At 37.7% G+C, this 274122-nt stretch overlaps 1 protein-coding gene across 1 annotated transcript; it reads left to right on the top strand.

The window, feature by feature from the left end:
- Positions 1–46287: 46287 nt before the first annotated feature.
- Positions 46288–272451, top strand: LOC5565811 (nucleolar protein 4). Its single transcript, XM_021839570.1, has 12 exons — positions 46288–46845; positions 47058–47211; positions 59054–59151; positions 59212–59340; positions 59410–60198; positions 239327–239411; positions 265340–265414; positions 265480–265946; positions 266017–266157; positions 266261–266409; positions 271483–271661; positions 271746–272451. The coding sequence occupies exons 1-12, from the start codon at positions 46288–46290 to the stop codon at positions 271904–271906; spliced, it is 2985 nt and encodes a 994-aa protein (XP_021695262.1). The 3' UTR covers positions 271907–272451.
- The last annotated feature ends 1671 nt before the right edge of the window (positions 272452–274122 follow it).

Here is a 274122-nt window from a genome sequence, read left to right as displayed (position 1 = left end):
TACTTCTAGTAATATGTCTCCCTTTGATTTCAATTTGCTAACTGAACAATTGAATCAAATGATTGATGCGATGTTCAAAGCCATCTTTATGACTGAAGCAGTCCAAGTTGGTGTTAAAATTTACTAATGAAATTGTAATTGGAAGAGGACGAGCTGTTTAATTTTCTAGCAACTAATAACATACATAGAGCAGTTATTACTGAAACTTCAAGGATCCAAACTCAAAAGAGATCCAGACTCTTTTGTTTATCGTAATGATCGTCTTGATGGGGTATGTGGGGGAGTTGCAACCATCATTCATAGGCGTATAAAACATCAACTTTTTTGTCATTTGAAACCAACGTTTTTGAAACTTTGGGTGTTTCTGTTAAACACATCTAGGTAAATATACTTTCATAGCTGCCTATTTGCCTTGTCAATGCACTGGGCAGCAAGTTAATTTGCTCCAAGCTGACTTACGGAAATTGACTCGCAATAAGTCAATTTTTTGCCATTGGTGACTTAACCTTCCAGTCGTCGCGTCGTTTGCCACCACCACGCTGCTGCTGTGAACGAAAAGCGAGGTTTTGTACAAAATACAATAGCGTGACGACTGAAGTGTTAAATGTCAAATATCGCTCATGGAATAATTCGCAAAGTAATTCCAACGGCAGAATTTTATTTGATGAGTGCTCTTCAAGATATTTCTCAATTCAATATCCTGATAGCCTTTCTTATTATTCCTCTTGTAGAAACCCTTCTACGATTGATTTGGTCTGAACCGACACTAATCACCTTTGTAGACAACTGGTTACTCAACCTGATTTTGATTCTGATCATGCTCCTTTTACATGTCAAATATCCCATGAAGCGATTCTTAATCCTATCAGCTCTAAATTCAATCATTTTCGAGTAGAATGGAATACATATGAAACGGTTCCGGGTCATTTGGCCGGAAGGGTCATTTGGCCGAATGCCGTTTGACCGAAATTGAAAACAATAATGAACTACAGATAGCACGCATTTGTAATGAATTTCAATACTGAATTTCAAGGAACAGTGTATTCTTAAAGAAGCATAAATCATCGTTGATATACAGCTCTTCTGTGTTAGTTCACGAAACAGTCAATGCTGAAAGAAGAGCATTCTAAATGGAAGCAATTATTCACTTCTCTGCTAGCAGCAGGCATTACAGAATTCGCTCTCATTTGAGTATGAAGCACGATCAAAGCAAGCAAAGAAAAACATCCCATCTGTTGCGGTCCACGATCGTCATTGTATCGCAAGGTGTAACAAGTCTGATAAATGGAAGCAGCAAGCGAGAGCCCCAAAGAGAGAGCGATGATAAAATCAATTTTTTCGCTTGTTTACATGCTTTGCAGTTTGAAAGCGCAAACAATTTTAATTTAGGACTTACTAGTATAGTAATAGTAATAGAAAATCAAGTTACTCATAATTCTCAATCAAGAGAACGTTGTCAAAAATTTCTGGATTTGGAAGAAGTTTGAACTATTATTAAAAAAATCAAAAATATGAAAGCCCCTGGCGATAATGGAACTTTTTAAAGTAGCTTATCATTTTTAGTTGATATATTTAACAAATGTTTTCAGTTGGCAAATTTTCCAGACAAATGGAAAAAGGCCAAAGTTGTACCATAAAAAAATCCTGCAGAAGCTTCTAGCTATCATCCAATCAGTTTGCTTTCCTCCATAAACTTTTGTAAAAGGTCTCCAATAAACTTTTTTAAAAGGTCGTTTTGAACAGAATGATGGTCCACATCAACGAAAATTCATGTTTTTGCCAATGAACAGTTCAGATTCCGCCATGGACATTCGACCATTTACCAACTTTTACGTGTAACAAATTTGATTCGTTTCAACAAATCTGAAGGCTATTATTCTACTCTTGGCCATTTAGGCATAGAAAAAGCATTCGACAGTGTTTGGCATGGAGGCTTGATTATAAAAAAAAAACTTTCCTACATACATTGCTAGAATAATCCAAAGTTATCTGGCAAATCGTACACTTCAGGTTAATTATCAGAACTCCAAGTCTAGAAAACTTCCTGTAAGTGCTGGTGTTCGCTAAGGCAGCATTTTAGGATCAATATTATACAATATTTTCACATACGACTCACCTGAGTTACCTCAGGGATGTCAAAAATATTTGTTTGTGGATGATACAGGCCTCTCCGCCAAAGGACGAAGTCTGCGTGTCATCTGTAGTAGTTTGCAAAAAAGTTTGAATATTTTTTCTTCATACTTGCCAGAATGTGGAAGGATTAGTAGAAATCTTCCACTCAACTAATAATATGCCCCCCTCAAAACCAAAAGCACTTTATTTGAAACCTTCAAGTAGACATGTTGTCACGATGAGAGGGGTTCCAATAAATTGGTCAGATGAATTTAAGTATCTAGGGCTCATGCTAGATAAAAATTTAACTTTCAAAAATCATATTGAGGACATTCAAGCCAAATGTAACAAATGTATAAAATGTCTCTATCCACTCATTAACAGAAAATCGAAACTTTGCCTTAAGAATTAGCTTTTGATCTTCAAACAAATTTTCAGGCCAGCCATGTTGTATGCTGTACCAATATGGTCTAGCTTTTGTAATACAATAAAATTTTGAAAATGATTCTGAAGCTCTGGTGTAGTACTAAGAGTTACATAGAATATCCAAAGTAGTAACATTGGAACAAATGTCAAATAAAATAATTGATAAGGCTGGAACAAATCTCAAAATCTTCTTTTGTCACCTTCCATCAAAATGTGTCGAGGGAGGGGGGGTGGTTTCGACAATAAATAATAAAATGAAAATTCAGGTAAATTTATCATTTTTATATACTCATATGCTGCAAAACCATGTTTATGCCACATAAGACCGTCAAATCAAAATGTTTTGAACAATTATTATGCCATTTTTGTTATTTGCCGTAACATTAATCTATAACATGTTTCATAATTCGATTTTTCATAACAAGACACTCCAGGGTTTTTTGCCGTCTTTCTCTTGAGTTTTGATGAGAGAAAGCATTAAAGTTTCAAATTGTATTTAAGCTATTTACAATTTTAGGAACACTGCAGTAATGTTGCACTTGGATGTAAATTTAAATTATTTTAATTTGATTTAACATACATGTAACTTTTTGTTTGTAAAAGTATTTTACTAGATTAAGAAAAAAATAAAGAAAATTGGATCTGTGATATATATTGTTCTTCTATGCCCTCTTGTGCCATGTTCTTTACAAACCTGAGCGACTGAGAGATAAATATGCAGAGGACGGTAGTATAATGGGTTGTGAGTAGGAACAATGGAAACTCGCAATAAAATTCTCTAAATTTTACGGGTGACGAAGGTGATGAAACTAAAATTTATCAGTTTTGTCACGGTCCCATACTTTTGGTCAAATTTTGCACTAAAGTACATATTCTAAGTAAAAATGCATTTCAAATGTGTAAACTCAGCGGTGTGTTAATAATTGTAATTTCACATATCAAGATCATAAGTTTATTACCAGAGTAGCAATTTAAAATTTAAAACAATACAAGCAAGCAGAAGAAGTCCTAGATAAATTAAAATATACGAAAATTGTTGGCGGAACCTTGACTCCAAAATAAACCATTTTAATAGGAAATAAACTGAAAGTTACTGCGTTTTTCATATGAATTAAAACGTTCAAACGAATTTCGGGGGTTTTTCCTGAATTTTGCGTCGAAGGCCAAATTTCGCGGCTTCTGCGAAATCGCGAATTTCCAATGTCCCTAGTTGTGAGTGTCCTGAAAAGCAGCTTTGATGGCACTTTGTCTATATATGGCTTTATATTTATTGAGCGATTTCTCCCATAAATATGTGTTTATCCTTAATGAAAAAATAAATAAAATAGAATCATAACCTTTACACGAATACAATGAAGATAAGGACAAGGACATTTAATACGCAGCTTGTGGATGATGATCACGTTTTCAATATTTATACATCCAGCAGAAGGAGGATCGTATTCAAATAAATTTTAAGAGCCAATTGCTGCATTGACTTGATAAATTGATTGTTCATTAAAAGTTTATATGAATAGTAATTGATGGAAATCACTAAAACCTTTTATTTTCAATAGCTACAGTAAAGGTGGAGTAAACTTTATTCTAAAAGAAAAACGTTCAGTGCAAAATCCCGCACCTATTAGCATTAACAAACCGATTTAGGACTTTTAATCTAATAACACTTGTTATCTAATGTAATATCGTAAGGAAGAATTACAAAACTAGCTAAAAACACAATAAAAAACAATGAAAACCAACACTGAACATAAGACACTTTATTTATTTCCCCCCTCTGACTTTTTCAAAAATCTGAAGGGGAGGGTGACAAAAGTAAAATTTCAAATCTGTTCCGGCCTAATTTTAAAAATCGTTGCAATCATCTTTTGCCACGACAAATGCATTATATATTTAGGTTAAGTTAGGTTAATTAAATTAAAAGTTTTTTTTTCTATTATGAGGAGGTGAAATCAACTCACTTGTAATTAATCTGAACTGCTACGGCAAATGAAATGTAATATGTTGTAATTTTTTTTTCAAAATGCTTAGTTTAGTTTAATCAAATTAAGATGATAGTGTTTTCTAACACAGAACACCTAGATATAAGAAATCAATGTAATGTTTGGAATGATACTAATAAAAAAACAAAAAGTATTTTCCAAACGCCCGCCAAAAGAAAGTTTACTCCTTTTTATCTATTGAGAAACAGTTACCTGTTGTTCTTTCACCAACTACAAAGTATGGTGCAGTACTTGTACTCCACAAGATATCGAAACATATCGAAAGAATAAACCTTCACTCTGGAAAGTATGGTGGATGTTTGCATAATGTGTACTTCAGTTTATCACTGTTGTAATGTAAATTGTAATGCACATATTTATCCGGGTCTGGAACCTAAGACTACAGCCGTTAGGAAGACAGCATGCTTTAACTGAATCACCAATTAATGTTGCGTGACCTACACCAAGTGGACGGCTCGATTAAATTAACGAAGACCGAAAATAACATGTACGGGGCTACGAAGCGCAGCACACTATACGTCTACTGGTTCCTTTTCAATGCAATGAGTGTGACGAATCAAGTTCTTCCAGATGACCGAGTAATTGAATGATCCAGTGTGAATGTGTCTTCGGAGTCAATCAATTAACCCCGATCCCAAATGTGATTTCCGATGTCATCTTGGCTACGACAGTTAAGAGACAATTATAAAATATGTGCGATAGTCGGTTTAGCTCTACTTAACTGGGTGACGTTTGGGCCTTGTTTCTACGGAAAAATGTCTCTGTATGTTTCGTTTTCATTGAGTAGTACACTGCAAATATGTACGAAGCGCAATACCATTCTGAATAAAAGGCAGATATGTAGTAGCATGCACTTATTTTATTTTTGGTGTGATGTATATAAATCAACGCCTAGTATATTGCCTATTCAAAACACTATTATATTTCTCTAGAAATATGGAATCCATTTATTTTAAATAAATCGTTGAAAATAATTAAATTAAATTAAAATGAAGGGGAAATTCGAAAAACCTCATCAATCACAAAAAAAAGATTGTAAATTTAAATCTTTGACATAATGTACTACCTGTCTCAGATTGGAGACTAATGCATACAAATGCAAAGAACAGTCAAATTTTAAAGAACGTTCTTAGGTCAATAATGTGAAACGCCAGAAATAAGAGGCGGTATATAAGATAGTGCCAATTCACTTCAATGTGAAATATCATAAAATACAAGCCATCATAGGACAACAGCAGAATAGGTTCCAAAATCAATCATTTCGAGGATGTAAGGTTCCAATCCTAGGAAAGGTATTAGTGCATGATCTTTTGGAAGTGGCCCTTTAGGGTCCATACCAGAAACGATATCCGGTGACCATGCTCCCTAAATGATCACTATAGTTACAAATGATTCCAAACTGAAACAGGTGATATATTCTATCAAATAGAATAAAGTTCCTTTGACTTTTGAAATTTTTTGATGAATTTTGCATTTTATCCATCATTTTCATTTTGAAATATCCTAGGTACCTCAACATACTCGGACGTAAATCCTGAACCATCACCGAATTCAAAAATGTTAATGCATGAATCAAAAATATAGCTTAAAAAATCTCATCAAAATCGATCGCATCGCCATCGTACAGAATTATACATCGTGCAAGATACAGAATTTCAAAACTTTGATGTCAGCAAATGTTAGGAAAAACTTTTTATCAATCCAACTAATTTATTTTTGATAGGATGGCCATCGTTGCCTATTTTTCCATACCTAACACACGGTTCGCCATAAAATAGTAGACTCCCCCCTCCCCCTAAAATGCTACGTTATATATGGATGGTCTCTGAAAAACACAATTACCTATCTTGAGAAAAAAATCATTCAAACAAAATATGGCAATTTTTTAAATCGTATTTAAATTTTGATTTTTTTCAGTGTAGGCCACATAAGAGACAATTTCCATAAGGTATTACCAACAATTTAAATCAAATCATTACACCAAATTGACTCTCTTATTAAGCTTAATTGAATTCTGAGATAATTGCTACTTTCACTTGTTTTAAAATTAGGACGCTAATAAATAATTTGGGACTAAATAAAGCTTTTGTAAAAAGAAAACATTGTTTACTTTAATGTGCTCATTTCGCGATGTATGAACGGTTGATAGTTAACATAATCACCTATCATGAGACAAGATTTCAATAATAAAAAAAATGAACATATTTTAAATCGATTCTATGCTTTGAAAACCTCTTTATTTCAGTGTATGCCGCAAATGTTTTTTTTTAATATGGTTATTCAGAAATTTAGACAATTATCTACAAGTCATCTATACAACACTTTTTTTAAGACTTGTCATTTATCGATACCATTATTTTGAAAAAGATCGGGTGAAGAAGTTTGACCCTTTCCAAGTAAATTTTGGAAAAACTAAGTATGACTTACTCAGTCAAGGTCTACACATCCACAAAATTTCATTAAAATCTGAGAGAGTGCGCCAGCTCAGAATACAATTTGGCGCAAAATTGACCTACTCTACCCAACACTTTACTAAATTTGTCACTTCCACATGAGCAATTTTCTCGCTTTCTGCTCATAATCCTGGAATTTCTCATTATCCCTAATAATAATGGCAAAGGTAAAGGCTCCATGTCGCTCCTAAACAATGGGTCAATAACAAAAACAACATTTTTGCTCCGTAAATTGATAAAAAAATAGCAATGCACAATTAGTAATTTGATAAAAATAAGCAATGGAAAATTAGTTATAAGCAACAAAAATCGATCGATGTTGCTCAAATAGTTCGCGTTTGAATAATGAAAACATTTAAAATTTTCCTAGAAAAAAAATATTATTAGCAAAAAAAATTTCAATAAATATTAAAACTAAGCACTGAAACATTCGTAAAACGCCACTGGCAAAATAAAAATACGAACTACATTAATCGAAAAGTTTTCAATTAAAGGTGCATATATCGATTGCTGGTGCCTTACTTAGCCGAGTGGTTAGAGTCCGCGGCTACAAAGAAAAGTCATGCTGAAGGTGTCTGGGTACGATTCCCGGTCGGTACCCTCTCTGAGTGTAGAGTATCATAGTACTTGCCACATGATATACGAATGCGAATATGGCAACTTTGTCTTTTTTTTCCTTTACTTTTATTCGATTTGCTTGCGTTTTGCTCGAGAGTGCTCTGTGATGGCTTCAGCAATTGAATTAGCGCGACTCTTTTTTTTTTTATCTCATGTGTGTATTAAGCGTGTTGATTCAAAAAATGAAGTATTTTGTCGATTTTTCGTGTGGTGCGTGCATTTTGATGGGTTAAGTTTCTAATAAGGAATTTGGTGAGTTTGTTGTGATCAGCAGCGCATGATCACAATGCGTAAATATTAATCATTTGTTGGGGCCAGAACGTGTACCGAAAGTGTCCTATGGAACTACCCTTTTCATTAACATTCCACCACATCCCGTAACATCTATGAAAGGTCGTAGAGTTCTCTGCTTCTTTCTTAAGTAGGTGTTCAATCAATCATCCTTTCCCATTCCCCAGCTTTCGCAAGGGCGTGGCCAGGACAGCTCTCGACTAATGGAGGATGCGTCAATCTTTTCTAAGAGTTAGAGGTTAGTCCCAAGTTTCTGACTTTGGTAAGGGACGGGAAGGAGGCAATCCTCATACAATGGTCTTGGACTGTACCACTTACGAATTTGTGCGAAGTGCTTAATGCTAATGCTAAAGTGCCCAAGAAGAAGAAGAAGAAGATCGATGGCTGTTATAAGATTTTAAGCGCTATTTTCGATTTTTCCTTATATTTTGTTGATTATTTCCATTTTTTTCTTGGAAAATGTTAAATTATAAATATATTCCAAAATGTTATTTAGGAATTGTAATTGTTAATTTATGTCCAATTATTGCTGGTTTTTGGATAAACTTGTGATGGTTATCCCTTCCTTAAGGTAGGATAATATTTTCCCAATTATTGATTAAATGGTCGAAAAGTATCATTTAGTTCATACTTTAATCTTCATAAGAATATGAGACTCCTATGATAGGAGAGATAAACAAGATAAAACTGCTCTCTCTTCTTGTTGGCAGTATAAAAACTTCATCAGATCAAACCACTGCCTATTCGTTTGCAGCGGCACGCCAGTATTAATTTCCGATTCGACTGTGTCATTCGTACCGCGAACCGTTTCAGGATAAACGCGCTGGTCCGCACGCAAAGCTACTGGATAAAGCTTTTATGCTTATGCTCACAGTGCTTTCGATATCCAGAAAGCTCACAGTTCGATACATGATAACGCTACGTGAGAGCTTATTTTTATTTCTATAATGTTTGTTATACAAGTTTTACCCTTATGTAGAACTTATTTTTTATAAAACTTTTATAACTGGTTAATATTTCCATTCTAAAAAATTCCTCACATCACTTTTGTTTACATTTATTTTACATTTATCAACAGAATTAAAATACAGTCAAAACTTGTTATAACGACATCGCAAGGGACCATCGTAATAGAGAAATGTCGCTATAGAGAATAGATATAACATCAAAATATTTTTCAAGGGACCGAAAAATGTAGCTATAGAGAGCTTTTGTCGCTATGAAAGTTGTCGTTATAACAAGCTTCTACTGTAATTATACTTTGAATAGAGACAAACATCTCACTTCAATTTCTTAGAATTCGAATTATTTTTTTAAATATATAGGTTTGATAGTTACAACCACAATTACCATTTTTTTTAAATAGTTCTCAATTTCTCGAAATAGTTCTTCCGATTCATTTTATCATACAAATATTTTCCTTTGCGAGGGACATGTAATGAGTAGCGCCAGATAGCAAAATTAGAAGGACAAAAATATTTTGACTATGATGATGATGTATTAGAACAAACGTGTCTTAGGCAAATTTGCAACATATAACAAAAGAGTATATGGTGAAAATGAGAAAATAAGAGTGTGTGCTCCCACACTAGGGTGATTCAAAATTTAAAAATGTTTGAGAATCCAATCTCCCATATGTTTCTTACCATCCTTACCATAAAAATAATGTTCTGTGAAAATTTCAGCTTGTTTTTTTGTTTTTAATTTCTTTATTAGTATCATTCCAAACATTACATTCATTTCTTATATCTAGGTGTTCTGTGTTATTAGACAACACTATCATCCTAATTTGGTAAAACAAATTTAAGATTCTATTAACATCTTGTTAACAACATATTACATTTCATTTGCCGTAGCAGTTCAGATTTTTTACAGGTGAGTTGATATCACCTGCTTATAAGACAAAAAAAAATAATGTTTTCAATTTACATAACCTAACTTAACCTAAACATATAACGCATTAATCGTGGCAATAGAAGATTGTAACGATTTTTGCCTGTAATTATTAATTATTTTATTTGACATTTGTTCCAAAACATTGGATATTCTATGTAATTCATTGGTACTATACATACCAGGGAGGAAGCTTCAGAATGATTTTCAAAATTTTATTTTGAATTCTCTGCAGAGCTTTCTTCCTGGTATTACAACAGCTAGTCCATATTGGTACAGCATACAACATGGCTGGCCTGAAAATTTGTTTGAATATCAAAAGCTTGTTCTTAAGACAAAGTTTTGATTTTCTATTAATAAGGGGATAGAGACATTTTACATATTTATTACATTTGGCTTGAATGACCTCAATGTGATTTTTGAAAGTTAAATTCTTATCTTGCATGAGAGTTGATGAGTGGTCGAATGTCCATGTTGGAATCCGAACTGTTCATTGGCAAAAATTGAATTTTCGTTGATGTGGGCCATCATTGTGTTCAAAATGACCTTTTCAAAAAGTTTACTGATGGAGGAAAGCAAACTGATTGGACGGTAGCTAGAAGCTTCTGCAGGATTTTTGTCTGGTTTTAAAATTGGAACAACCTTAGCATTTTTCCATTTGTCAGGAAAATATGCTAACTGAAAACATTTGATATATATCAACTAAAAATGATAAGCTATTTTCTGGAAGTTTCTTGATGAGGATGTAGAAAATTCCATCATCGCCAGGAGCTTTCATATTTTTAAATTTTTTAATAATAGTTCTCACTTCTTCCAAATCAGTCTCACAGGCATTTTCGAAAACGTTCTCTTGATTGAGAATATTTTCGAAGTCCTGAGTAACTTGATTTTCAATTGGACTAGTAAGTTCTAAATTAAAATTGTGCGCACTTTCAAACTGCATACCAAGTTTTTGAGCTTTTTCGTGATTAGTTAGTAATAATTTGTTTTCCTCCTTCAATGCAGGTATTGGCTTCTGAGGTTTTTTCAAAATTTTAGATAATTTCCAAAAGGGCTTAGAGCCAGGGTCCAATTGAGTTCATTTATTTTATGATGACAAGGCAGCATTTCTCAATGAAAATTGGTTATGATCTCGCATTTCACTCCAGTTGCCTTACTTTCAATATTTTATTCATCACATATTTTTCCATAAAATGCTATGATGTAATGGAGACACTGTTTTCATATTGTTTAAATCACAAGAACTGCCCAAACAAACAACAAATTGCATTTTTTTTTATAACCTGTCGTTGTCTTCTCGCAAACTCAAAATAATTATAAATATTACACTTTTCAGGCAGATAACAAATAAATTCAATTTCAAAAATTTAAATGGGAGCTAAAAAAACAAGCTAATCTTCTACGAATTATGCATTTTTTTTCTGTTAGACGTTAAAATCACCTAAAAATACCATTCTAAAGCTTTGAAACTATATTTTTTTAATATACTTAAGGTGAAGATGAATCGAAGCCACAGTTCAAATTTTCAAGAGCACGGATCTGGAGAACCAAACACCCGTTTAAGCTGAAAACTTAATCGATTGGTCACTAGCTGGTGGTGACCAATCGATTAGGCTTTCAGCTCAAATGTATGTTTGGTTCTCCAGATCCGTGCTCTTGAAAATTTGAACTTTGGCTTCGATTCACCTTCACCTTAACTCGAAACCAACCAAAATGTCACTTACACCTTTTTGCTTTTGGGCCCTACAATTACTTAGAGACATTCTTTCAATCTCGTTTTGTTTTATTTTTGTTCCTCTAGTAATTCTGCACTGTTACTTCAATAGGTCCTAACTGAAATGAGCGATTTCTCTGTAATATTTCTTGTTAACGAAGCAAGATATAGTGATTCTTTATCCTACAGCACAAAAATATGCTACGATCAGTTTTCGGCAATAACGATGATTTATTGCAACGATGATTTATTTATTTATTTATAAACATCAACAGACTTTTTAGTCCCAATGATGTGACTTAAAACTAGTATAACATAGCAGTGATCTATTACCGAATCAATAACATATGAATAAACATTCTTACACGACAACTAATGATGAGTTAATCAACAAAATTCACAATCTTCATAGACAACATAACAAAAACATACAAAACAGTGTGTCATATCGTTTCTCGTAACAGTAAAACATGATTAATCAATTTATGTTTTAAATCTTGGAATCCAAACATTAGTTCTATTTTCAAATTCGCGGTATCTGAGTCCTACGGGCCAAGTTGACGGAGCCATTGCCAATGCTTTCAGTTCTACATCAAGTTTTACTTTAAACGAAACAAAATCTAACTCATCGATTGAACGTCCCTTTGGTATTATTTTTCTTATTTTCACCGTATTCTTGTCGATGATATCGAGACACTCACAAACAAGATGGCTCACATCTTCCTCAGTTGTGCGGCAATCAACATTAGTGAGGAATAGAGAAAACGTTTCACTACCATTAGCATCATGTGTGATCGCTCCAGCGCTCGTGTCGTCGTCCTGGCTAATTTTCCTCCCATGAAGTAAACGAGTACTCGATAGCGCCGGCGATGAGACAGATGTTGAGTGTAAGTTCTCATAGAAGTGTGGCTGGTGATAAGGTGCGATTGTGGCAAGTGTGCCGAATATCTGCTCAATTTTCAATTTCATCTCAACAATATCCGATTCAACTGTATTCGTTCGAACATCATCGGCTGTAGTTAACAAGGGGATATCTGCGTCACGATTTATACAATACTCCAACAAACAATCATTGCACATCCACAGTATGTTTTTCGTAAATAGCCCACTTACAGTTGCCTCCGACAAGCCTACACATGCGGCATAATATCGCTTGGCGCACCTTCCTTCGCAAATTGTGTATCGATCCTTGTTGCGATCAATAGAGAGTAGACCAGGGTTGCCAGTACATTTTGAAAAATGTCTGGCGCATTCAAAATAAAAAGTCTTGCAAAATCTGGCACACACCACTATACAGGAATGCTAGTAGATCAAAATTTCAATCGTATCAAAAGAATAAAATAATATAGAATATCTACTGCATTAAAATTGATCTTGGTTCACTCCAATCAAAATCTCAGATTGAAAAACACTGAAACTAGAATACATCACTTTTGATATTGATGTATTTCATTCAATCATTTCATTTTTTTCCGCTATGCAGCTATTCATTTCGACAATCAATGATTATCCCCAAAGGCTTATCTGCATTGATCGATTTCCCATCATCGTTGCTTTCTTTGTAACATTGCTGAAGGCTGATTCACTTTTCGGAACATGTTTTATGCTGTAGGATAAAGAATCACAACATTTTGCTTCATGAATTATAAATATTTATTACGAGTTCCTTAATGTGTCGAAGTTACTTGCGAGAGAGAAGATTAATAAATTAATTTTATTTCCTTTATGTTCCTCGCAAGTAGTGAAAGTTATTTGATAGGAATTCTAATAGTTGTAATTTTAAATAACCAAAACAGTGAACCCGTGAGAAAATTTCGCCAGACGGTTAGTCAGACAGCTATTTCTAAAAATATATATCAGCCTCATTATAATTGAGCTCCAATAGAATTGATCTGGACAGAGTCAGCATACTACAAATATAAGTGAAAAAATATGAAAGGTTTGTTCATAAGCTACCGAAATTAAACCAGCTATGACATATCATTATAATGGAAAACAATCAAAGCATATTCAAACAATCTTTTTAACGTTTGAACTAAACAATTTTAACTTTTAACATCAAATTCTAGTTGAGTATTCTGTAAGCTGGAGTGTGTACGAATGTAAATCAAAATGTTATGGTATAGTAGTAAAAGTCAGTAAGCTTAACAAAAATAGAAGATATTTATAATCCTTCATTTATGACAGGAAAGTCTTGCTGGATTTGAAAAAGTCTTGCATATTGAGCAGTTTGTCTTTTTGTCTTTTTCTCCATCAAAAGTCTGGCAGTGCCAGATTGATCTGGCACAATGGCAACCCTGGAGTAGACACTTATTGCACTCCATATCAGTCACTCAAGTTTCCTAATGGCCGTAGAGATGTTATCAACTTCGTTGTTAGGCATCAATTATCGCGAAGAACTGAGATATTTTACGTGGAATTCGTAATGCAGCAGAAAAACTGAATACACAAGTTTATGAAATATACAACAACGTAATTTTTCGCAGCTGAGTTCAACAAAAAATCGGCAATTGATCAACAGCGTTAAGACGACACACCCTTCAAGCGTAAACAAGACACTCACGCAAAGAGAGTAACGACGAAGAGAAATCGATGAATACAGATAAGCCCTTATAAAAAAACAATGCAATAATAATTTAGAGCTTCCATCGGGAATTTATTCAAACATTCCTGGAAGGATCTTTTTGTTCTTTTCAGATGTTCAGCGAAATCTTTTTTCATCATTCCTAATATCAAAACTAAGATATTGAAGCACAATACTTGTTGTCCTTGAAAAATGTGCTTTTCCGATCAAGCCACAAAAAAGCAACTCTTTCATCACTAAACAATCCAAAGGATCATTGAAGGTCACTCATTTGGCACTCACCGCTTCAACACAGCGGCATCACCGTATATGGGATGTAACATTGTGACAGCATTGCTGTTCTGCCAAATACACGAGACTACGGTGGTGCTAACTATGCATTTCATAGTGTCTGTTTTGGTTGATCCATTGATGGACCAAACACTACTCTTTTTTGTATGGACATTGAGAGCAAATAGGAAAACTGGATTAAATCGGTAGTTACCAACTAGACGTGAGAAAACATGTTATAACAGATTGTTTTTTTATATCACCGTTTGTTAAAAACAACTAACGGTACGTTGTTAAAATAACAAAAATACAAGAATACAACAAATCCTATTATAAATGAGGGGCCCAAACGTAAAGGGGTGTTTGTGACATTTTGGTCCATTTGAGTTAAGTATACTAAAAAATTCTACTGCTTCCACGTTTTCAAACGGTGTATTTGGGTTTTTCCGTCAAACAGAAAAAATAACATAATTCGTCGAAGATTTACTTAGTTTTTTACCTTCTATATATTCTGTTTGGTATGAAAAATTATTGAAAAAACTTCAAAGTCGATTCTCAAAATGTCAAAAATGATTAAATCAAAAAACCCACCGGAAATCTGTCGAAACCCACTGTTGTTGTTTACAATAGAAATGTTAATTTATTTTCAGCAGAAAACGAAGAATAAGTGGTTTGTGTGAAAAAACTGTGGAAGTACAAGCCAAAGAGTCAAACGGATAAGCCCACTCATGCATGACGTTTTCTGAGTTGCGTGAGCTACAACTCAAGCGTGAAAACCTCAAGCATGAGATTATAGAATTTGTGATATTCGCAACGCTGTTCCGATGCTCCTTGGGGACCGACACTACCCAACAAATTTTCTTTGGCTGCCATTTTGTCTTTAAATAATTTATCACAAAAATATAATGTGGGCTATATAATGTTAGATTATAAGGAACTTCTCGAAAAAATATAAAAATATGTTGAGTTGTCTCCAAGTAATCTGATTGTTTCACTAGTTGGCTTGTTATTTTCGCCAGAGACACCTTTCAAAATGTTTGCTTCAAAAAGTGATTGGACAGAAGAAAAATTATGTTGCCTGAGATATTTAAGTGGGTTATGCCTACGTGCCTACCCCAAATATCCGGAAATTATCCAAATCAAAAAACGTAACAGAATTTATGAACAAAAGCCTTTTTGAGATCTTGTGAAAAAATGTTTAAAAACAAAAAGTTTCCGCGATTTAAATTTTTATAGTGGTAAAAATATGCTGCTTATAGAGGGATTCATAAAATTAGTACTTCATGCAACTGTTGCGGCCCATTACTCAAAATAGTAACGAGTTTAAAGTTTTCTGAGGGTCGGCATTGAAATCAGCAACCTCAACTTTACCGAAGACACATAATAGAGGCTCATATAATAGGAGCATGTTAATTTGAATCGCACTGGTATAGGATCTTTTCTCGGTTTCCCAAGGTATAAAGTGCTCCGTATTTGCCACACGGCCCACACGATATACACATGCAAAAATGGTTAATTGACAAAGAATGCTCCCATTTAATAATCGCGGAAGTGCTCATAAGAATACTAAGCTGAGCAGCAGGCCCTTTCCCAGTTTGGGATACGCGAAAATGATAATCTGATTCCGCTATAACATAATACACATCCTCTTCAAAAAAAATCGCAGCTGATTTGGATTGGCGTATTGGCTTGTACAATTGAAGGTCGTCTTTGCCCATTTTACGGAAACTTGTATTAAATGGACCATGTAATGTTGTAGTGAAACCGTCCAGTAACGGAATTTTTAATGGCCGCTAGTTTTTTCCCTTAAATAATCTTTGCTTCTTTATTCAAAATTTGGCACTTTCTTGCCGGCACACCAGCCGTTAGAACCAGTTTCCCGAGATAACCGTCATCCGGACCAGCATCTTTTCAGCCGATCAACGACGACAAACGTTCCGTAATATATTCGATGACCTTAGCGGTCAATCGGACGGGTTTTCAGACACGGCCAGAGATGAAAATTTTTCCCATCGATTCAACTCTTCAGTGCTCATTACCGTCCACTTATGCCGCACATATTGCACCAAAATCTCCCCATCCTCACGAAAATAGCTAGCCGAACATCCGAAAATAAGAAGTCACCAAACTGGATTCTGTGCCTGCCTGCATCATCACCATCATCATCACACATCATCCCGCTCGCAAGTAGCGCTAGTAGCGTTGTCCTCGTCGTTGGTCCGAGAGAAGAGCGCTGAACTTTCCCAAACAGCAGCGCTGCGCCTTGAGGATGTCCAGTTGGTGCGATAGAGTTACAATAGTGCCGAAAATTGTCTGCTTTGTATGGTCTCACCCCTAAACTGTGAAAGACTGCGTCTTTCTTCTGCGTAAGAACAGAGCACAGTTCCTGTCACTGTGATCGTTCCACCGGGGGATAAAGACGTACGGCAGAAACGAATGACCGGCGGCAGAACGGGAACGTATGATGGTCATTGCTAATATGTGCGGTTCTGTTACCAGTTACCTTTGGACAATAGCCGGAGCTTATAATTCTGGCTGATTATCAAGGAAAAATGAATTCGTTGTTAATTGTTTCATAGATTTTCAAACAAGTATCTATTGAAAAGTGGTCACAACCAATCAAAATTTCTTAACAACTCATTTATTTATTTCCGTTTTCAACAGGTTTAGTCATAACGTCAATAAAACAACCCAAAGGACACCTAGCACAGTTGTTGGGCTCAATAAGGGTACAATAATGCCAATAATGCCAGAATAAAGAAGCGAAAGAATTAAAATGTCGGTGAATTCGAAAGAGTGTTATGTTGTGTATTATTGAATACACAAATATTCTACTTCATCGACTGAACTATGCAAGAAGATGGCATTTTAGAGAAGGTAACTTCTTCTTCCTCTTATTCTTCTTCTTGGCATTACGACCCCACTGGGACACAGCCTGCTTCTCAGCTTAGTGTTAAATGAGCACTTACACAGTTATTAACTGAGAGCTTTCTTTGCAAAGTTGCCCTTTTCGCATTCGTATATTATTCGTATATTATATATATGATAATCTATGCCCAGGGAAGTCAAGGGAATTTCCATTACGAAAAGATCCTGGACCGACTGAGAATCGAACCAAGCCTTGAGCATGGCTTTGCTTTGTAGCCGTAGACTCTAACTACTAGGCTAAGGAAGGCCCCTATTAGAAATGGCATATAATTCCCATTATGCATAATGTCCATTATGCTAAACGTTCTTACGCGAAACGTCCTTAAACGCCCTCATGCGATATGCCCCACCCCCATGCGAGAATTGAATCATTCTTGCTATTCATTTCGACATTCCATCCTACTGTAACAGAGTTCACTACTCACCTTGATGTTTGCATGAGACGCAAATCCAGTGGTCCTCAGGCAGATGAATTATACGGGCTACCTCGATGCTTTCTAAACATGGCACGCACACTGGGGAAGATTACTGTTTTCGACGGTCAAAACCTCTAGTGTTCTTTATATGCTTTCTAGAGGTTTGGTGTGGCATGTGCATAATTGACCGCCTGCAGTTGCTACTCCGTTATTGCAAGAAGAGCTGTAATTACACAGGGAACCAACAGACGCTTGAGTAGCGTCTTGAATGTGTAAGTACTGGTGCTCTCATTATTATTACAAACAATACCGATTCCGACTGCGTCCGAATGCGGGTCAATTTGGGGATGGAAGGGAAATATTGACGTGCTAATCTTTTTTGGTAAACGATAAAGTTATAATTTGTAATAAAAATGAAGCATATATACGGATGACCGATACCGATAGGTCAGTTACTATGCAAATCGGACACGATCTCGATCCCACGGATCAAACACTACTGACGCGCATCGATTTTTTTTCTCATCCGCACAACGCGAACCTGACACAATTAATCCGGATTACGCCGCTTGCCCACCAATGAGCATGTAACTAATTCCAATGAATCTATAACATTCCCCCGAAATCCGTTCCCCACAATTCCATTCCTCAGAATCTCAAACCCCAGAATGTACCAATCCCCAGAAAACTGTATATTTACCTACTTAAGAGTTTTAAAAAATCTATTAGAAAATATTCAAACTCCATCAAATTTCAACAGTTGTTTTTAACTACAAAAATGTCGTTCGTAGTAGCATGGTATACATCTCCGAACTGATTAGCTATATTATGTAAATTCGACAAAATAAATAGGCACAATACTATTTTTCACATTTAAACCATGCACCCTTCTTTACGTTAAATCTAAAAAAATTGTAAACATTTTCATTTTACACAATATAGTAATGCATCCTTCTTTAAAACTTGTCATATTGGCGATATAGAAAAAAATTCCATGAAGAGACCATATGGCAAGAAGTCAGTTGGCATAATTAATTAATTGATCAAGGGTCATTTGGCATAATGGTCATTTGGCATGGAGAATACCCTAGTCATAAAAAGAGCATAACTGTGGTGGGATGCCTAATGGTAATTATGTCAAATGGCCACTCAGTGTTTCATATAATTTTGCCAGGCCCTTCTAGGCTCACCTCTCATACACATAATAATCAGAACAATTCAGAATACACTGAAAACGTCCAATACTTATAAAAGAATTTACATAAGCTTTAGAGATACCTTGAACTTGAAGAAACTTCCAATATTGCCTAAGGTCAAAATCAACATAAAAAATATGCTGTGGCTCATTTTCTGAGGTCTCTGAAATCATCCACAAAACTATGACACCTATATTAATTTTAGAGCCTAATTACATAAAAAAACAGCTTCAAAATAACGGTATTAGTAAAACTTCAAATGTTGAAGAATTCGACAATATTTTGTCAACCAAACATTTTTTTAAGGATTCAACTAAACTTTTCGACATCTCTATTTGAATTTTGAGTTGTTCCTGTGCTGAAAAAACTCCCCCCAACACAGAGCAAAAATAGCAATGATGTCAATGACTGGGTCGCAGTTTGGCGATCACTGCTTAAACTATAAAGGATATCTGGCTGAGTAATATGCCCATTCGATTGCTTGAAAAATTCAAAATCTGAAGTTGTGGTTCCATTGACCTGCTATGCAATTTATTGCTAAGTGATTTAAGGATTTTATACAGTTCCTGTAAGAATACCCTAAGAAAGGTTTCATTAGATTTTTTTACGTATATCTTCCGATTCACTATTGTCTTTTAAACCATATAAATTATCAATACAATTTATCAAATTTGAAAATGTTCATTATATTCAAAACATGAGTTCATTTGATACGAAGAGTCCTCAGTAAATTACTCTAAATATTTCTCAAGTAATGTTTCCGGGATTTCACTAAGTAATTTTCCAAAAGTTGAGCTAATAATTCTTACAACTTATCAACAGTTATATTAACAGTAATATTCATATTCAAATATTACCTCGTAAATTGCTTGAGCAATTCAACTTGGAACTTCACAAAGGATTCTTCCTGGAATACCATCATAATATTTTATTGAAATCAACTCAAGATAACAAGAAAAACATTTTTTTCTTCCGGAAACTTTCTTCGGTGTACAGGCTAGAGCTCTTTTACAATTGACATCAAATTTACACAAATACTCCAAGAATATAAGTTGCTTTTTAGATCACAAAAATGCACAGATTTTTATAAGAGTAACTTTTTTATTTTATTTTTCATCCATGTGTTTTCAAATGAATTCCATGTAGAAATACTTCATAAATTCTGTCAGGAACTCTCCAAAACGATTCTTTTTTAACGAATCAGATATTTTTTTATAGAATATCTCTTGCAGAAATTATCAAAATTTAAAACAGTAATATTTTGGATTCTGCAGAAGAATATTTGATGATATACTTACAAGTACGATTAATAATAGGAAAACCTGAAAGAAACATTAAACTCTATGTTATCAAGAATTTAAAGAGAAAATGTTTTGAATATCTTAAAGAACTACTTAAAATTTCGGAAGAGGTAATCTGGAAGAATTTTGAGATGGATCACAAAAATAATTGTTCTTGAACGGTATTCCGAGTGTACTTCTGGACCGAGTTCGAATGGAAATGGATGAAATAGAATATTGAAAAGTGTGTGAAAAATATTTCATTTTAGACGAATACTTGAAGGGATTCCAATATTCTTCCCATTACGTTCTACCAAATAATTCTCACGATGTATTCGAAACAACGACAATTTTAAAATCTATGATCACGATTGCAAACACGTTAAGGGTTATGTGATCTACCCCGAAAATTTGACGAAATTACTTTTCGTACATTGAAAATTGTTAAATTCATACATTTTCTAACTGTATGTTTAGGGGATTTTTCCTTAAGTTGGGAAATGATAAAATGTGACGAAAATCGCTTGGTTTTGCTTCTCTTATGTTATGTATAAAGCTAAAAATTGGTTCTCAAGGCTAGGGGTTTGATTAAACAATGCAAATTGTGCAATAGATGAGTTTCATCGTACATACAGTTAGAAGTTTTTGATTTATGAAACCACATATATGTATCACAGGAAGTCCTGTGATCGCAACAAATTTCTCACTACCAGACATTATTTAGCGTGATCTATGTAAAGATTTATAGGCATACAAGACCTTCAAATAGCTAGGGACGTATATAAACATTCCTTCCATTGGGACACAGAATTAGGCACAGCGAAAAAGATAATATACCGTGTGGGACCGAAATCCGTACACTTGATTGAATTTTCATCATTTCATTATTAAAACACGGCGTGTATATGGGAAAGGTTTATCACAAAAAAATAGGCATCGCTAAATCTTTCACCATTCGAAAATATAGGTTTTAAGCTTTCATTTGACGTGTTCCCCAAAAAAATCCACCGAGGGATCCCGAACATTTTTTTTTAATTTAAAAGTTTTGTTCTTTAGAGTACCGTCGATGGGGGTGACAATGGGTCTAGGGGGTGAGATTGGGTCAAAACGGAAAATTATGATTTACGAAATATTTCAGCTAATAACGCTGATATCACTAGAATTAATCACTCATATGTTAGGGAACACATTATTACACATAATTCATCACAATATACATTTTTAGAATTAGTAGTTTTTGTTTACTATATCAATAAACTTGTATGTTGAAACTAGATAAAATTTACAACATTAAAATTCTCCTGTGCAAAGTATAACGCATGTACTTTAACCTCTATAGTTGTATTAGTAGAAGGTTGAAAGTCCTTTCATTACACTTCACAAGTATTTTCCGGAATCAAATTGATTTTTCCACAAAAATTTCATTTTTTTCGGTACGATGTCTAAAACATTGAAAATGGGGGTGAGATTGGGTCAAGCAAGAATGATAGTAAATTAAATTGCAAGACCACTTTCTTGACATTTTACGGTGCCGGGTGTTCTCATTCCTCATTAGGATGTGTTTATTCTTTCTAAATACAGCATCTCTGAACATCAAACAAGTCTACTTGAGCATTTCGTGCATTGAATAACAATGCAACGCATTTTGACAACTTCTCAAACCAGCAACTGTGTTTCGTGCGCAGCACCATCGTAAAATTTTATCAAATGGATTTTTTTTTATTTGCTTATTTATTAGTGTTTTCATATAATAGAAACATCTCACGAAAGTACGAATGAGTTGGATCGCTGGAATACCGGGATTATGACGTCAACATCTGCCTGAAATGTATTGATCGAGTAATGTCGCACCGTAATATAACTATTTGCGAAGGTTTAAAATAATCACTGTTTCAGTACACCTCTGGGAAAGCTGAATAGGCTTTATGGCAATGGGGATGAGACTTTGAAGATAATTTGAGGGAAACAAAACAGGAATATTTATGTAAACTTGACGATAAATGTTGGGTCAAATATATTTTCTCATAGCTCTTCAAATTTTTGGTAAAATCGTTCTTTTAAGTGGGTTTATCATACTTGTGAAACATCTTAGATATCTTTTCGTCTTGTTTGCATCGTATTTCATCAATATTTTTCAGCTGTGAATGGTTTTGCAATAATATTCTCAAAAACAAGTTATTTCAATTCCAGTGACCCAATGTCACCCCCTCTATGGGGTGAGATTGGGTCATTTTTCATTCACTTGTAGTGCCGCTGTGAATAAATATTTTTCAATAATTTTTTGAACAGTTGTTAATATACCATCAAAGTACATACACACCAAATTTGAAGTTTATTGGAGCTAAATTGCGATAGTTATTCAATAAACAAATCGTACATATGCCTTTTTGACCCATTGTCACCCCCAACGACGGTACATTATTTTTAAATGTAATCATTGCAAAAGACAGCTTCGTTGGATAAAAGTTTTATTTCCATATGAAAGTTCATAAAATAAATATATATACATATCTATTGAGTTTCATTTTGTAAAAACAAAACTGTCCTATGTGATTTTGAGGATATATTGAGCTATAGGACACTTATTCGATTAGATATGTTGTAAGATCGACTGTTCACTTATTCATACTGTGGAAGTATATCTAACCGAGCACTGTTTCTTTTCATGGTTAGAATAAATTAAATTTATTTTTCTTCTGCCTGGCATTACACCTCTGCTGGGACATAGCCTGCTTCCAAGCTTAGAGTTCGTTGAGTACTTAGATATTGATTGAGAATTTTCTTTGCCAATCAACCGTTAAAGATTAAAAGTAGAATGGATCAACATTACAACGGCCTACGAAAGTAAATGGAATATGCTTAAACGCCCTGTTACCCAAGCCTTAACAAAAAGCTTAAAAATCCTCATTAAGAATATTATCCAGGCACCCGGAGTAAATGACACTACACAGACTTTTTTAATAGTATTGAAGTTATTTTGATGTTTTTAGCTTGGAATTTCAAAATTTAATAAGAATATAGTGGAAGATATTTCCTGTTAAACCAAATCATAAAAATAATTCCACCGTGAAAGTGGTTTTCTGACAAGCAGAACAACAATAATACAATTTTCACAATTACTGTAGTAATTAAAACACGTAAGTAGCTTACAAACAAGAAAGCTTTACCATTTTATACTCCTTTAAGATTGATATCATATTCATACAATATATGTTTTCAACGTGAGATATGGTTAATTATATGATTATTGGCAACGGTAAGTGTTATGAGGAAGAATAAAAAGTTAAATTTCATGTGCCCACTTGCCCCGTAGAGTTGAGTAACTGCAATTTACAGTAGATTTTTATGACTTTATTCTAAGGGTTTCAATATCTCGAAAGGATAGCTTCCCATTCGTGCGGACATCAGCGAGTACAGAGTGCAACTTTTGCAATTTTTTGGGCTATTTTATGAAAGCAATATCAATCAAGTGGCTGCATTTATTGGTCGTAACAAAATGAGCTCCATACAGCATGTATTTTACATTACCTTTTGGAGCTTTTTGGGGGGTTTTGCGATGATAGCGACTCAAGAGTCTGCCTTGAGCTCTACCTCTGTTTTTACAGAAGCTCATAAACTTAAGTCAGGAGGAGTCAAATTAGGATCTCCAAATTCAAATCATGTGTCCCTTTTTTATGTCAGATGTCCATGGAATTTCCGTTGCAGAGACATAATGAACAAACTTCCAAAGATATCGAATTTATCGACTGTTTCGTACTGATTGAAAAAAAAAAAAAAAAAAATGACTCAATGATTCTTTTGGTCTGGTCCAAACTGTTAGTACTTACTTGTTCATGGAATGGCGTTTCTCGAATCTTGAATAGATTTTCTGTTCCTCAAATGTGGCATTTTTGCTTATTTATGAAGCCAGATTGTGCCTGTTGACCACGATATTTTCTAGGATTTAACAGTTGAGTTAACACAACTTCAAGACTATTTTCAATTCAAAGAGTCACTATTTTGGCATGTTGTTTTTTTATATCATATTAATTGTGGAAAACATGACAATATTAACCCAGCAGCAAGTGATATTGATTTGTAAAAATGGTTCAAAAGAGCTCTATTTCGTATCAATCGTTTGGCTGCGTCCATTTATTACGTAACGCAAAAATCAGAAATTTTTGACCACCTCACCCCATTCCCCTCCGTAACGTTTTTTGTATGAAAAAATTAAACGCTATTCCCCCCTCCCCCTAGAGCGTTACGTAGTTTGTGGAATTTTCAGGATGGTTGATTAGATCTCATCGGTCGAGTATATATTTCTTACACACAATATAAAAAAAATAAAACAATCATGATAGGCGAATCAAATTCTCAGTTAATGAGTAACCGAAGAACTCTTATTTGAGAACTTGGCTTTGTCTCAATAAGGGTGTAATTCCAGAAAGAAGGAATATAAAATTAATCTTTTCTAAATATGAACAGAAACAGTTATACACTAGAATCAAATACACACTTAAATCCGAATGCCGATCTCAGCTGTGCAAATCTCGGTAAAAGGTCGTTTGTTGACATCTTAGTAAAAGTGACGTTTGGTAATGGCACCCAAAGGTGCTGTTTTAAGTAAACTTGATGTAAGGCTGACATATCAGTTGAAATTAATTTGCTTACCGCTCAGCTGTGCGGATCTTGGTAAAAGAAAGAAAATTAGTTGAACTCAACTGAGTGTGTCCTCCACTGTACGAGTAAGTGTCGTATCCCCAAGATCACATAGGACAGTTATGTCTATTACAATATGTAATCTTATATATCTATGTTATATCAACTTTCATTTGAAATTTGGGCTACCATCGAGCTTGAGAGAAAAAAAAACTGTCTTTTACCATGATTATATTTGAAAATATTGTACTTCAAGGATCAAAAATTTAAAATAAAAAAAAATGTTCGGGATCCCTCGGTGGATTTTTTTGGGGAACCCGTCAAATGAAAGCTAAAAACCTATATTTTCGAATGCTGAAAGATTTAGCGATGCCTATTTTTTTGTGATAATATTGTTCTACCAGACACGCCGTGAAAATGAAGAAATATACAGTCTTAAAATTACAAATCTAATTACAATAAGTTATAAGTTGTTGTTCATGCTAATTTGATACAAGTAGGCCATGATTTGAAAATTCTAAACATCAAAATGTGACCGCTCATCATTGTGATGATTGGTTTGTGTGCCGTCTTAGTGATTTGCTAAGAAGAGTGAGAATAGTTTCCAACATAATAATAGTAAAATTCGCACTTTTTCTGAACCAACAGTTGATTATGATGACTTGTTATAGTGATTATTTGTAATTCCGCAGGACTAAATGCTATTTTAGAACAGTACAATAACTGTTTGGGAGCATTATTGTGCTGTACGGATTTTGATTCATAATTCCAAATTGAATCTTAATCCGTATAGTGCAAAACTTTAACATATTCCATTACGTTTTAGCCAATAAATATGATAGTATGAAGCTGAAATGTAACGCTGATGGTCCAAGAAAAAGCGTTGAACAAGTGTACAATGGCCAATTCCCGAAAGCTACGAATGATTTAGGTATTTTGAAAACCACCGTCAGAGATGTGGTAATACAGGGGATATGGAAAATGATTGAGACAGGCAAAATTAGATGTTTCGGATATTCCGAGATCATGTCCAAATTACACTTTTTTTTCTGTCCCTTGTATTTTTGTGCGATCTGAAGTTGTACAGATATTCACAACTTTCCTTGAAATTAGAATTAATTGGAAGTTGAATGCCGGTGAACGTATTAAGATTCGTTAGAAATCATCAGACATATGACCATTTCTGTAAAACTGGTTCCGCAAAATATGGTCAGTCATGTTTGTATTTCAAATCATGAAAATATTATCCGGAGCTACATCCAAGTGAACATTTTGCTTCAAGATGATGCTTCCGGTAGAACATTCAGAACGATTAGACGTGCTGACCACTTTATAGTAGGTTCCAAGTGCCCTGTGGAAAGTGGCCAATTAGGAGCATGTCTGGAACCATATCATTATGGGTGTCAAACTTCAAGTTTTTTGAAGATAAAGCTCCATGGAGCATTTTCAGAACCAGCGGCTGCTAGACCACTGTATATCAGGTTACAAGTGCCCCGGGTCATGTTTCGAATTGGTCACTTCTCTAAAGTATTACATCTTCTGAAAATGCTCCACATCCTCCAAGGCACATGGAACCTACTGTCCATGGTAGACGGTGATTCTAAAACTGCTTCCGGAAGCATGAATTTTATAAATATTTATCTTTGTTACCCAAATTGATATGATTCCGTATACCTACCTTCGAAAATCTTAATATTTGATACAATTCCGGACATGTTTTGATTTGATTTGGCCACATCCCCCAGAGCACCTGGAACCTACTGCAGAGTGACCACAGTCGGTAGTTTTGGAAATGCTTCCGAAATTATAATTTTCAAAAATCTTGACGTCTGATGCCCATATTGATATGGTCCCAAAAATGTTCCTAATTGGCCACTTCCTCCAGGGCACCTGGAACCTACTATAGAGTGGTCAGTGCGTCTAATGGTTCTGAATATGCTGCTTGAAGCATCATTTTAAAGTTTGATGCTTACTTGGAATAAGAAGACTATGAATTGACGTCTTTAGCATTTAAGTTTTGAATTTTGGGCAGCTGTACGGGTTTCGAATCCCGGGTGTACGGATTTTGATTCAAACTTATTAGAGTATACGGATTTCGATCCAAGACAAGTGATTTTATGTTTGTTTTATTTAGGTTTCTACTCAACTTCAGACTCATTTTGGGATTAATTATGACTTAAAAGATGTGAAAGTCATAGAAAAATAGTGACCAATTGCCTTTTACAAATCCAAACATCTTTAAAACAGGTTTTTATTTGGCTTAATGCTCAGGTGTACGGATTTCGGTCCCACACGGTACACTTTCGGACGATCTTCAAGTTGTTTCTTTTAATATTATCACCATTGGCGTATCCAGGTTTTTTTCTGGAGGGGATCTAGAGGGGAGCCAGCAAATTATTGTTTTATAAAAGTAGCGTCGGTCGCAATACTTATTATTTTCGTTTTTGCATAAATCTGTACTGATTTATTTGTTTCTGATTTAGTCTCGTTGGTCAATAGCAATATTTGTAAATTTTAATTTTCACTATGGAAAATAGATAGGTATCTTTATTACAGAGATTTAAGACCGAATATAATGCATGTGAATAGTCCAGTGAAAAAAACTTTATAATTATTTCCATATTTTCCATGATTATGACTCCAGGAACCATGATTTGTGATCCTGATATTATGACCTAACCAATTTATGAATTTCATGATATGTAAATCATGATTTAAGGATCAGATTTTTATCCGTGCTGATATTCAACAGATTGTTCTGGAGTTTCGCTTGGCGTTCAGATCTCACCAGAACATTTCTCAATTAGTTTCTATCAGATAGGAAAATCTCTTAAAGGATTCCGTCTGAGAATGCCTAAGAAATTCTTAAAAAAACAGCAAGGCCCACTACGTACTTTTACCGTGTTAATTGAAAATAACAACCAGTTATTTCTCTAATGATTTGTTTCTGATTTAATGGAATAACTAAAGACAAGGAATAGTAGAAATTCTATGAGCCTTATCAGACTCGCCTTCATGATCGATTTTTTATCGCAAAATCTTTACAGCTGCTTTACAAAAGCTGCCCTTGAGGTTCTTCCTAAAGTTTCTCTTCAGTTTTCTCTTGGAATTCCTATGAGGAATGCTTTAAATCTAATCTGCTGAAATGATCCAGGATTTCCTGAAAAAATATATACATATATATTTTTAATGGTCATCCCGGGATTTCTGCATGAATAACTTCTGAAAATCCATCCAGTCACTATTTTTGTTTCTAAAACTACTTCAGGGATAACTCAAAAGATTTTTTTCTTCACAAATTATTCTACGAAAATCTCGATATAGTTTCCGACTATTTCTAATTTGTATTTTTGACAGATTTGTAGAATAACACGTTCAATATAAAGTTTCTGAAGAAATTCTAGGGAAACTTGCAGGATGATTTGGTGTTCAATTATCCATCGTACAATTTCTTCAATAATTCATCGTACAATACTATGGCAAATAGATTGAAATAGAAACAGATTTTCTCTTCTTGCGGAAAATCCAAACGAACTATTCTTAAATATTGTGGTAGAAGTTTTTAGGATTTCGTTGAAGTTGAACAGAGCCGTTGAGGTCATAGGAGTACCAGTGAAGGTTTAATGTTTCTCAATATTTTCTTAAGAACGTTGCCAAATATGTCATCCAACACAATCTTTTTTAGAAACTCTTTTAAAAATCTAGCAGAATATCTTCCTTTGAATTCTGGATTATCCTGGATTCTGCTAGGAAACCTCTCGGTATTCCGCCCCAGAATTGCACAGGAATGAAATCCCAAAAAAAAAAGAAACTATATTGAGCTTCTTGTGCCAGGTAAATTTCTGCCATCCATCTGAAGGGCCAGGTTGAAGTTCCTCAAAAAGATCTGTTATAAATTAAACCTAAGTTTTCGCTAAATATTTCCGCTATATATTTTCTTAGAAATTCCTCCAGCAATTTTGATTTTTTTTTCAATTAATGTAACTGTATTTTGTGAAATGGAGCCTTCGAAAAATTTCGCTTATCACACACAACAATAAGTTGATTCTAGCGGAAACATATCGAGAGACTGCCGGGAGATTATCGGTACCGCCACGTTGATGCTGTGTGCGACAAACGAGGTTTTCCACTATTGTTGTTCAAAATAAATCAGTGTTACTACTGTAGGTTTTTTGTCAGTAAGATAGAATCATGTAAAATGATTGAGAAGTTTTTCATTCAGTCATGTATATTGATTTTTTTTAAACATTTTTTAAATCCATAATTCTAGAGAGGAGGCCTGGATGGTTCTGGGGGGCCTGGCCTCCCTGACGCCCTCCCCTCTGTTCCTACGCTAATGATTATCACTCACTCCGGCCAATCACAAAGTTGCAATAATAGACATGTGTATTGTGTTTGAACCAAGCTTATATTCACTGGAAGAGTAGTTTTTAGACCTAATGGGTTTACTTGGACAAGTCTTGATTCAATGGAACGTGTTACAAATCTTGGTTGCGCTGATTAATTGAATGAATTACATTGATGATCAGTAACCTAGAATATGATGAAATAAAGAATAAAGATGATGAACCTAGAATATCTTATTTTCCGACACAAAGTATCATAGCTATGCATAGGTCATGATGTGCAATAATGATGCTACAAGGGATTGTTTTTGAACAATATAACCTTTCGAGCATTGGGTGTTCTGGTAGATTTCTGGATTTTAACAGCTAAACGATCTGGAGAACCAAAAAGTTATTGATTACTATATTTGATTTTAAACGTTATACATATTTTGATTTTTCTATGATCTCTATGACACATTTACATATGAACAGAAAAACTTTAATAAAAACTTAAAATGTGTGTAGAAAAAAGATGTCTTGAAATCTCTAATTGCTATGAGCTAAATTCTTATATAGTTAACTTTCAATCAGCATCCCATCTGAGATTAGCTAATTTAAATCCAAATTTTCTTCGGTAATACCGGTTTCCATTCACGTATCGGAGGATTTAAATTCATCCGAATGCGTTCGTATAGCTATGTCCAACACCATCCGCGCCAGGATCTGAATGCATCGTGTGCCATAGGACAACCAGACCGAGATGAAAAATGGGAAGGATGCTGCTGCTGTTAGCCGTTCGTTTGCTTAGATAACCAGTTGGACCAGTTTTTTGACTGTTGGTCATCGTCGGTTTGGGATTGGGATGAGGGAATTTTTCGGAACTTATTAAGCGTGACTGGTTTTGGCCGCCAAAATTTCCAGACAGGACAGCTGATTCTGTCCCGTGCAGGACTTGTTTTAAAGTGTTGAGATAATACGAGCATTATAATTTAGTGATGATTCCAATTGGAAATTCAAAAAAGGAAAAAAATACCCTGTACCTCTTTGGGACATCCTACTTTTTGAACTTCGACAAATGAGAACCTTCGAATATTTTACCTGCGTCCGTTTTTTTTGAAGCCTTCAATATGTTCCCATTCTGGACACGGGTATATTCCGTTTTGTGAACGCATAACACACATCGCTACGTGGAAATCATACGCGACAATCTCACTTCCTTGTGAGGAATAAACAAACCGACGAAAAATGCAAATTAGCTTCCCCTTCTTCCAAGACCTATGGATAGCCACGCGATTCGTATCCTTTCCCGAGGCCTCGTGATGTTCATCGGATAAACGGTGAACGAATTGTGTTTTGAGCTTTTCTGCCTTCGTAAACATTGGCCACGTGCTCGGCTTACTTGTTGGTGAGAGGGTATTACGTATGTTGTATTATATGCCGTTTTGTTATTTTCTGTTTTCAGCATTGTGTAGACACGGCGGGTGTGAGGTGGGATAGCTGAAATGTAATTAGTTTTTATATGAAAATGGGAGTCCTCTAAAATAAGTATGGTATTCTGTGAATATCGTTCATAGATAAATCTAAGCCGACTGATTAATTACTGACTTTTGCTGACACTCAAAGTTTTTGATTAAATTGCATTAGTTTCTCTGGCCTACATTTGTACATAGGGGGAGATCCCCCAGTGCCGGACAGCACCCAATACCGGACAAAATCGAAACATTGAAAAATCATGGTCCAATCAAGAAGGTGTATTAGTAGAAAAGTAAGCTATTATGTAGACTAATGTTTGCGTTGAATAACACATCCTTGAAATATGCATGCCTTTTTGAAAAAGTAGAAAAGTTTGAAAATCTTTAAAAAATTGACGTATCTCCTTAATTTTGAGCCTATTTTGTAATTATTTTGAATATGAAAAAATAATTTGGATCTCACAAGCATGATCAAACATAATCCTAATTTGATAGTATGAATGTATTTTGTACCAAAATCGAACTAAATATGGACATATTACAATTTTCGTTAAGCACCTCCTGTCCCTCAGTTTCGGACAGCTTGATTTGTTACATGATATCTTTGTAATTATTTGCATCAGTGTCTCAAAATACTTTCATTTTTCATGGATTCCGTCGATCATGGTATCAAACATGCAATAAAATTAAGAAAAATGAACATTCAGAACAACATCGTAAAATGTGCTATTTTTCATCATATATGGAAGAGGTTTTTGATAAGCATCTTGCAAACTAAGAAAAACTCAAATTATTCTTGTAAATGATGCAAATACATTGAATTGGCAATTTTAAACTATTCCTATAGTGTACACATTCAATGATGTTCAAATTTACAGAATTCGAAGCCTTTCTAGACCGTGTCCGGTATTGGGTGCCACCTTTCAAGATCGATCAATTTGGTACTAAAATTCATCATTGAAGCGCAATGTCAAAATTCCTATTTATGTGTTCAAATTTATTTTTGTATACTATAAAAATGATAATATTTATTATAAATGGGTAACACGAGCCTATAAAATCAATATTTTTCGAATTATGAATTTAGTGGCTTAAGTGTCCGGTACTGGGGGATCTCCCCCTACGTTTGTTGAAAATTGTGATAGTACCGAACTGCAATCAGAGTTTGCGTTTCGTGGAGTAACAATTTACCTCGGCGTTCTGTGATTCGGTCGGTGTTGATTTTATTCCACTTAAAATCCTAAAAATGTCTTTTCCAGTAACCTTGCCGTACATCACTAACTTGATAAGTTACTGTATAACCTGGTCTCAGTTTCCTGAAGATTGGAAAGTTGCTAAAGTTATTCCCATAGGCAAAGTTGATAATCCAACTACCACTAAGGATTTTCGTCCAATCAGCATTTTCTGTGCTCTGTCCAAGATATTTGAGTCAATACTTGCTAAACAATTAAACGACTATTTGAAAAGTAAAAATTTATTATCTCCATTTTAATCAGGATATCGTACATCTTGCAGCACTGAAACTGCATTGATAAAGGTTGAAAACGATATAAGGGAAGCTCTCGACAAAAAAATGATTACAGTCATGGCACTACTCGATTTCAGTAAAGCGTTTGACACAATTAGTCATAGTTTACTTTGTGATAAACTTTTACGAATTTTCAAACTTGATTATTTTTCGGTAAAATTGATACGTTCGTACTTGACACGCCGCCCCTCACTCGCTTTCATGCACAGACGGGAGCGAGAAAGCCGTTACTCTAACCAAGTCGAATGTTTAAATTTTCAGTTCTTCGGCAAGCACTAAGCGAAACACAAAATGGCAACCGATTCTGAAAGCCGAAAGCAGCCGAATGCAATACCAGTTCGTCGTATTGACCTGTTCTCTACAGTCGTGCGAATCATTTTTACTTATCGATTACCGATTATTTTAACCCGTTGTACGTGTTATAGTTCAGTGATTTACTGCAGGGGTTACCGTAGCTGGCCTACGGTGGCAGAATTTTCGTGTGTATAGTTGTCACGTTAAACGGTTTACGCGAAAACCGAGTTTTGTTAAAATTACTTTGTTAAAAGTCCCCCTTATCCCACCATTTTCAGGGTGAGGAGGCAGTGAGATCTATAATAGAACTCATATGCGGTGCTAAAGCGCTTTCGAAAAGCCAAAGAGGGCAAAAAACCTCTGTGATTCAAAACTCCCGTGAATCCTCTCTCCGTCGGTTCGCGCTCGTGAGTAGTTTCAAACAACAAACAGTGCGGCATCGATAACCCGCCGAACGTACGTGAAGACAAAAAGGGTAAAGAGAGTGTAAAAAGTTCGGTCCGAAATATCAGGTGTTGTGTTGTGTTGCCAAAGAGCGTGAGAACCATCAAAGCGAAGAGCAAAATAGAAGCGAAACGAGAAAAAGTGAACCGTGGCATTATCTCTTGAGATACCCAGTGATTAGTAAACACTCACCAATCTATACGTGAGACAGTAAAGAACATTATCGTGTAGTGGTTCCCAAACAATTTCTCCGGCGATTCGTAAAAACGTGCAATATCTTTGCGACTCATCGTTCATAAACATACTGCAAGTGGGTGGTGGTGGTGACTGAAGGCCGCAATGGCGGCCAGTTCTCGGGGACCAACTCCTTCGTCATGGGGAGACGGCCCATCACATGCATTGAATCCTAGCCAAATCGATGGATCGTACACAGGGGCCACATTACCTCCTTACATGGATAACGAGCAAAACTATGGTGCTTTGCTTTTGCTTAGAATCTCTGGAGTCGACCGCCCATTACCAAACGTACCTTTTATTATACGGAAGTTTGTTCAACAATACGTTGGTGGGCGCATTGAGGGTGCATTCCCAGAAGCGAATAGGGCCACCTACGCGTTGAAGGTGAGGAGCCTCAGGCAGTTCAACCGTCTATTAACTATGAGTCAACTGATCGATGGGACCCCCGTACATATTACCGAACATCCAACGCTTAACTCTACACGATGCGTAGTAAGTTGCCGCGATGTTATCAATGTTACTGACTCTGAACTCTTGGAGGAGCTCAAAGAACAAGGGATTAAAGAAGTTCGCAGAATAACACGCAGCGTAGGAGGAGAGAGGGTAAACACACCTTCGATCATCCTAACTTTCCGTGGTACGAATCGTCCCGACCACATCGATTTTGGATACATTCGATGCCGGACTAGGCCTTATTACCCTAGTCCGATGCAATGTTTTAACTGCTGGTGTTTTGGCCACACAAAACTACGTTGTCAGAGCAAATCGGCCACGTGTGGAAAGTGTTCTGGAGATCATCCCATCCCGGAAGACAAGACCTGTCCCAACGCAATCTTTTGTAAACAGTGCCAAACAAACGATCATGCTGTCTCGAGTCGCTCATGTCCTCAGTACAAGGTAGAAAGCACTATCCAGCGTGTAAAAGTGGACCAAGGGCTATCATATCCGGCAGCCCGTAGAATGGTAGAAAAGGATCTCGGAACTAAATCCTATGCTAGCACTGTAGAAGCGTTGAACAGAGATGACCTAGGACTTCTCAACTCGAAAATAGATTATCTCACCACCCTCGTTTCGAATAAGGATAGTGAAATAGCCGACCTGCGCGCAGCTCTGGCTGAACGAAATACCCCATCAGCATCTGCGAGATCTCAAATTGATGAATTGAAAACAATAGTGGCAAATCAAGCGAAACAAATCGAAACTCTTACCAACCAACTTTCTGCATTTCTGAGTATGGTTATGCCCGCCGGACCTTCTTTTACAACAACATCCTCGAACACACCCGTTGGTATTGCTGTCTTTCCAGCTAGGCATGCAACAGAACCGACCCTCCCAACATCTTTCGTAAACGATCAACCAGCAGTCAAAACCCAGCAACAAATAGATGATCTGCCAATAGGAATTATCTCCGATTCCGATTCCGCCACGCCGGACCATAGCCCCAATTTAAAAGATACTCCCCGTCCAACAAGATTCACAAAGAGCCAATCGGTACCCAAACATCCTCGATCGGGAACACCAATCCCAAACTCCTCCAAACCATCCCCCAGTCCAAACAAAATACCAAATAAAAGATCCATAAATCGAATCGAACCAGCCAACATACAACAACAAAAAAGAGTAAAACATAAAAGCGCCTCGGAAGGCTCCAGTGCTATCGCTAAACGCTAGCATTACTTGCCTATTCTCCATCATCTCGTTGTCACCACCACCCCTAGACAAAACAGCTAGTAAAGGTAGTCGAAACACGCCTCCCAATTATCGCCGTAAGCCCGAACGAAGCCATATCCACAACAAGAACGCGCGTCGTGAAATTGATGGACCGGAACCCTTGCAATCCAAGCAAGTGGGTCCACCTCAACATCCAGCCACCCATCAGTGTCTGCGTCTCTGCCTGGATAGCCGAGGCGCCAGCGTACCGGAAGCTATACCCCAACCGGAATCACTGGACCGACCTCGGCATTTAGGTAGAGTGCCAGATGAAGAGATTGGTGCCTCGGATAGCCAGGGCGTCGACAGACCGGAAGCTAAGGACCCGCCGGAACGGTCGAACCGACTCCGGCATCCGCAGGACGAAAAAGTCATCAGAAGCTACAACATGAAAAACCCGACGATGTATCCTAGTAGCCTTGGCCCCTTCAGTGCGGACGTCTTTCCCACACCGGAACTGGAGGACTCCCCTTGGCGCTGGGAAGAAATCGGAAGAGGGACGGACAAGGGATGGCTATCCCATACCCCTAGAAAGGACGACGAGGGAATAGAAGCAGGAACTGAGAAAGTTGAAGGTTTGAAATCGAAAAAGGATACTACAAGTGAAAACCAACGGACCAACGAAGAAGAAAAAGAAAAGATTTTCGGTGGGCACCCTGGGCTACTTAGCTCAGGCGGTAAGTCCCATCTTGTACTTCTCCGGCTATCTTCTCCACAATTAAGCGTCGCCTTCTCGTTTAACACACGTGCCAGCAGCCGATGGATACTCTCCCCAAACTTTTACTAAAATGGCTTCAAATAACTGTTCTAACAGATCGCAATCCACTATTGTAACAGATTCTCATCACAGAAGCAAACCGCTGGCTCTGCAGTGGAACATAAACGGGTTTTACAATATTTATTTATTATTTATTTATTTATTTTAACAAAAAATTTGGAAGAGGGAAAAACCCCTTTGAGTGATTTTCTTTAAAAATACTTCTCAAAAGGGCGCAAAACCTCTTCATCTTTTCAAAAACGTTATAAAATAAGACTAAACTACTTATAAAGTAAAGGCTCAACCGGAAATAATCCATAACAGAGCCAAGATCTTGAATGGAGAACATCAATAAGCTGTGGTGGCCAACGGACAAACGATGAGATAGATTTCTTGAACTCTGAAAAGATAATTGAAAAAGGCGGTATCATACAACATAACAAATTTCATTTAAATACTCAAAAATAATTTTCATCATAGAAAGAGATTTACTGCCAATAATATCACGAATGGATGAAGGTACAGAGTGGCCTAATGTTTGACAATGATCAAGAATTTTCTTTCTAGGTAAAACATAATTCTTACAATGAAAAATAATGTGATCAATATCTTGATAAGACTCGCCACATTCACATAAATTAGAATCTACAATATTAATGCGATATAAATGGCTATTGCAAATATAATGATTAGATATAAGCCTAGAAAAAGGCAAATGAAATTTCTACCAATAGATAAATACTTAAACCAGGGATTTTTATTGACATTTGGGCAAATGGAATGACACCAACGACCTTTATCACTAGAATTCCAATCAATTTGCCAGAAGTTCATTGTGACTCTTTTCAATTTTGAAAAATATTCTGAATAAAAAATATCACGATTGAAAATAATACCACGAGTTGCACCCATCTTAGCTAAACAATCGGCTTGCTCGTTACCAAATATTTGACAATGAGCTGGAACCCAGACAAATTTAATCACGAATCCTTGATTATGTAAATTATACAACAAACTTCTCAACAATAATAACAAATGGTGTGTCTTATAATGAAAATTAATGGATTTAATAGCATTTATACAACTCATACTATCAGTACATATAATGAAAACATTTGGAGAGCACTCTTTAATTAAGTTACATGTAAAATACAAAGCAATCAATTCGGCAATAAAAATGGAACAAGGAGATTGCAATTTGAAAAAATGTGTAACGTCTACATGATAGACACCAAAACCAGCATTATTATTAATGAGCGATCCATCTGTATAAAATATTTGCTTTCTATCAAATCCATTAAATTTACGCTCTAATAATAAATTTGAAAAATGATGATGCACATGATTTGGAATTTGTTTCAATTCCATGTGTAAAGATAAATCAATCAAAGGATGGAAAGAGTGGATATTTATGTTACAATCATAAAAAATATTGGAAACAAATGGAACAATATTTTCTGTAATTGTATAATTAAATGAGCTCAACATTTTACATGTGGGGTTTATTTCACGTATATCTTTCAAAATTCCAATTATTGGATGATTATTACTAAAGCATTGAATTAGGAATTTACAATTTAATTCATCATAACGAAATTTAAGTGGAACTACGCCAGCTAAAACTTCAACAGATTTAGTATGAGTGGAATTCATTAATTTTAAACAAATTCTTAAACAACGAATTTGGATTTTTTCAAGTTTTGAAAAATAAGTTTGAGTAGCTGAACCAAAAGTAAAACATCCATATTCCAAAACAGAACGTATTGTAGTTTTGTAAAGAGTAATCATATCAGAAGGATGAGCTCCCCACCAAGTACCTGTAATGGTACGAAGAAAATTAATTCTTTTTGAACAAATTTTTTGAATATATGTAATATGTGAATTCCAATTCAATTTGGAATCATACCAAATGCCAAGATATTTATACTCACATACCTGTTCAATTTCAAACCCATTTAGATATAAACTTACACTTATGGTGGAATATTTACGTGAAAATATAATAAATTTAGTTTTCGGAACTGAAAAAGTAAAACCATTATTGAAAGCCCATAATCCAATATTATCTAAACAAATTTGCATAAAATGGCGAATAATTTCTCTATTTTTCCCACTTACAGAAATAACCTTATCATCAGCAAACTGAATTAAATAACAATTATTAGGAATTATGTCTGAAATATCACTTGTAAACAAGTTATATAAAAATGGACTCAAACAAGATCCTTGAGGAAGGCCAAAATAACTATAACGGGTCATTTTTGATGAACCATTATGATAAAAATGCATAATTTTAAATGAAAATAAATTGTAAATGAAATTGGATAAAATCGAAGGAACTTTATAATTATTCATTTTTTGAACAAGCAAATCAATAAGTATTGAATCATATGCGCCTGAAACATCTAAAAATGTAGAAATAACATCTTGTTTTCTGTTGAAAGAAAGTTGTATTTGAGAAGCTAAAAGAGCTGTGCAATCTCGAGTACCTCGACCTTTTCTGAAACCAAATTGTGATGAAGAAAAAATATTATTTTTTTCAGCCCACAATTCAAGACGATTCAAAATCATTCTTTCCATTAATTTACGAAGACAAGATAATAAACTTATTGGTCTACGACTATCAAACAAAGCAGGATCTTTTCCAAGTTTTAGAATACTTACTACTTTAATTGAACGCCATTCCAATGGACAAATATTTTGATTAAGGAAAGAATTGTATAAGGATAGCAAATGATTTTTTCCTTCAAAAGGTAAATTTTTAAGAACAATAAATTTAATATTATCAATACCTGGAGCAGTATTATTAGTAATAAATAAAGCCAAATTTAATTCTTCTAATGTAAATGGAGAACTTAACTCTGGAAAATAATTAATATTGTTATTATTTTTGAAAGTAATAGGACGAGGTACAAAATCAGGACAAATTTTAGATGCAAACTGATCAATCCAGTTATCGGAATATTCCAATACGACAGGCGAAGAACTATCTCGATTTCTCAAATTTCTTGCAACAGTCCACAAAGTAGATAAGGAAGTTTCTTTATCTAGATTACTAATAAAATTCTTCCAATAATTCCTCTTTTTAAATTTAGTAATACGGGTAAATAAAGCTTCTTCCCTACAATATATCAAATAGTTTTCTCTTGTGCAAAATCGACGAAATGTTTTAAAAGCCTTAGATTTATTCTTCAAAGCATTAGAACAATCATTATCCCACCAAAAAGTGGGACGCCTTTCCCGTTGAGTATGTGAAATTATTTTCCTTTTCTGAGACTTGAGTAAACATTCAATTAAAATTTTGATGAATTGATCATAATTTTCAACTACAGAACTATAGTTTTCTAAATTAACTAACGACATTGAAATTAAATCGGAAAATTTTGTCCAGTCCACATATTTTGTATAATCATGTAAATTTTGGTTTTCCAAATTTTCATTATTAGTAGAACTATTAACTTGAATTAAAATAGGAAGATGATCACTTCCATTTGGGTCATTGATTATCTTCCAAGATGATATAAAAGATAAAATACTCGAACATAAAGACAAATCAAAGGGTTTTACAATAATTTGGTGGAACTCGAAAGGCTGGTGCACGATCACGCACCCCTTGTGATTGCATTACAAGAATCCCACAGAGCAACGCCGACGGCGATGAATGCGACCTTAGGAAAAAAGTATCTTTGGACGTCCAAATTTGGTCGAAACATCTACCACTCCGTAGCCATAGGAGTTTCTATTGAGCTACCATATGAGTCTGTTACGGTTAACTCTGATCTACCGTTATTTGCTGTCAGGATAACTTGGCCTTTTGCAGTTACGATAGCTTCACTATACATCCCAAATGGCAGAATACCAGACCTGAAAACCCGTTTAATGGAAGCCTTTGACACAATACAGGGACCAATAATCATCCTGGGAGACGGAAATGGGCATCATGAAACATGGGGGAACAATTCGAATAACATTAGAGGACGAATTATTCTCGATTTCACTACGGACATGAACCTCTCCATCCTCAATGACGGTTCTCCAACCTTCTGGAGGGGACAACAGGAGACCGCTATTGACATCTCTTTAGCATCGTCTACTATTGCAAACCGCCTGATGTGGAAAATCGATACGGATCTATCGGGCAGCGACCATTTCCCGATATGGATTCATACGAATAATGTCACACCGGAAACCTCTCGAAGACCTCGCTGGCGGTATAATCAAGCTGATTGGTCAGCTTTCCAATTAGCGATAGCCAATAAGATGGAGTCGAATCCAACATCAATTGAAGAACTTTCCAACAATATCTACGAAGCCGCAGTCGAAACCATCCCAAGAACAAGCTCTACCCCAGGTCGTCGCGCTCTCCACTGGTGGTCTGATGAGGTTAAAAAAGCCGTCAAAAAACGAAGAAAAACGTTGCGGGCCGCAAAACGTTTGCCTTTCGACCATCCATACAAAGAAAGTGCCATGAAGGCCTACCGAGAAGCTCATTACGCATGCCGACAATTAATTCGTGAAGCCAAAGAAGGGTCTTGGTCTACGTTTCTGGACGGAATTAATGATTCGCAATCATCCACCGAACTTTGGAGCCGTGTCAATGCCATACAAGGAAAAAGGCGCACTCGTGGCATCGCTTTGAAAATTGACAACCGTACTTCAAGGGAACCATCTATCATCGTTGATGCACTGGCGGATTTTTTCGCCGATCTATCCTCGCATCGGAAGTACCCACACAACTTTCGTGTAAAGCACCCTATTCCAAAGGTGGAACTATACAGTTTTGTAGTCCCTCCGGATAGAGGGCAGGTATTTAATCAGGCTTTTTCAATTAACGAACTCAACTTTGCTCTCAATAAAGCAGAGGGTCAATCAGCGGGCCCAGACGAAATAGGGTATCCTATGCTCAAAAACCTTCCGTTTGAAGGTAAAGTAGCTCTGCTTGAAAATTTCAATAAACTATGGACAACTGGTACTTTTCCGCACAGCTGGAAAACTAGTTTCGTTGTCCCGATTCCAAAACACACCAAATCAGCGCAGGACGTAGAGCACTACCGGCCCATTGCATTAACCAGTTGCCTGGCCAAAATAATAGAACGGTTGGTAAATCGCAGATTAATTGAACATCTTGAAAGCAACAGACTTATAGATCCTCGACAACATGCCTTCCGAGCTGGTTTTGGAACTGGCACATACTTCGCCACATTAGGACAGGTTCTCAACGACGCCTTGCAGAAAGGAGATCATATCGAGATGGCTTCGCTAGATCTAGCGAAGGCGTATAATAGAGCATGGACACCGGAAATCCTAAACCAATTAGTTACATGGAACGTTACCGGAAATATGCTAAATTTCATCAAGAACTTCCTTTCGGACCGTAGTTTCAGGGTCATAATTGGCAACTGTCAATCCAAACTGGTCAACGAGGAAACAGGCGTTCCTCAAGGCTCAGTAATCGCCGTGACGCTTTTCCTTGTAGGCATGAACAACGTTTTCAAATTTCTACCGAAAGGGGTGTACATCTATGTGTACGCTGACGACATTTTAATCGTAGTCACCGGTAAACATCCAAAAGCTTTAAGAAGAAAGCTCCAAACAGCGGTGAACGCCATTGTACGCTGGACAAGCAAGGTTGGATTTGAACTCTCGGCCGAAAAATGCACCAGAACCCATATCTGTTCAGGGAATCATCCTGTGCTCCGAAAACCAATCATGATTGACGGGAAAGCCATTCCGACCAAGAAAGCGGTGAAAATTTTGGGAGTGACCTTCGATCGACACCTGAACTTCCGACAACACTTCGATCTAGTGAAAGAAAATTGTAAAAGCCGGGTTAACCTCATAAAAAGCATAGCGAACAAACGAACAAGAAGCGACAGAAAGATCCAAATGCGGGTAGCCGATGCAATAATTTGCAGCCGTTTATTCTACGGAACGGAAATCACATGCCACGCATTCGAAGACTTAATTACCAGACTGGGGCCAGTATACAACAACACTATTCGCGCAATATCGGGTCTACTACCTTCTACTCCTGCCATGTCGGCATGTATCGAAGCTGGAGCACTTCCGTTTAAGTACAAAGCAGCCATCGCCATCAGTACGAAAGTAGTCAGCTTCCTCGAACGAACGAAAAGCAGAGCAGCAACGACCTACATCACCAACCAAGCAAACCAGTTACTCAACTTTACAGCCAATATTTCACTCCCCTTGGTAGCCAAACGCAACCGGTTTGGAGCACAAAGTTGGCAAGCGAAGGAACCTCGTATTGACTCCTACATCAAGTCCAATCTTAATCGGGAATGCCGGAAGTAGCTCAAGCGCATTTCAGAAAACGGGTAAGGACTGAATACCCTTTTACTGAAACGCGTTACACGGACGGATCGAAGACTTCCGGAGCTAATAGCAGAAGGGTGGGTTTCGGAATCTACTCCACCTCCCTCGAAGAAGCATATGGCCTTACTGAATACTGCTCAGTGTTTTCAGCGGAGGCAGCGGCGATATTCCAAGCTGCATCCCAACCATGCGATGGTCCATTATTAATCGTGACGGACTCAGCAAGTGCATTATCAGCACTCCAAACAACCACTAACACCCACCCCTGGATCCAAGCCACACAAGAGCTAATCTCAGAAAGTAGGCGCATAACCTTTATGTGGATTCCAGGTCACAAGGGCATAACCGGAAACGAAGAGGCTGACCGCTTGGCCAACCTTGGACGAAATGAACGACCATTGATACGAACTACGCCGGCTGCAGATATAAAACTGTGGCTTAAAGGGAAGATAAAGGATGCATGGGATTCTGAATGGGCACAAGAAAAAGAATGCTTTACACGAAAAATAAAAAACACTACCGATAGATGGCATGATCTGCCCAACAGATGGGACCAACGAGTCCTCTCGAGGATCAGAACTGGTCACACCCGAATCTCTTACAATTTTGGAGGTTCGACTGGTTTCCGGAAGCAATGCGAGATCTGCAGGGTCCACAATTCAGTAGAACATTTTATCTGCTGTTGCCCCTCCATGGAACATCTAAGGTTGAAATTCGGAATATACAGCATCAGATCAGCGCTACAAAATGAGCGTAATAGTGAATCCAGCCTTATAACTTTTCTCAAGAACGCGGGGATGTATAAGGCGATCTAAAAGGAATGGCGTACGAATACTTGATAAGAAGGCAATTAATCAAAGGTTTCACGCCATAAACATCATACGTAAAGCTCAATAACGTACAAAATATGTATTAAATAGAACAAAATAGTGGTGAACTCGCCTGGGGCGAAAAACCACTTTAATAAAGAAAGAAAAAAAAAAAAAAAGAATGCAATACCGAATGATTGTTTACATTCTGATTCCGATCGAGTGGCATTCGGGTTTGAGTGCTGATGAGCGTTCACTGACTGGCAATCCACACCACGGCAGGGTTGCCACATTAAAATCTGATTTTTTCCTTGAATTATCTGTATTTCTGTATCCCGGAGCAAAATATCTGTATTTTCAATCTGTATCACTAGAAACTGGGATAGTCAGAAGAGTTACTCAAGAAATTCAAGGAAATGTCAACCCTTTGCTATTACAATTCTGAATTATCACATCTTGGCTTGAATTTTAAGGTTTTCAAAAGTATGTATTTTCTTTTGCCACATAAATCTGCATAATTCTGTATAAATTTTCCAGAATTTTGTACACAGAATCTGTATATCTGTATTTTTCCAAATAATCTGTAATCTGTATATACATATTCTTGGTCACAAAATATTCGAAAAACTCTGTAAACTACAGATAAATCTGTAAATGTGGCAGCCCTGCACCACGGAATGATTCAGTGAGTGGGAATCCGCTCAGTCAGTTCAATGTATTCGGTGAATAGAAGCTAAACGCGTTCACTCGTGCCTCGCAGATACAAGTGTATTGGTATTCACTTCTCTTTGTTTCCGATTCTCGCTTTTACACAATCGGTTTCGACGCTTCCATGCTACACTCCACCCAGTACGCTTCAGCTATCACTGAATGTTCGGTAGCAGCAGATTTTTTGCTATTTTTTATTCGGAGGCGTTCGGGTGAGTGAGTGAATTTTCCCATGCTTGCATAACAGAAATAGTTTTTCGTAGATTATTAGGTACATTATAATCCGGGGATTTGAAAAATTTACAGAAAGAAAAAAAATACAGGAGATTTTGTGGCACAATTTGTGATGTATTTTGAAAATATTTCTGAAGGATTTCTGATAAACTTCGGGAGAGCGAAAAAATATTTCATTTTTTTTGGGAAAACTATACCAAAGAATTTAACATACTTACTAAATTATTTTTGGAGAAATTTTTTTTTTCTTATTTAAGGCACTCCGTGCTCGTGGCCACTACTGTGCCGAAATCAGTTTTATCTGTATCTTCCTTACCGATACAGTTCTATTTTTAGCTAATCTATATTTACATCTGCATTCACTCTCTTCTGCTCTTTTGCTCTCACACCGAGCAGGTAGGAGAGTGCTCTGCTGTTGGTCCAATCGATTTCCATAAGCCATACTCCATTGCTCTTGCGGTGGTTCGTTTTGCCGTGTTCCTGAGTCGTTTGAGGCTAGCTGCCTGCGAAGTGGGTCAGTTTGTCTCAGTCACCATCTGATACTGACGGAGGATGGATGTGCTCCCCTAAGCACGGTCCTCCGTGCGGCGTCTTCTGGTGGCTGGACGGTTTTTTTGGAGGGGCTGTGAATTGAATCCATGACCTTCCGCTTATGAAGCGAAAGCGTAACCTCAAGGCTACGGACCCCCCTTTTTGGAGAAATTGCAAAAGAAATATTTGAACTTTTGAAAGGGGGAATTCACGTTGAAAGTATGAACAAATCTTACAATAATATTTGGCTAATTTTCAAGAGATTTGTAACAAAAGTTATGAAGCCATTCTTCGATGTTCCTTGAGGAACTTGATTATACTAAAATTGAAAATATAGCATTTTTCTTGGGAAATCGTGGTTTAGAGTTGAGGCAATAAGCTTATTCATGCATTCCAGTGAAACCAAAGAAAGAATTCAGAGCTGGAATAAAAAAATGACCTATTTTATAGGACTTTTCTTAAAAGCCTTAGCCATGCTGAAATTCCTTGAAATGATCTCATCTTTCGCCAAAAACTCCAGCTATATTTTGTGTAAAAATTGACTTTAGTAATTTTGCCTTTTTTGTTGGAGACATTTTGGACATTACACGAGTCATAGTTAATGTATGGATTTATTTAGAGAATTCTTATAAGGGCAATCATCATCATCGGACACCTCGAGCAGAGCACCCACCAAAACCATGGGAAATCATAATTCAGTGCATATGCTGCATTATGCTACAACATTTTCAATATTATTGTTTGTTTCTCAGAAAATACGTATTTATGTAACCGAATTTGCATTTTTTTGCACAAAATAAAAGTACGAAACTACTGAAGAATAAAATCATTCAGAAGATTTTTCTTCATGTTAGAATAATGTATCATTCAAAATTTTAAGGGAGGGGGAGGGGGGTTTGGATGGTTTTGGGGGAGGCCTTCGAAGAATCGAAGAAGGACCTTTTTACTGTGAAGTCTTCCAGTCAGCGTGTCGAGTATTAAAAAAAAACGTAAAATCGATCGATGATGTTTTTTAAGCTTTCGAAATCCTTATATTGCTAGTGTGATATTAAGAACATAAATACTAATAAAAAAACGGTTGCACCAATTTGCTTCATTTTTTCTTAACAGATTCTTATGACAGCATTGAAAAATAAAACAAATCAACATGAAATAATTTATTTTGGTGTGATAACGTGTGAATTTTGTAGATTATGTTTTATTTTATTGTTTCTAGAATATTTTTCAACCAAATGAAGACAAAACACGAGGAAAATTTAGTTGAGCATTGTTTATTTCAATTTTATTAAAAGCCGAGATTTTTTAAGGAAACAATGGAACGGAATCCCAATGTATTTTTCTCATCGCATGTTTTTGGATCCAATTAGCGAAGCTGGTTGGGTTTCAGTAACAGATCATTTCAGTGAAAATTTCACGCTCCGTTTGACCACCTATCAAGAAGCTACACACAAAAACACTGCAGCCGGTTTTGTGCGCGAAGTGCAGGAAAAACTCAAACAACCCCTCACACCCAGGAGGAACGGCAGCGGAGTTTGTTCTTTTACTTTTTCCACACCAACACTGGCGCAGCATTGTCGGAGGGGAAATTGTCGTGCACACATATAAACCGGAAAGAACACAAACCGGTGAGATATTTTGAGGCTTCTCAAATTTGTGTTCCTTGTCAGTGGGTTTTTTTTTCGGCATGATTCCTTCCCAGATTTGACACAATCCGGTTTTCCGGATTCTTTTTCAAGTCTTCGGATTCTGGGTCAGTTTCTTCTGGAGAATGGATATTTTCTTGGCGATGGTCGTCTCAGTTTCCAATGCGGGTCTTTAGAGTCTAGAACGGTCGCTTTTAAGTTTTGTTCGTTCGTTGTGTTTTGTGTTACGTTTACCAGTTTTCAAAAATTTTAGTTTTTAATGTTGTGGGTGGTTTGTTTGAAGATTGTTGATGTTCGGAACAAATTCAGATCAGATGAATAGATTTGAATCATTGGGTGGTCAATTTTCATCGGTAGAGGAATTTCGCGACACTCGGATGGAGACACACGGTCATTTGAATATTTTTGGCGCAAATCGAACGGAATCGACTTTGCGAAAAATGCTTTCGTCAGAAACTTTCACCAATACGGATAAAACACCGCATTTATCGACGTCGCCCTCTACGGCTCTATTCAGTGAAAATGTGTTGGAAAATTTTAGTTTACAACCGAACTTTCTCCGACGGCACCAAACGCTTCAAGAGCAACACTACCGTAACAAACGAAAGCGCAAAGAATCATCGCTTTCATCCTGTTCTTCGTCATCGTCGTTGTTGTCCTTGGTGTCGAACTCGGAACGAAGACAAACGAGTGTGGTTTCGGGCGGAGTGGTGGGTGGTGAGGGGGAAAATCCTTTCGTTGTGGGTGGTCGTGACGGCACACGGAAAGAACAGTGTACGCAGCATAAAAGTGAAAAGTCGTTGAGCTCGTCGTTCAGAACAGCTGATTTGAATGAATGTTCGCCGTTTGCTAGCCGAGGGACACGGGACAGCAGCGGCAACAACAGGTCGGTGAGACAGCCGGAAGTGCCGGATAGCGGAGGTGGTGGTGATGACGAGCTTGATTCGCCACGGCGGAAACGACCGAAATACGACTACACACGTGATCAGATGTTCGAAGTAAATAGACTTTCATTATTCAGTTCAAGTGCTTTCGGTGTTTTGCTTTTGCTTCTGCTTGTTTTTTATTACTATTGCACGACGTAGGAGTTTTTGCCGTATATTTATCGTTTGTCTCAGTCTGCCGTTGAATTTATATGGAACGGCATCGATATTGTGTTGTGACGTGATGTACTTATTTGTTTATATTCTTTCGCAATGCATCGTCGTAGATTTTTCAACCGTGGGTGATTCGAACATATGGCGATCGAGCGAAAACGAAAACCATTACCCTGAAGAAGCAAGCCAGGATTATCAAAGCCCTCAAGGGCCAGGAAATGAATAACCCGGATAGTTCCAAGTTCAGATTCTGGGTGAAGACCAAAGGTAATTGAATGTTTTTTTTTGTGCGATGTAGTAGGGCAAGTGTACCATTAGTGGTGCACCTAAGGTAAAACTGCTAAAACATGGTGTTAAAATCATGAAATATATGATTTTTACGTATCATTCGATAGATCTTAAATCCTTCTATCATTCAAATGTATAAAAATCACGATTCTTTTGAATTTCCCTACAAAAAGCCTTGCACCAATAATAGGAACACGGTTCCTTTAGTGGAGGTATGTTTTAAGAATGGTTCCTTTAGTGGCGCAATCCATTGATTTCTTATGGGACCCTCCACTATGGGTACTGATGCACCACTATAGGTGCAAAGGAGCAAAAAAATTAAGCAAAATAATTGTTTTAAATAGTTTTACGGTTAAATTTCATGAATATTATTCGATTACTTGTATCATTTTCGCATGGTACATAATAGAAAAATATCACATAATCATTTATTAGCCCGAAACATGCCAAAACACACTACCTCCACTATTGGAGCTACCTCCACTAAGGGAGCGTTTGCCCTATGCTATGTAGTGTTTTGGCTTTGATAGCTGCGAAGTATTGTATTGTATAGCATAGGGACTGTTGCGAGAAATTTAGTTCAGACTATCTACACATTCCAAAAACAAAATTTGATACATGGTTTATACACGATAAACTTTGAGCACATGTTTTAGAAAGAAGTCTAGAATTATACTGCCGTGAATCAAAATTCAGTCCCATCTGCATTTTTGACGTGGAGCAATTCAATCTGACGGTTGAGAAAAAAGAATTTATTTGCTAGCTCTATATGGGATTATAGCCCAGCAAGCTTTTGCAAACTCCGGGACAGAATTAGCTCAAAAACAATTTGTTTGTTCGGAATCTTCCCTTATTGAGGTTTTAAAAATGAGTTTTCACTATCAGATGATAAGTATGTACTTGCATTCCCGACCAGACGGAAGAAACAAGATTATAACAGAATGTGTTCCCCTGATATGATTTTTTTTTATATCACCAGTTGTTATAAAACATGTACCGTTAGTAGTTAAAATAACCAAAATTATAACAAAATTTGCACCAAATTAAACTAAAATATAACAAACTCTGTTACGATTATATCAAAATTATTACATAATGTGTTGGAAGGATGTTCAGAAATAAGAAAATTATTAAAAACTATGTTACTGTTTATGACATCGGATGTTATTTGGAACAAACTTATAAATGCGATGTCAAAAATATAACAAATATTGTTATAAATGTGTTTCTGAAAATATAACAAGTTGAGAACAAAGCCATTTTGATCACAAAATTTTATCAACTTCTATTATTTTTAACTGCTGCTGATAAGAATTGTTATAATTTTGTTATGTGGTTCTAGTCGGGTTACACTACCAACGTGTTTGGGACATTTTTCCAAATTTCTCCATAGTTCTTCCCATATTCACCTACATTGTATTTGGACTACTTTCTAATTATCAATTTTGTATTTTCAAATTCACACGTTCAGCAAGCAATAATATTCTAGATCATTTTATGAGCAAAAAGAATGACTCACCCAATTTTCGTCATGATATAATTTACACTGAAGTTAGCGACCATCTGTTTTTTATCTCATCTTTCATGTTATCTTGTGTAAAAGACCGTGTAACACTCACACAAAAAATTGTGGACAAACGCAAACTAGGGTCGATGTTTAATAATTATTTGAATCAGTTTTTTTGGTTTGATGATGTTAATTGTTCTTTGTTAGCCATAACTAAAACATATAGTGAAATGTTATCTCGAACGATGGAAAAAGTTGAAATTGTAAATTGTAAGTCCAAATACTGTCCATGACTCACTGTCGATCTTTGGCAACTCATAAAACTTAAAAATAAATATATAAAAAATGTAAATACAATCCTAGTGATCAATATTTGTGGGGAATTTTGAAACACCTACTAGTAGTTCTAAGTTGTGGAAAAACTTGAATGAAATTATGAGACGTTCGAAACAAAAAAAATATCAAAAACCTAAATGTCGATGGTATCCAAACAAATGATAAAATCGAAGCATGTTAAGCGCTAAATGAGTATTTCTCAACTGTTTGACTAAAACTAGCTGATATCGTTCCAAGCCAAACAGACTCGAATCCTCTTGATAATATGCGTCACCTAAATCACGCTATTTTTCTTCAACCTACAAATGTAAATGAAGTTTTTCTAAGAATAAAATAAATAGATACTAAAACAAGTAATGGACCTGATGATTTTCCGGCTAGTATTTTGAAGGACAATATCCAAAAAAATTCAGATATTCCTTCAACTATGTTGAATCAAATAATAATTCCTAAACTTCCTGAAGGTGGCCAAAATTGTACCAATTCATAAATCGGGGTGACGCAAATAATCCCTGTTATTATTGCCTAATATGCACTCTATCTGTGTTCAATAAAAAAATTGAAAAATTGCTAGTTAACAGAATAACAGATTTTTATACCAGATACCGTCGTTGGGGGTGACAATGGGTCAAAAAGGGATGTAAACGAATTATTTATTGAATAACTATCGCAATTTAACTCCAATAAACTTCAAATTTGGTATGTATGTACTTTGATGGTACATTAAGGTGATTATAAAACGAAGCCAAACTTTGAATTTCCAAGTGCACAAGACGAGAGTATGTGACAACAGATCGCGTAGAAAACCAATCAACTTGCTTGCTTGCTGGTGGTGATCAATGGGATAGATTTTTAACGCGGAGCGCTGTTTAGTTCTCAAGTCTTGTGCTCTTGAAAATTTGAGATGTGGCTTCGTTCTATAATCACCTTAACAACTGTTCAAAACATTAAAGAAAAATATTTATTCACAGCGGCACCACAAGTGAATGAAAAATGACCCAATCTCACCCCATAGAGGGGGTGACATTGGGTCACTGTAATTAAAATAACTTGTTTTCGAGAATATGATTTCAAAACCATTCACAACTGAAAAATATTGATTAAAAACGATGCAAACAAGACAAAAAGATATCTAAGATGTTTCACAAGTATGATAAACCCACTTAAAAGAACGATTAAACCAAAAAATTGAAGAGCTATGAGAAAAAATATGTAAACACATCATTCATCGTCAAGTTTACATAAATTTTCTATTTTTTTCCCTCGAATTGTCTTCAAAGTCTCATCCCCATTGCCATGAAGCCTATTCAGTTTCCCCAAAGGTGTACTGAAACTAGAGTTTCCATTCCCGGGAACATTTCCCGGGAATTGAGATTTCCCGAGATTCCCGTTTCCCGGGAAATGATTTTATTTTTCCCGGGATTCCCGTATTTCCCGGGATTTCCATACTTCCCAGGGAGGTTTATGAAAAAAAGAATTTACTATCTATTTCCAAACAAAAAATATCGCACAATTCACTTTTCATATAATTCTAACCAATGAACTCACTACGTCGCTAGTTATATTTCGGGGCTGATTTTTTTTGTTTTTCGAAATGAAATAGTGGTTCATAAAATGGACATCGTTTTTGACGAAAAAAAATATGCTATATAAAATAAAGGAATTTTCGAGGAACTTTTTCTATGAACTACTCAATTCATACTTATAAATACTCATAAAGATTTCATGGATGTAACAGCCACAATTTTTAATATATAGACTCTAGTTGGATTTTATTCTAAACGATTTATCAAGAATAATTTATTTAAAACTCCACGTGGATTTTTGCTTAATGATATAAACTTTGTTGTTTTGAAGCCTAGCGTTTGAAATGGTGCTAACATTTTTTAGAGAAACATGAACAAATTACTCACAGAGAAAAGAAATTACCAATAAATTTACTGGTATAAAATACATATAGGGTCGATGTACCATGTACATATTGAATTTTGAAGCCGCATAACTAAGAATAAATGTTCGAGTAAAATCGAAATATAAAGCCAGTGGCATTATTTTTACGTCAACCGAAAGCTATTTATCTCAGTTTTGTGAAAAAAAAAATGAAAACTCAAATTTTTGTATTTATTGTCATTTGTGCTACTATAGGAACACCTATAGTACAAAGTTAAATACAAATCAAAACCGTATTTTTTTTACAAAACTATTATATTTTTCCTTAAAAGTGTGGATCAAAAGCCTTCAATTAAAATAAGAAGAAGTCCGAATTTATTTAATTATTTTGTTTTATGAAAAAAAAAAAAAGAGTTTCTGTTGGTATTGATACTATAGGAACAATAGGTTTGCTATAGATACAAGGGAGCTTAAATAATAAGCAAAACTATATTTAGATCATTTTTTTTAACACAATCGAATAGTGTGTCAATGGTACTTATATAAATAGTTCCTGAGCTTCATGTCAAAAAATATTTTGCAACGATTTATAGCAAAACGGACGCAAAAAGCCACTAGTGCGACTATAGGGGACTGTCTACTAAGGGAACGCCGACCCTACACGAAATACGAATAATTTGAAAAGAAAATTTAACCAAATTTGCTTAATTTTCACGCTTTTTAGAATTTCCCGGGATCCCGGGAATTCCCGGGATATGGTAATTTTATTTCCCGTTTCCCGGGAAATCAAATCCCGGGAAATTTGGAAACTCTAACTGAAACAGTGATTATTTTAATTCTTCGCAAATAGTTAAATTTCGGAGCGACATTCAACGATCAATACATTTCAGGCAGATATTGATGTCATAATCACGATATTTCAGTGTTCCAACTCATTTGTACTTCCAGAAGATATTTCTATAACATGAAAACACTGATAAATAATTAAATTAAAAAAAAAAACAATCCATTTGATAAAATTTTACGATGTTGCTGCGCACGAAACACAGTTGCTGGATTGAGAAGTTGTCAAAATGTATTGCATTGTTATTCAATGTACGGAATCCTCAAGTAGACTAGTTTGATGTTTCAGAGATGCTGTATTTAGAAAGAATAAACACATCTTAATGAAAAAGAGAACTACCGGCGCCGTAAAATGTCAAAAAAGTGGACTTGCAATTTCATTTACTGTCATTCTTGCTTGACCCAATCTCACCCCCATTTTTTATGTTATAGACACCGTACCGAAAAAAATAAAAATTTTATTGAAAAATCAAATACATTCCGGAAAATACGTGTGAAGTGTAATGAAAAGACTTTAAACCTTCTACTAATATAACGGTAGAGGTTAAAGTACATGCGTGATACTTTGCACAGGAGAAATTTAATGTTGTAAATTTTATCTAATTTCAACATACAAGTTTATTGATATAGTAAACAAAAACTACTATTTCTAAAAATGTATATTGTGATGAATTATGTGTAATTATATGTTCCCTAACATATGAATTATTAATTTTAGTAATATCACCGTTCTTAGCTGAAATATTTCATAAATCATATTTTTCCGTTTTGACCCAATCTCACCCCCCAGACCCATTGTCACCCCCATCGACGGTATGATGTTTTATACAAATATCAGTACGGGCTTAGAAAAGGCTGCAGTGCATCGACCGTAACAGTAGAGCTAATAGACTTCTTTATTGATAAAATTGATTGCTAATGTGTTTTATTAGAGCTTATTATCGATTTGAAAAAACGCGTTCGATACGCTGGACCATAATATCCGTTTGAAAACGCTAGAGTTGAACGGAGGGGTATTGCGAATGATGTCATTCAGAGCTATTTGAAAGATAGGCAGCAGTTTGTAGCTATTGACGGTGTTAAAAGCTCTTTGCGTACAGTTAACGTCGGGGTGCCACAAGGAAGCAATATAGGGTCTCTATTGTTTCTTCTTCTTCTTCTTTCTGGCGTTACGTCCCAAATGGGACAGAGCCTGCTTCTCAGATTAGTGTTCTTATGAGCACTTCCACAGTTATTAACTGAGAGCTTACTATGCCAATGACCATTTTTGCATGTGTATATCGTGTAGCAGGTACGAAGATACTCTATGCCCTGGGAATCGAGAAAATTTCCTTTACGAAAAGATCCTCGACCAGCGGGATTCGAACCCACGACCCTCAGCATGGTCATGCTGAATAGCTGTGCGTTTACCGCTACGGCTATCTGGGCCCCTCTATTGTTTCTTACGTATATAAATGATATGTGTAATCAACCACTAATTGGTGTACCAAGTTTGTTCGCAGATGATACATCCATTTTTTACTCTGATACTGATTTTAAAACAAACTTGTTATCCATAAACCTTTCTAAAACAAAATATACGCTGTTCTATAGCCCACGAAAAAAAAACTTCAAAATCATGTTAATCCAGGTTTCGGAACAGACATTATTGTGTTGAATTCAACACTGTCTTGTGAAAATTGCATTAATAGTATGGATAGTAAAGTTGCATCTCTTTGTGGTATGATGTTCCGTGTAAGCTCTTTTGTTCCTTGTCACCCATTAATGAAGTTTTATTACGGTTGTGTACATTCTCTTTTCCAATACCTCAGAATTACGTTGGGTCATGTTTGTAAATCCAAACTTAGAAAACTCCAAGTCCTACAAAATCGATGTTTAAAAATCATGTTTAAATTACCACTGCTCTATCCTACGGTTCATCTTTTTGCTAAAACATTGCGCAGTATCCTACACATGCGTTGTCTATGCGAACTGTTCCTTTTTGTGTATGATATATTTAAAAAACCAAAACATCATTGTATTCTTACACCAACTGATCGAGCAAGCGGTAGGAGTGAAGGCTCGAATTAACCGTACCTCAAACTCAAAGAAACTACATTTTTATTGCTTAAAATAACGATCACAATAGATGTATGTACATCTAGCTTATCCTACTTTGTGTTTAATACTAAAGTAATGGTGATGATGGTGTATACGATAGGGTAGGACACCCCACCGGTAGCACAATGGTGTTTGTCCAAACACAAACTAATCATGGTTGCAACACAAGACAAGCCAATACCTTAGTGCAATCAAGAGCTCTTTGGTGTGGAGGTCAGTGGTGGGCCCTTAAAAAATAAAAATATAATTTAAATATATTGGCTACAATGTCGTTGAACAAACTTGTGTCAAAATATTTAACATTTTTTAGTTATGACAGTTTCAAAATTGTTTATCTTAAACAAACTTTTGCGCACCGGTGGGACAAAGTTAGAATCAAGAATGGGGCAATAGTTCACTGACTGAAATCCAAAATGTCGATACTTTTGTTCTGAAAATACCTTTCACTCACCGTAAAATGATATTTGCATAAAAATACACACTCAATTGGAGTCAGAATTTAGCCCAACATAGGGATTACTGTAATCTACCCAAAAATAGCAGTCTTTTGAAAAACTCAGATAAAACGTGATTTTTTGATAACTTTTTTCACTCGATAACGCATATTTTAGGAAGTTTCACGGCAATTTTCAAGTTTTTTTTCTGAGATAATATAGGGCTTGCACTTCTGCCCCATTATGGGCCAAAAGTGATTTTCAAACATTTAGGCAAAAACTACTCCATCTTAAAGCATATTTACAATAGGCGTAGCTAGTTTCTTGTAATGAAAATTCGACCCAGAATTTCAATTTTCACGTTTAATATACCGAAATTTTGACCGATTTCTATGATATTTGGGGTGAAAGTCCCATAGGGACCATCCATTAATAATCAATGACAATTTTGGAAGTTTTCAATCCGCTTCCCCCATGGCAAGATTGTTTATAAGACTATTAAAAATAAATTGTATGGCGCCTAAGAAGTCTCAGACGCCCTCCACATGTAAACTCTTACGTAATCAATGGACGGTCCCATACTTGAATTGCATTTTAGGCACCATAAAATTTATAAAATTTGTTTTGAATTGAGTACACAGTGGGAGATTTTGTTATTTTGTCGTTCTTACTAAACAGCGCCTCAACCCTTTTTTAGCACCATATGTTTTTCACCACAAAAAATATTCACATCGCAATAACTTTCTTGTTTTAATTTTTTTTGTGTTGTTGCTCCATTTTTCCACTACTTTCCAAAAAGCTCTTCAACTTTGAAAATCTGTGTCGATTTTGATCATTGGACATTTGGATCCGGTGATATTTCGAAATTTCTTGGGAAACCGGCACGTAGCCATACCTCAAATAAATATCTTAGCATAATTTTTTTTCCTATTTGCCTGTCCGCTTTTCAAAACAATATTTTGCGCTACTTTTGATATATTCAGATATAAAGGGTGTCCCAGAAAGTATGGGCACGACTTTGATAACAAGAATCACAATATTTTTCCACACAAATACATATTTTTATATATTTGTATTTTCATGGGGCATTTTAAATGGTGCCTGTGAAAATTTTGTTAGATAAAATAACCTTTTATATTGAACTTTTCACTTTTAGAAAATCAATTTTTATCTAGCCAGCACAGGCCCTACTTTTGTGTTTTGTTGGAACTTAAGTAGTAATGTTTGTGTTTACGAATATCTTTCGATGTGATGAGTCCAAGTACATTGTACCTGAGTAGCAAAAATGTTATAATATACGCAGAATAACTCTTATATGACCAGATCTGGTCATATAAGAGTTATTCTGCCTCAATTATAACATGTGTGCTACAAGGGTATCTGTAGTGTTCCACAAAAATTTTATTTGGCTTTGCTAGGAAACATTTGACAAAATGGTATAATGCTAAAAAATCGCTAGTTTTTCTCTATACATAAGATAACTTCACAAAATCATAGGGTTTCATATGTTTTCAATATAAATAAAAATAATTCATTTCAAATTTACTTATGTCGAATATCTATACTTTTGGATAGACAACAAAACTTTACAATTTTACATGTTTTAACGGATATACAAGGACTTGGTTTTGACCCTTTTGAAAGTCGACCACAGCTGAAACCAGATTTTTAGTTTCTCTTCAAACTTCATATACTTCACTATGTAGTTTCCAATAAAATAAGTGATAGTCTGATCATTTATCGTATAGGAAATGATAAATATATTTTTTACAGATTTTTATTGTACGTACTTTATGACCTGGCACAATTTTCGTACAACAAAGTCGCTCAAATATAACGCGATTTGTGCAAAACTGATAAGAGGAGCTTCCAGAAATGTAACACCATTAACAAACAGGTTGATCGAAAAAATCGCCCAAAATTCACAATCAGCTCTTGATATGTACAAGAATAAAATGTATGGAAATCAGATTTCTATCTGCACTAGTCTCCGAATGGCAGTATGCTCAAGTCGTGCCCATACTTTCTGGGACACTTTATATACCCTTAAAAGTGAGATAGATTTTTTCTTATGTTTTCAGTACACAAGGTTAGTGTCTTCACAAAATTGTAGGAAAGACTATTTTTAATAACTTGGTTGAAGATACCAAGCTCGCAACTTCACTACGGCAGGGGTATTTTGAAAGCTGTTGAGCTCATATTTGGTCACACTATGCGTCTTGTTGCAAAGTTTCAGAACATTCGGCCGAGAAAAACCCCACATGCCCAAAGTGAATCATGAAAGTGCCCAACTAGCTCTGAACCCTAATATGTTTTTGACAATAACCCCTTGAAAGTGTTTTTTTGGAAATAACTTCTGCATTTTTGGTTTTATTATTTTAGAATGTTCTAATAACTTTTATATATCATGAAAAAAAAACAACTTTGAAGAATACGGTATCTCATACATTTTGGAAACAAACAAGCTATTGCTGTGAATATAGTATTTTTGAGAATATTTCACATACTTGTAACTAAACAAGAGGCAATAAGATTCAGATCATATTGTGTGCATATGGAAGTATATATTCTGGACTGTAAGATATCGTTAACATGATCAAGCTGTATGAGAATGTAGTGACAACACTTGTATTTTTGACATGATTTGTAAAACAAAGCACATATGCATTTCGATTGTGCACAAACTATTTTTACCACGTAAGGCATTTAGAAATAATGAATTAAAATATTTCTACATTGATTGTTTTTACTCTTGTTAGAACAAAAACACAATTTCTTTGCAACATTGAGATCAGCAGGAAAATATTGAGAGGTAAACTGTCTCCAGTAATGTTCAATAGTAATTAGATACTCTTAAACACAGTTTACATGTATGTTTTACACTATGCTGGAAGTAGCTACGGAAGCCTAACGGTACACAAAATTAAATTGATATTCATATCATATACCTAATACTCAAGGTGGCGGAAGGTTGCCTAATTGCCATTGAAATTATTTATAGTTTTTTTTGTAACCTTGGCATGGCAAGAGGTGAGTTATAATTATATATAAAATATATATATATACATTAAAAAATTATATAATATAAAATATAAAATAATTTATCAACATATTATATGGTTAAACATACCGAACATTCTCTTAAAGTTCAATCATTTTGAGGTTTGATGTCAAGGACATGTTCTCTCATATGCGCATGGTTTGATCTGCATCTTATTGCCTGTTGTTTAGTTACAAGTATGTGAATTAAGCTCAAAAACACTACATAAACTGTCATAGTTTTTTTTTGTTTCAAAACTTAGTGAGATGCCGTATTCTATTTTTTTTATTTTAACGATATAAAAGAGCTTAGAACATTCTAAAACTATAAAATGAAATATGCAAAAAATATCCCGAAAAAAAACTTTTAAGGGATTATTATAAAAAAATATATTATATATTGAAAAGTTCAAAATTTTTTTTATCTCACTTCTAGAGGGAAAGATTAAAATGATGAATACATAAAAAGTAGCGCATTTTTAACTGAAAAACTTTTTAGAAGGCTTCAAAACACTAGGGAGCTTTATTGAGGCACTTTTCGATCGTTCGAGAAACTACTCAAAAATAAATCTCGCTGTTTTTGGAACGATTTTACTGCCAATTGAACCAGGCATGTCTCCAGTTATATAATATGTAGAGTTTCCATATATGACTTCCGGAGTATTGCCAATGTGCTCATAAATATTTGGAAATATGAAGATTGGTTTGTTAGTGTCTATGTTTATAGAGTGTTTTGTAAGTAGATTATCATCCGGAAAAAACCTATCCAACTGTACCTCTGAATTACTCGGGAACCATTTCAGAGACAAAGCAGCCAAGGGCTGAAAGTCTCTCTAATGAAGACTAATAAATAATTTGTTTGTTTTACGAATGCTCAGGGGCCCAGATAGCCGTAACGGTAAACGCGCAGCTATTCAGCAAGACCAAGCTGAGGGTCGTGGGTTCGAATCCCACCGGTCGAGGATCATTTCGGGTTGGAAATTTTCTCGACTTCCCAGGGCATAGAGTATCTTCGTACCTGCCACACGATATACACATGCATGAAAGGTCATTGGCACAGTAAGCTCTCAGTTAATAATTGTGGAAGTGCTCATAAGAACTGTGCTGTAAAAATCATCATTCTGCAACTTGTTCCGTAAACTACTATTCTAACACTCAAATTTAGGTTTTTGATCTAAATATCTTTTTCACTATCTAAAATCGATTTTGACACGTTTTGGACAATCATTTATTCTTATTCGCAAATTCAGTTTTTGATTATTATAATATTTATTTTGAACAAAAAAAGCAATTTGGTATATTATTCGTTGGTCGGAAAAGCACTTACCATCTACACAAGAGTTGTGAGTTCAAATCCCGTTTAGCCATTTTTTTATATCTCTCAGAAATCGTTCTTCTTCCAATTGTTTGCAAAGAGTGGTAAGACGTCTAAACGGCACCTATCGCTAAAATCTTTTGAAAGTCCCATTCATTCTAAAGCAAATTACATGATTTTAATGAAAAGTAATCACTGAAAGTCTAGTGATCAGAACAGACAAATTTCATTCAAATAGGTTCAAACTTTGGAAGGATAATATTTACCATAAAGGATAAAAATTTGCAAGAAAAATGTTCATCAGTCTACTGTTCAGTTTGAATTATAAAAGTGTGTTTTACCTCACCATTATTACAGGTTTCACAACATCAAAGCCGGATGGATTTCAAGACATTTTCGCCTTTCATAATCAGGAAGAAAACGACGGTTGCCTTTTATTTGCTCCGAATACGGCGGTTTGTGCTTGATTGTTTGAAATTTTATGAGAGCAATATAAATTACTGGTCTAATTTCAGGAAACCGACTCTCAGCCATTCAAAAAGGTGGCAGTAGTTGAAAACTTTTTCAACATCATCTACGGCGTTCATGTTTCTTTGGGCAGTCGTTCAAGCCGACACGCTGGACAAAAGCGAACATACAGAACGGTAATTATCCTTTCAAAGACCCAAACATGTTATTTCAATACCGTTCTTGTTTTTACATTTGACTTTCAGATTACCGAAACCTACGCCTTCCTTCCGAGGGAAGCTGTGACAAAGTTCCTGTCGCTTTGTGGTCAATGTTCGAAATCATTGAGACCCCCATCGCCAATCAAATATGAGCGGTCCGACAGTAGTCCGCGAACAACGAAGACTGATGAATCTTTCGATAGGGAAACCAAAGAATTTTCACAATCCAAAAGAGTTCCCACTCCGCAATCCTTGTTACCGAATAGTTTTAGCGATGCTAGGTCAAGTTTCGATAGATTAAATAGCGATGAAGTTTATTCGAAGTTGATAGACTACTACAAAGTGCAAAACGAGGAACGGGACGGTACGATGTACTATCAGTTGCTCAGAACATTTTACGATAATGCAGCGAAGAAGAACGAAGTTGATGTTGCAGTGGAGGAGCCGGCTAGGGAAGCTGAAAATCAGGAAGAACCGGTGGTGGATTTGACCGGAACTCCGGAGTCTGATAAGACGTTCGAAGTCAATTTCCGAAATGTGACTAAAAGTGCTTTGAATGAAAATGGTGCCTTAGCTGATAATGGGAAGGAGCTCGATGAGAAGATTGCGGTTGGCAATGGAGATAGGGAACGTTTAGCTAATGAAGACGATCAACCGGGGAAAGATTTGTTAACGTGTGAGGCTAGTGATGCAAGTGGGGAAAGATTTGATGATGACTCCGAAGATAGTGACAGTGATAGTGATATTGATCGAGATGATTCCAGACCAATAACATCCACGTATTTGGATCTGACCAGGAGCATGGGGGTGACGGATGACGACGCGTTGAATATGGTGAGTAAAAGCAATAAAACAATCTTAGTAGAAGCATATTTATTGCGTGATTTCATGCAATTTTGGAATCCTTGACACCAACTAATTTAATTCAATATATAGGGAAAGTGTACCAGTTATGGCCATAGTGGTTCCCTATTTGGCCATATGTGTAATTGAAAACTTTCATATTTTTAATATTTTTGAATGTTTCAACATCAAGACACATCCTTCATCTTACTCATAAAACACACAAAATTTTTCAAAATGTAAATAAATTCAAGTTATCATGTATGGCGAAATAGGGAACCACTATGGCCATAACTGGTACACCTACCCTACTCATTAAAGGAAATCTAGCTGCAAACAAAAAAAAATGTTAAGGCCTACAAAATAAGCATGCCTTCTGAGAATCTCAATTAGACTAGAATGTGTGTTTAGGTCTTCCTATAGTTTTTTGGGACTTAAATATCAGATTTTACATGCGCAAATATAGATCTGGTCACAATTTCTAAATATGAGAAAATCTTGTAATTCTGGTCATTTAGTATAATGCTATTTTTGGCAGAATCATTTGTTACGTCAAGTTCTTCATTTTGGTGACTAGAAAAAGTGCTCTAGTTCATCCAGCAACTTACTAGAATATACTGGAAGTGTTTCTGTTGGTGAAAACCTCGTAAGCCAACAAACTAAACGCTTTGTAAAAAAGCCCATATTTAACAAAATCTCCTTACTTGTTGTATGTAGCGACTAAATATTCAAATTTTAACGATATGTGCCAACCCGAGAAGCGAAGAAGCGAAGTTCTGATCATCAAATCGAGATATTGTTTTGATTGACTTAAGAGATAAAAGATCTGAAGATATTGTCAAAATTTTATTCCTGGAACTTTTGAACCATAGCTAAATTTGATCTTTTGCAGATCTAATGAATAGCTCGCTGATATGACTTGGGGTGCTGTATCTCAGTTTCTGGTAGTCCAAATTGGCTGAAATTTGGATGACGAACTACAAATAACTTGAAGTTTTGTCTGTAAGGGAATTATTACATTGCAGTCATTTTACACAGAGTTTCAGAGGGTTGTTCAAAGACAAAAGTAAGTAACCGAGAGACTTTTTAATTTAATTCGAAAACGGTGAGTCGTGGAAAGTTGGTCTGTTCCACAAAGTTGTTCAATTTCAGAAGTCACACAAGTCGAGTCTAGTACACGACGAGGTCGAAATACGCGTATCTGTCAAAGTATACAACTCTAGTGGAATTAAATGGTATAGTACTAAATTCGGTTTTTTCATCTACTTAAATTGATCAATGTTTACCAACTAAATTAATTTCGATAGCTCACAAAAGAGATAATGAATGTATTGTCAAATTAAATATGTATTTGATCATTCGATTTTAGGTCATTAGAGTCAATCAATTACTGAACTCTTGCATTCTATTCGACAAGCTACTCAATCGTTCCCTAGAGGACAGTGAAGCTATTGTACATATGTAGTACAAAAAATATGCCCAATTTTAAGTGAAATCTCAATTTATTTCATTCGACTAAATGTCACGACTCCTATAGTTACAAAATTCCTTTATATTTATCCTTTCCATATAGTCATGTCTATTCCACTAATCGCTGAACGTCATTCGTCTAAGCGTCATGCGACTAAACGTCATTCGACTTAACGCCATTCGAATAAACGTCATTTGACTAAATGTCATTCGACTAAATTCCATTCGACAAAACGTCGTTCGACTCAACGTCATTCAACTAAACGTCATTCGACAAACCGTCATCTAACAAAACGTCATTCGACAAAACTTTATCTAACAAAACGTCATTCGACAAAACGTCAATCGACTAAATGTCATTCGACAAAACGTCATTTGACTAAACGCCACTCGACTAAACGGATTTAGGAAATTTCGTCGAATGACATTTGGTCGAAATTACATTTGGTCGAATTGCTTTGGAACATTTATTTTGATCGAATGAGGTTTAGTTGAATGGAAATTTGGTTCTTTGGAATACTGATTAACAAGTTATTTTATTACTCAACGATGTGAACATAATGTTATTATTCTTTTGAAATGTCATCGTTCTTCGTAATGAACTGCTGATCATCATCTGATGAAAATATTCGGAGAGAGTGCTTGGGATCTTTTCTTGAATTCCGGGTCATTCGACTTAACGCCATTCGAATAAACGTCATTTGACTAAATGTCATTCGACTAAATTCCATTCGACAAAACGTCGTTCGACTCAACGTCATTCAACTAAACGTCATTTGACAAACCGTCATCTAACAAAACGTCATTCGACAAAACTTTATCTAACAAAACGTCATTCGACAAAACGTCAATCGACTAAATGTCATTCGACAAAACGTCATTTGACTAAACGCCACTCGACTAAACGGATTTAGGAAATTTCGTCGAATGACATTTGGTCGAAATTACATTTGGTCGAATTGCTTTGGAACATTTATTTTGATCGAATGAGGTTTAGTTGAATGGAAATTTGGTTCTTTGGAATACTGATTAACAAGTTATTTTATTACTCAACGATGTGAACATAATGTTATTATTCGTTTGAAATGTCATCGTTCTTCGTAATGAACTGCTGATCATCATCTGATGGAAATATTCGGAGAGAGTGCTTGGGATCTTTTCTTGAATTCCGGGTCTTGCAGCTTACGTACGTGGGTAAGATTTTTGAATGCGGAAATGAGACTTAAAATTTGTTTTAAGGAAAACCTATATCAGGTGTCAGCAACTCTACTTATGTCCAATTGTGACTTCCAATTTAATAACATACCTCAAGCAAATATATGGCTTTTCCGACAGTGTTGATGACCCCGGGTCAATAACAGAATTTGCAGTAGAAGTTTTGAATTTTTAAAAACTAGTGGTCCCGGCAAAAATCGTCTTGCCATTATGTAGACTGTTCGAAAACGTCAATAAATTCCCCATACAAAATGACACCTTAGTGTTCTTTCATTTTTCCGATTATTCCGGAGACTTTCCCGAACTTTTTCCTCACACGAACATGTCGCATCCCTTGTGGAGTGCAAAAGTGAAAATCTTCTGTTAATCCGTTGACCCGTTCTCAAGCCATTTCGTCACATACAAACACCACTCCATTTTTATTTATATAGATGAAAATTGTGCTAAGTATATCTTATCTCGAATCACAGAACATGTTTAAACGAAAAAGCAGCATGAAACGTAAAGAACGCAAGAGGTTGATCAATATGATGGAAGAGCGTCCATCAAATTGTATAACAAAATTTTGCTTATGGAATCTGTATGCAAAAAAAAAAAAAAAATGACTGATACTTTTTCAAATATTCAATCACTTTTGTATTAGTGACAAAATGCTACTCTCGATGATAATCAGACTAAACGTAAAACTTTGCTTCCATACTATTTAGATTCAACCACTATCCGTTCCATGAAATGTGAGTTCGACCAAATGTCATATGCTTTCTGTTGCAACTAAACCTTATCGACGAAATGTCCATTCGACGAAATATCCGTTCGACCAAATGTACTTTCGGCCAAACGTCATTCGGCAAAATGTCATAGATTCGACTAAAGACATTTGACTAAAGTCATTCGACTAAAATCATTCGACTAAAGTCATTCAACTAAACGTCATTCGACTAATCGATGAGTGCGTATATGGTACCGTAATCCGGGGTAACATTGATCAGCGGGGTAACATTGATCGGTATGATTCTTCTCGTAATAAGTTCGAATCATCATTTATTGATGAAATATTTTAGTATTAGTGGTGCTTCTCTTTCTTACATTCATAAGCTAATGAAAATTGAGGTTTTTGTGAAAATTGCATTTCTTCCATGCGTAAATTTGTCAACTTTTTGAATCAATTATTTTTATCATTATGGATGATAATACCCAAGATTCATGTCTCACACAAGTTCTGCGAATGGTATGAGCAAGGAAAATGCGATTGCTACTTAAAATGGCATCGCCGAAAACGATTCCGTTGTCAAAACTTTCATAAGTTTATTCAATTAAGCAACATTAACGAACTACCGTAAAACGGGGTAACTTTGATAATGCGGGTAACTTTGATAGTGAGTAACCCACCGCATACTAAATGAAATATCATAATTTCTGTTAAACAGTTAAGCAAAAAGAATGCAAAACTAAAGAATATTAGTATGACACTTCATGTAAGAGCGATTTTCATTTGAATCAAGAACATTTTGGGCTTTTTATACGAATTTAAAAAATTTACACAATTTTAGCATTTTCAAAACGCTTACAAACAATCTGTTCTACGATCACTATTTGATGTAGTTTTGAATAGTTGGCCACTTATCTTTGATAGCCTAGTTATCATAGAACTTGAATACGGTCTCAAATCTCTTAGCGAAAAGCATATTCACAAACTGGGACCATTTTTGTAATCTAAGTCAGAAATTTCCATATAACGTTAAACGCCTAGAGGTATGCAATGCCCTACAAATGTTCGTTATTCATTCAATTTTGTTCGAATCATACTCCATTATCAAAGTTACCCCAAAACAGAAAACCAACTTTCGATTGTATGAAAAATGATATATCCATTCAAAATGAATCTTTTGCCAATTTATCGACTGTAATCGATAGCTAGGATGCCAGTACTTGTTTTAAAAATATAAATTGTAAATCTTTGAAACAGCATGCAAAAATATTCAAGTTTTCTTCGAAAAAACTATCAAAGTTACCCCGTTTTACGGTACTATTAAGAATGCAGAATTTCCTTAGGCAATTGCCTACTCTTAGGCGTATTGCGTGATTCAAAGTGATTTTAGTTTTGAAATAACTCAAAAGTAATTGATTTACAGAGTTTGGTCTTCAAATTCGACTTCAGGAGCCATGATTTTAGTAAGCAACGACATTTTCAATATTACCGAACGTTGTTCACATGGATGATCAACGTAACCCCATATCAGCTAAATCAAAAAATCACTTAAAACATTTATTTAAACATACTTAAATCTTATGAGAACCAAAATACAATATAGAGTCACGAGCGGTGGGTGTCAGTACTTGTTTTAAAAATATAAAACTTGCGACATTTGCATTTTCAAATGAAAAATTTAGGAAATATCCCAAAAACTGATCACTGTTACCCCGGATTACGGTGATTCTATGACACTACCCCGAACGCCACTACCCCGAATGCCACTACCCCGAACGCCATTACCCCGAAAGCCATTACCCCGAATGGGTCATTGCCCCGAACGCCACTACCCCGAATGGGTCACTACCCCGAACGCCATTACCCCGAATGGATAACATTTTGAGACGATTCTATGACACTACCCCGAACGCCACTACCCCGAATGCCACTACCCCGAACGCCACTACCCCGAAAGCCATTACCCCGAATGGGTCATTACCCCGAACGCCACTACCCCGAATGGGTTACTACCCCGAACGCCATTACCCCGAATGGATAACATTTTGAGACATATTCTAGAGTTAGAGAGTGGGGAGATAATTGTACGATTCCTTTTGAGTATTTCACGATTTTGGCTCAAAAATGTATTTTTCAAATATTAGAAGATAAAAAAGCAGCTAGTTGTTCAGCAAATAATTTTTTCACACTAAGTTTTGTCCTCTAATTTTGGAAAGATTCACACAGTCACATTGCAATGCTCTGAAGAACAGCCTATTTCGAAAAAAAGGGTGAATTTATTATGAGAAGGATAGCTATAATATGTACAAAATTAGGATGTAGTAAAGTCTCTTATTAGATGTCGGTAGCCACTTCCTTTACTCATTTTATAGGTGTCGGGCATTAAGATTAAGGTGAAGATGAATCGAAGCCAAACCTCAAATTTTCAAGAGCACGGATCTGGAGAACCGAACATCCTTTTAAGCTGAAACCTTAATCGATTGGTCACTCGCTGGTGATGACCAATCGATTAAGTTTTCAGCTCAAATGGGTGTTCGGTTCTCCAGATCCGTGCTCTTGAAAATTTGAGTTTTGGCTTCGATTCATCTTCACCTTAAGATCTTCTTAAAGATTTTGTTTCGTAAACGATGGTAATGGAAGTTCACCCTGAGATAGTCGCTGCAAAAGTTGTTCTTTAGAACCCGCTTAAAAAAACAACCTAATAGACGACCGTTCCGCTATCGCACTTGTACACTTGTACATGTTAGAAAAATCGGCGGCCTCTGATTGACGCTACAGTAAGAACTTTTGTGGATTTTTGGGATCGTTAATTTAAATTTCTGTGAGATAACCACAAAAAAAATATTTTTTTGATTAAAGATAATGAAGTGGTTGTAAATCCATAAGAGACCTGTCTGTTTTAATACAAGAAGATAAAATAAAGGGAAAATTTCCTATTAGAATTATAGCAGGAATCACTTTAGTGAATGCCTTCAAGATATATTCCTTTATAAAAAGCTGTTCTATATGGAAATATTAGTGACTAGCTTATCCAACAAAAACGTGAAAGAACAGCCTTTTTAAAAAAGAAGGGCAAATTTCTGGTGAAATGTTTGCAGCTATGACGTGAATGATCACTGTAACAACGTGATGCCTATATTCATAAGAAAGAAAAATACACAACCTATATTCATAAGAAAGAAAAATATTTGTTCAAAAACAAAATTGAAATATGAACACCACCAACAAGTCCAAATACCGGTGATTACGCATCTGTTAAGCAACACCATATTGAGGGTTATGAATTCGAATCCCTTTCAGTCAATAAAAGGCTTATTTTATTAAAGCCCATTCACAAATTTCGTAACGCTGAAGAGAGCAAAAAAGTTTGTGGGTGGTTGTCCTCAAAATGTTACAGCCCATTCACAATGTGTAGAATTTCCATACATAAAAAGTACGAGGGGGTGGGTAGGTGTTAAATATGGCAATTGTTGGCGAAATGAAATTTGTGAATGAACCCTTGAATTTCGAAGGTGCCCACTGAGCTGATAAACAGGCACTGTCTCAGAAAGAATGAGAAGAATATAGTTGCCATCAAGATATTTCGAAAGAATAAATATATGATGAACATTTTACCGACGAATTTTACGTGCCATTAATTACCAGCCTTTATTAGAGACGCATTTTTGCACGCAAAACAAGATACTGTACTGCATCTCATACTATTCGGGGTAATGGCTCATTCGGGGTAGTGGCGTTCGGGGTAATGACCCATTCGGGTAATGGCTTTCGGGGTAGTGACCCATTCGGGGTAGTGGCGTTCGGGGTAGTGGCGTTCGGGGTAATGGCGTTCGGGGTAATGGGATGGAGACTTTGAGACATATTCTAGTTCAGTGGTCCTCAGCTTATATGCTTATGCGGGCCACTTAGGTGTTTTCAAAACATAGCGCGGGCCATAACGTATTTGAGATTTTTTTTTATTTTCAATGAGAATGCAAAAAACATGAATCTTTTCCTATTGACATGAGTTTTGTGGTCCTTTGGTTATCTCTTGTAGAAGAAGGTTTTGACCAAAACAATACAGATGGTATTGTCCCATTAAAACAAAATCAGACTCCTTATTAATACGGGTTGGAGATATATCTGGGCTGGATGCTTATGACTCTTGGATATTACATTGCTTCAAAAGAACTAAAATTTTATCAATAAACCGATGGGAAGACTTTTCGCGAAGCGAAGAAATTTATAGGCACTTAATTAATTTTAAACCCTTGGCTTATCTAAGATTTTTTGATTCAAGATATATTCGAGAGATATGGTCTCAGACAGATTTCTAGTTATCCCAAGGCTTGATAATAATTCCGCAGCATCACCAGAGTTCGAAAGAATGCTCTAGACTAGCGTGTTGTCTTTGCCTCTTTGTAAGAGATAGAAAATATACTGAGCAGAGAGGCAATACAAAATGAGCGTGGAAGACGCGACACAAAACACAACGGATGAAAATTGTGTGTGTGTGTGTGTGTGTGTGTGATACAATCCACCTCCCACTGGCCGGCAGTGCTTTTATGGAAGAAAATTGTATGCATGTATTTAATGATACCCTTCGATATCTTTATATCTGCAGACAATTTTAGCCCAGGAGATGAAAGGTGATAGCTCTACTGAAATTCCAACGACCCATTTCAAGAATGGCAGTAAATACACACACATTCTGAGGTCATTTTTATTTACAGTAAGCCCCGCATAAAAACATCCAGATATCAAATGGATATATGCAATGTTTTTACACTTCCCGAATCGAAAATTATATTTTCGACCCTGGCACGTATTTAGTTTGAATTGGTAATAAGTGAGTAAAGTAAACAATAATAAAGAACGATTTTACCAGGATGTGAAGCAGTTTTTCTCCGTCGCCGCACTGTGGTTTCCGTAAAATACTATACACTTTTTCACTGCACTCCACGCATAACACGTTCGATCCTGACCGCATCACCCGCCCCGCAGGAGCAAGCGTCGCAGTCAAAGGATCACACACTACTGCAAAACAGGGGAAAAAATTCTCCGGCAACGAAAATACGCGCGAATCGGTCAGAAAAATCAATCGGACGACGCAAAACCGAACTGTCCTGCTTGGGCTTCACAAAGCACTACCCAGCAAGACGCTCCAAAACAGGGGAAAAAAAATTCTCCGGCAACGAAAATACGCGCGAATCCGTCAGAAAAAATCAATCGGACGACGCAAAACCGAACTGTCCTGCTTGGGCTTCACGAAGCACTACCCAGCAAGACGCTCCAAAACAGGGGAAAAAAAAATTCTCCGGCAACGAAAATACGCGCGAATCCGTCAGAAAAATCAATCGGACGACGCAAAACCGAACTGTCCTGCTTGGGCTTCACGAAGCACTACCCAGCAAGACGCTCCAAAACAGGAGAAAAAAAATTCTCCGGCAACGAAAATACGCGCGAATCCGTCAGAAAAATCAATCGGACGACGCAAAACCGAACTGTCCTGCTTGGGCTTCACAAAGCACTACCCAGCAAGACGCTCCAAAACAGTGGAAAAAAAATTCTCCGGCAACGAAAATACGCGCGAATCCGTCAGAAAAATCAATCGGACGACGCAAAACCGAACTGTCCTGCTTGGGCTTCACGAAGCACTACCCAGCAAGGCGCTCCAAAACAGGGAAAACAAAAATCCAGCAACGAAAATACGCGCGAATCCGTCAGAAAAATCAATCGGACGACGCAAAACCGAACTGTCCTGCTTGGGCTTCACAAAGCACTACCCAGCAAGACGCTCCAAAACAGTGGAAAAAAAATTCTCCGGCAACGAAAATACGCGCGAATCCGTCAGAAAAATCAATCGGACGACGCAAAACCGAACTGTCCTGCTTGGGCTTCACGAAGCACTACCCAGCAAGGCGCTCCAAAACAGGGAAAACAAAAATCCAGCAACGAAAATACGCGCGAATCCGTCAGAAAAATCAATCGGACGACGCAAAACCGAACTGTCCTGCTTGGGCTTCACAAAGCACTAGGGTTTCAATGCTAGTAATGGACCCCTTAGTAGCTGAAATTCATTCTAGACGCTTTTCCGCAATGAAATCTCAGACGCATATACGTTTTGTGGAGTCTAACAACAAATTCAATGTCTTTACTTCATAGTACGTCTATGACACATACAAAATCATTCGATTTTTCCAGCGAAATATGCATTTGAAAAACTGTTGTCCGAATGCCTATTATGGACCCTCCCGGGGTCCATAATAGGATTGTTTACAAATTTGACGTTGCGTATTATGGACCCTCCATTTGATTCCCATGTAATCCGGCTCGCTGCCGACGAGCCTATTATGGACCCACCTGGAAATGCGTATTATGGACCCTCTTGTGTGGTTTCATTTACAAAACTGTTCAAATATCTGTATGTATGCGTCTCAAACCAAATATTTTGCCTGAAACTGCTGACTAACAATGTAATCGAAGTTCTCCCGGTGGATTTTCATAGGAACAAAGTTGCTTTGAGTGTTAATTTTATGTTTTTCTGTAGGGGGTCCATAATACGCAAAGGGTCCATAACCGGCTTCGACTCCCTACCCAGCAAGACGCTCCAAAACAGGGGAAACACAAAACACAACGGATGAAAATTCCACCAAAAAAGAGTGCATTCACAACTCCGCGAGACCTGTTTTGTTTGGACGAGTCACTTAAGAGTTATCCTAAAGTGTCAGTAAGGGTGAGCATCGAAGCAAGAGAGAAAGAGTATCAGCAAAAATCCTTGCATTTCGATGCATTGTCATTCGAATCTTTTGAGGACTCGTGTTGTGAATTTTGGGTTAAATTTTTACTTCTCAGAAAAACCTCGTAACCACCTCATTGTTGCATCAAATAGGAGCTGTCAGCTGTCACTTGACTGGTTATTCCTGAGCTGATAAATACAGCCAATATTCCATAAATTCCTAATGAAATCCTACAGGAAAATTTTTCATATAATAATGATCAACTTTCGAAAACATAGTTGCAAAGGCAAAAGAATATAAGCCTCGTTATTTCTTTTATGTAACACGCGGGCCACTTCACATTAACATTCAAAATGTGTTCGCGGGCCGCACAAAACCTTTACGAGGGCCGCATGCGGCCCGCGGGCCGCAGTTTGGTGACCACTGTTCTAGTTAGTGATTGGGGAGATAATTTTGCGATTCCTTTTGAGTATTTCACGAGTTTGGGTCAAAAATGTATTTTTTAAATATTAGGAGATAAAAAAGCAGCTAGTTGTTCTGAAAATAATTTTTACACACTAAGTTTTGTCCTTTAATTTTGGGAAGATTCACACAGCCACATTGCAATGCTCTGAAGAACAGCCTATTTCGAAAAGAAGGGAGAATTTATTATGAGAAGGATAGCTATTATATGCACAAAATTAGGATGTAGTAAAGTCTCTTATTGGACGTCGGTAGCCACTTCCTTTACTCATTTTTATAGGTGTCGGGCATTAAGATTAAGATCTTCTTAAAGATTTTGTTTAGTAAACGATGGTAATGGAAGTTCACCCTGAGATAGTCGCTGCAAGTATTGTTCTATGGAACCCGCCTAAAAACCAACCTAATAGACGACCGTTCCGCTATCGCACTTGTACACTTGTACATGTTAGAAAAATCGGCGGCCTCTGATTGACACTAAGTAAGAACTTTTGTTGATTTGTGGAATCATTGATTTGAATTTCTGTGAGATAACCACAAAAAAATATATTTTTGATTCAAGATAATGAAGAAATGATGATGGCAGAAAAGTGGTGAGTAAATCCATAAGAGACCTGTCTGTTTTAATACAAGAAGATAAAAGAAAGGGAATATTTCCGATTAGAATTATAGCAGGAATCACTTTAGTGAATGCCTTCAAGATATATTCCTTTATAAAAAGCTGTTCTATATGGAAATATTAGTGCCTAGCTTATCCAACAAAATCGTGAAAGAACAGCCTATTTAAAAAAGAAGGGAAAATTTCTGGTGAAATGTTTGCAGCTATGACGTGAATGATCACTGTAACAACGTGATGCTATGACACAACCTATATTCATAAGAAAGAAAAATATTTGTTCAAAAACAAAATTGAAATATGAACACCACCAACAAGTCCAAATAGCGGTGATTACACAACTGTTAAGCAACACCATATTGAGGGTTATGGATTCAAATTCCTTTCAGTCAATAAAAGGCTTATTTTATTAAAGCCCATTCACAAATTTCGTAACTCAATGGTGATCATTGATCTTTCGAACTATTCAATACGGGGAGGGGAATGCTTCCTTCTGTCGGCAGGACCGTTACAAAGGGAGCAAAAAAGTTTGTGGATGGTTGTCCTCAAAATGTTACAGCCCATTCACAATATGTAGAATTTCCATACAAAAAAAAAAGTATGAGGGAGTGGGTAGGTGTTAAAAATGGCAATTTTTGGCGAAATGAAATTTGTGAATGAACCCTTGAATTGCGAAGGTGCCCACTGAGCTGATAAACAGGCACTGTCTCAGAAAGAATGAGAAGAATATAGTTGCCATCAAGATATTTCGAAAGAATAGCTGGCATATAAAAGAAGGGAAAATATATGATGAACAATTTACCGACGAATTTTACGTGCCATTAATTACCAGCCTTCATTAGAGACGCATTTTTGCACTGTATCTCATACTATTCGGGGTAATGGCTCATTCGGGGTAGTGGCGTTCGGGGTAATGACCCATTCGGGGTAATGGCTTTCGGGGTAGTGACCCATTCGGGTAGTGGCGTTCGGGGTAGTGGCGTTCGGGGTAATGGCGTTCGGGGTAATGGGATGGAGCCATTACGGTATGTATTTTACTGGAGGTTGCATATGCTAGAACAACATGATAGAGTGCAAGAAGTCTGCTCTGGTGTTCTGGTGAATTTTGTTTTGAACAAACTTCAAGCCTTCAAAGTTTTTGAATTACTGTTGATCTTCCCTACAAAGTCGATTGAATTCTTGCGTTTTTGATGTAACATGATGTCATTTTTTATTTTGGATAATTCGGCGAATTGGATGAATCTATGGTGGAATATTTGATCTCCGCATTCCAAATTCTTAGCCACGGTTGGAGGTTTTAAAACTTCATACTTAATAAAGTTTCGAACCTACATTCTGAAAGTTTTCATTGAATAAAGATCAGCAGTTATTTTTAAATAACGATGATATTTTGAAAGAAATTAATATATAAATAACTGTGCAACAAAAATGTTTAGGAGGTATTTTTCCAAATTTCGAAAGAATAAAAAATTTAACAGATTATTAGGCCTTCAACCTTGAGCAATAAATAGAGTACTATTTCAAAGAAAATTCAAAATAGCTAAAACATACGATAAACATGGAAAGAATGATTCTATATCATTTAATACAATCAGCTTTGAAAATCTATGATATTTGATAAAATAACACTCTCGTCTTATGACATTAGTACATATTCTAATCAAGTTGAAAAACGTAGGTAATAATTATCATTAAGAAAGAGTCATAATTGGCTGCTGATGAAAAGTTTGTCTCCATTGTGCAAAAAAAAAAGTTTGATTTTAGATCTGTTGAACCAAATGATTCTTTAATCAATTAATTGATCAAAAAATGTCATTCGACCAAATGTCCTAATGCCAAACGACATTCAACTAAACGTCATTCCACTAAAAGTCGTTCGACTAAACGTCAGTCAACGGAAAATTTGCGTGAGACACTATTATATTATTCTTCTTGGCATTACATCTTCTCTGAGAGAGAGCCTGCTTCTCAGCTAAGTGTTTAATAAGCACATCCACCGTTACAAACTGAGAGCTTTTGTAGTCAAAGGTGTCATTTTTTGCACTCGGTCAAGAAATTTCCATCCCAAAAGATCATGGACGTAGTTTGCTTACTTCTGTGTTAAATTGATTTTTATCTCAATTGTGCTTTTTATATGTGATGAAAGACATATAAAAACTTTAAGTTGGGTTTATTTCAGTCTTTTCTTTATTTATTGTGAAATTTTCAAGTCGGTAACGAAGGAAACTTATCACATACAGTGCTACCTATTTCCATAAATGTTATTGTAATATGCTTATGATTTTCCTATAAAATCTTTAAATTCATAGAGTCTCCCCTTCATCTATTTAGAGGAGTTCAAAGTTTCAGAATAGATTCTACAGGGTGATTATTTCCTGTCAGTAAAGTACATGGTCTGTGAAAAAAGTGTTTGTATGAATTTCAATTTCCAGTGTACATCCTGTTTTATACATATAAATGTTAGTTTTGACAAAGCATATATTGAATATTCTTCATTTACTTTAATTTTTAGTCACATGTGTTGTTTCAAGGACGTTACAGCTGGCATGCACGTTCTCCAAACGACGCTTGAAAACTTACTCGATTGAAATAGCATGCTAACACCACCTTTTGGACTTACTATGAAAAAGCCAGACACTAATTAAGGAAAATTTCAGTAAAACAAATACGTCTCTCTGGGTTAAAATATATGCTTCTGGATGACGTGCGTGTGTAAGAGCATTACACTCTTACAACAACGAATGTGGTCAGAAAATAAGGTAAATAAAATGTGTTATCATTACACAGAGTAGACAAATGTTAAAGATATTGAAAACTGAATTAACACTGAACATTAATATTGATACGAACATCTTTTTTTCGATAATCATTCATTTTACTGGCAAGAAATAGTAATCACCCTGTAGTGAAACGAATTCACAAATTTGGAGGTTTCACTCACTCGGGTTGTAGTTCACCATTTATGAACAACAATAAAAACTTATCGATATTGTCTGATGTTTCTAAGAATGTAAAGATGGACGTGGATTTTTTTTGATAAATTTTATCGTTTAACCCCATTAATTTTCAAATCGCTATAACAATTGGATCCGTTTCTAATCGGTTACTTCAATTTCGTTACATTGGGACACGTTTATCCACTCCCGTACCACAATATATTGTGGTAAATCATGTGTGACAATTGCTAGCCTTCGTAGAAAGAGTCCACCACCAGCAGTGTAGTTTGGTCGTCATCCTTAAGTATAGACAACATCGCCAACAACGAGCTAATAATGGCGAAAATGATTTAATGACAAAGAGTAGTTCGACGTCAAGCCTATCAGCACGATTCTTATTACGGTGGTGGGAAGCTTGATGACAACGAGTGTGAGTGTGTGTGAGTGAACTTCAAAGTCTAAGGTGCGCTAAGGCTAAAAGTATCGTCCTAAAGTGGGACTAATGGAATTAGTTTGTTCCCGCTCTCTGCTAGTGACGATCTAGCGCGGAGGAATGGGAGAGAAGCCCTTGTCGTTGATGGTACACGGTGGTGGTTTTGTCAGTAGAATAAAGGATGGGGTTGGACTAAGGTCGGTTCCGCATCAGGGATGGGACATATTGACGGAGTTGAAATGTGCTGTAGCGGCGCCACCGTGTGTCTGAAACCGTTAAAATAATTGAATTTATTTTGAATATAGCTTGAAATTCCTTCAGAAATTGCCTACATTTAGGCGTTGTTTTTAATTCATTTTTTTTTTTTCCAAAAAAATGATATTGTTAAGAATTAGGAAAGCATATTAGGATTCAGTGAGCTCAAATGCATTAAGTAGAGTGGTTTTCAAAACTTACAATAAAAGTATTGATAAGTGATTAATTTCACCACGAAACGGATTCCCCTGAATTTTATTTTAAAGATCATTTTCCCCACTAAAATCATAATTGTTAGATAATTTCGCACCGTCGCACTTGTTTTCCTGCATGCATTTATTTGATACTGACAACATCATGGAAAACAGATTGGAAAAACTGTAAAAATGATCAATTTCAACCGAAATTACGGTACTTGGTTGGTTTACAAATTGATTATGAGTAATTTGAAGAATCTGAATATCTCTTCCAAAATAGATCAAAAACTTAGAATCACGATAAATTTCAATTCCCTCTTTGAAATATTTTCAAATTCACGGAAAAGATGCTAAAATACTATATCTTTCGAATGGTGGTTCCAAAAAGGTCCATTTTTTTTTCGTTAACAACGGTTTCAGACACACCATGGCGCTAGAACGGAATACCAGGTAGTATGGTACCCGTACACTATTAGTCCTCTAAGGGTGCGCCGTTTTGACACGTGCCCGTGTACCCCTGCCAAGGCGTGAGTAAGCTAGCGCCCTATTCCGGTGTCTTCGTGAACGGTGGAAAGTAATTATTATTGGTGTGGCAGGGGAAGGCTTCGAGCGTTTTTTAATTTAGATCGCTGAAGATGGAAAGGCCTATTAATGACCAGATAACAGAAAGTGCCACATCTCGAGTGCAGAATTTACACGAAGGCATGGAATATTGGTCTGAGAATGTTTAATACTGTTATTATTATCATGCTTAGATTGCCTTGCATTGCATGCATCCAGCATCTTATGGTTTGTCCAATTTGATTCCAATTTCGGGTGAAGATGGGACATGTCTCTGGGATGGGAAGGCCGATGTTATTCTTCGTTATGTAGCTACCACCCCTTTGAAACTCCCTGCGTAGTGCTTGTTCCTGGTGCAGTAGCCATTCAATTTACCCATTCCATGACCGATGTTGGCAATGTTGGGCGGCTTGTCAAAAGTAGGGTGGTGGTGATGCTGCTTCTTCTGATGTTCACCGCTCTACCGGAGTCAATCGTAAGCACAAGGAACGTTGCCTCCCGAGAAGGAATACTCCTTGATACCCCCTATACATAAACATGGAGCATACCAAAGCGGTGAATCCTGTTGGAATGGGAAGACGCCTCTCGGTGGCGAGATACAGAACATCGGCTGTAGATTGTGTGCTCCTCTCGACCAGAATACTCCATCTGAAAGGAGCGAGTCAGAAAATGAACCGAACCCTGTTTGGAGACGATGGAGTGGGCAGCTCATTTGGAGTAGAGTCCCCTCTAGCTCAAGAAACCACCCAGCATTAGGATCCTATATTTAATAAGTATATACAGCGGCAGCTTCAGTGGCAACCCATCTTGGTTTTCGTCCCAATCTTGATTCCTTTAATACATAGCAGGGCAAGACTCTTCATACCGGTTTGGGGCTGACTGGATGCTTGGTTGCTTGCTTTCCTTCCCTTGGAAGGCTACCATCCGGCAGAGGCATCTCCTTCTTATACACTTCTTAGCAGTGAGTGTGTGCGCTCTAAGACGTTACCCAACCCTTCGTCAACCGAAGACGGTCGGCAGTGCTGTCCCCCTTTTGGGTTGCGTTCCTTTGGATCGGAACAGACAGCCATGACGATGGTTAGTCTTCCGCCTCCACTCTTGAGCTCAGGCTCAGGCAACTTTTGGGATCCAGCCATCACCAGGACGAAAGAGGCATCGTCAACCGTCCTTATTCCACTGGTATGGGGGTTGGTATTCCTTGGAGAAATTTGGACCGAAAAAATACGCAATAATAATTTGAAGGGAAAGCATTTTCATTTTTTTTCGTTTGACACTACGACGGGACAGCAAGAGGAGCCTCCTTAAGTATAGGGAACATCAGAGGATTTAGTCAACAAACTCCGCAACTACAGTCAAGATAGATGTCTTACGACGAAAAATGTCGTTGTCAACTAAATAGTGATTATTTTTTGGTACAAATTGCATAAACATATTTATTCAATAATCCCAAAATTATCTATGATGATATGTTTTAAATATGATCACCAATGCAAATAAGCAAATTAATTTATAGAATTTTTCAACAATTTCAATCTACATTCTTGCAAATTTGCCAGCTTTTATTTGCTCAATTTTCAGTAGCTTATTTGCTTAATTTCCAACAGAACGTAAACTTCATATAATCAAGAATGCTTATCAATAAAGTTCGTAATAATTTCGATGCCCAAAAGTTTTTTTATGCCTTACAAAAGTATTGTATCTTGCCTTATAAGAGAAACAGAAGATTTTGTATTGAGACTCTAGGTATGGTAAAAAAAATTGCTTATCGTACTTAAACCAAATTGAACAGGTACATATAAGTTATAAATTTAAGTTTTAGTTCTATTATGCATGTGTGGTGGATCAAATGACTGAAAGGTTTTATAAGTGATAGTATGAGCTGTATGTGAACATTAAATAAAATCAGTATGTCATACAAACTGTTGCTCAAAATCGTGACGTTCTGGAACATATTTTAGAGCAGCATCAAAGAATTACTAGATACCTCTTTTGATCCTTGAAACATTTGAACAAAAAACAAGACGCTGAAGAAGACGCCATACCTGCGTCGAAACGTCGGGTTAAATAATAAAACTCGTTTTTTCAACAAAAAAGACTGCGTTGCCGATATTTCATTAATTATTGAAAATACAGTTGAAGTCTAACCAGAACACACAGCAATGATTTTTTGTTACATTTGTGACATTTTTCGAAAATTACGTTAAAAACGGATAAGTCAAGCATTCAATTAACACTGATTTTTTTTTGCAAATTTGATGTAGATGATTTATCAACTAGGTAAGTTCAAATACTTTAGGAAATAATGCAAGTATCTTGTTATTATGGATGCCTTAAATACGTTTTCCTGAAATCTTTAAAAATAAAAATAAAAACATTGAGGCACGTAAAAATATTCTGCACTTGCATATCTATAAAAAGTCATGGGATAACTATAATTTTCATTAACTTTCTGGTATCAGCATATCTTTCAGCATATTTTCCATTATCAGTAAAACTTTTCGACATATCTCTTTAAATAACGATAATTAATCGATAATTATTTAAAATGATACATCGACACGAATGCCGCAATAATGGTAAAGTGTCGCAAAAAAATAATTATAATAAAACGATGAATTAATTAGTAATTCATATTTACAAATGTTCAGTTAACCTTCGCTCATTACTGGCTTCTGAATAATTTTTACACCAAACTGCGACCATCGATAAAAATTTGGTCCATCTTCTGCTTCTTATATCTTATATAGATGCGGTAATAATAAAATTTAAATCACAAAATTATTTAGAAATTGTTGGAATAATTTTCAAAAATTTTGGATTAATATTTGATGATATCTACTATTACGGGGCCCAGATAGCCGTAGCGGTAAACGCGCAGCTATTCAGCATGACCATGCTGAGGGTCGTGGGTTCGAATCCCGCTGATCGAGGATCTTTTCGTAAAGGAAATTTTCTCGATTCCCAGGGCATAGAGTATCTTCGTACCTGCCACACGATATACATATGCAAAAATGGTCAATCGGCAAAGAAAGCTCTCAGTTAATAACTGTGGAAGTGCTCATAAGAACACTAATCTGAGAAGCAGGCTTTGTCCCAGTTGGGACGTAACGCCAGAAAGAAGAAGCTATCTACTATTGTTGTACTGTCAAGATTGAATGTGTGATCGTACTCTAAGATCGTCAGCGCTACCAATGTTAGAGATGTGCCACATACACAACACACCCAAAACTGTAAATTTACGTACAGACGTAGATGGCCTCAATACTCAAAGACTTTTTGGTAATTCAAAAAATCCCATCTGGTTCAATAGAAATATCAGGAATTTAAAAAATCGAAAGCAAAAGGCTCACAAAATTTATAAAAAACATGGAAGTGATGATAATTTGCAGAAATACCTGGACTTATGTGAACAGTTGAACATTGCTATAAATTCTGCACTTGAAGAGTATAATAGAAAAATTGAGAGCGATATAAAGTCATGCCCAAGAAGTTTCTTTAATTATACTAAAACAAAATTAAAATCAAACAATCTACCATCAAAAATGCAACTTGACGATAAAGACGCTAACAACCCGGAAGAAATTTGCCACCTCTTTTCAACGTTTTTCCAAGAAATCTATACGACATTTTCAGAAGAGGATCGGGACCAAAATTATTTTTCATTCTTCCCTGCCCCCTCAAATGACATTAGTGTGCACCAGATAAGTGTACAAGACATCTTATCAGGCTTGAAAGGATTGGATGCCACAATAAGTGCAGGACCTGATGAAATCCCTCCAGTATTTATGAAGAAGTTTGCTGTTGAATTAACATCTCCTTTGTTTTGGCTCATTCTTAGTACCTATTTACAAATCAGGGAAGAAAACTGATATTCGTAATTATCGTGGAATTGCTATAATTTCCTGTATTCCAAAGCTCTTTGAATCCATTGTTAATAGAAAATTGTTTGGGCAATTAAGGAACAGAATTACAAATGCACAACATGGATTTTTTAAAGGCCGTTCCACTTCTACAAATTTACTAGAATTCACCAACCCAGACAACCAGAATGTACATATAACGAAATCACCTTTTGCGTTATGCGATGCTTATGTGCGCAAAGTTTCACATATAAGATGTTGCGAAAAGGCCTTATGCTTACAAAAGTGGGAGGCGATATACGTGTATATTTTATATGATGAAACATAACATGTAATGCGAGTGTGTAAATTTTATTGCGAACTAGTCTGTACTCTTATGCGACTTAATTTATGATAACAAAATTGATTTGACAGCTGCTACGGATTGATCCGACATACTTTGCACGAGTATACGGGACGAAACGAAATGTACATATGAAACTCATAAAATAGCGTTTTATGCGAGGAAACTCATCGATCAAACGATATCATCCACCATGTTGTGCGGGTGTGATGAAATTTGTGTAAATAAACGACTTTGTTCGTAAACTGTTATGCGACTTCTGGTTGTCTGGGAATTATACTTTGAATGCTATGGACAATGGTAACTATGTAGAGGCTCTGTATACTGATTTCAGCAAAGCATTTGACCGCATTGACATCTCTATGTTACTCTTCAAGTTAGAAAAAAATAGGATTTGATAAACCATCTTTAAACTGGATACAATCATATTTAACAAATCGGCAACAAATAGTGAGATATAATGGTAAAAAATCGAATCCTATCCAAGTTACATCAGGAGTTCCTCAAGGCTCACATCTAGGACCTCTTCTTTTCATATTATATGTAAATGATATTTCCTACATTCTTAAGCATATAAATACTCTTATCTATGCCGATGAGGGGCCCAGATAGCCGTAGCGGTAAACGCGCAGCTATTCAGCATGACCATGCTGAGGGTCGTGGGTTCGAATCCCGCTGGTCGAGGATCTTTTCGTAAAGCCAATTTTCTCGATTCCCAGGGCATAGAGTATCTTCGTACCTGCCACACGATATACACATGCAAAAATGGTCAATCGGCAAAGAAAGCTCTCAGTTAATAACTGTGGAAGTGCTCATAAGAACACTAATCTGAGAAGCAGGCTTTGTCCCAGTTGGGACGTAACGCCAGAAAGAAGAAGAAGAAGATCTATGCCGATGATATGAAGTTATTCATGGAAATCAAGTATGCTAACGACATTGACATCTATCTGAGTGAAATATCTATTTTTGATGAATGGTGTAGTAAAAGCCTACTACAGTTAAATGTTAAAAAATGTAATTTAATTACTTTTAGCAGAAAGCGAAACACAGAAGAAACAACTGTAGTTTTAGGAAATCAAATCGTTGAAAAATGCGATAGGGTCAGAGATTTAGGCGTAATTTTAGACTCAAAACTCACTTTTATCGATCATTACAACACCATTATACATAAAGCAACAAATATGCTTGGTTTTAATCAAACGCTTTGGTTCTAACTTTAATGATCCATACACTATTAAAACTTTGTACGTCGCTTACGTGAGGTCTATATTAGAGTATTGTAGTATTGTATGGTCTCCTTTTATGAAGACGCATGAAGAACGTCTTGAATCAGTTCAAAAGCAATTTTTGTTATATGCTCTTCGTAAATTGGGCTGGACATCCTTCCCTCTTCCATCTTATGAATCAAGATGCATGCTCATTGATATTCAGACATTGAAAAAGCGCCGCGAATTTGCTATGGTTTCATTCGTGAACGATATTGTTTCGCATCGTATTGATTCTCCTAACCTATTAAACAGTTCAAATTTTTATACTCCTTCCCGGCAATTGAGGAATCGTAACTTGTTTTTTATTAATCACCGTCGTACTAATTATGCAAAATTTTCTCCTCTAAACCGAATGATGAGTTTATATAATCAACATTGCGAAACAATAGACTTAACAATGTCGCGTAGTAACCTAAGAATATACTTTAACTCTGTAAGATATAGCAGTATATAGATTTAAGTGTTAACATGTAGTCTACTTTGATTGACGATAATAAATAAATAAATACAGCTTACGCCGGAATATTACACACCATCAAAAGAGCTAACTCTCTCAGAGAGCTTATTGGTAACTCACAGCATAGTAGCACAGAAACTCTCGAACAGTTAGAGCAGTAACATTACGCCATCGTCAGAATAACAGTTGAACAGTGTCTCGTAGATCAGTGTAGTGCATGTCATTGTTAATAGTGAAAAAAGTGTCCCAAATCCGTTCACCCAAACCAAATGAATAGTATTGTAAGTCTCATCGTACATGTCCCGAGTAATCAATGTTAACATACGCAATATTTATAGGAATACAAGAAGCCCCCCCTTAAACATAACGGCAATGAGTTTCAAAACGAAAAACGGTAGACAGTGTAGGTGTAAATTTAATTATGTTGTATGTTTTATGTTGTAAAAATAAGTCTTTTCTTTTTATTGTGCCGAAACGTTGGGCAAACAAAACTTTCCGTTTTGATTTCCCTAGACTGAGAAAGCCATAAAATCACAGTTAAAATCCTTCCAGTCGAGTATCCTAGATCAACACAGAAATATTTTAACATCAAGAAAATTTTAGTACTTCTTTTTCACTGTAATACGTGATATTTTCTATAAAATTTAGCAGAATTCAGATTTTTCCACTCTCTTCAAAAAATTCAAAATGATTAATGTCGATAAAATTGTGCTTGAAAAAACAGATACCAATTATAAAAGCATCAGCTGATTAATCCTACCTATTTTTCCATAAGGAAGTCATAAAAATATTGTTTAAACTACTCGTTTTTATTTCTCATATATTTTTTCCTTTGAAAAAAGAAATATCTGTGAAAACAAATCATTTAGCATTACGTTATCTTTAAGGAAAGTTTAAGTTGATGATTTATGTATCATAATTGACATAAAGGTACAAAAAAACTAAATGCGTTACATAAGCATTTAGTTTTTGACAATCATCACGTTTTACTTTTAATGATTTTTTGAAATAAATATGAACAAAGAGAGATGTTGAATTAACAATTCTTCAAATATATGAGTAGAATCCTTCATTAAAAAATGTTTTCTGCGAATTTTATGAGTTGCTGTTTCCAATTTCGCTCACACCAGTACTTTCACTCCTTTCTAGTTCTTTCGACCCCATATTCAGTTTTACAAATTTTCGCCTCCCTGAGCTTGGAATCCGCCCATTTTGGGAATCACTGCATTAGTGCATGCGGGTGAAATGCGCCAACCGGTTTCCACCCTGCAAAAAATCAGAACTTGTTGCCAATTTTGTCAATTTTTGATGCATTGCCTTTTTCTAGGTTCAATGGACTTATATAGGATAACTGGGGGTAAAACGCGCCCTCTAAGGAAGGAAGCGTTGTTAGCTAATATGAAGAACATTATTATGAGCCTGTTTAAATTCATTATATCATAGACAAACATGTTTTTTTATTAAATAGTAGAAACAGTCATCCATTTTCTTTTTTCTGGAGTTAATAAATCATTTTTTATAAAATGCTTGCTTATTTGCATTTTTATTTTTTGCGAGGTAAAACGCGCCACCTGATGTCAGAGTTAGTCGTTCGCGCGCATGCATGCGCAATCATGCTTGCAAGTACGTTGCATACATAAGAGCGTTTGATCAGATGTTATTGTACGATTAGTACGATTGTAGGATTCGAAAAAATGTGCATTTGTAAGGTTCAGATTGGCACGTAACTACAGCTTGGCATAACGTTTGCTGGAATTTGAATTCAAACTGCTGTTTTGGTGTTATGAAATAGAAGTGGCCGTTTTGCCCCACGAGTTGATTGAAATTTAAGTCCTTCAATACGCTTTTTAAGGATAAATTCAACACTTTTTTTCGCATGGAATACAAACTATGGAAGTGCACAAGTCGATCCTCGTTGATAGTTTCAAAAGTTTTGTTGTTTATCGGCCTGAAAAATGACCTAGAAAATAATACAAAATTACAACGAAAACAGCGAAAAACGTTTTATCGAGTTTTTTCACGATTTTCGCCAGGAAAACACTTTAAAATATATATAGAGAAGCATTGTAATACATTTTCCATTATCTCGGGTGAAAAACAGCGTCCCAAAGCACGTTTTTCGTTCAAAACAAGGGTGGCGCGTTTTACCCCAACGGCGCATTTTACACCCAGTTACCCTATTTGGATTTTTTGAAAATATTTTGGAGATGGGCAAACCGCCTCATTTTAGTGAACGGATCCGATCCGAATCACTCATTTTAGTGAACCGGATCTTCCCAGTGGCTCAGCGGCTCGCAGGCCTGGTAGAAACTCTTCTGCGATGCAAAAATAAAGCGATTGTGACGTTTTGCTTTGGAGTAAAAATGCATTCGAAATTTTCAACACAGATCCTCAAACAATTCGAGTGAGAGTGCAAACATATGCTAGGACTATTGTTGCTATGGCTCAACTTTACTCACACTTTAAAAAAAAACTCTTGACCGTCCCGTCCGAACAAAACAGCCCTCGCGGAGTTGTGATGGCACTCTTTTTTTATGGATTTAGTTATTTCATGTTTTGTTCTACGCAGTACGCTACTCTAGAGTATGTCACCGAGCTCTGGTGATGTGGAGGAGTATTATCAAAGCCTGGCGGCCCGCAAAGAAAGAACGATACGAGGTACTAGCACGAACTAACATCATGAGCTATTGAAAAGCTATTGTGGGCTTCGTGGCCGAGTGGTTAGTGTCGCCAGGAAGTAATCGCTTCGTGTCATGGGTTGTGGGTTCGATTCCCGCTTCAGCCGTCGAAACTTTTCGTCAGGAATGTTTCTCGGCTGTGCCACTGGAGCATGCTTGTCCGTTGTCTAGTATTAAGTTACAGTCTGTGCAGCTAAATGGCTGAAGACGGTGTCCGTGTCTTTGAAAAAATCTTTTAAACAATACTCGTTGACATAACAATCACAACTACAAAGAAAATAAACTTATATGCTGACTATCAACGCTCGCAAGTCAATGTGTTACTAGTGGCTTTTCGTGCTTATGTGGCGTGCACTAGAGCAGCGTGCTCTATTTTGCGCACAGGAGTCACTTGTACCTGATACCTTATCTCTCGACTGTCTGAAGATCACTTTGCATCAGGTTGAACAGGGTGCTAATGCACATAGGTACTAAATATTAAAGCTAGATAGTCGTCGGCAAATGCATAAGTTGGCTATTATTAAGCCTCTATAGCTTATCTGCTACGAGATTCCACAAAAGTAGTGATAAGATCCCGACCAGTTTTATTGCGAAGAAATTGTAGTACAATCATATCAAAATTTGTTACAAATAACAAATATTGTATCATTTTTGTTAGAAGCACTCTGAGTTCATGGAGGAAATTATTACATATTTTAAACGTTATCAGTTATAATAACAAAGGCTGTTTCAAATTTGTTTTATTTCAAAACATAATTATAACAAAACTTGTTATAAAAAAATAAGAGTAATAGCTTATAACAGTTTTTGTTATAATTCAGTTATGTTGTTGTTTTCAGTTGTTTATTAACACTAGTTCACATATCTCTTACCAGGGTACTTTGCATTTTTCCAAGTAGATTATTGAACAAACTAGCCTCGTCAAAATCTCGGTGATTACCGTTATTTATTTTCCTGGTTTACATTATTAACTTAGCCCCTACACTGCCTTCAATATATTCTTATACACTTTTATATTTTCTTGATCTATTTTTTTCTGAGTTAAGTTTTTATAAATTTGGTTTTCCAATATACTTCCGTGACTGCAAACAAGCCCTTAATGATTATACGACTCTGAAAAACATACAACTTACACTATCGTGACCTTTCCTACTCAGAATAAATGTATCAAGAGAAGGAATATATTTAAGGCGATTTAGGAGGAAGGTAAACAAGGAAAGAAAACGAAAGCAATCCATGAAATTATGAGGCTATTTTATTCTGATTAGGAAAATCTGAAGACAGCTAGATAGAGAGACATAGGCCAGTGTAACGATGCAAACAAATTTACATACATAAAAGTATTGCGGGAGTTATGAAATTGGTGATATTTTGTTAGTATTAGAGTTTTGTAAAGCAATGAAATACATCATGTATCATATAACTGTCTCTTATTTTGTTAGAATTATAAATAACTCTAGTATACATACCGTTTACAACAATATTTATTTGAAAAAAATCTGAAATACACTAAAGTTTATTTTTACACCGGTCCCCCGTGCCGTGCAAAAAATATTCCGTGCAAAAAAACATGCTCTTTTCGGAATCCGTGTTAAAAAACGGGTTAATTCTGGAATTCGTGTAAAATGTATCGAATGTGTGTTAATTTCGAAATTCATGTAAATAAGTAAAAAACCATGTTAATTCCGAATTATGTGCAAAAAAAGTACCATGTAAATTCCGAAAGGCGTCTAAAAAAAGCCGTGTAAAATTAAAACGTGTATAAAAAACCGTGTAAAAAAACTTTAGTGTAAGTATTCCTTAATTTGTTTACATTTATGCCCTTACTGGTTACACTATTGGTTTGTATTCCAATAAGCTTTGCAATGCAACTCATATTTCAAATCTGGAAAACAGTCCATTTATAACCTCGGAGACTTTCCGTGACAACATTTATTATCGATACTATTTGTACCTTCGTAACTTCTACATTAATCAACTAGCCCCTTAAGCCCTTTCTTACTACATTATTGAGATAAAACATTAACCCAACTAACAATTTTAGCGCTATAAGCCAAGATTATTTGCTTTGTGCTGTATAACAGTTGAATTGAAGCAGCGAACGCAGCAAAAAATGAAAACTGTCAAAAATAGAACGATTAGCGTTAATACAGTTGTAACGCAAACGTTTTGCAGCTACAAATCTTAGCTGAATAAATTTTGTCAGTTATCGCTTTTGCAGCTTTCACTAAGATGTAACTCAACAACCTAATGATGTGGAATAAAACTCGCCATCATCAATCCGGCTGCTTCTATACAATATGATTTGTTATGCTGCTCAATATATAACTAAGAAGCGCTTTGTCGTCAGTTATACAGCGAGCATACAGCAGTAAGCTGTAAAACAACAACTTGTGGCGCATCTACTCAGCTTGTTGGATGTAAACATTGCGTTTGACGTTTCGCACCCTTTTACAGCTTGATGAAGTGGTGTAAGCGTGGCTATGACATCTTATAAAATATTGTGTGATCATTATAAAATATTGTGACGATCATTATAAAATATTGTGTGAACCGTTTTCGATGTAGAACAAAACGGTGTGTTTTCTTTGCCTTTCAATATAGACTGTGGTGGCAACAATGACAGCGTCGAGACTTGTGGATTCAGAGATCGTAAGTTCGATTCCAAGCGGTGGCAGGTAACGTTGGGATCATTAAATTCAGATACTTATGATATGAATTCCGGAAGCTGTGAAACAGCTTGAAAATAATATTTAATCGATAATACAGCGAAGCTGTGTAATAATTATTCAATAGTTGCAAAATGGTTGAGAAAGCGCCTTCCGAAGAAGTTACACAGCTACTTGTCGTATAACTGTCGAGATAGAGCAATGATCGATATGAATAAGAGCTGCCAACACAGCTTAAAAGTAGCTGAGTAGATTCGCCAGATTTGTTGGTAAAAGGATCGCATAGAAGCTTTCGTTCGTATGTACAGCGCCTTTACTCAGCATAAAGCCGTATAAAGAAGTCCTAGAGAATGTTTAAATTTGCACTAAATGTTAGTTGGGAAGTTTATCTCGGGTTCTATGATAGATAATAGAAAAGTATGAAGTGCACGGAATATTGACACCAAAATAAACTTTGTTTCATTGCAATAGTATGGCAAGAAGAACCCATTCTAGTTACGTCTGTGGCATAAAAAAATACATTATAAACATACATTAATGTCAACTCTGTTCTTTACTATCACAATAAATACTGAGAACATTATTGAAGAATATAAGAATATTGTCAAATTTTCAATTAGCTCTATCATATTATAATCGTACAAAATTACCCCTTTCAGAGCCCCTCCTGGCTACACCACTGGTCCAGCACCCGAAAGGCTTTGGAGTATTTCATATTTTGACATGAAGAATATAACAAAAATTGTCTGGTTGAAAACCCCATGTAACTCCATCGTGACATTCCCTTGTTAGCATGAAAAAGACCACCAATGAAAATCTATGAATAGACTCCAAATGCGAAAAGTACAGAGTACACTGTGTAAAATGCATAATGCGAATCCATATAGGTGATGATTTGGGCTTAATCGACTATAATCAGCTATGTAGACAACTGATTATTTACTCACGCTGATTTTGATTCTGATCATATCCCTGTTAAATTTCAAATTTACTTTGTAGCGATTCTCATTCCTATCAGTAATGTGAAAGTGGAATATTCTTGCTCTTGAGCTGACTGTTAAACAATGATAAAAAGAAACATAGAAATCATCGAGATTTTAAGATTACTATTCCAGTGTAGTTGGTCGTTTTTAAAATAGAAATGTTGAAGCTGTGTAAAGAAGTAAGATTTTCTCCTCACTAGAAGAAACTAAATATCTTTAGTCAGGCATATGCTACAGATTTTTTTTCATAGCTAAAGGAAGCTGCGAAACCTTTCCAAATGATGAGGGTTCTTGAGAATGACCATAGCTTACCCATTATAAAAGGGGATTCTATACGTCTTCCATCATCCCCGTTTGGAGTGTTGGAATGTGTTGCAGTGTTTTTGTCCATATCGATTGGATTCAGTTTCCTTACTGCTGTAGGACGAAGGTACAAAAAAAATATAAAAAATATATTAATATATAACGGGTCCCTCTTTCGGATTTGGTTGGCGTTAGATGTCATACTCGGAAGGCGGAAGAAAGTTGGCATAGAGCGAAGAAAAAACTGCATTTCTAATAGCTGTGGGCGGCAAAAGGGTGGTTGGCTGAAAAATATTTCCCGCTGCTTTAATCCTTGCTTCTCGAATGGTCCCCGGTGTCCGAAAACATCAACATGTACATCAAAATTCGAAGCACCAGTGTTAGCGCTGGGAGAAAACTCTCCCAGACGGGATAAATCGCAAAAGTTATATCAGTGGTGAAATATCTTGTGCGATGATTTTGGCGATAGGAATAACTTGTAGTTTGTTTGGAGCTATTTCAATTATTCCGAACTGTTTTGGTCCCTTAGGGCGGCCGGAAACCGTTTCCTATCTTCGTTGTTTGAAATATGAAGAAGATGAGGTAAGACAAGACTCCGTACTGCCGCATTCCGTTCGACTGCCGTATCAAACTGCAAGTATTTTTCAGTTTCTTAGTTTTTCAGGTTTTACTTCCTTGTCTTTACACCACCGATACCGATGGGAGAGAACAGAGGTTTTCATATATTTGGTTCGCGGAGCATTTCTTCAAGCTGAATTGTTACGTAGAGTTCTTTATCGATGCTTCCTTCGCATCGAAATAGAAATGCAATTGCTTTTCCAAATATTTGAAATAATCCCTTAATACCTACACTTTATGCATTAAAATTTTAGAATATCCCTTTGCGTTTATATTTTCTTTTTGTGAAACCTCTGGCTACCATTTTTCGGAAATAATGAAAAATTAATTTAACTTATGGTTTACTATACTTTGAAAATGTGCAAATTCATATTTTTTTGTTGTTGCTAAAACAAGTTTTTTTTTACTAATTTTTTAACTAATGAAAAACAGTTTTTAAGTGAAACAAATATGAAATATACTATACTAAATGAACCCCAGGAATGGGTCGACTTCTATATAAATCAATTTTTCAAAAATACAATTAAAATTTGTACGTCAAAAAACAACAATCAGCTATAATTTTGCCAAATTTCGCTAGTGCCGCTTTGGTTTTATGGATATTTTAGAATCCTGACTACTCAGAGTGATGGCGTCTTCGGCAAAGTTGTTTAGTAAGTCAAGGAAATTTCAATTCACGCATTCAACTTACCCATACGCAGCGAGGCCCACATAACGGTTGAGAACCATCGTGCTTGCCCTCATCGAATAATAATCATATTTCTTTTTGCCAACGTCGAAATTCTTTTATTGGTCTCCGTTTTGGGACAAAGCTGGAAATGAAAGAAGCTGGAAAAAGTTCAACTATTTCTTCTCTGAGTCATGGTGTTCCCTCCTCTAACACGCACATTCCTCCCCTCTCCTCCATCCAGCCGTGGGTTTTGGTGTACATGAAAGGATCACATCTCCTCCCCCGAGGGACGAAAATGGACCGGGTCCTCGTCTTGCTTCGTTCCTCATCTCGTGTTCGTCCTAGGAGCGCTACTTCATTCGTCGCTGGGAGCTATTCATTCTACACGCTAAGATGCCTTTCCTTCTCCATTTCCGGACACCGCACACTTTCCGGTATCACAAGTCCACCTACACGCTCCTGCCTGCCTCCTACAGAAACCCGGCCGGTCGAAGGGTGGTCCTTGGGATGGCATTTGGCAAAGTTTGGCTTCTAAGAAAACTCATCTATATAATAGGATGTTTGATGATGAGGGAATCAGGATCAGGCTGGAGCAAGGAGCCAGCCCAAGAATGGCTAGGATTTCAAAGGGAAAAAGGGGGCATGGAAGACAGAAAGGCTCCAAGGAGATGACGAAGGAAAACTGGTCCGGGGTCCAAATCGACTTCGGTTAGCCGTAGAGTGTGTCTTGAGACGGGAGCTACCGGCACCATAACTGTAGCACTCCCTAAGATACGGGATACATTCGACCACCCTCTCCAGAGCAGGGGACATACACACATAATTCTGGGCACAGTGTAGCCGAGAGACAGAAGCACAGCATACACCAAACATTTGATAAGAAAAGACTGTGGGTGGTTCGAGGCCAAGACGTCCAGCTCCACACTCCAAGAGAGGGTACATTCTACACTTCCTACCCAGCGAGCGGAGGTGGGATGAGTTTTCTACAAACGGATCACATATATGTGTTGTGCTCCAAAAGGGGCATCTTCATCTAAGGGTGTTCTAAGTAGGGTGGTGCAAGATTAAGGACTGCGAACGGAAACCACCACCCGTTCTGATATGATCCTTAGGCTGTGGCTGGCCAAGGTAAGGAGCTATGTCGATTCCTATCGTCGTCGCTGGCTATCGTCGCCTTTTGCTTACTATAATGTTGTTCCATGTTCAAATTCCGTGTCTCTCGCCTAAACACTGGAGTAGGGTTTTGGGTGTTGGGAAGAAAATCGATTCCTGCCTATATGAGCCAGAGAACGTTCAACATCTTCTGGTGTGGGGTCAGCATGTAGTTCAATATGAAATATACAGGAATCATAGATTCCAAAAAATCATGGGACGTAATACAACTATGATTGGTAATTTTATCTTTGCCGAATGACTGCAGTGTTTTGAAGCTCGTGCTGGAATCTGGTTAATTCAATTGCGCAGGTTAAGCCTTGCGTGTGAGGATTTCGCTTTGAAAATGAGAAAACTAACTTAGAATATTGTTTCATTTTCTTGAAAAAATTGATATTGCTTGCTCATTATTAAAGTTCACACCTTTTTTCAAGGGACCTTCCTTAGCCGAGTGGTTAGAGTCCGCGGCTTCAAAGCAAAGCCATGCTGAAGGTGTCTGGGTTCGATACCCGGTCGGTCCAGGAAACTTTTCGTAATGGAAATTTCCTTGACTTCCTTGGGCATAGAGTATCATCGTACCTGCCACACGATATACGAATGCGAAAATGGCATCTTTGGCAAAGAAAGCTTTCAGTTAAGGGGGCAGGATCCGTCATTGATTTCGGAACATTTAAATGCAGTTTATTCCTTCAAAATCAAGAAAATTTACAGGAAAATGTGTTCACTATATTCTATTCTCCAACTGAAACACAGTGAACACATTTTCATCGAATAATTTTTAGTTTTGAACAGAAAAACTGCTTTTGTAGTTTTGATGATGACGATGATTACGATGACGGAGCGTTGATCGTTAATAACTGTGGAAGTGCTCACGTAATACTAAGAAGAAGAAGAAAAACGAATTTTTAAATTTTCGGTTGAGCAGTTGTAACTGCTTTTCTGTATTTCATATTTTTATAGGTTACTTATTGATTTTTATATGTGTGACTATTCGGATTACATCAAAATTTTATTCTGGATTATGCAATACGGCGTTAAAGTCTTTCAGTTGATATTTTAGGAAATTTATGCGATAGTGTTCATTTTATGGTACGCTGATAAGCAAACTTTCATTGCAATGAGAACATGCAATTTTCCTATTTTTGTCGAGCAAAATTGATGCTAATGCAGCCCACAGACGCTCAGACGGTTTGACCAACATTGACTCCGCCTCCAGGTTGATGTTCATGTTGGTGCTATGTTTGACCGTGTATGATGCTGCTTGACGAACATATTTGACAGTTTGTGAAACCAATTTGACGGTTGGCGAATCCGTGTGGCCAAATGTACCATCTGTAGGGATGTTGCACGAACATCGACGTCAGCATATCAAATTTTAGACTCGACGACTGAACTGCCGATGCAGATGGGTGGTAAGTTAAAATGCGTGAATTTACATGGTGACATGGTAATCAAGAAAATATTCGCTCTTGAGTTGTATCTATATATTCCGCTGGCGTTTTCTCACAATCTTTTACCTATTTCTTAGCAAATACACCAGCAGTTCTAATAGTGATTCCATCAAAAGTTCAATACGGAATTCTTCCAGGGATTGTACCAGGAATTCCTACAAGGAATGCATCATAAGTTTCACCAGGAATTTATCCAGGTAATGGGATTCCTTTTAAAATTCTTCCAGGGATTCCATCAGAAGAGTTGCCGTCAGAAGTTATTGTAAGGATTACACCAAATTTCCTCCAGGAATTCCAGCAAGAGTACATCTTAAGATTCAATCATGAGTTCCACGATTGATTACATCAGGAGTTGCATCAGGGTTTTCATTAGGAGTTTCTCTGAGGATTCCATCGGAAGCTCCTCTATGGATTCCATCGGACATTCCTCTAAGAATTCCATCAGAAGTTTCTCTAGGGATTCCATCATGAGTTCTTCTAGGGATTCCATCAGAAGTCCTTCAGTGACTCCATCTGGAATTCCTCCAGGGATTCCATCAGGAGTTCCTTCAGGGATTCCACTTGGAACTCCTCTTGAAATTCCATCAGGAGTTTCTGTAGCAATTCTATGAGAAGTTTCTCAAGTGATTCCACTTGGAATTCCTCCAAGGATTCCATCAGGAATTCCTCTAGAGATTCTACCATTAGTTCCTATAGATATTCTATCAGGAGTATTTTTTGGGCTTCCATCAGAGTCCTTCTGAGATTTCGCCTGGAGTTCCTCCAGAGATTCTATCAGGAGTTCCTCAAGAGATGATATCAGGAGTTCCTCGAAAAATTTCATCAAGATTTATTCTACAGATATCATAGTGAGTTCCTCTAGGGATTCCATAGAAAGTTTCTCTAGGAATTCCATCGGATGTTTCTCTAGGGATTCCTTCATGAGTTCTTCTGGGGATTTCATCACATGTTCTTCTAGAGATCCCATTAGGAGTTCCTTCAGGGATTCCATCTGGAACTCTTCTTGGAATTCCATCAGGAGTTTATGTAGCAATTCTATAAGAAGTTTCTCCAGGGATTCCACCAGGAGTTCCTTCATGAATATCTATAGGAATTCCTCTAAGGATTACCATCAGGAATTCCTCCAGAGATTCCATCAGTAGTTCCTATGAAGATTCTATCAGGAGAGTCTTTAGGACTTCCATCAGAGTCCTTCTGGGTATTTCATCAGGAGTTTTTCTAGGGCGATTCTATCAGGAGCATTCTTAGGGCTTCCATGAAAGTCCTTCTGGAGATTTCATCAGGAGTACTTCCAGGGAGATTCTATCAGGAGTATCTTTAGGGCTTCCATGAAGATTTCCTTCTGAGATTTGGACTGGAATTCCTCAAGAGATTATATCAGGAGCTCCTCAAGAGATTATATCAGGAGTTCTTCGAGGAATTCTATCAAGATTTCTTCTACGGATATCATAGTGAGTTCCTCTAGAGATTCCATCGGATGTTCCTCTAGGAATTTAATCGAAAGTTCTTCTAGGAACTCCATTGGAAGTTTCTCTAGGGATTCCATCATGAGTTCTTCTTGGGATTTCATCAGATGTTTTACTAGGGATTTCATCACAAGTTCCTTCAGTGATTCCATCTTGAATTCCTCTAGGGATTTCATCAGGAGTTCTTTCATAGACTTCACCTGGAACTCCTCTTAGAATTCCATCAGGAGTTTGTGGAGCAATTCTATGAGAAGTTTAACGAGGGATTCCACCAGGAATTCCATCAGGAGTTCCTAGAGATTCTATCAGGAGTATCTTTGGGGTTTCCATCAAAAGTTCCTTCTGAGATTTCGCCTGGAATTTCTCAAGAGATTCAATCAGGAGTTCCTCCAGGAATTTCGTCAAGTTTTCTTTTACGGATATCATAAGGAGTTTCTCTAGGGATTCTATCAGGAGTTCCATCAGAAATCTTATAATTCCTCCAGAGATTTCAAATGGAGTTCCTGTAGGAATTCTAACATGGATTCTTCTAGGGAATTCATCAGGAGAGATCCTCTAGAGATTACATCAGAAGTTTCTTCAGAGGTTCAACCTGGAACTCCTCCAGGGATTACATCACATCATTCTTCTAGGGATTAAGTCATTCGTTCCTTCGGAGATTGCACCTAGAATTTCTCTAGAGGATTTTTTCTTGTGATGTTATAAGCAGATTTGTGAAAAACTCAATTGCTCATAACTCACGCTTGAGATTTTTCATGTGTGAGTTGTCAATCACGCAACTCAGCAGTCAAAAAATCATGGTTGAGTTGGCTCACCTTTTTGACTCATTGTTCCGTATTTCCACAGTTTACTCACACACGGCAATAATATCTTGTAAGTCTGGTAAAATTATAGTAATCCTTTCTAACGTAAATGACAACATTCGGGTTTCACGAGTTTTTGACGGGTTTTGCGACTGAATCATTTTTTACGGTTTGAGTTGATTGAGTGATTTTGCTTTAAAATCTCAAGCGTGAGATTTGCGAAGCAGATCACTAATGAGTTTGCTCTCACGGGACAGCGTATTGATTGATATTTGAGTGTGAGTCTAACAACACTGGTTATAAGGAGTTCCGCCAGGCATATTATCAGGACTCCCTCCAGGGGTTTCATCAGGAGTTCTTATAAGGATCCCGTCAGAAGTTCCTTCAGAGATTTAAGAAGTTCTTCCAGGGATTACATCAGAAGTTATTCTAGGGATTCCATTAGGAGAACTTCTGTGGATTTTATCAGGAATTCCTCCAATAATTCTATCAGAAGTTCCTTCAAGAATATCAAAAGTTTCTGTAGGAATTCCATAAGGAGTTCCTTCTGAGATTTTACTTGGAATTCGTACAGCAATTTAATCAAGAGTTTCTCTAGGGATTCCATCAGAAATTCTTCCAGGGATTACAGCAAAAGTTCTTCCAACGATTGCAAAAGAAGTTTCTCTAGGGATTTCATCAACAGTCTTTCAGTAGATTTTATTTGGGGTTTCTGAAGGGATTCCATCAGTAGTTCATTAATGGAGTCTTTTTGGAATACTTCTAAGATTTCATTTTAAAACCCTCCTGGAACTCCATCAAGAACACCTTCTGGGATTCCATCAGAAGTTATGTCACTGATTTTACCAAAAAATTCTTGTAAGGATTGCACAAGTAACTTTTACAATTCTGTTTATTCCTTTGCCAAATTCGTGTGTGTAGTATTATCTTTCATTGTGTTGTGTTTTATATAAATAATACTTTAGTTAGTTGACAGGATTCGCTTCAAATCGATAAAATCAAGATGAGAAGCATAAAGCCAGGCAAAATACTCACTCTGCAAATATGTGTCCGTCTTTGAGTTGGTAATTTATGCCTCTGAATGGGTCTAGGCGATTCAGACAAAGGGAGCTTCATACCTGGACTCAAGGACTCGCTGCAGAAAACTGCCTACAACATAAATAACCCTGTCCAGGAGCTGTGGGATGGTGAATCTTAAGAAACCGAGCCATTTCTTGAAACATGTTGCAAGAAAGTGGACACTGTGTCGGAAAAGTGTAAGATTTCCGACATAAATCAAAATTTGATTCAATTTAAATTAAATTTTCGGTAAGCCAATAGATAAAATATCCCAGAAGTTATTTTAAGGGATTTTGGGAAACCCAAAAACAATTCCAGAAGCGAGTATAAGTAACGACAATTTTTAATGAAAAATGATTTAATCACATTTTGAATTACCTGAGGTCATTTTCTGGTCTTCGTATGACGTTTCAAATTTTCTGCTTCTGTTTTAGCCCAGTGTCATGTTGATGCAAAACCTAAATTACTCATTCCACCTTCTATGACGTTCGGATGTTAAATATGAATGGGTAATGAGCAAATCGTATGCCGCACGATGCTCGATACTAATGTCACGAACATAAGAAGAAGGGAAGCAAAGCTTTCTCCAGAGACAAGTCAGTTAACATTGGGGTGCTCAAATTTGGCAGGGTGGGAGAATTGAGACAGAAGAACAAGATTCAAACTAATAACAAACATCATCTCGATTGCCATTTCATGCTAGATGGGCTGTTAAATTTGAAGGCTTCCTGCTTGGTCGTTCCCAAATTTACCACAACGGTTTGTAACTCATTACGTGAAAAACACAAACGAAAACTATTGCCAATGTCACGCCTTGACCGCAACCAATCTCGACCAAATTGTGGTAGGTCGCGAGAAAAGATATAATAGTACAAGATAGAGATTGTCGCTGTCGTCGCTGTCGGCAACATGCTGGGGCGATAACTGTCAAACAGTTTGTACTTTCACGCTCAACTTGCTCCGCTCAAAAATGAGTGCTGAGAACACATTTTTATTTTGCTTCAGAACATCATAAACATGCTTCTAAAAAATTCAATTTTTTAATTTAAAAAAAAAATATTTGAATTGCCGAAGCACTTCCCTACTTGAGGAAAAAACTTGCAGTTTCGACCATCTTCCGGCTTTTTGCTAGATAAAATCCCGAAAAACTTCTCATCCTACCAATGGCCAACTCTTTGCTGTCGAGCGGGAGATGACTGATGACTTCCGTTTTCATCGATCCGCGCACAGCCTGTTGGTCATTGGCAACTCACAGAATGCGTGCGACTTATACACAACATTCACTCATTCAGCCAGTTCTGCATTGGTTGCCTAATTCAGTAAAGTTCGAACACATGCGCTGCGTGGATCTTGTTAAGCGTCTCTGAAAAGAGTAGCAAAACCAGAGAATATGATTATACTAATAAACAAATTCTCTGAGCAAAACACGGGACAACTCCGCTGCCGGCTTTAAGGTCAAAATGTTTAGAGTTCAAATATTTACACTGCCACTGCTGCGCGCCGTTTTCAAAAGCACAAATCGTCACAACAATAGCAATATAAAGAGTTAATTTGTTTTCTTTCTGTGAGTAAATTATTTATCAAGTAATTAAAACTTATAATCAATGCATATTTCCAATAACGATTGAGATTTGTGTCGTGTGTAGCGGACTTTCATAGTAATTGCAGACGAGTAACAAAATGTTTGGCCTTAACACATTCGCTTTTGAACTTGACAGTTATGTACCCACCAGATGCAAGGATGGTTCGACAAGGCAAACAATGGGAACACTAGCGACAATCTCTATCTTGTACTATAATATCTTTTGTCGCGAGTGATAAATTCAATTGGGAATAAATACGTTCACTGCTGGAAGTGGTTGGTAGAATACGACAGTTCCGTCGATTGACACGTGGTGCACATAATAATGCTCTTTTAATGTGTCGTAAACATGTTAATTGGCTCCAGCAACTCTTTCATGAGGCTACATAGGTAAAATACGAGGTATACATATAGCTAAAGTTCTTGGCGATTCATAGAAGATATACGCTTAGTTTTATGCATGTGATTTGTGATTTTTTGGACGGTGATTATGTGAATTGGGTGTAAGTATCGGTGAGACTTTATCTTTATCACGGTACGTCATTTGGAAGCTTCTTTATAAACAAAAATGGAATGGTATGTCTCCAAATTTCTTGAAAACGGATTGACGGAGTGGCATATTTTTTTTTACTGTTGCGTTCATCCAGGACTTGTTCGTGCAAAGCAGTAGCGCAATCAGGATTTGGTTCTGGGTAGGGGGATGGTGAGTTTTTGTAAACTTGAATTTGAGGAGGTAATTTTTAATAGAAAACAATGAGAATTTAGGTAAACTCCACTATTTTAACAAGCATAGTAAAAAATGATTAAAAAATATAATACATTGGTGTGATACCGTTCAATCGTCCATCGGTGTTCCTTAAATATGCTTTTAAATTAATCTACAATGAGAATGAGCGCAAAATTTTGCAATAGAATTCATTGTAAGTATTGTTACAGCCGATCGGAAGCAAACCAGCATTGCAAAACAACAACACACAGAATGGAGCCTTAAAGTGAAAAAAGAGTTCTGCTTTCTCTGTGATGATTTCATATATGTGTGAAAATTTTTAATGCTTCGGATGCTGCATCTTATGTAAACTTTCCATTGACCACCACCATAGGCACCGTGCTGATGCTGATTACTGAAAGTGATTAAGATTGCATGTCAATTTGCATTTTGATGGCAAAATAATGTTTGCCAGGACCAATAGCTTCAAATAAAAAAATATCTCAGAATGCTTAAATCATTATATTTGTATTATACCTACAACTAGCTTACCCGACGTGGCTAGCCACGTTCCAACGAAATTTTGAAGCAATAAGCTACGTGTATAATCTTTCAAATTACCGTAATCCGGGGTATCATTGATCAGCGGGGTAACATTGATCGGAATGACTCACCTCGTAAAAAGTTCGTCTCATCATTTATTGATGAAACATTTCCAAATTACGAATGGTGCATCTCTTTCTTATATTCATAAGCTAATGTAAGTGAGGATTTTTGCGGAAATTGCGTTTACATTATGCGTAAATTTGTCAACTTTTCGAAACAATGATTTCAATGGGTAAGGATGATACTACCGAAGATTCATGTCTCCCATAAGTTTTGCAAACGATATTAGCAAGGAAAATGCGGTTCTTAATAAAAATGGCATCGCCGGAAAAGATTCCGTTGTCAAAACTTTCATAAGTATGCTCAATTAGGCAACATTAACGAAATACTGTAAAGAATATAGGATTCTCTTAGGAAATTGCCTACCTTTAGGCGTATTCCGTGGTTCGAAGTGTTTTTAATTTTAAAATAACTCAAAAAGTAAATGACTTGTAAGCATTTGGCCTTCATATTCGGCTTCGGAGGCCATGATTTAAGTAAGTAACGATATTTTCAATATTACCGAACGTTGTTTACATAGGTGATCAATGTTACCCCATATCAGCTAAATCAAAAAATCACTTAAAACATTTTTTTAAACATGCTTGAATCTTTCAAAAAACAAAATGCAGTATATAGTCACGAGCTATGGGTGGCAGTACTTGCTTTAAAAATATAAAATTTGTAACATTTGCATTTTCCAACGAAATATTTAAGAAATATTCAAAAAAATGATCAATGTTACCCCGGATTACGGTACCGTAATCAGGGGTATCATTGATCAGCGGGGTAACATTGATCGGAATGACTCATCTCGTAAAAAGTTCGTATCATCCTATATTGATGGAACATTTCCAAATCACGAATGGTGCTTCTCTTTCTTATATTCATAAGCTAATGTAAGTGGGGATTTTTGCGAAAATTCCGTTTACATTATCCGTAAATTTGTCAACTTTTCGAAACAATGATTTCAATGGGTAAGGATGACACTACCGAAGATTCATATCTCACATAAGTTCTGCAAACGATATAAGCAAGGAAAATGCGGTTCTTACTAAAAATGGCATCGCTGAACACGATTCCGTTGTCAAAACTTTCATAAATATGCTCAATTGAGCAGCATTAACGAATTACTGTAAAGAATATAGAAATCCATTAGGAAATTGCCTACCTTTAGGCGTATTCCGTGGTTCGAGTTGTTTTTAATTTTAAAATAACTCAAAAAGTAAATGACTTGTAAGCGTTTGGCTTTCATATTCGGCTGCGGGGGGCATGATTTAAGTAAGTAACGATATTTTCAATATTACCGAACGTTATTTACATAGGTGATCAATGTTACCCCATATCAGCTAAATCAAAAAATCACTTAAAACATTTTTTTAAACATACTTAAATCTTTCAAAAAACAAAATGCAGTATATAGTCACGAGCTATGAGTGGCAGTACTTATTTTAAAAATATAAAACTTGCAACATTTGCATTTTCAAACAAAATATTTAAGAAATATTCAAAAAAATGATCAATGTAACCCCGGATTACGGTACTTGATAATGATGACCGCAAAATCGCCTAAATGTATGCTCTGGCCATAGTGCATCGAGCACATGGCCCCAATACTGTTGTAGTGTTCTGACCTGAAATAATTATAGCAGTATATGCTGTTGTAATGTTCTTTCTGTTGTGAAATATTTCAAAGGTTCCAGAAGATTCTATAAATTAGAGAGTAGAATCTTCCCAAAAATTCTAGCATATTCTCCCGAATAGCTGATGTAATGACAATGATCTCAGTTGTGGTGAAAATATCATCGACTCAGGGAAATATCGAGTCATGGAACAGGAATGTTTTGGAAAGATGTTTTAAGAAGGTATCATCATAGTAAGCATGAAATTTTGTTTCAAGTAACTCGAATAATAAAAGTAATAAAACTCGAATATTTGGTGCACATTCATCTCATTCATGTTTATCTTGCTTTTCATATGTCGAACTCGTTTTTGAACCTGAGTTGGAACTGAGGAAACCCGTTTCACATTTTCAACTCAAACCCGATTCAAGTCCGACCAAATTACAATTTGCTTGAAGTTGATTCCTGCGCAGACGACAATGGTGGAGGGCTCGAAATATTCGACGAATTGGAATGAGCAATGTTCCAGAAAACTCCAGAATATTCTGTCAAAGAGCTATCGTAGTGCTCCACAATTTGCAATTGTAATGTTCTAATATTAAAATTGACCGTTGTAGTGCTCTTAAATTGCTATTGTAGTGCTCAACGAAACTTTTCGATGAAACATTTCAAAGCGTTACTGACAGACAGACAACTCTGGGATTTTATATATATGATATAGACATTTTCCAAAACACACTCTCCTTCACAACGCTATATATCCTTCGGCTCTAGGCTTAGAAGAGTCGAATTGGGCATCTAAGAGAGCCGAAGGAGATGCAGAGTTGTGAAGGAGAATGTGGAGTCGTGACGGACTTTGGTTTCAGGTTGGCGTACGGTGCTGGTGAATCGTTGGTTAACGCGCTCAGTCTAGCGTAGTGGGAGTCGTGGGGTCGAAGCCCACCAGAACGATTCCATTATTTTTCACAATTATACATTTCAATTTGTTCAAATTGACTTTCGTGTCTACGGGTTATTCTTCAGGTTTTTTTTTTCAATCTATATAAAGTATTTCTGACTTATCTTTAGAAAAAATTCAATGCAAAGCCAATTGCTATGTTTACAAAAAAAAAAAAAAAAAAAAACAGAAAATCAACTCAATAATTCTCTTTATTGCACAATTGGACTGCATCGCTGATGAAACCCTTCTGCTTTGGCAACCAGGGCCCCTGAGCCATTATTTATATTACCACCAAAATAGAGAAACAAAGAAACCTTTGACTTCGCCTTCCTTGTAACATATCTTTCCACTCTTATTGTTCCGGAATATAGATATATAACGTTTCAACGAATTTTCAGTACTTTAATATTTTACATGTTTCAAAAATGAGTGCCTTTTTCTTTTTGGTTGCAAGATTGAAGAACTAAGTTGGAGCAGACGAACTAAGAATAACCGCAAATATCTATATAAATAAAAATGGAGTGGTGTTTGTATGTCACGAAATGGCTTGAGAACGGTACAACCATTTTTTTTTTTAATTCTTTCACTGTTGCATTCGTTCAGGGTTCCGACGTGTTCGTACGTAGAAAAAGTTTGGGAAAGTCTTCGGAATAGTTGTAAAAAAGGGAGATATTTAATGTGTCATTTTGTACGGGACATTACATGCCATTTAACAACAGCCTACTTGATGGCAGGACGAAGTTTGCCGGGGCCACTAGTACGGAAATAAATTTGATGTATGTACCTAGGAATTAAATGTTTGAATAATATATTTTACATTACATATAATACATTTTATATATAATACATTTTATAATACAAACAAATCAATGATTTGTTGGTGTATGCAAAGTCTAAACATTTAAGTTTACAGATAAAAATCACTAAACTTTTCATGTCTCCAATTGGATGCCCTCAAATTCATGGGTAATATGCTTCTGCAAACCTGGAGCGTCTGCACTAGGCCGTCCCTTATTTTTCGAAAATGCGAAATATTATAAGTTCGTCATTGTTAAGTGCTCGTGTCTGTAAGAAAAAATCAGGTAAAAATTTGAAGTCCGTACGTGGACGCTAAGTGGTCCCCCAACGGCCCTGAAGGTTTTAGGAGTAAATGACCCCGTGCGCAAAATCGAGCTCGCTTCTCTAGTTAGTGCACGCAGTATGAGTACGAAAAGCCATCGGTAACAAATTATCCTGAGCGCGTTGATAATCAACATAGAAGTTTGATTTCTTTGGGATGATTCAAATATTACGTAACGCAAAATTTGCCTCCCTCCCCCCACATAACAGCTTTTGTATGGCTGATCAGAGTGCCAGAGAAGGACTCTAAGCTAATCTGCGCACTATAGTCCTCCGAACATTTAAGAGGAATGGACCTCCGGAAATCTAGGGGGTTGGTGTCAGGCTCTGCAAGTCAGTCGTAAAAAATCAAGCAACGAATAATCAACGAGAGAATACGGACCGGGACAATCGGCGAAAACCACAGCGACGTAAAGGGACTAGCGATTGGAAGCTCGGTACGTGGAACTGTAAATCTCTCAACTTCATCGGGAGTACACGGATACTCGCCGACGTGCTGAAGGACCGTGGATTTGGCATCGCAGCGTTGCATGAAGTGCGTTGGAATGGATCAATGGTGCGAACGTTTAGAGGTAACCATACCATCTACCAGAGTTACGGCAACATACACGATCTGGGCACAGCTTTTATAGTGATGGGTGATATGCAGAGGCGCGTGATCGAGTGGTGGCCGATCAATGAGAGAATGTGCAAGTTGAGGCTCAAAGGCCGGTTCTTCATTTTCAGCATAATAAACGTGCACAGCCCTTACTCCGGAAGCACTGATGATGATAAAGACGCTTTTTACGCGCAGCTTGAACGCGAGTACGACAGCTGCCTAAGCCACGACGTCAAAATGATCATAGAAGATCTAAACGCTCAGATTGTCCAGGAGGAGTAGTTCGAACCGACTAAACGCCGCCTGGAGGAGACGGAGTGTGAGGAGATAGAACAGCTGTGCCGTCATATCCTCCAAAAATGTCGTGAATACCAGGTCCCAACGCATCACGATGGAAGGTGTGCAAAATTGTGTGAAGGTTTCAGGCGAACATTCCAGTTCGTTTGGATCCCGCCAGGGCCTGCGACAAGGTGATAGACTTTCGTGCCTGTTGTTCAATATTGCGCTAGAAGGTGTTTTGCGGAGAGCCGGGCTCAACGGCCGGGTACGATTTTTACGAGATCCAGTCAATTTGTTTGCTTCGTGGATGATATGGACATTGTCGGTCGAACATTTGAAAAGTTCCTAGACCTGAACACTCGCCTGTAACGCGAGGCAGCAAAAGTTGAACTGGTGGCGAATGCGACCAAGACAAAGTACATGCTAGCTGGTGGGGCCGAGCGCGGCAGGGCTCGCCCTGGTAGCAGTGTTGCGATAGACGTGGATACGTTCGAGGTGGTGGACGAGTTCGTCTACCTTGGATCCTTGCAGACGGCTAACAATAACGTTAGCCGTGAAATACGGAGGCGCATCACACCCGCACCAAATGTATCATGTACAAAACGCTCAAAAGGCCGGTAGTCGTCTACGGGCATGAAACGTGGACAATGCTCGAGGAGGACCTGCAAGCACTTGGAGTCTTCGAACGCGGGGTGCTTAGGACTATCTTTGGCGGTGTGCAGGAAAACGGTGTGTGGCGGCGAAGGATGAACCACGAACTCGCCCAACTATACGGCGAACCCAGTATCCAGAAGGTGGCCAAAGCTGGAAGGATACGATGGGCAGGGCAGCAACCCTGCAAAGAAGGTGTGCGCTTCGGATCCGGTTGGTACAAAAAGGCGTGGAGCGCAGCGAGCTACGTGGGCGGATCAAGTGCGTATCGATTTGGCGAGCGTGGGGCAGAACCGAGGTTGGAGAGATGCGGCCACGAACCGAGTATCGTGGCGTGAAATGGATGATTCAGTGTTATCTGTTTAGATGTTAACTAAACAAATGAAAATGAAATGCTCAAGTACAAATTTGATGAATCTATGTTTTGACCTTTAGTTTTGTCACTGTAAGCAGTAATTTAGAATTATGGTTTATTCCTGAAAATAGGCCCAAAATTTAAAATCATGATGGTTTTGCTTTCCGCCTTTAAAATATTTAAAAGTTTTCACAGTACATACACAAATGCAGCCAGTCGTTTTTATGGCTGAAAAAGTGAAAAGTATTGTTTTCAAAATAAACTGTTATTGAAAACCTTAGTCAGCGGGGTAGTTTTTCCAAAGATGCTGATAAATATAAACACAAGACTAGTTATTTCTAATATCTGCTACGTTTGCTGGCATGAAATTTCACTCAACTGGCAATTTATGCTTCGGTGTGTTGCAAACGCAATATTTTTTTTTGCTGAGATGTTCATGTGAGGGTTTGAACGGCTTCCGCATGATTGATGCAAACATAGAGTGGAAAAATAAAAAAATCGCGAGTCTCGTCTTAGATATTAACCGGTATTTTTGACCCATTTTTTATATATTTTAAAATTACTTCTTTTATACCTTAAATTCACATCACTTTACACGCCTCAATATGTTGGGCATCTATAACGTAAACTTTAAAGATTTTTCCTTAGTGTGTATGATTAATTTGGCTATAATGTCTCTTATCTTGGCGCGTTTTATCTCGACGACGCACGTTACACCTTGCTCCTGGGAAGACTTTATTACTAAAAATACCTACAAAGTAGTTTACCTAAAGATGGAGTTTGGAATTGAATTCATGATTTTCCGTTTACCAACCAGAGCGGTAGCCCGTGAGTTCTGTTTATAAAAATCCCAACTAAAATATGAATACGAACTTTTTCTCCAACTTTGCACTTGTCAGTATCAGTTCTAATTTGCATTGGAATGCAGCGCTAAATTGTATTTTTATAGCCTGTGTAATGACGGGGAAGGGGACATCCGAAGCATACAGTTAACTGCAATCAACCCTTTTGGATGGAGATGGGGTAGCAAGTGTTGCGCTTTTCAAAATAAAAACTGTACTAACTTCTGTCTCCATCATCTGATGCTAGGGGGATACTTTCCCATCCGATTGCAATCGCGTGCATTTCCTAGCATAACGCACAGTCGGAACGGAATTTACGATTATTGCGGGAGGTGCTGGTTTGTAAGCCTCTTCCCGCCCGATGATGGTAGTGGTGGTTCTGCTGATGAAGGAAGTTCGGTGCAGAGTCTGCACCCAAACCAGAGTATCTCCTAACGGTGCATGAGGGTGCTCTATCCTGTTATGGGGTGATGATGCTGGCAAATGCACCCCAGAATGCAACCCCAGTTCGCTGGAATGGGTTAACATAAAATTTCATTTACCACACGTTTTGTTTATAGTGCCTACGGTGCATAGCGCACGCAAAGGGGTTGAGATTTAGTGAGTTTACCGGCATCGAGCCCGAGACCGGGTTCGGTTGTGTTTTGACGATGGGTGGCAGGGTGCTTTCAAGAGGGTGGTTTGGCGCGTTGATGCTGAGGGTGGTAATGTTCCTCTCGGGTGGCCTATGAGATGCTCCTCCATAGGCAGTAGTCTGAGATATAAAGTCTTATTAAACAACTTCCCCCTCAAGAAATATGTACCTATATGTAGGCACATAATTGAGAGAAATTGCGAGAGCCAAGACGGAGGAGATTGGTTTTCTTGAAGAACATTTTCTTAATAATAAATCATAGGCACATAAGGTTGTTAAACAATCTTCGAGAAGTTATGTTTGAATTTTGTCTTACCGTCCAAAGAGTTGCTCCCCGATGAGTCTGGTAGACGAGCCAACCCAGTTACGAAGCATTTTAGAACCTCTTTTTACCAGTCGCACTTGGATTGCATAATTTCAATTAAAAATTATGGTCCAGTCGCACTCGCCAGCCAGCCACCTTCGCTGATGCCACCCCTAGCTATAGCTTGAGCAACTTTTATTCCGTTAAAAGGAATAGACCGTGAAATATAAAGGTAGGTGGAACCCGTACGAGAACCCTTTTAGACAATTATTTAAATTAAAATAAAAGGATGCACAGGGTTCCTCCGTTGCCTACCGCTCACCGGTCGGCAAGAAACCTCAGTGAGCCTCATGAAAAAAAAAGTTAAATTCTAGCGTAACTTTTTACGGCTCTACTTGGGGGGGTGAAAGGGGATGATCGCCAGAGATGGAGCTAGGAAATATTTGAAAGGATTCGTTGGGAAGTTTCAATATCAGGTACTGTTATCCGGGGTAACTTTGATCAGTTTTGGGATAGTTATTGAAATAAAAGTTTCTATTTTCAAAACAAGTAATGTCATCCAAAGATCATGACTATTTATTGTATTTTGTTTTGTGAAAGTTTTGGACACGTTTAAAAAAATGTTATAGTTATTTGTTTGCTGATACGGTAGTATTTAACACATCATTATTAACATCATAAGCCTCAAAATCAAAATCCGTTTATGACTATTACCAATCGCAGAATACGCCTAAAAATAGCATTTTCATAAGGGAAATCGGTGTCGCTGCTGGCGTTAACTTCGAACATATGCTTGTAAGGATTTGTGTAAGAGACTCACAAATAATACTTTGATTTTTTTCAAAAGTAACGTAAGACAGATTTTCTTAGAAATCTTTGAATGCATTTCAGTTAGAATCTCCAAACTAATAACCAAGGAAAAAGATAGACATAAGGGAATTCAACGCAGCATTCCGAAAAAAAAAACAGAAATAATGTCAAATGATAATAGGAACGTAATTAGTCTGCACCACATATTCAGTGTGGCCAATGCCTTACTACGGCCTTGCATTATGGAGAACACCCGTAGATTCCAATTCATTCTCCGATTTCCAGTTTTCGTTAAACTACCCATGTGCGTCAGAACTCATGTAGCTGCATGATATAATATATATTTCATAGTACACAAATATATCTCCACATTTTTAAGAGACAACAGCGTTTAAACCGCATCGTTGCATTAGATGAACTCGTCATCCATTTTGGGTCCTTTCGGCCACCCAACGAATTCATTGAAAGAAAAAAAGGTTTCACCCACTGTGTTCTGCTCATCCAAGTAGAGAATATCCAAGCATCCCCTTCACCCTTATCGTTCCCATTCCAACTCTTCAACGTCCTTCAAGGGCACTAGGCAAAAAACAGTTTGCCGTCAACCCAGGCGTATACATTTTCGCTAAATTATATTATTAATAATTATATCTACAAATACAGCCACGCCAGCATCTGCGTCGGAAAAATTCGGATCCAGCGAGAAGTCTGCGTTTTCGTTTATTCGGGATGCTCGGCCCAACATGCCACGCAAAAAAAACCCTTGCAACATAGTGCTTTCACTTAGCAGCAGCATGGAGGACTAGAGAATCTTGAGTTGTCCAGCAGAACTACGTCGGTGCTTGCTGCGACGGTTCGAAGGGAAGCGATGGCTTAACCGCATCACCGTCGTGGACTGGATAGAACATTCGTGTGATGGGGAAACAATTCCCGTAAAATTACGACGAACTGAAAAAAAAAAAACGTTTCTGTGTTGTAGGTTCAAGTCCGACAGGGTGCATTCCTACTGCTGCGTTGGGCATTGCGCGGTGTCAAGCGAGTTGGCGTGGTAACGGGCATCGAAAAGTTGCTGCTGAAAGTAGAGCTACAGTCGGGGGGCTTGAAATCTGTGGGGAAACCAGGAGCCTATTTTTAGGGTGGAAGGTGCACAGTGAGAACAAGTGTTTTTTTTAAGGGTAATGATATTGATCACAAAAATGTCTTTGATAGTAGAACATTATTCTAAAATAAAGCGAAAGATGTCGAAATGAGCAATCAGTTTGATGCTCTAGACAAATTTTCCGAACACCAAATCAAAGCAGTCTCTAGCCCAGGCTCTTTGATTCAAGTGAGGAAGCAAAGAGCACCACCTATTGTGGTCAGTTGTTTCGAATTTTGGGGGTTTAGGCAGAGGATATTGAACTACATTAGGGGAACCAAGGTCTCCTTCCAAATCGCAAAGAAAGATCGCGAACTTCTTCTCAAACATCTTGATGAGAAGAAGCACATTTTTTTACTTACGACGACAAAACTGAACGTTTGTTCAAAGTCGTCTTGATTGGCCTCTCAAGTGACTATAAGCCACCTGAAGAGATCAAAAATTAAATAAATGATTTAGGCTGATACAAACATTAATTTTCTTTTATGTCACTCCCCCCCTTAATAAATCCGAAAATTTAGAAGGGGAGAAAAAAAAAGATTCATCATTTTTTGACATCAGTCAGGTTTTTTTGATTTTTAAAGTAAAAAAACAAGTAAAATAATGATCTAGATGACAATTGAAAAAAAGTTTAACAAGTACCGTTAAAAATAAAAAAATTGAAAAATAACTTTTTTTTTCATTTTTATATATTTGTTCCTTATTTATTTTTATCCCCCCCTCGTACCTTCCAAGTGGTCTCGGACATAAAAGAAAATTAATATTTGTATCGGCCTTACTTGGATTTTCTCCAGTCAAAGTAATCATTATGAAAAAGAGAATCCAATCTGGCATTGTTCGGAAAGGGCTTTCTCAAGAATATTGAAGCTAAAAAGCTAGACTTATGTTCGATGTCCGTGTAACATGGGAACCTTTCCAGAAACCTGTAGGAAATTACCAGAACCCGAAAGTGGGGTCATGGTACAAAAATTTGCCTCAATTTCATATGCGTGAATTGTGGGGGCAATCAAAAGTCAAATTTGTGGGCATGCTTTTCGCGTAGGCGAGTATCCAACAATGCTCATTTTTCAGCTAACGATGGTTTGATCAAGGATCATACCTATCAGGAAGATTATAATCATGCTCATTCACAAACTCATTTTAATCCGTCGGGTATCGAATGTATCTTCCCAAGGAAAATCTTTTACCGACATTGTTGCAGGTAATTTGAACTCCTCCCCTTTACATACTATGAGTACCCGTTCCAATTGTTTCGAATCAAATGGAAAAAACCCTGCCGCCACAGGAAACTTCTACTCCGCTTCTTCGTCTACTGAAAATTCTAACGGTAAATCATCAGATAATGTACCTACTTCAAGTGATATGTCTGAACAATTTAATCTAATGATTGATGCAATGTTCAAAGCCAGCACTATGACTGAAGCAGTCCAAGTTGGTGTTAAATTTACTAATCAAATTGTTATTGGATTACGTTTTTCCAATAAATAATAATTTAAATATTTTAAATTGGAATGCTCGTTCTTTAAATGGTTGTTTTTTTTTTTACAGCATATAGCAGTAGTTACTGAAAGCTATTTGAAACCTGGATTCAAATTTAAAAGAGATCAAAACTATTTTGTTTATCGTAATGATCGACTTGATGGGGTATATGGGGGAGTTGCAATCATCATTCATAGGCGTCATTTGAAACTAAAGTTTTTGAAACATTAGGTGTTTCAGTTGAAACACAGCTTGGTAAATATACTTTCATAGCTGCCTATTTGCCTTTTCAATGCTCTGGACAGCAAGTTAATTTGCTCCAAACTGACTTGCGAAAATTGACTCGCAATAAGTCATTTTTTTTGTCATTGGTGACTTTAATGCCAAACATCGGTCATGGAATAACTCTCAAAGTAATACCAACGGCAGAATTTTATTTGATGCGTGCTCTTCAGGATATTTCTCAATCAATACCTTGATAGCCCTACATGTTTTTCTTCTTCTAGAAACCCATCTACGATTGATTTGGTCATAACCGACTCTGGTCACCTTTGTATCCAACTGGTTACTCACGCTGATTTTGATTCTGATCATGTCTCTGTTACATTTCAAATATCCGATGAAGCGATTCTCAATGCTATCAGCTCCACTTTCAATTATTTTGGAGCTGAATGGAATACATATGAAACGTACATAGATAGTAATCTTGAAGTTAACATTTCTTTCAGAGCTCATCATTGCAATACCAAAATGTGAAGTAAAATTCTAATCCGTTATTGTTTGCGCCAGAATCGATCGCTCCGGTAGATTTCTCCATCTAATTACAGTAACAACCCGTTACGTCTCATAGAGCACGGTTTACTACCCAATGATAACCCACCAAACAACAGTCAGCAGCAACGATGCCGACCGACGACTCGCGCAGCTAGTAATGACAGCTGTCAGTCAACGAATGTCATACAGATGACATTCAGCAGGGGTGTACATCGACCAACTGAGTGAGTTACTCTGACTGGCAGTGCATCCAGTTTCCCGACATTTCTGAAATGTTCAAAACTGGAACATAATGGAATGTTCTAGAAATCTTCGGAAACAGTATATAAGCAGCACAGCAACGACCAAGACCAACGAAACAGTATTTTCTGACCCAGCAAACGGTCAAGCGTTTGTTCTTCGGTGTCTCGACATTTGGTCCGTCCAAACCGGATACCGTACCTGTGGAGTGGAACCGGCCTATAGCGCTGATCAACGGGGCGACCTTCCGAGAAATTCCAGCAAATCTAGAAGTCGATCGGTCTCACTGTTGATCTTCCCTGGTGATGAGGTAACATGCCGAGGAATCCTCGCCGATCAACGTGACGATTGGTGCCAACGGTGACATTCTAGCTGCTTGCAAGAACACCATAGAGTGTGGAATCTCTGTCACAACCGAGCGTGCGGAATTCTTGACGATCGGTACCATCGAAGCCTTGTACTGGTCAACGAGGCGCACAGTAGAAACATCCATTCGTGGACAACGAGGTGACCAGTCGAGGAAATCCCGCCGATCATCGAGTGGATCGTTACTATCGAATCCTTTCACTGATCACTAAGGAGCACAGTAGAGGCAAGACCCGTTATCCAGGTCATCGAGGCAACCAGTTTTGGGAATTACCGCTAATCTGCGAGAGGATCGGTACGAAGCGTGACATTCTTGCCGCCGGCAAGGATACCAACGAAGGGAGAAGTATCTACCGGTCTGCGAGACGATCGGTAACAGTGAAGCCTTCCGCTGATCTACGAGGGTATCAGTAGGAGCAAACCTCGTTTCCACTGGTCAATGAGGCGTGTAATAGAAGTGACTTCTGTGTCCCGGGTTCAACCACTCTAGAAAATCCTGCAACGAGCTGAGGAATCCCTGTCGATCTATACCACGAGCTACTCGCCGACATCTGTGGAACCCCGCATGGATAAGACACATGATCTTATCCATCTCAGTGATCAAGTCTCCCGGTAGGTCACGAACATCATTCGTAACCTGGAGGAGGTGAAGGATGAACTATCCAAGACGAGATGACCTATATGCTGTGAGCCTTTGATAGCTGGATATGTACTTTCGAGAGTACACCAACCTTCATCATAAGATCTTGAAACGAATTCCAACGACGGAATTCGAAGCGCATGATGAGCAGCATCTAAATTTCGACCAGCTTCATACCGAAGCTCTGCTGAGGATCGAGCAGCTAACCGTGAGCCTGGCTGGTAAGCTGGCAACTGGTGAGAAGGAACGCGTAGTTTTGGAAGGCTTCCAAAATAGACAGTGGTCAGAGTACGGTCATGAGAAACCCTCTGACACGTCCGACGTTAAAACGCCACATAACGTTGCGACAACTGAAAATCAAATGGAGTCCAAGCACTCTCATTCGTCCTGCAGGAAGCAACCGTACCACACTGGAATCCCGCACCAGTCATCAGCCGAATCGCGAGTTGGACTGCTGTCAGAGTCCGCTCAGAGAGAGCTCTCTGATTTTTGGATAGGTTCCGGAATCGGTAGCAAACGGAGTCTGCTCGAAGAATATACTCCAACCTGCCACGCGTGCAAGTACCGAGTAACGAAGCGACATCTGCTCCAGCAGCCAAGTAAAATTCGTTTCGGATTCGTAGTCTTGCAGAAGAAGAAGTTGGATCATGCAGTGTGGATTCACTTGATCGCATAGCGATCGAAATCCAACTAATGAAAGCTCAAGAGGAACAAGTATTTGTCGATTCTCCCAGAGTAGGGTCACCGAAACGTGCTGTGATGTCCGACATGACAGCAATCAAGGAACACCAGCGAAGTGATTGCCTGAAGTCGGCTCAGGAAGAGTTGTTTAAGTAGCCGGATGTGGAGCCATCGGCCCATAGAGTAACATGTACAGACCAAGTGGGTCCCGCTGCCGAGGAGCAGTCTGCTCATTCCAGGAAAGCGGAGACTGTGACGGCTACAACCATGATGAATGCAGAATCCGCTTTGGATGAGATCCCAGGACCGTCCTATGTGAATGAGCCATTCCACACAGAGACTACCGCAGACTTCCTTACAATTGAGCGCTGTCAGCAATCTGAGGAGGAATCAGAGTCTGTTCTAGAGGAACTGTCCGATCAGTCTTGTGCGACCCACGAGATGACGTTTGATGTACAACCGGATTCTGGCCGTGAAGAGTGTTGCCTGGCATCCAATGGGAATCGAGGGATGGTACTGTGGCTAATACCAACTAAATTGAGCCCATTCCAGAGAAGCAATTTAGACTGTCGTCTGTAAAGCCATTGTGTTTCACGACAGCTACCAACCAATTTGAGTTCGCTCAGGATGAGAACTGCAGACTGTTGTTTGTAAAGCCAATGGGTGTTACGCCAACATCGAAATAGAGCTTGCTCAGGAGAAGCCCACCGAGGGACCATAGAACGTGAAGACATCACCAAATTCAATGATGCTCTTCACTCATTCGGGGTTTGAAGTAGTGGGTCGTACTCTTCAATCCGGAAAGGAGTGTCTTATTTCGGAATATTTGTAGTTGGACGCTTTCTGTGAAAGGAACTGCGTTGCAAATGAGGAACCGCGTCTTTATTAACCAAGGACAACGAAGAAATTGCACACAAAACCAACCAAACCACACCCTGTGACTTATGCGAGCCATCCGAGATCTGCAGAGCACACTGGATTGTTCAACTGGCTATAGGTTAAACAACGAGAGCGATGTCTCCTTGCACAGATCGAACAGTGGAGCAACCTGCCATTTGGACTGAGTCTGTTCAACAACGATACGACTCCTTCCAAGCAGTTGAGTCCAATTGATGAGAAGACCATCAGCTCAGGAAGTCCAACACCAAGTAGCTATGGTGTTCGTATCACAGCTCCCGATCAGTGTCAGCCTGCACTTCCCAAGGAAATGACGACCAGAAACAACAATGAACGTCAATCAAGGTGTCATCCAGCAACGAATGCCGAGGAGTTTTGCAGTAGAATCCTACCCCAGTCCAGTGAACAGAGGACGTTCTACAACATACAACCAATAGACCAACTGTATAACACTGTGCTGCCGCAGAGACAGCTTTGGCGATTCCTGCATTAAGTTTTTCCGCAGTTGACAACCGCTCGGCGAATCCTCGTGGAGATTTTTGAGTGGTCGATGGGAAATTGTCCATCGTCGGAACCAACCTAGTATCGTTTCCTTCCGACAAATGCGAATGAAGAAAGATTCTGCATTTCTCAAACAAAGGTGAGAGGTGCAATGTTCAGCAAAAACACGTGTTTTAAGATATCTAACAACTTTGTGGAAGACATGAAAAATGTAAACTTCTCCGAACAAACTTTATCGCTAAAATCAACGGCTTGGGCGTTATTCAAAAAGCGCATGAAGTGCTGTGTTTCCAGGGATTCTTTCTCGTGTGCTGAAAAAGACCCACTGCAAACTTTTACTGCGTGCAAACTTTTGGCCCAAATTACGAATTTCTAAGCTTTTTTGAAGCAGCTCAATAAATGTTAGAACAAATGTTTTGTAACCACAATAATTACCGTTTGAATTCATCAAAGTCTTATTTCTTACTTGCATTTTCCAGCATTAACCCACTGTGCCACCTCTACGTCTCTTAAGATCGAATTTACTTCCACTGAACGATCCTATCCGGGGTCTACAGGACGTTATATCCCTCCAGTCTCCTCCCGCCGCCCGCCTTCGCTGCCGCCTTCACTTCCGTCAATAGCGGGAGCGCATTTTGGTGCAAATGTTTCTCCTGTCTTTCTAAGTGTGGCTTCCATCTAGCTAGCTGCCCTCGGGTTTTCGGTTTGTTTCGGGAGAAGTTCCCCGCTGGTTTTCCATCCTGTAGGACACCCAAAGAGCGGCCGAATGTTCCCGCAGTATAAGGTACTGCTAAGCCCCCGCCTACACGAGGTAGGTTATTTGAAGCACCAATAAAAATATGAAAATGCTAAGTAAAAGCTGATCCATAATAAACGCAGTTATTCGCCATTAATATTTGTGATAAGTTTCATAAATAAACTAAATTGTCCATATGTCATTAAATTTTGAGCAACTGTACGGAACGTGATTTTCGTCTTTGGTCAAATAGTTTAGAAATAGCTTTTATGATAACAATTGATTATCATAAAGTTAACAAATAATTATTGTCAGCACTTAATTAGCTATTATATCATTGAGAATTCATGGTTTAATGGTTTTAAACTTGCATGGAAGTTTACCAGTTTGTATGCCGATTTATTTGCTTAATTTATCAAGAAATACAAAATTTATGTGTTGAAGAATACCTATCAACATCGTTTATAATATGATTGATATTCAAAAGTTGTTTTTTGATGCTTTAGAAAAGTGTTGTATCTTTTGATATAACTGCAGTCATATTTGAAAAAAAAATATAAAATCGAAATTTACCCGTGCAATTCAAACCAAACTAACGTTTTCTGTGGAGCAGACCTGAATATTAATGGTGTTCTTTAGAATTTCGTTTATTTTTGGAACATGGAGTAAATTTTTTTTAATGATTTGCTTCATTTCTCGTGGATCAGTTTTAAATTTTCTATTAAGCATTTTCATTTTCTTTATAATCGCAGAAACCTTTTGCACCTCCTCGCCATTGGGTGGAAAGCTGTGGGGGCTGAGGACCAAAAAAGAAACCCGGCCATATCCCTAGTCTATCGCCTTTGCTGCCGCTGCTGCTGCCGTTGCGATAAAGCACCCCGGGGGAAGGGTAAATGAAAACCATTTTTAGCCCCAGCAAGTCGACGTAACAGCCAGCAGCCGGCAGAGGCACAAGAAGCGTGATGAGGAATCGCGCGAGGGCGATGCGAAACGGACTCTTCTGGAATGGGAAGGGTATAGCTACGACGTCGAACGAAGCCATGAGCTTTTTTTTTCCTTGCAGGAATTCTGTGTATCCTTTCGAAAGCGAACTCAAAGACGCGTGGAGGTGGACGGGGATGCTTTTAAATTTTTCAGCGTTCCTTTTTTCGGCTGCATGGGATGTTGGCGTAATACTGCTGAGGAAAAAAAATGTAGCTATAATCAAATGAAACTATGAGCACCGACGAAATCCACCTTTCCGAGTAGGGGCACTGTCGTTCGTGGCAGGGAACGACGTTGTCGTAGTCGTCGTCGTCGTCAACGTTGCAACCCTCACAGATTGGATTGTCCTTCAGCTATCGTTGGAACTGCATCCCTTAGACACTGCGTTCTGATGGGGATTTTTCTGGATTTTACTGTTGATTGGAGTGGCATTACATTTTTGAACACAAATTGTTGTTTCGTACTAAGATTAACTGTTTTAGCTTCATTTTGAATTTGCATTTTTCAATAGATGCAGTTGTAGGTCACGTCTTCTTCTTTTTCTTGGCATTTACGTCCTGATTAGGACAGAGTCTGCTTCTCAACTTAGTATTTTTATGAGCTCTTCCACAGTTGTTAACTGAGAGCTTTCTTTGCCAAAGTTGCCATTTTCGCATTCGTATATCGTGTGGTGGGTACGATTATACTCTATGCCCAAGGAAGTCAAGGGAATTTCCATTACGAAAATATCCTGGACCGACCGGGAATCGAACCCAGACATATTCAGCATGGCTTTGCTTTGTAGCCGCGGACTCTAACCACTCGGCTAAGGAAGGTCACATAAGAGATGTTTATAGTGTTGTGGATCAAATTTCCATTACCTCAGTAATGTTCTGTAAATTAAGCTATAGGTTTCGTTTCCGTGTGGATCGTGTCGTTTGGCATATGGATGCATAGCATAGGTTCCCGTTCTGTGGCTTCCATCTATTGATTTTTTTTAGCTGAATCAAATCTTATGATGTCATTATTCTGACACCATTTCATTTATTTTGTTACATTGAAAACATCTCTTCATATTTTATCCAATATCAATTTCGTTAAACATGATTTCGTACATAATTACTTTACCAGTCAGGCTGAGGCCTGGGTGGCCTCTGATGTACGAATAAGACGTCTTTATTCGACTCGGTCCATGGCTACCCGTCGCCAGCCGAAGGGTCCGTAGATCGTCCTCAATTTGATCGACACATCTGCTCGCTGCGCACCACGTCGTTTTGTGCCGGTCGGATTGTTTTCAAGAACCATTGTTACCGAGTTGTTTTCCAACATTCTGGAGACATGCCCGGCCCATCGCAACCTTCCTTTTTTGCGAGGTAGACGATGGTTGATTCTCCCAGCAACTGCTGCAGTTCATGGTTCATAAGCCTTTTCAATGCACTCCGAAAAAAGAAAATTGGTATCGGGTACACAACTGAACAGCAAAGTAAAGAGCAAGTGGAAGCAGAACAAAAACGACAGAGGCAGGTAAGAGCGATAGCTGAGTTGGCGAAATTGGCCAACATGTTCGAGGATCATATAAATAAGCATGAAGCGAGTGAGAGTCGAGCTCAATTCGCAGGATTGACATGTTGCGTCCGAAGAAAACAGATAGAAAAAGTTGATTACGTTATGGTTTAGCTAGATTGTAAGAATGAATCTTCACAATATTACTATACGGCTCCGTTAAGTGTAATCCACGTTTGAGCCTTCCAAATAAATATATGAAAAAACTTCGATTTCATTGTCGTCAATATGAACTCGCGGTTAGGGAAAAAAATTGTGGCGACAAAACCAGCTTTATTGCAGCATTCAACATCTTATTTAAATTGTTTGCCCTGGCTGAATGACTCTTTTTGTTTTGTTACGGCTGTAAAAGATAAAAGACTCCTATAATACACCTTGGTGTCATAAATGCTGCTTCTAAACTACATGACTATTTTGTTTTATTCGTGTGACATAACTATACACTTCATAGACTCTTTCAGAGTTTGTCTACTAGTCACGTTCTAGTCTACCAGAGGTTTTGGGGGATGCGATGAAGGCAAAAGTACCTTGACCTTTATGGGCGTTTATGTATAGTACCCTGGAAGTAATTCGTAAGACTAAAATTTTTACTTGGGTGCCATTCGGGGAACTGGTGTTTGGGGAAACGATATTTTGGAAAAGTAGCACAATCACCGCAAAATCCAAGCAATAATAATTGTTTGCCACATAACTCTCACAGGACACACACCGGATCCTTTCAAAATTTCCAAAGGATATTCACAAGAATTCCAGGTCTCCAGTAACATTCCCAATGTAATTTCAAAAGATTTGCTCATTATTTGCGCAGAGTTTCCACAACATTTGATCAGTATTACAACATAAATTCCACAAGATTCTCACAGTATTGCCGCTGATTTTGCTCAAAACCTAATCCGATTACTTCGATATTAAAGGCATCTGGCATCACGTGTCCGCATTATTCAATATGTCAAATCTTTTTTTTTTTTGCAGCATTCAACCCAACGTATCCAAAATTTGTAGACCACAAGAATGAATTTCGGCGATGGTCATAATTTGGGTGTTCTTGATGAAGTGGCTGAATCTTAAATTTAGTAAAGCCATCTTTTAATCACATCTTCCACTATCATGAAAAGTCTGACTATAACCATATATTGATTTCGTGAAAAATAATCGAGATTACCACCGAAAAATGAAGTTTATTCATAACTGAAGAGAACCATAATAAAGTCAAGAAAACAAATGTATATGGTGAACAAATTTTCACCTTCACGCTCATGTGTAAGATTTTTTATTCAGTGCTCTAAAAGGTTAACATCAACTCTAAGCTGAAAACATAAATACTGTTGTAAATATAAAACACCAAAACGTTCATGCTCCTAATGAACTTTCACCCAATATTCACATTAGAAGCCTAGGACTCACTATGAAGTAACACAATTCACACTAGAATCCTCAGAAACATCAGGATCCACATTGCAATCCCTGGATTCGCACTGGATTCCCAGCATTCAAACTGGAATCCATTCTAGATTCCTAGGGCTAGGATCCATACTGAAATTCCAGGTTCCACACTGGAGCCACAAGATACGCACTGACATACCTGAATCCACACTGGAAACCCTAGGATGCACTCTGGAATACCAGGAATAACACTGTAATCCTAGGCTCCATGCTGGAATTCGAATATACACAATGGAAACCCAGAAGCCACACTAAAATACCAAATTTAGATCCCAGTAATCACACAAGAAACCCATGATACACACTGGAATCCCAGGATCCAACATGGAATCCCAGTATCCAAACTGGAGTCCCAGGATCCTCATTGGAGTCTCAAGATGCATAATGGATTTCCAGGATCCATACCATAATGGAATCTTACCCAAGTAACATTAGTAGCTGAATAACAGCTTTTTCAGCTACAATCTTACGATCCACACTACAGTCTTAGGATCAACACTGATATACAAAAACGCACAGGAAACCTAAAATGCACGCCACTGATCTAACCCAATACTAGAATTCTAGGATCAACACTGAAACCCTAGGATTCAGACTGAAACACCAGGAGCGATGTTTTAATCGCAGGATCCACACTGGATTCCCTAGGGATCCACAATGAAATACCGGAATCACACTGCAAACCCACGATCCGTACTGGAATCCCAATATCCGCACCCAGGATCTATAATAAAATACCGAAATCCTTATAGGAATTCCAGGATCCGTACTGGAGTCCCAGGAGCCAACCTGGAATTCCAGCATCCACATTGGAATCCCAAGATCCAAACTGGAGATCCAGCATTCACACTGCAATCCCAGGGTATTTACTGATATCCCATGATCCCATGATTTGAATATCAGGTTTTTATACTGAAACAGGAAGATTCACACAATAGTACCAGAATTCAGGCTGGAATCTCAGAGTCCATAGTATGATTCCAAGATCCACACTGAAATTCCAAAATTAACACTTCAATCCTAAGATTTACATTGTTTCCAAAGGATTCACACTAAAATACTAACATCCAGGCAGGAATTTCAGAATCCACAATTACCCCCCCCCCCCCCATCCACACTGAATTCCCAGGATCTACTCGGGGTTACCAAGATCTACACTGGAATCTCAATATCCACACTGGAATCCAAGGATCCACACTGGAATACCGAGATCCACACTGTCAACTTACGATCCACATAACAGTCCCAGCATCCACTTTGAAATTCTCCCATCTACACTGCAATCCTAGGATTCACACTTGAATAAAGCGATCCACACTGATATACCGAAATCACATTGTAATCAAAGGATCCACACTGAAATACCAGGATTCACACTGGAGTTCCAGGATCCACACTAGAATCCTAGGATCCACATTACAATCCCAGGGTGTACACTGAGATCTTACGATCTACACTACAATCCCAAGATCCACACTGGAATGAAAGTATCCACAGTGAAGTACCAAGATTCACACTGAAATACTACAATCCTCACTGCAATCGTAAGATCCATACTGGAATCAAAACATTCACAGTGAAATACCAAGATCCACACTGGAATTCCAGAATTGACACTGAAATGCTGTGAACCACTGTACAATCCATGAGTCCACATTGAAATTCTACAATCCTGGCAACAATCGGGTTTAGTAATCCTGTCATTAGACTGCCCTAGATCTCTTTTACAACTTTTCCGAAGATATCACCCATTCATTTTGTCTAAAAACATAACTGTATGCATAAAAATAATTGATCTTAAAATAGATCACTGGGCGTTAATGGGTTAAAATATTCATAGTGTGGTCGTATCATAAATGAAATATTTTAACACATCTAGAAGATGAGACGATCTCATATCTACATGAATCTTGGAATCAATCCTGACGAAGGCTGTTCCGGAGAAGTTCTTGAAAGGAAAGTTTAGGGAACAACTGCTAGAGAAATCTATTTTAAACTTGGAATATTCCTTGGAGGATTTTCGTTTGGAAAGCTTCCAGACGAGTATGTACAGTTTAATTTTCTCGGATCAGTGGACACCAGTAGACAAAATTGAATCTTTTTCACGTATTTTGACCAACTGAATAAATTCACTAGATTAAATCCCGCTGATTTAGTTTTTTAAGAATAGTCATGACACGTACATTTTTTTAGAAAAGTTTTGCCCATTTCGCTTAAAGATGATTCACATAAGGACGTTTTACATAAAGCAGGAACTTCAAACAAAGGAGCACAAATGTGTTTTTCGATATTTTTATGGAAATTCCAGTTTATGCTCTACTTAGATAAATTTTTGCATTGTCTTCCAAATTCTTAGCGTAGATTTTACTGAATGGACATTGTATGGCTTCACCATACCCTGTATTACGTACAGCATAAAATTTTATTTTGTTTGAAAACTTGAAGATTCAACCTTCAAATGTTATCTAAGGATGTTATATTCAAATTTTCAAATATTTTACTCTGAGAAATGACGTTTAGAGGTTTTTCCGTTAAGATGATTGAAAATTAGTCCGATTTTCGTGTCTTATGTCAAACAAATATTTCTAGTTCAGTGACATTTTGTAAAAGCCATAGGTTTTTTATTTCTTATAGATCCCTTAGGGTCTAAGCTATCTAGTGAAAGTATTATTATTATTATATTTAAGAGGTTTCAAATTTTATAAATTCATTCGCCTCTTCTAGTGAAAGTAATATTAGAAGACTATGATTGTTTCAGTTCATTTTTATTCTAGAATATATATTATATTATCATCAAAAGTAGGTATCTAACTTAACGCACAATTATTCTATACTTATTAATAGATGAGAAATTTTGTAAGGAAAAACTGCCGAGGACATCATACCTCTTATTTTATGAGTTTTGGAGTTATTTAAAATTTATTGCGGGCAGAAATGCGGCTTTTTCGCAGAATGCCATATAAATGTGACTCGATTGCCAACATATGTTCCCACAAGTAGGAGGAAACAGAGTGGCGCACCATATTTCACAAATTATTGTTGTTGAGGCTGAACTAATTGATTTCAGCTATTTGAACATTTTTTTCTTTTTCATTGCACTCATTACATACCCGATTTCTTTTAATAGTGATGCAATGCTGTTAGCACAAACCCTTGTAACATTAATATAGGTCAACTAAAACAGTTTAAATTGTTTGCTGTCTTCACAAGAAATCGCATTTATTACATTTAGCTTTGATTTGTTTTTTCAAATATATTTTGAATAATTTTTGCTTAAACCTCTATCTTCTATAGTGTACAGTAGCTGCAAAATTATTCCTAAAGTATTCGGCGGAAGAAACCCTTTTTGAATTAACTTACTCATTACGCGTGTTAAAAATGGATAAATTATGAAATTATGAATTATGAAATTATGTAATTATGAAAATCCACGTGGTCGGCCTGGATTAGAACCCAGGACTCGTGTATGCTAGACGAGTGCTTTACCAAGTAAGCTACCGAGCCACTGCGAGCGAGTGCGATTTATTTAGTGTTGAAACTTTTTGAATTTTCATATTTTACAAGTAGGTATATGTAAAATACAATGCGCCATTGGATATCCTCCGGATCACATTTGTATGATATTCTGCAAAAATACCTAAAAAGTCACAGTTCTATCCTCAGTAAATCTCAGTAAACTTTAAAGGGGGGAAAAATTAGCGTTATGATCATTTCAGCAAAATCTTTCATTACAAAATTTGCCATCTTTCCGTAAATGGAAAAATACAAGCTTTAAGTTTAATATCTCATTTTGATGATAAAAAATAAAAATGTGTTGAAAAAATAATGGTTTTAGAACATTTAAAAAACAGTGTGCAAATTTTCGTGATGTTTCAAAGATAGCTTGAACCCCAATGGATTTTCAAAAATATAAGAACTATGTGTTTTTCGAAATTTTGCTGAACTAGAAATATTTGTTTTAAAGAAGCCACGAAAATTGGACTTATTTTGAAAAATCTTAACGAGAAAACCTCTAAAAGTCACTTGTCATTTCCAATGCTGTACTTTGATAGAAAATGTCCAGTTAAATAGAATTTTCGAGCCCTGCTTTGAGCTACCATGTAAAGTTGTTTTTCCTGTTATATGGCATAAATAAAACTTTTCTAAATCATCAAATAGTACCTTTTAAGTATTTTTGAAAACGTTGTTGTTTGGTATTCATTGACACCTTCTGATTCCAGTAGTAAATAAGGCATGAATATCAACATACGAGCTAGTAAACTTGCATGCAAGTTTGAAAAAAAAAATTAACAATCAATACCTCAAAAACCAGACATGCTATGATATTCTTGAAATTAGATAAATTATGCTACCTCAAATCAAGTAAATAGTGGTATTTTTGTAGTTGGAGGGATTCCTAGAGAAATTTGCGTAGAAAATCCTTGGACTAATCCATGGAAGAATTATTTCTTGAAACCTTGAAGATGTATATAGAGGAATTTTATATTCTGGTGAACTGCCCATAACTGCATATTTGTACCATTCGACAAAAGTAGGCATTGAGTAAATGCAATACCAAGTTTGCATTTTATAGCATTATAAGAAACTAAAATTTCTAAAAATTACCAGGAACTCAAAAGTGCTTATTTGAGGTTGAAAATGTGTACAGCTCATATCGTATATTGGGTGAATAGTCAGAAAATAATTCTGATAGAAATTTCTTTGCTATTACATTACGAGACTCATGCATAATCTCAATGTGACTGTTATGCAGTTACAATTACCAATGTGACAAATCAACTTGGTATTTTTTTTTAGAATTTTCTAAAACAAAATCACAGTAAGTAAGTTGATCGAAAGTATACATCATTTAATGACTCTCCACGGTATTAACTCGAAATTGTCAAAAATGTCGAATGTGACTAATATGCAGTTATGGTCAGAGAAGTTATTGGAGAAATCCTAGGAGGCTTCCTTGAAAGATTGGGGAATTCCACGAATTTGTTAGATAAATCCCTTTACGTATTTCTCTAGTAATTCCCAAAGAAGTGTTTTATTGACAAATCTAATAAAATTTTGGATAACATTCGCCAACGGCTAATGTCTCCCCCATGCACGGTACCACACATGACTGCTTCGAAAACTTCAACGTGTGTCGGCTTTTTGGGACCATCTCATCATCTTTTTCCCGATGCGTTTCAACTTGGAGGATGTGTGTACGGCAACAGCCGGGCGCCTTTATGCATACGCGCACGCTGGACCTATTCCCGATCGCACATCTCACGTCCTAGAACGTAGGATATGAGAGTTCTACTCATATTACCCACCAACTGCCGCCCGGTTGTCCCGAGGACGCGAAAGAGATACGCATGGCTGCCTATATTGAGAGTGCACGCATGATGGGACGGAATTGAGTTTTCTTTTTGCGGTGCGGATCTCAGGCACGGTCGCATCAGCCAGGCCAAATTCTACTCACTCATCCCATCCAGTTAGCTTCTTCGGTCCTGCCCGTCGCACAGTGGCGGGACTCCGTACAAAAATTGAACAAAAATTTGAGAAATTTTCGAAAGTGGCTGAAAATTTGACCATTTTTGTTAATTTTAGTATGCTAATTTTGATATGCTGATTCCAATACGTTAACTTTTACATATTGTGTGTATATTCAGTGTCAGGCATAGATAGCAAAATTAAATTAATATAGACCGATCAATTTTTTAGCTATGCATCAAGAATTGGACGTAGGGTAGATGTACCAATAGTGAAGGTACTAGGCACGATTGAACTTCATTTAACCGCCTAAATTCAAGTAGCGCATAAAATGTACATGTTAATGTTGTAACGGGAAGTAACGACCATTGACTTACCGTTTTGACTCATATTCCGAACACTTAAGACCAACATTGACTTCAAATGCATCTCATGGGCATGAACTAGATGATATATGTAAAATTTTCAATTTGTTTGCAAGGTCTGACTGTTAGCTGTTGGGTGAGCCGATAAAAATGTTTATTTTAACTTGTTTAGTATTGTTTTTGTGTAAAAGTATGGAACAACATTTTGATTAAAATGCCGAACACTGTATGCAATCTGTCTCATATTCCGAACATCTTGATTTAAATTCCGAACAGCACGAATAAATCGTATTGAAATAAATAATTTCGCTAATAAATTTATCGGAGCTTGTTTTACTGATCTCGAACTAGACATCGTCATTACTCTTGAGATCTAAAATAGATTGGAATATGTTTAAATTGAATTTCATTTGACTGCCATTTATTGATAATTTGATGACATATTCAGCGAAACATTCCAACCAAATCGCCATACAAAAAGTGAGTGTTCGAAGTATGAGTCTGTTCGGAATTTGAGACAAAACGGTAATGAGAAAAAATTCCATCCCAGTAATCAATGGCAAGTCAATGAAAAATAATACCTCCACTATTGGTACACTGTTCCTTTAGTTGCGGTATATTTTTAATTTGTGTTCCTATAGTTGCGGTATCCGTTGTTTTCTTAAGGGATCCTCCACTATAGGAATTCAACAAGCCAATACGTCGATTGACAGTGTCGGTTGTGTGGCTATTGTAATAAAATCAGTGAAAACGGCACTATCGCAACTACACTTACCCTAAATGAATTCGATCAAATCCATTTTAACACAATATTCCTCCCAAATTATAATCGGATGCTCGGAAATCTAATACGAGTAGTAACTCAGGTCTTGTGAATACCGTTTTGACTCATGTTCAAAACACTCAAGGCTAACAGTGACTTTAAATGAAATCTGATATTTGCGAAAATTTTAATTTCTTCGCAAAGGCTAATTCACGACTTCCATTTAATAGACAGGGAGAGACAGCTACGAGAGGACCCATGAATGATTCTGCCCCATTAGCCCGAATGCTATTACCCCGTCATGTGACCGCGCTCCAGAATTAAGAAAATTTAAGAAAATTATTTTGAATAGCGCTTATTTCAATATTAGTTTTTGTGGTTTTGTCGGGTTTTCGGCCACTGTGCACCGTCGTCACCGTCATCGTCTGCGGACGTGTGGCGTGTGCGGTGTGTGCATTCACTCAGGATTATGGATTTGTGTTGTGGGGCCAGTAGCCTAACGAAAGGTGCTGCAGATAGGAAGAAGTTTTGCCGGCTTATGATATAAGAGCGCAGCGGCCGCTGAGAGGTGTGCGGACTGGTGGGAAGGACAAAAAAGGACACGGGACTGGCTTTCCATTACGGGTCTTCGTACATACACAACAGCCAACCAGTACCTTGGGGATGTTTTAGGGGTAGCATGTGTTTGCATAATGCTCAAGTGCGTTTTTGCATAGTCGTGAAAATCTAGCGGAGCATGATGAAAAATTAGATTTTTTGGTTTAGGTACACGGAGTTTTGTGTTTTTTTTCGTTTCCATGTAATGAAGTGCATAAATATTGAAAGTCTTGGATGTTTCTGTGCAAATTATTTGGAATTTATATTCAAAATAATATTTACAACAATTAAGCATTGATTTGTAAAATCATGCAGTTTGATACATCGCAAGCCGGGTTCCAAACCGTATATAATGGTCAATGACCATTGGTCATTTCCGCCAGGATAAAAAAAAAACTAAAACATATCGTAGAATGATCGTTGATTGGCCGTAGGCTGTCAATCAGCAATACCTACTTTGCATGCAAGAATATCCGCAAACACACCTGGCGATACCTGATAATATAATAAAATAAACCACGTGCTTGTTGATGTTCAACATTTGTCAGATGTCATATGGGTCCTAATATCAATCTGGATAATTATTTCGTTGGTGCCGAAATTTGGGTGCGGTTATCTAGGCCTTATGAAATACAGAAATAACAGAACAATTCGCTTAAATATCCAACACTTGTCAATGAATGAGGTTGCTGCACAGAACCGCCAACAGATAGATGAGCAGTTGCAAAGAATCAACGTTTCTAGAGATGTGGACAGTCTGTGGGATCCTATCCATGAAGCTGTGACAACATCGGCGTTCGATGTGATTGGCACTGGTCAACGACGAAAACGAAACGACTGGTTCGATGAAGAGTGCGAGAGAGTGACAGACGTGAAGAATGTTGCTAGAAGCTGTACGCTTGTGGCCAGTACCCGATAGAACCATGGGCGTAAATAGCCGTCAGACTTGAGGGGGGCCACGGCCCCTTCTCATGAGAGATAAAAGTCGTAAAGGATTTACATAAGTTTACAGTGTTTGTTTCGATAATATTAGTGAACTGATTAGAGTGGCGCACTTTCATACAGATCTACCTCTACCAAAACCTAAAAATCGTCTAAAATTGATTGATCAACTTTCCATGCTACCAAATGTCACTTTTATGGAAAAATAGTAAACGTGTTCAAAAATCTATTTTTTGTGTTATATTTCCAAGACGACGTATTCAACCCGATCTCAATCAAGGTTCAAAATCAATGTAAAATTATACCCTCTTGAAGCCGAAAATCCAAAAAAAAAACCTAGCCTTTGAAGAAAAAAAAACCGTTTGCTAGTTTGAAAATATGGATTATTTTCATTTCATTTCTCTTAACCTCTCGAAACCAAAATTTTAACATAGAATTTAATAATACCATTTTTTGTTAGAATCAAGGACTTTACATCTTATAGCTGCTTGGCTATCATCATATTGAAGGATTGAAAGTTGTTTTTTTATTTAAAAAAAAAAAACTGTCGTTATTAAACTCGTACGATTACAGTGGTTTGAAGAAAGCAAAATGCTCAAAGATTTTATAATATCCAATTAGAGTAGAGTAGGGCAAAGTTCAACCTTAGTGGTATAATCATTTTTTTTCATAAGAATGATAGCAGTTGTAAATAAATAAATACCCACAGTGAACCTTCAACATATTTTTTTTTTAAATTTTGCTGAGCAAACTTGTATCAACATATTTACCCATATTTAGTTATAACAGTTTCAAAATTGATGGTCTTAAACGATCTTTTGCCCCACCGATGGGGCAAGAGCTAGAATCTAGTGTAAGGCAAAAGGCCGCTGGCCACACAATCAGGCAAATTTTGCTAAACTTAAAGATAATATGTGGATTTGGAGTAATTTGTAAATTTCTCCCCGAGTTTATATGTGGTTTTTGCCCCTCTATGGCCCAAACACTGATTCCAAGCATTTATGTAGTAACCTGTAGTAACTAATAGATGTAGTAACTAATAACCTAAGAGCATCCTGATGATAGGCCTACATAAAAAATTGAAGAAGATTTTATCCTTATTTGTTTACATGCAAAGGAAGTTTGACCAAAAAATACAATTTTACGTTAAAAAATAACAAATAGCTATAATTTTTCCAAATCTCGAAACTTTGGCCCACATTACTCTATTCTTCAATTTTGGGCTACTAAAAATCGAAAAAGAAATCCGGTTTTAAAATATAAGTGTACGACTGAAAAATACATATTTACTGAAAAATACAATACGGGAGACTGACATAGATGTAAGTGAAGGTCTAACAAACGGCTGTGTGGTTGGACATGGTAAAATAAGGAATCTGAGCCAAGAGAAATTAAAAAATATTTTGTGATTTTACATGCATAAAATTTTAATGTTAGTGTATCTTACAGAAAACCGTTTGCAGTTAGTCTTTCTAGATTTGTTCAAACTTGAAATAAAAAAAATATACATTAAACAAAGCAGTACATCGTCGATATTTCGTCATCAATCTAGAGGCAAGTTTTATCTAAGTAACGCAACGTCTTCTAATTACAGAAATTTTACATGAATGCAGATATATTTAAAACCACTCTGCAGTGGTTTCCCGTATCGAAGGTGGTTCTCCCACAGTTGATCACAACGTTATCAATCATTCACCAAACGCCACCATCACTGTATCTCATTCAACTCCTACCACTGCGCCGTCTCCGATAGCCGATCGGTATACTCCTCGTTCGTCAAATACGCCGTTGACTGTCTACTACCAGAATGTCGGTGGAATGCGAAGCAAAACCAACGACTTTTTCTTGGCTACTGCCTCCTGTGAATATGATGTTATCGTTCTGACTGAAACGTGGCTTCGGAGCGATGTGAGCAACTCCGAACTATCCTCCGATTATAATGTTTTCCGTTGCGACCGTAGCAGTGCATCTTGTCACTTCAGCAGAGGTGGGGGAGTGCTAATCGCTGTTAAGAAGGCTATCTCAAGTCTCCCTGTTCGACTCGAAAGATGTAACTCACTCGAGCAAATTGTGGTAAAACTCCGCCTCCAGTCAAAGTCTGTTTATGTCTGTGGGATATACCTCAGGCCGAACAGCGATCCCGACAAGTATGCCGCTCATGCTGACAGTGTGCAACAAATAATGCAAAAGACTTCCGACGGTGATTCTGTGCTGATAATCGGTGACTACAACCTGCCTCATCTGCACTGGGCATATGACGACGATTTGGATTCACACCTACCGACGAACGCGTCTTCGGAGCAAGAACTAGTGTTCACAGAGAACATGATTGCCAGTGGTTTATTGCAGATTTGTGACGTACGTAACTCAAACGATAGACTACTTGACTTGGCCTTCGTCAGCAACAGTAGCGAAGTTGAATTGTTCGAAGTGCCATTCTCGATTTTACCTCCTGACCGCCACCACAAACCGTTCGTTTTACGTTTATTCACAAGTGAATTGGAGGCTTCGCATGCAGTGTCGGCCCAGCACGATTTCAACTTTAACCGTTGCAATTACAATGCTGTAATCGAGGAGCTGAGCTTGTTTAGATGGGAAGAACTATTCCAGGAGACCGATGTTAACGCAGCGGTTGCCAATTTCTACAACGTGGTTTTCGGGGTAATACGCAGACACACTCCTCTTCGCCGATCTTCTCCTCGCCGCCCGAATAGTTTACCGTGGTGGAACGCTGATCTTCGTCGCCGGCGAAATGTCCTCCGCAAAGTGCGTCGCCGTTTCCTGCAACACCGTTCCGAAGAAAACAGATCCCTGCTACGTAGACTCGAGGCTGAATACAACGAGTGCGTCTCTTCATCCTTCCGTGAGTACATTTTCCGCATCGAAGATGAGGTTAAGGCGGATCCTTCCGTGTTTTGGCGTTTCTTCAAAGAAAGGAAAGGGGCACAATCACTCCCATCGGGAATGTCTTTTGGTGGCATAACAAGTCACAGCCCTACGGAATCAGTCGAACTTTTTGCTGATTTTTTTAAATCAGTGTACAATCCCTCGTCTCCTTTGATATCTGCGGATGCGTTGAATTTGTTACCATCTTTCGATATTCATTTTCCGTGTCCGACGTTTTCAATAGTAGATGTCACCGAAGCCCTGAACGCCATCGACTCATCGAAAGGCCCAGGATCAGATAAACTTCCTCCTGTTTTTATCAAACGTTGTGCTGAGGTACTCGCAATACCTGTTTGTCAGTTATTCAACTTATCCTTGACTGAAGCAATTTTCCCAGACGCATGGAAGTTATCTGCAATTACACCGATACATAAAGCTGGAAACCTTCACAAGATTGAGAACTATCGACCGATTTCGATCCTCTGCTGCTTAGCGAAGACTTTCGAACGCTTGATTCACGACAGAATGTATTCGGCTGCCAAGCCCCTAATTTCACAGTATCAGCATGGCTTCATGAAGAATCGCTCTACTACTACCAACTTGATGGCGTATGTTAGTTCGCTGAACCTCAGTATGGAAAAACGCTTCCAAGTGGATAGTATTTACGTGGACTTTTCTAAAGCGTTCGACAAGGTACCGCACGACTTAACCCTAAGAAAGCTCGATAGACTAGGTTTTCCTGATTGGTTCATTAACTGGTTGAGATCGTACCTGCGTGATAGAACCGCTTATGTTAATTTAAAGTCTGTTGAGTCTACGCGTTTTCCAACTCCTTCGGGTGTCCCACAGGGTAGCCACCTGGGACCCTTGATATTTATAATTTTCGTCAATGACTTAATCGATCGAATCAATTCACATCGTCTCATGTATGCGGATGATTTGAAAATATATCGAATCATAAGCTCGTCGATCGATTGTGCCGCGCTACAGCAAGACATCGACACCGTATCTAGTTGGTGTGTATTGAACGGTATGGAGATGAATGCGATAAAGTGTAAAGTGATTAGTTTCACCAAATCGCGGGCGCAAATGAGATTCGACTATAGCGCGAATGGAACGTTGTTGGACCGCGTAAAATCTATTAAAGATCTTGGAGTTGTTATGGACGAAAAGTTGAATTTCAACGAGCACGTTGCTGCGACCATTGCCAAGGCCTTTGCTGTACTAGGATTCATTCGACGAAACGCATCCGAATTCCGTGATCCTTATGCTTTAAAATCCGCTCACTGCTCGCTCGTAAGAAGCATCCTGGAATATGCTGTTCAAGTATGGGCTCCTTACCACGAAACTCAAATCGCTCGTATAGAAAGAGTGCAACGATGCTTCGTCCGATATGCCCTGAGGAGATTACCGTGGTCAAACCCGATCGTGCTGCCTGCGTATGATAGTCGGCGCCAACTAATAGGGCTGGAGTCACTACGCCATCGAAGAGTTTACCTTCAAAGGATGTTCGCATATGACGTAATAAGTAGCCGGATCGACTGCCCAGAGCTTCTGCAACAGGCGAATTTCTTTGTCCCAGCGCGTCTTTTACGTCAACGTTCTTTAATCAGGATTAGTCGACACCGTACTGTTTTCGGCCAAAATCATCCACTCGAAAAATGTTTTAATCTTTTAAATGATGTAGATATTTTTGATTTTACTATTGATAGAAATCGTTTTAAGAATATTGTGAGACAAATTTATTAGTAAGATAAGGGGTATTCAGTCTGTACAGCAAAGCTGAAGACGGTGTTAAATAAATAAATAAATAAATAAATAAATAAATAAATAAATAAAACAACTCTGAACAGGATTGATGTGGGGACGGACCTGGTGTAGTGGTTAGAACACACGCCGAGAACCTGGGATCGAATCCCATCACAGAGATAATCACTTATGACGTCCTCTTACCAGCAGTTCCTAACGGCTCAGATACAAATTTATCGAATGGCTCCTGAACTTGAATACAAAATATTTTAAAGTTCGTAAAAATATAAACTTGGCTTGATGCATCAATTTTTATTTTTGAGACACTTTTGTTTTAATTTACCATAACTCCCATAAACAAATATTTCCCAGTAACAACAATTCGTTCTAGATAATATCGCAGAAATATCGCAGCTTGTTTTAAAATTTGAAGAGACTTAAGTTTTCTAATTGACAATAGAACTACAAATGGATCGAACCAGGTCTGCCAATTCTAAAACGTTCATCAATGAATTTTAAATCGGAAAAGAACGGAAAGGAATCAGTATGGCAGTTTGTGACATTTTACAACTACATATTGCTATAACCTGTCAAACAATGACCATCCAGAAATGTATATTCAATCAACATGCATTTAACGTAAGGGGCATTTTTGATACTGAACACTAATTTTAACTATTTAGTCTTTTCTTTTCCATTTTTTTTCGGGGGGGGGGGGGGCAACCCCATGATTGAGGGGGGCCAGGCCCCCCCTGGCCCCTCCCTATTTATGCCAATGGATAGAACTGATAGTAGTACAGGGCTACGAGAGTCGAAAAATAGCGAATCCACCGCAGATTGAAAAGGCAGCACGAAGAAAGTGTGGTAAATGAAGATAGCATGAACTGGAACGATATGCGGAGATTGTATGCAAAGGTCAATGGAGCACGGAAAAATACTATCAGCGCATGCGATGTGTAATTATTGAGAAGGGAATTTGCTGACCGATGACACCGCGAATGCTGCCAGGTGAAAGGAGCACTTTCAGCAATTGTTGAACGGGTAAAATAGAAATGTAGCGAAACACAGGGTGAATATTGATGGAGACGACCAAGTGAGCTGAAGTTAAAAAGGCTATCAGCGAGCTGAAGAACTGCAAGTCTGCTGGGAAGATCGAGATCCCGGTCGAGCTTCTCAAACACGGAAGTGTGCAGCTTTACCAATCGATCCACCGAATACTTCTAAATGTATTGGAGGACGAAGAATTACCTACCGGTTGGTTGGATGGCCTCATATGTTTACCTTGTGAATGGTCTTAGATAAATTCTAGGAATATAACATGCAGACCCATCATCTGTTTATTGATTTCATGGAAGCGTACGATTCAGTGATGAAAAAGAGCTGTAGCAGACAATGTCTGAACTTGGTTTTCTTGGTGCACACTGGATGGTTCGAAATCGAGTGTTTGGATTGCAGATGAGGTGTCAACCTCGTATGTGACATTAGACAGATTGAAGCAAGGAGACGTAGTTTCGAATTTACTGCACAACATTGCACTCAAAGGTGCTATTAGAAGATCTAACGTGCAGAGAAACGGCATTCATCACACGGCCACATGTGTATGTTCCTTGGCTTTGCGCACGATATCGACCTTATTGGAATCGATCACAGGTCAGTGGAAAAGGCTTTCGTGCATCTGAAGAGAAAGACGGCAAGGATAGGGCTGACCATTAGTTCTACCAAATGAAGATCATGGTTGCAGGCAGATATTGGGGAAGGGGTGGTAAAATGAACACCGTGCCTTTCATCGAGAAAAAACAAATTTCGATGAATTTTAGAATTCTTTCTGAATGGGTTACAATCATTAAAGGATATTTTTTCGGGAATGCAATGAATGGTTTCAGAAATATTTGTTATGCTCACGTTTATTGCACAATGTTTATTTTACCACCAACAGCTGTTCATTTTACCCACATACAGGGTGTCCGCAAATTATCCGTACATACTTTGAAGACATGGCTCTATACAATAAAGTACAATAAATTCTATATCCTTGCATGGTTTTAAACATTGGATTATTATATTCTTAAGAAGTAAGTATGACACATTTCCGATTTCAAATATTTGCAAAACCAAGCCAAATGTATTGAGTTGTCTTAAAAGGAGCTGTTTTTCGAGCTTTATGGCGGAAGAGAAATGTCCATAGAACTCACTGGATTTGAACCGTATATTTCTATTTCCAGTCTAACTTAAAGCCTTTAAACTGCAGGTAACTTCAAATAATAATAGGACATTTGGATTCATCTCTTTTAGATTTTAGGGATAAGACATCTCCAGTATGACTAGCGGCCCTCAGGAAAAACGTGCTTTTCCCTTACGGGCGCGAAGCGTGGACGTTGAAAGAGGCAGACTGGAATGTCTTTGGTATTTTCGAACGTTAATTGCTGCGGACGATACTCGGAGAAAAATTAGAAAATGGTGTGTATGAATCAAGAGTTGTATCAACTGTATAAAGATGCAAATATTATAAGGCGTGTGAAATACGGCAGGCTTCAGTGATCTGGTCATTAAGCGCGAATGTCGGTAGAAAGAATTGTGAAAATAATATTCAGCAGGAAACCAGGTAAACGCTCGGGGCAATTGAAGAAGCATCGCCAAAAACCTACGAAGATGGAGCTCTACCGAATGCCCGGCAATGGCGGGACGCTACGCTGTAGCCACCAAGATATCAAGGTAGATATCGTTGAATGGTCAAGGCATCACTAAACTTGCCAACTTGCACTCTTTAAAATTTGGTATTATCGTGTCCTGAGTGGACAGCTTCGGAGAATTTGAATTGAAAGAGACTGTTCTTTATGGAACCAAATGACAGAATGACTTTTATTGAAAAATCAACAAGCCTATATATCTAATGGCTGCTAAGGGGGTTGTGTTGAGTTGCAACCCAACAATTGTTAAGGCGGTTGCTGTTTTGCTAGGAAATAAAGCGCCGTCGCATCGCTAATGCTGATAAACTGGATGCCAACCCTGGATTACAACCCCCTCTCAAACGACATCTTGGTTCGAAGTAGAAGAATGAGTTTTTCACCTTGTTAGCAATCAACATGTTGAGTTTCAAGGCTTCGACTTTGATCCACTTGAACGAAACCAGTTTCAACTCCTTCCACGTTGTTTTCTAAGTGTAGACACACCGGAATACCGCCATTGAGGTCTTTTGGTGTACATAGACCCCAGATAAAAAAAGATAGATTTCATAATGTAAAACGTTGTAGTATCAACGACATCATCCAAGTCACTTGGAGTATCAGCGAAGAGTATCCAAGAAATTTAGTTGCACGCAATTCAATATAGACAGTGCCCAGTTTGTTGGCCGGGGATTCCTGAAATGCTAAGTTTCCGAAGTTACATTCAGCTGTTTAAAATAGATGTAAAGATGGTCAGATAATGTTAGAATCGAGTGTTAAATTAGCAATAAGTTTTTTAAATGAGTAATGGTAAATCCAATACACTACAATTCACTGTACACTTCAATGAATTTATGCTACATGTTTTATGTTATTGCAATTTCACAATCATTAGAAGAAAACACAAATAAAGGAACTCTATGGATTCATCGGACTGTAATCATGTTCTCTAGCTTTTCCTAGAATTTTAATATGGGTTTGGCTTAGCTGGAAGACTTTTTTCCCAAGTCCAGATCCTGCTCTACTTTTTTTTTTCTCTCATCATCGCTTCACCCGAACCGCTCGAGCTTAGATGTTACTTACCGGCAACGTTCGCACTGGGGGTGCGACCCAGCAAGGGGAAAATCATTCAGGGATTCCGGTACCATTGGGGGGCTCTAGCGTTGGTTGGTTCCCTCCAAGATATGTATAGATGGCCAAACCGTCGTCGTCGCCACACAGCGTTCTATGTCTTGCCGTCCTTGGTGGAGGGTTTATGTACAGCAATGTTTTCCATGGACGGTTTTTCCACAGAATACTCCCGCTAACGTCGTTGGATGGGTGCTCCTCCATTGGGTTGATACGGTTTGGCTTGGATGGGCTTGGCCGGTTCTTTTGCGATGCTTACGCGCGGTGTTTGCCCCAATTCACTCCACCCTGCTCGGAACGACCAACCATGCCAACCAACGTCAGCAGGACACAGCTCAGTGTCCTACGCGAATCAGTGGCGTAGCTAGGGTTTTTGAAGCCCGGTGCGACGTCAAATTTGGGGACCTCCAATCCAAGAAATTAAGATGGTTGAAAATACAGGGCTGAAAATCACCCAACTCTTCTACTAGAAACATCATTACTTACCAAAAGAATATTTAAATTGCAATTCCTTTTTTGGATTTCGATATTTTTGCACCTTATTTGTACCATTTCTCTAAAAACTCTTCAACTCTTAGAATATGTGTCGATTTTTGTTATTGATCGTCTGGATCCGAAGATATTCCGAAATTCATTGGGTACCAAAGCGTAATCATAGCCCAATGCATCTCCACTAGCTACGCTACTGACCCGAACCGCTCTATGCTAGCATATCGACTGCCCACCTCCGGATCGTCCCTTTCGGGCGTCATCCTACGGTTTCGGCAGATTTCTTTTTTTTTTGCGCAGAAAATGTTTGCCCAACCCAGTCTTCAATCTCGAGTCTAGCAAAATTTGTTCCTTCGTCCTTTACGGAAAAGTTTCCAAAATCCTCATCCCTTTTTTTTTGCCACCCAGCAGCAGCAGAGACAGCGACAGCAGCAACAGTCATTGGAACGAGGGCGGTTGGCAGAAGCGATGCAGGGCACAACGCGTACTTCATTTGGCACCGGGTGGGGAACGCGGCGGGTGAAGCTTCGGTGCCTTCTATACTTATATATCAATCTATTTCTTTTCGCTACGTTGGGATCCACTGGGAGTGTGGATTATCAAAAAATAAGGAACAAAAAGCTTCAGTTCCATATACATATTAATAATAAATACAAGATAACTGAGTTTATCAACTCTAGATAAATGTTAGTCACTTTATGAAGCTAAGATATTTTGAAAGATTTGAAATACAAAATTTGTATCAAATAACTTCATCCATACAGTAGCGGATGGGGGAGATTCTCCAGTACTGGACACCAAAGCCGATACATTTATAATTCTGAAATTATTAGTTGAGATCTTCTCATCCATTTCCGATAAATTTTGAGCAATTCTCGCTGAAACCAGGCCGCCATCGGCACCCATCGTTAGAATTCCAATTTTTTCGGTTTTCTCAAATTGGTTGACACATCGTACGCCAGCTAGCTGAACAGTTTGCGAAAAAGCCCATTTTTTGATAAATCTTCGGTATTTCTTTACGTGATATGTCTCATATTTCCCCTGGAATACATAGCAAACTTAATGGCATCGTATAGAGAAAGGATATAGCTTTCATTTGAAGTTGAAAAATTTTTGGCGGCCATTTTGAATTTGATCGCCATCTCAAATTTTGTTTGAAAAATCGATTTTTCACCATTAGCGTTTAGGTTTAGGCATTAGGTTTTAAGTAGTAGAATGAGTTTTCATCTTGTTAGCACTCAACATGTTGAATTTTAATGTTACCCTAACATTAACTCTCCTTCTTGTTCTTCTGTTTCCTGAGGTTACGTCCCTACTGGAACAGAGCCAGCCACTCAGCTTAACTAGCTTTAAAAACAAATTATCTAATAGGATTTATTAACGCTTACATGCTACCTGAATGATTCTTCTGCATATCTTCGAGTTGTAAAATAGCATTATTTTTTCATTTATTTGGTCTTAAACCATTGATAGCAATGAATAATCAGTTGAACAGCTGATATAAGATAAGAAAGAAAGAATCTGATTGTTTTTTTTAACGAAGGCCTAATAATTCAACATGATGAGCGCTGAGATGGTAAAAAAAGAATTCAACTGATAAAAACTAAGATGGCGTCTAAATCCAAGATGGCCACCGGATTTCCCAACCTCAAAATTATACATCTGCGTTTCGGTATTACATCCACATTAGCCTGCTTCTCAGCTTGCAATTTCGCTATATTTCACATGTATGTTGGGTGGTAGTAAAAACGATACTTTAAGGCTCAGATAATCAAGGATTTTTTTTGCTCATTCTCTACATGCAACCTTATACGCGTCTATACACACGCGGCATTACAAGCTTACCCTATTTGTCACTCTTCAAGATAGCGTAAGCCTGCTCCACTGCGGCAATAACGTCATCGTCTGAAAAGCCAAGGAGTATATGCAAAAGAATTCAATGCTGAACAGCTAATGTGGAAAAACAACCTTTTTCTAATCCATGTGATTTTCCAACCAAATTTTACACAAATTGTATTCGTATTTTTTGTCAGGAATTGTGTATTTAGTTTGTAACTGGTAAGAATTGTTAAACTAAAATGAGTTATACATCATTGGGATCTGTTATTTTGTTGATGTCATCCAATAAAATAAATAAAACAAAGACTTGTAACTTTTTCACATCAATCAGCTTATAAAAGACCATTGAAAGTTTCTGGTTTTAAATAGAAAGTATTTATTATACTTACATTTATTTTCCTAGAACTACCAAAAAAATATTTTCGTAGTTCCAGGAAAAAAGTAAGACTTGTCAATTCGTTCATGTCAATCCAAACACCTTATGTAAACAAACTTAGGCAAAAAACATGTCATCGCTTTGATTTTTGATTTAAGGTAAAAAAAGTTTTTGAATGTTTCCTAGTTTTTTTTAATACATTTGGAGTGCTATTTAAAATTTAACTCTTGCTCAAACATGTTCACTGGACATCTAAAGGCAAATTATTGTAAAAGATACGTATTGTTGTGGATAAAATGTGCTTTGAAACCGGCAACACGGACTGACGATACAAAAGAGCAATAGTAAAGAATATTACTGTTGGTAGGAAGTCGTTTTGCTTTGCGTTTTGATTTACAGACTAACAGGTTTTCAGTAGCTGTTTAGGTAACGAAACAAGTGTTAGCGTTAGCGTAGTTACGGTATACTTCGTACATTGGATACTAGCAATATTAATGTTATTTCTTTTGATATTCTAATCTAAAATGCCTTCAGGAACAAGACTAGGGAATAAACTTTCATACAATCTTTAACAAGAGTACCAAAACCATTAATATTGCTATTCCCGGCCACGCCTATCTTTATCGTAACTTTGGATTGGGAAGGAAATGTTGATGTAGCACTTACTTATCGACAGACCTCCGACACAGTGACACCCTCATAAGTGCTACGGTGGTGGGGGTTAGGAGGGGTATTAGGTCATCAGGATTCGCCTGAGATGCTAGCGATAGACCCAGAGCAGTTTTTCTTAATGGTTTTTAATTTAATCTCTTGAATACCGGCAATCAAATGAGGAAAATGTTTGATTAACAGTATAAAGAATGTTGTTTCACATCAAAATATCCAATTAGAGTTCAACGGTAATAACGGCAATAACGAACCGCTTTTTACATAGAATAAACACCTCCAAGGTTATTTAACTATTAAAAACAATAAAAAAATAAATAACATAAAACTGTTATTTACATGAAACACGTGAAATGAAGTCAACGTCCAACAAACTCATGATCCAAAAACTGCACTGGACCAAAACCTGCAAACTCCGCTTCCACTATCCTTATTTTATTTTTATTGAGGGTTGTAATTGGTAGCTGTAACGTTTTTTTTTTCCACAGGGTCAGAACCTTTAAGCATTTGATTATTTTCAACGCGTAACTTGACGACACATTAAACGCGGAGAGGCAACAATTTCGTACCGGAAGAAGATATCCTCTTTTTCACTGTCATAAAGTACAATTCGACAAATTAAAAACGATTGAAACATTCGCACAAATTTTTACATAAAAATATTATTAAATTATTAAAAAAAAAGTATCCTTTTAAACGCATTCCTATAACGCGCACTCCTATAAGACACACTAGAGCGTTATAGGAGACACATGGCTTATGGGATTTCATCACTTTGGGGGTGTTGTTGAATATCTCGTATGCCAAAAAAGATAGCATTGTACTGTCTTCGGTGAAGTTTCAGTGCTAAACACGATCTACATTTAGGAGTTGAGGATCGTCCTTTTAGTTGAGACCTTTGCCAGTAGGGGCGCTTTTTCTGATTTACACTATCTGAAACATGAATGATAAGAATGCAATATTTTATAACATATGATATCTCTAGATCCTGATGTTTTGGAAGGTTGGTGACTTCGGGAGAGTTGTTCAGTAGGTCAAGGGCTGACATGCGGTGGCCATTCTGATACGGAATTACGCAACCAGGCGGCGCTAGTGAGCATGGAATTTTTGTTTTGCGGGTAGCTCAGTAGCCTGACTATTTAGAAAGATGGCGTCTTCAGCAAAGTTGTTTAGTATCACAAGGACTAGTGATAAAAAAAACGAAAAGTTCATGCTTAGTAGCGTCGCCTGGTGGCAAAATCGATGCCGAAGACGCCATCTTTCTAAGTGGCTATTGAGCTATCCGCAAAACAATAATTTTATACTCACTAGCGCCGCCTAGTGGTAAAATTTCGAAATTTTTGGCTCAAATAATGTTAGCCCTTGTGCTACTGAAAAACTTTGCCGAAGACGCCATTTTCTAAGTGGTTAGGCTACTAAGCTATGCACTAAACAAAAATTCCATGCCCATTGGCGTGATTCCGTATCAGAATGACCACCGCAGCCCTTGAGCTACTGAACAACTCTTCTGCAGACACCAACCTTCCAAAACATCAGGATCTAAAAAATGACAATTTACACCGTCTTCAGCCAAAGGCTGCACAGACTGAACGATCACTAACATTAGGCAACGGACAACAGGGAACACCCAGTAGCCCAGTGATGAATTTTTCGTTTGACGAAAAGTTTCCACCGACCGGAGCGGGAATCGAACACCCCCTGACACAATACGCTTAAACGACTGACGCCGCTAACCGCACGGCCACGAAGCCCAACAATCTAGAGATATTATATGTTTCAAAATTTTGCATTCTAAACCCTCATGGTTCATATAGTGCAAATCAGAAAAAGCACCCTTACCGGCCAAGTTCTCAACTAAAAGGATGATCCTCAACTACTTAACGTAGATCGTACTTAGCACTGAAACTTCGCCGAAAACAGTACTGTGCTATCTCTTTTGGCATACGAGATATCCATAAGCCCTGGGTCTCCTATAACGCGGATTCGTATAACGCCCCTCAACCATGTGTCTAATAGGAGACCTGACTGTAATTGATATCGATGAAAAAACCTTACAGTAAATCCGAAACACAACCTTCCGCGAGCGTGGCTTGCTGCGATCTCGCTCTTTATGTAAAAAATAAATGTTAACAAAAGGCTTTATTTCTGCTCTAACAGTAGAAGCATTAACCTAAGAATGCTAATGTCGCTGCTGTTCATGCTACCAACATCTAGTTTGCCACTATCTGACAGCGTGAGTACTGAGCCTCGAAGTGTCAGATTAATTTCAAAAACCAAAACAACGACATGGTATTGAACAAACAATGAAAAACCATAATTTAAGGTAATAATAATTAAAATCAATTTTGTGACAACAACGCCACTAGCGTTCTACTACTAATATTTCTATTGCTCTAACGAGTTAACAAGACTTCTAGAATCAATGCACTTAAAAAAATACGTGTAGTTACCATAAATTTTGATTTACGGGCAATCAGTTTAAAAAAAGTAGGTAAAATCTCGAAAACTTATTCATACAGACTCAAGTCAAAAAAGTATACAAACTTACTTTATCGATCCTACGTGTTAAGCAGGCGGAATTCTACACGTACCGCTCTGTACCAACTCAACTTTTCACTTTTAGAACGTTTAATTTCCGGATTTACGAAACGACGAAAGTAACATTTTCAACTTTCGCAACCTAACCACTACTTTCGCCGCCCCGCTGTATGGAGAGACAAAGTAACTTAACCACGAATCAAAACAAAACACTACTTGAGCCGATTTTACACTGGTAGAAAAACGTCGAAAGTAACTGAATGATACGGCTTATCATTTTCTTATAATTATTTTAGTAGGAAATAATATAAACTACCTAGTTTTTGAACTTGAGCTGAGTGTATGCAAAATTTGAGCGAAGTACACGGCAAAACATTTTTAAAAAGGTGATTCATTTTAAAACAGTTTTAGAAGATAGATTGTGATTTTTCCTAATTAATTTTCTCAAAACCGTATAAAAGTTACTTACGTCGATTTGAAAAAGTAATCGAGAAATAATTTTGAGTGTTTTCCAATATTTATAATTCTGTCGAAAACATTGAATCCATCGCTTCAAGTTTGGATTAACTAGCAAATAATTCAAAACAATGAGGGTTTCCTCTATTTTCAAGTGAAATAAGTTTTAAGTGTAATATGAAATTTTCTTTTTACCCCAAACATGTTAATTAAACTTATAGAAGCAAATAAATACCAAAACAAACAAATGTAATCGCTTTGAATTTGGATTTATAGGCTAATAAGTTCAAAACTTGGAGTTGTTGTAGTTTCTTGAAGCAAAAGAACTATTGAGTGCACACTCCGAAAAAAAAATGTGATTCAACGTCTTTTGGGTGCACATAAAAGAAGCGAGCCGTATGACGTGAATTTGTGTCACATTTCAAATATCATAGCGTCTGATTCGCGAAATGCCGATCATAGTGACATCGTTTTCGGGTCCTTTAACGTGTAAAGTTACATTTTTTGTTCAATACATCTTCAAGAACACATTTTTGTGTCGTTTTATCATTTACATCATGTGTCATTCAGTCATACTATGAATTACGTCCACAGTAATTTCCATTATTTTTAAGAGTGTGTAATCAAAAATGTCTCTTTTTGCTCAAATATAATCACTGTTCTTGTACAATCAAATTCATTACTAAGAACTACATGTCATTGCTTTACAACTCGATTTATGGGCATACAGTTATACAAAATATGTTTTTTCAATGTTTATTTTTGGTAAAATAAATTTTGAGTGTTTTCTATTTTTTTTCCCAAAGATAGTTACTGAATTTCTTTAAGTAAGTTTACGTAAAAAATATGCTATTGTTTTATATTTTGATTTTAAGGCAAAAAGGTGGAAAATCTAGGATTTCTCTTAAATTGTTCATGAAATATGTTTTATGTGTAATACAAAATTACTAGGTCTGCTCAAAAAATATGTTCACGGAACTCGTTAAAAGCAAAGTTATACTGAAAAATCATCATGTTTATGAATTTTGATTTATAGCAAACAGATCGGAAACCATAAGTGTCACATAGTTTTTTGAGTGAAAGAAATTATGAGTGTAATCAATTATTCATATTTCTACCCAAAAATGTTAACTGGACTACTTCAGTCAAATTGATGTCAATACAGTCACATGTCATTGCTTTGAATTTTGTTTTATAAGCAGACAGTTTTAAGGTAAAGAGTATTTATTGTTCTATTTTTTAGTATAATAAATTTTGAGTGTAACCAAAAAACTCAATTTCTGCTAAAACGATTTCACTGCATTTCTACAATAACTTCCATGTCAAAAAAACTATATGTCATTACTTTGAATGTATTTTCCAAAATGCTATAAAGGGCCCTATTTTATAAGTCGAGTCGATCAAAAACGACTCCACTGGAGTCACTGTCGACCAAAAATTTCGCTCGACTCGGCTCTGTCACTCGAGTTTATCGACAGTTGTCACTTTATGTGACTAGATTACTATGGGAGTCGACGGGTGACATCTGAAATATGCATGCTTGCTTCGATCGACAATGACTACAGATTAGACCTGTTCATATTTTAAAAAATGTCTGGAAATCTACCGGTCAAGCAGTATTTGGAATTCTCATGTTAAGAACAATGTCTGGTCAAATTTTCAGCTCATTTGATAAAGATTTCAGTATGCTTCAAGTTGAAAATGTGTTTTTGGGGTTATTTCAAGGCTTGGAAAATCATAACTAGCATGTGGAAAATCATAACCACTTGCTATTACCACTATTTGAAAGCTAATTATATTCTGTCAAAGTTTGTCGAACACGCTAATATGATTAAATTGAGTTTTAACATTGTTTGATCCAAATTTGTTCTCCAAAGTACCCAGAAATTACAGTTTTCTCAATATACATGGTATATAAAACACCCATTGACATTATTTTTTCAGGCCCTAGTCAACGGGAATCAAACATAATACATTTATGAATTCATTGATCATCAACAGCTTACATGTTGATTAAGGCAATAAATTACAATAAATGCCCAAAGATCGAACACCGCAGCGCAACCTGATGATAGTTTAATCATGCATGACACATGTACCGAAAACGAATGAATTGAACAAGTTAGCATTGCTTTTTCTTTCCGAGTGATGATTGTTTTGATCGCATTTCACTGATCATTTAGAACGATTTGAAAACAATCATCATCATCGACTGAGAAAAGGCAGTGCTAACGTGTTCATTTTTTGTGTTCTTTGAAGCTCACGGTGGTGCTCTTGGCTCACCCACAGTGGATTTACAAATGTGCCTCATAATTACCTATTTTTTTCAAATTATCTTCGTAAGATAAATGGTAACTTTGAACGGGATTGACTTTAAGATATACATAGTCATCATGTCTGGAAATTAAAAATCCGAAATTTTCATGCAGGCATGCTTTTCAGTGAAAACACTTCCCGAAAACAGAGATTTTCAAGAACCTTGAGATACAAACCTCAACCAAACTATGTTAAAACTTGCTCCAATCTTAAAATCGTGTTCGGCAAAAGTTTGTACAATTGGATAAACTACTATGTAGAGGTATTTCCGATAAATTTCGATGTTTTGTTCGGTAGTTATGATTTTTCAAAGCTTGAAAATAGCCCAAAAACACATAATTGATTTGAAGCACACCTAAATTTACTCTAAATTGAGTGAAATTTTGGCCAGAAGTTCATTTCGCAATGAAAAATCAAAGTATTGGTTGACTGGGGAGTTTCCAGACATTTTTGAAAATACAAATAGGTCTACTACAGATGAGTCACATGAAACCGCTCGATTTACAAAATAGACCCCAAAATGTCTATTGCTAAATAATTTTGGGTAGACGCGTTTATTAAGAAATGAACGTTAATCTTGCATGATGCTCGGTTCCGTTGCTGAAAGAACTTTTGTAATCGCCTCGAAAACAACAAAGATATGCATTGTTAAAGTTGGATTTCCGACTTTCACAGGGGGTTGGATGTGCAGATGTAAGATACATTTGATCATGCTGTGGCGCAACCTGGTGAGTAAATTCCAAAATATTATTACCAATGAGTGGAATATATTAGGTCTATGAACAAGTTCAATAATTTGACTCATTTTCAAGTTATTTGCGCAAATCACTGTCCTCAAAATGGGACACTGGGCGTTAACGGGTTAAGAAACAAAAAAATTGAAAATATATTTTTTATTGGACCCTGCCTCTAAGCCCTTTTTCATATTATCAAAATTTAAGAAAAAAAAAACTCAAATGCTAAATCTGGCATTGTTTTGTTCAACTCAGAACACACCAGACATAAAAAAAAATGAATGCACTTATTCAAATGGCTCTTATAATTTAATAATGAAATGATGCATTTTGTGACACTCTTCCCATAGTGATGCACGAATATGGACGATCCGAAAAAACGAGGCGGATACGCCAAGCGGATATACTTTTCCAGCATATCTCCATTCCATCCTGTTTCCCCCAAAACGGGATCCTATCGTTCCCTCTGCAAATTTTCTTCCTCCCATTCCCCCTTCCTAATCCATTGCTGTCCGAAGAAAAAGTTTGAACCCCATCCCGTCCTTCCGTTCCACAGATGTGGATGCTTTTGATGCTATAAACACCACCAAGCAGCTGGTGGTAGGGCTGCTTTTCAACTTCCATCGTCAGAATTTTTATTCCACTATCCCTCCTGATCCCCATCATTTTGGACTCGAGAAACAACATCTCCGGTCGTCTAGCGTGCGAGGGTATCCTTGCTTCTAATGCGAAACCCGGTGCAGAGTCCTTCAATTCCGAACTTCCACCCACAACCCCGTACACGTGCAGCTATTTTCTCTTGCGCCTCCTCGGAAACGAGACCAGCATCGGGTAGTGTGGGTAGCAGGAAAGAAATAAAATGCGGTGACCGACCAAAGGCGAAAAAACGCAGAGCCGAAGGGACGAGAAAAAAAAATGAAAATGGAAAAATGAGAAACCTTCGAAACTGAGTGTGTACCCGGGTAGGAAATGAGAACTTATTAAAAACGGATTTTGATGTTGGAATATCATCATATCTTTTTGATTCATATTACGGACACTTAAGGTCCCAGGGAAGTATAACTCATCAGAAAGCATATAAATTAAATCCTTCTGTATGATTCCTCCGTTTTATTGAGCCTTCAAAACATTTAACTTTCGAATGGTGGATGAAGATTTTGATTCCGCAACATGAATTATTTTAAATAAATAGAAATGTGTGAACTCTTCGTGTTTCTTATTCCGGACGCTCGCCTTATATTCCGGACACTTTGATTTGAATTGGAAAAGCCAAGTCACCTATTGAAGTGGTCAAACCACTAAAGAGACGTCAAAGGCAGTTGATCATTATAAATTGGTATAGATATCTTGGTAAAAAGCTTGTTAAAACGAGCCTCGAAAGTGGGAATTTTTGAACGGCAAAAATTGAAACATTTCGTGTGAAATGTTTCTTATACAAAGGAGAGTGTCCGGAATTTGAAGCTGTCCGTAATATGAATCAAAACGGTATTTGATAATAATTTGTTTAAGTTGACAACTACCGTGGTGAATCAAAATCCGGACGGTACCAATATCCGGACACTCATGTTATATTCATTAATTAAGTGCTAAATCATATGTTAATATGTTTGTTTCAATTCTTAGCTCCTTCTTCAAATATAGCTGATCATTTAACATTCATTCATAATCTAGTTACCATTGCCAAATATTAAATAACAACAAACACAAAAAAGTTGCTTCAGTTGAATGACTTTTCTTCGCGACACAAGTGATTTTTGTGATTGCGTCAACGAACGTATCCACAATATTAAGCAAACTTAAATGCATTCAAATGAATCTTTTCGTGTAATGTTTCTTGAAAAATGTTTACAAAGCGATAGTTGAAGAGTTCAGTGACAACACATTTCATAAGAATGGTATAGCAGTATCTTTAAAACAGTGAAAACGAGCTGTCTGGCATTGGAATCAAGTGTATTGAAATCCGGACATTGGTTTCATATCGTGTAGTTTGATAGTGTAGGAACATATTTACCAATAGATAAAAAGGAAAGCTTTTGACATCTTTTAAACATGTAAAATGAATAACAAGAACAATGCAGTGCATCGTTAAAGGCAGGAAAATGAATGAATCAGTGATTGTTGCAGTTCGAACCACAGGTATTTCCGATCAGGTAATCAAACTACAAACTTCACTTACATTTAAATGTTAAAATGATTATATTGTATTCGCATTGCTTAAGTTATTGAAAGTGTTTTAAACTCTGTATGTTTCAAACCCTTAACATGGTTTAATTTGAAAATTCTACGTTAAAAAAGAGCTGTCCGGATTTTGATTCAAAAGTGTCCGGATTTATAAACAAGACTTGCTGAAGTGTCCGGATTTAAGGACAAGACAAGCTTCTGTGTTTTAACCATTTTCATGACATAATAATAATTTTTATCGTAAAATTCATCATTCTCACATAGATCTATCATTAAACTGTTTGCTATATAAAAATATTTCAGGAAATTCACAAAGCAATATTTTGAAAATGTGGTTTAAACATTTGTGACAGCTTAGGTGTCCGGATATTGATGCAGCACGGTATCGTAAAAAAATATGAGATCATAATCTTCTATGAAAATTTTACAACTGAAAATTCAAAACATTTCTCATTTTGAACTTTAAATTGAACTTTCATGGTAAATTTGTATACCTGTTTAAACATGTTGTTGAAAACTTTGGTAAAATTCGATTACTCTCAAAGTAATCTCAATCGACGTATTCCTCTCATCACGAATAAAAACGATCCATTAAGATCTAATGCTCAATAAATTGTAATAATCGAATACAAAAATTTGAAAACCAGAAAAGCAATTCCCCGAAAATCGTTTCCCAGAATCTCATTTCAAAAGATCTTCAAAACAGATTTAGCTCGGGTACACACACCCAATCCCGAGCAGTGCCAATGGGAAGTCGGGATGAGGTAGAGATATAGGGTGCACACAGGACCAAGACCATAATCCGCTACTCCTCTGCTTGGGTGAGTCCTTTTTTCGGGGATATCCTGTTTCGCAACGGCACAAAAAAAAATGTATTTAAGGAACGTCGCAATCCCGTGGAATGGGGATATCACACAGCAGTGGACAGACTGCCAAGCCCAAAACCGCTACCGGACGAAATGAGATTTTTCTACAGTCAGCAACACCGAAGGATACCACTGAAATGGGGGATGACCGAACAGGGGGTAGGAATGAATTGGAAATGAGTTTTAGGAGAAACTGTGACCAGCGCAAGAATGTTGATCAATTGTTTAAAAACTGGGAATTCAATTCAATTCTTTGCCGTCGTAGTATTATTATTACTCTACAAATCATTTCTTCCTAGAATTTACATTTGAGTACTAGTATATTTCATAATTCATATTATACATTTTCTCTTAGAATCTAGAGCGAAATTATGTAAAGACTGGACTCGAAAAAAATGAGACACAAAAATGATCACCAAAAATTCCTTTTAGATCTGATACGTCTCAAATTTTCAGGGATTATATAACTATATATTAGCTATGTTTTGGCATAAACTCGTCCTCCAAACTGAAAGCTCGTACATTTCTGTTAACGATGCTCATGAGATCTTGGGCGAGGCTTTGTCCATCTTTCTTACACAATTTTTCTCAGTTTTTCTGCAAAGCTTCATCGGGTTTGAATGTTTTTCCTCAATATCTTCTTCAATATCGCCCAAAACTTTTAGTGTGGCTCACAGCACTGCTAGACATCCAGTTGTTTGAGTGTTGAAAAGCATCAGCGTTCACTACTTGGCTTGGGCCGCGTTTTCAACCTGTGCTGTATGGGCCGTGTAAGAGATGATTGTTAGGCGAGCTTTGTTCGTAGTTGACAGTCTCATACCCACCCTGAACATAACACTAGTATTATCCAAAATTGCATTAATTTTTACCAACGCGATAAAAAAATACACCCAAAACAAAGTTTCGTATTTTTTTCTAGTTCAATCTTTATATAGGAGACGCACGAAGTACACTTACGTTTTAAGCAACTATACGAGTCGATAATTTTATTCTGAATACAGTCAGGTCTCTTATAAGATGCTGCCACCCACTTTCCTTCAATCGTAATTTCGCAACTGTTAAATCGGATGAAGCTGATGTTTCGTTTCTGACTGAGGCATAGCAAAAGCTTATTGCAATCAAAATTTCACTAGAATCAAACGAACGATCCTTTATGATTTACTCCAATTGTTGATTTGATTTTTTCCCTACAATCCATAATCTTCGTAAGGGTTGGTACACAAATTGTGTCACGTTGAATTCTATGACTTCTATGATACTCACTTCTCTAATCACGCTTTTTGCATCTCTCTAAATTTTGGTAAGGCTTCACAAAAATATGCTACCAGACATATCCCAGACAACCAAATGTCGCATAACGGTTAACGAACAAAGTCATTTAGTTACACAAATTTCATCACACCCGCATGATCCGGTGGATGATATCGTTCGACCGATGAGTTTCCTCGCATTAAACTCTATTTTTTGAGTTAATACGCGCATTTCGTTTCATCCCGTATACTCGTACAACATATTTTGTTCAATTTGAACGACCTAAACATACGACTTCGTACCAAAAACCCCCCCCAGGTACAAAGTAAGTCGGATCAATCCGTAGCAGCTATCAAATCAACTTTGTTATCATAAATTGAGGGCCCTATTTTATAAGTCGAGCCGACCAAAGACTACTCGACAGTGACTACTGTCGACCAAAAATTTTGCTCGACTCGGCTCTGTCACTCGAGCTTATCGACAGTTGTCACTATATGTGACTGGATTACTATGGGAGTCTGAGGGAGACATCTGAAATATGCATGCTTACTTTGATCGACAACAGACGAGTCACATGAATCCACTCGATTTACAAAATAGACCCCTAAGTCGCATAAAAATACATACCATTTCGCAATAAAATTTACACAACGGTAGCAACAATGTTCTACAAAATTGTGTAAACAGTCAAACTTCGCATTTTCAAAATATACGAAAAAACTAGAGGGGGTCGTTTATAAAATACTCCCGTATTTTGGAAATGCGGCTGAATTCACACTAGGTGTCTTTAGCAAAGTTGTTTGTATTTGAATTATCTACAACTTTGCCGAAGACTTTGTATTTAAAGATCGTCATTCCAAAACAAATAGTTTCGCAGCGCCACCCGTGGCAAAGTTGCGAACTAACATTTACCGTCAACATATGCGCTATATTTTTAGAAAATTTTCGTCCGAAGACACCGTTCCGAAAAAATCACGTTTAAAGGTGCTACAGAATTAAGTTCACGATTTCGGCCGATCGAAATACTGTGGCGTTCCAGGGTTCATAACCTGTTGAAAAATAAAAACTATACAAACAGGGTTCCGTCCAACCGCAGGCTACTGACTCATATCGCTACCAACCAGCACCTGGCCTGGCCACCATGGCTGGGTACCAACATTTTTATTTACAATCTATTTCGACTACCTCTGGAATTCTTACCCAAGACATCTCCAGTGGTCCTTAGGTCCTTACTCCTTAGCCGCTTTTCCAGTAACTCCTATCCCTACCTCACCGTGGTGCCGCCTAAGATACGAGTAACCATATAAAAGTCCGGGTAACCAACCACGGTGGGACCTTGGTCGTATGCTAACAGAAAAGGGAGGCTCATCCCTTCTGAGGCTGTTAGGAGCGGCTGATCGTCGTCCAAATGTCAGCATGGGACTCTAAACAGTGTTGTGCACGATAGTCCTCCGGCGAGGCAGGAGATTGGTGCAGGCCGTACAAGCCAGCCGTAAAAATTATAAGTACAGGAAGCATACAATGCAAATTCGCACCGGAACAATCGGCATAGATCCAACTATTGAAACCGGACTAACGGTTGGAAATTCGGATCATGGAACTATAAGTCTTTCAAGTTCTTGGGAAGTACCCGTATTCGACTAATTGAGGATCCGCAAGTTTGACATCGTAGCGCTGTAGGAGGTTTACTGGAAAGGGTCGGCGACATACGTATAGTGATGAATATGCCATCAACCAGAGCTGAGGCAACAGACACGAGCTGGGCACAGCTTTTATTATGATGGGTGAAATGCAGAGGCGCGTAATTGGGTGGTGGCCAACAAAATGTGCTATTTGAAGATCGAGGGTCGTTTCTTCAATCTCAGCATAACCAACGTGCACTGTCTTCTCCTAGCAAGTGCGATGACGATAAGGAAAGCCTTCGCGCATCTGGAACGTTAAACCACAGCTGCCCAAACCATGACATCAAAATCGTTGTCGGAGATTTCAGAGCTTAGGTTGGCCAGGAGGAGAAATTCAGACCGATCATAGGGAAGATCTGCGCTCACCAGTTTACGAACCAAAACGGCCTTAGACTCATTGATTTCGCCGCCTCCAAGAAAATGACCATACGTAGTACGTACTTTCAGTCTCCCGTATCGGTACACTTGGAGATTACCATAACAAACTGTACAAATCAACCTACATTTTGAGTGCTGTACGCCACTTCTCGGATATAATCGACGTTAGAACCTATCGCGGCGTTAAATGGTTGAAGTACGCTAAAGACTTTCCGCTGTGAACAACATTCGGTAGGACTCAAGCAACTGCTTACGCTTAAAGCCTTGAAACAGCGTTGCCGAATGAGGGAGAGCTCAATGAAGCCCCTCTTGAGGACTGCTGGCGTAGTGTCAAAGCAGCCACTAAGAACGCAACAGAAGGTGCCATTGGATTCGTGGAAGGAAATCGACGGAACTATTCGACAAGGAATGTCAAGAAACGCGTTCTCAAGAAACGCGTAAGTTCTACAAGAAACTCAATGCATGCCGCAAAGGCTTCGTGCAGCGAGCAAAAATGTGCCGGGATAAAGATGGAGGTATCGACGAATTACGTATTTTTTATAGTGCAATACAAACTGCTTAACAATATTCAGTTAGGTTTGCTTTTAAGTGATCTTGAAAGAAATTTGTCTCAAAATCCATCGAAAGATACAAAAAAAATCGCTAGAAACTTTTAATTGAAGTTCGCCAAATCCTCTTTGCATTCCCGCCAATGCACATTAGTCCCAAAGCCATATCTAGGGAAACACAAATGTTTGTGCCTAAACCGTTAGTTTTAGATATATGGTGTCTACAGGAAAGTTTCTTCATATTATCCAGACATTTTTTCAGTGATGTGAAATTAGGGTGGCCCCGTGGTTTGGGAGATCAGAATATAAACTTATTTGATGATGCATTTAGACCAATACAATGTTCTACAATGTTTCAGAACAATTGATTTGGAATGTTTCAGAACGCTGCTTTGATCGTGCTTCAAAATCAAATGAGGGCGAATACTGCAATGCCTACCCAGACGACTGATTTCGTTTTTCATTATTTTTAGAAGGTTTACAGAAAAGGGTAACTGTATAGAGTGAGCTTAGCTATATTTTGCTTTCATTCAAACTCCATCCACAGTTCAGAAATAATATAAGACTTTGTCTTTATGACAGTCCCAATTCGTCTAAATATTCTGCTAGAAGTCATTGATGATTCTGAAATTATCTCAAAATATTCCTAAAAACACTCTGGTAGAACTGCTGAAAGTATTTCAAGACCAATTTCAAGAGGAATTCTTTGTAAAATCTTCAGAAAAATTCCATATTTGCATCAATTTGGGAAGTATTTTCAATGGGTAGACGATACCTGATATATGAGGAAAATGGAGGAGGGCAATTTGATGGTGGTAATTGAAACTACCAGTACAAATAAGTGAGTTTTGATTTTTTATTTTGAATTCCCAATTTTATATTTCGTTCATAAAAAAAACACGTGGTCATAACTGGAGTCCTTCACAGTAGCTTAAGTCCTGTTCTGCATTCTTGGTGGATGAAGTCACCAAAAATTTGATAAATAATTGTTTGAGTTTCTTGCAAACATTAATCAAATAATTAATTTTATACAACTTTTGCAACCTGTAGCTAAAAATGGTGATGATGTAACACAGACACTGACAGCGACATTAGATTGTGCATTGCATAAACAACATGATTTGATTCTTGAGATACGCAAAAATATCAATTTTGGTACGCTGCATTATCTATCTATCTTCTATCTTCTATCTATATAAATAAAAATGGAATGGTGTTTGTATTTCACGAAATGGCTTCCATAGGGTCAACGTATTTGAATGATTATTTTTCCGTTTTGTTCGTCAAGTGTTCCGACGTGTTTGTGTGTGGGGTCATTAAAAAATGACGTCCATCATTTGGGGGGGGGGGGACTACGAAAGTGTGACAGTACGTGTATAAGGTATTGGAAAAAAAACGTGACAGAGGGGGAGGGGGGTCTAGAAATCCCGAAAAACGATTGACGTCATATTTGAATCGTCCCTGTATAAAAAAAAAAACGAGCTGTCATTTTGTATGGGACGATTCATAGCGTTTTCCAACAGCCTATGGCAAGACAAAGTTTGCCGGGACCACTAGTTCAACATAATTCACAATTCTCTTTACAGGCCTCACATAAACCACGTACAGAATCTTGTTACATAGTATCCCCCTAAAAAACTTCTATCCCCTATTTAAGTTTTTACGTGGGAGTTTTAATCACAAGCAAATCTTTTTTTGGACATTATTTTAAAAGGAGGTATAAAATTACAAATTGCTCAATTATAGTAGTTGGAACGCTGAGTAAAAGATAATGACTATTTTGTTTATTTTTCATAATTTATGAACCAAATATTTCATTCAAAAATCTCAGACAATTATCAATGCATAAACCTATAGATCATCGTTCCTAGCTAGCTTCCCATAGACAAGCATCTTTCAATATCGACTAAAAATTGTACCCTACTGGCAACAAACAGAATACTGTGATGAATTTGGTTTAAATCTAGATCAAGAGATTTTTTATATATTGTGTAGTTTCTGTGCATTTTTTTAGTATTTCACAACAATTTTCATTGTAATTTTGTCTTTTTAAATCATTAAATTCATTAATGGTGGGTGATACAACTGCTTTGTGTGTCTGTACGTTTAATAAAGTTTAGTGATAATTACAGCTACCATTTTCTAGACAACCAATAAATCATAACAGATTATAAACTTTCATATGAGACATGGTTTGGTTGGAATTTAACAATGTAATATCGATTCAATCGAGTTTATGTAAAAATCTACAGCAGCAATTAATCTTTCCAGCAATTCAGCAAGCTTTTAAAAGGGATAATCCAATAAACAAATAACACACCACATTTACTGAGCGTCATAATATCCGTTATTAATTGAAACAATAGGACGGGTTTCAACTAACTTCGAATTGAGAAAAGCTCAAGTTTTCAGTAATTTCCATTCCCTACTCGACTTCATTCATCGTTTCATTCATTCACAAAACGGTAAACAGCACATATTTTCAGATTTTCCTATTGCACAAGTACGACTACAACGACCTGACAACCATAGTACACTTTTCGCATTTATCGTTCTGTATTGTCTGCATAGTATAGCACACCATCGTTTTGTATAGTCTATCAAACCATAAAGCAGAAGCGCAACAGGTGGAGCTGTATCAAATTTTATTTCCTTTTTATTATGCTGCCTTTTCTCCATATATTTCTATTTACGAAGAGCAGGACGACGAACCAACACAACAAGCAAAGAATCCTACGTTCTACGAGTGAGTGGCAGCGACAGCATGGTCATGAAATTGCAATAAATCTGAGTGAGAGAAGACTTCGCGCCAAAGACTCTGTGCACGGAGCCGTTGTTTACAACCTTTCTGTGGTGTGTGAACATTGAACGGAGCAAGAAGAGTCGTTCAAAAATGTACACAGGATGGCAGCTTGAAGTAAGTTGACTGTCGGGGAAGACTTTGACAAAACGTTAGTCGTAAAGTTGGTGATCTTTGTGATAAGTGTGACAATACAAAATAGCCAAAGTGGAATACGCACAGCTATTAAGAGAGATCATATTGATGGAGGCGGATTCTATTCCCACCAGTTAAGAATATTTTGACAGGGAAGCATCATCGTACTCGACTATTGTAAAAAATCTTTCAAAGAAAGCTCTTAGTAATTACCTATGCAAGTGCTCATAGAACACTAAGCTGAGAAACATGCTCTATCTCAATTGGCATTTAACGTTGTAAAATATGAAAAAGTTTCGAAATATGCAGTTACACTCCCCCCTAATAAAGAACATTAAAAGGAAAAAGTGAAAAACATAGCTTCGGTTTGTCTCAAATTCTAAACATAACTGATATTCAGAAAACTTTGTAAAATATGAATCTGTTCCGTTTGAAAAAAATCTTTAAATATTTTGTGTCATCTTAAAAATGACAACACATTTCTTTCCGTGTAGCAAATACAACTACAGCTACAAGTGTATCTCTCTTTTTATGTGTGCTGCCATCTGTTAGTCGTTTTATCTCTGTAGAAATATTTCGGCATGTGCAAATAAATTGAAGCTCGCAAGTAAAAGAAATTGCATAATTGAAGGCGCAACGATGAAATTGAGCAAATTGCGTCGTAGTAATTTTCCACTGACTTCTATAGAATTTAGGCAGCCATACTATTTGGAAATGGAAAATTACTGGTAAAACTCTCGCTCTCCAGAACTGACCAATGGAAAAAGAGGTTTTAAACCCATTGTAGTCCATTGGGTAGTAATTGCGTCTTAATTTAAAGGTTCTAACCACTTCGAATCGCGCTCGTCATTTCATATTGGTGGAGTACGTGATAGTGTTCACATGTGAATTTCACTGTGGAAATTATTATTGGAACGCAAGTTAAGCTTTGGAAAGTATTTGAAATTTAATTTAAAGTGTGTAATAGTTAACTAAATTCGAAGTAAGTTTCGCGAGTGTAATTTAAACCATATTTTAATTAATTTGAATGTTTTATTTTAAAGCTGAATTTAAAAAGTTCGTTAGGAATTTGGAACAAATTGATAAAATTGTTTGAAATAGGAAGGACAAATCAGTAAGGTAAGCTTTAATGCATTTTCGGTGGATTTAAGTGAATTAATGAAGATAACTGCGTTGTTCAGGCGTGTCAGGCCCAACAACGTGGGCGGCCAATCTAGGCTTAATCAGGTTAGTCTAGGGTCATCTTGGCTAATCTAGGCCACACGACGCGCAATTGAGCTCAGGCCCACTCCGACAAGTGGGATAGTTTTTCCGATACTACGGCCAGAGCTTTCGTGTGGAAATACGGTCCAATCTTCGAGTGGTGGTTGTCGAGGATCACCACGTGACAACTCGTTTCGTCAAGTGTGAAGCATAGAGCGACGTCCATAAAGCTCTCTCCACCGAAGCCCGGGGACGCCTATACCCCGATGATTGAGCTCACACACGAGTTGAGGTAATTTGAATTTCGACCGTTCAAGCGTCTGACGTCTACCCAATCGACGCAGCAAAGACACCGTCCAGTTGGCATCCGTCGTTGGAGCATCGCCTAGGAAACAGGTTAGATGTATCACTAGGGTGTGTGAACCAATTGTAGACACCTTATTAAATTCGCTACGAATGAACGTGACGTCACAAAAGCAGTTAGGGTTTGCCTTGGCTAATGAAATAGAATCGAACGTAAATAAAATTCTGAACTAAGGCTTTTGTGAAACTTTTTAAATTCTATTTTGTTTTCTTTTTATTTATTATCGTATAAATTTTGAATTTTTGGATTACTTCGAGTTTAGGTTTGACTTCACCAAACTCGGTCGCCTATTGTTGGAATTTGTCGGAGTTGTTGAATCTTTAGTTGAGATTACTTTTATTACCATTTAGTTTTGGATAGCGTTTTCTATATTTTAAATTCTTTTTTCCATCTTCCATTCGGTTAATTGGCAATTCTGTTGGGTCAAAGTGGAATTTCAGTTCTGGATTATAACTGTTGGCCTGCCCTGAGGAGGCAGTCTCATGCCGGGATATTTGAACAGAGTTAACGGTCCTTTCTCGAAAGGTGGCGCTTAAGCTGTTAGCTTTATCGGAACAGAGCAGAACGTTACATTTTGGCGCCCAACGTGGGGCCGAGAAACAGTTAGTTGATTTTGTAATTGGGTTTTGCCCGTGAAATAAATTAGGATTTTGAATTGAATTTAGTTTGAATTGAAATTAATTGCTTGTTCTGCACTAAACTTTCTAGGATTTTGAACTTTTCTATTGATAAGTTAGCTTTAGATTTCGTTGGGATTAGCCTTAAGATCAGTAATTGATAAGGAAATTTGGGTCTAGGGTAAGGTACAAAGATCTTTAAGAAGTTTAGTGCTTACAACTTTTGATTTGATAGTCTTTCTTTCTTTCTTGCTTATATTTTTTTTAATTGGTCTCAATTAAAATTTAATTCTGTGTTTATTCCATTTCAATTCTCATTTGTTTCATTATTCTCGAACGTAATATTATCATCGGTCTATCGTGAATTTTCTATCGTTAATTGAATTTGAAAATTGGTTTACAATTATGTCATACTATAATATAAACGCGAACGCTCTCGACGAAGAGGAGCTTAATTACGAGTTGTGTATCCGCGGTTGTTCGGTAGATGGATCCCTTGATACGCGTCGTAGAACATTGCGGAAAGTTTTGCGTGAAGTTGAAGTTGCCGAAGTGCGTGAATCAGTGCATTCCTTTGATGATGAGTTCGAAGTGGTACCCGTGAAGCTCCAACAGATTGAGAGACAACTCCAAACTGGTGTTGAGTCTGGAAGTTGGTCACGTTTGGTGCACTTGCACAAGAGACTCCGCCGGTACGGAACAATCAGTCAGGATCAGTTTAATCGAAAGTCAGCTTTGCTGGACGCCGTGACGAGAATGGCGAAGGCATACTTCAATGTTGACTTGAATGAGATTGGTAAGGACACTCCGGTGATGACGTTGGTCCCGGAAGGCTTGGCATTAGGAGCTTCTGGAGGAGATCAACCGCTTGAAGATTTCGGTGCTTGGCAGTTGCCAACGGGCATGAGTGGTGTGGTGAGTTCGGACGGTCAAAGGCTCGGTGCCGTTCCGAAGAAGCAAGCGACGGGAGAAAGTTTGATTTTGTTCTCTCCGGATCCAAATGAGGAGTTGAATAGCGAGCGACGTCGTCAAACACTTCCGACGACGACTGGATGGTCTAGCAGTTATGGTCAGCCGCTACCACCGGTGAATGCGTCATTTGTGAATGCTTCGCCTGAAAGGAATCAACCGATCCCTGGAGCGATGGAAAACGAGAATGGCGTTTTGGGCACTCCACAGTATCGAACTTCGGTGCAGATGCAGATCAATCGTCCGTCGCAGGTTTCAAAAGGAGTTGTTCATCCACGTGGTCATGAAACAAATGAGCAACCGCTTCCGAATCGTTCGCTACATGAGGAACCAGTGCAGCCGTATGGAACAATCGGAGCTGAAGTTAAGCAGCATGGACTGCTCGATGAATGTCAGCATAGGACCAGTGATGCAGCTTATACTTCTCCGGTTTGGTCACAGCCGATGTTTCAGGCAGGATCTTCACACAGCCTCCGTCTCGATGACAGACCACCACTGATGACAACAGTGATGGCGAATGATCCGAATCTCGCTGGAAAGAGAAGAGATGAGAGTGAATACATTCATAAATCTGAAATAGAAGGTTATATCCGAAATTACCTGAGTCAGATGTATGGTACAGCTTCTAGTGCTCCGGCAGTCAACCAACCCGTGGTTCAAAACATCGTTGATCAGTTCGCTAGCTTGCAAATGCATACTGAAAATGCCCCTCGAGTACATCATCCAAATCCAATCAACCAGGCTAATCAAGTGCCTAAGTTGAGTCTTGATCCTCCGTTGCAGTTAGGAGGAGATCGAAGAGAAATGGATGAACCTGTGAGATCGCTAAGAATACAAACACCGTGGATTAATGAGAGAGTTCAAAACATGTCCACCAGACCAGACTCGAGAACACCCTTCATAGCTGAACCACCCCAAAATCTAAGAATATCTTCCCCTTGGGTAAATCCGAACAACTCGTTTAGGACGAGACTTCCGCATCAGACCTGTAATATAATCGAAAAATGGCCAAAATTTTCGGGAGATTCGAATCATGTACCAGTTGTTGATTTTCTGCGCCAATTGGAAATATTGAGTCGTTCGTATCAGATTACAAACCATGAGCTGCGTATGCATGCGCATCTTCTTTTTAAAGATGACGCGTACGTGTGGTTTACGGCATACGATAGCAAGATGGATACATGGGAAACCCTTTTGACCTACCTCAAAATGCGCTACGATAACCCAAACAGAGATCGTTATATCAAGGAAGAAATGCGTAACCGGAAACAAAAGCCGAATGAACTGTTTAGTGCGTATTTAACGGATTTAGAAGCAATGTCACAACGAATGATTAAGAAAATGACTGATGAAGAGAAGTTTGATATCATTGTTGAGAACATGAAGCTGTCGTATAAACGAAGATTAGCGTTGGAACCGGTGTACTCAATTGAGCATCTGGCACAATTGTGCTATAAGTTCGATGCTCTTGAGGGAAATCTGTATAATCTTCGTACCGCTAACAAACCAAATGCGTTAAACCAAATCAATGTGGAGGATGAGTACTTCGATGAGTTAGTAGATGGTGATGAAGCAGAGCTTTTCGCTATCCAGCGTAATAAAAATTTGAAGCCAGTAGCAAGGTTACCCCTCAAAGAATCGGTAAGAAAGAGTACAGAGGAAAGTTTGTGTTGGAATTGTCGGGAAACTGGACACCTTTGGCGAGATTGTGACCAACGTAAAATGATTTTCTGTCACATTTGCGGAAATCCCGAGACCACAGCATATCAGTGTCCTCAGAATCACAATCTGCGGCCGAAAGGACCTTCTGTTTCAAAAAACGACTAAAATCCGAGAATTTCGGGAACGATTCTCAGGAGATGTCTAATGAAAAAGTTCCCCAACCTAACTTCCAATACTTCAGCCAAAACTACAGCATTACTACCAAATTTCGACGATGCCCGCACCTTCAGGTAAGAATTTTGGATGAGGAGATTGAAGGACTAGCAGATACCGGTGCCGGGGTGTCTATAATAAGCTCTCTAGCCTTGATAGAGAAACTTGGCCTTCAAATACAACGCTGCAATGTCAAGATCCGTACCGCAGATAGTACCGAATATACTTGCTTGGGTTATGTCAATGTGCCGTTCACATATCATGATCAAACGAAAGTTATTCCGACTATAATTGTGCCGCAAGTGTCAAAGATTTTGATATTAGGCATGGACTTCTTGAATGCTTTCAATTTCAGACTCGTAGTTACGACAAATTCAGAACCTCAAGAAATTCAAAATTCGGGAGATGAAGAAGAAGCCGTTGACGCTCTGTTAATAGAAGACTTCAACGGTGATAATGATCAAATATGCTTTGAAATAGTTCCCGAAGAGATTCCGAAACCTAGCTCTCTTAATCCAGAGACAGACGAAAGTTTAGAAATGCCTACGATTGAAGTTCCTCAGCAAACGATCCATAGTCCTGCTGATCTGGTTACCGAACACGAGTTATCGGCAAAAGAACGTCAGGAATTGTTCGAGGCAATAAGGATACTACCCGCAACTGCAGACGGACATCTAGGGAGAACCAGTGTCTTAAAGCATAGTATCGAGTTGCTTCCTGGAGCACAACCTCGTAAAATCCCAAACTACCGTTGGTCTCCGACCGTTGAGAAGGTGATTGACGAAGAAATTCAGAGGATGTTAAACCTTGGAGTTATAGAGGAGTGCACCGGACCTGTTGACTTTATCAATCCATTACTGCCTGTGAAGAAGTCGAATGGCAAGTGGAGAATTTGCTTAGATTCTCGGAAACTGAATTCTTGTACGAAGCGTGACGACTTTCCGTTTCCTAATATGCTAGGAATTTTACAAAGAATACAGAAATCTAAGTATTTCACTGCCATTGATCTGTCAGAATCATATTACCAGGTTGGTTTGGATGAGAGCTCTAAGAATAAAACAGCATTTCGTACGAACAAAGGACTCTACCGATTTGTAGTTATGCCTTTTGGCCTCACCAATGCTCCAGCTACCATGGCACGATTAATGTCGAAAGTTTTAGGCCACGACCTGGAACCTTTCGTTTATGTTTATCTTGATGACATAATCATCATTTCCAAGTCGTTTGAGCACCACTGTCAGCTAATAAGAATCGTGGCTCGGCGTTTGCAGCAAGCTGGCTTGACGATCAATCTACAGAAGTCAAAATTCTGTCAGAAAAGGATTCGGTATCTCGGATATGTACTTTCGGAGGACGGCCTCTCAATGGATGCGTCAAAAATACAGCCCATCATTGATTATGCGATTCCTCAGACGGTTAAAGATGTGAGAAGGCTCTTAGGACTCGCTGGCTTCTATCAGAAATTTATACGAAACTATTCGGAAATCACGACTCCGATAACGAATCTTCTCAAAAAGGACCGTAAAAAATTTCATTGGACTGAAGAAGCAAACGTAGCGTTTGAGAAATTGAAAAACGCTCTAATTTCCGCACCGATACTTTCAAACCCCGATTTCCGTTTACCTTTTATAATCGAGACAGACAGTTCGGATACTGCCATAGGTGCCGTATTAGTCCAAGTTCAGGAAGGCGAACGCAAGACTATAGCGTATTTTTCAAAGAAACTATCCAGTACGCAGAGGAGATATAGTGCAACAGAAAGAGAATGCTTGGCAGTGCTCCTTAGCATTGAGAATTTTAAGCACTTTGTGGAGGGCAGTCAGTTCGTCGTCCAGACAGACGCCATGAGTCTGACTTTCCTTAAAACCATGTCCATAGAATCGAAATCACCGCGTATTGCCAGGTGGGCACTAAAACTGTCAAAATATGACATTACGCTGCAGTATAAGAAAGGGTCGGAAAATATTCCTGCCGACTGTCTTTCCAGGAGCGTGAATCACGTTGATGTAGACCTACCAGATCCATACATTGCTGGTTTGAAGTCTCAAATTGAAAAGTTTCCTGAGCGTTTTTCGGATTTCAAGATATCCGATGAAAAAGTGTACAAGTATGTTACCAACTCCGCTACAATCGAAGATCCGTCTTACAAATGGAAACATGTAGTACCACTACGTGATAGAATCAACGTAGTTAAAGAAATCCATGACCAAGCACATTTGGGCTACCTTAAAACCTTGGCTAAAGTCCGCGAACGACATTATTGGCCAAGAATGTCTTCGGATATCAAAAGATTTTGTTCTTCATGTCAGATCTGCAAGGAGTCGAAAACACCCAATGTGAATGTGCGACCTGTTTGTGGAAAACCCAAATTATGTAGTCGACCGTGGGAAATGATATCACTTGATTTCCTAGGACCATATCCACGATCAAAGAAAGGAAACGTCTGGATATTGGTCGTGTGTGACTTCTTCTCGAAGTTTGTCCTCGTACAATGTCTCCGTACCGCAACAGCTCCCGCTGTGTGTACGTTCCTTGAGACTAACGTATTTACCTTATTCGGAACACCATCAGTATGCATATCAGATAATGCACAAGTATTCAAGTCAGGACTGATCCAGAAACTCCTTGAGAAGTATGGTGTGTCACATTGGAACCTTGCTGTTTACCATCCAAGTCCCAACCCAACAGAACGTGTGAATCGAGTGATAGTGACGGCGATTAGATGCGCCCTCAATCAACAGACAAGTCACAAGGACTGGGACGAATCCATTCATACCATCGCTATGGCTATCAGAAACAGCGTACACGATAGTACAGGCTATACGCCGTACTTTGTAAACTTTGGGAGAAATATGATTAGCAATGGACAAGAATATGAACAAATTCGCGATTTAGGAGATGGGGGTAATTATGAACCACCGCAGTTGAACGAAAACATGCGAAAGCTATTCGAAATCGTTCGTAGGAATCTCCAAAAGGCCTACGAGAAATATTCCTACTCCTATAACCTCAGAGCTAACACGCGTCATCACTTCCAAGAAGGTGATATAATCTATAGAAAACATGTAAATCTTTCCGACAAATCAAAAGATTTCGTGGGAAAGTTCGGTACGAAATTCTCTAAGGCGAGAATCCGCGAAAAGCTAGGTACTAATACGTACATTTTGGAAGATCTGGATGGTCGTCGAATACCAGGGACCTTCCATGGCTCATTCTTGAAGAGAGCCTAAAGTGCCACCAGATCGTCAACTATTGGAAACAAAAACATCAGCTATGACGGCGCACATGCCTAGTGCGCATAAACAAATGAACATTCAATGCCAAAAGAAAAAAACTCCTTCTGAGGTGCATAAGGCAGTAATCCAACGTTCGAGATGTTCTTCGATTTCCTCACGTTGTTGACGCAAACTCACTTTGAGTTAAACACCAGCTAAGACGGCGTAATTGCCTATTGCGCATAAACAAAGTATCAGCAATGATGAAAAAACTCCTTTTGAGGTGGAAAGGGCAACCGTCCAACGTTCGAGGTGTTCTATGATTTCCTCACGTTGTAGACAAACTTGATTGACCATAAAAACAAGCTATGACTGTACTACACTCCCGGGTAGTACATAAACCACTAATTAGAAAACTCCCAAGATACACTTCTGTGGTGCTACGGTGTAATAACGATTCGAGATGTCCTTGTGTTTCCTCGTTCGACAATGGGAATCACCCATTTGAGAATCAAAAAGCGATTTCGTTGGAGCATAAATCCAATTGGAATTGAATGAGGTGCTGGAATTTACTCGCACTAAGTACACAGCTATGTAGAAGTCACGATAGAGCTTGGACCACGAACATACTCATAAAACACTCATAGAGGTAACAAACCTTACAGGTGAAACGGTGCTGGTTGAGTGTCCAATACCTAGATTCAGTTCGTTCCGACCTCCCAGTGATCCGAAGTAACCAGATTCGTGTTTTGTGCGTAATCGTTTTTGTCCTACAAGAAAAAAAAATATGTTTGTTTTGGTTGTTCTAGTCGGTCGAAGAGAACTGCAAATACATACCAGCTATAGTAATCCGCTTACGACAATCACAATCACAATATCCATAGTAGTCCGCAATAGCCCGGTTTAGTTTTTCAATAGTTTCTAGTTTATACTTTATTATCACTAATTAATTTCCAATCACATCCATTTGAATCAAACATTGTTTTGTTTTTCTTAACTCGATCCGTTTGACAGTCAGGGTTGCCACATTTAAATCTGTATTTTTTCTTTCAATTATCTGTATTTCTGTATCCTAGAACAAAATATCTGTATTTTATATCTGTATGCTTAAAAATTGAGAAAGAATCCAAAATTATGAAAGAAATTCATGAAAATACTAATCATTTGTAACTACAATGCGGAATTGTCACATCAAGGCATAAATTTTAAAGTTTTCAAAAATACAAATTTCCATTTTTCCTAAAAATCTGTATAAATCTGTATAATTTTGTCCAAATTCTGTATACAGAATCTGTATATCTGTATTTTCCCAAAAAATCTGTAATCTGTATATACAGATTCTTGGTCACAAAATATTTGAGAAAATCTGTAAAATACAGATAAATCTGTATATGTGGCAACCCTGTTGACAGTTCTCGCGATTATCTCTTTAGTTCCCGTTCGTAAAATTTGTTCGTGTATGTGTTCGTGAAACGTTCGGTAACGCTATGTGAATATGCACGGAAAATAGGGCGTGTTTGATTTTTAGTATGATTTATGGAATGAGTGAGTTAGGGAATAGTTTAATATTAGATAGAAAAAAATGTCCAGACATTTCTGGAGTTACATTCGGTCGGTTGGTAAATCAATATCCAAATATTTTTGGAGTAATTTTTTTCAACAGTTGTTGAATTTTGGTTAGGTTAAAATTCGGTATGGATAAAACAAATTTCCAAATATGTTTGGAGTACGAAAAAAATCGGTATCTTAAATAACGCTTAGGTAATAGATATGTGTCCAATTGTTATTGGAGTATTTCGGTTTAGAATAAGTCGTAAGTTTGGATGAGAATAGGAATGAGTTGAATATGAAGTTGGCTAAACATAGAATGATGAATCTCTTAGTTGGACCACATAGTTGTCTTTGATGTTTTTGTTGAGTACATAATATTAGCTTGATTAAATGTTTTGTTGTTGAGAATTAGTTATGTTTTGTCAAGAGTAAAAATTTTGAAAATTTTTAATTTTCAAAATTTTTAAAATCAGTATAAGCAAATGTAAAATATGAATCTGTTCCGTTTGAAAAAAATCTTTAAATATTTTGTGTCATCTTAAAAATGACAACACATTTCTTTCCGTGTAGCAAATACAACTACAGCTACAAGTGTATCTCTCTTTTTATGTGTGCTGCCATCTGTTAGTCGTTTTATCTCTGTAGAAATATTTCGGCATGTGCAAATAAATTGAAGCTCGCAAGTAAAAGAAATTGCATAATTGAAGGCGCAACGATGAAATTGAGCAAATTGCGTCGTAGTAATTTTCCACTGACTTCTATAGAATTTAGGCAGCCATACTATTTGGAAATGGAAAATTACTGGTAAAACTCTCGCTCTCCAGAACTGACCAATGGAAAAAGAGGTTTTAAACCCATTGTAGTCCATTGGGTAGTAATTGCGTCTTAATTTAAAGGTTCTAACCACTTCGAATCGCGCTCGTCATTTCATATTGGTGGAGTACGTGATAGTGTTCACATGTGAATTTCACTGTGGAAATTATTATTGGAACGCAAGTTAAGCTTTGGAAAGTATTTGAAATTTAATTTAAAGTGTGTAATAGTTAACTAAATTCGAAGTAAGTTTCGCGAGTGTAATTTAAACCATATTTTAATTAATTTGAATGTTTTATTTTAAAGCTGAATTTAAAAAGTTCGTTAGGAATTTGGAACAAATTGATAAAATTGTTTGAAATAGGAAGGACAAATCAGTAAGGTAAGCTTTAATGCATTTTCGGTGGATTTAAGTGAATTAATGAAGATAACTGCGTTGTTCAGGCGTGTCAGGCCCAACAACGTGGGCGGCCAATCTAGGCTTAATCAGGTTAGTCTAGGGTCATCTTGGCTAATCTAGGCCACACGACGCGCAATTGAGCTCAGGCCCACTCCGACAAGTGGGATAGTTTTTCCGATACTACGGCCAGAGCTTTCGTGTGGAAATACGGTCCAATCTTCGAGTGGTGGTTGTCGAGGATCACCACGTGACAACTCGTTTCGTCAAGTGTGAAGCATAGAGCGACGTCCATAAAGCTCTCTCCACCGAAGCCCGGGGACGCCTATACCCCGATGATTGAGCTCACACACGAGTTGAGGTAATTTGAATTTCGACCGTTCAAGCGTCTGACGTCTACCCAATCGACGCAGCAAAGACACCGTCCAGTTGGCATCCGTCGTTGGAGCATCGCCTAGGAAACAGGTTAGATGTATCACTAGGGTGTGTGAACCAATTGTAGACACCTTATTAAATTCGCTACGAATGAACGTGACGTCACAAAAGCAGTTAGGGTTTGCCTTGGCTAATGAAATAGAATCGAACGTAAATAAAATTCTGAACTAAGGCTTTTGTGAAACTTTTTAAATTCTATTTTGTTTTCTTTTTATTTATTATCGTATAAATTTTGAATTTTTGGATTACTTCGAGTTTAGGTTTGACTTCACCAAACTCGGTCGCCTATTGTTGGAATTTGTCGGAGTTGTTGAATCTTTAGTTGAGATTACTTTTATTACCATTTAGTTTTGGATAGCGTTTTCTATATTTTAAATTCTTTTTTCCATCTTCCATTCGGTTAATTGGCAATTCTGTTGGGTCAAAGTGGAATTTCAGTTCTGGATTATAACTGTTGGCCTGCCCTGAGGAGGCAGTCTCATGCCGGGATATTTGAACAGAGTTAACGGTCCTTTCTCGAAAGGTGGCGCTTAAGCTGTTAGCTTTATCGGAACAGAGCAGAACGTTACAACTTATCCTTTCACAGCAATTTTTGAAGACAACCACTTTAATTTCTCCACAAAGAGATAAATCCTTCTATGAATCAAGCCCTCTAAATTTAAAGGTTGTGAAAATATCAACTCTAATTTTTAAAATCGCCACTGTTCGGAGCATAAGTCATGATCAGAATTTGAGATTAAACGGTATACCTTGACTTGTGGATGTACCAATAGTTTGGAAAATTAGTTTAAACGTAAATTATAAACAACGTACGTAAATTTCATGTAAATCCGCCAAATTTCAGCTTTTTATCGGACCACAAAGTTATACAAATAATAAGGCTTTCGCTAAAATGTTTTTCCCTTCCAGTTACTGGCCGTCGTGTTCCAATAGTCGTGATGAGTATTCATGTTTCTGGTACGGCTGATGTACCGTGATTCGCCATAGTACTAATATACGCCACCTGAGCTGGTATAACGATTTACTACACAAATGAGCAGAAATCATTAAGTGTTTAATGATGTGGCAACTTTCTCAGAACACTAATAGCTGCTTAGAGAACAAAAGACGCATTGTCACTGAAATTGTTGTAATTGTCCCTCAAATTGCCATGGTGTTCCTAAATTTGCCACCTCCCATGAGAAATCAATGTAGGTGGCGAATCCAGGAACCTACATTGAAGACATAGCCAATATTGGCGCAGATAATCCAATATTTGCCACCCCCATTTTTCATACAAAAACATTTATTGAAAACTCTTGTTTAGCGTGTTAACAGTATCAATACCAAAATAAGACAAAGACAAATCTATTTAAATATAAAAATAAACAAGCATAATGTTGTTATTTTAGGATATCTGACAGAAATCCGATTTCAGCAAATCTCGCTGAAACGCCATTGGCACAAATCATTGGATTCTCAATTTATTTTCACTGATCGTTAGTGTATGCTTAAAATAGAAGAGGGTCGTTTCGGTTAACTCAAATTGTTGGACTACCTCCCAGACAACCAAAATGTACGTATAGCGAAAGTACCTGGAGTCTTTGTATGTGCAAAAGTTCACCTATTAGATGTCGTGAAAAGGCCCTCTACGCACTAAAGTGGAGGCGATATACGTGCATATATATATGTGATGAATAATAACATACAATTCGAGTGTATAAATTTTCTACCGAACTAACCTGCGATATTATGCGACTTAACTTATGATAACAAATGTTGATTTGACAGCTGCTACGGAATGATTCGACTTACTTTGTGCGAATGTACGTGACGAAACAACATGTATAAATGAACTCAGAGAAAAGCGGTTTTATGCGAGGAAACTCATCAATCTGACGAATTAATCCACCGTGTTTTGCGGGTTTGATGTAATTTTTATGAATTAACGAGTTATTATGTGAACTTTTATGCGACTTCTGGTTTTCTTGGTTTCATCTGGTATGGTTAGGATTGTTTAAAGAATATTTGGATAAAATGGACGGGTGAATGATCACAGGTCATGAATACTGAACCCAAAACACTATTAAGAGCCCAGTATGGCTATTTTGTGGTCATTTGACCGACACCCACCTTCCCCCTCAATGACAAATACAAATACAAAATTCGTCGTTTTATTTTTATGGCAAGATATAATACTTTTCCAAAGCATAAACATAACTTTTGAGTATTGAAGGTGTTATGGATTTTGTTGATAAGTATTATTTAACTCATGAGTGAACCGTTGACTAATGAATTTTCATCAGCCAATACCTCAAAAACTAAACATGATATTAACTTTTTAAGAATGATAATTTATACAGCAATTTTAAATTAAATTAATAGCGGTATCTACCGTTTGCTACACTCCGGTTTTCAAAGGTCATCGACTGGTATTCTAAGTACGTTTGATAGATGTAATTGTACACCATAATTGCGACGGCACTGATGAGCAGGTATAATATGTAAGAAAAAGACGCGTTTGAACGATTTTTCTTTATTTAATGATTGCCAATTCAGTGTTAAAATATGGAAAATAAAACACTTCACCAAATTATCACGGAGCGGTCTGAAACACTCCTAATCTCGCGGAAGACCTCAACTCAACTGCTGCGCTTGGCTTCGAAAACGATTTACCGCTCTTCTTCATCGGTCTCTCGCATCCTCACAACTCGGTCATCCTGCAAAGGTTCTGGTCCCCAGATCCGGTACGGCTTCAGATGACTAGCCGCCGTCGATGTCTTCTTCGGTCCTTCTCCGGTAATCTTCTCGACGTCGTATCGGTTTTTGGGCTTGACGTTGGTTATCTTGTACGGCCCGAGAAATTCAGCCGCGTACTTCCTACCTGGACCAAACTGCGTTCGCTTGATAGCAACCACATCGCCGATTTTGTAGGTAGGTGGCTCTCGTGCTCGCAGATTATATGATCGTCGCTGATCCTGCTGTGCCTTCTCGATCGCTACTCTGGCTTTTGCTCTGATGCCGCTACGTTGATCATCAAACTGAGCGACACGAATCTCTTCCAACAACTCACACAATCGTACGTCACCGGCATGGCGCATCTGTACCCCAAACATGGCTTCGAACGGGGACACAGTAGTGCTTTGGTGAACGCTCGCATTAATCCACCGTTGTATATTCGCAACGTGCTTGTACCACTTCGTCGAATCATTCACACTGAGCTTCGTGAGCATCGCCAGTATCACTTGGTTCGACCTTTCTACCTGGCCGTTTCCCCGAGGAACTCCGGTTGTTATCTCCACATGTTCGATATTCTGCTCGGCACAGTACACCTTAAAATCATTCGAGGTGAACGCTGCCCCTTTATCACTGATGATTCTTCGTGGGTTCCCAAACAATTCACTTTGATTCTGCAATCGCTGGATCACTTCATGGGCATTCGTAGTTTTCGTAGGGTATATCCACGTGAACTTCGTAAATGCATCGATAACAACAAACAAGTACTTATACATCTTCTCGGTGACGTCCATTGGTCCAAGATGATCCACATGGTACGTGTCAAAAGGCACATCACCTTTCGGAATCGGAGCCAACAATCCGTCAACTTTTCCTCGCTTGCGATTCGCCAAAATGCACTTTACACAACACTCAATCTGCCTCTTCATCTTCTCAGCCAGACTCGGTATGAAAAAGTCACGTTTGATAACGTCTTCGAGCTTCCGCACACCAAAATGTCCGTTCTCGTGCGCTCTTCGGATCACTTCACTCTGAAGCTCTGCCGGAACAACAATCACTTCTCGTCCATCAATCAGTTTCATCAGCAAATCATCACTCACAAAATAATCTTCAAAAGTTTGCGTCTTCAGCAGTTCGGTAATCACTTTTAGCTTTTCATCTCGCTTCTGAGCACTTCTTATCATTTCAACCATTGGATCACTCGAAGTCAGCATCACAGGAGCTCGACTCAACGCGTCGACATGCTTCATTCTGGTTCCCGCTCGGTGTTCAACAGTGTAGGTAAACTCTTCCAGCAACAAGGCCCACCTTGCCACACGGTGTCCCAACTGCTTCGCTTTCATCGTATGTTGAAATGCCGCACAATCCGTCACGATTTTGAACGGAATTCCCAACAGATACACGCGGAACCTTTCGACGGCTTTTATCACTGCCAAAACTTCCAAATGGTACGCACTGTAATTCTTCTCGGCACTTGAAGTTTGCTGACTCATGTAATATACTGGGTGCAGCTTCCCGTCATCACTCTTCTGAAGAAGCACAGCACCATACCCTTCCTTGGAGGCATCGGTGTGCAGCTCCGTTTCGGCATCAGGATCGTAAATTTTCAAAACGGGGTCGGACACTAGGCACTGTTTCAGCGACATAAAACTTTTTCGCTGAAAATCACCGAACTCGTACGACACATCCTTCTTCAAAAGCGAAGTGAGCGGTTTCGCAATCAACGCGTACTCCGGAATGAATTTTCGGAAGTAACTCGTGAGACCCAGGAAACGTTGTAACTCCTTCACATTGGAGGGTTCACGGTAATACTGCACAGCACGAATTTTCGTTGGAGATATGCGGTAACTACCATCACCAATCACATAACCCAAATAGTCCACTTCGTTCTTCAAAAATTGAGATTTCTCCCAATTAAACTGAATCCCATTCTCAGCAGCGACTTTGAGCACTTCCTTCAACACTTCTATGTTTTCTTCCTCGGACTCCGACGGAATAATCGCATCGTCGACATAAATTATCAGCCGACCACTTCTTATTAGGTCACGGAACACGTCAGCCACAAAACGACTGAAGCTAGCCGGACTGTTACAAAATCCGAATGGAGTCTTCAAGAACTCGTACTGTCCCGTGTGAGTTACGAAACTAGTGTACTTCTGACTTGACACTTCCACAGGCACATGGAAAAACGAGTTTTTCAAATCGAGTGTAGTAAACACTTTCGCCTTTTTGAGACTGTCCACTTGATCTTCAATGTTTCTCATCGGAAAGCAATCTTTCACAACCTTCTGATTCAACTGTCGATAGTCCACACACACTCTCATCGAACCGTTTTTCTTGGGTGCAAGTGTAACGGGGCTTGCATATTCACTGACGCTCTCCTTGATTATGCCAGCTTTGAGCCACTCGTCTACAGTTTTTTCCAGAATCGCTTTTTCCTTCGGAGCAAACCGTCGCGGAGGAATGTGCACTGGAACGTCGCCATTCAAAATGATTTTTGTTTCCACTCGACTTTTTACATCACTTTTTGGTTGATAGTTCTTAATCATCTCGCTGATAACACTTGCATATCGGGGTGGCACGTCGATATCAACACCACTCTTCTCCCCTTCCAAAACCATCATCATTTCAACCTCGTCGTCGCACTTTGCTTCGTTTTTCTTCTTATTGATTTTCACTCCCTCTTTGTTGATCTCCGCATCCAGTCGATTCAACGCATCCATGCCCAAAACAGCATCATACGACATGCTACCGACCGGCACGACATAAAATGGCATCTCTGGTTGCTCCTCCGAGTCAACACAAATACCAACAACGGTTTTGCCACGTGCTCGCGTTTTCATTGCACCAAAACCACTAAACACCATCGGAGTATTGGTAAGCGCCGGCTCTCCAATTCGCTTGTATGCACTTTCACATATCAAGTTATGCCGACTGCCCGTATCGAACAACGCACGCAGCTCGATATTTTTCACACTGATCTGGAGCACGGGCATTCTCTCTTCGGTGAGAATGTTGACTTCGTTGTCCTTCTCTTTCTGCTGCTTGCAGTCTTTGGGCGATGACATATTGCAGGAGTAGAGAAGGGATAAAAGGAGAGAAGAGAAAAGAGTCAAAACTCTCTCAATGCAAACTATATGGAAAACGCGCTTACCTGGTATACTGAAGGCGAAGCAAAGAGGTTCAAAGAGATCTGTGGAAATCATTTGCTGCTTCGACGCGCAAGAACGCTAGTGAACGCTAGAGAAATATGATATGACTGCGCTCGTTTTTAGCGTAAATGGAGCACGGATCAGAACGTTTGCTAGTAAATTGAATCCACAAATAGGGAATTTTATAATTAAATGAATTAAGTTTAGTAACTTATCATAATTACAACTGATTTATTGATAAACTGTTACCGTGATAAATCAAAATCCGGACAGGACCAATATCCGGACACTCTGGTGAAATTCAATCATTTCAATGTTAAATATCCTTCCTAGTGTGAGAATATTATTCCTACTATTAATGTTAACTATTGTTGACCATTGTAACATGAATTGACATCAAGTTAGCCTTGTAAAACATAATTAAAGACAAAAACAAAAGTCTGTTCCGCTAGGACGCGTTTGCTTTCAAAATTAACGATAACCAAAGAAATTCTACTCAATGCGCCATCGCGTTTCGGCGAATCATCACGCGTGTGTTACGTGCTTATCATATGTGATTCATGTTCTGTAGTGATTTGTTTGTATTTTGTTCTCGGTAAAGTCAATAGTTTCGAAGAAATTTATGAAATACATGTAATTTTTTGCCAGAAGAAGACTGTCCGGATACTAATATGTGTGGTTTCGAATCCTGACACAGTGTGTTAGCATACAATTTTTTAAAGTTCAAAAAGAAATACAACATAATTGTTCGAAATCCTGGAAAACTCGTTGAATGTTGAACCGTTGTGATTTTAAATAGTATTAACTGAAAATGTTTGTAAATTATGTGTAATTATTGGGGGAACGATGCACAAATCACAAGTATTTTTTGAAGACTTCAAAACCTACGTTTTATGATGTTTCTGTATAATCCAACAGAGGAACAACATTAATTTTACAAATCCATGAATCTTTGTATCGTGATATCAAGGTATGTTTAATGGTTTTTATTTTTTTTTTAAGAACTACTGCGATTTTTTGAGTGTCCGGAATTTGATGCACCGATGTCCGGATTTTGATTCATGTGTCCGGATTTATGGACACGACATGATGCAGAATTAACTCAATTTTCATTCAATTCATTGTAAATTTGGTGAAAATTATCAAGTTCTAACCTAAAAGCTATCATCTCAAAGTAATACATAATAAAATAACGATTAACCAATCGTATGCAAGCATTTGAATATGTGTATCATCTTAGGTGTCCGGGTTTTGATGCATCACAGTAATCAGTATTTTTGTTTTCTATAATATTTTATTGCTTTCTCCAGTTGATAACTACTTCAAAACATCTTTTATCATTAAATGTGGTGGAAGAATCCCTACTTGGTATTGTTGGCGAAAATGAAAAACTGTTTTCGATCGAAACGGCATTTGAATATAAACAAGAACAGGGGTGACTAATATTTTGCTTGTTCAGCACTAATCTCTCTTTTAAATATCTAGATTTTTCAACAATATTATTACAATCATGAATAATTATAATTCGTCAATCATCTATTCCTTATTTCTATTTGTCTTGTTTCCTGTATACATTTTCCTCATAAATCGAGATAAAAAAATGTCGAAGAATATGATCAGTTGATCATGTAAGCTCAGGCTTTGATTTAAACTTTCATCAGTTTGAACATTCACTCTTGTGTAATTTTCAGAGTACTCTTGGCTTTATGTGACTCCATTTTGCTGATTTGAAGAGCAGATTGTTTGCTGTTAGATGATTTGACAGCAAATAAACAGAAATACAGAATGATAATACTGACATCTAAATTTGAAAAAAAAATATTCAGATGGATTTTCCATCGAAAATTGAAATTCAAGGTAAAAGCAATATTCTCCGTCCCAACCTCACCTCCCAAATAATCTATCCAGCCCAATGTGAAACAAAACAACGCCATTATGGGTTCCGGGCAATTCGATCGGATAAGTAACTGTTTGTAAAATGCCTCAAAAACAGGAAATCTTCCTAGAGTTCTTGATTACGATTCAATATCAAGCACCAGTTCAAGAACATTTTGTGAAATATCTAGATATTTTGTGCAACACTATGGCTTACGTAAAACAAACTTGCTCCTTGTGGATCACTTGTCAATGCGGTGTATAAAAAATCGACAAGGCATGTTTGATAAAATCTCAAACTATATTACTTAGTACAGACAGAAGGCGAGGATGTGAAAGAGGAGCGTACGCGTTGAAGGTCGCTCCATGCATGTTGTATGAAAATCGCGCTTACCTGGCATACTGAAGCGATGCGAAGAGGGATGGAAAGTGTGGTCAAGCGTGAAAGCAGTTCGTGTGGTGCTTCGACGCGCGAAAACGCTTGAAGATAATTTGAACTATTATTGGCAGCACTAATATTGCGCGTGAATTTCGAACTGATGAAAACAGTTGGGAGTAAACTAAATTAACAAACACAAAAAAAAGTTCTTTTTTATATTTGAAAAAAAAAAAATTTGTGCTTTGTACCACTGAACTGATCTTATACAATAAAATTCCCCAACTCAAAATTATCACTCGGCCATTCCGTAGAAAAAAAAAAAGAAAACCACAATGTTCCTTGACTTATAAATAAGAGAGTCGATTTCTTATCAATCATTAAAACCATAGCTTTTACTTTAATAAAGCGGGAAATTGCTCTCAAATTTGATCGATTATTACCCGTTCAGAAAATCAATATTTACTTAAAAATTAACTGCAATTGGAACCATTCGTGATCTTGTTTATAATATCGATGATTCAAGCTTAGAAAAGATTCCCATAAAACATTTACAGTACTCGTAGAAAAGGTATGCAATTAACATACTATTTCATTCCATAGATACAAACATGATATTATATCTATAATTAGTGTATTGTTTAAACTTCCAGTCGTCGCGCGGTTCACCACCGTCAAAACCACCACACTGCTGTTGAGGACGAAAAGCGAGTTTTTTTTTCAAAAGTGTTGTACAGAATACAACATCGCGACGACTGAAGTGTTAAGTGAATTTAAAGAAATTATTCGTTCATAACAGCAGAAGTTTAATAATTTAATTTTGTGTGGAAAAGGCATTCAATTTCAAAATTCTCGAAAATTATAACCTTTTTTGAAAAAATATTCGGTAGGCTTGATAGATATCATTTTTTTTTAATTTCTTTATAAGTATCATTTCAAACATTACATTCATTTCTTCTGTGTGTCCTGTGTTTTAGACAACACTATCATCCTTACTTGGTAAAACAAATTTAAGATTTGAATAACATTTTATTAACAACATATTACATTTCATTTGCCGTAGCAGTTCAGATTTTTACAGGTGAGTTGATTTCACCTGCTTATAGAAAAAAAAACACGTTTTAAATTTACTTAACTAAACTTAACCTCAATATATAACGCATTAATCGTGGCAATAGAAGATTGTAACTTTTTTGCCTGATATTATTAATTATTTTATTTGACGAGTAGTGTTTGATCTTTCGACCTTGACGCTTGCTCCTGCGGGGGTGAGCAATGAGGGCAGGATCAAACATGTCGCGCGTCGGTTGCTAGGAGTGAAAAAGTGATTGGTTCGTTAGAAGTGTTTGATCCTTCGACCTTGACGCTTGCTCCTGCGGGGGCGAGCGATGAGGACAGGATCAAATATGTCGCGCGTCGGACGAGTAAAGTGAAAAAGTGCCGCGTTCGATTAGTCCTTATATGTATATATGATTTTTCAACAAACTATGAATGGTTCGTCACTGTGAGTGTCGACATAAACTCTGATTCATGAATTATTAATATTTAACTTTTTTTTTCAAAACACCCCTTTCTTTTTACCTTTATTTTTGCAATTAAAAAAAACTTTGAATGGTTCGACACTACAAGTGTAGACTTCCGAAAGGTTCACTTTATTCAACAAACTTTGGATGGTTCGTCACTGTAAGTGTCGGCATAAGAATAGGAGTGTTAGGAATGTTACATTTAGGTATTTGTTCAACAAACTTTGAATGGTTCGTCACCTCAAGTGTCGGCATAATCATGTTTATATCTCACAAATAATTATTTATCATGGTCTAATCGCTTATCAAAGTGAATCCTGTGACCCAACGATCCTCCCCATTAACAAATATCCCTCCCAGTAACCTTTGTGGAGATGCAGAGGCAAACACGGTCTCCAAATAGCAAAGGTTACACACTAACATTCCTTCCCTCAATCCCACCTGACTGCAAGGACGTGGCCGGCGCCGTTATTGACCCTGTATAAATAGAGGCACTGAATTATGCACACTGAAGAAGATTATGGCCAATCCCAGTCAAACTTCTAGTTGATTCTTTGTGCATTTTCACTGACTTCGGTCAATCACGGAATAGCAACCATTGATATGTGTAGTCAGTCTAAGCTAAGCTAAGCTGAAATTATTAATTATTTTATTTGACATTTGTTCCAATATTTCAACACTGGATATTTTATGTAACTCATTAGTACAAGTGAGGAAGCTTCAGAATCATTTTCAAAATTTTATTTTGAATTCTCTGAAGAGCTTTTTTCCTGGTTACAATTACAACAGCTAGTCCATATTGGTACATCATACAACATGGTTGGCCTGAAAATTTGTTTGCATATCAAAAGCTTGTTCTTAAGACAAAGTTTTGATTTTCTATTAATAATGGGATAGAGACATTTTACATATTTGTTACATTTGACTTGAATGCCCTCAATGTGATTTTTGAAAGTTAAATTCTTATCTAGCATGAGCCCTAGATACTTAACTTCATCTGACCAATTTATTGGAACCCCTCTCACGATGAGACACATGTCTACTTGAAGGTTTCAAATAAAAAGCTTTTGGTTTATGTGGGAATATTATTAGTTGAGTTTTGGAAGCATTAGATAACTTTGAATTGAAATTATTCTAACAATGTATGTAGGAAAATTATTTTTCTTTTAATTTTACGATCAAGCCTTCAGTACCAAACACTGTCGAATGCTTTTTATATATCTAGATAAGCAAGACCAGTAGAATAGCCTTCAGATTTGTTGGAATGAATCAAATTTATTACACGTAAAAGTTAATGAGTGGTTGATGGCGGAATCCAAACTGTTCATTGGCAAAAATTGAATTTTCGTTTATGTGGGCCATAATTCTGTTCAAAATGACTTTTTCAAAATGTTTACTGATGAAGGAAAGCAAACTGATTGGACGATAGCTAGAAGCTTCTGCAGGATTTGTGTCTTGTTTTTAAATTGGTACAACCCTATTATTTTTTCATTTGTCAGGAAAATATGCTAATTGAAAACATTTGTTAAAAATATCAACTAAGAATGATAAGCTACTTTCGGGAATTTTCTTGATGAAGATGTAAAAAATTCCATCATCGCCAGGAGCTTTCATATTTTTGAATTTTTAAATAATAGTACTCATTTCTTCCAAATCAGTCTCCCAGGAATTTTCCAAAACGTTCTCTTGATTGAGAATATTTTTGAAGTCTATTTTGAAGAACTTGATTTTGTATTGGACTAGTAAGTCCTTAATTAAAATTGTGCGCGCTTTAAAACTGCATAGCAAGTTTTTGAGCTTTTCCGCAATTAGTTAGTAGTAATTTGTTTTCTTCTTCCAATGCCGGTATTGGCTTCTGAGGTTTTTTTTTTCAAAATTTTTGATAATTTCCAAAAGGGCTTAGAGCCAAGGTACAATTGAGAAATTTTATTTTCAAAAGTTTTTGTTTCTCAATTGAGAAAAACGTTTCTTGATTTCTTCCTACAAATCCGGCCATATAATTTTCATAGCAGTATCGCGAGTGCGTTGAAATTGCCTTCTCCTCACGTTTTTTTAAGACGGTTTATCATCATAGTCTATAATCACGTATTCAAATTTTACTTCACATTTTGGAACTGCAATGCTCCTGGCTTCAACAATGGAATTCGTTAAAGTTTCAAGAGTATTGTTTATATCATGTTTTGTTCGAAAGAAATGTAAACAGATTAGAGTCAATTTATGTTCCATATATATACCAGTCGGCTTGATAGCTATCATCATTATACACAACCAGTACCAAACATGTTTTGATTTATTTTTGTTCTCTTGAATTAATTAATTTAACTTCTTAGTAGTTGTTTTGATAATATGTGATAGTGATTCATATTTAAAAACTATGTTACGAAAATCTGTTCATTGGTTATTTAATTAATATAGTCAATCGTGTATTCAATCAGATTAACAACAACTTATTTATTCTGTTATATTTTTTCCAATTTTTATGTTGTACCATGCCCACACAGTTACGAATCACCCACAGTGACGGATCACTTTGGCGTTCAACATCGGATAACTCGCTCAAAACATAAACGTTGACCTAAAACATATTTTTCCCATGTTATACTATTTGTCTCCTACCATTTTTAATGTTAAGCACAACATTCAACCGCTAAATAACGGTGTATTTGACAAATGTTTAGTTGGTACCACTCAGCTATCATTATATGGTCGTTTTCTGCAAAAAGTGCCGTCAGCATTCATAAGCTCCCACAGGTGGTAAAATTCAAATTGTATAGCATAAAACATGCTCGTTCGCTTCGATTTAATATGAATTCATCATTGGAAAACATTTTTCTTGATTGTTGATTCTAAATACCAAATATTAGCACTTCTAACTAGTGATCCATAATATGGACCAGGAAATGATTGTTTACCACGGTTATGGATCACATCCAAAGAATGTAGATTTCTGCCATTTTAAGCATTGGATTCGACATTTTTAGACAAAAGCACTAAGGATAAAACTAATAAAATATCAAGGTTTGTCAATTTCGTTTTTAGCAGACAAAAATGGGTGGAAAACTTGGTATGGAGCGAAAACAGTTCATGTCTCAGTTACTACAATGCAGTATCACAAAAAAAGGCATTTTACCCTTGTTTCCAGCACTAATACTGCTATTTTTTGCAGTAATATGTGACACATTGTTAACTTTCGCCAAATCAAGCAAAACAGATGCATTGAGTTGAAAATCTCTTGATTTTGCGCACTGATCCGTAATATGTCACAATTTGATCCATAATATGGTTTTCAGAAACCAATACAATTTTTAATTTTTATGCAATCCTTTGTAAATATTACATTCAAAACAGTTTACTATATGAAGATGCAATTTGAAACGATTCAATTCGTGCTTTTAAATTACGTTTACCATGTAGTTTTATTGAATTTTATAGGTTGGACTCCACACTATTTGATCCATAACTGTGGGGTCATGGTATATACTCTGAATGATAGCCTATGATTGCTATTTATTGCTATTTCTGCTTGTTTCATCCAAGTTGTATCGGCCCTACATTGTAATTTCTAGCGGATTTGAGTGCGGATGATGACGAAAAATAAACATGCTTAGTGATTTAAATGGTTTTCTTCGCACGCCATCGAGAAGCAGTCTTCCTGCTTGATGAGAAATGATTTTAACAAACTTGCTACATTCTACAGAGTCGCCTTTACAGGCCTCTGTTGATGCGAATGGGACATGGAAAAGGAGAAGAAACCGAATAAAGTAGCCGTGCGCGCTCTCTCTCTGGTCGCAGGCAGCATGCTGCTGCCGAAGCACAAAATCAATGAAAACACGGAGCGCATTGAAACTCTTTCGAAACCTCTCCCAATATGCCATATCATTTCTACCTCTTCTCTTCTCTTTTCGCCAACACTTCACTTCACTTCTCTTCTCTTTCGGTATGTCATCGGCCTTTCGCGCGGTGACCAAAATCACCACACACAAAGCACTTCGGTCCGCGTGACTTCATGTCGCAATCATTGGCATAGTGCCCACGATTTCCACAATTGTAGCACCGCACTTCTTCGGTAGTGGACTCGGATGTGTCGGTCTTGGTGGAGATTTTTGAGCTCTTTTTCACTTTTTCCTTCTCGGCTCTCACCACGGGCTTCGCGCTACTACGACCACTGTCTCGCATTTGGTTTTTCATTTTCTCGTATTGCTTCACGCGGTCTTTCAAATCGTTCACTTTGGTCGCACCAAACAAACACACTTTGTTCACCGGATCATCGGTTATGCCACGAACTACGTAATCACACACAGCCTCCTCTTCGATTCCACCGCGTTTCGCGATGTTTTGCATGTGGTAGATATACTGCAGATAGGATTCGTCACTCTTCTTTTTGCGATTTCGCAGCAGCTCGTGGATTTCCGCACTCGTCACTTTATCTTCAAATTCTTCTTCAAGGGCGGCTCTCAACGCAGCCCAATCATTGAGCCCGGATGAACTACTCACAAACAGCTTCGCAGTGCCTTTCAACAGTCTGCGGCCGTAAACGAACTTTTGCACGCTATTCCAACCGAAATTGTCACACGTCTTCTCGAAATCGTTCAGCCACTCAAGCACACCGCGATCGGAACGTTCTCCGGAAAACTTTTCGAGCGAGTCACCGATATCGTGGAAGGTGAACTGCGGCGCGCGCACATTTTCTTCTTCGTCACTCAAACCCATTTCGCGCTGGTTTCTCGTAATTTTCGGAGTTGATGTGGTGACTTTTTGTCCACCGACGTTTACCACTGTTTCGTCTTCGACCGTGCTATTTCCTAAAAGCCTTCGCACGAGCGTCGCCTTTTTACCACTAGTCGAGAGGTTTTTCTCCGCACACAGTTCTCGCAAATTCCGAATGGATTGTTGCGCAAGCTGCTCTTCACTTTCGGACATTATGCAGCATCTCGTTTCACGTCCACACAAACACTACTCTGCTCTCACAGGCGAAGATATTCTCCATTCGACCACATATCTCACAGTGGCGGTAGGATTTCGCTTCGTTCTCACAACTCTCAATTTGGAGACTTCTCTCCAATCTCACAACACTCGGGATTTTTTCAACATTCGATCACACAATATGGGCGATGACATATTGCAGGAGTAGAGAAGGGATAAAAGGAGAGAAGAGAAAAGAGTCAAAGCTCTCTCAATGCAAACTATATGGAAAACGCGCTTACCTGGTATACTGAAGGCGAAGCAAAGAGGTTCAAAGAGATCTGTGGAAATCATTTGCTGCTTCGACGCGCAAGAACGCTAGTGAACGCTAGAGAAATATGATATGACTGCGCTCGTTTTTGGCGTAAATGGAGCACGGATCAGAACGTTTGCTAGTAAATTTAATCCACAAATAGGGAATTTTATAATTAAATGAATTAAGTTTAGTAACTTATCATAATTACAACTGATTTATTGATAAACTGTTACCGTGATAAATCAAAATCCGGACAGGACCAATATCCGGACACTCTGGTGAAATTCAATCATTTCAATGTTAAATATCCTTCCTAGTGTGAGAATATTATTCCTACTATTAATGTTAACTATTGTTGACCATTGTAACATGAATTGACATCAAGTTAGCCTTGTAAAACATAATTAAAGACAAAAACAAAAGTCGGTTCCGCTAGGACGCGTTTGCTTTCAAAATTAACGATAACCAAAGAAATTCTACTCAATGCGCCATCGCGTTTCGGCGATTCATCACGCGTTTGTTACGTGCTTATCATATGTGATTCATGTTCTGTAGTGATTTGTTTGTATTTTGTTCTCGGTAAAGTCAATAGTTTCGAAGAAATTTATGAAATGCATGTAATTCTTTGCCAGAAGAAGACTGTCCGGATACTTATATGTGTGGTTTCGAATCCTGACACAGTGTGTTAGCATACAATTTTTCAAAGTTCAATAAAGAAATACAACATCATAATTGTTCGAAAACCTGGTAAACTCGTTGAATGTTGAACCATTGTGATTTTAAATAGTATTAACTGAAAATGTTTGTAAATTATGTGTAATTATTGGGGGAACGATGCACATATCACAAGTATTTTTTGAAGACTTCAAAACCTACGTTTTATGATGTTTCTGTATAATCCAACAGAGGAACAACATTGTGTTTTCAAATCCATGAATCTTTGTATCGTGATATCAAGGTATGTTTAATGGTTTTTATTTTTTTTAAAGAATTACTGCGATTTTTTGAATGTCCGGAATTTGATGCACCGATGTCCGGATTTTGATTCATGTGTCCGGATTTATGGACACGATATGATGCAGAATTAACTCAATTTTCATTCAATTCATTGTAAATTTGGTGAAAATTATCAAGTTCTAACCTAAAAGCTATCATCTCAAAGTAATACATAATACAATAACGATTAACCAATCGTATGCAAGCATTTGGATATGTGTAACATCTTAGGTGTCCGGGTTTTGATGCATCACAGTAATCAGTATTTTTGCTTTCTATATTATTTTATTGCTTTCTCCAGTTGATAACTACTTCAAAACATCTTTTATCATTAAATGTGGTGGAAAAATCCCTACTTGGTATTGTTGGCGAAAATGAAAAACTGTTTTCGATCGAAATGGCATTTGAATATAAACAAGAACAGGGGTGACTAATATTTTGCTTGTTCAGCACTAATTTCTCTTTTAAATATCTAGATTTTTCAACAATTTTATTACAATCATGAATAATTATAATTCGTCAATCATCTATTCCTTATTTCTATTTGTCTTGTTTCCTGTATACATTTTCCTCATAAATCGAGATAAAAAGATGTTGAAGAATATGATCAGTTGATCATGTAAGCTCAGGCTTTGATTTAAACTTCCATCAGTTTGAACATTCACTCTTGTGTAATTTTCAGAGTACTCTTGGCTTTATGTGACTCCATTTTGCTGATTTGAAGAGCAGATTGTTTGCTGTTAGATGATTTGACAGCAAATAAACAGAAATACAGAATAATAATACTGACATCTAAATTTGACAAAAAAAAATATTCAGATGGATTTTCCATCGAAAATTGAAATTCAAGGTAAAAGCAATATTCTCCGTCCCAACCTTACCTCCCAAATAATCTATCCAGCCCAATGTGAAACAAAACAACGCCATTATGGGTTCCGGGCAATTCGATCGGATAGGTAACTGTTTGTAAAACGCCTCAAAAAACAGGAAATCTTCCTAGAGTTCTTGATTACGATTCAATATCAAGCACCAGTTCAATAAAATTTTGTGAAATATCTAGATATTTTGTGCAACACTATGGCTTACGTAAAACAAACTTGCTCCTTGTGGATCACTTGTCAATGCGGTATATAAAAAAATCGACAAGGCATGTTTGATAAAATCTCAAACTATATTACTTAGTACAGACAGAAAGCGAGGATGTGAAAGAGAAGCGTACGCGTTGAAGGTCTCTCCATGCATGTTGTATGAAAATCGCGCTTACCTGGCATACTGAAGCGATGCGAAGAGGGATGGAAAGTGTGGTCAAGCGTGAAAGCAGTTCGTGTGGTGCTTTGACGCGCGAAAACGCTTGAAGATAATTTGAACTATTATTGGCATGAATTTCGAACTGATGAAAACAGTTGGGAGTAAACTAAATTAACAAACACAAAAAAAGGTCTTTTTTATATTTGAAAAAAAAAATGTGTGCTTTGTACCACTGAACTGATCTTATACAATAAAATTCCCCAACTCAAAATTATCACTCGGCCATTCCGTAGAAAAAAAAAGAAAACCACAATGTTCCTTGACTTATAAATAAGAGAGTCGATTTGTTATCAATCATTAAAACCATAGCTTTTACATTAATATAGCGGGAAATTGCTCTCAAATTTGATCGATTATTACCCGTTCAGAAAATCAATATTTACTTAAAAATTAACTGCAATTGGAACCATTCGTGATCTTGTTTATAATATCGATGATTCAAGCTTAGAAAAGATTCCCATAAAACATTTACAGTACTCGTAGAAAAGGTATGCAATTAACATACTATTTCATTCCATACATACAAACATGATATTATATCTATAACTAGTGTATTGTTTAAACTTCCAGTCGTCGCGCGGTTCACCACCGTCAAAACCACCACACTGCTGTTGAGGACGAAAAGTGAGTTTTTTTTCAAAAGTGTTGTACAAAATACAACATTGCGACGACTGAAGTGTTAAGTGAATTTAAAGAAATTATTCGTTCATAACAGCAGAAGTTTAATAATTTAATTTTGTGTGGAAAAAGGCATTCAATTTCAAAATTCTCGAAAGGTATAACCTTTTTTGAAAAAAATATTCGGTAGGCTTGATAGATATCATATTTTTAATTTCTTTATAAGTATCATTTCAACCATTATATTAATTTCTTCTGTGTGTTATGTGTTATTAGACAACACTATCATCCTTACTTGGTAAAACAAATTTAAGATTTTAATAACATTTTATTATTTAACAACATATTACATTTCATTTGCCGTATCAGTTCAGATTTTTACAGGTGGGTTGATTTTACCTGCTTATAGAAGAAAAAAAACACGTTTTCAATTTACTTAACTTAATTTAACCTTAATATATAACGCATTAATCGTGGCAATAGAAGATTGAAACGATTTCTGCCTGAAATTATTTATTATTTTATTTGACATTTGTTCCAACATTTCAGCACTGGATATTTTATGTAACTCATTAGTACTATATGTACAAGGGAGGAAGCTTCAGAATCATTTTCAAAATTTTATTTTGAATTCTCTGAATAGCTTTTTTCCTGGTTACAATTACAACAGCTAGTCCATATTGGTACAGCATACAACATGGCTGGCCTGAAAATTTGTTTGAATATCAAAAGCTTGTTCTTAAGACAAAAATTTGATTTTCTATTAATAATGGGATAGAGACATTTTACATATTTGTTACATTTGACTTGAATGACCTCAATGTGATTTTTGAAAGTTAAATTCTTATCTAGCATGAGCCCTAGATACTTACCTTCATCTGGCCAATTTATTGGAACCCCTCTCATCGTGACAACATGTCTACTTGAAGGTTTCAAATAAAGAGCTTTTGGTTTATGTGGGAATATTATTAGTTGAGTTTTGGAAGCATTAGGAGAAATCTTCCATTTTTGCAAGTATGAAGAAAAAATATCCAAACTTTTTTGCAATCGACTACAGATGACACGCTGGCTTCGTCTTTTGGCGGAGAGGCCTGTGCCATCCGCAAACAAAGATTTTTGACATCCCTGAGTTAACTCAGGTAAGTCAGATGTGAAAATATTGTATAATATTGGTTCCAAAATGCTGCTTTGGGAAACACCAGCTCTTACAGGAAGTCTTTTAGACCTGGAGTTCCAGTAATAACCCTTAAGTGTACGGTTTGACAGATAACTTTGAATTATTCTAACAATGCATGTTGGAAAATTAAAGTTTTTTTTAATTTTACGATCAAGTCTTCATGCCAAACACTGTCGAATGCTTTTTCTATATCTAGATAAGCAAGACCAGTAGAATAACCTTCAGATTTGTTGGAATGGATCAAATTTGTTACACGTAAAAGTTGATGAGTGGTCGAATGTCCATGGCAGAATCCGAACTGTTCATTGACAAAAAATGAATGTTCGTTGATGTGGGCCATCATTCTGTTCAAAATGACTTTTTCAAAATGTTTTCTGATGGAGGAAAGCAAACTGATTGGACGATAGCTAGAAGCTTCTGCAGGATTTGTATCTGGTTTTAAAATTGGTACAACCCTAGCATTTTTTCATTTGTCAGGAAAATATGCTAATTGAAAACATTTGTTAAAAATATCAACTAAGAATAATAAGCTACTTTCGGGAATTTTCTTGATGAGGGTGTACAAAATTCCATCATCGCCAGGAGATTTCATATTTTTGAATTTTTTAATAATAGTTTTCATTTCTTCCAAATCAGTATCCCAGGCATTTTCGAAAACGTTCTCTTGATTGAGTATATTTTCGAAGTCTATTTTGAAGAACTTGATTTTCTATTGGACTAGTAAGTCCTTAATTGAAATTGTGCGCGCTGTCAAACTGCATAGCAAGCTTTTGAGCTTTTTCGCAATTAGTTAGTAGTAATTTGTTTTCTTCTTCCAATGCCGGTATTGGCTTCTGAGGTTTTTTTTTCAATTTCCAAAAGGGCTTAGAGCCAAGATTAGAGTCAATTTAAGTTCCATATATACACGTATACACGTATGTTTACCAGTCGGCTTGATAGCTATCATCATTATGCACTACCAGTACCATATATGTTTGATTTATTTTTGTTCTCTTGAATTAATTAATTTAATTATTTAGTAGTTGTTTTGATAATATGTGATAGTGATTCATATTTAAAAACTATGTCACGAAAATCTGAATTAACTATTCATTGGTTATTAAATTAATGTAGTCAATCGTGTATTGAATCAGATTAACAACAACTTATTTATTCTGTTATATTTTTTTTTCCAATTTTTATGTTGTACCATGCCCACACAGTTACGGATCACCCACAGTGACGGATCACTTTGGCGTTTAACATCGAATAACTTGCCCAAAACATAAACGTTTACGTAAAACATATTTTCCCCATGTTATACTATTTGTCTTCTACCATTTGTAATGTTAAGCACAACATTCAACCGCTAAATAACGGTGTATTTGACAAATGTTTAGTTGGTACCACACAGCTATCATTATATGGTCGTTTTCTGTAAGAAGTGCCGTCAGCATTCATAAGCTCCCACAGGTGGTTAAATTCAAATGTTATAGCATAAAACATGCTTGTTCGCCTTGATTCAGTATGAATTCATCATTGAAAAACATTTTTCTTGATTGTTGATTCTAAATACCAAATATTAGCACTTCTAACTAGTGATCCATAATATGGACCAGAAAATGATTGTTTACCACGGTTATGGATCACATCCAAAGAATGCAGATTTCTGCCATTTTAAGCATTGGATTCGACATTTTTAGACAAAAGCACTAAGGATAAAACTAATAAAACATCAAGGTTTGTCAATTTCGTTTTTTAGCAGACAAAAATGGGTGGAAAACTTGGTAAGGAGCGAAAACAGTTCATGTCTCAGTTACTACAATGCAGTATCACAAAAAAGGGCATTTTACCCTTGTTTCCAGCACTAATACTGCTATTTTTTTGCAGTAATATGTGACACATTGTTAACTTTCGCCAAATCAAGCAAAACAGATGCATTGAGTTGAAAATCTCTTGATTTTGCGCACTGATCCGTAATATGTCACAATTTAATCCATAATATGAAAATTGATCCATAATATGGTTTTCAGAAACCGATACAATTTTTAATTTTTATGCAATCCTATGTAAATATTACATTTAAAACTGTTTACTATATGAAGATCCAATTTGAAGCGATTCAATTCGTGCTTTTAAATTACGTTTACCATGTAGTTTTATTGAATTTTATAGGTTGGACTCCACACTATTTGATCCATAACTCCGAATGGTAGCCTATGATTGCTATTTCTGCTTGTTTCATCCAAGTTGTATCGGCCCTACATTGTAATTTCTAGCGGACTTGAGTGCGGATGATGACGAAAAATAAACATGCTTAGTGATTTAAATGGTTTTTCTTCGCACGCCATCGAGAAGCAGTCTTCCTGCTTGATGAGAAATGATTTTAACAAACTTGCTACATTCTACAGAGTCGCCTTTACAGGCCTCTGTTGATGCGAATGGGACATGGGAAAGGAGAAGAAACCGAATAAAGCAGCCGTGCGCGCTCTCTCTCCTGGTCGCAGGCAGCATGCTGCTGCCGAAGCACAAAATCAATGAAAACACGGAGCGCATTGGAACTCTTTCGAAACCTCTCCCAATATGCCATACCATTTTTACCTCTTCTCTTCTCTTTTCGCCAACACTTCACTTCACTTCTCTTCTCTTTCGGTATGTCATCGGCCTATGGCGGCACGAAATTTCAATTCAACACATGAACGAAAATCGCTTTCCACTCAATCTTCCGGAACTAAAAACACTGGGAGGCAATCCCGGTTGAGCCCCCATGTAAGAAAAAGACGCGTTTGAACGATTTTTCTTTATTTAATGATTGCCAATTCAGTGTTAAAATATGGAAAATAAAACACTTCACCAAATTATCACGGAGCGGTCTGAAACACTCCTAATCTCGCGGAAGACCTCAACTCAACTGCTGCGCTTGGCTTCGAAAACGATTTACCGCTCTTCTTCATCGGTCTCTCGCATCCTCACATAATATTACACTTTATTTTTCACTGTGCAGACCAATTCATTAGAATCCTAATGTGTCAACAAGTCTACTTGAAAGTGTTTATTGTAGCGGAAATATTAACTTTAATTTTTTGAAGCCTTAGAAGAGATCTTCCATTTTTGGAAGTACAGTAGACTCTCCACATCGCGAAATCTCTCCCTATGTGATGATGATTGTATCGGTCCCTTCATTCTGCATACATTTGCACTCCACATATTTCGAAATCATCCTTATCTCGAAATCTCCCTAGCTCGAAGTGATTTCCATTCCCGACTTTTTCTTCGTATGTCTATATATCTTTAGACTAGATTTCAGGAATTCAAAACAATTTGCGAAGACAAAATGACATCTGTTTGTTTTTAATATTCCTGGTAACGGAGTGATTTTCAATCTAGTTTGCATTAAATAATTGCTCTATTTCTCGATCTTTCCCTATCTCGATGGTCTCTTTGATATCGAGACGTGGAGAGTCGACTGTATGTATAAAAATGTTCAAACTTTTTAGTACATAAAGTTTAGTGACGAACATAACAAACGACTTAAGGCTAAGTAGCCCGTCATTCGATTTGGCAGCCATATTGACATTGCAGCTCGCAATTTCAAAGTGATAAAACTCAGTCCACATAGTTCATGTTGATACGGAAAAGTATCACTCTATGCGATGACATTCAGAAAGTATGCAGATACTTTTTCAGATGCGTCAGATCAATACCAACCGATTTTCATCAATTCTAAATTGTGACATGATTTAGCAACAATCATCAACGACGCGTACTTATTTAAATGACGGCCTACTTCGCCTTAATAGTTGAGACAAAAATGAGCGTATTTACCAAACGGTATAAATTCTTGTAGTAATTCAATGGTATATTACTAAATTCGATTTTCTATTTTCTTTCAGGTATTACACTAAACAGCTCGATGATTTATTATCAACCAATATTGTAATCTACTACAGATGGCACGTAGGCTTCTTCTTTTGACGAATAGGTCTGTGTCATCTAGGTAAGTCAGATATATGAATATATTGTACAATATTAGCTGTCATGAGGAACACCAACTTTTATGATGTTTGTTAAAAAAATTGTGCTAACTTATTGTTAAATTTTGATCATTATGCTGTTGAATACTTTTTCTATGTCTAGAGCAATCTAGTTAAATATTAGTCCAATGTCAAAAGCAGAATCCAAAGTGTTTGTAAAAATTGATTTTTATATTGATGTGACACATTATTCTGCTTAAACATCTTTTTTTTCAAAAACTACTATGATAAAAAGTAGCAAGCTGATTGAACGGGAGCTAGAAGCATTGACAGGATTTTTAATATTGGTACAACCTTGGCATTTTCTGTATTTTTTGAGAATATTTGCCAACTGAAAAAAAATCTTTTTTTTTGTCCCAAGCACCAAAATACTGCTTTACTTAATTTAGGATTGCTGAATCCATTACCGTTTTGAAAATGTTATAGCACGAATTATTTGTAGACCATCTTCTATCCAAGTGTATCAGCTTGTATAGCGATTTATTTGCTCAATCACAAAACTCAATTTGTATGTAGGGTAAATTATGGCTTCGGCACCCTGAGCCTCAGGGCTTGAGGGTATTTTCGGCAGCACTAAATTATCGTCCTTGTTACAATTTATCTCAGGAACAAGAGTCACCTTCAACGTACTCAACATATTCTTTGAAGAGAACAGCAAAAAAAAAACTCACCATTTTGAAGGTTCCATTTCTCCGCTCCAATGCCGATTTACCATAAAAGCAACGCACCAATGACTTTTGCAATATTATGCCCTTGCTTTGGCTATCACAATTCTTACTGCCAAAATGGTGCCAAAGTAAAATTGAATGCACAAGATATTCGAAATGAATACGAAATTAGTGGAGCTATGTATTCCATTTGACTATCTGATATTGTTTTTTAACTGCAACGCTGTTCTCAGTGTAGTCTGTATTTTTCTGCATTGGCTCTTTCAACGGGTAGACCATGAAGAGTGCCGTTTTATTTAAGAAATTGTAAACCACTGGTTTTTTTGTTTTCCAATTTGTAAACAACAAGGCCAGTAAAAGTCAAAATCCCAACGATTATTTGTGTTTCACTTTCTTACATTTTCATAAATTTCTTTTGATCAAAGGTTATTCTTGCTAGATCTATTGTGCACAAATTATTGAAATTGAAGCTGATTTTACGTTCATCAACAGTCCTATTCGAAACAAAATCTTGATATGTTGAGAACAAATGAATCCTCGAATGGTGGAACACGGTGCCCCGACAGACCGTTATTATGTAAAAAAAATGTCCATCAAATCTGAGCACAGGGCTCGATTCCTGTGGTCATTCTGCACCTCTGGGCCAATTTTTAAAAAAATCCCTAGGAGGAATCTCGAGATATCTTGATTTGAAGTTTTTTACTTAAAAATTCAATATAATCCATATTGAAATTTTGCAATAGCACTGAAAAAACCTACAAAACGCTCAGAAAGTTGGCCAAAATGTTCTTAACTAGTATACAATTGTTACCGTTGTTAAAATAAAAAAAAATTACAGCTGGCTTAACTTAATCCACTCCTTAAGGTGAAGATGAATAGTATAACAAGTTAAATCGAAGCCAAACTTCAAAATTTCAAGAGCACAAATCTGGAGAACCGAATACCCGTTTGAGCAGAGGATTTAATCGATTGGTCACCACCAGCTAGTGACCAGTCGATTAGGTTTTCTTCTTAAACGGATGTTTGGTTTTCCAGATTCGTGATCTTGAAAACTTAATGTTTGGCTTCGATTTAACTTATTTTTTCATAGTTTACTGGTTAAAATTTCATTGATTGTTGTTTTCCATATTAAACCGATTGAAAAGTAAACCAAATAAATTATTAATTAACAATGTTGTTATTTAAAAAAAGGATCTGAGAATAAATGTTGCAGAATAATAGTTACCAGATAAGTCATGTGAATACTTTTATAGTCAATTAGAGCTAGTATTACCGGTTGTTTCAAATTTTGAATGATTTGGTTACTCTGGTACGCTCAAGTCAATAACAGAATGATCATACGCCGATGTCTTCCACGGGGACGCTGAGCTTCACCTGATTGATGCAACTTTTTCTTGCGGCATTCGCACTAAATGACCAGCTCACTGAAGTTTGCCTATTTTATTCGCCTAATAGTTTTCGGTCCTGTTCTCAAATAAATGTGTTAAGGAAGCCAAGAATAAGCGTTTTATACATGACAAATTAATAGTGATGTTTCTTTTAGGCATGCTTGCATTCATCGTTGCTCTCTTTGAATTATGATTGAAAACTGATTTGGTTTTCGAAACACTTTTCAGTGTTGTAAAATAAAGGATCGCGAGGTGTTTTGGCGAAGTTGTCAATAAAATAATTTATCTATGAAGTCAGATATACCTTTATCAAGCAACAGTGTAGAAATGTCGTTTCCCTTTGAAAGCTTCGGGTGCCTAAGTCGGTTACGTAATCCGTAAAGGAGATATTCACAGCCAAAACACGTGTTTTTACTCCAAGGGAAACATTATTATCATACGTCACAATTATTATATGGCTCTTCAACAAATTCATCCATATCTCAATCAAGCACTGCATCAGCGCCAACACATCTGAACCTTCTTCTTTCTCTACATGCAACCATATACGTTTGGGTAGAGTAAATGGCATTACACGTTATCCTAGTTGTCCATTTTTGAAATAGTGAAACCCTTCTATACTGAACTGCGATCGATTCCAATAAAGTCATGGTCTGCAAAATCAAGGAGTATATGCGACAAAACGCAATATTGAACAGTAAATTCAGAAACTCATCTGTTCTTAGTCCATGTAATTTTCCAAAACAAAAAAAAAATAAGCTCCTCGTCTATAATTCTTACACCTGATTGCATTTGTCAGCTTAATTAGCTTTAAGTCTTATTTTTAAGTCTTTGATATTACCTGCAACAGCTATTTTTTTTGTTACTGAGTCGAACGCGACTTAGAAGTCAATGAACAGATTGACGATGAATTCCGAAAAAAATAAAACGAAATGAAGGGTTGCAGGTATATAGAGTGAAAGTCCTAGTGAAGTTGATACTTAAATAGTACTTATTGGGAATTTGTTTGAAGTTGTTAATCGTCGAACATTTGCTACATATGGTCGGAGTTCAAACAGATCTGACTAGATGACATTTTCGCCTTGCAAAGATGAGTCAAGGACTTTATCAATTACAATATTTCCAATTCTTTTGATGTTTTTTCAAATTGATAAGTTCCCTTCTCACAGCAAATAATGCAGGAATTTCATTATACTTATACCGAATGCTTGGGGCACGTTTTCCTGGAACCATTAAAGAACACTTGGTCCAGTCTCTCTGAACACCGACCATATGACAATCATGTATCTCGTGTAGTTATAATCCTGTTGTGGCTGAAAATGTTGAACAAAACATTTTTTATGTTAAGTGCTGAGGGCAATACTTGGTGGAAAACTGGACGTAAACATCAAGAGTAGTACCATATGTACAAAAAGCAATTTTTGTTAAGCAAAATAAATACAGCAGACTTTGGTGGGCTGGTCACTTAGTATGAAAGTCGTAAAATAAGCTGTTAATTAATAATATTCTGCATTGAATGTTTCACGTTTATGGAACGTGACATCAATTGTATATTGACATTTATTTCTTAGAATTCATTCTATTAAACTAAGCTTACTGGTTTAAGCCATGTAAAACTATACTTAAGCCACTCTGGTAAGTTAAGCCAGTTGTAAATATTTCTAATTGTAACAAAAGTAACAATTGTATACTAGTTTAGAACAGTTGGGCCAACTTTTTAAGCGTTTTTTTAGGTTTTTTCAGTGCTATTACAAAATTTCAATATGGATTATATTGAATTTTTAAGTAAAAAACTTCAAATCAAGATTTCTTGAGATTCCTCCTAGGGATTTTTTTAAAAATTGGCCCAGAGGTGCAGAATGACCTCAGGAATCGAGCCCTGTGCTCAGATTTGATGGACAATTTTTTTACATAATAACGGTCTGTCGGGGCACCGTGTGGAAGGTAGTGAATATAAGAACACGTCGAGTTTGTTAGGCATCATTTTAATTCTGAGTGGAGCATAGAACTGTTGGCTGCCTTTATGGTGTATATTGAAATGTAGAAAAAAAAGCTTACAATCAGCTAAATTTCGGATGCCGCTTCCGTGCGTATTACTCATTAGTAAGTGATGTTCAGTGAACAGTACGAAACGGTTGCACTCAGTGGTTTGCATCTTAAAATGGAATGTCTCCAAAATACTAGACTTTTTGCTCACTCAACCGCAAGATGTAATGCACACACAAAAAAATACTGCGCTGTTTGGAAGACCTAAATGAAAATATTACTGAACCAGAAAGGATCCTTGTTTGCAGGCATCGTTCGGTGCTGCTAGTTGAACGACCCCAAACCCCAAACCCATCGGACGGCAAGACAGCAATGCGAGTGGACGCGAGGAAAAAATCAGTTTTTCCTGCACTTTCCGTGTTTGCCAGCTACACTATAATTCTCCGGAATATCCGCCGTTATAAGGATGCTACATCTAGCCGAGGAGACCATCACGATCTGGAAGTTTTTCTTTTTTATGTTATAGGGGATAGGGTGGTTGGTTGTCAGGACGAGCAATTCAGCGTGGGATGAAAAGCTGGCGAGGGTGCTACTGGTCCTAGATAGTGGAAAATATACGCAGCAAAGACGAGAGATGAGCGCCAAACGGAAGCCAACAAGGACGATTTTGCTTCCATCATCACCGAATAGAGGTATAACTGTTGTTGGCCGTAGCACAGGAGCATTTTGGAGTACGACGCTGTCGGAGACGATGACGTCCCATGCTATATTGTGGGTGCTTTCTCGTTGCCTCACTAACTCGAAGTAGGTGAATGGATTGGGCAGTGGTGCCAGATGTTAAATTGTTTAGATTTTCAAATTACGAGTCGACTGAACAATGTCCAATGCATTGTCCTGATTATAATACCCTAAAACCTCCATTTCTTAATGGGTAAATAGAATTTTTGCACAAGACTTGTTTGACAACGTTTGTGTAAAGATATGTCATTTGTATGCTAATTTGCATCGGTGTTCTGGGTTAGCCACAAACTCTACACACTTAATTCAGAATGCCGAATCTCGGTTAATTTTAACCGAGATCCGCACAGCCGAGTAATCGGCAAACAAATTAACTGGGATTTCAGCAAATAAAAGCCGAGTATCAGTAAATCGTGCTTCGTTGTTAAGCAACCGGACAATTTATTAGCTAAGTCTCGGTTAAGGGGGCAGGATCCGTCATTGATTTTAGAATTTTCAAAAGCAGTTTTTTCGTTCAAAATCAAGAAAATTTACGGGACAATGTGTTCACTGTATTCTTTTCTCCAAACGAAACACAGTGAACACATTTTCATCGAATAATTTTTAGTTTTGAACAGAAAAACTGCTTTTGAAGTTTCCATGATGATGATGATTGCGATGACGGAGCGTTGATCGTTAAAATCGGGAAACCGAGATTCGCACAGCCGAGCTTGTGAAAAAAAATCTAAGTGTGTATGGTAAACAAGCTTTAAGATCTACAAGCGTAGCCAGATTATGATTATGAGCAATTCTCGCTGAAACCAGGCCGCCGTCGGCACTCATAGTTAGAATTCCAATTTTATGTCACCAATCGCTAGTATATGCTTAAAATAAAGGGTGGTCCTTTCGGTTTTCTCAAATTGGTGGACCCTCGTACGTCAGCTAGCTAAACAGTTTGCAAAAAAGCCATATTTTAAAACTTAAATATTTCTTTACGTGATAAGTCTCATATTTCTCTTGGAACACATAGCAAACTTAGTGACATCGTATAGAGGAAAGATATTACTTTCATCTAAGACTAAACAAATTTTGGCGGCCATTTTGAATTTGGCCGCCATCTTGAATTTTGTTAGAAAACCCGGTTTTTCACCATTAGCGTACCGCTCGTTTAGAATGCTGAGGTCACCATCAGAAAGCTGAGAAAAAATTAAGTAAGGTTGGCTACATAAACTAAGAATTTGACGTATATGGCGAGTGCAATCAATGAAAACATAATTTTTTGTACTAAAAAAAAAACAAACAAGTTTTCAATCGTTGGTGTTTTCTTCGAGTTGAGAGCATCTATTAAAGTGAAAAAATCTGGCAGCCATCTTGGATTTTGATGCCATCTTGATTTTTAGTTGTAGAATGAGTTTTTTATCTTAATAGCACTCACCAACTCCTATTTGCAAATATAATAAATAGTTGAAGAATGTTAAATTTTGATCCACTTTGCCAAAAAAAAAAAAAAAAAATTCTGTGGCTCAAAATTTGACAAAACTAGAGCATTTTCCCCAATCATTGTAGGGTGGTCTAAGAAAAATGAGTTTTTCGACAATAGTTTTTTTTTAATAATTACTTCTCGTCAAAGTTGTTTATAAACGGCTTTTAGAACTGAAGAAAACGTAAATTTACATGCATATTGTTGATATCTATTTTGGTTCAGAATTTGTTAAAGTTTTTGTTATAAAATCCTTTAATTTTCAAGGCATTTCATTGAAGTTGCAAGTACAACACTTTTATTTAAAAACTGTTATTTTTTGACATAATATGCAATTTTAGTTTGTCTTGTAATGCCGTCAAAATATATTTTTTATGTTTGCCTCAATCAGAGATATTAACAATCAAAGTATGCATGTGTTTGTGAGAAAAACAACAATAACTCCCAAACAGAAGGAGATAGCGAGTTTCTTCACTCACCAAATTACGCATTCTTTAATGTTCTAAAAGTGTTTTATATACAACTTTAATGAGATATTTGAATTGAAAACGCTAGAGCCAGAAAACCAGTTTTGTTCGGACCACCCTATGTCACCGTAAGAAAAAATCTCTAAGTCACGTTAAGAGCTACAAAAAAAAACTGATTTGGCAAAGTTGTTTGAAATTGAATGGGCTATAACTTTGCTGAAGCATGTATACTATAGTTTCTACGAATAAGAAAGCTAGTTTCACCATTTCTATGCTAATGTGGACCACCCTAGTTTTCAATAACACCAAACAAAGGGCCTAACTACTACAAACAACTTTGTAGAAGACCGTTGTCGTCTATTGTTTCATTATAAAGCTCAAAATGCATCTTTCCGCGTAAGCTGCTTTCTGGGCTATAGTGCAGTGTTCTTTGAAAGCATATTTACTCGAGTCTCTACGGTGCCCTACCATGATTCCAAAACATATCGTTGTTCGATATTACCATTCCATTACCTCAATAATAAGAGTACCGATGGATGGTGTGCAGAATATCGTGAAGATTTCGGGCAAACATTCCAGTTCGTTCGAATCCCGCCGGGGACTTCAACAGGGTGATGGACTTTCGTGCCTGCTTTTCAATATTGCGCAAGAAGCATGACACCTTCTAGCCGGGTTTAACAACTGAGGGACGATTTTCACGAGATTCAGCCAATTTGTTTGCTTCACGTATAATAATGGATATTGTCGGCAGAACATTTGGAACGGTGGCAGATCTGTACAGCCGCCTAAAACGTGATGCGACAAAAGTCGGTTTGGTGATAGGTGGGACCGAGCGCGACAGAGTCCGCCTAGGAAGCAGTGCTACGACAGACGGGGATACCTTCGAGGTGGTTGATGAGTTCGTCTACCTAGGATCCTTATAAACGGCTGATAACAACGTTAGCCGTGAAATACGGAGACGCATCATCAGTGGAAGTCGCGCCTACTATGGGCTGCGATTGTGACGCCATTTTAAAATCCAAGATGGCGACTGGACATCGATTTTCGTCATGTCGTCGTCGGGCCGATCCAAAAACACCCATATTGCATGGGTTTTCAACGATTTTATCAAACCGAAGGGCGCCATCTTGGATTTCAAAATGGCGTCGGACATCGATTCTTGTCATCCCGTCGTCGTGCCTGATCCGACAATATTCATATTGCATGGGTTTTCAACGATTTATCAAAACGAAGGACGCCATCTTGGATGTCAAAATGGCGTTGAACATCGATTCTTGTCATCTCTCGTCGTGCCCGATGCAAAAATACCCATATTGCATGGATTTTTTAACATTTTTTTTCAAACTGAAAGACGCCATCTTGGATTTCAAAATGGCGTTGGACATCGATCCTTGTCATCCCCTCGTCGTGCCCGATCCAAAAATACCCATAATGCATGAATTTTCTACAATTTTCTCAATCTCTTGGATTTTAAAATGGCGTTGGACATCGATTATCGTCATCCCCTCGTCGTGCCCGATCCATAAAGGCCCATATTGCATGGATTTTCAACAATTTTCTCAAATTGAAGGATGCCATCTTGAATTTCAAAATGGCGTTGGACGTCGATTCTTGTCATCCCATCGTCGTGCCCGATCCGAAAATATCCATATTGCATGGATTTTCACCAATTTTCCCAAACTGAAGGACGCCATCTTGGATTTAAAAACGTCGTCGGATATCGATTTTCGTCATCCCCTTGTCGTACCCGATTCAAAAATACCTATATTGATACCTATTTTCGCCCTACCGCTCGTCGTGCCCGATCCATAAAGGCCCATATTGCATGGATTTTCAACAATTTTCTCAAATTGAAGGACGCCATCTTGAATTTCAAAATGGCGTTGGACATCGATTCTTGTCATCCCATCGTCGTGCCCGATCCGAAAATATCCATATTGCATGGATTTTCACCAATTTTCCCAAACCGAAGGACGCCATCTTGGATTTAAAAACGTCGTCGGATATCGATTTTCGTCATCCCCTTGTCGTACCCGATTCAAAAATACCTATATTGATACCTATTTTCGCCCTACCGCTCGTCGTGCCCGATCCATAAAGGCCCATATTGCATGGATTTTCAACAATTTTCTCAAATTGAAGGATGCCATCTTGAATTTCAAAATGGCGTTGGACATCGATTCTTGTCATCCCATCGTCGTGCCCAATCCGAAAATATCCATATTGCATGGATTTTCAACAATTTTCTCAAACCGAAGGACGCCATCTTTGATTTAAAAACGTCGTCGGATATCGATTTTCGTCATCCCCTTGTCGTACCCGATTCAAAAATACCTATATTGATATCTATATTCGTCCTACCCCAATGTTTTGGTTCGTTCTGTCCCGTCCATTTGGCATTTTGAACCAGTACTGTTTTTGAGTGCTTTCTAAAAATCAATGTTTGGCGTCCACCAAACGGTTTTTTCTGGAAAAATATTAGATTCGGCCATATAAAATATTATAAACTACTGTGTTTCTGGTGAAACTTCCCTGTAAAATGAGATTGAGCTTAAGTTGGAATTTTGGACCATCTTCCCCTATATTAACTTCAACGAATTTCATATTTTACGTCATTGCATTATCTTGCGAGGTGGAATCAAGACGGATCCGGTTCTATCGATTTGTGCTCTTGAAAATTCTAGGTTTCACTTCGCTGTATCTTCACCTTAAGCTTTATGGGGTGATTCGTGTGCACAGCCATGCAACCGGACGTCGAAGCCGTACATGTGTGCAAGCATGGGAAAATTTACTCACTCATCCGAACGGTACCAATAAAGCATAGCTAAGTATCTGATCCCATCGAGTGTTCAGTGACAGCCGAACGCAACTAAGGTGAGCGCAATCCCGACGAATCGCAAACGATTGAAGTAAATGAAATCAAAACACACGAAGTGGAGTGAGAGCCTATCCGCTCGTAACTAGGAGACACGAATGAACCCGTTCAGCATTCAATCACTGAATGCATTCAGCAGAACGAACGGATTCAACCCACTGTATACTGCCATTCAGTGATTGCTCATCAGCACTCAAACACGAATGCCACTCGAACGGTATCGGAATGTAAATAATCATTCGCTACTGCAATCCGATGCCTTCGGTACACGGAGTCGGTAGTGAATCATTCTGTTGCTGAGTTTGCCATTTTACGAAGCTAATTGGCGTGAGAACCCTAAATCAGCGTCGTGACGTTGATGGGCGTATTGCACGCCGCCGATGCATCAATCGCCATCGGCGTAATGCAAAAAGAATCGGCGGCGGCGGCGTGGCGCGGCGGCGCACGGGTCTGCTTATGATTGCTTATCACTAACAACCCAGCCTCGTAATGGGCCAGTCCAAGTTTTATACACCTCATCTATTCCTCAAGCATGGAGATAGAATGCGCTGATAGTGGACGATTTGCCCGTTGAAGGTAGCATCACACTAGACAACGGACTAGCATGCAACGCCCAGTGGCACAGTCGAAATACATTCCTGACGAAAAGTTTCCCGAACTGAATAGGGAATCGATCCCCCCTCGATGCGGCTAAAAGCTTGGTAACACTAATCGCACGACCACGAAGTTTACATGGCTTAGCACAAGATTCAATGTACCTAGTTTACATAACTTTCATTAATATGCGCATTACTAATTCTGTATAGACTTAAAAGCATACAAATTCCATCCCGTAATATTACGTAAACGGAATTGTGTACCGTCAAGCTAGCATTCACCGTGCATTTAAAAAGAATTTGCACTTCAAAAAATCATATAACTTTTACAAATAATTTGAAGCGTACTAGAATACCACTACGTAGCGTGCAATTATAAAATAATTCAGGGAAAAATCTAAAACTAGTGATGCATAACAAAAAAAATACTCAAAAAATATGTTTGAAAATGTCATGTTAAGGTCGCCTCGTACCGTTCTATGTCACCATTTACCGTGCACACTAGTGCACCATTCACCGTGCGTAAAGTTTTCGTCGTGATTTAATTTTGTATCTTGAAGAAACGTTGTTGATGGAGCAAAGTTAGTTCTATGTTGCTTGTAGTGTGCGCACTCATTTTTAAGAGTATTCAAATCTTCATCTATATAAATAAAAATGGTATGGTGTTTGTATGTCACGAAATGGCTTACAAACGGGTCAACGGATTTGAATGATTCTTTCTCAGTTTTGTTCGTCAAGGGTTCCGACTTGTTTGTGTGTATAAAAATCCCAGGATATTCACCGGGAAAGTTGAAAAAACGAGCGCGAACGAAACTGTCATTTTATATAGGACGATCATAAGCGTTTTTCAACAGCCTACTTGATGGGAAGACGCCGGGACCCTTAGTTTACAATAAAAACCATGAAAAGTTTAAAAATTGGCTAAATAATATTTTTTCATCAAAATCGTTATAGGAGGTTTGACTGTATTGTCCAAACCATTCCATATTCACTCAAAAACTAAATATGAAGTAGTTTAATGACGACATAACAATAAATATAATATTACGGAATAATTTCATGCATTTTAACGAATGCACGGTAATAGGAACCATATATATTAAAAAGGATCCATTCACCGTGCATTTGGGTTTCGACTGAAACACAATAAAAAAATTCTAATTTGCATAAAATCTCATTGCTCATACGATGAAATACATCTCGCTAATAGTGAAAATAGTGAAAATTTGTTGAAATTTTGAAAAATTTCATGCTCCATCGTTAAAATGAAAAATGTGATTTTTTGGCGTTTCTACTGAGAGTGTTGAAAACTCTCATTATCACACAGAATTCACATGATTTTGACTGCATAAACTAGGTTTTTCAAAATGCTTTGTGACAAAAACTACTTCATTTCATCAGTTTTATCTTATTTTGCTGACAAAAGAATAATTTGTGAAAATTGTATGAATATTTTGTAGGGATTTGTATATGTGCTCGGTGAATGGAGGCCGCACGGTGACTGGTGACTTAACGGTAATTAAGTTTACGAAAATAGGGGTTGCAGTGCATTTTTTCAATCCCTGGCAAGATTTGCACAAGCATAGGTGGCAACCTTGCCATGTCACGATACCTTCTATGCCATCTCGTGGGAAGAGTGAGTTTGGCTGTGCCACGATAAAAACCCCAGGAAGATAGAAGGTACACCAACCAACCGCCACGGCAGTATCAGAAAGCGAGGTAGAGAGTCAGAAGCTGATTTCGACAAAAACGCGCGCCCGAGCTCGAGAATGAGTTTTTGGAAGGAACACCGAAAGGAAAAATGATTACCAGTGCCAACGGAATTGGAAGCTTTTATGGGTGGATGTCGGATGGTTTTCCTCCCATTCGCGTAGCCGCGCTTAATGCTGACGAGCGATTGGAGTGGGAAATGAAGGGTTCTGCTAAAACGTCGCTGTCGTTGGATGGTGCACAAGACTCAACTCAACTCTCTCAACCTATTGGCGAAATTTCGTTCGTCGGATGTTGGTGGCCTCTTGGATCGGTGTCGTATGGTGCTGTGCGCGAGTTTTTGCGTTCCAAACCAAGTCCCTTCCACATGCCTAGTTTCGCTCTGCCGATATTCTCGGATCACGGTGCCATCCAGACCGTTGTTATCAGAAAAAATGTACATCAAATCTGTGCTCACCAGACGATTTCTATAGATCAATTGCATAACTAAGCAAAATTTAAAAAAAAAAAAATCGATGCTCTCGCTTGCAAGTTATTCTCTTTCCCTTACTCGATATTCCGCACCTCAATATCGAGTTAGAGAACCGTACTAGAAGCTGGTTTTCATGGCTACCTCGATGGTGCCTTGAACCGTAGTTTCACTAAGAGAAAAAAAAAACATTTACACGGTTTTTTAAATACGGTTAATATTAAAAGCAATGCATTATTGAAGCTTAGTATAATGTTGATTTGTATAGGTACTATTTATCTCTGGACAGGGTTTTGAAATAATAGATCAACAAAATGTTGAGTTATCGTCGTGCTCATCAGTCATTTCTAATCGAAAAAACTTTACAGTCCGTGATGTTTTGAGCCAATCTTGAAAAATTGCGTTTTTTCCTAGTAAAAACGATCTGCAGAGAACCGAGCGGATGATAGAAGCTTTGTGTTCCTCGACGACGATGTTTTCCAACTAAAATCCTCATCCTTTCGTTTGAGTTCGTCATGTTCCTTAGGCTCAATCCGGAAGGCCTCAGATTCGGATGGGTGGCGGGTGGAAAATATTCCTGCCGTTGGTTGCTTTTGCCGCCGTCACAAGGATTTTGTACGTGGGCCAGATGACATGTTTCTCGGTGGGAGCGCTTCTTTTCGGGGAAAATGTCAAATTGAAACTCACGAAACGTGATCTTTGCTGGCTGGATAAAAGACTTCTACATTTTTGGCATGTCAAAAAATTGACTAGGATGTGGGAAAAAAAAAAACGTCAAAGCTGCTATATTTTTAGTGGTAGTCGCTTGTTGGCCATTTTTTCAATTTGGGTTAAGAGCATGAACTAGTCTCCCAAGAATGTACTATTTCTCAGCTACACAATATTCAAAAAACAACCTATTTTCGTTGAAATTCGTTTGAGGAGTCGAATTAATCAATAAGTATCCATAAAGGTAACTGTAATTGATGTAAAACCATTCAAGCTTCGCCTTGTAGGTGGGGTTATAACTCAACATATCACCTTCGAAACGTATTAGTTTTTCAAGTTTTGTTTCTAGTTTAAGAAATATAGTGTTTAGTATTGCAATCCAATAGCGAACCATTGCCCTACGCTGGGAGCAAAAGTTTGCGTTTTACGAGACAAGAGTTTGATATGAACCATGACTTATGCGGAAATTGTTCATAACGACTAGTTTTACATTAATTTACTCTCCTTGACCACGAACCGTCAAACGAAAAATCTTGATATTTCATGTCAACGGGATAATAAACTATGTTTTTGATTTAGTATTTTATAAACTATTTCACAATTACTCATCTTTTTCTTCTTGATATTACATCATCGCTGGGATAGAGTCAGCTTCTCAGCTTAGTGTTCAATGCGCAATTCCGCCGTTATTAACGTTCCTTAGCCCTTAACAAAAAGTTTCGAAATGTGACTTACCGTAATTTCGGGTGAAATTGATCATTTTTCACGGTTTTTCTAGTCTGTTTTCTATAATGTTAACAATGCCAAATGCAGGAAAACAAATATCTCCAAAATAAAAAATCAGAGGATCTCATTTCGGGGTGAAATTGATCACTTGTCAATGCCATTGTTGTTAGTTTTCAAAACAACTCTACATGATAAATTTGAGCTCCCTGAATCTGAATATGCTTGTCAAATTCTTGACAATGGAATATTTATATAAATAACGAATAGTTAAATTTCAAGAAATACGCGGAAAACGCCTAAATGTATGCAATTTTCTAAGGAATTCAATGATATCTAACAGAAAGCCAATTATTTCAACCATATGAGCTAATTGGTACGAGTTTTTGTGATGAAATCTGGTTTGGAGATATATCTCAAGCATCCTCACAAACTTTCAGGTTTATACCATGTTCAAATCCTTACTTACAAATAGAAGTTCATAGGTGTTTGTGAATACTGCACCGTACATGATTTTGAAATTTTACATTATTTTCATAGTAATAAACATTCTTTAACGCAAAAAAACTTCACAACACACAATTCGACAATGGTTACAACAAACAACGTTCATTTACTGCAGCTTACATTGATATTTGTGCTCTATTACGAATAAATAAAATCGTGTGATACGATGATCATTTTCACCCTTCTGATCAATTACACCTGATTTTACGGTACGGTAGTTCTCGAGCCGAAAATTCAAACAGCTCGCAAAAATCAGTGTGTTGACCGATTTAAGTTCTGTCGAGCTCAAATGCGAGACACATGTCTAGTTTCAGAAACTTTCCAGGAAATCCGGAGTTGGTCACTGTGGCCACCGGGAACCTTCTACACATGAAAAAAGTCCCTTTAGAGATCCTTATTTTGAAGACTTGTAGTTTTGTAACCAAACAAGCAAGCCATATATGGTTGAATTGGTGTTTACGTGGCCTATGAATAGATATTCTCAAACAATGTTCGCATTCATACTCGGTTCCGGAAACCCGGAATATCCGAAAAGTAAGTTTCCATCGTAGTTTTCTATATGTAATTAAGAATGTTAACCAGTTCGGTGAAATTTCTCGGATTTATGCCCCATAATCAAATGATTGGCGTCTACATCTATTTTTAATGTTTAGATGTCTTTTACCAAAAGGATAAATAGATGGTTTTCTGGCCCTTTTGGAGCATCGGCCTCCAGGAAACTTTCATAATGGGACCATTAACTTTCAGCACCTAAACTAGGCATTTGTATACCTGTGACTCTTCAAGTTCAATCATAGGTGATCACCGGAGATACCCGTATTGTGGCACAATTCAGTTCTTGTACCAAAACTAGACATGCAACGGCTAAATCTTCATGATTTTGAATACATGTGGCTTTTCTAGTTCAATTATAGATTTGGTTCTTTTAACCACTGAAATAACCCAGGAATGACCACCACAGATACCTGTATTGTGGGATACTTCTGTTTTTTTTTTGTATTATAACAAGGCATGCGACGGCTCAATCTTAAGGTGAAACAGTTTGGAATCAACTTCTAAGATTTCACTAAAACTTCAAAGGCACAAATCTCACGAAGAAAGTATCCCACAAGCTTAAAATAAGAAGATCAGGAACGTTTACCAAATAATTCTCCAGTTTTGTGCCTTTGAAAACGTGAGTAGGGGGAGAAGTCGGCCATTGCACCGGCCATCCTTGGATTCCGAGGTGTTTCACCTTAATGGTTTTGAATACCTGTGGTTCTTCTAGTTCACCACTTTGGTTCTTATTGATCACCGAAAAGAGCAGGAATGGCCACCAAGGATACCCGTATTTAGGGACATTTCAGTTTTTGTACAAAACTAGACATGCGACGGCTCAATATTTATGATTTTGAATAACTGTGACGCTTCAAGTTCAATTATAGATGAATAACAATATTTTTTGACCCTTTGAAATAACCCAGGAATGACTACCAGAGATACCCATATTGTGGGGAAAATCTGTTTTTGTGCTAAAACTAGGGGTTTGGGCTCACCACAACGACTCTCCCATTCATTGCTCAGCGCACTCGACTACGGCAGCCGCGCAGCAGTGTGCATTTAATTTGACTCCTTTTGCCCCAGCTAGCAGCAAGCAGCCCAATTGGGTCCTAAAATTTTTAATGAAATTTTGTTTTTATTTAATAACACGAAAGAGCATGTAACTGCAACTACTTTAGCAATTTTTCCCACTCAAATAACGGCTATATCATGTTTAAACTTTAATTTGAAAACTGGGTCCATAAATGAACCTTGACACTTTTGATCATGTTTGACGTTCACTTTCCCGACAAAAACACCACAGTTTCAACACTGGGGTTGTTCCTATCTGACATTTCGGAAGGGACACGGAAAACAAAATATACCCAAAATTTGAGTTTGAGCAAAGGGGAGTGATAAAATCTAAAGAAACGAGAAAAAATGTTATTTGGACTTAAACCAACGGAAAACATTAAAAAATTGAGTAAACATGTATTATTGGCCTAAACATAAGCGTTTGGCACTAAAATTGGGACAGGGCTTTAGGACCCTATTGCTTTCATGCTGTTGCATTGGGCTGCGCGGTGCTAGCCTGTCGGCACATCGCTTACATTGTAATATTACGTTCAACCGTACTACCTCTAGCGTATATAAGAAGCATGTTTTCTGTGTCATGTTTGTTGCAAGTGTAAGTTATGGTTGTAACCTGGGAGGGAGAAACCAATACAAAATTTCTGTACGTCATAGTGAGCCGGGATTCCGCTGTCACCAACTGTCACTGTGAGCCCAGATCTCAAACATTGGACTAACATGGAAAAAGCGCGTAACTGATCAAAACACATTTTCGCATTTTATCAAAAGTGACAAAAATCTAATGAAAATTAATTCATGCACACAATGCAAGTAATGTCACGTGAGCACCTTTCAATATGATTGAATATAAAGCATTGAAAAACGCATTGTGTCACTTCTTCCAATAAAAATTAAAATTTAGTGCAGAGAAAACTGTGGCCCTTTTTCCATGTTTGTCAGGAAACATCGAAAGTACACAACAAAAGAAAACTAACGATTTTCCCCAAGCCTGCCTTGATTGTTGTTGGCAAGCTGGAGTTATCTTGCAGTTCAAACAAACGTTGTTCTATATTTCATGTGTAGTATCGGTGCCTCCCTCCCAGGTTGTAACCGTCCAGTATCCCCACCGAGCAGGAGCATTGCATCTCGGAGGTGGGCAATAAATCAACGTAATAGCAGAAGTTGTTACTTATTCGTCTGTCCCTTCGGAACCTAAAATAGCACAACGTAGGGCCTGTCCAACTCTGGACGAAACAATGCATTGTTTGCTTGATGATGCCGTTTGCTTGACTTCTGTTGGATGGAGAGAATGAATGATCGGTTTGTTTGTTGCTAAGTGATGATTCGATGCGGGTCGATTTGGTTGTTCGTTACACGGAATCGATCCAACTTGCTTGGATGCGATGTGTTACTTGGATGATGTAATTTGACGATTATTGGTGATGATTCGAGGATGCCCTTTTCTAAGGTCCAGATGGGCGTTTCGGCCCGGATGGACGCAGGGGTCCGGCAGCTGGACGCTGGTCCCTCGGGTGTACACTACCAAATAGACGCCAATGGGCTGACAGCTGGACGCAGAGGTCCGGTTGACGGCAGAGGTCCAGGGCATAGACGGCAATGGTTCGGTGGGTGGACGCTGGGTCTAACAGGTGGACGGCGAGGTCCGGTTGGACGCGATGGTTCAACAGATGGACGCAGAGGTCCGACAGTGCACGCTACGGTTCGGATGGACGGCAATGCTCCGATGGATGGATGGTGATGATCCGGCGGGTGGACGCAAGGGTTCTACGGGGTTCGATGGACAACACTTCGGCCCGGGGTGAGTTGACCGTTGCTGTACCAGTTTGTCACTCGTCGATCGGAGGCAGTGTCCGTTATCCTGATCACTGCACCAATGTTCCGTCCAGTGTTGACCAGGCCCTACGTTGTGTTTCTTTAGGTAATTTATTGCCTCCACCTAGAGGCAGTGCTCCTGCTCGGTGAGGGATACTGGACGGTTACAATCATAACTTACATCTTACATCTAACATGAACACAGAAAACATGCCTCTTATATACGCTAGAGTTAGTACGGTTGAACGCTACGGTTCGGTTGGACGGCTTGGTCCGACGAATGGACGGCTGGGTCCGGAGGGTGGACGTAGGGGTCCAGTTGGACGATTGGGTCCGGAAACGAGATTGGCATTTTCACTGGCACTCAGTATGATGAATCCTGGTCACGGCACCAATGTTTCGGCCAGGACGTCTTAGTTATTCTGGTGCCTCCGCCATGGCAGGACGCCAAAAAGCGAGCGATCAAACCGAACACCCCGTGCGAACACCGAACTACCTGAGCGAGACAGTACCGATCGGCGATCACCATCCAAGTAGCATCGTTTCCATCATGATGTACCTATGAAATGCAAACCGGACTGCACACCCATCCTACCTACAGTGAGTCAGCGTCGATCGTCGTTACCATCATCATCGTGCTGCTCTTGCCCAACCAACTCCTGCTCCTCTTGCTCAACCAACAAAGAACAAATTTGAAAACATTCGATTTCGGGCGGGAGTACCGTTTTGTCTCAAATTCCGAACAGACTCATATTCCGAACACTCGGTTTTTGTATGGCGATTCAGTTGAAATGTTTCACTGAAATATATCATCAAATCGACAGGGAATGGCAGAAAACTTCAATTCAATTTAAACATATTCCAATCTATTTTAGACCTCGGAAGTAGTGATGATTCTTTAGTTCGAAGTCAGTATAACTAGCTCAGATACATTCAGTTACGAAGTTATTCGTTTGAATACGATTTATTCGTGCTGTTCGGAATTTGAATCAAGGTGTTCGGAATATGGGACAGAATGAACACAGCATTTGAATCAAAATGTTGTTCACTACTACTACGTAAAAGCAATACAAAACAAGTTTAAACAAACATTTTTATCAGCACATCCAACAGCTAACAGTTAGACTTTGCGAAGAAATTAGAATTTTCATAAATATCAGGTAATTTATGCACAAGAGATGAATTTGAAGTCACTGTTGGCCTTAAGTGTTCGGAATATGAGTCAAAACGGTATATTCGCTCTCAATTGAAGCGTGTGCAGAGAGGGACTCTATTGTGCCATTCATTGCCGCAGTGGAAGATTCCACTATCGTCTAGCGTGCGGCGTCTCTAGTTGGTGCTAATCCAACTGCGTGCCAAGCTATTGAAAGCAGCGTACGCGCCAAATGAATAAGTCTATCGCACTCATTTAGCCTGCAATCATGTAGTTTGTATCGTTTCTCCACCGAGTAGGCACACGGCCTCTCGGTGGCGATAAATCAAGTAGTGAAAGTTGTTTATTCGTTTGATTCTTCATTCGACCATGTTAAAAACACAACGTAGGACGTCTTGATCGAAACACTAGGTAGGTGACGGATCAATCTTCATGACTTTGAATACCTGTGAATCTTCTAGTTTAGATATAGATATATGACCGCTTTGATTCTTAACGTTTCAGGTGATTGCTGAACAGTATATCAGTCTGAAACGTGAAGCAGAACGGGTTCCCAGACAACCAAAATGTACGCAAATTTCACTTATAAGATGTCACGAAAAGGCCTTCTACGTACAAAAGTGGAGGCGATATGCGTGCATATATTATGTGATGAATAAAAGCATACAATGCAAGTGTATAAATGTTCTATCAAACTAACTTGTGATCTTATGCGACTTAATTTATGATAACAAATGTTGATTTGACAGTTGCTATGGATTGATTCGACTTACTTTGTACGAGTGTACGGGACGGAACAAATTGTACAAATGAACTCAGAAAAAAATGATTCTAAACGAAACTCACCAATCTCACGATTTTATTCTCCATCTTTTGCGGGTTTGTTGTAATGTGTATGAATAAACCAGTTATTATGTGAACTTTTATGCGACTTCTGGTTGTCTGGGTTGAATAGAAGGTAAATACGTCGAGGACGAAATATCTGCTGGCTAGAGGAGGCTGGCCGAGCGTGGTAGAGCTCGCATTGGTAGGCGCGTGGTGATTGACGGAGACGAGTTCGAGGTGGTGGACGAATTTTTCTACCTCGGATCATTTTATAACGTCGGATAACAACGGCAGCAGAGAAATTCAAAGACGTATCATTGCCGGAAGTCGTGCTTACTACGGACTCCACAAGACCTTGCGGTCTGGTAAACTTCACCTCGGTACTAAGTACAACGTACAAAACGCTGATAAGACCGGTAGTCCTCTACGGGCATGAGACGTGGCCAATGCTCGGAGAGGACCTGCAAGCGCTAGGAGTTTATGAATGACGTGTGCTTAGGACGGAGTATGTGAGAACGGCATATGAAGGAGAAGAATGAACAACGAGCTTGCGCAACCCAGTATCCCTGTCGCCAAAGCTGGAAGGATACGATGGGCGAGGCACGTTGTGAATGGTCAACAATCCCGCGAATATGGTATTCACCTTGAATCCGGCTGGTACAGGACGAAGAGAAGCGCAACAGACTGGGTGGTTTGACCAAGTGGAGCAGAATCTTGGAAGTTTGAGGCGATCGAGAAACTGGAGGCAAACAGCCATGGATCGAGTTTGTTGTTGTAATATTGTGACGCATGTCATGTCCTGAAGGACGTAGCGCCATCAAAAGTAAAGTAAGACTGTAGAAAGAATTTTAACTACGAACTTTGTTTAACACCATGCTGTTCATACATACACAACATTGATGTTATCTCAAAACTAAATATTTTTTGAATTCATATTCAAATTATACACAAAATATATGACTCGTGGCTATATATGACTATCGCGGCGCACAGCATATTGTACAATGTAGCAGTTCAGATCATCTACAGCACTCAACATGGCTTTATGAGGTGCAGGTCCACAACATCGAATCTCATGTCCTACGTTACCACACCATCTCGTGAATTGGAGCATAGACGCCAAGTTGATTCCGTTTATATCGATTTCGCAAAGACTTTTGACACCATGTTACAAAAGTCTGTAAAATGAAGCATATCGGTTTTCCGGATTGGATCATGGAGTGGCTACGTTCGTATTTATCAGACCGATCCATATTCGTGGTGATCAATGCTGTGAGATCTCGATCGTTTGCCATCACATCGTGCGTATGTCAGGGAAGCGTTCTCGGACCGTTGCATCGTTCAACGTATTTGTGAACGACTTAAGTCGTCGTTCCTTCTCTCATTTGCCGACGATCTGAAGCTGTATCTGTAGGGAATGAGAGGGGCACTAGAGAAAATATAAACCAAGCAGAAGGGCATATACATAGTTTCAGTAATAATGAAAAACTAAGCAAACGGGAAGAGACGAACGACACGTCAGTCCTGTAAACTGCTTCGAGCGATGAAGTTGCGCTGGAATTGTTCCTGTTGCAATTCGGCTGATCGAGCCATTAGTTTTGAATGTGCCGGTTCCTTCCTCCGGACACTGTACCGTACAATATTATCACAGCTGGACACTTCGCACTTCAAGAGGATGTAAATCAGACTGGGCTTAGTATGGGAGAAAAATAAAGTTGTATGATTCCACGGGGCACCACCCAGGATTATTCCTTGGGGTTAGATGAAGCCTTTCTAAAAAAAATCAGCTCATTTGGTCTTTCCATGAGCTGGTGCATTTGAATTTAAGTTAATATGGGATTTTCAGCTCAAAAATAAGGGAAACAGCACTTCATCTACTGTTTGATTCAGGAAAATTGTCAATCACGTTTAATTGGACCCAGAATGTCAAAGACACTACTTGTTATAATAGCGAACAACATTGTAGAATGTTGTATCATGATTAAAATTGATAAAGTTGGTGTTTTAACTCTCTGAAGTACATCATGCAATACTGCTTTGTGTTTCTTAAGGTGAAGATGAATCGAAGCCAAAGTTCAAATTTTCAAGAGTACGGATCTGGAGAACCAAACATCCGCTTGAGCTGAAAACCTAATCGATTGGTCACCACCTGCTAGTGACCAATCGATTAAGTTTTCAACTTAAACGGAAGTTTGGTTCTCCAGATCCGTGCTCTTGAAAATTTGAACTTTGGCTTCGATTTATCTTCAGCTTGGTGGTAGCCAAAGCGCATCATAGTCACCAATGCCGCTGATCTAAGCCTAACTTTCAACAATTGAAAGGGTTGTAAAAATGAGATTAAATCCAGATACAACATTCTGCAATTATGTTTATTAGGGTATCAACAAGTGTTTCCATCAGTCGGTGCAATGGTAAAACCGTTTTCGACTACTCTATTGACATCTATTTGCGACTTGGGTGTTATCATCGAAGAAAAGCTTAAGCTAAATGTACTACATCTTAACAACGCAATAAAGAATTTGAGCAATCATATGACGAAAATTTGCAAATTATTGAAATCCTTTTCTTTGATGGTCCTTTTTCAAAACGTAGTCTTGAATATTTAGCAAAATATCGATGGAAAATGGGGCTCATAGGGACTATCCAGAAGACACGAGATCTTTTTTGATTTCAAGACTCCCCCCTCGTGGTCTTTTGTCAATAATTTTTTTTTTGAATTTCTATGGACCTTGGTCTTTGGTGGTAGTTGTGCAATGCCAACTTCGGCGAGCTGAATGTTCACGAAGATTGCCGAAGATGAAGTCATGTTGGCAAACTGCGAACAATTTTTTTGGCGACTTGTTGTTATCATCAACTGATCGTTTTGTTTACATCTTTTTCGTGATTAATACAAGCAAACACGGCCGAACGGGTCGTTAGGTCGAAACAACACTTGATCATTTATTACTATTTAAAATGGCTATCACATTCATGAGTGTTTTTTCCTTCTTTTAATCAAAGGCTATTCTTTCCAGTTATATTGTATAGCGGATATTGTGGGCTTTTAGGGAATGCAAATTATCCTGATCTTTCAACTAACATTCCATTCGACCTGAAAATTATTTCAACGCCTTCTAGGTAATGCAAATTATCCTTACCTATCCCAGTTAGTTACCCATTCGACCTTACGGTTAATTGGAACTATCGGCCATTTTCGGCCTAATGACCCTTTTGGCCTACCGGCATTCAGCCTAATGGAATAGAACTAGAGTTACTGTGCACGTGTTGTAGCCTTAGGTGCAGGAGCCTCATTGCTTGCAAGCGCACGGGAACGCTGTACATTGTGAGACCTTTTTCGGTGCGCCTCATTTTTCTTGATATGTGTCTCACTGCGGTCTCACGTGCTCCGTCACATGGGCTGTTTAAAATTCAGCGCAATAATTGAAGTGATTACAAAAGTTTTCAACGGGGATCGAAATTGTAATTCTTGGATCGAGAGTGTTCGACCATATCATGTAGACCTTCTAGACACCTGTATAATGAAGCGAAAATAGTTGTAGAGGCTCTTCGTTACTAAGCAGTTGTTTCACAACTTGGATACCGATGGCGAGCCGTAGCGCCGAACAGCGCATGAGACGAGTCTCCCCGGGAGCACATCACCTAACGCGCGTTTTCAAAATTTTCGTGAGCCTCCGTCTAGCGCAGCACACTAGGATTCCGATGAGCTGAGAGACGGTTTGGTTGGAGGCTCGTCAGTACATGTATGTGCTCTTGAGAAATATGTAACTCTAAATAGAACCCCCCTCTCCCCGTGGTTTTTTGTTCATAAAACAATTTTTAAATTACTATGGACCTTGGTCTTTGACCAGATTCCCTTCCTTCCTAATCATAAACGACCACACTGTTTACGGAAGACCCCACATCAAATAGCTGCTAAGACATGCGAAAAGTTTTATGAACATTTAGACAAAAAACAGCCTGGAAATGCTATTTATATTTTCGTATTGAGATGGAAATGCTCTTTACGAAGATATTACTGGTATATTTTTAGCATAAACAATGCACAGCGCTCAACATAAATCACTTGTGCTAATAGTTATTGAACAGCAATTGCAAACTCTATCAAATCTTTTTAAATCTATATACTTTCGAGCTCCATTCTTAGACAGCCAATGAAAATTCGCAATTCCGTTGCACATAGCCAAAATTTTATCGAAATGAGCATAACGGCTTACTTTTCCCACTAACAAAAACAGTACTGAAAAGTGCTACTTTTGAACACTGTTTCATTACGATACTTAAAGCTAGTACTTTTCAGTTTAGTTTTGAGATATGGGAAATTGATTTCTGTGCCTCCATCCGGATGTCTCAAAGATAAGTTTTTTTTATTACTTTATTATTGAGACTTGCAACTCTGAGTTGGTTCGTTATTTAATGAATGACTAGCTTCTGATACTACAACCGTTGGACGATTCGAATTCGACTCAAGTGGGGGATTGGTGCTGCTCGAAATCATCCAACTAAAACGACATCTTTCGTAATTGCAAAAAATGTTGTATGTAACTCCTTGCAAAACGAAGATTTTTTTAGCACAAGGATAAGTACGATGAGTGCTTAAAAATCGAGAAATTAAAATAATAGAAGAATAACTATTATCATATTCTTTTTTCGATCCAACATTCAGAATACACAATTCCTTCTTCACATTATAGTGCGCGGACAAAAAAAAATAATAACCATATTGCACACACTCGATCCAGTAGCTTACCTACCACCTTGGCAAGCATTTCGGCAGGTAGCCCTGCTAGTGTGTATAAATCCCCCGCACCACCGAATAGCGCGCATCACATTTCCCCAGTAACTCGTCAGTCGGAAGGTCCTTCGTATACTCGTAGGCTTACAGCGTTAACGTTCGCCGATCCCTACACCCACCGAGCAGTGACATGGCGGCACCCCACTGAGCTCTTTGGTGTGAGGCGCGGTGTCGGCTACGACTCGGTTCCTCCTCGGCGTATGCTTCAATGATGTGCCATCCTCACCCACAGTAGGGGTGGTATGAGTTTGACAGCGGAAGAACGACATCACCCACCGCCTCCCCAGTTAGATCTTTTGGCGAGAGACAGCAAGAGAGTGGGAGAGTGCACCACACCGAGAAGCGACCAGTGGAATGAGAACCGAGTGGAGATGATTTCACCGAATGCCCACCATCAGCCAGCCACCCTCGGAGAGTAGTGTAGGGAGTTCGCTCGGATGCCACCCTCAATATAGGAGCACATGGTCCATAGACTAAAACTATGCTGCTATATTGCCGTTGCCGATGAATTTCTTGTCTTGTGCTATGCGAGGATGTCGTCGGTGGGCGATAGTGGGACAGAACCACTAAATATTGGGACAGATTTGGATTTTATACTACAGTAAACTCTAACTTACTCGATATTCGGTATCTCGCTAATTCGATGGTCCCTACAATTTCGAGTTATGGGAAGTTGACTGTATATAAAAAAAAAAAACACATAAAAACATGGAGGAAAATTTTAAACAATACAAAACGATATTTGTCTGAAAATCGGCTACGCTAATCTTGTATTATGACCACCCCAGCACCCACAGTTCTTACAGTACCAAAACAGAAGCAGCCACCGCACTGGCGATGATGATTGAAACGGGCCGTACCGCTATGCGAAGGGCCACCGAGAGATGCAAGAACAAGGCCGTAAGTATCGCACATCGTACGGAGAGGGTTGTGCATTACCCGGAGCAGCATAATCCCGATCTGCGAAGAGTTTTCCTCGTTGCCAAACGCTGCCTTCATCCTCTTGTTGGCGTTCTCATCATCGCCGCTGCCTTTGGCGTTGGGTGAGTGATTGGTTGAGGGGGTGGCGTCGTTCGCTTCCCATTCCACGTGCTCTGAAAGGACGGCGGTCCCGTGTTCCACTATGGGATGGGCAAGGCAGAAAAGGGATTTTTGTGAGGTAGCTAGCTGATGGTTCGTACACTGGTCCCACAATTAGGAATCAGTTACAAGATGCTCTGATATGATCTGTCAATGTATACAACTTAACATGAATCTAGATTATACTTTTTACAACATGGTTCGTTGTCAACAAAGATTGGCGATGCTCGAACACTGATTCAAAAAATTGAATGTTATTAAGGCTAATAATTTCATATTTACCCAATTGTATGGATTATTCAAAATATTTTGTGGAGATTTAAAACACTTTTTATTATTCTGTAGCTTCAATTTATACACTCTCTTTTGGAGTATGAATACTGACGAAAATCTCATAAATCTTACTTCAGATGATAGATAGGATGATCAAAATGTTAGTTTATAAGAACAATCATATTAGGGTTATTAGGTGAATTGAAAATTGGCCTAGCTAGGATTTTTTTTCTGGAGGGGACATAGGGGGGGGGGGGCTAATTTGCGTAGTTTGCAGATTTGTATTATTTTTATTTGTTTGTGATTTTGACTCATATCACCGCCCTTAAAATCATGACATTTAGAAATCACTCTTCATTTTTGAGTTAAAAAACTACTTCAGGAATACCTTAATAATTTTCCAAGGGATTTCTTTACAAATCACTCTACGAATCTTTCCATATACCTTTACAATTAATATCAGATTTCTAGAGTAACCCATATAAGAAAAGTATTTGAAGAAGTTCTATACAAATCTGTCGGATAATTTAGCATAAATTGATTTCGGAAAAGTATCATCAGATAGACAAACGGAATAAAAAATTGTTTACTCATTTTTTTAGGTGCATGATAACAGGATAAACAAATCCACTCTAATGAGTTAAAAGCTAATTTGTCAAAAAGTTCCATTAGCATTCTTCTTTAGAGATTATTCGTGAAATCAAGTAGAATTCCTTTTTTGGACTTCTGGATTCCCCAAGAATCTGCCAGTTAACAACTAGGAATCCCTAGATTCAATACCAGAATATGGATTCTGCCAATCATTGGTACAATTATTTCTAAACAAATGTTTTAAGGAAGATCCTTACAAATTTCTTTATGAATATCCTCATAAATCCCTTTCGCCTTCTTAAATATTCTACTAAATGTTTCTTCACATATTTTGGGAAAATTGCGACGGAAAACTTTGAACACTTGAGTGGCTGTTTTTTTTTTCAGTTAAATCCGGGAACAAAATGGTTGTCCTCACAATATTATTTGCCTATTTTCCAAGAGTTTTGTAGCACAAGTTCTGAAACTCCCTTTCGATATTCTTTGAAGAATTTGAATATTCTTCAAAAATGGCTCAATTATTTTGCTACAAATTTGTTGAAAATGAGTTAAATAGTGTATGGAATTTCTTGGGAAAAATAGTTTATAGTTCAGGAATATCTGCCATCCTGGTCCCCCATGTTCCTACGCCAATGGTATTGTAGCCAGATCGCAAATTTTCAAGAGCACAAATCTTGAGAATCATGCTCAAAACTTTATCGAGTTGTCACCACCAGCGAGTGACACACACTGACCAAGTATCCAGCATAAATGCCTCCCAAGGTTTGTACTCTTGAAGATATGAGGTGTGGCTTTAATTTGTAATCCGTGATTTGTTTCACTATTTGATAGACATCATTCATCTAGACCGACATTTAAAAAGGGTCAATGCTATGTTTAGTTATTAGTAATCAGCCAATACACGAGAAATTATATCTACCAATCTAACTCCTGATAGTGATTTTAGGAAATTGTTCAAAGCATTTAAATATGTATGAATAATTCTTGGACATTGCCGTGTTTAAAAATATCATAGCACGTCTAGTTTTTGAGATATTCACTGTTGAACATGCAGAATTTGGCTATTTCAGCCAACTTGCATGCAAGTCTTCCAACTTGTATGGCAATTTATTCGCTTAATTTGTCACAGAATTCAAACTTCATATGTATAACAACTATTATCAACAAAGTTCATAATATTTTCGACGATCAAAAGTTATTTTTTGATGGTTACGAAAAGTATTGTATTTTGCCATATAAGAGAAATGAAGAATTTTGTATGGAGACTGCAAGCATGGTGAAAAAATCGATTCAATCTAAATTTAATCGTTCAATTTCAACCAAATTATATCTAAAATGAAAGTAAAAGTCCAATTTTGCATGCTAAGGGGATACCCAAGTAACCATGGAGCATTACATCATTGCATATATAATGCAGCTGCATTGCCGTAAGCCTACCATTAAAGTAGTTTAAAAGTGGAAAAGGGCCCTTTTACAGTTGCACTAATGCAAAAACGACGATAAAGCAATGAAGCAATTTATAAAGTAACATTAGTGCAGCAGTGCAATTTATAAAGTGATATTAGTGCATTGATACATTTGTAATGTACAGTTAATGCTTTATTGCTTGACAACTCTTGAAATATGTCGAATAAAAGCAATGTTACATCAATATTGTTGATTTGCAGTAGAATACGTGCAATGTTATAATGCTTGTGGTTACTTGGGTAAGATCTCAAAAAAGGTTGATATATCATACTTTAAGATTTGCAACTTTGGCAACTTATAGCTAAAAATTGTGACGTTCTGAACATTTCTGAGAACGGCATCAGATTCAGCAACCCCAAATCTACTAGAGACACATAATTTGATTCTTGAGACACGCAAAAATGCTATTTTTGTTGCGCTGTGTAATTAACGGTTAGGTGCATACATAATCATTACACCGTTGCGGTTGCTCTAATTTCATTCAATTGAGCAAGAAACATAAAATTTAAATGTACTCATATTGTCTAGACTGACATAAAAACGGGGCCATAGTATAATTGAAATATATGCAAATCAATATAGCTGAACATTACAAAAACTCGAACATTTTTATTCTAGTCTGTTCTATTCTATTCTACTCTACATGAATTTATTCTAATCTGATAACACGACTTATTTTTATACAACAACTGCGCGCAAAAGATTTGAACGGTACACTTTCGATGTTTGTACGATTTCCCGAGCAAAATTGGGTAACAAAAAGATAACAAGTTGTATTATCCGATATCAAGCATTTGATAACATAGTTTGTTTTCATTTTGGTTGAAAAAGCTGGCAACATAACAAACGTGATAACAAAAGTTTATACTAAAGATGTCATATAAATATCTCATTGTGTTATCATTTGAAACACATTGATAACAAGTTTTGTTTCCCAATCAATTTCCCTTATTGATAACTCATCATGTTATCCATTAATCATAAAGATCGAATTATGATAACAAACGTTTGACGTCATTTACCCATCAGTGAGAACCTCGATCTGACAGCTCAAAATTCTTTGAAATAAAAGTCTTCGTATAGATAACAAAAAATAACAAAATGAAATCATGATGTACATCTTGTTATCACTTTGTTATGTGGTTGTTATTCGACTTTGCTCGGGTTTATAGCGCTCCCAGGTCTGTGAAAAATCGGTATGCACAGGATCTGACTCCTAATCTGTGCTTCTTATATGCTCCAAGAAAATGAAGATTTGAATGGTTATTTATCGATTACTTTTTCAAATCGACGTAAGTAACTTTTATACGGTTTTGAGTTTCTATTATTTTTCACAAAAATAATTATAAGAAAATGATAAGCCGTTTTATTCAGTTACTTTCGACGTTTTTCTACCAGTTAGGTTGCGAAATTTGAAAAACTTACTTTCGTCGTTTTGTGAATCCGGAAATTGGACGTTCTAAAAGTGACAAATCGAGTTGGTTCAGAGCAGTACGTATAGAATTCCACCTGCGAAACACGTAGGATCGATAAAGTAAGTTTGTTCACTTTTTTGACTTGAGACTATTTAAATAAGTTTTCGAGATTTCACTGTAAGTTCAAGTAAAGGCCCAAACGCAATGACAGTGGAATGGCAACGGAAAGTGAAACCGGTTCGCAAGGAAGAATCATACCATCTAAACTGAGCTGTCAACGAACGAAAGTGGACCGGCACTAAGTCGATAGGCATATTATAGCGGTACCGCTTTCCGTTGCCGTTCCGTTATCATTGCGTTTGGGCCTTAAGGTTGTAACTTATATATGTTAATTTTTTATGTATCTTAAGGAATTGAAGCAATTTGTATTAAATGGTTTTCATTCGAGCTGGATCCCAGTTTTGAAGGTAATTTGAACAAGTTTGCTGGAAAGATCTGAGTCAGCCTAAATCTTTGAAATATCATATCACCAAGTTTCATGCTTCAGGGCGCTGACTAGACGCTAAGGCAAGCTAGGCTGACATAATGAGCAGGCGTTGGAGTCTGTGCATAGCGCTATTTCACAGACCTGTTAGCGCTTTAAAGTCATAGAAACATCGAAAGCGTACCGTTCAATTATTTGCGCGTATTTGTTGATTACAACAGTAGCAATTTGTAAAAATATGTATAAGAATAAGTAGGGTGGATTAGAATAGAATAAATTTAAGTAGAGTAGAATTAAATAGAACAGAAAAGAATTAAAAAGAATTGAACAGAATACAGATACATAACATAACCACAGATATGTAATGTTGTAATGTTCGAGTGTTTCGATCGAATTTTGATACAGTCATTGTTCAGCTATATTGATTTGTATATATTTCATATATTTATACTTTTGCCCTTTTCTTATGTAAGTCTAGGCAATATGTGTACGTGTAAATTTTATGCAACTTGCTGAATTGAATTAAATAAGGACAACCGCAACGGTGTAATGATCTTGTATCCATCTAACCGTTTTTTATAGATGGAATAGGATTGACCATGCAATATTATTTCCATACACTTCCAAAGGGTGTATCTAAACGTCCTGTTCAAGAATTATTCATACATATTTGACTGCTTTAGATAATTTCCTAAAATCACGATTAGGTATTAGATTGGTATACATCATTTTTTGTGTTTTAGTAGATTAGTTATAATTAAATATAGCATTGGCCCTTTATAAATGTCAGTTCAGATAAATTCAAGATATTTCAATATCTAAAACCAGATAAAAAAAATAAAACTACATCATTTTATTATTATCTTTTTGTTTAAACAAGTTAAAGTGACAAACATCATATGATTTCTATCATATAAACTAAAAGGGCGTAACTCAAAATTCTGACTAAGGATTTTATTCAAATTCGGCCCAGAAATGCAAAACAACGTCAGAAATCAACTGCCGACTGCCGTTTGGATGGTATATTTTATATGATAATAACGGTAATTGAAGCACCGTGTGCAAGTGTTGGTATCTATGGGACCCGCTAGAAGACCAACCTGATGGACAATCGTTCCTCTGTGACATAGAAACGCTAATTGACTTGTGCATGCTTCTACACAGCGTTAGAAACATGGCGCCCTCTGATCGCCGCTACAGTATAAACTTTCCATTGGTTTGTAGGATCAATCAGCTAAATTTCGATAAGATAATCACAAAAATTGGCTGTTTTTGAATTTAGATAATATAGAAATTATGATGACAGAAAAGTGGTGACAAATTCCCTTAAGAGACCTGACTGTTTTAACACAAGAAGATAAAAGTATGGAAAATTTCTGATTATAGTTATGGAAGGATCAACTTCAACAGAAGCTTTAAGGATATCCTACTTTCAAAAGGCTAGCTTTTGCAAAGATAACTTGAAAAAAAACAGCTTATTTTAATAATAAGGGTTAATTTAGATAAAATGTTTGCAGTTATGGTGTGAATAAATCACTGTAATAATATGATCCTATGGAACAACCTATGTTCATAAGAAAGGAACATTATTGTAAAAAAAAATTGAAATATGGCCACCAGAGATGGGCAAAAACGATCGGAGCCGTTAAAAAGAACCGGATCACTAAAAAAACGTCGTTGCTCATTTTTGGCAAGAGTCGGTTCATTTGATCAGCACGGGTCAGATAAAAAGTGACCCGAAAAAAGAACAAACCGATTTTTTCCCCTATTTGACTCGTTCGTTTATCGGCTTAATTATAACGCTTGACACGTGCCTTGCTATGCGCGCCACGCCACACATGCAAGCAAAGTTTTCTGCTGCACCGTGCTCTTTGCGCTCTCAACATAGACAGGCAAATTTGCCCAGCCCACTTGCACACAACAAGATGTAAGATATAGAGAAAAGTGTCCACTTGAATGGCAAGCACATTTTTTGCTTCTTCCTTTTGATTCGGGTAGGGGAAACCGGTCGAGTGTATCGTGAGTTTCTGGGAAAGAATGTACAAAGAATGAGAGAGAGAAAGATACGCGAGGAACGCATGTCGCGCAACAGGGAGTGAACCGCTCTTTTTTCTGTTCGCTCAGTTCAGTTCGCTCTTCTTTGGCGATCCACTGAGCCACTGAACCGTTCAAAAGATACGGTTCACCAAAATGAGTGATTCGGATCGTTGAAATGAGCCGTTTTGCTCATCTCTAATGGCCACCACCAAGGAGTCCAAATAGCGGTGAGCACGCAGCTGTTCATATTCAAAAAATATTGCAATGCAGCAGAATGATCAGCAGCATTTTTTTTTTTTTTGCGATTTCTATTGAAATTTCACGCAAATGTCTGTGCATAAAAAATGGCTTGCCGCCCAAACAATTTTCTGCGATTCGGCCGGCAATCCAAAAAGCATGGGCAGTGTCTTGCGAAGTTGGTGGAAAATAGAACAGAATGGACAAAAAAACAAATTTCGTGATGTATTTGATTTATACCAAGATTAATAGAGTTTTTAGTGCTTTAAAAAGCATTGAAACAGTTTAACACACAGTGTAGTTGTTAGCAAAAATTTTGTGGAGCAATCGACTGCAAAAATGCTTATAATGTTTCGTGATAAATTTCCCTGATTTTTTTTTATCAGCTGATCCCTAAACTGTGGTTAATTCAGCTGTGTGGGGTGACTGTATGGCGCGGGGCATCAGCAATACATAATGCAGGAGCTCTCCTTCCTCGCGTAGTCCTGGTTGCTATCTCGGGAAGGAAGCAGCGCACAGCGGAAAAAAAACTTTTTTCGGTACATAAGAGAAAGCGGTCCCGTCTCCACCCTCGCGCGTAGCAACTTTCAGGCTTAGACGAGGGAAGCGATTTTGCCTTTGCTGCCCTGTCCCTATGTATAGAGGGTGCAGCAAGGATGTTTTGGTCAGTCAAAACTTAGTATTCGGCGAGAAGTGACATCGGAAAACGGTGCTCCGGAAGGATTTTGGCAAGATCTGAACAGCTTCAGAGAGGAATTATTTTCTTCAGCCTGTGACTTGGTTGGCTGAGTTTCTAAGAAGCTTTCAAGGAATACCACCCACATTGCGGCCTGTGCGAGTTTCGAGTATCGAGAATCTGAGACCTAGAAGGAACCGCACAGACAGAGTATCAGAGCAACCACCCCCTAATCAACGGAAAGGGGTTCCTCTTGGAAAGCAAGAAGGCGAACAAACCACCCTGAGAAGGTGGTGGCGTTTCCTGCTTGGCTAGAAGTGAGAGAGACCGAAAGCCACCCGAAAGGAAGGCAAGCCGGAGAAGATCTTTAGCAGCAGCAGAAGCAACCTCCCTCCGAACTCAAGAAGACGAGGGCGCATTCCATCTTACATTTTTCCTTCAAGGATAATAATAGTCGTCGGTTGGTCCTGGCAGAGCGTTTGTGCTGCTTTGCTCGTCGTCGAGTGCGGATCGGTTTTCTTGGCCAAACTTCTCGCTTCAACCGAATCAGTCAGTCAGTGTAGGAAACCCCAGTCCAAAGTGTGTACATTACCAATGAGTGAGTTTTAACTGGAATCAGAGTTGGTCAAATTCAAAAGAGAAGACTGTTACCAAATCGCCAATGAACTGTGTGTTTTGTAGTTAATTACCCGCCCCAAAAGAAAGTGATCAAACCAACTATCAACTATCTCTATTTTTCTCTTTTCTTCTTTGAACGTACTGGATTTTGAATCAAAATCACATCGTTAAAACCAACAACGATCAAATCGACGGAATGTGCTCCGGTGGATTTACGAATCGGTGAATGAATTTCGTGCACTTTTTCTAAATTTTTACTGCTGCCGTCGAAATCCCGACAACGCCGCCAATCACGTGCTGCACGTGTCCGTTCGGGTGCCGTATTTTGTTTTGCGCTTCGTCTCGTGTGAAATCGTCGTAAATCGTCTGAATCGCGGAATACCTACCACCTTTTGTTGGCGATGGCAGCGAAAAGAAAGGCATCCGCGATGCTGCACAACAGCAAGGTGAGTGCGATCGAGGGGAAATGTGCTTTTGTGTTTTTTTTTTCTGTGATACCCGGTGTTTGGAAACAAGAGGGAAAAGTGAATTTGTGAAACATTTTGTGTTTAGAAGTGGAGATAATAGTATGGACTTTGTAATATATTTTATCAAAACTGTAAATATATACCGTGACGATGTTCTTAAAATATTCGGAGATATCATTCATTATTCATGAAATGTTTTCAGAGTTCTGAGTGATTACTTAAGTAAAAAAAAACTTCGGAACCTACGAGTCATAAAATCTTCCAATACCAGTAATTTTAACTGGTAGCTGAAATAAAATTGTGTTGAAAATCATCAAAATTATGAGTTAAGCTCAAAGAAGTGATTAACGAAACATGTATGCAAAAATGCTGAACCAATATGTTTTCGCCACTGGAAAACGTTGTAAAAGTTGGATATTTACTAAATTCGATATTTTTGCTCATTGCATGCAACAACATAAAAATAACGTTTTTTTAAGGGGTGCTGTTAGGCCAGTCGAAAGAATGTTTTCAGATGTATTACATTTTGTATAAATGTTTGGAAACCGTTTGTCGTTCATAGTAGGATTAATATTTAAATAAGCGCGGTAAATGTTTGAGCCATATATTATCTCGCAGAATAACTTGAAAACTGCCTGAAATATACATACCTATTGGGTGGTATGAATAAAAACGCGACATTTTACTACATAAGTGTAGCAAAGAACTGTCAACTGATGTTTGTTTTCCGTCTTCTCTTATATTCAATCAATTTGGAAAATCTAGCTCTAAATCTGGATTCCCTATACTTATATTTCAAAGATTTCCATTAAAATCTTGAAATTTGAAGCGGGTATCAAAAAGTTTCTTAACAAAATATCCGATTCATATCTGAATTCCAAAGATTAACGTAATTGTAAAACTTTTTTTAGAATGTTACAAGATTACCATCTAAAGTACAAAGAATAACAACAGATTGCAACCATCTCATCAAAGATTGCTTGAAGTACCAAATATTCCGATTAGAGTTTCAAAGATTCCCGTAGAATTTTGCAAAATTCGTGAAAGGAATCACATGATTTCCCACACCAATCTCAGAATTTTTACTGGACTCTTAAAGCTCCCACAAGAGTCCTAAAAAACTGCCGGAATGCAAAAATTCCTACGAAAACTCCAGATTGACAAACGGAATACTAAAAATTCTTAAAAGAAAATCTAAAAATTTCCTTCGGAATGTCAGAGTTCCAACTTCGTATTCAAAATTCCTGTGAAAACGTTAAAATTATCACCATAGTACCAGTATTCCTACGAAAATCACAACTTAATTATAGTTATGACAAGAATTGCCACGAGAACATCATATTCCTGAGAATATCCCTATATTCGCACTGGAATCCGAGAATTCCCTACGGAAATCTTGCAATACCTTTCGATGTCTTGAAACACATTTCGTATTTCCATATATTTACTCAAATGCGAATTATTCCACTCGGCTCCACAATATCAAAGCGTAAGTCACATACTATGATGGTAATTACCAGTAGCGAATAGTAAATGCTACTTTAATTTATACCAATACACTGTTTGTCGTATGTTCGAATGTAAAATTACACGAACATGTTTCACTTGTGTTCCACCATGTACCATTTATTATATACCGAGGATGCAGTAATCTCAACTTTACTATATTCTATACATACCACCCGTTGTCTTCAAATTTAGAAAAATATGAATGAACGTGCAAAAAAAAACATCAAGATTTCACATTTACCGAGCAACATACATACTAGTTTTGGTCATATGTCAGTTGATAATACAAAATTTTTCCATGCGTGTTGCTGGGGTTCTTGATTTGCTGAAAACTATAGTTTACTTATTTATACTTATTTTGCTTATATTGCAATTAACTCTGTTTTGGATTTTTTGCGAACATCAGTTTATAGCTGATAATAGGTTTCGTGTAATAAAAGTATCTATATTTTATGTTTCAGTCACTAAAGTTTGTTTAAGACAATCAATTTTAAGGTCCTGCAACTAGAAATTCGGATACTTTAACATAAGTTTGTTTAACAACTTCGCTGTGTGTAACCTACTTATTTATTTTCAACTGTTATAGTTACACTGCGCAACACGTTTTGTCAGAAGCACCACAATTCCGCTATTATCCATTACCGTTTTCAAAAATATCATATCACGTCTTATTTTTTAGATATTTGTTGTTAAAAATGCAAAATTGCTGACTGAATTCAACTGGGGTGTTGCAATATTAGGTGATGCGATTCCATACTTGTGGTGGGTAGTGTATCTCCATAAATACCAATCCAATCACCTGCGTAGTAGGACAATGTTGACAAAATTTTCTTTGTTTGATGTGAGAAGTGTCACAACATTGCTTTTGTTTGCTGTGAAACCTCAAAAAGTTAAGCATCACCTAAAACTATAGGGTAACTCGGTATTATACGCCCCACCCGGGCAATACGCCCCTCCTCAATATTAAACGGACCAGATTCAATATGAAATTGAAAATGACTGGGGATCCTTACAGTTCATGAGACTGTCTCACTATGAAAAGTTGACAGTAATAACGTGCAGCAAAACAGAGATAATGCAAAAAGTATCAAAAGTCAAATTTCGATGTAAATTTCCACGCGGTGATTTAAAGCATTTTTTGAGTAAAATAGCACAACATCAGAGCAACCAATTGTAAAACGTTGACGCTTTAACTAATGAACGAATATCATTAGTTAGAATGATCAAAAAGAGTGGAAATTCACTGAAATATTCGTTTTCCAACAACTTCTCATCTCTGGGCAATATGCCCCATCACGGGCCGGATGATATGCCCCATTCTTGATGCCATCTATTCCCAAGCAAGCTCGTTAGCAGATTTTCAGCGTGCATAAGCAGCTGACAGTCCTGGGGCATATAACCCCTGTGTTGTCGGGCATACTGTCCATTTGTCATGGGGCGTACTATCCGTTTATTGTGGGGCATATTATACTGATACTGGGGCATATTGCCCAGGCTCTTTTTGAAGTGCGAGATTCAGATGATTGTAAAAAAGATTTTATTTTCAGTTAATTAAGTAGATGTTGCGGAAAAGCTTACATTTTTAAAACAACTGGTAAGGTAATAGTCCTATTGAAGTGGTTTTTCCATTAGAAATAGTGGTTTTGACAGAGATATATCCATTTTTGCTTAAGGGGGGGCATATTATACCGAGTTACCCTAATATTTATGATTCAGCACCTTGGAATCCTTACTTCATGCAAAGTTGCGGTCTTCAGCAAAGTTGTGCAGCAGCCTTATGACAGTCATTCGGTGAACATTTTAATGCGCAATTTTGCCGTTTCGTGGCGCTAGCATGCATGTAATTTGGCCATATGCTAGTAGACTCTAGCTCATTATCCTGACCACCTAGAAAGTTCGTGTCTTCAGCAAAGTTGTTAAACGAATTTCAATTGAGTTTTCTGAGTTGATCACAAAATAAACGTATAACGGTAGTGTGTAATGCAATTGTTATTACACTTTGCTCGGGTAGCGTGCCAATGGTTCCTTGGGTACTTGAATCCTGGGAAATAAAGAAAATTTTAGCCCGAAAAGATTTTCGACCGCTGGAATTGGCACCCAGGGCCCTGCTTGCTAATCAATAGATGCGCGCTTACCATTACGGCTATCGGGGTAAACGTTTTGCATAAAGGACATTTAAAATAAATAGAATTAATAACTACGTTCTGCGTATATTTATCCCGCGGTGCATAAAGTTTACATAGAACATGGGACAAGTAGGCGTATAAGGGTTCTTTGTTATGTTTGTTAAAAATTGTTTAAAAAGTAACGGTTAACTATCACGTATATTTTAGCTCAAATACTTCAGAATGGTTTGTGTAATCGGTTCTGTCAGCTTTGATCAAGTTCTTTTTGTTGCCTTCGTTTACCTATCTCACTTTTTTTTAATTTCTCACGTACACACTTAGAATAATCTGCCGAATCTCGGCTTTCGGAAACCGAGATTCGCACAGCCGAGCGCTCGGCATTCATCTCGGTTAAATAGTTGTAACTGATTATCTCGGTTTGCCGGAGAGATTTTAGCCACTGTGTTCAACCGAAAATCTCGGCACCGCACAAACTGAGATCTCAGCAAAAATGAAAAACAATCACTATTAATGCACTTTTCAATATTTTTCATTAGTATTTTTGATTCTTGACATCTATAAGGCTGTCCATACATCATTTACGGATATGGTTACAATAATTCCTTAGGAATATTACACAGAATTCCATGATCACTTCTCGACAGAAAAGACACACCAAATACCCGACATGTCGCGACATTGAGCACTAAAACTAATAAAAAAATATCATTGAACGTACTTACTGAAGATTTGCTTCCATCTCACTTCTTTCTGCTTCATCATACCCAGCGTTCAGCTCATTTTACAAAACTTTTACGCGATAAGTCCACCTTTTTTTCGTACATACAAGACCAATGCATTTTTTCGGATGTGTAAGAAAACAATATGGCAGACTGTCAAACGAAATGCTGAGATTCTCGGTAAACTTAGATGGAAAACCGATAAATCAGCTTTCAAAAAAACTGAGTTCGGTGGAAACGTAGTTAACGTTGGTGCTCGGCACACAGTGTAGCCGAGTTTCGGGTAAAAAATAGAGTTAACCGAGAATTTAGTTTCACGAGTTGCCAAAACTCGGTTAACTCTGTTTTTTAGCTGAGTTTTCAGTAAAATGTGCGGAAGCCGAATTAGCTCAGCTTTTTCAAATGCCGAGCTCGCGAACAAATTTTAAGTGTGTATATCCTTGAAATATGTATAACACAGAGGAACAAAATCAACGTTTTCGCATGCACCAAAGATCAAAATATGTATCTCCAATATTTTTGGAGTTACTCAATTCAATGCCACTTTTAGAAATGTTCCAGCACGTCACAATGTTAAGCTTGAAGGCCATTGAAGTTAAATAAAATAGTGATTTTACTGAATTGGAGTCAAATTTAAACTATTATTTATTGTTTTATTTTGATTGGAATTGATCGATGGAATGTCGATGTTATTAAGTTTTTCGACAAGCTTGTATTTTTAATTCTTAATTTATTGATACATATACAGTTGAATAGAACAATAACAGTGAAAGCAGATTTTCATTCAGAATGCTCAACTTTGGTATGCTGTAACTCTGTTTCCCTTTGAGCTATCGGCATAAAATTTTGACAGAGAACTACAGATATTCCTTATTACATCATTATTATGTATGACAATTTTCACAGTACCGGTTAAAAAGTTAAGCTCAAACTGTCATATCATTATTTTTTGAAAACAACAATGAACTAATCAATAATTGTACTCTCTGGCCAATACGTGCCACACTAGCAGTCAGTTTTCATGAATTGCTGCTTTTATGAATGCTTTCCAAGAAATAATGATAAAATTTTCAGCGTTAATGGTTTTCGTTTATGTTCAAATTTATACTGTACTCTTCAGACTTCTGAGACATCCCATATTTATTCGTATTTAGAGGGTTCTCCATTTTATTCGTTTCCAACTGAAGTAATCCATATAATTCAATATAATACAATTCTTTCCATAAGGACGGTCCTTACTTAGCCGAGTGGTTAGAGTCCGCGGCTACAAAGCAAAGTCATGCTGAAGGTGTCTGGGTTCGATTCCCGGTCGGTCCAGAATCTTTTCGTAATGGAAATTTCCTTGACTTCCCTGGGCATAGAGTATCATCGTACCTGCCACACGATATACGAATGCGAAAATGGCAACTTTGGCAAAGAAAGCTCTCAGTTAATAACTGTGGAAGTGCTCATAAGAACACTACGCTGAGTAGCCGGCTCTGTCCCAGTGGGGACGTTAATGCCTAGAAGAAGAAGGACGGTCCAGATGAGTTTAAGAGTAGGATAAATTTACAACACTAAATTACATGCTTCATAAACGTTATTCAATCCAGTATAGAAGCAGTGTTAGTTCAGTTATACCATTAGAATTGATGAATCTTAATTTTATTAAAAACATAATAAAAATGGGGACGGACCTGGTAAAGGGGTTAGAACACACGCCTCTCACGCCGAGGACCTGAGATCGAATCCCATCCCCGAGATAGTCACTAAAAATTTCAGTAGTGACGACTTCCTTCGAAAGGGAAGTAAAGCCTTTGGTTCCGAGATGAACTTAGCCCAGGGCTAAAAATCTCGTTAATAAAGATAAAAAAAAAACATAATAAGTCTTCAATTGAGAGTCAACGATAGTACAAGATTTACAGAGAAAATCTCTAAAAATCAATACCATTTTCGTACCATTAAGACCAAATATTCGGTTCCTCCTACCGATGAACTCGAGAAAAGGTCCGCTTGTTTTCCAGCAAGAGAAAAAAAAACACCCACTGCCAAAAGTCTAACATTCAACTTCCCCCGTACATCGTTTGAACCGTTCCCGAAAAAAAGCTATTTGGTCGCTTTCACCGTCCCCACGCCTCTCGGCCTGGACCCGAACCTGGAAAGGACACCTCCCAGTCCTCTTCCATGTCATCTATCTTTTTTAATTCTTGACAGTTTGAGCGCCAACAAGAAATGAGGAAGGAACCCTCCCACCAGGGCACGGTAAGCATCCACACAGCACACCACTCCTTGTGTGTGTGTCTCTCTCTCGTTCCTTGGCTATGGAAACCGTCCAAGGAAGCAGTGTGCAGTCAAGCAGGAAGGCTAGGAAAAAAAAAATTTACCGTAAAACGGGGCATCTTTGATGATGCGGGTAATTTTGATTGTGTGAGACCCACAAAATACTTAACGAAATAACATAATTTCTGTTAATAAGTTAAGGAAAATTATTGTAAAGGCAAGGAGTACACAGCGTAACAAAAATTACATTTTTGCGTGTCTCAAGAATCAAATTATGTGTCTCTAGTAGATTTGGGTCTGCTGAATCTAATGCCATTCTCAGAAATGTTCTAGCACGTCACAATTTTTAGCTATAGGTCGCCAAAATTGTATAAAACACGGTTTCATTGATGTTTACATCAAATTTAAACAATGATTTATCAAAAAATATTATGATCTAATCTACCAAGCATGCCAAATAGTACTTCATCTTTCATGTCAGATATAATTTGGTTGAAATTGCACGATCAAATTGAGGTTAAATCGATTTTCTCAACATGCTTGCAGTCTCCATACGAAATTCTTCGTTTCTCTTATATGGCAAAATACAATACTTTTCTAAACCAACAAAACATTAATTTTACACATCGGAAGTATTATGAACTTTGTTGATAAGTATTTTAATACACATAAAGTTTGAGTTCTGAGGCGAATTAAGCAGATAAATTGCCATACAAGCTGACAAACTTGCATGCAAGTTGGGTGAAATAGTCAAATGTAGCATTTTCAACAGCCAATATCTCAAAAACTAGACGTGCTATGATATTTCTGAAAATTGCAATGGATTGAGCAATCCTTAATTAATAAAATAGCGGTATTTTGGTGCTTGAGACAAAAACGTGTTCCGTAGTGGTATTGATATGAAACTTCATGTCAGAGCTATTTTCGCAACATTTGAGGCTTTATTTTCTTATATTAAATATTATGAAATTTAAGCATTTTTAAAACGTTTACAAACAATCTGTTCAACGATCACTATTTATGAAGTTATAATGAGTTCGTCACTCATCATTGAAAGCCTAGCTATATGATAATGGTGTTTGTTATGTGTTTTAAACTTAGAACACTTTTGCAGGAGATTTTTTTTTTCAAAAAAGTACTTAATTTAATGCATGAAATCTAATTCACGTTCTCTATTAACATTCTTCTATCCAGTTTCAATTGCAATGATGTCAATCAGTATTTTTGGTTGTGGATTTGTATGTGTTTACACACCCATTTTTATATATACGACATTCGATTAGATAAAAAATACCTAAGGGTTCATTTTAAATGAATTGTTGTGCAATCTTTCAACTACAATCTAGGACTAAAGTAGCAGTACTTGTTTTAAAAATATAAAATACAAATCTTGAACACAGAATGTACTAATGCACTTATATTCAGATTTTACCCCATTTCACGGTACGCCAACCCAAGAACCGTCCCTTCCTCATCTTGGCTGCTGGCGTTGATGCTGATGTACGTACACACTGCTTCCCGTTTGGGCTCATTCCCTTCGGTTTCGAAGATTTCCTACCGTTGCTGGCTTCAATTGGGCGATGGTCCCCGGCAGAAGGGGGATGAAAATTGGTCGACAACAGCATCGGCAGCAGCCAGCCAAAGCTAAAGGAACCTCACTGGAAGTATCAGGAAAGCGGGTTTCGCCTTGATCCCAACGCCACATTCGAAGAAATATAAAAGTTGGATCCCGATGGTTAGGGGGGGACACTCTAGTGCTGGATAACGAACTCAGAGATGGTCGCCGTGGCAGGGATTCCCCAACGCGGATCATTCTCAGCCGTTAGGAAAATGTTTTTGATATTGGAGAAATGCTTATTGAAAAACAGGAATGATCTGGCATAATGTTCTGAACCGGTTATTTTTAGGCGACAAACCAACACTTTTTTCAGGCATTTAATCAGTTGCAATGGATTGAATAGAATATGGGCCTCAAATTTGGTATTTGTTTTCAGAATATTCGTACCATGTAAGGTTTTTTTTGTAATAAATGGTTCTTTAATTCATATTTTCTCTTAATTTCAAGGAAATTTAAGTTCATTGTTCCACAACAATTAATTTAATCTGCTCAAAACCCGTGCTTAAAATGTGGTTAATACACTTCAATTAGCTCGTACAAACTCTTAAAAGTTTTTTATTATGCAGAGTCCCACAATGTCTCATATTAAAAAAAACTTTAATACTTAGCTGTAAATCACAATAAATCATGGATTTTATTGAATATTCATAGTCTGATTATGTTCCGTATTGTAACGAGGATTCAACTATTTTATTCTTCAACTGTAGATTTCAACTGCTCCCTGAATTCAACCTTCATCCAGTCAATATACTTTTCACACACTTAAATGTGCATAACTTTTATGTTTCTCGATGGATTTTATTGAAATTTTTAGAACTTTCCAAAAAACTCTTCTTGTTTATGATCCGGAAAACTTGAGGAAATAGTCCTAAATAGGAAAACTTAAATCTCATACACTCCCGAAAATTACCATGATAATCGAAAAACAAACACAAATCTATCCAGTTAGGTGTTGTGGTTAAGCAAGCACAAAACTTTCTCGGTGGCGAGCTGGGGTTTTGATATTTGATGGGCGTTCAATCTACGTCGAATGGATGATTCATCTCGATTAGGATCGATCTTTCGCCAATCGCTCCAAGTTACCTAGATCGTTAGGGACCTTAAGTCCCCCTCAACCGCCATCATGTGCGCGGCCTACCACGAAGTGGCAGATTCTTGTTTACCGCCGAGTATTGTTCGCTGCAATTTTCGCTCAAAAGCTCCAAACGTTTTCCAGTTGACCTCTTCTAACGTCTGATTCATTGCCGTATAGAGCAACCGAAAGGATCAGTGTCTTATATAACGTAAATTTTGTCTTCATCCGCAGGCTAGGGAACTTTAGCTTGATACAGGGCTCGTGAAAAGCCCTATTCACAGCTGTAAGACGCCTTATCCCCTCGGGAGTAACATCGTTATTGCCCGTTACTAAAGTTTCAACTTACACAAAATCTTCCACTACTTCAAATTTTTCACCAACCAACACCACTTCGCTACCAACATCACTATTGGAACCACGCCGTTGCACGAATCAGTCTAATCAGTTTCGTCCGAAAACTCTGTTCTATCATTATCTGCCATAACTAATTTACACAGCGTAACAAAAATGACATTTTTGCGTGTCTCAGGGACAAATAATGTGTCTCTAGTAGATTTGGGGTCGCTGAATCTGATGCCGTTTTCTGAAATGTTCCAGCACGTCACAATTTTTAGCTACAGGTCGCCAACGTTGAATAAAACACTGATTTCATATACATTAAATTTAAGGTATGATTTATCCAACTTTTTTATGATCTAATCCACCAAGCATGCAAAATAAGACTTTAGATATGATCACAATATAATTAAATTTTTATTAAATCGATTAAACCGTAAACTTTATTGATATGTAATGTTATACACATTAAGTTTGAATTCTGTGGCCAATTGAGCAATTAAATTGCCATACTAGCTGGCAAACTTGCATACAAGTTGACTGAAATAGTCAAATTTAAGATTTTTGGTGCTTGAGACAAAAACGTGTCCTGCAGTGTTATCTTTACTGAATCGTTGATCGGCCCTCACAGAAAGCAGTGGCCACAATCTGTTGAACAGAATATGAGACATTATTTTGTACGCCGAATTGAGGAGATTTATTCCTGAGTAATTGGCACACTCCAGTCTATCTCCCATTACATACAGAAGGCAGATCAGGCCTCCATCCATCTATCCAGCTAGCAGGTAATTCTTCTTCCTCCCATATCCTTAACACGGTGCACTATTTCGTACAGCTGTTCACCGTGCCTGAAAAGTTCGGCCGGGAAAACGTTTTTTTTTTTTTTCAGTTGCTTTACTGTTCTTCGACTGACGGAGACGGCACTGTTTTTCTCCACACGCCATCGACAGTTTCACAAATTTTCCGTATATCATTTTGTGTCATGCTGTTCTGCCATTAATGATATCTTCTTCATACTGCTTTTTCTTTCTGCGGTGAATTCTTTTCTGGGCTGCTCTCGCTTCCTTGTACTTACTTACTTATTTGGCTTTACATCAATTATCTTGATAAAGCCTCGCCAACAATATTTCGCCAATTCCCTCGGTTCATGGCCGCTTCTCTCCATCCTCGACTGTGACCCACGCTCTCCAGGTCCTGGTGTACCTGGTCCATCCACCTAGCTCGCTGCGCCCCACGCCTTCTTGTTCCGACCGGATTCGTGGCGAACACCATCTTTACAGGGTTGTTGTCCGGCATTCTTGCAACATGCCTTGCCCAGCGTATCCTTCTAGCTTTAGCTACCTTCACGATACTGGGTTCGCCGTAGAGTTGAGCGAGCTCGTGGTTCATCCTACGCCGCCACACGCCGTTCTCCTGCACGCCGCCGAAGATCGTCCTTAGCACTCGGCGTTCGAAAACCCCAAGAGCTTGCAAGTCCTCCTCGAGCATAGTCCACGCCTCATGCCCATAGAGGACTACCGGTCTTATGAGCGTTTTGTACATCGTGCATTTAGTGCGGGGGTGAATCTTTCTTGACCGCAGTTTCTTCTGGAGCCCATAGTAGGCACGACTTCCGCTGATGATGCGCCTTCGTATTTCCCGACTAACATTGTTGTCAGCCGTCAACAAGGATCCGAGGTAGACGAACTCGTCCACCACCTCGAAGGTATCCCCGTCTATCGTAACACTGCTTCCTAGGCGGGCCCTGTCGCGCTCAGTTCCGCCAACCAGCATGTACTTTGTTTTCGACGCATTCACCATTAGCCCGACTCTTATTGCTTCGCGTTTCAGGCGGGTGAACAAATCTGCCACCGTTTCAAATTTTCTCCCAATAATATCCATGTCGTCCGCGAAGCAAACAAATTGTCCGGATCTCGTGAAAATCGTGCCTCGACTGTTAAGTCCGGCTCTCCGCATGACACCTTCAAGCGCAATATTGAACAACAGGCACGAAAGTCCGTCGCCCTGTCGTAGTCCCCGCCGAGACTCGAACGAACTGGAGTGTTCGCCCGAGATCTTCACGCAGTTTTGCACACCGTCCATCGTTGCTCTGATCAATCTTGTGAGCTTCCCGGGAAAGCTGTTCTCGTCCATGATTTTCCATAGCTCTATGCGGTCGACACTATCGTATGCCGCCTTGAAATCGATGAACAAATGGGGCGTAGGGACCTGGTACTCACGGCATTTCTGCTTCCTTATACCGCTCTCTGTAATACAGGGTACCAGACTCTAGCATCCGGCTTTCGTCAACATTCATCTCATTCGTCACATTCTGGCATTTCTTATAATTCTAACCATTTCTGGATCGTCTCTGAGCAGTACCTATCACCTCTCGCACTGCTGTGCTATCCTGCACTGTGGATAGACTCTCACAGATTGTTGAGGTTGTTGTCAGATAATCTCTGAAAACTCAGTTCTGTACAAAACAGACAGACACGGACAGACACGGACACCGTCTTCAGCCATTTAGCTGCACAGACTGTAACTTAACACTAGATAACGGACAAGCATGCTCCAATGACACAGCCGAGAAACATTCCTTACGAAAAGTTTCAATGGCTGCAGTGGGAATCGAACCCACACCCCATGACAAAATACGTTCATTGCCTGACGACACTAACCACACGGCCACGAAGCCCACAAAACATGCGTGCCACTCCGAAATTAATAGTGCGTCTCCCATTCTTTGCGAGTGAATACAAAGCAAGAAGCAGGAGCTAATTTCATTTTGTGCGAGACAAAGCGAAGCACAATCTCTAGCACAAAAAATCACTCTAGGAAAATTTTAGCAAGGTATGCTTTGAAGGTGATACAAATTTTGAAGTTTTAGCACCCCTATGCTTAAACGATGTCAATTATGATGAAAATAATCTTCCCAAAATTTGAAATTATTCGGAAGAAATTTGGTTCTGCACACGCTATTTGAAGTTGATATGGAAATTACTATGGAAAAGGCAAAACTTTTGTGTTCAATCCTCGAACTGCTCGTCATAATAATCTATGGAAAAGTGAACACACTCATCTCATGTGAAAACTTCCCAGCTACAACTTTGCCGAAGACCACATTTTTTATAGGACGTAAGTATAATTTGTTATTATTGATACTTACTTTACTTTTGCTGGCTCTACGTCCTTCAAGACATGACCTGCGCCACAATGTTACGCCAACTAACTCGGTCCATGGCTGCTAACCTCCAATTCCTCGATCGCCCCACACTTCCAAGATCCTGCTCCACTTGGTCAAACTACCTAGCTCGTTGCGCTTCCCTTCGTCTTGTACCGGCTGGATTTGAGTTGAACACCATTTTTGCGGGATTGTTGTCCGGCATTCTCACAACGTGTCCCGCCCATCCCTTCCCTTCCATTCGTGCTTTGGCGACTTTCATGATACTGGGTTCACCGTAGAGATAACAAAGTCTATACCATGCTGAGATGATCATTCAATTACTTTCAGAGCAACACTGCTTTTTTTAATGTAGAACAAAGTAGCCTGGATTACTTTGACCTATTCTCCCCGCCAGGAGCACCACTGTTGCCTGCCGAACAGTTGGTGAAGCATGCTACATGCAAACCAACTTTATGATGATGAATAACAATTTATCCTGACGTCCAATCAAAAAATGGTCTTCGGCAAAGTTGTAACTGGGAGAATTTCACATTAGGAGAATTTGTTTACTTCTCCTTAAAATTTTATGACGAAGAGATAGAGGGCTGAACATAAAATATTGGCGTTTTCCATAGTAATCTCCATATAAACTTCAAATGGCGTGTGCACAGTCAAATTTCTTCCGAATCACTTCAAACTTTGGGAGGATGTTATTTACCATAATTATAATCGTTTAAGCGTAAAGCTAAAATTTATAAATTTGCATCACTCTAGTGGACAAGCTTAATAATTGCTCTACAAAAACTTATGGTTGTAGATCTTGATATGGTTAGTGAAGTCAGAAACATAACGTGGTAACTCCTATTAATGTATCCGTGGTAACGTGGAAATAAATTATGTTCATCGTGTTTAAGAGTTTTGACAGTCACATATTAGTGAAATGAATTCAAGTGGAATTTTTGACGCGCGTACGAAACGCATAGAGTGAAAATGAGACAATTCGAAACCACACAGTCTATCGCACATTGCGAGTCAGCACTGCCAAGGTGCAGTGCAGAAAAATTACTTACGTACGTCTCTTTCAAACTTATGGTGCCGTCTTGCAGCAGCACGTGTAGCACCGAAAGAGTTTTGTGTCGCACCCCATCCCTGGTTGTCGTCTACGTTGGTTCTAAAAATAAAATGCAATAAAATTGTGATTAATATTTACAATTTAACAAAATAACTTCTAATTGTTTTGAAGGTCTTTTGGATACCTTAAAATGCCTAATCAACAAGTAATCGTCTATTTGCATTATTTCATGGTATAGTATCAATGTATCAGATGATCACTTATTAGCTCTACTAATCTTTTTGATTTCGAAGAAAACTGTATTTATAAATGATAAATAACCATCGACTTAAGACATTTTTATACAAAAAAAGATAGTCCTGCGTATTAACGGGTTTATAATAATCAATTGAACACTAATCTAATAAGTAGGACGTAATGCCAGAAAGAAGAAGAAATAGGACATGATAATGCTAAACCACAGATAACAGATGTTTATGCTAGAACAACAATTTTCTGAAAACCTGTGTAAATACTCAAATTGAAACTCCTTGCAATCATTAACGCCGCCACACAGCGATTTGCGTCAATCAGTGGTGAATAGAAGTATCTTGAAATATTTCATATTCACCACTGACATCGTCATGAGAATTTAGCGATGACAGCGCCACCACGATGTTGCTACTGGTGTTGCCATTCAAAATGACCATTAATCTGCCCTTCTACGCCTACTTGTCCCATGTTCTATGTAAACCTTATGCATAGAACGGCAGTAATAGGCTTACGCAGTTTTACAATCGGACTTCAACGTCTGTTATCTGTGGCTAAACGATGTCTACTAAATAAAATACATACGTGGATATTGGATGGCAGTGTTAAAATTTTAAAATCGGCTTTTCTAAAAAAAAAAAAACGAAAATGAGAGTAAGATAAAAATTAGTCCTAGAAATATTACGTTCTGATTACCTCCCTCAACTTGCTTAGAGCAGTACGACGCCATTCTTGGATTCCCGTTGGAAGCCCCTGCCCTACACGGTAAAAGCAGCCGGCAGCCAACGTCGAAAAAAAGCCCGAATCGAATTTTCCTCACAGCTTCCTCATCTAAGTTTTTCCCCTCCTCTGACGCCACCTCATTTTTTCCCATTTTCTTATCTTGGCTCTCGGTTGGAGCTCCAACAACGTGAACCGTCCAGTTCTTCCGCCGTACGACCTCCCACCCATTTCCCGGATCCCTCGCTGGCAAGTCCCATTACTGGATACCCTTTTCCGAGCGATCCTTTTTCCTGCTGTCTGATGGCTGAAAATATAAAAATTAATTAATCTTAAGCCGAAGAAAGAAGACCTGGGGATATGACAAGGGAGCCTGTAGAAGCGGAAGAACAAGAAGAAAAATACGACAACGATGATGTCGACGTCGACGAAGGAGAAAAAAAAAAAACAACGAGGGGACCAAGGTTTTCTTCTTGGTGCTGCTGATGGTATCCCTCCTGTAAGACGAAAAGTTCGAAGGACCGTAGAATAGTTGCCACGGGGGTTGGTCGGCGGGTGGTTTCGTGGGCTCTTGGGGGTGGGAGGTTCAACGGAAGGAGTTTTGGGTAGCACTCGAGGGGTTGGGAAATTCTTATAAAGGCTAAAGTTTCAGAAGACGAGAGTGATTATATTTTGCGAGGGTTGCTTTTGGGTCCACTGACACGGGGGTGACAGCAGAATCGGGGACATGTCCGAATAGTGGGTGGTTGATGGAGATTATATGTATTGAACTCATCCCATGGCACGCACCCATTTCCCCCGCCATGGTCCCGTTTCGACATTTTCGTGCTGTAGTTCTCTAGTTGAAGGCAGGGAGTGTAGAATAATATATTATCTGTACCGAGTTTGGTATTTCTTTTTACGTTGGGCGCTCCCGAATACGTGGCATGTAGGAATCGATTCACCCTCGATGGTATCCACCCTGGATAGATTTAGAGGGAGAACAACCGTGCATCCTTCCAATTTCTCACTCCACTCGGCACATCAACATAAGCTGGCTGTTTTCCTGCGTTGTAGGCACAAACATCGATTTCCACTCTGGGTTGGTTGGTGGTGTAGGCATCTAGCAAAGGGTGCAGCACCACCCACAGACTCCTCCAGGATACATCCGTTGAAATGCATTCGTGCGCTCGCCTTCGCTACTAACAGCCCTTCTATTTCTCACACACAATGCACTTAATCACCAATGGGGTTGCAGTTGCACCATCCGCCTCATTCGAATAGCCCAAGGGGGCGCAGAACGGTCTCCCATTCCAACAGCACAACATCCTTCTGCATATGATGCCCACTCTAATTCGAACATCTCATTCGTCTTCTTCATCCCCATTCCAGTGCGATCAGAATGCTTGCCATTTACGCACTTGCACACTACTCTCTAGCAAACCCGTCATCAGTCGCCGGAAATATATGCGAAGTCAATGAAATCATCCCGTCCGTCCCTCGGCATGAGCACACTGAGATCTTATCCGGCATCGCTGGTCACCAAAACCCTGCTCAATGAATCACTTATAGACAAACGGATGTAGCACTTCTTGTTTTGCCGTAAGTTCATTATGTTGGTTGGATTTCATTATGGTGGATTCAAAAAAATGGTGAACCAAAACGCTTTCTATCAGTTTGTAGAACACTTTTCTTCTTATAATATTTCAAGTAGCACTGAGCATTCAAAAAATAACTGAATAACCTGGGGGACCTGGGGTAAAATAGACCAATCAATAATTGGTGCCAAAATGAAGACCACAGAACGTGCATGGGCCGATTAAGTACACAGAGTCAAGTTGAAACAGGCGAGGCAAGATAAAATGCAGCGTTTTGATGGCGACGGTAATACATGTTAAACTTTCCTGCATTTGGAGTTTGTTTGAACTGTAAAGTAAATACTTCAGTAGGAAATTTATCCATCGAAGTCGTTTAAATTTTCCCCACAAAGATATAGGCAAAAATGTCCCAAGATAAAACACACAAACCTTCAACATAATGGCTATTATCTAGTTGGACAAACTTGCGTCAAAACATTTACATGTTTTTAGTTATGACAGTTTTTAAACTGATTGTCTTAAATGAAATTTTGCCCCACCGTTCGCATGAGTTCGTATCTAGGCGGCAAAAGTTGGCTTGTTATAGAGTAAAGTGGGGCAGCTAGCTCGATTCAAAACAAATGTTATAAATGCCACGGTGGTTCGAATACTATTCAAGTAAGATACTTTCATTTGGTCGAGATTTAGAAAATTTATGGCTATTTGGTGTGTTTGTGCCATTTTTCTATCAATCAGAAGTTAGTTAAAGAATTATTGACTTCATGGCTTATTTACTATATTTTTATGTTTTGTCTCCATTTCAGGATTCCCTATCCATGCCGTTCAACAGCGAAACCACGGACAACAATGGTACGACTGGTGCTGCAGCTGGCGAAGATGCATATGCAGGTAAGGTCATCACAAATATAAAGTTTACTTTTTGTACGATAGGATGGCATTGTAGATGTAATGCACTCTAAAACTTCATTACAAACTATAGGTAACGGGCTTAATTTTTTTTTTTCAAAAATAATGTAGAAGTAATAATTTTCGCTAAAACAAATACCATGATTCGCGGTAACAATGATCAGTTATTTTTTGGATAACATTGATCACCCATGCAAACAGTGATCGGGTATATTGAAAATGTAATTACCTACTAAAATCATGGCCCTTGAAGCCGAATATGAAGGCAAAGCTATTACAAGTCATTTAGTGTTTAAGTTATTGTAAAATAAAAAAAAACATCTTGAATACGCCCAAATGTAGGCAATTTTCTTAGGATCTACATTCTTAGTAGTACTGTAGTCCGGGGGCAAATTGATCTTTTTTTTACAACTTTTTATTATACTATTTTCAAGAATTGAGATATTGCCAACTTAATTTCAGCAAAATCAGTCTTTCGTTGATCGCTATCCACGAACGTTCATTTTTTTTTGTGAAACAACATAAAATACAACATTAAACTAGAATAAACCCCCATAGGAGCAAGCGACAAGATCAAAGGATCAAACACTACTACCGCGATCCGCGATGCTATTCAACCTTGGTACGCGAACGATGCGCGACATGTTTGGTCCTGCCCTCGTCGCCCGCCCCCGTAGGAGCACCCACCGGGTCGAAGGATCAAACACTACTCAGTTTAAGACTAAAAAAAACTCATTTACTAAATTTGGGTGTCCGACTCCTAAAAATGATGTCAAAACTCTTACAAATCGTATACTTGACCATTTACTTGCAAAGTTTAACTTACAAGGGAAGGTCACGATGGTGTTACACGGGGTTTTCAACCGGACTATTTTTGTTAGATTCTACATGTCGAAATATGAAAAACCCTAAAGCGTTTCGGGTGATGGACCAGTGTAGCCAGGAGGGGCTCTGAAAGGGGTAGTTTTGTACGAATATAATATTATTAAGTTAATTGAAAATTTGACAAAAAGGGTTTTCTTAGTATTTATTATGATAGTAGCGAACAAAATTACCATTATTGTATGTTTTGAATGTATTTTTATGCTATAGGCGTAACTTGTTCTTCTTGTCGTATTTTTCCAATAAAACCAAGTTGATTTTGATGAAAATATTCCGTTCATTTCGTAGTTTTCTAATATCTATCATAGAACCCGAGATAAACTTAATTTATTTTTTCAGTAGTGTAGTAAGAAAGGGATTGAAAAGGGGCCAGTTGATTAATGAAGAAGATGTGGAGATATAAACAGTACTGACAAGATATACTGCCAAGAAAATCCTCCGAGATGGGACTGTTTTCCAGATTGAAAATATGTGTAGAATTGCAAAGTTTTTTGGGATACGAACCAGAAGCCAGTAAAGGCATAAATGTTAGCATATTTTGGTATATATTTTTTAAAGATTATTTTCTAATTTTCCAAATATATTGATAATTATAGTGTGCTTGAACTTTTAATAATTGAAACAACATAAGAGACAGCTGTATAATAATTGATGCATTTTATTATTTACATAACTCTTATACTGCCCATAACTGCATATTTGTAACATTCGACAAAAGTAGGCATTGAGTAAATGGGATACCAAGTTTATATTTTACTGCAGTATGGGAGGAAACTAAAATTTCAAAAAATCATTAAGAATTCAAAAGAGCTTATTTGAGGCTGAAATCTTGTACAACTCATACCGCATATTTGGTGAATAGACAGAAAATAATTCTGATAGAAATTTCGTTACTACTACATTATGAGGCTCATGTATAATCTCAATGTGACTGTTATGCGGTTACATTTGCCAGTGTGACAAAACAACTTGGTATTTTTTTCGAATTTTCTAGAAAAAACTCACAGATTTTAGTAAGTTGATCGAAAGTATTTATCATTTGATGACTCTCCCCGGTATTAACTCCAATTTGTCAAAAATGTCGAATGTGACTGTTATGCAGTTATGGGCAGTATACTAGTATTTAACTGATAATCCATCAATTCCCTCACTTCCGCAACACTTTTTGTATGTACATTTGTTTGCATCGTTTTACTGGTCTATATCTCTCTATTCAGCGTTCTTTACACTATCCCAAGTAGAATAAAATAGCCTCAGAATTCCAAGGATTGCTTTCACTTTCTTCCCTTGTCTACCTTTCCCTTAAATCGCTTTTAATATATCATTTCTCTTGATACATTTTTTTCTTTTGAATAGAGAAGATCACGATGGTGTTACATATGGTGTAACTTGACTCTTCTTCAGAATCGTATAATCAGAAAGGGCTTGTTTTCAGTCACTGGTCATAATAAAAAAAATCATCAGAATATATTGAAGGAGCTTAATTAATAAAGCAAACATGGGGTAAGCTTCGAGGTTTTGACGAGCCTAGTATGTCCAATAATCTACTTGGGAAAATACAAGGTATTCTGGAGAGAGATAATGACTAGTGTTAAACAATCAGCTATACTCTACATAAAAATTGTTGCAAAAGTGTAATAATGTAATATTTTGTTTGTTTTAGTGTTGTGTGACAGCATTATATATTTTCACCGACCTTAACACCCGAAAATATCACCAGTTTCTTCCAGAAGCGTTACGTAATTTATAGAAGGAGTAAAACCATTTCACGTTTGTTTGGCACTGTGAGTGACGTAAGTTTTCTGGCAATACAACTGTCCCTTATTTTGTTCTACTGTTTAATTTAATATTTTGTTATAACTAAAATTAACAAACATACAAACAGTATACATTAGTTCCACAACAGGTTCAAAAAAAAACAGAAAGAAATTGAAAAGAGGTAAAGTGACAAAATGTTTCCATATTAGACCCTTACTGGCTATACAACTGCTTCATTCTTGACAATCCGTTTCTGATTGCGCTCTAAAAAATGGAAGGAATTAGAAAACCATGGAATGCACGGGGCCTTCCTTAGCCTAGTGGTTAGAGTCCGCGCCTACAAAGCAAAGCCATGCTGAAGGTGTCTGGGTTCGATTACCGGTCGGTCCAGGATCTTTTCGTAATGGAAATTTCCTGGATTTCCCTCATTGGCGTAGGAACAGGGGGGGCCAGGCCTGGCCCCCTCCAGAATCATCCAGGCCCCCCCCCCCAGAAATTTTGATGATAATAATAATAATAAAAAAGACAGCAAAATCTTCTGAATCAATGTACATGACTCTTATTATTGACAAAAATCTCTTTAGTAGTTACGTTATTTATGTTGTACAACTATACTTAGAAAACCTCGCTTGTCTTACACAGCATCAGCGTGGTGGTTCTGACTTCGGTGATTCGCGCGACAACCGAAGGCTTAACCGCCCGGCTGTCGATTGATTGGTTACTGTTAGAACTTCTTGTTGTATGCGATTAGCGCAATTTCTCAAAATCTCTGTTGCTAAAAATACAATGGTACTAAAAAGCGTTAAAATCCCGGAAGTTTGATCCCCAAAATTCGTATTTTTTTTTTAATAAAGCAGCATGTTCACTGCATTCTGATTTCTCATGCTTTTGGAGAACACCCTGCTCGAGGTGTCCGTTGATGATGATTCCCCTCATGAAACATCACTACAGAAATCCAAACATTAACTTCAAAACTCGTATAACGTCAGAAAAAATAATTGTAAAAATAGACAAAATTACTAAAACAATTTCTCAGACATGGCAAGCATTTTTGTTGAAAGACTTAACTTTCATGGAATTTCTGCATGACCAAGTATTCTTCAAATAAATGGCAGAAATTTAACCTGTTGGGAAAAAATGTATAAAAAATCGCTTATAGTGTTTAACTCCAGCAATTATCTCTTTGATTTTGATTCAATTCTTGTATTTTTGCTTGAATCAAAATTTTTCAGAGAAATTTTCAATATTCTCCATAATTCTATAATTATTAGTAGAATAAAATTCCTCAAGGAATATTGAAGAGTGGCTTCAGAACTTTGGTAGCTCTCTTAGAAATTAGTCGAATAATATTGAGTTGATTCCATTCCTTCTATGTCTACTTCTTATTAGCAAATTGATTCCGAAATTTTTTTCTGGATTTACCTAAATATGTTACTTAACCTTTCAAAAGCTCAGTTTTTCATCGCAATTCTTCCAAAAAATCATTGATTCTATCAGCTCTTATACTGAGATATTTCGCTGAAAGTTTTCCCAAAAAAATATTACAAATTCTTCCGCAAAGTTCGTCAATAGTTCTTAAGAAATATTTGCAAAATACATCACAAATTGCATCAAAAATTCTTGTACAGTGACCGATGAAATAAAAGATCATTTTAGCGTTTTCCATACAAATTGATCAAGTTTGGTGACTTGGATCTTGGATCCTAGAGCTCCGATTGAGCTGAATTTTTTACCGAAATTTAGAAATAACTTGATATTTGTGTAGCATTTTGATCATCCACTTTAAAGTAATCAAAAATTACAAAATAAATTTTGTAAAAAAAAAATGCTAAATTTTTCATTTTGGACTATTTTTGAAGCAAAAGGTTTTAGAGCAATATACTCTTTGACAATAATGTTTGATTTAACAAGAGAAACAAATTGTAGAACAATTTTTTTCTGAAAAATTCATACTCTTCAAATTACCAAATTTTTGTCATTTCCTTCAATATGGGACATTTGCGATAACTTCTATGTGTCTGATCAAAAAAGTTTTAGTTTTTTACTGCACAAATTTCAAGTTATTTCCTAAAGGGAAAAGCGGTAGAAATTCCAGATTACTCGGATCTCTAAAAGTCAAGATCTAAGTTTCCAAATTTGGGCATTTTGAGTAAAAATAACGGCAAAATGATCTTTTTTCGACGGTCTCTCTCTCTTTTTAAAATTTTGCTTCAAATTTCTGGATTATTCAAGCATTGGGAAGAAAATAGTTTTTAAAATGTCTCTTGCTTTTGCTTCCGAAATTAGCGTAGCGGTAAAGAAATCTGTCGAGAAACATGTAGCAAAACAACTAGGAAGGGGGAAAAGATTTATTAAGAAATTCATAAAGAAATTTGTATAGATCTTCCTTAAAACACTTCTTTAGAACTGATTTTACCAATTATTGGCAGAATTTATATTCTTGGTTAGAATGTTTACGAATTTCTGGTGGCTACTAGAAAACCAGAAGTCAATGAAGTATAGATTTGAAAGATAATTTGTGAAGAAGCTTCTGATGAACCTTTTTGAAAATTTTGTTTTATTTGTAAATTCATTAGAGAGGTTTTAGCCATTCTGTAATTTACCTCTAGTGAAAAGATAATAAATTATCTTTCAGTGTACCTAGGCCCAACTATTGTTCTACCTGCTTCAACATTTTGTTATTTCTCCTTTCTACTTCTGACCCTATAAGTAACTTTGCACAAAATCTTTCCTTACTCCAAAATGCAACATTTTAAAGAATCTATTAAAAGGTAAATTATAGGAGTTTTGAAAAATTGTAGAATTTTTATACGTATGGTTTCTGATTCCTTAAAGTCCATAAGGAATTCCTCAACAAATTGTCAAAGTAATGCAAAAGTTTCCCCTTTAATTAAAATTCACTAAAATCTTACATTAAGAAATTTTCCTACTGGCAATATTTCCGCATTGAAACTCTACAGAACTACAAGATAATCGATAATAGACCCTTCAAAAAAGTTTGTTTAGAATTTTTAAAGGTAGGAAAACATGGGTTCCACATCAATAGTATGTATTTACCATAGTATCATGGAAGGAAAAATTTCATCCGTTTTAACACTTATCATTTTCTATTATAAAAGACGAAGAAAAGAGAAGTAAAGCTTTTCTGTGTATATTGTCAACAAGTTTCAGAAATTCTACGGTTAAATTTGAATTTTCCGACAGGAATTTAGTATATTTTTCCGAAATATATTTAAGCTGCTATTATTCGAAAAATTACCTACAAAATTCTTCAAAACTTGTTTGTATATGTTTCTTTAGCAATCTGATGTGGATTGATTCGTAGAGAAATTTGTAAAGCAATCCCTAAAAAATATTGAGATATTCCTGGAGTAGTTTTTGAACCAAAAAATGGATAGTATATACATTTTTTCTAGAGCCTGAAAGAGAACTTTATGGAACTTCTGGAGAAACTTTTCGTGAAGTTCAAAAATAAATTGCAAAATCGGGTGAAAAATTTCCTCAAAAAATTATTAGTGCGGTTTAGAAAAATGAAAAAAAACTCTGGAAAATACTAAGATTGTAGATTTTTAGGAAGAATCTTAAGAAATTATAATAATATAATTCTCTAGGAAATCCCTGAACAAATTACTCGGGAAATCTTTGAGTATTTTCGCGGAAGAGTTTTTGAAATAACAGTTTAACTCTATGATTTTAGAGACACCTGAAAAATATTATCTGTGAAAAAAATGCTTGAATACATTTTTGGTGAGACTCTTGGATTTTTTTGTACTATTTTTGGGAGAAATCTTCAGTAATTCCTGAAAATCATAAGGAAATTATTAATGGAGGATACTTTAAATTAACAATTGGAAACGGCATGTACTTAATAATTTTTCCTTCCAGGAAAAATGATTATAAGAATTTCTAATCCATTCTCTACCGGAATTCTTCAAGAGATTTTTCAAGCAATTCGATAGAGATTCTTCGAGAAATTTTCTGGTGAGATCAGAAAGTCTGGGAATGATTTTCCGTGGGAATCCCAAGACAAACTCAGTGGAAACTGGTTAAGGTTCTTGAAGAAGAACGAAAATAAGTCAATAATAAATTCCCGTAGCCATTCTCAGAGGAATCTCCTTAAAGCACATGGTTTAATACCTAAAAAGTTCGTGAAAGAATCACAAAAACATTCATTGTGAGTTTTTTTTTTTTTGAATTCTTAAAGGATCCTTTTTTTTAAGTTAAGAGCCGATTTTTTTTAAGGCACTTTGTGCTCGTGGCCACTACTGTGCCACTACTCAGTTGATCTGTAGCTTCTTCTTTACCGATACAGATCTATTTTCAACTTATCTATTTTTACATCTTACTTTCACTCTCTCCTACTCTTTTACTCTCACACCGAGCAGGTAGGAGAGAGCTCTGCTGTTAGTGAGGCTAGCTGCCTGCGAAGAGGTTCAGTTTGTCTCAGTCACCCTCTGATACTGACGGAGGATTGATGTGCTTCCCAAAGCACGGTCCTCCGTGAGGCGTCTTCTGGTGGCTGGGCGGGTTTTTTGTGGAGGGGCTGGGAATCGAATCCATGACCTTCCGCTTATGAAGCGAAAGTGTAACCTCAAGGCTACAGACCCCCCTAAAGGATTCTTGACTGGATTACAAAAAAAATGAATCATGTTTGAAGCGAATATTGAAATTTATAAATATCACTGATATTCCGCAGAATAAGAAATGATAACAAAAAAATAAAACCAATACAAATCTTTTTATATAACGAAATTTGTGATTATTGTGACCGACATTATTTCTGTAAAACAAGTATTTGCCCCCCCTAGGCCCCCTCCAGAAAAAAATCCTAGCTACGCCAATGATTTCCCTGTGCATAGAGTATAATTGTAGCTGCCACACGATATACGAATGCGAAAAATGGCAACTTTGGCAAAAAAGCTCTCAGTTGATAACTGTGGAAGTGCTCATAAGAACACTAAGCTGAGAAGCAGGCACTGTCCTAGTGAGGACGTTAATGTCAAGAAGAAGAAGAAGAAGAAGAAGAAGAAGAAGAAGAAGAAGAAGAAGAAGAAGAAGAAGAAGGAATTCACGGAATATCAAGACCGAAACAATTTTGGTTTTATTTGAGTAATATGTAAAAAAAACATACTATGGCCTATGGCATTAATACTGCATCACAACAAATACTGCAAAAATCTTTTCGTCAAATTTTCAATTAACTCAATATTACATACGCACAAAATTGCCCTTTTCAGAGCCCCTCTTGGCTACACCACTGGTCCATCACCCGAAAGGCTTTTTCATATTTCGACATGTAGAATCTAACACAAATAGTCCGGTTGAATACCCCGTGTAACGTGTAGCTTTGGGGTTTTTCATATTTCGACATGTAGAATCTAACAAAAATAGTCCGGTTGAATACCCCGTGTAACACCATCGTGACTTTCCATTATCAGTAAATCAGCATAATACGCCTAAATGTATGCAATTTGTATATGAAATAAACACGTTTTACGGAAATAGACAGTTTAATGGCCGAAAGACTATGTTTGTTCCGCTATATGATTTCAAAAATTAGTCAAATAGTCAACACTGTAACTTATAAAGCAACTCATACACACTTAGTTTTTTTTCTCGTTGTTCGGTAATTTTTTTTACCGGAAACGTACTGTAAATAAATATTTAACTGAAGCTTCGGTATTACAAACAAGATTTACCGAACACCCTTGAATATATAAAAAATCAAAAGAATATTCGTCCTCTTTTACCGAAATCATCGTTTTATTTACTGAGAAAAACTGTTAATCGTTTAGATTTGCCGTAGACTGTAATTTTTTACCGTACTTCAGTTCTTAGTGCTACAAAACTTTACCGAACCAATTGTAATTTGATATTTTTGTGGCCGCCATATTATTTGAAAGTTCTGTGATTGTGACCATAAACACTGTTTTTTTGAGAAAAAAATGAGACTACGACAGCAGGATGAGCGTCTGGAACTACTTTTCCGTAAGTACGACCTGGGGGATTTTATTAAAAAACCTATTTTTAAAAATTGAATAAAATATTTTCGTTGTAGTATCCAACTGCTCAATTACGTTTCCGGATAGAATCGTCACATAAACGAGGATAAACACCCATGACGGAATCGGTGGTGATGGTGGTAAAAGGGGTCAACAGCTGCAAATGAGCCAGGATTGTAGCCCAAGATTTGAAGCGCGTGTTCGAGTTGTTGGTGATGCCACTGGTGGTATCGTCTTCCATCTTCATGCAAAAGACAAGCAGTTCATCTTCAAACGGTTCGAAAACAAATACGCGAAATAAATCGATGAACATTTGCTATCAATATGGTTTTTGCTTTGTTTTGATCATCCTTTTCTATTCCGACTGCCTGCTGTTACGAACAATGCGTTCGGTAGTTTATTTTACAATACGTTCGGTAATAATTCACGAGCATATTGTAATTTTTTGACAGCTGCGAGTCGATTGCAATTACAGATTGTTCGGTAATCCTTAACTTTACCGAAAGCATTACCGAGCGCTCAGCGGTTTATATTTCGGTAAAAAAATTACCGGAGTCGGTGATATTTTCTAAGTGTGTACACTCAATGTTTGCATTTAAACTTAGTACTGGCGGATTGTTTAGTACTAATTTGTTCAACAGTATTGCTAGCTTAGTATACAAAAAATGTTTAAAATCAGCATCAGACTTCTATAAACTAGAAAACATTGAATGTATCTGATGTGAACAAGACATTCAGCTTCCTTGAAAGGAATCGCTATTTCATGCTGACCTGATCAAATTAGATCCAGTGGTCAATTTGCCCCCGGATAACGATAATTCGTTAACATTAGAATTAATAATCCCGGAAACATTTCCCGGGAAATGAGATATTTCGGGATTCCCGTTTCCCGGGAAATGATTTTCTGTTTCCCGGGATTCTCGTATTTCCCGGGAAGCTCTATTTCAATAAATACTTGACCATGTTTATTTAAATAAAAACCACCATATAGAGAGATCGTAGTAGGCTGCGACCACTGTCACGTTTTTATCGTCTCCGCAAATTATTTGATTCAGCTGATGAAACGGCTGGTGCAGTTTTTGAAAAAAACTGTCTATAGATCAAATAAGTCGGTTTCTGCACGCGTTCTATTGGGCAGTGCTTCGTTGAAGCCCAAGCAGGAAAATAGTGTTTTTGCAATTTCTCATCGTAATAGGCTGTTTTTCATCACGTCAATCTGTCATGAAACGGCCTACTTTCCTGCACTGAAGTATGCAGTGCGGGAATAGTCATTACCTAACTAAAACCAGTGCTGTAATGATTCATTACGCAACGCTTTTTCATTACGCAACTGTTTTGAGTTGCGTAATGAATCATAACACAACACTTTTTCAGAAATTGTAAAACAATGGTGAATGCATTCCGATATAATTTCTGATACCCTCAAGTGGTCTTCTACGAAATTGCAAAAAATGTTGTACGTAACTCGTTGCAGAACTCGATGTTTACAGCACTTGTCGTAATTATCCTACTCGGCAAGCCTCGTAGGATAAATTTACGACTCGTGCTGTAAAAATCATCATTCTGCAACTTGTTCCGTAAACTACTATTTCGTCACCAAAGCATTTTTTCGTTTTAGTTTGCACGCGTTCGGGTTTTTGTGTTGCCGGAGTGATATTTTGTTCTTGTGAAATGAGCAAGCTGAAGTAGAGTTTCAGCTGGTGAAACGGCTGAAGCAGCTTTGAAAAAAAAGTGTCATTTGCAGAAATTAGTTGGTTTATTCTGCACGCGTTCTGCTGGGTAGTGATTGTTGAAGCCCACGCAGGAGGTGAAGATGCATCAAGGCTGACCTTAGATTTTCGACTGTGATGATTATGTTGTAGGTTATGGCCTTCAGTCTATTATGCTCAAAAACGGATTTTACGTTTTCATCCGACGTTTCGGACACATTTATTGTGCCTTTTTCAAGGAGTCTGTGGACAATGAACATTTTATGTTGTGTTTATGTTTGATTATGTTGAATTCACTTACTAACTGTGTTCCGTTTTCTCGTTAACATGCCCACAGCATAGGCAGCATAAGTCAACATACAGAATCTACAAGCAAGAGTCAGATAAAAATATAAACTAACAGGCGAACAGGGAGTGTTGGAGCACTTTTATCGTCTCGGTTACTTACTTTGCCCGTTCTGGTCTTAACACGGGCGTAGAATCCGAAAAACGATCCGGGTCGCAGAACTACGATAAAGTTGCCTGTTTATCGCCACTTTTATTCTTATTGTGTGGACTCTTGCTGTGTTGATTCTGTTTGTGTCGTGTGTCTTATCTGTCTATTGGCTTCACTACACTTAAGTGTGTGCAATACGCCGGCATATGTGTTGCTCAAATTGTCTGTATCAGTGCGCTTATTGACTGTGTTGTGTGTGTTTATAATATGGCATGTTTCCAGTATGTGTAAATTCTGTTTCTTAAAACTAGAATCCACTATTTGTGTGCGATCGAACGCAAAAGTATGATGGCTGGCAGCGGAGTGATCTAGCAGCGCTGTTCGTTCTCGAAGTTGTGCTACCTCCAGGTCCTCTGTCGTCTTGCCTTCTTCCCACATGCTTTTTTTTTATTATTATTAAGGCACTCCGTGCTCGTGGCCACTACTGTGCCGGAATCAGTTTTATCTGTATCTTCCTTACCGATGCAGTTCTATTTTTAACTAATCTATATTTACATTTGCTTTCACTCTCTTCTGCTCTTTTGCTCTCACACCGAGCAGGTAGGAGAGTGCTCTGCTGTTGGTCCAATCGATTTCCATAAGCCATAGTCCGTTGCTCTTTTGCGGTGGTTCGTTTTGCCGTTTTCCTGAGTCGTTTGAGGCTAGCTGCCTGCGAAGTGGGTCAATTTGTCTCAGTCACCATCTGATACTGACGGAGGATGGATGTGCTCCCCTATGCACGGTCCTCCGTGCGGCGTCTTCTGGTGGCTGGACGGTTTATTTTTTGGAGGGGCTGGGAATTGAATCCATGACCTTCCGCTTATGAAGCGAAAGCGTTACCTCAAGGCTACGGACCCCCCTATCCCACATGCTTTGTAGCTTGTTGGAACAGGAGCGGTGACTGGCAATCCTCGTTTGCAGCTTGTTTGTCGTCATACCTACGTAACACGCTGGGCAGTCTGCGCATGGGATGCTGTAGATGACGTTTGACTTGTTGTTTTTATCCTCCACATCTTTTACCGGCGGTAAAATGTTTCCTACCGCTTTAGCATTTTTCGAACTGATGGTAACATTCGGATAATCCTTTTTCAGGAATTTTTGAATTTTTCCCGATAATTGTCCGATATGTACCATTGATCGATAAACGGTTGTTTCTGGGGTCGTGACGTCATCGTTTGTGGTGGTGTTGACCCGTCGTTCTCTCGATCGATCGATGAGGCGGTTGATGATTGTGGGGGGATAATCGTTCAATTTTAGTTGGGAGCGAATGATGCCACGTGCTGTGTTCGGGTCAATGTTGGTGGAGAAGGTTTTGACTCGATGAATGAAGTTGGTCGCCACGTTTACTTTCAGTTTGAAACTGTGTGCGGAATGGTAGTTCAGAAACCTTCCTGAGGCGATTGGCTTCATGTACCATTCAGTCTTAACTGTTTGGTCGGTTTGTCGAACCAAAAGCAAGTCTAGGAACGGAATTTTCCGGTCGTTCTCCTCTTCTACAGTAAACTGGATTCTGTCGTGGTATTCGTTGAACATTCTTCTCACCTCTTCAATTTTGTCTTTGGGCACCGCCAAGATCAAGTCGTCTACATACTTCTTCAGCACGGGCATCGGAAAACTGACTCTCGCGACAACGTTGTCTAGTAACGTTTCCATTACTAGATCCGCGATTATGGGAGACAAGGGGTTCCCCATCACTGTACCAAACACTTGCTGGTAGAACTGTCCTTTGAACCGGAAATAGCTGCAGTCAATGCTCAACGGAAATAGCTGCAGTCAATGTTCAACGAATACCACGACAGAATCCAGTTTACTGTAGAAGAGGAGAACGACCGGAAAATTCCGTTCCTAGACTTGCTTTTGGTTCGACAAACCGACCAAACAGTTAAGACTGAATGGTACATGAAGCCAATCGCCTCAGGAAGGTTTCTGAACTACCATTCCGCACACAGTTTCAAACTGAAAGTAAACGTGGCGACCAACTTCATTCATCGAGTCAAAACCTTCTCCACCAACATTGACCCGAACACAGCACGTGGCATCATTCGCTCCCAACTAAAATTGAACGATTATCCCCCCACAATCATCAACCGCCTCATCGATCGATCGAGAGAACGACGGGTCAACACCACCACAAACGATGACGTCACGACCCCAGAAACAACCGTTTATCGATCAATGGTACACTCTTAAAAATAATGAAAATTACTCTGGACGTAATTCTGGTTATAACTGAATGACACATGATGTAAGTGATGGAACGACACAAAAACGTGTCCTTGAAGATGTATTGAACAAAAAATGTAATTTTACATGTTAAAGGACACGAAAACGATGGAGCTGTGATCGACATTTCCCGAATCAGACACTAACGTATTTGGAATTGGACACAAATTTACAGCATTCGGCCCGCTTCTTTTATGTGCATCCTAAAAGACGTAAATCACATTATTTTTTGGTACTGTGTACATATCGGACAATTATCGGGAAAAATTCAAAAATTCCTGAAAAAGGATTATCCGAATGTTACCATCAGTTCGAAAAATGCTAAAGCGGTAGGAAACATTTTACCGCCGGTAAAAGATGTGGAGGATAAAAGCAACAAGTCAAACGTCATCTACAGCATCCCATGCGCAGACTGCCCAGCGTGTTACGTAGGTATGACGACAAACAAGCTGCAAACGAGGATTGCCAGTCACCGCTCCTGTTCCAACAAGCTACAAAGCATGTGGGAAGAAGGCAAGACGACAGAGGACCTGGAGGTAGCACAACTTCGAGAACGAACAGCGCTGCTAGATCACTCCGCTGCTAGCCATCATACTTTTGCGTTCGATCGCACACAAATAGTGGATTCTAGTTTTAAGAAACAAAATTTACACATACTGGAAACATGCCATATTATAAACACACACAACACAGTCAATAAGCGCACTGATACAGACAATTTGAGCAACACATATGCCGGCGTATTGCACACACTTAAGTGTAGTGAAGCCAATAGACAGATAAGACACACGACACAAACAGAATCAACACAGCAAGAGTCCACACAATAAGAATACAAGTGGCGATAAACAGGCAACTTTATCGTAGTTCTGCGACCCGGATCGTTTTTCGGATTCTACGCCCGTGTTAAGACCAGAACGGGCAAAGTAAGCAACTGAGACGATAAAAGTGCTCCAACACTCCCTGTTCGCCTGTTAGTTTATATTTTTATCTGACTCTTGCTTGTAGATTCTGTATGTTGACTTATGCTGCCTATGCTGTGGGCATGTTAACGAGAAAACGGAACACAGTTAGTAAGTGAACTCAACATAATCAAACATAAACACAACATAAAATGTTCATTGTCCACAGACTCCTTGAAAAAGGCACAATAAATGTGTCCGAAACGTCGGATGAAAACGTAAAATCCGTTTTTGAGCATAATAGACTGAAGGCCATAACCTACAACTTAGATTTTCGGGAGCACGAGTCTGGAGGGCCGAACAGCGGATCAGACTGGGGCTTGATCGATTGGTCACTCGCTGGTGGTGAGTGGTGATCAATCGATCAAGTTTTCAGCTTGAGCCGCTGTTTGGTTTTTTAGATTTGTGCTCTTTGAGTTTTTAGTTTTGGCTTCGTTTCATCTTCACCTGAAAAATCGGTTTTGTTTTTGCGTCGTTTTTGCACGCGTTCTGAGTGCAATCGAGTTCAGGTTTCCGTGTTGTCAGAGTGATATTTTGCTTTTGTGAAATGAGCATGCTGAATAAAGAGGCTTACATGAGGATGCATGAGGATGCATGATCAATTTGGTGAGCTCGTTTCATGTTTTTATTTTTAATGTACAATATATTATGAACCGTATTTTTAACATGACAACGGCTGACATGATACTTAAATGAATTGATTTAACAAAATATGAACAGTTCGTCACTGTAAGTGTCGACATAGACTCTTGCACATTAACTTTAAGAACCCCATTCCTTTCCTTTTACCTGATTTTCATCATTATAAAAAATGACCTTTGAATGGTTCGATTGAATGGGACCGATACGTAGCCATCTTGTAAATATCTCAGGCTACGGATTTTTATCGTATTCGGAACAAAACGTCGATGCCGCAAGGAACATCGTAATATGTTCAAAATCAGATCACCAACGATTAATATCGACACAGATTCTTAAACTAGAAGAGAATAATTTTTAGAACTTGTAAAAAAATAGTGCAAATATATTGAGAAACAAAAATGAAGCTGCTGGTAGAAGGATTAAGCCTGTCCGCCTTTAAAGCATACCTTGCTGAAATTGATGTGACCAACCATAGGCTGTACTCTAGTCAAGTACAGTCAAACATCCATAAATCGATATCTGAAGGGTTAATCGACTAATGGAAATATAGATTATGAGGGACAATCATAGATACCGTTTTGTCTCAAATTCCGAACAGACTCATATTCCGAACACTCGGTTTTGTATGACGATTTGGTTGAAATATTTCACTGAAATATGTCATCAAATTATCAGAAAGCGGCAGTTATTTGCAACTCAATTTTAACGTCTTCAAATCTATTTTATACTTTGGATCTAGTGATGATTCTCTTGTTCGAGGTCAGTAAAACCAGCTCAAATGAATAAATTTGTGAAATTATGCATCTGAATACGTTTTATTCATGCTGTTCGGAATTTGAATCAAGGTGTTCGGCATTTGAGACAGAATCAGCGCAGTGTTCGGCATTTGAATCAAAAAGTTGTTCCAAACTTTTACGTAAAAACAATACTTAACAACTCAATTCAATCAAAATCAAAAAGTTGTTCCAAACTTTTACGTAAAAACAATACTTAACAACTCAACTAGGGTTGTCATGTCTATTACGGCTTAACCAGCCGATGGTGTTTTGAAAATACCTGAAGGTCGTAGACACAAAAGTCTCCAAATTCTATTCTATAAAATATAACGATTCTGTTATTTTTCACAATCTTACATCTCAATTTGTCCAAATTGACTTTTGTGTCTACGACCTTCAGGTATTTTCAAAACATAAATTAATTAATTAATAAAATCTTAAATTTGTTTTGCCAAATTAGGATGATAGTGTTGTCTAATAACACAGAACACCTAGATATAAGAAAAGATTATAATGTTTTGAATGATACTAATAAAGAAATGCAAAAAAAAAATATTTTCATGATAAGGATGGTAAGAAAGATATGGGAGACAAGATTTTCGAAAAATAAGTAATAATTTTGAATCGCTCTAATGTACATTAGCTTGTGCGTTTTGTGTTGACGGAGTTGAAATTATTTTATAGCTGCTCAGTAGACTGATGCAAATTTTGAAGTTTTTGCTCCCCTATGCTTAAACGGTGTCAATTATGATGAAAATCATTCTCACAAAATTTGAAGTGATTTGGAAGAAATTTGGTTGTGCACACGCCATTTGAAGTTTATATGGAAATTACTATGGAAAAGACCAACCTTTTGTGTCCAGTCCTCTGCTTGTAATAATAATTTATGGAAAAGTGAACAAACTTTACTCATGTGAAATCTTCCCAGCTACAACTTTGCCAAAGACCACATTTTGTTGGAACGTAAGGATAATTTGTTATTCGTGATTTCAAAGTCTAAACCATGCTGAGATGATCATTCAATTACTTTCAGAGCAACACTGCTTTTTTGCTGTAGAACATAGTAGCCTGGATTACTTTGATCTATTCTTCCCGCCAGGAGCACCACTGTTGCCTGCCGAATAGTTGGTGAAGCTTACTGAAAGCAAACCCACTTTATGATGATGAATAACAATTTTCCTGACGTCCAATCAAAATGTGGTCTTCGGCAAAGTTGTTGCTGAAAGAATTTCACATGAGAAGAGTGTGTTCACTTTTCCATAAAATATTATGACGAAGAGATAGAGGGCTGAACACAAAAGGTTAGCGTTTTCCATAGTAATCTCCATATAAACTTTAAATGGCGTGTGCACAGTCAAATTTCTTACAAATCATTTCAAATTTTGGGAGGATGCTTTTTACCATAATTCAAATCCTTTAAGCATAGGGGAGCGAAAATTACGAAATTTGCATCACTCTACTGCTCAGTCAAGGGCAGATTAGCAATTGGTGAGCACGTTTCATGCCTTTTTTGATGAGTAAAGTATGATAATACATGCTTTCGTCCAGATAACGGTTAGAATTTTGCATTCATGTAGTTGTTCAACAAACTCTGAATGGTTTGTCACTCCGAGTCGGCATTGTTTCTTTCTATTTGAATTTTCCCATATTTACTAACAATATTATATATAGGGGAAGTGGTGGTAAAATGAACAGGGGTGGTAAAATGAACACCGTTTCTTTTACCGAGAAAAAACTAATTTAGATGAATTTTTATTATGCACGGACGATTAAGAGCATAAATCTGAGTGTTTGAGTTGATACGTAGGTCAATAGAAGTGAAAAACATCAACGAAAACTAATATTTTAGAAAACCACGTTTGAAAATTAGAACTGACGTAACTTTTAGCTCGGAAGATTTGTGGTTTTTCAGTGAGGTGAATATCGTTATGACATGATGTCAAATCTGACAACTTTAGAATTCTGTTTGAATGGGTTACAATCATTAATGGATGTATTTTCGGTGGAACAATGAAAATTTTCAGAAATATTTGTTTTGCTCATGTTTTTTGCATGGTGTTCGTTTTACCACCAGCCGCTGTTCGTTTTACCCACATAGTGTAGGTAAAATGAACATTTGCATCACTTTTTGATAGCGATGAAAATATGTGAAACTTTATCTATTTTAGTCTGAATCCATGTTGCTGCTATACTGCCCATAAAGGCATAACTGTCCCATATTGATAAAGTAGGCATTGAGAAAATAGCGCTCAAAGTTTGAAGTTTGTTTTCTCATACAATTGTTCATTGTTTTCTAGTACATTTCTGCACGCCATATTCTTTTAGCACCTCTACACAGATTACTCATTTTGCTTCTATTTGTGGTGCCTTGCATTAACGAGCAGTCGTAAGTAAATAGTTTCACCTTGCAGCGATGTACAAACCTTGTTATTAAGGTTGCATTAGATGACAATTGAATAGTTTGGATTAAGAGTGTGAATGTGACAGTATAGCGAGGAGTGCGGTTCAGAGGGAGATTAATTGAATGTTGATTCTGTAGAGTGGAAGCCGGAAGTACAGCATAGAGTATCGAGATCTAAAAGATTTTAGAACACGGAACTGTGCATCAGGAAATAGTGGAACACCACAGTGGCGACGAGCATGGGATGTTCGAATGGTGAGTTGTGGGAGTTTCATTGGTTTATCTGCTGAGATGAATTGGATCAAGACCGAAAGGGTGGGTTTGATTTGCACGGAAAGTGTTCGACGGTTGAAGAGGGCTAGCGGAAATTGATAGGGGCCAAACGTTATTGATGTGTTTGGTTTGTATCTCCCAGTGAGTGGGTTAGAAAAAAAAAGTGGTCTCGGAGAGAGAAACTGTTGATGATCGCTGGTGCAATGCACAGCAATGCTCCCGGAGAGCGCAAGGAAAAGGAGGGTTGGTCGCGGAGACCGAATCTGTTGAAGTGACTGGTGCAAAGCACAGCACTGCTCCCGGAGAGCGTTTTGTATTAAAGAGATTGGTCCCGGAGACCGAAACTATTGTTATTGGCTGGTGCAAAGCACAGCAATGCTCCCGGAGAGCGTGATGGAATGAAAATGGGTCCTGGAGACCGTATTAAGGTGGCTGGTGCGAAGCACAGCATTGCTCCTGGAGAGCGTCTAATCATATGGAAATTTGATCATACCGATCTAATCGGATTTTTTGTGGCTTGAGTGACAACGCTTAGATAAAAAAAGTGGCATTGGTGTCGTGGTTAGCGTGATTATCTCACAAACCAGTCACCAGTCGGTCGGATATCAATTCCCGTCGACGCCTTCGGCTTTTGCATAGTCATAAAATCTCTAATCACGTTTTTCTTCAGAAGAGGTGTAAAGCCATTGGGGCCTTTGTATTGCTGGGTCCGTTATATAGGGATTTTGGTGTATGTGCAGGTTTTCTTAGGCTTTCGTGTTTAGGCTAAGTACCAGATATTGGCGGACGTAAAACTATAAATGATGCCAAAGAGTTTAAATTGGGCAGAAATAGGAGGATGATTTGGTAGCGGCCTGACAGTAAATTAAAACAATAGGTGCACAAGAGGTTGCACAGAACATAAACTGGATGGAAAAATTATTAGTTCCGGAGTTCGACACAAATTAAAATAAAGTGAAATAATTGAATACCTTGATCAGAGATCACATAGTATGCAAGCATGAATAACTGTAAAATAAAGATTGTCGTAAAAACAATTACCATTAGCATCCGATGTTAGAAATCAAACCCATGCAGAGAGGGAACGGACCTGGTGTAGTAATTGGAACACACACTTCTCACTCTGAGGACCTGGGATCGAATCCTGTCCCGGAGAAATTCACTAATGACGTTGGAGTTATAGTGACGACATCCTTTGAAAGAAAAGGAATGCCGTTGATCCCGAGAAAAAAAAAACATCGTGGTAAACATAATCATCAGACATCTGTCAAAACCCCGTGTTATTGTCTACATTAGAAATGCTTGTTATATTACTAGCAGAAAAACAAACAAATGAGTCAAGTTTTGGCTGGTGAAGTGCGTGAGCCACAACGTAAGTGAGAAAAAATCTTAAGCATGAGATATGAAATTTGAGAATTTCGACGCTGTCCCAGAGGGAATAATGCAATTGAGAAATATGTGTGAAATTCTTTAGATATTGAAAGGTCAAACCGATTGGAATCCGTAACAAAAAGATTTTGAACGAAATACATGTCGATGCTAATGAGCTAATGAACACTACCTGGAAATCATTATAAGCTAGTTGTAGAAAAGAAATCGTAGAATTTCAGAAACATAATCAATATTGAAAAAACAAACAAAGCTAAGCTCTTATCATAAATCTTAATTGTAATTATCATTGTTTGGTCGGGAAATCAATGTGTCAAGTACAGCCAAACATCCATAAATCGATATCTGAAGGGTCAATAGAATTATGGAAATATAGATCATGAAGGACAATCATAGATACCATGATCAGTTCTAGAATATTGTTGTATTGTGTGGTCTCCACATATAAAAACACATGGGGTAGAATCGAGTCAGTACAGAATCAATTTGTATTATGTGCCTTACGCAAATTAGGGTGGACAACGTTTACACTGCCATCATATGAGGCTCGGTGGATGCTTATTGGCATTCAAACTTTAAATGATTTCATTTGTCAATGATATTGTATCGCATTGTATTGATTCCACCAATCTTCTATCAAGTTTAACCCGTATAGGCCTGAGAGAAAGCAAAAATTCTAAAATCCTCAGCGAATTCTTAATGGATTCAAATTATTTTTTGTCAGTATACTGGCTTACATATCTAGTTTCTAGAAGTGGACAGAGGAACGCGGAAATATTCTTGTGGCCGGAGTTATTCCGGTGGATCTTTGGGTCAGGTCGGTTGAGAAGGGTACTGTGCATGTGTGCCCCTGAAGGTAGGCAAATTTCAAGTCACAGATTATTTTCGGAGTCGGCTATAATGTGGTCACTACATGACGGAATTTTAAGAAAATTGCATCAGTGTAAGGCTTTTGAGAAACGATTGAATTGTATAACTATTAGTTTTGCATTTGATCAATCCTACCAATGACCATTTTTGGGTCCCGGGACGCTCCAAACTTATGATAAAGAGGCCAATTTGTATCTGAACATCTGTGCCAAGCTTATAGGAACGCATTTTAGTGCACAATTATGTTTGATTTCTACTTTTCGAGACTTGAAACGGTTTAGTATCCAACATATCTACAGCCGGTTCTTCCGGGCATTACGTCCGAATGGCCACATCTGGTACATTTTGAACGATGCAAAACTCTTCATTTATAATGTTGAATATCAGATCTTAATGATTTATGCAAATTAAAATAAATGTCAATGCAAATAAATAAAGGTAGCTTGGCATGTCCCAAAAAATAGCCCTTTTTTACCCGACTTGACTCAGTGACGCACCGGAATAACTCCGGCCACAGGAATATTTCCGAGTTCCTCTGGCCACTTCCAGAAACTAGATATGTGGGCCAGTGAACTGACAAAAAATCATTTGAATCCGTTAGGAATTCGCTGAGCGGTAAGGGTTTCAGTATTTTTGCTTTCACTCCGGCATATACGGGTTAAATTTCTACACGCCCGCTAGACAGTTAGGAAATCGGAATTTGTTTGCATCGAATAATCATCGAACTAACTATGCAAAATTCGGCCCAATGAATCGTGTTCGTTGATATTTTTGAAATGCGTGTGCTCTGGTTGACGGTTGCTTAAAAAGAGAAAAAGTGAAACATCGTCGCCTACTTGATCGTATTGTCTAGTTGTGGTAAAGAGTAGACACATTAGAAGTAGAGTGCTAATGTCACGATTGTTCACGTTGCAGTTAATCATTGTTCTAATTTCAGATATGGAAGCGATCAATCCTAAACAAATCGAATGATGTCTCTTTCTAATCAGCATTGCACAGGAATTGATCTGCCCATGTCGCGAACGAAGCTAAGACAATATTTCAACTCCTTAAGATATAATACAACATAGAATTAAGCAAACATGTAGTCGACTATTGATTGACGAAATAAATAAATAAATAAATTCTTTTAGTATGGTTTCATGTATCTATATCGGGTCATGGAACATCGACTCATGGAAGTTTCACCTCATTACTAGCAGTGTTGTTCAGACTCATTTCCCCGAAAATAACATTTTCCGAACTACGAAGCCACGAACTACTACAGCCATGCTCTATCCTCCTGAGATAGAAAAGCAGATGGTTAAGCTTGAGTACTGCACACAAAATCGATCAATTTTGATCCCGGAGAGCCACAATTCAAGTTTCGGTGAAATGAAATGAATGAGTGAGTGAGTGCGAATCATTTCACCGAAACTTGAATTGCGGCCCACCGAGATCGAAACTGTCGGATCCCATGTGCAACACTCAAGCCCAACCACCTCCCCCTCCATCTCAGGAATACAACGCACAGTTATAACAGTTCATGGCTTCACAATTCGAATTTCGGGGAAATGAGTCTGGTCAACACTGATTACTAGATATACATTTGAAAATTTTCCAGGCAGTGTTTCGGAGTGCCTGAGCGACGCGGTTTGTTTTCGCGTGATATGCTAGGCAGTGCTTTGCAGTATTTTTTTCTGCAGTGTTCTGCAAGAATTCAAGCAATCGAGTTCGTTAAGCAAGTATCTTTGAAGGGATATAATTTGTACATTAAGGCGATTAAAAATTTCAAAATGTATGAACTCAATCTCCCATATCTTTCTTCCTTCCATCCTAACCATAAAAATGATGTTCTGTGAAATTTTCAGCTTTTTCGGTGGGGTGCCCAAAGACAAAGTAGTTTTATATAGAAATTACTATGAAGAAATTTTTAAAAATTTTCCAAACACATTAGCTCTGTAATGCATTTTACTTATCATCCTCTAGTATAAACTCTTTATTCAAACCTTAATGAAAGATTTTGCTGAAGAAACAAATCCCTTTGGAACTATTTTTTTTTTTTGGGATTTTTGTATTTGTAGAGCTATAATCCCATATGAAGCTAAATAGTAGCAAACAAGCTCATGAATATCTCTTCTCTTATCCGTCGGATTGAATTACTCTCTTCAGCAAATTTCTTAATTAATGTTTGAAGAATGAGTTTTTACTATAAGATGATAAGTTTGTACTTATATTCCAGTACTAACATGGTTGGAACACTGTTCAAAATTTCTCCATAGTTACTTCCATATAAACCTACTCACCACCTAGATAGCTAAACATTTCAAAAAACACTATTTTCATGATTTAGGACTTACTAGTCCAATTGAAAATCAAGTTACTCAGGACTTCGACAATATTCTCAATCAAGAGAACGTTTTCAAAAATGCCTGGGAGACTGATTTGAAAGAAGTGAGAACTATTATTAAAAAATTCAAAAATATGAAAGCTCCTGGCGATGATGGACTTTTTTCTACATCCTCATCAAGAAACTTCCAGAAAGTAGCTTATCATTTTTAGTTGATATATTTAACAAATGTTTTCAATTAGCATTTTTTTCCTGACAAATGGAAAAATGCTGAGGTTGTTCCAATTCTATAACCAGACAAAAATCCTGCAGAAGCTTCTAGCTATCGTCCAATCAGTTTGCATTCCTCCATCAGTAAGCTTTTTGAAAAGGTAATTTTGAACAGAATGATGGCCCACATCAACGAAAATTCAATTTTTGCCAATGAACAGTTCGGATTCCGCCATGGGCATTCGACCGCTCATCAACTTTTACGTGTAACAAATTTGATCCGTTCCAACAAATCTGGAGGCTATTCTACTGGTCTTGCTCTTCTAGACAGAGAAAAAGCATTCGACAGTGTTTGGCATGAAGGTTTGATTGTAAAATTAAAAAACTTTAATTTTCCAACATACATTGTTAGAAAAATTCAAAGTCATCTGTCAAATCGTACTCTTCAGGTTAATTATCAGAACTCCAGATCTGAAAGACTTCCTGTAAGAGTTGGTGTTCCTCAAGGCAGCATTTTGGGACCAATATTTTACAATATTTTCACATCTGACTTACCTGAGTTACCTCAGGGATGTCAAAAATCCTTGTTTGCGGATTACACAGGCCTCTCCGCCAAAGGACGAAGCCATCTGTAGTCGATTGCAAAAAAGTTTGGATATTTTTCTTCATACTTGCAGAAATGGAAGGTTTCTCCTAATGCTTCCAAAACTCAACTAATAATATTCCCACATAAACCAAAAGCTCCTTATTTGAAACCTTCAAGTAGACATGTTGTCACGATGAGAGGGGTTCCAATAAATTGGTCAGATGAAGTTAAGTATCTAGGGCTCATGCTAGATAAGAATTAAACTTTCAAAAATCACATTGAGGGCATTCAAGGCAAATGTAATAAATATGTAAAATATATCTATATCCTTATTAATAGAAAATCAATTAAGACTTTGTCTTAAGAACAAGCTTTTGATATTCAAACAAATTTTCAGGCCAGCCATGTTGTATGCTGTACCAATTTGGACTAGCTGTTGTAATACCAGGAAGAAAGCTCTGCAGGGAATTCAAAATAAAATTTTGAAAATGATTTCCCCTGGTATAGTACCAATGAGTTACATAGAATATCCAATGTAAAAACATTGGAACAAATGTCAAATAAAATAATTTATAATTTCAGGCAAAAATCGTTACAATCTTATATTGCCACGATTAATGCGTTATATGTTTAGGTTAAGTTAGGTTAAGTAAATTGAAAACGTGTTTTTTCTCTTATAAGCAGGTGAAATCAACTCACCTGTTAACAATCTGAACTACTACGGCAAATGAAATGTAATATGTTGTTAACAAAATGTTAGTAAAATCTTATATTTGTTTTACCAAGTAAGGATGATAGTGTTGTCTAATAACACAGAACACCTAGGTATAAGAAAAGAATGTAATGTTTGGAATGATACTAATAAGGATACTGATAAGGATGGTAAGAAAAAAAAAGTAATAATTTTGAATCGCTCTAATGTACATCAGCTTGTGCGCTTTGTGTTGACGGAGTTGAAATTATTTTATGACTGCTCAGTCAAGGGCAGATTAGCAATTGGTGAGCTCGTTTCATGCTTTTTTTCAATGAGTAAAGTATGATAATATATGCTTTCGTCCAGATAACGGTTAGAATTTTGCATTCATGTAGTTGTTCAACAAACTCTGAATGGTTTGTCACTCAGAGTCAGCTTTGTTTCTTTCTATTTGAATTTTCGCATATTTACTAACAATATTATATATACTAGCATGTTTCACAAATGATTGCTTATCATGATCTAACCATTTGTGATAGTGAATCGTGTGACCCAATGATCCTTCCCTTTAAGAAAAAAAAACCCCTTCCTTTAACCTTTGTAGAGATGCAGAGGTAAACACGGGCTTCAAATTGCAAAGGTCACACACTAATATACCTTCCCCCAATCTTACCTGACTACAAGGACGTGGCCGGTGTCATTATTGACTGAATTATGCAGGACGAACTTTTAGTTGATTCTTTGTGCATATTCACTGACTTCAGTCAATAACGCTAAGCTAAGCTAGCTAAGCTACTGAACATAATATGCAGTCATTCGCATTTGAAGTCCTTACTAGTTACCACTTATTGTTTGTGATAGTGAACTAAAATACAAAAAAGGACGATGTAGATCGGTAGATTCAAAGATCTACATATTACTTTAAAATAGGTCACACTTGTCCGAGTTAAACTGAAAGACGAGTTAGCAAAAAATAAAACAATATATAAACATGAAAGTAGCTATTTCAATACTTTGATTTTAAATTCTTAGCGAAAAAAATTAAATCAAAGTTCAAATATATGTGTAGTATTAAAAAAAATCAGCAATTAGGAATATATTTGAACACAAAAAAGGACAGGGATAGTCAAAACAATTAGAAAAAAATAAACAAATTTTATAATATCTCACGAATTGCACTCTTGTGCAAAAGTTTGGGTTCAGTCCCTATAAAACATACAAAAGTAATCTGTCCATATCTCAGCGATAATATGTATAATTCTAACTCTGTATAGTTCATTCAAAGAGCAATGAGTAAATCTTACTTCGTAAGTATTTTGACAAAAACATTATTTGAAATTTCTTACGCACCACACGATTTATCTTTTGGCGATATCCACAAATTACGTAACGCTCTAGACGGAGGGGGAGTAGGTTCGAGCATTACGGCTCATACATATATTTATATTTTTTATACAAAAAGCGTTACAGATGGGGGGAGAAGGTCCAAAAATTTCCCATTGTAGCGTTACGTAATTATGGGCGCTGCCTTATTCACATACAAAAAATCATATAATGGGAGGGGGGGGGGCTTTTGGAAAATCCCAAAAAATGCCTAGGAATAATATATTCGAAAATAAAAACGATGAGGCCATTTTTCATAGGAAGTTATTTAAGATATATATTAATTGACCATCGTAAAACAATATTTCATCAACCCAAACATTTGTGTTTGTCTTTCAATTCACAGGATTAATCAAAGATGCAGACAAATTCAAGCTGATGCTCCTGGCGTGGAACTACCAGAATTCGGCGGCAGGTAAATGTTAGTGTATCGAACAGCTGCACGCTTGAACACGTTGAAACTAACCTTTCCTTTTCCTACAACAGCTCAAAACGGTACTGAAGGACCCGACCTTGCGACCATGACCAATCTCTGGCAGCAGTATCAGAACGCCTTGGCAATGAATGCAAAGACATCCTTCAACCAGTTACCAATCCCCGAGCGACAACAGCCTTCGCCAATTGAGCAACAGGACGAAACAAACTCATCGGAGCAGAAAGATGACGACGATCTGTCGGAGGACGATTCAGAGGATCGAATTGAAGCCACCGTAAATGATCCGGAGCGATTGAAGGCGTTCAATATGTTCGTTCGGCTGTTTGTCGATGAAAACTTGGATCGCATCATTCCGATTTCCAAGCAACCAAAGGAAAAGATTCAAGCCATAATTGACTCCTGCACTCGTCAGTTTCCGGAGTTTGCCGAGCGGGCTCGCAAACGTATACGAACTTATCTGAAGTCCTGCCGGAGAAACAAGAAAACCCGTGAGGGTTGGGAGAACACTGTAAGTGAGGTTGATCGTAAAGCAAACAGTTTAGATTGGGAGACAGATTTAGCTAAAATCATATTTAATATTGTTTTAGTCCCGTCCTACACCGGCCCATTTGACCTCCGTGCAAGCTGAACAGATTCTGGCACTGGCCTGTGAAAACGAGAGTCTCAATGCCAAACGAATGCGGATAGGCTTGGAACCCATCAGTCAGTCAGTGAATCAAACAACGGCGGTGAGTTTTATGGTACATTGTCCTCTTCCAATGCTCTGTCGAGAGGAAGCTTATCATTTTTTTTGAATCAAGAATGGTGGTATAACATTTTCTGATATTTCAGACATCTGAACCGCCGAATGTACCGAGCCTTTATCAAACATTGAAGTGTGAAACGGAAGCAGTACCTGCAGTCAAAACGGAACCCATGACCAGCGTTCCAAAGATGTCTCCCATACAAAACACCACTCCGGATATGAATCAAATGAAACTGTAAGTATTAGATGTAGTATAGGAGCATGGTTTGACGTTTATAAGAATTAGTTACGACGAGTGCTGTAAAAATCGAGTTCTGCAATGAGTGACGAACAACATTTTTTGCAATTTTATAGAAGACCACTTAAGGGAATCAGAAATTATATCGTAATGCATTCACCATCATTTTACAATTTCTGAAAAATTGTTGTGTTATGATTCATTACGCAACTCAAAACAGTTGCGTAATGAGAAAGCGTTGCGTAAGGAATCATTACAGCACTGGTTTCAGTTGCGTAATGACTATTCCCGCACTGCATACTTCAGTGCAGGAAAGTTGTCGGCTGCTTGGGCACGTCAGGAGTTCATCATCAATGTTAACTTCCTTTTCCCGATCAGCCTAGATAGCCGTGTATTGTCGGTAGCGGTTGTTTCAATTGGCTAAGAATTAACACTACGGACTGCCTGTTTCGGTGGTAAAAGTCCTCCTCACAGGTGACCCCTAATTTATGGTGTAATGCGTAACCGTTAACTGAGCCTGTGGGCGCCCTCTGCAGTATTGTACACTTCCTGTGCTCCCCTTAGCAATGGCGTAGGTGACCTTGTGTTTCTCCGAGATAATCGGCTGCTCTTCTTTAGTCTCTAGCCTCAGGCTAAACAATGGTGGGATTATGAATATGTTGCTATTTAATTTAAATTATCACCTATGCTATATGGTTTCGATTTATGCATTTTACACAGTATATTCTGTGTCTTTTCGACTTTGGCCACTTTCAATAGATACCGATCTGGTTTTTTGCTGCTGGTGTTTTTTCGTGCTGAGATTGCAAAAAGCTTAATCCTAGTTTGGGTAGTGGCTACGGTTAGGTTAGCTCAGATCAATCTTCAGCATAAAAAATCAGCAACGATCAATCTTTGCAGACTCATGCAAAATGGTACAGCCCAAGTGGCGCTAGTTCAAGAACCCTTCTTTCGTAGAGGGAACTTCTATCTAGGTAAACTTGTGGACCCAGTTTTTGCTACTTTCAGCAAACTTGAAATGGCAAACTCGCGCTCCATGGCCCGCGCATACGTGCTTTTTAATAAAGCAATCGTTGCTACACTCATTTCTGAGTTAACTACCAGAGATGTATGTGCTGTCACAATCGATGTTTCTGTTGGTGACTTCAACAGGAAATACGTCTATTGTTCGGTATATTTACCACATGATGAACCATCCCCAACGGATGACTTCAAACGAGTTGTCGTACACTGCGTAGCAAAAGGCCTTCCGCTGATTGTGGGCAGTGATGCCAATGCTCATCACATCATCTGGGGCAGCTCAGATATCAATTTGAGAGGCTCCAGTCTGATGGAATACTTAAGTAGTACAGATCTTGGATTACCTCACATAGGCAATCGTCAACCTTCATGGTATCTAATAGAGAAGAAGTGTTAGACATAAAGCTCTGCTCGGATAGAATCAGTCATGAGTTGACAAATTGGCATGCATCAGATGAGGTATCATTATCTGATCATCGCTACATCTTCTTTGAATATTCAAATGTAACTGCGCAGACTTTGCGTTTTAGGAATCCCCGGTCAACAAACTGGGAACTCTATATTGAATTGGTTGCGACCAAATTTCATGGATATTCTCCGCCCATTCAAGTGATTTGGATGATGCCGTTGATACTACAACATCCTACATTATGGAAGCTTTTGAAGAAGCATGTCCTCTGCGGTCTGTGAAGACTACAAGAGGAATTCCGATCTGACTAGACTCAGGAAACAATGTAGAAGGAGTTGGAACAGACGCCGATCAGCTGGATCAGAGTCGTTCAAGTCGGCTCGCAAGGCTTACAACAAGGCTCTTCGTTCTGCTGAACGATCCGGCTGGCAAAACCTTTGTACAAATGTTTCCAGTTTGAGTGAGGTCAGTCGACTGAACAAAATCTTTGCAAAATCTAAGGAGTTCCAAGTGAACGAAATTCGATTACCTAATGGTGACTTTACTTCTTCTGATGAAGAAGTTTTAGAATGTTTATTCAGTTCACACTTTCCCGGATGTGTGGACATAGCATCCACGGATGAACCAAATGTATTTTCATGTAGTTACGAGTCTCTGGCCTCACAGTATCGTAGCTACTGAATCGATAGTTTTGCTCCTTTCAAATCTCCAGGAGCAGATGGGATTTATCCTCTATGTTCTGCTCCAAAATGGATTTGAGTTTATCGAACATGTTTTGAAAAGCTACTTGTAAGCAGTTTTGCTACCGGGTACATTCCCAGACCCTGGCGTGATATTACTGTAAAGTTTATCCCGAAAGGAGGACGTGCGTCGTATGAAGAAGCGAAGAGTTTTAGACCAATCAGGCTGACCTCTTTTCTTCTGAAATTTCTGGAACGCATTATCGATCATCACATCCGTGATGTTTATTTGCGATATCGAGAAAGCATTCGCTCAGAAGCAATCCTGCTTGGGTGTTTTCTTGGATAATGAGGGTGCCTTAAATAACGTGTATTTCGATGCCATATTGGAAGCCGGACGAAACCATGGGCTACCTACAATGATTACCAATTGGATTCATCAAATGTTCAAAAACCGACTTCTCTTCTCGACATTGCGTCAAGCAGCGATACGAAAATTGAGTGTTTGCGGATGCCTTCAAGGCGGAGTCTTATCAACACTTTTGTGGAATCTCATAGCAGATACGCTATTGAGGCAACTCAATACAACTTATGGATGTGCCGAAGCTTTGATAGTTGGTATGTGCATAAGCACCCTACTCGACCTGATGCAAAGTGCTCTTCTAGTCGAGAGTTGGTGTCGTCAATATGGCCTTTCGGTTAACCCGAATAAAACATCTATTGTTCTTTTTACGGAAAGACGAAACCGCGATGGAATTCGACCTTTACGTCACCTTTTTGGCACTGAGATTAATGTAACTGATCAGGTAAAGTATGTCGGAGTCGTTCTAGATTCCAAACTTTCATGGACACCTCACATTGATTTCAGAGTCAAAAAAGCTTGCATGGCCTTCGGTCAATGCCGGCAAAACTTTGGTAAAACTTGGGGCCTCAAACCCAAGTATATCAAATGGATTTACACAACAGTTGTTCGGCCAATACTGGCACGTCTCGTGTGGTGGCAAAAGGGCGAAGTGTGAACAAGTCTATCAAAATTGGGCCATCTCCAAAGGATGTGCTTGATGGCGATGTCTGGTGCGTTCTCTACAACTCCCACAGTAGCGCTCGAGGCCCTTTTCGACGTTGCGCCACTACACATATATCTTAAACAAGAAGCACTTTCTTGTTCTGACCGTTTATGGGTACTGGATCTACTGAAGAAAAATCCAGTGGTTCGTAGATCTACACAAACTTCGTTGTTTCCACTTTTGGTGAATTGGGACAAATGGTCCTTGCTCCAAGTAATATCCAAATTGCTTGTCACTTTCCTTACAGGACATTTACCACACAATCCCCTTCACGGAAAGATTGGACGTCTGGCCATTTGGAAAGAAGTATATCAAACAATATAATACGTTACACTGATGGCTCCCTCTTGAAGGTAGAGCTGGTGCAGGAGTATATTCTCGTGAGCTAAGGCTGAATCAGTTTTACTCACTTGGTAGAAACTGCACCGTTTTTCAGGCGGAAATATTTGCCCTTATGTGTGGAGTGCAATCAGAACTTCAACCGCGTGTAATGGTTAAAGTCATATACTTCTGTTCAGATGGTCAGACTGCTATAAAAGCTCTTGCTTTGGCCATTTCAAGGTCGAAGCTTGTTATAGCATGTCGAACTCAAATTGAGGAACTGAATCCAGTCAACTCTGTAAAGCTTGTATGGGTACCTGGTCATTCTTCCATCGCTGGAAATGAATTGGCTGATGAACTAGCTCGCGATGGAGCACCGCATGACTTCATTGGCCCTGAGCCAGCTATTCCAATTTCAAAGTGCTGGATGAAGCTTCAGATGAATTCTTGGGCGGCTACTCAGCACAAGCAATATTGGAATAGTTTGGAGTCGTGTCGTCAAACAAAATTGTTCATTAGTGAGCCATCGCCAAGGGTGAAGTATTTAACAAATCTGTCAAAGCTGAATTGCAGTCTCTTGGTCAGAGCGTTGACAGGCCACTGCCGACTGAACTATTACATGGCAAATATTCAGCGTGCTGACTCATTTGTGTGTGATAGTTGTGACTCTGATTATGGAACTTCGTATCACCTGATATGTAACTGTCCAGTTTTTGCGCAAATGCAATTTCAATTACTTGGTAAACACTTATTAAGTGAAACTGAATTCAGAAGCCGGAATCTTCAGGACATTCTGTTATTCTTAACCCGCTGTGGTAATGAGCTATAGGCTCTCTTTTCGCTCATGCGTTTTGCAGTGCCCTCTTTAGGGCGCTGTTCGGACCCATTGCGGTATGGAGCTACATGCTCTCATTTCGCTTATGCGATCCTCTCTCTTCAAGGGACCCCACTCCTATTTCCTCCCATCTTTCCCTTCCCTTTCCTCTCCCATCGGGTAGATGATGAAATAGGCTCAAATATGGCGATGGCACAAATCTCAACTGGTGGGAAACGTGCCTTTGGAGCCGGCCTTCTGATCGCTGATACCTGATGACAATGATCTTGTGCTTACGTCAATTCATCCAACTCACTGATTAGATGAATAAAACGACGTATCCGGCTGTAGATGACAAAAGAAATAAATTAATTAAAAAGTGCCCTTCAGTCAACTTTTGATTTTCAATTTTTAGCAAATGAACAGGTTATTTGAATGAAATTGTAGAAATATTAAAGAATGCTGTTGGCAACACAAAAACGCTTTTCCCAGCAAATATAGTGCTGGTGGTTACGTCGACCATGCAAATATGGGCAGTATGGTGGTCTTTCTAACATTCCTTACCCTAAACCCCATAAATTAAATCATGATACAATTTCAATTATTCTGGTCACTCATGGAATAGCAACTACAATTTTTACGGTAATCATTACTAATGCTCATGCTGATACGACACAGTGTCGAAGCTTCTCTAGACCTTTATTGCGATGAAATGCGTTATGTATTTATTCCTCCATTTTTCTCATTCTTTCTCCACAGAAACATCCCAAGTGCCAGCGCGAGCTCCACACCCACCATTCCTACAACCGTACCAACAATATCCAACTTCCACGACTACAACACCGGTTTCACAAACCGTTCACAACACTATCAGAACTTCATGAACTCAGCCACCAACTCCACGAGCACGAGTACAACTATGTCCGCTACTGGTACTGGTGAGCGCTTCAGTTAGCTGCCCTTCAATGGGGTCTCCAATCTCATTGACCAATTTAATAACCCTCAATATTGATCTCTTCTAGCTCCCACCGATCTTTCGATGAAACGGCCCATTCTGGCACACAAGCTCAACAGCGCCGAAATAACCGCTGTCAAACAGCTGGTGACCGGCTATCGGGAGAGTGCGGCATTCTTGATGCGAAGTGCGGACGAATTGGAAAACCTCCTTCTGCAGCAGCAGTAAGCCTGCGTGTACACTTTGTAGCGGTTGAAGTTATCTATTTTATTTCACGACAAGTGAGAAACCCACAACTAGACAGGATGTTACGTTGTATAAAACAATACCAAAAAACTACCTGTGCGGTAAGAGTTTAGATAAAAAAGAGACAAAGGAACGCAACCAGTAAGTGTCGCAATTATGTTTAAGTTCTGTAAAAAGTGTTAAATAGAAACGTTAGAAATTAAAATTTTCGAAAACTTGCGGAAAACATACAAAACACAGGGTGATATAGAACTACAAAGAAGTTATATTTATTTTTGAATCGAACTACAGAGAATACGAGTACTATTAGATGCTGAAGGAGACATGATTTCATTGGCTGAGAAGCAATTGTAAATGAAGCGTACTACTATGTAAACTTTGTAATGTGCTGCTAATTGCAATTTGCCAGTTTACCACGACTTACCGATTGTAACATCTATTTAGAAATGCAACCAGATCAATCTTTGAATATTGAGTAAATAATTTTCACAAACCCTTCAATAAAATTACCGTATTGGTTAAAATAGCAGAATGTTTTATACCTTTGAAAGAAAGTTATTCCAACAAGAGGGTTGTTCTTTTTCTTTCTGGCGCAACGTCCCATCAGGGACAGAGCCTGCTTTTCAGCTTAGTGTTCTCATGAGCGCTTTCACAGTTATTGACTGAGAGCCTTCATTGCCAATTATCATATTTTCACTATCATATATGGTGTGACAAGCACGAAGAATAGCTATGCCCTGGGAAGTCAAGTATTTTTTTGTAGGATTCGAACCCACAGGCTTTTTAAAATGGAGTGTCCGCAAACGTCAAATGGTAAGGTAAATATCAAAGCTATTTTATATTATATTAAGTTAAGGGGAACTAAAAAAACTAAACATGATGACAGTGAATTGGATTATGCAACATTATTTCCTTATTCTAATGCATGTTTTAAGAAGTGTGATTTAGGGGTGCATTTGTTTTGATTTAGCTTGAAAATTTCTGCGCATATATTTAGCCTTATTCTAGGCTATTCCACATCCTAAGAAATATATAATGTGGTAAGATTTTGAATTTTACATGTACACGACGAACAGGTGTCAAATGTACAAATGTAATTTGAAACTGCGAAAAGAAACCACGTGCTCGATTACCCCCAACATGTAGGTTGAAGCGCCCATCTAGCGTATAGGGAGACGTGGGTTCGATCCCCACCTGAGCACGTGGTTTCTTTCCGCAGTTTCAATTTCAAAACCTTACAACAACAAAGAATTTTTGGTGAAAATAGTGAATAATGTATATGGGTCATTCCACAGGACCATCACGGATTTCGTCCAAATTTTAGTAAACATTTAATTTACTTGATACATGTAAAAACCCATATTTGACGTAGGAACGGGAGTGGGGGCAGACCACCACCAAAATCATACAGGACCCCCCCCCCCTCTTCAGAATGTTGGATGATCCAAAAAGATATAAGATCCAAACCTGAAAAATATCGGAATCCAAATAGCAAATCGAGCACTCGACACCAAGGCTGCCAGATTTTTATGCTGACACAGATTCAATTTGTATGTAACACAGATTTTCTATCAACTTATTTTGTATGGACACAGATTTTTTTGTATGAGGCACAGGTTTTTTAACCTAATGGATACAGGTTTTCTATCAAATCATCTGACAGCTCTGCTCGACACTGAAGAAGTCTGTAAGTCGCAGACGAAATAGGTCTATCTGTCAAGATAAGCAACATATTAGAGTTTAAAGGTACAGTCATCTCTCCCTTACTCGATATTGAAGGGACCATCGAGGTAGAGAGGTATCGAGTTACAGGACACAAAACCAATGCAACTGCGATCCAAGGGACCATCGAGTTAGCCATAAAAACCAACTTTTACTATGGTTCTCTAACTCGATATCGAGATACGGAATATCGAGTAAGGGAGAGTTAACTGTATTCGCTCGCCTTACTAGTGATTTAAGTATTTTATTTTTTGCAAAAAGCGAAGTGTTAAAGTTCAATTAGTGTTTTTTTTTCTCTTGATAAAATTTTAGCTTCATAATATGTTGACAAAATTTTAATCAAAAAAAAAACTCTTCTGGTTTAAGAATCTATGTCGATATTAATTATTCGTGATTTGATTCTGAAGATATTCCGATGTTCCTTGGGGAACCGAAATTTTCCATATAAAATGGCAATGATGGCATTTTGCTTCACG

This window comes from Aedes aegypti, chromosome 2 (genome assembly GCF_002204515.2).
Source record: "Aedes aegypti strain LVP_AGWG chromosome 2, AaegL5.0 Primary Assembly, whole genome shotgun sequence".
Classification (NCBI taxonomy): domain Eukaryota; kingdom Metazoa; phylum Arthropoda; class Insecta; order Diptera; family Culicidae; genus Aedes; species Aedes aegypti.
The sequence above is the reverse complement of the archived record's forward strand: the minus strand, read 5'-3'. Positions and strand labels throughout refer to the sequence as shown.

What these genes read in the sequence shown, in the direction of transcription:
- LOC5565811 (XM_021839570.1), top strand. Translation starts at nt 46,288, where the DNA reads ATGCTTTCGTCAGAAACTTTCACCAATACGGATAAAACACCGCATTTA. An exon ending in TATTTGCTCCGAATACGGCG is followed by an intron (nt 59,152 to 59,211) that starts GTTTGTGCTTGA and finishes GTCTAATTTCAG; the next exon opens with GAAACCGACTCTCAGCCATT. An exon ending in GAATTCGGCGGCAGGTAAAT is followed by an intron (nt 265,415 to 265,479) that starts GTTAGTGTATCG and finishes TTCCTACAACAG; the next exon opens with CTCAAAACGGTACTGAAGGA.